Source organism: Mustela erminea, chromosome 5 (assembly GCF_009829155.1).
Source record: "Mustela erminea isolate mMusErm1 chromosome 5, mMusErm1.Pri, whole genome shotgun sequence".
Lineage (NCBI taxonomy): Eukaryota > Metazoa > Chordata > Mammalia > Carnivora > Mustelidae > Mustela > Mustela erminea.
In genome coordinates, this window is record NC_045618.1 from 23,025,915 (window position 1) to 23,314,272 (window position 288,358).

Genomic DNA, 288,358 nt, shown 5'->3' on the forward strand with positions numbered 1-288,358 from the left:
CAGACAAAGGGCTGATATCAAACTCAATGGTTACTTTCTAGAAATTCCAACAGGTCAGCTTTTGAAAGCAACTGAACTGGGAAGGGTTTGCTCACTCTTAATGGAAGTGGGGGCACAAAGATTTCAGTAATATCTGAAGGGACCAGCACAGACTGGGTCATACCAACTCTCAATAATAATAGGCAAATCTCCCTTCTAAGACGAAGCCCCACACAGAAAGGAAACTGCTAAGAAATGAGTCCAAATTGAACTGGAAAGGGACAATAGAAGCAAAGGGAAAAGAGAGTCCAGATTATAAGTGGGGGAAGAGAATAAAGCAAGATGTCACATATTGCAATACTTCTCAAAAGCAACTAAAATGTTACTTATATCAGCAGTCAAGATTCAGAGAAGCAGAACCACTGAGGGGTGTGTGTGTGTGTGTGTGTGTGTGTGTGTGTGTGTGTGTAAGTATGTCTGAGAACTTGAATAAGGTCAAACTCTGGGAGCAGTCAAGCAGACTTTGTAAGGCTGATATCCTTGTACCTGATCCTGGAGTCTGAAGTTCTCAGGACAGGTGGTCAGGACCACAAGATGTATGTATAGCAAATGAGAGCAAGAACTAGCTAGAACTCACAAGCACATGCTGGAAACTCCTAAGAATGGACTGAAACCTGTGTCAGATCTTGTTGCATTTGAAACTGGTGTGATGGGCATCTTGCAAAGCCTCTTTGCTATGGAACTAAACATGTATCTGGTCCAGGAATTGGACAAGTTGAAGGAGAATCCAGGGAAAATGGAGTCTGTCTCTGCTTCATGTTCACAAGGTGAGCTCAGCAAATTATCAACAATGCATGTGAGCTACAAATTGGTTGTTGTTTTACTTCTTCCTTCCAAATCTCCCGGGAGAATCTCACTGCCCTAGCCAGAAAAATACAGTGAAGAGAATTCTAGAAAACACAGTTTGGTTTTGCCAAGTAAACACATCAAAAGCCACCACAGTATTTGAGAACTGTGATATGAAACCATTCTAAGCCATACCTCCATTCTGAAAGTTTAGAAGAACCAAATTTAATGTAAATGCAGTAACAGGAAAGGATTGAAGTCATCCAAAGCTTCTATAGAAAACAGAAATTAAAAGCATACCAGAAAAACATTTTGATAAAAAGCTTTTTAAAAAATATACAAATGTATACAAATGAAATGTATATCTTCATATTTTAAAATAATTTATTAAGAAGATGATACAAAAGATGAGGGAATATCAATTAACAGAACTGAGGGGAAATATTTTTAAAAGAATTGCATTTGATAAATAAACACAGACAAATAATCATAATGTTATGTCAAGAGAAATGAAAGAAGAAGAGAACAGTTAACTTTTTAAAAGGTAAGTAAAAGATTTGAATGAAAAGGATAATATAAAAACTGATCACAAAAAAACAAAACAACAAAACAAAACCAAAAAACAGATCAAAGAAGAAAAAACAAAATGAGAATAAAACAAATATTAGGAGCTGTATTTTAATAAACCTTTCCAAAAATAAGGATTTAAAACTATAGAATGAAAGGATGCAGTGCGTATCTAAGAAAGTCAACTCATAACAATCAAAACAAGACAGAAAGTATTGAACTTTGAAGAAAAAGGTGGATGTCCTTTGAATATTCAGGACAAAAAGAACAGATAAAGGTCATATGGAACAGAAAACTAGACTACTCTTAGACTTCTCAAGAGCAGCACCTTACGTCAAAAGAAAGAAAAATTATATTTAAAGATACTCATATTTTTAAAAACTGAACTAAAGATATTATATTCATACAAACTGACTTTCAATTATAGGAAGCAAATAGTCATCAATATGCAAAAACGTAGGCAATATTTTCCAAGAGTCCTTTCTTAGAAATGTGCTGGAGAACAAATTTTGGGTAATAAGTGTTACTGAAGGAAGTGGCATAAAGACCACTTTATAAGCATTACTATTATTATTTGTAGAACCAAGATTAAATATGAGTACAAGAGCGAATATAGCATGTAATAGTTATAGGCTTTGACAACATGCATACAGTAGAATTTTTTTTTTAAGATTTACTTTTTTAGTTTTAGAGAATGAGAGAGAGAGAGAGAGAGAGCTTGAGGGGAGAGACAGAGAGAGAGAGAAAAGAGAGAATCTCAAGCAGACTGCCCACTGAGCTTGAAGGCTGAAGTGGGGGTCTTCTCTGAGATCATGACTGGAGCTGAAACCAAGAGACAGACACAACCAACTGAGCCACTCAGGCACCCCACAGTAGAATTTTTTAAAAAGAGGAAGAGCAGATGGAAAAAAAAAATAACCACAAAAAAATCACAATTTTTAAAACTTTTTCAGTAATCATTGTGGTGACAGTGTTGATATTGCTGTTTTGAATGTGCTTTGATTGTATTGTGAGATAAAGCAAATGAATATGTAGGTGTTATTCTAATCTGATTATTCCTAGTGCTTTTGAGAGCCAGAATTTTTAGGAGCTCTAAATGTAAGATAGAAAAGCTTAAGTAAGCAGTCTATAATTCTGAATTGGAACTCATTAGGCATTTTATCATAGATGATGGAGATAGAAAGATAATACATACATAGATAGATAGATGATAGATAATAGATATATACCCTAAATTTATCTATTGCAGAGGCCGAAAAACATTTGCAACTAAAAAATACCAGGGCTTCATAGAGAAATGGTTAAAATAACTGATTTCAGGTCCTGGGAAGGAAAAGTACAAGATGAGAAGAAAAGGTCAGAATACTTACAACAGATTGCAAGGCCATTATCAAGGACTAGTAGAGTCGTGTTAAAAAACTTGGGGTCAACCAGAAGAACCTCCCACTCATCAAAGATAGGACAATTTGATGATCAGTAAGATAAGGACAAAATAGGTTTAAACACACTGAAGAAGTGTAAATCTGTGAGCTCATAATGATATAAGATATTCATCCAGGTCCTCCAAGAAGCAGATAACAAGGTGGGGTGAAATGTGCAAGGGTTTTATTGGAAGAAGTGACCTTGTGAGAGAAAACAGGGAGTGGAATAGAGTGGCTATCAAACTGCAGTGTTAAGTCTGATCCTAAGCAAAGGGAGGAGCGGGGGAAATGTTGGGTGGAAAGCCTAGACTGCCATTCAGTAAGGTTTAGTAAGGCTATTGGGAGACCTCCAGCCAAAGGTGGTTGGTTATCAGAGTTCTGTCTCCCAGGAACAAAGAACAACCTGTCAAGGGCAAATCCTCAGCACAGGCAAGGAGATGGATTCCATCACTCTCATAGCTGAGACTCTTGTGTTATCTGATTTTGGAGGTCTGCATGGTCTCTCTCTCTCTCTCTCTCTCTCTCTCTCTCTCACACACACACACACACACAATTAGATTAATTACATCTATAGGATTCTAAGGTACCAGTTCTGTTTTGCAAACTCATAAATAAAAGGAAAGACTCAAACATCTATCCTGCCTTTCTTATGCAAACTACCACTGGGAAATAAATGGCAGATGTTGGGATATATTTAAATGAAGAAGGAAAAAGCTGGAGCATCACTATTTTGCAACATGTATAAATTAAAGATCTAAGCACTGCCAACTAAGAATATATGGCTGCCAACCACAAAAAAAGGCATAATTAGACTGCTATATGTCCCTTGACAATGAAATCAACAGCACCATCAAAATAATTTTCCTCCCAGAGTAAAATCTGGATCAGATTAAGTTTATAGACCCAATCACTACTTTGAATGAAAAATTGCAGAATTGGTTTTTCTCAACAAAAATGTTCAAGGTTAAAAAGATACAATTGGGTATTAAGGAGCACATATTGCATGGAGCACTGTGTGATGCATAAACAATGAATCTTGGAACACTGAAAAAATAAAATAAAGTTTAAATTTAAAAATTTAAAAAATATACAGATAGGTGACGGACATATTTTTAAAAGTCAAGCTAAGCTAAATTATGGTGGTTGGGGCTGCTCAGCTAGGTAATAGAAGTATAAAGAAAAGTAATGACGGATTTCCATGGAGTCTAGAACAGTAGTTTTCTTGCCATGGGAGGAAGGTGCTTGTTTCGAGAAAGGGGCATGAGGTTTCTGTAGTTGCTGCCAACTTCTCATTTATGAATCGGGTTAAAAGGATATCCATCGTATAATAACTCTTTCAGTGGTACATTTGCTCTAAGCAGTTTCCTGTATTTGTATATTTTTGGCATTGAAAAATTCAAAATTTTGGGGCACCTGAGTGGCTCAGTGGGTTAAGCTTCTGCCTTCGGCTCAGGTCATGATCTCAGGGTCCTGGGATCGAGCCCCATGTCGGGCTCTCTGCCCGGCGGGAAGCCTGCTTCTCCCTCTCTCTGCCTGCCTCTCTGCCTACTTGTCATCGCTGTCTATCAAATAAATAAATAAAATCTTTAAAAAAAAGAAAAATTCAAAATTTGATGGGAGAGACATTTATAGACATAACAGAAAAAACTCACCACATAAAAACATTCTCTAAAACAAATATTAAAAGATGTATAGTCATATGAATACATAACCTAGAGGGAAGGCCAGTGAGGGAAGAAGCAATATATGTTGATAAATTAACTAAGCATTGCCTATATAGAGTCTATTGCCATCCTTAACTAAATAGAAGGTGCAGAAAGTAACTTTCTGCATCCAGGTCCAGGGAAGATGGAGTAAACACAAGCCAATCTTCCTATCTCACTGACCACCCATTATACAACCTGAACAGGATGCATAGACAGCCATCTAAAACTCTGAAAATAAATATAAGCTGGCAGATCAAAGGAAATCATCAGAATTCAAAATACTAATGAACTGGCAGTGCATTTGCCATATTTTCCTTGTATATTCCCCAGTCTGAAAACAACACAGCTGGAAAACCAGAATGAGCATTGTGGTGCAAAGAGACCTCCAACTGAAGTCCTCTAGTTGAGCTGAAAGGCTATGGAAGAAAAATGATGAATGAAGGAACTCCCTCGTGCCTTCTCTCTGTTTTCTCAGTTCTTGCAGCCTAGTGTCCAAGGTAGTTCTGTGACGATGGAGCAGCAGCAGCAAAAGTAGCCAGCAACAGAGTACTGCAGGAGCTAAATCTCTGAGGGAGGAAGCTTCCTCTAACATTTGTTGTGGCTACAGATCCAAGAAGGCAGAGTCTATCTCAGGATTCTTTTCTCTCTGTCTTCCATTTCATGGGCCTTTATGTATGGTGCACTGATGGAACTGGGCATTTCCTGGCCAGGAGGCCGAAAATGGGACCAGCAGGGAACACAAAAGGACTCTCCAACCTATACCTTCATGGATCTGATTCTAATCAACATACTAAATACTTTAAGAGTTGAGATAACCAACTGACCTGTGCCCAGGTATTTGACTGACAGCTGGGTTGCACAGATACAGGATAGCTCTGAATCACGCTAAAAAGCACAAAACACTGAACTGGTATTGGAACCACAGCCTCATAAGGCTAAAATATAAATATCATCATCCTTCATAGGACTTAAACAAGTCCCAGGGTCTCATAATATTCAAAGTATGTAAGATAAAAATCCAAAATTGTTCAGCATGTGAAGAAAACAACAATTCCCCCCCCCCCAAAAAAAAACAAGCAAAACAACCTCAATTTGCATTAGGAAAATCACCAGACAAAATTGGACAAGGCAAGAAACAACAAATGTGGAGAGGCTGTGGAGAAAGGGGAACTCTCTTACACTGTTGGTGGGGAGGCAAGTTGGTACAGCCACTTTGGAAAACAGTCTGGAGGTTCCTCAAAAAAAAAAAAAAAAAATAGAGCTATGACCCAGCAATCGCACTACTGGGTATTTTTCCCAAAGATACAGATGTAGTGAAAAGAAGGGCCATATGCACCCGGATGTTCATAGCAGCAATGGCCACAATAGTCAAACTGTGGAAAGAGCCAAGATGCTCTTCAACAGATGAATGGATAAAGAAGATGTGGTCCTATCATATGCACAACGGAATATTACTTAGCCATCAGAAAGGATGAATACCCAAATTTTACATCAACACGGATGGGACTGGAGGAGTTTATGCCAAGTGAAATAAGTCAGGCAGAGAAAGAATTATCCTATGGTTTCACTTATTTGTGAAGCATAAGGAATAGCAGGGAGGACATTAGGAGAAGGAAGGGAAAAATAAAGGGGGGAAGTTGAAGGGGGAGAGGAACCATGAGAGACTGCGGACTCCAAGAAACAAACTGAAGGTTTTAGAGGGGAGGGGTTTGCCCATTGATGGGTATTGAGGAGGGCATGTATTGCATGGAGCACTGAGTGTTAAATACAAACAATGAATCATGGAACACTACATCAAAAACTAATGATGTACTGTATGGTGACTAACATAACACAATAAAAAAGAAAGGAAAAGAAAAGAAAATTGCCAGACATCTATAATGAGATGTTGGCATTAATTCTCTGAGAAATCTCTGAGGTGGGTTTTAAAAATGCTCAGATGAGCAATCGTGAGCCCTCTTCAAACTAGTTAAAACTGAAAGTTTCAACAAATAAATAGAAGATATGAAGAAGAGTCAAATGAAAGTTTTAGAATGAAAAAATATGATACTTGAAATATACCTACTGTAATGATTCCAGGGCAGAAAGGGGATGATAAAGGAAAGGATTAAAGAGTTTATCATTAGAAATTATCTAATTTGAACAAAATACAGAAAACAAAATTAACAGCCTAAACGACAAACAGGGTAATGACAGCAGACCCAAATATATGTATATCAGAGTCCAAAAACAAGAGGATAAGGGGTGAGATGCCTAAAATATATTTGAAGAAATAATGGCTGAAAATTTCCTCAGTTCAGCAAAAACAAAGCAAAGCAAAACAAAACAAAACTATAAACTTACAGATTCAACATGTTCTACAAATCCCAAACAGGATAAGCTGAAAGACATTCATGCCCAGACACGTCATAATCATACTTCTGAGAACTAAAGACAAATATAATAATCTTGAAAGGACCTTCACAAAAGTGAAACATCCCTGTAAAGAAACATTGATTTGAATGACAGCAGGTTTCTCATCAGAGGCCAAGAAGTGGCACCATGTTTTTAAAGTACTGAAAGGAAAGAATTGCTAGCCCAGAATTTTTTATCTAAAGAAAATACCGTTCAACAATAAATGTACGACCAAAAAAATGACTTCTTTTTACCCCAAAGATGAGTTATTACTTCATTGGATACAGGATCCCTAGACTACCATAACTTTATTTCAGTAGATTACAGACGAGACTTCTTTTACAAGTTTCAATTTAAGATGTGTGTGGTTTACCTTGTGTAACTTCTATTTTAATTTAATATACAAGAAATAGAACAAAAACAATAGAAAAGTAGATTTTGAGGGAAAGTATACAGTTGATTTTAAAATTTATATATGGGGACGCCTGGAAGCTCCATGGGTTAAAGCTTCTGACTTCAGCTCAGGTCATGATCTCAGGGTCCTGGAATCGAGCGCCCGCATAAGGTTCTCAGTGGGGAACCTGATTCCCCCACTCTCTCTGCCTGGCTCTATGCCTGCTTGTGATATCTCTCTGTCAAATAAATAAAATCTTTAAACAAATAAAAATAAAATTTATATAGAAAGGCAAGAAGAGCCAAAGTGAAGTTGCGAGCACAGATAGAACATGAGAACAGAATACAGGTCATAGAAACACACCGTCATATTTGCTGTCATATGATGTAGAACAAAAGTAAAATTGTAATTCAAAGAAGAAAGATGGTCCTTTCCACAAGTATGTTAAGACAACTGCACATCCACACAGGAAAAAATAACCTTGAACCCTACTTTACCTCAGAGCATAGACAAACATTAATGATAGACGAATCTCAGCTCTAAATGTGAAAGATAAAATAGTAGACCTTTTTGAAGAGATATAGAAAAATAACTTTCTGATTTTAAAGCAGGAAAATATTTCTTGAACAAGACAGAAAAAACATCAACCTTAAATAAAAACTGTATAAGTTGTACTATACTAAGGTTAGTAAATTTTATGTGTCAAAATGTGTCTTCCAAGAGTGAAAAGAAAGGCACAAGGTGGAAGAAGATAATTGTAGAGCATTTTTTATGACAAAAGATTCATATCTAGACCATAGAATTTCCAGAAATGAAAAGGAAAAAGAAAGTCCATTCAATTAAAAAAAAAGGTTAAAAAGCTCTGAATAAGACCTTCACAAAAGAAGCTATTTAAATTGTGAATGAATAAATGAAAAGCTCCTGAGCTTCATAAATTAATGAGGAAACAGAAAATTAATACCATTAATTCCATCCAAAATGCTTATAATAAAAGGGAAAGAAATCAAGTGTTATAAGAATGTGGAGTAACCAACATTCAACAGAGATGTACACATTCACTAAAAGAGGAGTTATAAGAAATGGTGACAATGGAGCTATTCTTAATTGCTTCAAACTGGAAAATACTCAGCTGTGGCCCATCAACAGCAGAAAGGTTTGTGGGTATTTATATGACATAATATTATATAGTGAAGAAAATCAATGAATTGCTGCTACATGCAACAAAATATGGATAAATACTACAAATATAAATTTGAGCAAAAATGGTCTGACAAGAGAGTGCATTGTGCAATTCAGTAGTAGGTAAAACTATCTATGAACTTAAAAATCAAGACAATACTACCCTTTGAAAGCTAAAAACTGGAATGGAAGAAAAGAATGGAGTGCTGGCCATACTCTTTTTCTTGATCTCAAGTCTCACAAACTCATGATATTTTCTGTTTGTATGTTATGATTCCAGAACAAATGACAAAATGCAACTTCCTGAGGAAGGTAACACCAAATTGGGCGGTGATTTCAGGAGGAAATAACACAAAATTTACACAAAATGCTTTACAATATAGGAAATTAGGAATAATTTCCAACTCATTTTATGAGATCAGCATAGTTTAGATAACCCAAACCATACAAGATTATTTCTAAAACAAGGAAATCTCAGGGATGTTCCATTGATAACCACAGATGCACAGTTCTAAGGAAAATAGTTACAAAACAAATTCAACAATTTTTTTTATTTCAGGTATTTTTTACTTCTTCAAATTTATCAGGAGTGACTGAAATAAAAAATATAATTGAGTCCCATCATCGTGGAAATGGCTTTAAGAGAAAACTGCTCAGGTATTATTGCTTCCCGTTTAACCAGTGAAAGTTGCCATCGATAAAGAGACAGCCAACAGTCTGTCAAGAATGCTTAGGATATGTTCTATCATACAACATGCCTGTTCCGGGGCGTGGGGTGGCGGGAGAAGGCTTGGAAATAACTTATGTGAACTTCTTGATTTCATCATACAAGACGAGCACGAAAGCACCACCCATGCCGCGGAGAACATTGGACCACGCCCCCTTGAAAAACGCTTTGGCGCCTTCATCGTGCGATCTTCCTCCAGCAATCCACTGTGCCTGTGTACCTGATGTCAGTCCCGTTGCGCCCAGACTGCATCATCATTCGGCGGCGAACAGTGTCAAATGGATAGGAAGTCAACCCGGCAACCGCTGTGACAGACTGTGCGATCATCCAGCTGATGAAGATGTGAGTATTCTAGGGATCTGGAAGCATTCCCTTGGCGGTGTCATAGATACCGAAGTAGGCGGCTCGGTAGATGATAATACCCTGCACAGACACATTGAAGCCTTGGTACAGGCCCCTAATGCCATCAGATTTGTAGATCTTAACCAGGCAGTCACCGAGGCCTTTGAATTCCCTTTCAGCTCCGGCTTTGCCCACATCGGCTGCTAGGCGGGTACGGGCAAAATCAAGAGGATACACAAAGCACAAGGACGTGGCCCCAGCTGCACCACCCGATGCCAGATTCCCGGCAAAGTAGCGCCAAAACTGGGTTCTCTTGTCCACGCCACCCAGGAAGATCTGCTTGTATTTATCTTTGAAGGCAAAGTTGAGAGCCTGGGTGGGGAAGTATCTGATGACATTGGCCAGGTTACCACGCCAGAAGGACAGGACTCCCTGCTCCTTGGGGATACGAACCACGCAGTCTATAATGCCCTTGTATTGCTTATCCGCAGTTATTTGCTTGCTGGCATGCTGCACCTGCAGCAGCAGCTTGACCCGCTCGATGGGCGCTACCGCCGTCTTGGAGATGGCCGCGGCCACTCCACCCGCCAGAAAGTCCTTGGCGAAGGACACAGAGGCATCTGTCATGTTGAAAGGAATGAGACGGGCGACTGCGGGACCGCGGTAGGAACCGGCTGGGACTCCGGGACTCTGGGCCAAATTCAACAATTTTTTAAAAGATTTTATTTATTTGTTTGACAGAGGGAGAGAGATCGCAAGTAGGCAGAGAGGCAGGCAGAGAGAGAGGGGGAAGCAGGCTCCCTGCTGAGCAGAGAGCCCGATGCGGGGCTCGATCCCAGGACCCTGAGATCATGACCTGAGCTGAAGGCAGAGGCTTTAACTCACTGAGCCACCCAAGTGCCCCTCAACAATATTCTAATAAATAATAATAACTAAATTTAAGAGGGTTATTTTTTAGGACTAGAAGGTAGGTAGGAGCAGGCCAACAGTGCATCTCCTACTTCGGAGGCAGTTTTAATCCCAGCTAAAAACTCCTAGCAAAGAAGGGCTGCTATTATAAAAGGTACCAGTTGTAAGACAAATAAGGTTTCAGCAGGGGTTGCTCGATACTGATTACCATCTAGAAGCACTTTTAGCATAACATACTTGGATTGTCTACAATATTTAATATAAATAAATCTGCAATTTATGAGCTACATCTGCATTAAACAGTTGGTGAGTCACATAGCCAAACAGGACTAAGGAGTCACCAGAATATAAAAGTTAAGAGATAATTGAACAACACTGCATTTCAGACTCATAGCTTCCAGAATTGTAAGACAATAAATCCCTGTGCTTAAAACTACTCAAGTTTTGATGTTTTGTTATGGAAGACCCAGGTGAATTATTGAATACCTTCTCAGCTCGAGATCAGAAGTGAAACAAAACAGTATGATATCATTTCTATTAAATATTGGATGTGATGGTCCTAGCTAGTGAAATAAGTCAAGAAATAGAAATGATAAATAAATCCTTAAAAAAAATTAGGGTGCCTGAGTGGCCCAGTCAGTTAACTGTCTAGCTCTTGGTTTGGTCTTAGGCCATGTCCTCATGGGTCATGAGATTGATCCCCATATGAGGCTCTGTGTTCTCAAGTGGAGTGGAGAGTCGGCTTGAAAGTTCTCTCCCTCTAGCCCCCACTGCTCAGTCTTACTCTCTCAAAAAAAAACAAAAAAAAAGAATAAGAATTAGGAAAAATGTTGGCAGTTGTTTTGACTGTGAACATTTAGAAAAATCTATAGAAAAACTTTCAGAATTAATAATAAGTTTGGAATTTCATGGGGTATAAGACCAATATGTGAATATAAAATATATTTCTATACATGAAAAAGTTATAAAATGAAAAACTTTTATTTTATTTTATTTTTTAAAAAGATTGTATTTATTTATTTGACAGATCACAAGTAGGCAGAAAGGCAGGCAGAGAGAGAAAGGGAAACAGGCTCCCCGCCAAGCAGAGAACCTGATTTGGGGCTCAATCCCAGGACCCTGGGGTCATGACCTGAGCCGAAGGCAGAGGCTTTAACCCACTGAGCCACCCAGGCTCCCTAAAATGAAAAAAAAAAATTAAATATCTTTTGACATCATTAAAAAATCAAATGTCTATGAATAATTCTTATGAAGGTTTTTCTTTCTCAAAATATCTACACTGAAAACTACAAAATGTATTTTAAATATTTTGTTTATTTATTTATTTGAGAGAGAGAGGGAAGAGGGTTAAAGTAGGGGAAGGAGCAGAGGTTGAGAATCTCAAGCAGACTCCTCACAGAACATAGAGCCTGATATATAGTTAGATCTCATGACACTGAGATCACGACCTGAACTGAAACCAAGAGTCAGATACTTAACTGACTGCCAAAGAGGCACCCCTAAAAATGACAAAATATTATTGAGAGAAATTAGAGAAGATCTAAATAAACAGAAAAAAATACAATTTTCATAGATTAGAAAACTCAATATGGTAAAGACACCAATTCTTCCCAAATTGATCTAAAAATTCTGTAGAATGTCCCCAAATTATAAAATGAATAATAATTATATTAAGATAAAAAGGGCTGAGAATACCCAAAGTGATCTTGAAGAAATTGAAAAAAGAGTAGAGAATTCACATTACCAGAGGTATAAAGTCTTATTACAATGCTATAGTAGTTAAGAGAGTCTGATGTCGCTTTAAGTACATCAGACCCACATAGGTATTGGCATCTGAGCAACAAAGGTGATGTGGCAATAGAGGGAGAAAATAATTACTTTTTCATTGAATAAGATTGGGTTGATTGGATATCCATATAAAATAATAAATCTCTATTCCTACCATACTTCACAGCATACTCAAAGCTTAATTCCAGATGGGTGAAAAGTCTCAATGTGAAAGGTAAAAATCACAATACTCTTAGGAAAAAAATAAGACAATATCTTCATGATTTGGGATGAACAAAGAAATCTAAAGGAAGATACAAAAAATGCAAACTGTGATTAGAATCTTGAGAAATTAGACTATGCTGAGAGTAAAAACATCTGTTCCTCAAAAGATAACATTAAAAAAGTACAAATGAAAACATCGAGTTAAAAAATGTTTGCAATAGGGGCGCCTGGGTGGCTCACTGGGTTAAAGCCTCTGCCTTCGGCTCAGGTCATGATCCCAGGGTCCTGGAATCGAGCCCCATGTCTGGCTCTCTGCTCCGCAGGGAGCCTGCTTCCTCCCCTCTCTTTCTTTGCCTGCCTCTCTGCCTACTTGTGATTTCTCTCTCTCTGTCAAATAAATAAAAATCTTAAAAAAAATGTTTGCAATATATATGTTTGATAAAGGACATATAATCTGAATAATGAATTCCTACAAATAACTAAGAAAAAGACAACCTAATAGAAGAACGACAAAAGAGAATATTCAAAATATATATAAACATATGAAAAGCTACCCAACTTCCTTAGTCTTCAAGGAAATGCAAATTGAAAGCCACAATGAAATAAAATTATCCATAAGCCAGAATGTCTGAAATTAAATCAAAGACAAGTGGATAAGTATGCAAAGCAACTAGATCACTCACACTGTGGTAAGAGTGTAATTAGAGCAAGTGCTTTGGGAAATTGACTGTATCTTCTAAACCTGAATATTTGCAAGTTCTAGGAATAGCAGGACTCTCCATAGAAACATATACATATATGTATATTGATTATAGGATATTGACTCATATAATTAGAGAAGCCAACAAGTTCCAAGAACTGTAGGGTGAGCCAGCAAGCTAGAGATTCAGGAGAGCTAATGGTGTATTTCCAATTCAAAGACAGGAAAAGCCAGTGTCCCAGTTTGAACACACACAGGCACAAGGAATTCTCTCTTACTTGGGGGATGGTCAGTCTTTTTGTTCTGTTAACACTATAGAGGAGAATCTGCTTTGCTTAGTTTACTGGTTTAAATGTCAATCTTCTTCAAAAACACACCCATAGTGAAATTTTGACTTCTTCCTTGATGATCTGGATGGCTTTCATTATCCCCAGACGATATGATATTCTATGTAGAAAACCTAAAAGACTCCACCAAAAAATTGCTAGAATGGATACACGAATTCAGCAAAGTCATAGGATATAAAATCAACATACAGAAATCTGTTGCATTTCTATACATCCATAATGAAGAAGACAAAGAAATCAAGGCATCAATCCATTTATAATTGGACCCAAACCCATGATAACTAGGAATAAACCTAACCAGAGATAAAAGATCTGTACTCTGAAAACTATAAAACATTTATGAAAGAAATTGAAGACAATACAAAGTAATGGAAAAACAGTCTATGCTCATGGGTTAGAAGAACAAATATTGTTAAAATGTCTCTACTACCCCAAACAATCTACACATTTAATGCAACCCCCATCAAAATACTATGAGCGTTTTTCTGAGCTAGAACAAATAATCCTAAAATTTGTATGGAACCACAAAAGACCCCAAATAGCCAAAGCAATCTTGAAAAGGAAAACCAAAGCAGGAGGCATCACAATTCCAGTCTTCAAGCTGTATTATCAAGCTGTGAGCTTTGATGGTGTAGTATGGACACAAAAACAGACATATTGATCAGTGGAACAGAATAAAGAACACAGAATTGGACCCACAACTCTATGGTCAGTCAGTCTTCCACAAAGCAGGAAAAAATATCAATGGAAAAAAGACAGTCTTGGGGCACCTGGGTGGCTCAGTGGGTTAAGCCTCTGCCTTTGGCTCAGGTCATGATCTCAGTGTCCTGGGATCAAGCCCAGCATCGGGCTCTCTGCTCAGCAGGGAGCCTGCTTCCCTTCCTCTCTCTCTGCCTGCCTCTTTGCCTACTTGTGATCTCTCTCTCTCTGTCAAATAAATAAATAACATTTAAAAAAAAGACAGTCTCTTCAACAAATGATATTGGGAAAATTGGAAAGCCACATGTAGAAGAATGAAACAGGACCACTTTCTTACAGTGTACACAAAACCAAATGCAAAGTGGATGAAAGGCCAGGAAACAAATAAAGCCCTAGAGGACAACACAGGCAGTAATCTCTTTGGCATCAGCCATAGCAACTTCTTACTAGGTATATCTCCTAAGGCAAGGGAAAACAATGCCAAAAATGAACTATTGGGATTTCATTTAGATAAAAAGTTTCTGCAGAACAAAGGAAACAATCAACAAAACTAAAAGGCAGCCTGTAGAATGGGAGAAGATATTTGCAAATGACATATCTGATAAGGGATTAGTATCCAAAATATATTAAGAACTTATCAAACTCAACACCCCAAAAAACAAATAATCCAGGTAAGAAAGGGCAGAAGACAGGAATATACATTTTTCCAAAGAAAACATCCAGATGGTCAACAGACACATGGAGAGATGCTTAACATCACTCATCAACAGGGAAATACAAATCAAAACCATGATGAGATAGCACATTACACCTATGTGAATGGCTAACATTAACAACACAGGAAACAACAGTTGTTGGTGAGGATGTGGAGTAAGGGGAATCCTCTTACTGTTGGTGGGGATGCAAACTGGTGCACCACTCTAGAAAACAGGATGGAGTTTCCTTAAAAAGCTAAAGATAGAACTACCTTACAATCCAGCAACTGCACTACTAGGTATTTACCCAAAGGACACAAAAATACTGAATCAAATGGGCACATGCACCCTGATGTTTATAGCAACGCTATCAACCATAGTCAAATTATGGAAAGAGACAAGATGTCCATCAACTGATGAATGGATCAAGAAATGGTAATAGAATATCACTGTTATAAAAAAGAATGAAATCTAGCCATTTGCAATGATGTGGATGGAGCTAGAGAATATTATGCTAGGTGAAATAAGTGAGTCAGAGAAAGACAAATACCATATGATTTCACTTATATGTGGAATTTAAGAAACAAAACAGGTGAAAATATGGAAGGGGGGAAAAGAGGAGAGCATAAGAGACTCTTAACTATAGAGAAAAAACTAAGGGTTGATGGAAGGATGTTGGTGGGGTATGGGTTGAATGGGTGGTGGGTAGAAGGGAGGGCACTTTTTTTGATGAGCACCAGGTATTGTATATAAGGGATGGATCATTAGATTTTGCTCTTGAAATCAATATTGTGTTATAACTAGAACTAACAAACTAGAATTTATTTACTTTTATTTTTTTGCTCCTCCCACTCCCCAACTAACTGGAATTTAAATAAAAATTTGAAAACAAGCAAACAAAAAACCAAAAAACCTTCACAGAAACACCCAGAAAAATGTTGAATGTGTATCAAAACTCTAGGCACCCATAGCACACTCATGTTAACGTATAAAATTATGCACAGTATTACAACATGCAATGAAAATATGTACACATGTTCCCTAAAAGACATGTTCACCCAAATTCATTGCAACATTATTAGTTATAACTTTACACTAGAAACAACTGTTTTTCATCAATAGTAGGTATGGGGCTGTAGTACTATAATTGGTATAGTACTTTAATCAGGTACTATCTGACAATTAGGATGAAGAAACTGAAACTTCTAGTTCCATCCATGTTGTCGCAAATGGCAAGATTTCATTTCTTTTGATGGCTGCATAGTATTCCATTGTGTATATATACCACATCTTCTTGATCCATTCATCTGGACATCTAGGTTCTTTCCATAGTTTGGCTATTGTGGACATTGCTGCTATAAACATTCGGGTGCACGTGCCCCTTTGGATCACTACGTTTGTATCCTTAGGGTAAATACCCAATAGTGCAATTGCTGGGTCATAGGGCAGTATCATGCTTAGCGAAATAAGTCAAGCAGAGAAAGACAACTATCATATGATCTCCTTGATATGAGGAAGTGGTGATGCAACATGGGGGCTTAAGTGGGTAGGAGAAGAATAAAGGAAACAAGATGGGATTGGGAGGGAGACAAACCATAAGTGACTTTTAATCTCACAAAACAAACTGAGGGTTGCTGGGGGGAGGGGGTTTGGGAGAAGGGGGTGGGATTATGGACATTGGGGAGGGTATGTGCTTTGGTGAGTGCTATGAAGTGTGTAAACCTGGTGATTCACAGACCTGTACCCCTGGGGATAGAGTATTATGCCTCCATCAGAAAGGATGAATACCCAACTTTTGTAGCAACATGGACGGGACTGGAAGAGATTATGCTGAGTGAAATAAGTCAAGCAGAGAGAGTCAATTATCATATGGTTTCACTTATTTGTGGAGCATAACAAATAGCATGGAGGACATGGGGACTTAGAGTGGAGAAGGGAGTTGGGGGAAATTGGAAGGGGAGGTGAACCATGAGAGACTATGGACTCTGAAAAACAATCTGAGGGTTTTGAAGGGACGGGGGGTGGGAGGTTGGGGTACCAGGTGGTGGGTATTATAGAGGGCACGGATTGCATGGAGCACTGGGTGTGGTGCAAAAATAATGAATACTGTTATGCTGGAAATAAAAAAAAAAATAATTAAATATTTTTTAATAAATAAATAAATAAATAAATACTATATTTGGATATTTAAAAAAAAAAAAAAAAGAAAAGAAACTGAAACTTCACCCAACACAAAACTAAAACTCAAACACAATGTTGAGTGAAAGAAATCAGACTCCAAATAATATATGCTGTAAGAATCAATTAATATGAAACAAAAAGGGGAACGCTCTTACACTGTTGGTGGGAATGCAAGTTGGTGCAGCCTCTTTGGAGAACAGTGTGGAGATTCCTCAAGAAATTAAAAATAGAACTTCCCAAGACCCTGCCATTGCACTCCTGGGTATTTACCCCAAAGATATAGATGTACTGAAAAGAAGGGCCATCTGTACCCCAATGTTTATAGCAGCAATGGCCACAGTCGCCAAACTGTGGAAAGAACCAAGATGCCCTTCAACGGACGAATACATAAGGAAGATGTGGTCCATATACACTCTGGAGTATTATTCCTCCATCAGAAAGGACGAATACCCAACTTTTGTAGCAACATGGATGGGACTGGAAGAGATTATGCTGAGTGAAATAAGTAAAGCAGAGAGAGTCAATTATCATATGGTTTCACTTATTTGTGGAGCATAACAAATAGGATGGAGGACATGGGGAGATAGAGAGGAGAAGGGAGTTGGGGGAAATTGGAAGGGGAGGTGAAACATGAGGGACTATGGACTCTGAAAAACAATCTGAGGGTTTTGAAGGGGCGGGGGGTGGGAGGTCACGGTACCAGGTGGTGGGTATTGTAGAGGGCACGGATTGCATGGAGCACTGGGTGTGGTGCAAAAATAATGAATACTGTTATGCTGAAAATAAAAAATAAATTAAAAAAATATGAATACAAAAGCATTCAAATTAACCCTCTAGTATTAGAAGTCAGAAGAATCATGACTCTGGCAGGAGAGCTAGTAACTGAAAAGGAATTTCCTGCTTTTGTAGCTAATATTTTGTGTCTTGATCTGGGCCCTGATTACAAGGTGCTTTAATTTTGTAAATTCATCCAGTGGTACTTTTAAGATTTTTAAGATTTGGGTTGTTTTTTATTTTGTGTTCCATCAACAAAATATCTATCTTAAAGTAGAGCTGAAATAAAGCACATTTAGAAAACAAAAGCTTGAACGATTTTAAAATCATTAGATCTTAAGTGTGGTAACATCACAGGGAAGTATTTCTGAAAAAGTAAAATAATCAGAGCCTGAGATACAAATAGAAAAAATGTGGTTAAGATACATGGGAATCATGGAATAAATACAGACAAATATCTATTGATTAAAACAATAACAGTAAAAATAATAACTAAACAACAATAATGATGCATAGATTCATGGGTAAAAAGCAAGGAAGAAATGAAACTTCCAGTGGTGACAGCATACAATACTAGAATGCTATAGTCACATTGAAAGTGCTCTAAGTTTCTGGTGTTGGAGGAAGGAGAATACAATGCTTAACTTTAAACCATGGTATACTAGATATTCACTTTTAAGTGTTATGAGTAGAAAAGCTATACTCTTCAAGCAATGAAGGAGTAAGTGTATCATAAACAGCTATAAAATTAGCAGACAACTGTTTTTAGATGTTGGCTAACAGTCAGTGTAAGACTGATTTCAGAATTGAAAGAAAAACACAAGCAGATTTGTGAAAAAGCTAACCAGGAGCCTTTGGCCAAGAACTTGACTGCACCTCAACAGAAGAAACTCCCCAAAACCTAAGGGAGATTACCTGTTATGGGGATGAAACTTGAACAGAGAGGCCAGGTATATGCTGACTGATGTTGGTGTTCTGGAGCAGTCAGAGTGGAGACGCTTTGCCAAGTACCTTGTTCATTCAGTTGTGATCCCAGAAAAGCCAAGACTTAAGATTAGGATCACATTTTTTAGTAAGAGCTAGGCTATGGACCAAATTTATAACTTAGGTGAAATAATACACCTAAACAAAGAATAAAACCAATAAAACCAGGGACAGAATAACACCGTATTAATAACTGCCTGCCAGAACAAAACTTAATATTCTTTAAAGCACTTACTACAATGTATCATCTATAATCTCTGACATAATTAAAAAATGAGTAAACACATGAGAAGTAGAAAAAAATGTTTCTCGTTATTAAGAAGAAAAAAGATAGTCAATAGAAACAAAATCCAAGGAGACCTAGACGTTGGAAATAACAGAGAAGGATATGAAGTCAACTCTTTTGAGTTTCTTCTAAAACATAAGAATATATTCATAAGGAATGATCCTACTGGGAAACTTGTATCCTGTCATCCCAGAATTCTGTATCCACCAAAAATGTTCTTAAAAATGAAGATAAAATAAAGGAAAGTAACAGCTGTGATTATGTGTTTCCAGGAGACGTACCCTATAAGAAATACCAAAAGGAAGTTCTACAAGGGAATGAGATGGAAACTAGGAAAGTAAGAAGAGCTCCACAAAGTTATTAATAATTATTAAAGATTATCTCTTTTTCTTAATTTTATTTTTTAAAAACTCAACACTTTTTTTAAATTTTATTTTTAAGTCATCTCTACACCCATTATGGGGCTGGAACTTACAACTGCACGATCAAGAGTCACATGCTCTCCCAACTGAGCCAGCCAGGAATGCCTCAACTCACCATTTAAATAAAAAAGCTATAACATTGTAATGTGAGTTTTATTAACCATGTAGTTGTAAAATATATGATAATAATTGTACAAAAGACAAGAGAAGTAAACAGAGTTTTACTGATGTAAGATTTTATGCTTTATAGGAATTAGTATAATAGTAACTGTAATAGACAGTCCTAAGTTAATGATGCATTTGCAATTCCTAGAGCAAACACCCAATAAATGCAAAATAGTGTAATTAAAAATGCAACAGAGAAATTAAAATGTGATAGTATATACAATTTTGGTGAACAACAACAAAAAAAGACCAGAAAGTAGGAATAGAAGTACAAACAATGGATTGGTTAACTAGAAAATATATGTCTAAATGATAGACTTAACCTAACCAATAAGCAATAATTATATTGAATGTAGATAGACCAACACTTTAAGTAATATCTGAAGTATTTATACCATAAAAAAGCAACAAAAACTGTATGCTATCTCTAAGATGTATTTTAAATATGAAGCCAAATTGCAAGTAAGAGATTTTTTAAAAAGGTATGACATGCAAACAGTAAGCATGGAAAGCTGGTGTAAGCGTATTTATATGAAATTAACCAAAGAGAGTGGTCGGAATTAAAGAACAATATTTTATAATGTTAAAAGAGTCAATTTATCAACCTAACAGTCATTAATGCCCATATGAATAATAACAGATTCAAAATTCATGAAGCAGAACTGGCAAAACTAAAAGGAGATTAGAATAATCATCAAGGACAGTCTCTGAAAAATTAAAAAATCAGGGCATCTGAGTGGCTCAGTTGGTTTAGTGGCTGCCCTCAACTCAGATCATGATCCTGTGGTCCTGGGATTGAGTCCTGCATTAGGCTTCTTGCTCAGTGGGGAGACTGCTTCTCCTTCTGCCTCTCTCCCTGTGTCTCTTATGAATAAATAAAATCTTTAAAAAAATAAAAAATCAGTAAGGATACAGAGTATACAAACAACTGTACCAACTCACTTGTCTTATTGACATTTATAGGATACTATACTCAACAACTTCAGAAAACATATTTTTTCAAGTACATAGGGGATATTCACCATGATAGAGCATTTATCATACGTTGGGCCAAAAGTAAGTCTTAATATAGTTTAAAGTGTTGAAATCATAAAATATTTATCCTCACTACAAATTAATTAAATGAAAACTATGTATCTAAAAGAGACATGAATATTTAGAAACAAAATAGCCCACTCAGAAATAAATTATTGGTCAAAGAGGAAATCACACACACAAAATAAAAAATGTATTGAACTGCAGGTAATGGGTATATAATATACCAAAGTTAGTATGAGCAACTAAGGCAGTACTCAAATGAGATTTTATACCTTTATTTTTATTTTGTTCAAGACTTATTTATTTATTTTAGAGAGAGAGAGAGAGAGAGAGGGAACATGGGAGGGGGGTGTAGTGGAGAGGGGCAGAAGGAGAGGTAGAGAGAAACACAAGCAGACTCCAAGCTAAGTGGAGAGCCTGAGTGTGGAGCGCAAGGTGGGGCTTGATCCCGTGACCCTGAGATCATAACCCCAGGCAAAACCAAGTCAGACACTCAACAAACTGTACCACCCAGGCACACTAAGGGTTTTATATCTTTAAATGCTTGCATCGAAGAGGAAGTCTGAAAGCAATGATCTCAGTTTATACCTTAAGACATGTGTAAAGATCAGTAAGTTAAACACAAAATTGGTAGGAGGAAATAACCAACATAAGAGTAGAAATCAACGAAATATTTTAAGAAAGCAAAGTTGAGAAAATTAACAAAGTAAAAAATTGGTTTTCTGGAAAGATTAATAATATTGGCAAAGCCTGCCAAGAGTCATCAAGAATTAAAAAAAAATAAGAGAGAAAACACAAATTACTGAAAATGGGAATGAAGAGGAAATATCATTATATAGTTCTCAGACATAAATATGGTAATACAGGAATATAATAACCTTATGCCAATAAATACAATAACAAATAAAATAGACAATTGGAAAATGCAACTTGGTAAATCTTTTTGCAAGAAGAAATTCTGAGTTGCATGATATCTATGAAAACTTGAGTTTATATTAAAAAAAATTAAACTTCCCACCAAGAAAACTCCAGGCAGATAGCCACTCTCCTCTTCCACTGAAATAACAAATACATGAAAGACCTTAATACTTTGTTTCTCTTGTTCTCTTTGCTATTGTTCCTTTTGTCCGTCCATGCTTCAGCCTACGCTTTGTCCTATCTTTCAGATCTCTAATTCATTCTTTAGCCATGTCTCATCAGCTGTTAAATCCATGCATTGAATATTTTCTTTAAAATTTTCAAGATTTTCTTTGTCTTCAGTTTCAATACAGTTTGCCCAGTTGTTATTTATTTATTTATTTATTTGTTTATTTATTTATTTATTTAATTTGTCTTGCTTAGGTTCTCTGAGATTCCTTCACCTGTGGTTTGTCACCTGTCATTAATTTAGGGAAGATCTCAGATATATCACTCAGGTACTTTTTCTGTCTTTGCAGTGTGGCTTTACAAATGTTTCTATCCCACATTCACTGGTGTAGATTTTCCCTCTCTATTGCCTACTTCCTTCCAAGGCATTTCCAATCTATTTTGGTGAAGTTGTGTCCCCTATTGACTTTTATTTTTATTTTTTATTCATTGACTTTTTGCTGTTGTTGCTGTTGTTGTTTGTAGATGAGACAGAAAGCCTAGAGCAGACTGAAGTGGATTGGACTTTCCTTGTTGTAGCTGGAATGAGGTCTTGGTATTACCCTCAGGTGAAGACCTTTTCCCTGGGAAGTAAGTCCCTGTTAGGGAGAAGGGATTATCAATGCCTAATCTTCCTCTCCTTTGCCATGACCACAAGGGAATCTTTCTTATACCCTCACTTTGAGAACCTGGTGTGGTTCCCAGAGGGAAAGAGCCTATAATTGTGTGGGGATCTTTCTATGAATGTGACCCTAGGAATTTCTTACTCTCAAGCTAGTCCTCATTCAGCTTGCTGAAATTGATTAAACTGCTAGTTAAGTCAGTGATCCTACTAGTTCAGGGTGTCTAGCAGCTTCTATTCTAAATGTGAACAAATTTTAGTTGCTATGTCCCTCTGGCTGTGCATGACTCCAAGTTCTGGTGTGGCCATTTGCCTGAATTTTCTTGCTGTAAGGACAGCAGTGTGACTACCAAGCTATTTACATGTCAGAGATCAAAGAAGAAGCCCCATCCATTGAATTCATTAATTTAAGTTCTGAGCTTAAGTGTTTAAATTTTTTTTTTTTTTTTTAGTTTTAGACTTTTTTTCCAGTTTTACAAAAAATAGTGTTTACTTTGTGACAACATACTACTTTTGTGTTTAATATCCTTTGAGCACATTAAATATAGTCATCTTTGCAGCACCTGGGTGGCTCAGTCGGTTAAGCATCTGACTCTTGATTTTTGCTCAGGTCATGATCTCAGGGTGGTGAGATTGAGCCCCATGTTTGGCTTTGTGCTGGGCATGGAGCAAGTTGGGGCTCTCTCTATCCGTCTCCCACTGTCCTTCTCTCCCTAATAAAATAATAATAATTACACATATACACACATATTTTATATATATTTTATTTATATTTTACATATATATGTAAAATTACATATATATGTACAGATACATTACATATATATAATATATATCTCTATATACCTATATACACACATACATATAAAATATACATATGTAAAATATGTATGTGTGTATATATGTATATGGAGATATATATATAGATCTCATAACATATATATCTCCAAACTCTTTTTCTCTATCAATAGTTTTATCCTAGTATTCTTTTCCTGTTTGGGAGCCCATCCAGAATACCAAATTGCATTTAGTTACTATGTTTCCTTAGCCTCTTCTGGTGTGTGGCAGTTTCTTAGACTTTCCATGTTTTTGATGAGTGAAAGTTTTTAGAATGTTGCCCAGTTACTATTTCTTGTGTGTTGGATGTTGCATTTGCAAAATTGTTACTTAAAATATTTTGAGGCTTACAATAATAATTCCCACCACAGAAGATTCACATTTACCTCAGCCAAGTAACTGGGAGTTCAATTTGGGCTCCCTTCAGAGTAATTCCCACACTGATATGGTTCAAAGCTGAGCTGTATCCCCTGAATGGTCTTGTCTACTTCTGATTCACACTTAATGTATATGATATAGCCAATGCAGGTACTAAGACCAGGTAAAAGAGTTTTACTAGTTCTATTTTCCTTTTTGGCTCTCCATCAGTTCTTGTCTTTCTAGCCTCCATGAGGCTGTCAGTTCATCCTCCTTTAGCTTCCTCTTCTGGAAGTGGCAAGTGGCACCTCAGAAAAAGTTTCTCCAAATGCACCTTGGAAAAAGTTCTCCAAAAACCTAACTGTGTCTTTGCCTTTCTCAAGACCCTTGTCTTTTTATTTTTTTTTTTTAAGATTTTATTTATTTATTTGACAGAGATCACAAGTAGGCAGAGAGGCAGGCAAAGAGAGAGAAAGGAGGAAGCAGGCTCCCTGCTGAACAGAGAGCCCAATGTGGGGCTCAATCCCAGGACCCCAGGATCATGACCTGAGCCTCTGCCTGAGCTGAAGGCAGAGGCTTTAATCCACTGAGCCACCCAGGGAACCCAAGACCCTTGTCTTTAGTGGAGACAATCTGTTCACTGTCTTGTTAGTCCACTGGTATTTTCAAATAGATTTAAAAAAAAAATAACTTAAATAACACGGAGGATATGGGGAGATGGAGAGGAAAAGGGAGTTGAGGGAAATTGGAGGGGGAGATGAACCATGAGAGACTATGGACTCTGAAAAACAATCTTAGGGTTGGCTAAGCCTGGTGGTGGGTATTATGGAGAGCACGTATTGCATGGAGCACTGGGTGTGGTGCATAAACAATGAATTCTGTTACATTGAAACAAAATTTTTAAAAAATTTGAAAAAAAAAAAAGAATACCCCATAAACTGAATTTCTTAATGATATCATAAATGTTCTCATCAATGAAGATGCAGAAACCCACACCAAGTTTATGTAATGAAGTCTTCATTGCTGAGGGGGAAAACAACTTTATTGAGGGATAATTTACATATAGTAGGATGCTATGTAGTTTGATTAGCTATAACAAATGTATATACTTGTGTAGCAACCATCATAATCAAGGTATGAAACATTTTCATCATAATAAAAACTTCCCACATGTTCTAAACTCAACAATCTTCATCTCTGGCCCCAAGTAATACTAATCTGTTTCTTCACTATAGATTGCTTTAATCTTTTTTTGAGTTCCATAAAATGGAACCATATGGTGTACATACTTTACTGTCTGGCTTCTTTCTTTAAGCATAATGCCAAACAGAATTTTAAAGTATATTTTGACTAATATTCTAATTGTTCTCAATGAGTCTTTCAGAATTATCAATTCTGCCATTACAGAAATTGGAAATTTCTTGTTAATATACTCTTGGAATATGAACTTTAGGATTGGCTGGTAAGTCTTCACAAAATAATATTTCAGGATTTTGAATGATGACATTAAATTTACAGTCCAATTTGGAGACCACTGACAGCTTTTTTAAAAAAAATTATTTATTTTTTTCAGCATAATGGTATTATTGTTTTTGCACCACACCCAGTGCTTCATGCAATCCGTGCCCTCTCTAATACCCACCACCTGGTTCCCCCAACCTCCCATCCCCCGCCCCTTCAAAACCCTCAGATTGTTTTTCAGAGTCCATAGTCTCTCATGGTTCACCTCCCCTTCCAATTTCCCTCAACTCCCTTCTCTCTAACTCCCCTTGTCCTCCATGCTATTTGTTATGCTCCACAAATAAGTGAAACCATATGATAATTGACTCTCTCTGCTTGACTTATTTCACTCAGCATAATCTCTTCCATTCCTGTCCATATTGCTACAAAAGTTGGGTATTCATCCTTTCTGATGGAGGCATAATACTCCATAGTGTATATGTACCACAACTTTCTTATCCATTCGTCCGTTGAAGGGCATCTTGGTTCTTTCCACAGTTTGGTGACCGGACCACTGACATCTTTTAATAGGGTGAATTTTCCTAGCTATAAATCCACCATCTTTCCATTTATTAAATTAAGTTGAAACTAAACAATGTCTTAAAATATTCTCAAAATAAAAGTTAGGCAAGCTTGATTGATTGAGTTCTAGGTAGAAGGTTGCTGGTATTATGAACAAGCTACTGTAAAGAATTTTTTTATAAGGTTGTTGAGCTGTATAGAGACACTTAAAGTAATATTGAATAGAAAATACAGTAACAAGTAACTTTATACTGTTCCTGATTTTAAGGATACCTTAAATGTAACCAGAGAGGGAAACAAAACATAAAAGACTCTTAATCTCAGGGGGCACCTGGGTGGCTCAGTGGGTTAAAGCCTCTGCCTTCGGCTCAGGTCATGATCCCAGGGTCCTGGGTCCAGGGTCCTGCTGAGCAGAGAGCCTGCTTCCTCCTCTCTCTTTGCCTGCCTCTCCACCTACTTGTGATCTCTGTCTGTCAAATAAATAAATAAAATCTTTAAAAAAAAAAAGACTCTTAATCTCAGGAAAGAAACTGAGAGCTGTTGGAGTGGAGGGGGCTGGAAGGATGGGGTGACTGGGTGATGGACATTGGGGAGGGTATGTGCTATGGTGAGCTCTGTGAATTGGCAACACTGATGAATCACAGACTGGTACCCCAGAAACAAATAATACATTATATGTTGACTTAAAAAGTTCAAAAAAAGAATACCTTCAATGTATGAATATTAAAAAAATTAAATTTTAAAGATATATGATATCATTAGAAGCAGTAAAAGTGTTTGATGAAATTAGATACAAATTCATAGTACAGCTTTAAAAACAAAACCACAACAAAATTAGGGGTACCAGGTGGTGGGTATTATAGAGGGCACGGATTGCATGGAGCACTGGGTGTGGTGAAAAAATAATGAATACTGATATGCTGAAAATAAATAAAAAATAAATTTAAAAATGTACAAAAAAGTAAATAAACTATTTGTCTCCATGAAAAAAAAATTAGGAGTGAAAGAGAATGGCTTTATTCTACTCAAGTGAATATTGGAAAGCAACCTACAACAATATTTGATGGTAAAAACTAAACCCTTTCCTTCTAAGACTGTGAAAAAGGCAAGGATGTCCTCTCTCATCACTCCTATTCATTATCCTCTTGGAAGACAAGAAAAAGAAATAAATTGTATACAGATTGGAATGGATAAAATAAAAGCACCTTTATTCTCAGACAATATGATTGTTTATGTGAAAAACACCAAAGAACCTACTCTCTTACCAAACCCCCACCCCAGCCTGGGGAGCAGGGGGAACAACAACAAAACCCTGTGGAACTAATTTAATGAGTACAGCAAGCACACAGGATATAAAGTCAATATACCAAAGTAAACTGCTTTTCTGTATACCAAGAAATTGGAATTTGAAATTCAAAGAGTGATACCATTTACAATAGCACTAAAAAAATGAGGTGCTTTGGAATACATCTTACAAAATATGTACAAGGTATATTATGCAGAAAATTGCAAAATATAAATGAGAGAAATCAAAAAAGATATAAATAAATTTTTAAAATTCCATGTTCATGAATTAGAAGAATTACTATTTTTAAAATATCAGTTCTTCCCAATTTGATCTATAGATTCAACAAAATTCAAATTAAAAATCTATAGGGGGCAACTATAAAACTACGGAACTTTAGGAAAAAAATCCATGTGACCTTGGGTTTGTTGAGAAGTCTTTACATACAACTAAAAGCATAATACATGAGAGAAAAAGATGATAACTTGCATTTGTTAAGATTAAAAACTGTCCTGCAAAAATATTGTTAAGAGAGTGAAAAGACAATTCAACAATAAGGAGAAAAACATTTAATAATCACATATTTGATAGAGGACATCTATCTAAAATATACAAAGACTGTTTAAAAACTGAACAATAAGAAAATAAATGACAAGAATTTAAAAATGGGAAAAAGACCGAAACATCTCATCAAAGGAGATATATAGATGGCAAATAATTATGTGAAAAGAGGCTCATCATCATTTGTCATTAGAGAAAGACAAAACAATGAGTTGCCACTATACACCTATTAGAATGGCAAAATTTCAAAAAGAAAAAAAAAAAAACAAAAACCAAAAGAAAACAAACTCAAAAAAACACAATACAAATTGCTGGCAAAAATAGAGTGCAACCAAGACTTTTCTAATTTTTGATGGGAATGCAAAATGGTATGGCAACTGGAAAGATAATTTGGAAATTTATTTAAAATAATTAAATGTTATGAATTGAATTGTCCTCCCCACTACCCCCCAATATCTTGAAATCCTAAATCCCAGTATTTCAGAATATGATGTTTAGAAATAGAGACACTACAGATATAATACGCATACTGGAGTAGGGTAAGCCCCTAATCTAATATGACCAATATCCTTGTAAAAAGGAGATTTGGAGATATACACAGCACACAGAAAGCACCATGCAGAGATGAAGGAAAAGATCAGGTCATGCTTCTGCATGCCAAGGAATGCCAAGGATAGCCAGAAAACCACCAGAAGACAGGAGAAAAATGTGCACTAGACTCCACTTTACAGCTCTCAGAAGAAACCAACCCATGCAATACCTTAATAATCAGACTTGTAGACACCGTAATCATGACACAGTAAACGTTTGTTGTCTAAACCCCTTAGTTTGTAGTTCTTTCTTAAGATAGCCTTAGGAAACTTACACGCAAAACATAGTCTGATTGTAAGATGCTCAATCACATTTCTAAGTATTTATCTAAATACTTAGATAAAACCTTTTATCTGAAACCTTATGTCCATACATACATGAAAATCTGGACTTGAACCATAATTATAGCTTTATTTGTAATTGCCCCAAATTGAAAGCATCCAAGATGTCCTTCAGTAGGTGAATGGGTAAACAGACTACATTACAGTCATATAATTGAATATTATTCAACGATAAAAGGAAATAAGCTACCAAACTATGCAAAAACATGGATAAATCTTAAATGTATATTGCTAGATGAGAGAAATCAGTCTTAAAAGGCTACATATGGTATGATTCCATTTATATGACATTGTGGAAAAGGCCAAACTATAAGGATGATCAATGGATCCATCTTTGCCAGGGATTCAGGAAGGGCTAAAATATTAATAAGTGAGTCATGGGGGAGTACCTTATAGTATAGAGAAATTAGAACTTTATGCAAAATGAGTGAGCCTCAATAGACGCAAATTTAAAAAATTCATTTAGGGGGGACGCCTGGGTGGCTCAGCTGGTTGGGCGGCTGCCTTCGGCTCAGGTCATGGTCCTAGCGTCCTGGGATCGGGTCCCACATCAGGCTCCTTGCTCAGCCGGGAGCCTGCTTCTCCCTCTGCCTCTGCCTACCACTCTGTCTGCTTGTGCTCACTCTCGCTCCTCTCTCTGACAAATAAATAAATAAAATCTTAAAAAAAAAAAATTCATTTAGGGGATCATCCACATTACCAGGGGATCTGATGGTAGAATGTTGACTATGACAAAAATGTCTAATGATATTAAGAATATTTGAAATATCCTCAGTGAAGAGGTTGGGGGAAGAGTACTGAGTTAAGTAACTTTGGAAATGAGTGAAGACTTCACGACGAAAGGCAAAAAGGTAAGCACTGCACTCCCATGGATAATGCACAAATCTGAAACCTTTGTACACATGTACTGGCATTCAACCAGCAGGTAAGTAGATGGCAACGGCAGGAGCCATTTCTCACTGTTAGAGTTGGAGGTTACCCATAGACAATGGGGAGGAGGCTAGATTGATCTATGTGGTATTAGCTTAGAGCTGCAGATGTTAGGGTAAACTCATGTGTGGCTTGCAACAGCTATAGATAGGCATGCGTGTGTACATGGGTTAGATAAATATAAATCTCCTTCCTCCGACAGCGTCAGGAGATCTAGAAGCAACCTCACCCAGTAGCAACAAGCATACCCTGTGCTCAGATCTTCATTTCTAATACCATTTTCAATCAAAAGGATCTAGGGATCCTTGGAGAAATGGCTGATTCTAGGACTGGGGCCAGAAATATTATGAGTCTAGAGTTTCTTGTAGTGTTAGAAAAGATGGGAGTACTCAGAAAAAAACCCACAAGGGAGTGTATGAAAGAGACACAGGAATCGAATGAAAGAACTCTGAATGATCAAAGCTGAAACGCTTTGAGCAAAAAAATGAAGTCATGCTGGATTATGACCCAAGGTATAAAGTAAATATCATTGAGTACACTGATATAAATAAATGATTGAATAAGTAAATGAGAAAGGAGAGATAAATCTCTCATGCAGAAGGATTTCAAGTAATTTATGTAAATACTTTAGGGAGTATTTAAAATTTATGAGAATACTTTAAGGAGGTTGATCATAACTCCCCACTCCTTACACGTGGGCTGTGAATACTGATATCCTTCCAAACAGCACAGAATAGGCAAGGAGGCAAAAAGGAGTAACTTCACAGTAGAAAAATCTGACATTGTGTCAACCCAGGTGATCAAGGTCAACATCAAAAGTGATACGTCATTCTGATAGTGTGTATCCTTGATATGATCTGATGAGAATGGCACTCTTTCTTTGCAGACTTCCTTTCCACACCCACCTCAGTCTGATCACAATAAAATACCAGCAAACCCTGAGAGACATTCTGCAAAATATTTGACCAATATGCCTCAAAACTAACAAGCTCAGCAAAAACCACACATTATTGGAAAATTATCATGGCCAAAAGGATCCCAAGGAGATATGATATCTAAATGTGATATGGTGTCTCACATGAGAACCCAGAAGAGAAAGACAACAGGTGAAAACTAAGAAAATTTGAATCTTTAAATTATGGTCCATAGTAATAATGTGTCAATATTCTTTTATTAATTGGAAAAACGTACCATACTAATGTTAGATGTTAACAGTAGGTCATACTCTCCTTGAGTGTGAGAAAGAAGAAAAGCTTTTCTAAACTTTTCTTAATATAAAAGTTTATTCAAACACAAAAACAAAGACATGATATTTGCTGTAAGCTTTTAGAAGATGCACTTAATCAGATTAAGATAATTTCCTTCAGTCCTTTAATCCGGAATATGTGTTGAATTTTATTCAATATATGCTGACGTGATGATATTTTTTGTTGGCCTATAAATGTGCTAATGATTAAAGGAATATCTCATTTTATTGTACTTTGATGATATTCCTTTTTCTGGCCATGGAAGGGGTACACATTGAAGGTTTGTAGCGACTCTACATTATGCAAGTCTATTAGCACTGTTTTTCCTACAGCATTTCTTCACTTTATGTTTCTGTGTCCCATTTTGGTAATTCTCACAGTATTTTAAACTTTTTATTGTTATTATATTTGAATTGCTACAATCTCATGATAAAACTTTAATAGACGAGGAGTTGTTTATGGAGGAGCAAAGAAAGCGGTTTCTTGAGATGGAATGTACTCCTAGTGAAGATGCTGTGAAGATTTTCTAAATGACAACAAAGGATTTAGAATATCACATAAAATTAATTGATAAAGCAGCGGCAGGGTTTGAGAGGATTGACTCCAAATTTGAAAGTTCTACTGGGGGTAAAAATGCTATCAAACAGCACTGCATGCTACAGAGAAATTGTTCATGAAAGGGAGAGTCAATCAATGTGGCAAACTCCATTGTGATTTTAAGAAATTGCCACAGCCACCCCGACTTCAACAACCATCACCCTGATCACTCAGGAGCCACGAACATCGAGGCAAAAGCCTCCACCAGCTAAATCCTACAACTTGTGGAAAAGTCAGAGGATGGTCAGCAATTTTTAGCAAAATTTTTTTTTAAATTAAGGTGTATACATTGATTTTTTTCAACAATGTTACTGCATGCTTAATATACTACAGTACAGAGTAAACATAACTTTTACAAACACTGAGAACCCAAAAGAATAATTTGGCTTGTTTTACTATATTTGCTTAATCGGGGGGTGCCTGTTTCTCAGTCCATTGAGAAACCAACTCTTCGTTTGGACTCAGGGCATGATCTCACAGTCTTCAGGTGAGGCTCCATGCTCAGCAGGGAATCTACGTCCCCTCTCCCAGGGCTCCTTCCCCCCACTTAGGGACACATATTCTCTCTCTCAAATAAATAAGTAAATAAATAAATCTTTATAACATTTACTTCTATTTTAAACATCTTATTTATTTATTTGACCGAGAGAGAGAGAACACAAGCAGGAGGAACAGCAGGCAGAAGGACAGGGAGAGAAGCAGGCTCCCTCCTGAGCCAGAAGCCCGATGCAGGGTGCAGGGCCTCCCAGCACCCTGAGATTATGACCCAAGCTGAAGGCAGACACATAACAGACTAAGCCATCCAAGAAGCCCTATTACATTTGCTTTACTGGAATATTCATCTTACTGCAGTGGTCTGGAATCAAATCCAAAAGATATTTTAGGCACACCCATATGAGGTCATAAAGGTGTGGCTCTAAACTGAAAGGACTGATGTCCTTTCAGGAAGAAGAGGAAATATCACACTTGTTTCACTCGCTCTCCCTGTTGTATGCACAGAGGGAAGGCTGTGTTTTAACACAGGGAAGAGGTGGCCACTGCAAACCAGGCCTAACCAGAAACCCACCCTAACAACTCCTTGACCATGGACTTCCAACCTCCAGAATGACGAGAAAATACATTTCTGTTGGTTATGCCACCAAGACTGGCCCATTTTGTTATGGTAGCTGACTAATAGGATCCTTCCCATAATTATGAATTGTTAGGCTTTTTTGGATTTGGTATGCTAGTTGTAATGTGTTTTTTGCATCTAATTCTGTAAGTTGTACTGCCCTATATTTCTTTCTTCTCATAGTACTTAACTAGCCTTAGTAGTTAGGTCTGTTTTTTATTAGACAAGAAAAAAAATTAAACATTATTGACATCATTTAACTTAGAAGTTAAAATAGAAATAAACTAGCATCGGAGCATGGAGGCAGGAAGGAATTTAAAAAGATATGAAATTAATGAAAAAATAACCAAACACCTAATAGGGTTGACCAACAAAATTAAAAAGTTGTTATTTGAAAAACTGAAAGCCTAATAAAATAGAATAAGAAAAAAATAGAAGAATATACAAAAATAATATTGAGAATGAAAAGGAGGAACCTCATGTAAATATTTCATTTGTTTAAGAAGAATGTTTTTTCACCAGTTTTTTTTTTGAAGATTTTATTTATTTATTAAAGAGAGGGAGAGAAGGAACACAAGCAGAGGGAGAGGCAGGCTTCCTGCTGAGCGGGAAGCCAGAAGCTGGGCTTGATCCCAGGACCCTGGGATCATGACCTGAGCCGAAGGCAGACGCTTAACAACTGAGCCACCCAGGAGTCCCAAGTTTTCACTAACTGTTGGTTGCAAATGCTGTTTTAAGTGTCCACCAGATCAAATTTCTTTTTTTTTTTTTTTTTAAAGATTTTATTTATTTGAGAGACAGAGATCACAAGTAGGCAGAGACAGCAGAAAGAGGAGGAAGCAGGCCGCCCGCTGAACAGAGAGCCTGATGGGGGGCTCAACCCCAGGAACCTGAGATCATGACCTGAGCTGAAGGCAGAGGCTTTAACCCACTGAGCCACTCAGGTGCCCCCAGATCAAATTTCTTAAAAGTAAAATTTTCAATCTCCAATATATTCTGTAATTTTGGCTAAATGGGTTTATTTTTGAAGCAGATTTTGCTGTTACTTGAATTTGCCATCTTGCAAGGACCAGAAATATCCTCTTCAATTATACCTTTTCCCTTCCAAATTATTCTTATTATTTAGCAATCATTGATTATTTAAATTTGCATGTAGGTTGCCACTCTTTGTCTCCCTTAAAAATCTGTGCTGTATTTTTCCTCCTAAGTGGTTTTACCAGTTTCATTATCTAGTGATGAATTTTCTTTTTTTTTTTTTTAGATTTTATTTATTTGACGAGAGAGAAACAGAGAGAGACAGAGACAGAGAGAGAAGGAACAAAAGCAAGGGAAATGGAGAGGGAGAAGCAGGCCTCCTGTTGGGCAGGGAGCCCAGTGCAGGCTGGATCCCAGCATCCTGGGATCATGACCTGTGCCCAAGGCAACGCTAAAGGACTGAGCCACACAGGCGCCCCTAGGGATGAATCTTTTATTTAACATGATCCTTGCTTCTTGCACTTCTGCAATTTGAGATCTACATTTTTTTTCAGTGGGAAAATTCTTAGTCATTTTCTCTTTAAATAATTTCTCACCTATTCTTATCAATATTTTCTAGGACTCCTATTAGGTGACCTCTTATTCTATCCTCAATCCCTTAACCGTTCTTATCTGGGTGATTTCCTTGGTACTTTTTCACTTCTTGCTCCCAGAGTACCAATGCTCTCTTCATCATTAGCCAGTCTCCTCTTTAACATAGATTTTCAATTTTAATAGTTATGGCTTTTTTTTCTAGGTGTTCATATTTTATTTTCTGTTTGTTTCTATTCCTTTGTGCTTTGTTCTCTCCCTATGCCATTAATTCTTACTTTATTCCTTGTATATTATATTCCTAACACTGCTTACTTTTTTCTCGTCTCAGGCCCAGGTAAGAAGACTGTTTTCTAGTTTCCCTTGCCTGAGGTTGTGATCAGTGACTCCAGCCAAAGGAATGTAGACAGAAATACTACAAGCAACTTCTAGACCTGGTCCTGGTACACTCCTACTTGTTTGCAAGCTGTGTAAATGTTGAGGCTCCAGCAGAAAGTTCAATTAGCATACTCCTCTGGCCCTCAAAACACAGTCAATCCAGTTGCTGAAAGGATCTTGTATCTCTGAAAGATCTGAGGAGCTTAGATACCTAGGAAAGTCACTGGAACTTTTTCATATCATTGTAAGGGAGCAATTAACTTTATAGTGTTATGCCAATAGGATTTGTGGTTTATTACTGAAGCTGATATAACTCACCAGGATCAAAAACTTTGGCATTTTAAACACACTTATTTTATAGGTTTCTTTTTCCCCAGATCATCCTATTATTTCAATTTGTGGAGTACTATTTTTTTTTTTTCTGTTCTTTCTGCCTGAGTAACTACTCTGGATTTATTTCCCGTCCCTGCTTTTCTAAGCTCAAGTATGTATTAATGTACTCTTAAGTTTTATTTCCCATTCATGTTGGGAATAGGAGTGAGATGATGACCTGTGGCTCTGTCAGCTCAACTCCAGAATGTCCTACTACCCTCTTTATTTTATAAATGAAAAAACATAGTCCCATACATGGAGGAAGCATAGCCAAACTCGCAGATCTACTTAATGGCATAGCACATACTGGAATTTATTTTCCCAAGCTCAAACTGTAAACTGAGTGAGTGGATTGTATTCCTCCAGTTCCTCCAGACACTTAGCAGACAGAGAGCACACGGCATAAATAAAACTTATTGACTGGCTTACCCACTGGGAAATAGTTTATTTCTAGGTTTCTGATATTATGGGCACAAGGGATGTAAGGAAGTAGTTAAGCTTTTAGGAAAGTGATCCCAGTGACCAAACTCAAGGCACATGAATTCCTGTGGCCCCACTAGAATGGAAGGCAGGGCTTTTAGACACTTTTAGGAATTGTGTTTGAGAGCTAGTGCTGCATTCACAGGACCAGTGGAGATGACGTGCCAGTGAGAATCTTCCCGTTGATACCTCTTATGCCCCTTCTATTCTGTTGTTTTATTTTCCTTCTCTTATTCCCTTTTTGCCAGTGGCTGTAAACCTTCACTTTATTTTATTTTATTTTATTTATTTATTTTTTCAGTATTCCAAGATTCATTGTTTATGCACCACATCCAGTGCTCCATGCAATAGGTACCCTCCTTAATACCCACCACCAGGCTTACTCACCGCACCCCACCCCCTCCAAAACCCTCCTTTTTTTTCTGAGTACACAGTCTCTCATGGTTCCTCTCCCCTACCGATATCCCCCAACTCACTTTAGTTCATTTCTTCACTGGTGCCAGGTCTATGGGTATCCAGACGGCCACAAATTTCCTAACTAACTGAAGCTAAGAGCACGCTTATTTGCTCACCAGGAAGCTGTGTCCTGTTGCTCCCATCTTCTGGCTGAATACCTCCTCTGTGGCAAGCCCAGGATCCTTGTCATTTCCAACACTTCTCCGGAAAGAATGAACCTTTTCTTCCGCGAGGACCCTACCGCAGTTATCAAAGCCTCACTGATTATTTGTTTATACATAGTTCAGTTAACAGGTGCGAATTTGCTATCAGACACTTCTTGCAAGGCTGTCACATTTCTTTCTTTTTCCAAATCAAATAACTGGCTCGGTTGCCCATTCCTGCTGCTGGGATATATTCAAGGGTAGTCACGTTTTGGAGAGCCTTTCTCTGGTTTTTAATGTTATCCAAGAATCCCGTGTCTTACGCAGCTCAGAAATGTGGGCATTGCCTAGGCTGGTCCACAGTGCCTGAGCTCTGGATTTGGTTCAAAAGCTCTGTGGCTTGAACCGAGGCGAGGGGCAGCGCCCCCTACCTGAGCGCAGGGAACTTGCTGCACTCAGTTTTCTGCAACCTGCTTGCTGAGAGCAAATGGGGCAGGGCTCTCCGCCTCTGTAGAAACCCCTCTTCAATACCTTCATTCCCTTGCTCATCCAAAACCATACCGCCTCTTTAATATCTAGGATTCGGCTTAGCCCTTGACGTTTTGACTTTTTTCCCCCCCGCTGAGCCTCCCCTTGCCAATTAACTATCTCCCGGGTTTAAAAAAAAAAAAAAAAAGTGTAGATTTACACCACCAAGTTTTGGCTAGCTTTCCAGAAAAGGGTTGGGGGAGTAACTTCAATCTTCTAAATCTCCTTTGAAAGAGAATGAGACACAAAGAAGATGCCCACTGGGAATCCCATCACACACTTTTACAGCTTTTCTCCTCCCTTATAGAATGTCTCCCAGGCAGAGATTTCCCCTCTCCTTTCAGCACTTCCAGAACCTAAATGAGAATCCGGCTGGTGATGCCCATCAAATGGTTGCTGACAGAACACCGGGGCGGGGGCAGGAGGGGACTTCCTCCCAGGTCTGTTTCGTCAGGCTGGAGAGACATCCCAACCTGTGGAAGCCAGGTTCCCAGTCGCTGACACCTAGCCACTGGCGTAAGAGAGGGAGGACCCTGGAGGACTGCACCCCAGAATTGCCCCGCTCTCTCCCAAGGACCCCGCGCAGCTTCTGTCTGAGCGCAGGAGGGAGCGGAGTAGGGACCAAGGACAGAAGGAGAGACAGCGCTGGCCCTGGATAGCCCCCGGCTTGGCTGGAGGCGTGATGTGGTGGAGACAGAGGCTGGGCGGGGTGCCCACACTGTAACCAGTGCCGGGGTGCACTTCCCTCTTGCACCCGCGGGCTGCAGTTCCCCGGGCAGCCGCCGAGCCTCCCAGGCCCCCGCGGACCGGCTGGGGTGGGGGCGGGGGCGGGGCTCATCACGTGGAGAAGTGCGCGGAGGCGGGCGGGGCGGGGGCGCGCGCTCGGCTCTTTAAAGGCGCGCGAGCCGAGCCGGGAAAGGTGGCTCCGCGGCCGCAGGCGCAGGCCCGGGCGGACCAGCGAGACGCGGGGCGCGCCGGCCCGTGGCAGCTCCGAGTCGCAACATGCGCCGGTCGGTCTGGCTGGCGCTGGCCGCGTCGCTCTTGCACGGTAAAGCCGCCAGGTCTCCCAGCCCTCTACTCCTCCTCCGCGGGATCCCGGGCGCATTCCGGCGGCTCCGAGCGCCCCGCGCAGGGGCCAGGTTTGGGGGCTCGCGCGAGGAGGGACGGTGGGTGGCGCTATGGGGGTGCCCGGGAAGGGCGAGCCCCGTTCGTCTGGGCTGCTTGCTTTAGGTGGCGGGGGTCACAGGCAAGGGGCGTGGGGCGCACCCCCGCTGGCCTTCCCTGAACAGCCCGCCGGGCTCTCCTTTCCTTAAGTGTCCCTGCAAGGCGAGTTCCAGAGGAAGCTCTACAAGGAGCTGATTAAGAACTACAACCCCTTGGAGAGGCCCGTGGCCAACGACTCGCAGCCACTCACCGTCTACTTCTCCCTGAGTCTTCTGCAGATCATGGACGTGGTGAGTCCGGCCCGGCCGCAAGGCTGTCCTCTCCCCGCCGTGGGTTCTGAGGGGTCGCGGAAGCATCAGGCAGCCAGGCGGTGTAGTTTGTCTGGGACAAGCCAGCTGGCTCAAGGCCAGGAGGGCCAGAACTCTGCCCCTGACCTGAGCCTGCTCACTGCTGCGTGCCTCAGTTTCCCCTCCCGCCGAAGGAACCCGGTATAGCATGTTCCACTGCTCCTGCCACCTGTGCATGGGTACTCCAGCCCCACCCTTCCCTCAGCCTGAAACTCAGGATGAACGTATTCCCATCCTGAGCCAGAATCAGCAAGAATAGGGTCCAAATGGTCACATTGCCGTATCCGTTATGGTATAAGTGTTAGCATGCTGTCCGTGTCAATTTGGCCATCTCTAGACTTTATTGCTGCCTGTAGTATGTAGCCTCTTTGAGTAGGGGCTTGGTCTTGGGCTTTGCAGCTGGTTAATCTGTCCAGCCAGATGGCCAGCTGTGAGCATTTACACGCCCCCTTTGCCCCAATTCCAATAATGGGCTTTTTTTTTTTTTTTTTTTTTATCCTTTCCTGGTGATAGTAGTGCTGGCAGTCCCGCTCTGATGGTGAGCAAGCCTTAGCACTCGAGATACACTTGTCGGTCAGGCAGCTGCTCCCAGCCCCATGGGGTTCTTTCTTTGTGGACTTATTAGTGCTCACTTTAGTTGACAAATCTAAATAATGTGTGTAAGTTATTTTTTTCCTTTTCTTTTGCTCAAAGACAGCGTTGAATGTTCAGAGTTCATGACATATTCTTCATACAATACAAATATTTTACAGAAGTGTTTGATTCATTATAAATGGGTTTCTGTGTCTAATTTGTACAAATTATTAGCCTCTGTTCTGGGGTACAGGGTCTAATTTGTACAAAGTATTAGCCTCTGTTCTGTGGTACAGGAACGCTGGTGTTCAGGGGGAGGGAAGACTGTGGTGGGAAAGAGGTGTTCAGATAGCCTCAGTTCCACGTAGAAAGTGCTACGATCCACCAGAGGGGTGCAGATAAGTGGTATAAGAAGACAGGTGATATTTCATAATCTTACAAATAAAGAGGACCCACGTTACCACACTGATGCACGTTACATCACTTAACGTAGCTAGAATTGCCGTGATGAACGGCTCCCTCTTCCATAATATGCCTGCGTTAAATGTGCACTTCTTCCAAGAGACAGAGCTATCCTTAAAATATTCAGTGATTATGTGACAACATAGACGACTTATCAGGAGATGTGTAGACAAGTGCCGTCTAGAGGTTACCAAAGAACAAAAATCACTGTTTACAGAGCTTGGATTTCAGGAGAGGGGAAAGGATGTAGATTTGGAGTTAGGGGAAGAGAGGCTGAAAAAGAAGCTCTAGGACTGAATGAAGGAAGCTCTAGGACTGAATGAAGCCAGGTCAGAGAAATGCCAGTGTGGAGGCTTTGGGAGCTCCACAAGGCTCTGCCCCTTGTGGGGAAGGAGTAGTTTCTTTAAGAGCAGCTTCTCTGTTACTTCATTACTTCAAGAGGTACTTGGGGGCCTCTGTGGGTTCTGGCTCTCACAGTTTCTGAATGGTTGCTGTTTGGTAAGTTTTGTAAGTGTCCTGAATCTGTATTTTCCTGTTAGTGAAAGAGACAGGATAACATTTCATTGGTCACTGTGATGAGCTAAAGATGTGAAGGCAACTTTGAGAGATTACAAAGCTAGAACAAGACTATGGTCTTTTTCATCAAAACACACCAATCCAAACAACACTCTCCACCCCACCCCCTGCACATGGCAGAGGACCTGTCAGCTAAGCTAACACACTTCACAAGTGGTGCATGGTAGGCTGAGAAGGTGAAAGCTGCCCTCCCCCACCCCACTTGCTCAGGATTGGCTCCAGCTAGCCAGATGGCCTCACCATGGCTATGTGCCACAGCTGCTTCTCTGGAGTGCTGGCTGGATGGCATGTGAAGGTACAAGGCTTGCTTAACCAAGGAGCAGGAACAGTGAGCATGTGGAGCAGTCCTCCTAAGGCTGTGGCAGTCTCTTTGGGAGAGAAAATCACTCCCAGTGCAGCTGCAAGCTTCTTTCTAGGTGCTTTTATCTCTTTAGGAGATCCTTAAGGAGTCAACATAAATGAAGGATTCGAAGGTCTTATGAGAAGTTTAAGTGTCAGCTAGGGTTACATGATGTGACAAAGAAATAATAAAACACAAGCTTGTGTCAAGTTAGGAAATTTTAAAAACTATCAAAAGACTTGAGGACTGGGGCGCCTGGGTGGCTCAGTGGGTTAAGCCTCTGCCTTCGACTCGGGACATGATCTCAGGGTCCTGGGATCGAGCCCCGCATCGGGCTCTCTGCTCAGCGGGGAGCCTGCTTCCCCCTCTCTCTCTGCCTGCCTCTCTGCCTACTTGTGATTTCCGTCTGTCAAATAAATAAAACAAAAACCAAAAACCAACCAACCAAACAAAAAAGAAACCTTGAGGACTGAGTATCATCATCATTCCAGTGTTGGAGAAACCTGAAGATAGCCATGAGGTCATGGGAAGGTGGGAGGAATAAAGCCTTGGTCTCTCCCTGGCCATCCAGCCATGAACCCATGAGCTTCCCAGGCAGGCAGTGCTGCAAGCTCATGGTGTGGCCTTGAACAAATTACTTTACCTCTCTAAGCCCTGTTTCTTCATGTGTAAAATAGAATATTAATACCCACTTCAAGGGTTTCAAGAGGATTAAGTAAGAAAAAATGGTTGACATTCACTGGTAATTCACTGAAGGTTTGCTCGATCTTAATTATGTAGCTACTCAACTCAGAGGTTGGGAAGTGGATGCCTAGAAAGGTATGGTCACTTGCCCAAAGTTGCTCATTGGTTAGTGGCAGGGCTGCGAGGAAAACCCACATCTGACTTTGAAGTGCTTTGCTTCTTACCTCCTTTGCAGTCGGTAACGTCTTTGACAGAGGAGTTAGCTTAATTTATTTACATGGGCTGAACTGAAGCTGATTGAGTGCAACTACTCTGAGATCCTAGGTGGAAAGGAAGTCTCTATATCAGAAATAATGAAATATGCAAACATTTGTAATCCATTCGGACTTGGCTCTGCCTGGTTTTGAAGCAGAGCCAGGGTGCTCCAGCTGGAATCTTAGCACCCTAGACAGAGATACAGTGGCTCTCATAAGGGATTCATGTGATAGTTCTGACTGGCGTGAGATTCTCTTTATAAATTTGGTAATAGGGGTCATTTACTTACTCTGACTGGGCTGTTCTAGACATCATTACCCCACCCTCCAAGTGTTCTCCAGCTAGCCAGCGAGATTTCCTTTTTGCCAGCGAGATTTCCTGGCTGGAGTGTTAGGGAAATGGCATATGATGTTGCATATTTTATTTTCATGAAAGATCATTTCTATTTCACCAATTTATTCCATACATATTTACTGAGCTCGTTTTGTGAACTTTGCTAGTTCTGGGGATTCATAAATGAATAAAGGATGGTTTCTACTTTTAAAACTCACAATCAGGCTAAGGAGACTGACGTGTAGATCCAAGATTACCACATGTGTAATTTAACGTACATGCCTGTACCAAGTGCTACAAATACACATAGAAAACATTTATTTCCAGTGAAGGTAACTGGGAATGGTTTCAAAGCAGAGGTAGTCAGATTTCTAAAATTGAGTAGGAATTTGCCAGTTGGAGAAAGTAAGACTGACCCTCCAGGTGATGGGGGCAGGGTTAGAAGAGTTTGGTGGAGGACAGGACAACTTCAGCAACGTAGGTGCTAAGAAACGCTGGCTCTCAGTTATTCTTGGCTACAGGTTTTAATGCAAGACTTCTTAGAATATTGAGTGTTCTTGTGTTTATTGAGAATTTCTAAAAGAAGGGTATAGTATTGACCGGAGTAATTTTTCTCTACAGACTTTTCTGGTAAGAATTAGTTTCTAGAAATGCACTTTACAAAATGCAGGATAGGATTATTTTTGGGGAGGATGTATGCATTGAGTTCAGAGACAGGAGGGGAACAAAGCGTGAGGTGCGTTGAATGTTCTGCAGAGTTGAAGTTTTGCCCTGGCCTGGGTATCTCTGAGAGCATGAGGAGACAGTGTGCCAGGGGATTTGTGAGGCTGAAAGATCAGCTTGCCATAGCAGATTTTCCTAGAAATGGAAACAATCCAAACCATGATACTGGTATTAAATCTAACAAGTATACATTATAGGTTAGAATGAAAAAAAATGCATACATTTTAAGGACAAAGCATATATTTTCAGAGGGATTGTTTTACCTGCTGTGGTCTGTTCTAGCTATCGAACAGGCCGCTTGGTGAACTGTTAGGTGGAGAGTGGGAAGGTGTGGTGTATTTTTAAGCAGTGGAGGGATATAACTAGATCTGTGTTTATTTAGATAGAGGATGCTGAGGGCAGTATGTATGTGGGATAGATTGGAGAGGAGGAGAAGTGTGGACAAGGGATGAAGAGGTCGAAACTTCCCACATGGGGGGAAAGTGAGAAGTGGACAGAATCCAGAGATACTTTGGATATCCAGCCTATGATATGTAACTGTTTATATAAACTTCGTGTAGCTACATAGATAAATTTGTTATGTAAAAATGTCTAACTTATTCCTAAATGCATACTCTGACTCATGGCATTTATTAATTTAGTTTGTGGGCTTGTAACTGGGCTGGGAATGAGATGATACACAAGAAATCATTTTGAAGTGATACAAATGCAAGGTTCTAAACTGCCAGTAGTTTCCATAATATTTCTCCTTTATTCCTGCCATGTAGTCATTCACCTGTACGCATACATCTTAAGGCCATTCTAGATGTTGATTTGCATACAATAAATGTGCACAGTTATGAAAGCATGTCCAGAAGGCAAGGCATTTAAAATGAATAATGCGAATCAACACATAATTATACACAATGTAAAACACATAATTATGCACGAATGATTTTTTGGTATTTTATGGATTCTACTTTTAGATTCAACATTTTAGAAGCTTTAATCACAAGACAATAGAGCTAAGTGGCCCCACATTTGGGGTTTGCTACAAATGACGGCAGGTATGTTTGTGGAGCCCGATGTTGTAAGGGCTTGTGTGTTATCTGACATCCCCATGGCGATGCTTTGCTTTTGTCAGACCTATGATTTTGCATCTACTGGCCACTGTTTAAAATGCTACAACTCTCATTTAATAGTATCCAATATTAGCTGTAAAAATTGTTCACATTGAACACCTTCTGTGCAGAAAGCCCAAGGTACAGGTAAGTATCCTAATGATGTTTTTATATGTGGTATTTCTTAAAACTGTAAATGTAATATATATATATATATATGTATATACATATATATATTATATGATTTTTTTGTGCAAGAAATGAAATTTTTAAACAATAGAAGAAATCATCACCCAAATCACCATCACTCAAGATATTCTGGTGTATTTCATGCTCTCTTTTCTCTGTGTTTATAGACTATATACAGAAGTATTTAAAAATTAAAATTGTATAACCCCATTACCATACTTTAAACAATATTAGCAGGCATTAATTTTAAAGTGATACAAATATGCCAAGTGGTAAACAAATACAGGTTTTAGATTAAAATTGAATTCTTTTTCCACCATCATGCATTTCTCACCATCAGTGCATGTTCAATCTCTGTCCCTCTTTTTATTTTAGAAATCATTTAAAAAGCATGTATTGAAGTGATTCATGATGTTACTTTTAAGTTACATGAAATGATTCACGATGTTGTTTCTAAGCCTTTTCATTTTGTGCCAGTGCATGTAGAAAATTGCAGAGATCATTTGAAGGTCTTAAGGATACTTTTTGTTTGGATAATTTTTGTTTGTTTCTGACCAACATCCAGGTCATGACATCAGCAAGCACAAATTGCTTCAATCTAGTTAGTCGTTGAGAAGGTGGGGAGCTGGCCTTCCATTCCTGTAAGGGCTGATCCGCTTTTGATTTTTGATTATACATACTATGATGTAAATATAGAGAATTTACTAGAGTCTTACCTCTTTTCAATGGACTAGAGCTCCTGTTTTGTCCCTCTAGCTCTCACATTCATCAAGATCTGCTTAATTTTTTGACCCTGTAGACATTGTTTTAAGAATCATCAAGGGGTTGTTGAAAAGTGGCCCCCAAACCTGTTATCTTCTCAGGTCTTCCCTCCCCTCCTGGACCATGGCTCCGCCATTCTTCATTGCCCTGTTAAGTGCTCTGGTGTTTTTATACACATGATCGCTACTTTTTCTATCCTCTTTAATTGTTCTCACTGGAGGGTTTGTGAGAACCACTTAGTTCCTCATTGCTGGGGGCAGAACTGAAATTCTAAATTAAAACTTGTTTACAATGCACCTTTGTAATTCATCCAGATTTACTATGCTAGAAATTTTATCCCTCTCAAACCTCTTTATGGCTTTGGGACATAAACAAACATACAAAATGCTTTAGCTTTATAGACTGAGGATTATGGGTGCTTTTACTGAAGGAATCTTTCTTGTAAATGTTGCTTTTCTGGTCTACCACTGAAGGTATTCCCCAAAGGGTTCAGTTTTCTCAGAGCCCCTGATTCATCCCTGACATGCTGTTAAAGGAAGAGAAATAGTCTTGTTATGGAGGGATGCCAACGAAAATCTCTGTCCTTTTATTGATTTATTAGGATTAGGTAGTGTTTTACTCCTCAGAGGAGAAGAGAGTCATTTAGAACCTTCTAATAGCAGTTCCCATGGTACTTATTTCAGTGATTTACTTATTGACAGTCAACAACAGCTATAAACCATTTCAGAAAAAAAAAAAAAAAAACAACCCCCAACCAAACTATTGTAAAAGTGTGTCTGTGTACATATTTATGTGTATATAAATACACACACACACACACACACACACATTTGTCTTATCTTTCCTTGTTGAATATTTTCTTGTTGAATATTTATTTTGATAACCTCAAAATAAGATATCACATAATATGCTTAAGTTTCCATGGAGAAAAGCTGGAAGTTACAACAAAAGCTGAGGAATCACAGCCCTCAGAATGCCAAAATAATTGGCTGAAACTAACAAAATTAAATGAGGAATTGTATAAAACCCTGTATTATGAGTTAAAAGCCACTGAGGGAGAATGGGTTGTGGGAAGGTCTTAGATGTGGGCCTGACTCCAGTCTCTAACTCAGGTAGTCTCACCTGTCTGTGACAGGTGGAAGCTGACAGGGAGGGAATTGTAACTGTCATGGTTAACAAATGCCACCTGTGAGATGATTCTCAAAGTGCGGAATTTACTCTTGGATTACTGTCTGTAAAGATTTTTGTCTTGGACAAAAAGAGGTATTGTCTATATTGGAGGGAAAAGGCATATCACTAAAGCAATAAAAATCTGTTTGGGGTGCCTGGGTGGCTCAGTGGGTTGCAGCTTCTGCCTTCGGCTCTGGTCATGATCCCTGGGGTCCTGGTATCGAGCCCTGCATCGGGGTCTCTGCTCGGTGGGAGCCTGCCTTCTCTTCTCTCTCTGCCTGCCTCTCTGCCTACTTGTGCTCTATGTCTGTCCAATTAATAAATTAAAAAAAATTTTTTTAAATCTGTTTTATTTCCACTGGAAAACCATTAGCATGATGTTGAGCACCAGGATTTAATTTTGCCCTTCTCTGGGGATGTATACAGGTGGGATAACACAAGCACACAGTGTGTACTCTTTTGGCTCTGGTTACTTTTGCTTTTATTTTTGAGAGTGACATTCAAGTTGTTGCCTATGGTTGTAGTGTATACATCTTTATGGTATGAATGTAACATTTATTATTCTATTGATGGGTAATTAGGTGCCAGCTTTTGTCTATTATGAAGACCTCTGTCATAAATATTCTTATTTTACATGTCTTTTGAGGCCTGTGTGAATGCATTTCTATCTATCACATACGTATGTATATGGGTGTATGCTCTAAGTCATAAGGTGGCAATACCTTTCAGTTTTCCAAATGAAGCCAAATGAAATGATTTCAGAATGATTCTAAACCAATTAACATTCTCACCAGGAGTGTATGAAAAGTCATTATTGTTCTACATACTCACCAACCCTTGGTATTTTCAGTGCTTTTAATTCACCATTCTGGTGGGAAGGGAGTGATACTTCTTTATGATTTCAATTAGCAGATCCACTGATTACTAGAGGAGTCAAGGGCTATTTCATTTCTTAATTTTCAAGTTGATTCTTTCCTTACTTTCTTTTCTTTTTTTAAAAGATTTTATTTGTCAGAGAGAGAGAGAGAGAACAGGCAGGCAGACGCAGAGGGAGAAGCAGTCTCCCTGCCGAGAAAGGAGCCTGATATGGGACTCCATCCTAGGACACCGGGATCATGACCTGAGCCAAAAGCAGCCCTTTGACTGACTGAGCCACCCAGGCATTCCTTTTTTTTTTTTTTTTTTTTAAATTTTTTTTTTTTTTTTTCTGTTTCCGAGATTGCTTAGGTACCACACCCAGTGCTCCATGCAATACTTGCCTCCTTAATACCCACAACCAGGCTCACCCAACTCCCCCTCCCCCTCCCCTCTAAAACCCTCAGTTTGTTTCTCAGAGTCCGCAGTCTCTCATGGTTCGTCTCCCCCTCTGATTTCCCCCAATTCACTTCTCTCCATCTCCCCACGTCCTCTGTGTTATTCCTTATGCTCCACAAGTAAGTGGAACCATATGATAACTGACTCTCTCTGCTTGACTTACTTCACTCAGCATAATCTCCTCCATTTCCATCCATGTTGATACAAAAGTTGCTATTCATGCTTTCTGATGGAGGCGTAATAGTCCATTGTATATATGGACCACATCATCTTTATCCATTTGTCTGCTGAAGGGCATCTTGGCTCTTTCCACAGTTGGCAGATTTTTTTTTTAAGATTTTATTTATCAAGTAGGCACAGAGGCAGGCAGAGAGAGAGGAGGAAACAGGCTCCCTGCTGAGCAGAGAGCCTGATGCCTGGCTAGATCCACAGGACCCTGAGACCGTGACCCAAGCCAAAGGCAGAGGCTTAACCCATTGAGCCACCAAGGTGCCCCAGGCAATTATTTTCCAGAAGTGTCTGTTCATGACTCTTGCCTCTTTTTTCTTGGCTTGCTTGTTTGTTTAGTTTTTCCTTAATGATTTGTATGAACTTTTCTATATTATGGACATGAGCCCTTAGGCAGTTAAATGTTTTTGCAAATATTCTCTCAGATTCTTTGGCTTGTATTTTTGCTTTTTTGAGCTTTGCTTTTTCTGTCTTTTGTAAATCTTTAGTTAAAGTATAATATGCTTCTAGAAAAATGGTGCCTTTTGATGCACAGCAATTCTTCATTTTAATGTGACCCAACTCATAAAACCTTTTTTTCTATGTTTAATGCTTACTGTGTCCTATTTAAAAACTTCCCTTTCTCAACCTCATGAAAATATTTTCCTTTATAGGCTTTCTGTTGTTGTTTTACCTTTCATATTTTATGTGCCATCCACCTCAAGTTGATTTTTAGTTTAGTATATTTAAAGGTGATTACTTTTAAGTAGCTTTGTGGAAATCTTGACTGATGATTAATTTCAAGGGTTGTTAGTATAATTGCTATGTGATTGTTGAACTATATCACACTTGGACATTTTATTATCTACTGTGTTGGCCCCCGGATAGATATTTCAGTTATTTAATGTGTGTATACTATGCAGAAAATGTATAGGCTATGACATTTTTTAATACTTAAGAATGTCAGCGTGACACACAACATTTACAGAGCCAACAATAAAGATTTATGAGAAGCAACAGTCATATTCCATTTTTCACATTGCTGTCCGTTCCCCTGAGACCTTCAGCAGTTTCTGTTTCTGGCTATGATTCCTGATTCCATACTCATTTATTATTCCTTGATTGATCAGCTTTATCCGTTTGCTATTGACTTCTTGTTATGATGAGATATGAACTTGATTCACTCAGAGCTCTCCCTATCTGCTCTCATAGTACCGTTGTCACTTCCACTGATCACTTTTATACCTTCAAAATACAGTCTTAAGACTGTCATTTCTGTTAACCATAATTTGGTTTCCTAGTCTATAAGCACTAGAGTGCTGTCCCTACTTTTTTTTGTTGTTTTTTTTTTTTAAACCACCTCTATCTCCATGTTGGTAGCATTTACATTCTCTCCTGTAGCCACCTGTAATTTATCTGTAGTTTGATTCTATCGTATCTTGATTTTTTTTTTAAACTGCCTTCACAATTTTGTGACAATGTAAACTATACTCTCTGAAAAGCCATTTTTTCTGAGTCTATAATTCTTTCTGTTTGAATGTTTCTTTTGTCATCTATCCTGGTGTCAAGTTTAGATGTTCTCCTTTTTTATACTCTTCACCAAATCTTATCATTCTTTTCTTTTTCCAAGTCTTTAGTTATGCTGTTTATTCCCTCTGTTCATTATAGAGTTGACTTCCTTTCTCAGAGGAAATTAGTTGAGGGTTATCATTCATTTCTTTATTTTTTAAATTCATTTATTTCAAACTGAATAATATTATTCCTTCTAAGATAATTTTTCCTTTTTCTTTGAATTTGCTCATTTATTTGTTTTTCTGTTTATTTTTATGATTTGTTTGGCAAGCTTTCCTAAAATGCCTTCTGATTCTTAGATTTCTCTTTGCATTTTAAAATTAAGGAAGAGAAGCATTGGTGAAAGTGTTGTATTTGAGGGTAGAATTTAGTGTCAGCTGTGGTTTTAGGGCTTGGGTGAGGACTGTTACATTTCTTTGAAGACACTAAATGCCAAAGCCCTGGATGCTTTGTCTCAGCATCGTGTCCTGTCACCTTAGCTTCTTTTATATAGAAGCTATCAGTGCTACCCAATACAAATACAATGTCAGCTGCAGGTGTAATTTTAGGTTTTCTAGTGGCCATACTTAAAAAATAAAAAGATATAGGTATAATTCATTTTAATAAGATATTTTACTTAACAAAATATACCTAGTTATTAAAATTTCAACACGTAGCCAATGTAGAAACATTGTTACTGAGATAGTTTACATTTTGGGGGGAGGGGAGAGCTAAGGCTTAGAAATCCAGAGTGTATGTTACACTCATAGCCCATCTCAGCACTAGTCACATATCAAGGACTCTGTAACCATATTTTGCTGGTAGCTACCATATTAGACGACACAGTTCTAATCAATCTTTTTTTTTTTTTTTTTTTTGGGTTTTGGCTCAGTAGAGTAAGGAGAAACCCTGGCTGTGATGGTTATCCTCAGAAGGGAGTTGACACTCTGTTTCAACGCTGTCTGTCACTTCACCCATGTTAGCTCCCCTTCGTCCTCCCTGCATCCTTCATTTTACTTCTGAACTCAGCGAGGTTTCAGGTACCATGGGGCATACCTGCTCCTCTCACCTGGCAGCCCCCTCACCAGTATTCAGCACAGGGCTTCCTTCACTTGACACTTGCAGATGCTAAGCCTCCCTGTATGTGCTCTCTCTGTATGTAATGTATTGAAATATCTTGCCTTTTTGTGATCCCATTCCCATTCTCTTTGTTTTGAGGCATTTTTATGATTTCACTCATTTATTTTAATTCTAGTGGTCATAGAGGGAAAGGGGAAATAAATAGGTATCTTTAAGCTGACGTCTTAAACTAGAAACTGACAGGATATTCTTACCAGCCACTCAGCCAATGGCGTAAATATGCTGTTATGTATGTTTAATCCATTGTTTGATTCACAAGTCCATGTTAGTATTTCTATAATTCACTTAGATATAATTGGGTCCTTTAAACTGAGTGGTGAACACTTGGGTAAAGTTATTTCTGTCATTTTCTTAGATCAGTGCATCTCCTCAGAATGGTGTATGATCATATCCTGCAGGTGGCCTTTTGTGACCTATTGAATATATGCTTAAAGTTACTGTCTAAAAAATACAATTAAAAGTTATAATTCCCTGCTCCTTGGCAAGAGCTTTGACTTTAAAAGAATGAGATAATAAGCATTTTCTCACACTCTCACATATACTATTTAAGTGTAAATAAATGTTTTCTTTTAAAATAGTCACTGTAGAAAATGATGCATTTACTCTAAAAACACTACTAACTTACTGAATACTTTTGGACTCCTTTTAGGTTTAAAGCACTATTATCTGAAAATTTTCAGCAGGGCTATTTTTATTTTGAGGATGAGTTTATTATGGATGACTGGGTATACCTCAAAGTAGGGTCTTGCGATGAAGGTCGGTGCTCTTAAATGAGATGGGGATGGATTTTCTGTTTTTATCTTTCTTTTGGATGCTTATAATCTGATACTGAAGAAAAATCAAAATAAAGTTCCCCAAAGTGTCCTAAGCAACATAAAACCTTCCTATACTATTTTCAAAGAGAGACTGTAATGAGGTAATCAACTTTTTAGTATGTAAGCTTGAAAAAGCTTTAGTTCATATTCATAGCTTATATATTAAATGAAGTGTTTTATGGGTTTTAAAAAATTAATTGGCCAAGGCTTCTTTTTTTAAAGTTTTTAAACTCCAGTTAGTTAACATACAGTGTAATATGACTTTCAGAGGTCTACTATATAGTGATTCAACGCTTCCATACAACACCCCTTGCTCATCAGAAGTACCCTCTTTAATTCCTACTTCACCCATCCCCCACCCAGCTCCCCTCTTGTAACTATCAGTCTGTTCTCTGTAGATAAGAGTCTGTTTCTTAGTTTTCCTCTTCTTTTCCCTTTCCTCATCTGTTTTGTTTTTCAAATTCCACGTATGAGTGAAATCATATGGTATTTGTCTTTCTCTGACTTATTTCACTTAGCATAATATTCTCTAGCTCCATCCATGTCATTGCAAATGGCAAGATTTTATTCTTTTTTATGGCTTAGTGTTATTTCATTGTGTGTATATATACATTGTATGTATATATATATATACACACACGCATATATAATACAATATGTACATTATGAAGTATATATGTGTATATATATATATATATATGCCACTTTTCTTTATTCATTCATAATTTGATGGACACTGGCTGTTTCCATGATATGGTTATTATAGATAATGCTGCTGTAATCATTAGGATGTATTTATCTCTTTGGGTTAGTATGTTTGTATTCCTTAGGTAAACACCTAGTAGTGCAATTGCTAGATCATAGGGTATTTCTAGTTTTACCTTTTTGTGGAACCTTTGTTTTTTTCAGAGTGGCTGAACCAGCTTGCATTCCCACTAGTAGTGTAAGAATGTTCCCCTTTCTCCACATCCTTGCCAGCATCTCTTGGTTGTTGTATTTGTGAGTTTAGCCATTCTGACAGGTCTAAGTTTGTATCTCTTTGTTGTTTTTGATTTGCATTTCTCTAATGATGAATGATATTGACTATCTTTTCATGTGTCTGTTAGCCATCTGTATGTCTTCTTTGGAAAAACGTCTGTTCATGTCTTCTGCTTATTTCTTAACTGGATTATTTGTTTATTGGTTGTTGAGTGCAATAAGTACTTTATAGATTTTGGATGCTAACTGTTTATCAGATATGTTATTTGCAGATATCTTCTCCCATTCCATAGGTTGCCTTTCAGTTTTGTTGATTGTTTCCTTTGCTGTGTAGAGGCTTTTTCTTTTGATGAGGTCCTAATAGCAAAAATAATAATTTTTTATTTTGTTTCCTTGTCTCAGGAGACATATCTGGTAAGAAGTTGCTATGCCCAATGTCCAAGAGGTTACTGCCTGTGTCCCCCTCTGGGATTTTGATGGTTTCTTGTCTCACATTAAGGTCTTTCATCCATTTTAAATCTATTTTTGTGTATGGTGTAAGAAAGTGGTCCAGGTTCATTCATTTGCATGTAGCTGTCCAGTTTTCCCAGCACCATTTGTTGAAGAGACTTTTTTCCATTTGCTGTTCTTTCCTGCATTTTCTTTTCTTTTCTTTTTTTTTAAAGACTTTATTTATTTATTTGACAGACAGAGATCACAAGTAGGCAGAGAGGCAGGCAGAGAGAGAGGAAGGGAAGCAGCCTCCCCGCTGAGCAGAGAGCCCGATGCGGGGCTCGATTCCAGGACCCTGGGATCATGACCTGAGCCGAAGGCAGAGGCTTTAACCCACTGAGCCACCCAGTGCCCCTTTTTCTTTTTTTTAAAGATTTATTTATTTATTTATTTGAGAGAGAGTGAAAGAGAGAGCTAAGGGGAGGGGAAGAGGGAAAGGAGGTAGAAACTCTAAGCAGACTCTGCACTGAGCATGGAGTACAGCATAGGGCTCGATCTCATGACCATGAGATCACTACCTGAGCCAAAACCATGAGTCAGAGATTTCACTGACCACACCACCTATATTTTCCTATTCTTTCCTTCTTTGTTGAAGATTAATTGACCATGTAATTGTAGGTTCATTTCTGGTTTTCTGTTCTGTTCCATTGATATATGTGTCTATTTTTATGCATTGGCCAAAACTTCTAAAAATATTTAAAAAAAACACACTTAAAAACTTCTTTACAAGGTTTGCTCTTTAAAACTGAAAGTGCTACTTTTAGATTTTTTTTGTTAAATATTATAGCTATCCTCACTTAAATAAGAGGAAATTATTTGGTTTTGTAATAAGTCAATAAAATAAATTAACATATCTTTAGAAAAAAAATATTATAGCTATCCTCAGCAAATTGTTACTGAATCATTTAGGACAATATTTTATATTTGCCTAAAATATCTATAGATTGAGGATCAATAAAATTCTAATGGATGATAACTAAATAATAATAGGAATGTTGATTAAAAATGGGCAGATCACATAAAATCTTGGTATTTGCAAACATTCATACATTTCTGGTTAATTTTCTCAGGTACATCCCGGAGTCAGCTGGAAGTCAGGAGATGCTATATATTTGTTTTTGTTTTTTTTTTTTAAAGTTAGGCGAAGAGTAGGCAGTGTAGGTAATTAAAGCAGGAGCTGTTCTCTAAATATGGCTTTGAGGTTTTCCTGTTCTTTATGTTAGTAGTTGTGTATCTTATTGCTCTGGATTGAGCAAACTGCATCAGAGGCTTTTTCCCCAAAGTCATTAGGCCAGGGAGTGGTGACTTAGGGTCCCAGGAATGAGAGAGACATTTAATGCAGCTCTCTGTAAGTTGGAGTTGAGCTGGAAGATGGTCTACAGCCACAGGGAATTTCTCCTTAGTTTATTTCCCTCAGCAGGAGTCAGGCCAGTTGGATCCCTCATCTTATTCCTGTGTATGGAGCAATTAATGGAACGGTCATGGCCCGAACAATCCTTTGTCAGTAACCTTCGGGTGTGTATCAAAACAGCAGTGTACAGATGGCACCTTCATTGTCTTTGACAGGGAAAATTATGGGTAGTGGATTAAATTAAAGGCTGAAAGGGAATATTCATGACAGGAAATTTGTTTCCTTTCCAGTGGTGGTTTGCATCAGCAGGGAGCAGCTGGTCACTGATGTCTCATCACAAACCATCTTTCCACTGGCTTCCTGCATTTTTCCAAATATCACTTTAAAGGCACACCAAATTAGAGAGAAATTCTTATAAAGTGCTTGAGACTTGATCTCAAAGGAAATTAATAGCATGATGGGATACATGTTGTAGTTTTGGATAGATTGGAAAGATTGCACTGACTTCAGAAATCAGCTTTTTGAAGGAAAATGAGTCTCCTTCTGACGTATCTCTGCATCTGTCAGGAAATTTGGGAAGGACTGTGGGTATGACCTGAGGTGGTTGGAATTCAGGGCCTGGCTCCCCCACTAATAGGTAGCTTTGATGGCTTGACTCTGGGTGTATATCTCAATATCTGAATTTGAGAAGAACCTTAAAATGTCATCGTCTGTATGTATATAACTTTAAGGTTTTCAGACTCTGTCATACACCTTATTTTTGTTTCTTCAGTGGTCACATGAACAATGTATTCTCTTCTCGTGTAGGCAGAGAAGCTTTGGGACTTGAACCCAGGTTCGTTTGGAGATTTTTAAAAATATATACAGTATTCAAAATATTTATATAGGTGACCAATGAGATTTTATTATCATTTTGAATTATTTTGGGGATATTTGATATGTCTATTTCGTTACAATTATTGTTTCTGTTGCTCAAATTGTTAGGTTGACGCCTTTGTCTTTTTGGTGTAGTTTCTGTGACCATGGGTATTTTCTGTTTATAGCGCAAAATACAATGAAATGTTCCAGACTTATCATATATCTCCCTCTCCACACCTGGATCCCCGTTTATCAAGAAACTTGTCAGTGGGGAATTATGTTTGGAAATCACTGATTGACAGTAGGTAATAGAATGACTTCTGACTGGAGTCTACTACCTATCTCAGAAAGAGATAACTGAACCAATGGCAAGTAAGAATAATAACAAATGATTTTTTTTAAAAAGCTTCTAGAGTTCAAGGAAGACAGGAAAGCTGATGAAAAAGTCACACTGAATACTTCAATTTCAACAAGTATGAGAAAAGAAAATCTTTAATTCGTTCAGAATAGATGAAAATAATTTGCCAAAGGATGATTGCCGAAATGACATCTGTCATCTTACAAGAAAAACCTTGGGGGTGCCTGGGTAGCTCAGTGGGTTAAAACCTCTGCCTTCGGCTCAGGTCATGATCTCAGGGTCCTGGGATTGAGCCCCACATCTGGCTCTCTGCTCCGCAGGGTGCCTGCTTCCTCCTCTCTCTCTGCCTCTCTGCCTACTTCTGATCTCTGTCTGTCAAATAAATAAATAAAATCTTAAAAAAAACCCAAAAAACCTTGGATTTGAGAATTCAGTGGACTGTAGTGTCAAAGATCACATGACAAACTGATTATTATCTCCCAAATCTCTACAAAGATAAGTAGAAAAAAAAAAAGTTTTTAAAGTTTTTAAGTATCAAGGATTCAATGTTTACCACCCACAAACTATCTGAAAGAATTGCTAGGAAGTGCATTCCAGTTAGGCAAAAACAAAAACAAAAAAACCTGAACCCTAACCAAATCCTAATGAGTGGGGTATAAGGAATGCAAATAGTAGGAGAGCAGAAAAAATTACTTTTAAGCCTGGAGTGTCAAGCAACAACAATCCCTGAAATGTTCATAGCAATCTGTAACCCAGATCTCTCCTGTTCTCCCCCACCTCTCTCTCTCTCTCTCTCTCTCTCTCTCTCTCTGTGTGTGTGTGTGTGTAATAACCAGGGTGCCTGGTTGGCTCAGTTGGTTAAGCAACTGTCATTGGCTCAGGTCATGATCCTGGAGTCCCAGGATCCAGTCCCACATGGGATTCCCTTCTTGGCAGGGAGTCTGCTTCTCCAGCTGACCTCTCTCCTCTCATGCTCTCTCTCATTCTCTCTCTGTCTCAAATAAATAAGATCTTTAAAAAATTTTTAAATAACCTCCTTAAGAAAATTATAAAATTTTCAAACCTTGAAGGGGAAAAATGAAGCAAAGAAATTTGAGCACTCCAGTAATATCCAGAAATGCTTTTAACAAACACAGCAAAATGCTGTAGGGAAAACAGTGACACATTTTGGTGAAAGAACAAGGTCAGTCTTACTCATAATCCCATAATCACTACCGTGAAATGGGTAGGTAACCCTATTTAAAAATGGGGACCCCAGATTCATTTTTAAAAGTTTGACCTATATGCTACTTTCAAATTAATTTCAAATGAATCGACTTGTACTACTCAGGTAAAAATAATCAGATCTAAATAAATATTGATGGGGAAAAAGCTACACCAGGGAGATGTTAACAGTAGACTCACTATTGTATCTTCCTCTCTTGCAGGCTCACTGGGATGATTGATTTAATATATCAGCTAGACCGGACTAAGAGATGCTCAGATAGCTGGTAAAACATTATTTCTGAGGGTGTCTGTGAGGGTGCTTCTGGAAGAGAGTAACGTTTGAATTTATAGATTGAGTAAACAAGATCACTTCCACTGATACTGCAAGCATCAGCCAATCACTGAGGGTCCTAATGGAACAAAACAGCAGAGGAAGGGTGAATTTCATTTTCTCTATCCAAACTGAGACCTCCATCGTCTGCCCATGGACATCAGTGCTCCTGGTTCACGGGCTTTCTAACTTTTCAGTTCTGAAAAGATTTACACCATTGGCTCCCCAGTTCTTGGGCTTTTGGACTCAGACTGAATTACACCACCAGATTTCCTCATTCTCTGGCTTGCAGATGGCAGATCATGGGACTTTTTGGTCTTTGTAATTGTGTGAATCAATTCCTGCAATACATTTTCCTTCCTTCCCTCCCTCCCTCTCTTTCTTTCTTTCTTTCTTTCTTCCTTTCTTCTCTTCTCTTTTCCTTCCTTCCTTCCTTCCTTCCTTTTAGGGGAACCCTGGCTAATGCATTCATCAAGGAAAGCCATGTGCAACTGGCATGGGTGGGAGGGTGGCTTCCCTATGCTGTGAAGGCACTGATGCAGGTATCAAAGCCCAGTGGGAGGACAAAGCATGCCTATCAAGGGGTGATGGCAGAACTGCATACCCTGAGGAGCCCTGTGGCCTCACTGTGGATTGCATGTTCAGAGGGATAACAGCAGTAGCCAATGCCAATGCCTGGCTCTCCATTTAATCCTTGCTGCAGCCCTGTCTGATGGACTGCTACTCACCTTATTTTGTTAACTGAACACCAGAGTTGGTGTGAGTTCGGGGGAATTGTAAAAATGGGATCACGAGGCACTGATAACTGCATATGACTTACAGACCGTTGGGAGCTCCTCAGGTGCCTGCATCAGGAATCCTGCTGTGTGGACTGTACTTACTGCATCCTCCACCCAGCTCAGACCAGAAGCTAGGTTGAGGCCAGAGAGAAGGGAGGAGGCCCATCCAGGCACTTGCCCTGCCTGCAAAGAACAGCCTGAGATGGCTCAAAGCCTAGTTCAAATGACATTTCTGTAGAGATTTCCTGGTCCCCTCTAGTCAAAATCAATCTTTTTCCATTTGGTGATATCAAGACACTTCGCTTACTTACAAGTTGCTGCTGGGAAGACTCAGAGAGATACACAAGGTTTGAGATCATAAGAAGAGAGTTTAAATCTGAACTCACACCTTCTATAATTGTGTGAGTTCAGGAATGCTGCCACACCTCTTCAATCCTGTCCCTTAAAATAATAATACTTCCTGTGATAATGCCACAGTACTGTTGTAGGTGGTGATGCTTTTTAAAAAAAAAATTTTTGTATTTTTGTTAATATAATTCTTGCACATAAATTAAACACTGAAATAGATCTGTATGGCTTATTTCTATACCTGCCTCCATTTCCATTACCCAGAAGCAACCGCTTTCAATTCTTAGCTGTTTCTTTGAGAAGTACATCTAGATCTCTAAATAAGATCCTTGTTATAACCACTACTTTCTGGTTTACAGTTATGTTCAATAATCAAGGACTTCCCAATACTAAAGAAGAGGATTTATTCCCGCATTTACTTCCTACTGCCAAACAAGTAATACGCTTCCCCTTTTCTTCCCATTTTCTCTCAATGGCATTATATCACTGTTTTGGTTAAGTTAATGTATAGTATGTATATCAAAGTAATTGTGATATTATTCACATTTGAACCATGTAGTAGCCTATGATTATATTTGTTTGCTACAATAATTTATTTTTATTTTCCTCAGGGCTAATGCTATTAGTTTTCTTCAGTTGTTGACTTTTTCATGTAAAAAATCAGTTTCATCCCCTACTTTTTAGTAGAAGTCTAAATTGTTCTTCCTATGTTCAGACACATGTAGTTTTGAGTGTTTCTGGTTCTCAGAGACAGATCTTTTGAAGCATTTTGTCTTCTTATTTGAAACTAAATTGGTTGTTCCTTGAGTCTGCTGTATAGCTGTCAAACTGGTATTTTTTTTTACCATTGGGTTCTGTCAACAAATCTCTGATAGCAACTCAGTATCCTACAATTCAATTCGATTCTCACCCCAGCTACCCAGAGTTAGCATCAGATCTGACAAGATAAAAGGCACAGAGCCCAGCAAGACTGCTCTTCTTTTAGATGCCAGCCCAAGTGGGGTCTCCAGGCTATCAGAACTTCTGCCCTGTTGACAGCAAATTTAGGGCTTTCCAAAACCCCCAGGTTTACTAATTCACTAGAACAACACACACAACTCAGGAAAATGCTATGTCATTATTGAGGATACAAATGAATAACCAGATAAAGTGGTATAGAGGGCAAGGTCTAGGAGGGTCCCAAGCACAGAAGCCAGATCATGCTACCCTCTCGTACACCAACCAGGAAGCTCTCCCAAGCTTTGTTGTCCAGAATTTTTAATCAAATTCCTTTTTGTAGACATGCTTGATTAAATGATTTGCCACCTTATTGAACTCAATTTCCAGCACCTCTTCCCCATCTTTGAAGGTTGAACTGAAAGTTTCAGCCCTTTAATCTCATCTAGATTTTTCTCTGATGACCAGCCCCCATTCTAAAGCTTTTCAGAGAATCCCCTACTTTTGCCTTAAGTACTTCATTGACTTAATTAAGTCATTCCTATAATTCAGGAAATTGAAAACTTTTTTGAAGTTCTGTGTAATTTCAGGACCATGGAACAGAGAATGTGTATGTATAGGTTTTTTTTTTTTTTTTCTATACTATACTACAGCTCTCAAGTAGAGAAGTCCTGTTGCTGTTCTGTAGTTATATCCTTTTCAGGGACCCATGACATCTTTATAGGTTTCTGTTCTCATTCTGGTGGATGGTGTCCATTAGTAGCAGTCTGGGAAAAGGAGCATAGAAGAACATGTTTTCAAGGTCTTATGTGACTTTATTTATTTATTTATGTATTTTTGTGCTTGATAGTTAGTTTGACTGGGAAAACTAAATTTTTCCTCAGAATTTTGTTGTTTCCTTGTCTTCTATATTCCAGTGTTCCAATTTCCAAGAGCTCTGTTTTGTACTCTGTTCCTTGTTGGTGGTATCTGCTTCCTACTGAAACTTGTTCTTTTTACATTGATGCCATAGCTTCTCTTCCATCTCTAAAGTTATTTTTTTTTTTTAAGTTTTGAAAGTTTTTATCTCCCTGTATTGTCTGTTTCTGCAAAGGATTTTCTTTGCTTATTTTGTTTTCTGTTTTTTCATATTAAAGTCTTTTCCATAATGAGAAGCGATCCTTGCTAAGAACTGTGTGTGTGTGTGTGTGTGTGTGTGTGTGTGTGTGTGTATCCAGATATCTCTCAGTGATTATGACAGAGTGGGCTTCACTGTAGCATGATCTGGCTGGGAAGATATTTGGGGGATCTTAGTATTTTAGATCTTTTCTTAGGGATGATCAGTTTGCCTAGAGAATGTAGTGCTATTATGTAGACTGGGCAGTATGACCCTGACCAAGTTTTGAGAGCCAAAAAAGGACTGTGGTTAGAGAGGTCAAGTACTCTTTTTTTTTTTTTTAAGATTTTTTTTTATTTGACAGAGAGAGATCCTAAGTAGGCAGAAAGGCAAGCAGGGAGAGAGAGAGAGAGAGAGAGAGAGAGAGAGAGGAGGAAGCAGGCTCCCTGCCTAGCAGAGAGCCCGATGTGGGACTCGATCCCAGGACCCTGAGATCATGACCCAAGCTGAAGGCAGAGGTTTAACCCACTGAGCCACCCAGGCAGCCCTGAGAGGTCAAGTACTCTTAACCCCATGTCTCTTTTCAGTATGTTGCCTGTGTTATGGCTGTACCTGTACCTGTGTCTCTGTGTTCAGAGAGTTCTAGTGTTCTGGCAGGCAGGGAGGAGCAATTGCCAGATGTGCATGTGAGTATATTGGGGCATGAATGACTCTTATACTTCATTCCAGTCCTCCTGTTTTAACACCATCTATACTTTATAGTCACAGTGAGCTGCTCGTTTTGATTTGTAAGCTGTTCTGGGTTTTGTGTCCTCTTCCTCTTTGTTGACTTAGTTTTGCACTTTGTAGACTCTAACAAGTCTATTTCTTGTTCATATCTGTTTCACAGTACAAGTTATTTATGTTATCTCCTTTCCTGTTTGCCTTTTATTGTAAATATGGATTTATGCCTTGACACATTTCTTTAACTCTTTTTTTTTAATTTGGGAGGAAAAGGATATATGCTTATGTCCAGATGGTATCTTAATAGGGGTTTTCTGAATGGTGGTACTGACCCAGGACTATGTGCAAGAACCCTATGAAGAACTTTGTCAAATACAAGTGCCTGAAGGATATAACTGAGAATGTAGAATTAGGAACCCCTAAAGATTCTTTCCTCCATAAAAACAAAGAAAACAAGTAGAACACTTTTTTCCAAAATCAACTTTTTTTTGAAAACTTTGGAAACTAATCCAAGGCTTATAGATGGCTGGGGAACATTTATTCAAGAAAATCAACTGAATCTTGGTAATAACAAGGAACTTTGTAACTTGCTCTATTTCTCTTCCCCTATCTCCAGCCACCCTATAGCCTTGAAACCTTTAGTCTGCAGTCATACCAAAAGACATCAGCCTAACAGCACTGAAGGGAACAGAACAGCATTAAGATTCCTTTATAGTCTCAGTTCCAGAGAATGGTCATTGTTTGTTTCATCTGGTGATTTTTAGAAAACCCTACTTACAAATTTATCTTTAGGAGACCTAATCCAGAGCTTTCCCAGTCTGTAAAGCCTTTTCCCTGGCGGGATTTATTGAAAAAAAAAAAAATGTTTTCCCTACGACTCCCATTTCTCTGTTTTTCTTTAGTATCATCTTAATTGCTTTGTTTTTATATTTTTTCTCTGTATCTGTTGACTCCTTTCACTTGTTTCTCCCCCCTGCCTCCAACTTCCACCTGTTCTCTGTATCCACAAGCTTGTTTTTTGTTGTTGTTTTAGATTCCACATATAAGAGAGATCACATGGAATTTATTTTTCTGTGTCTGACTTATTTCACTTTGCATAATACCCTCTAGGTCCATCCATGTTCACACAAATCATAAGATTTCATTTTTTATGGCTCAATAATATACCATTGTGTATATAAGCAACTTTTTCATCCACTGATGGACACTATGTTGTTTTCATATCTTGGCTGTTGTAAACGATGCTGCCATGATCATGGAAATGCAGATACCTTTTCGAGTTAGTGTTAATGTTTTTGTTTTTGTTTTTGAATAAATACTCAGATGTTGAGTTGCTAGATCATATGGTAATTCCGTTTTTAATTTTTTGAGGAATCTCCATACTGGTTTCCATAATGACTGCAACAAATTATGCTCCCAACCAACAGTTCATAAGGTTTTCCTTTTTTCACATTCTTGCTAACACTTCTTATTTCTTTTTAGTTTCTTAAAAAAAAATTCTTTTTTTTTAGTAAGAGGTCTTCTAACAGGTGTGAGGTGATATCTCATTATGACTTTGATTTACATTTCCCTGATGATTGATCATGTTGAGTATATTTTAACATACCTATTGTCCATCTATATATCTTCTTTTGAAAAAAATCTATTTAGATCTTCTGCCCATTATTTAAATTGGATTATTTGTTGTTTTTGTTATTGAATTATATGTTATCCAGGTTGGAAATTTTAGAAGTAATTGCTTAAGCTTGGAGATGCCTGAGTCAATGGATGTGGGAAATACACCAAACTAACCCAAAGACTGAAAGGAAAGCTGGGGAATTAGATGCCCATATGGCCCTTGAAAATATCCAGAAAGCACATATAAGGCTATGCACATGGTCAGAAAAGACCTGAGAAGCCCTTACTCTTCACCTTTGATTGACCTTGAAGCTGTGTGGAAGCAGGAACTAAATGCCGAAGAAAAATAGTCAACTGTCTGGCTGACTGTTGAAAATTTACCTCAACATACACAAAGAGCCTGCTGACAAAGATTAGGAGACTTATTAGTTCCAGGCATTTAAGGAAATCTCTATTCCATCAACAACTGAAAACTAAGTAATCAAACAGTTACTTTACTGGCCACACACAGCAAAGAATACAGAATTAATTGACAAAAGTTACTAAATAAATAAACAACAAGTTCAAACCTGGGGGAGGTTTAGAGAATATGATTTTCAGAGTTGTCACATTATATAAAGTGTCCACTTTTGAACAAAAATATACAAAACATGCAGTGGAAAAGAGAGTATGGCCAATACACAGAAAAAAAGCAATCAATAAAACTATTCTGAGGAAGCACACACATTGAATTTATATAGGTCCAATGAACTAAGGAGAATCCATGTATAAAGAAATAAAGGAAAATATAAGAATTATGTCTCACAAAATACTGAAGAAAGAGATATTTTAAAAAAGAGCCAAATATAAATTCTGGAGTTGTAAATTATAGTAACTGAAATAAAAAATTCACCAGAGAATGTCAACAGCAGAGTAAAGTGAAAGAATATAACTAGGAATATGAATATAAATTGAGATTATCCACTCTGAAGAATTAAAAAAAAATGAACTAAGTCTCAGAGACCTGTGAGACACCAACAAATATATCAACATATGTAAAATGGGAGTCCTACAAGGAGGGAAGGAAAAGGGGAAGAAAGAATATTTGGAGATATAAAGGGTGAAAACTCCCCAAATTTGATGAAAAACATTAATCTACAAATCCCAAAAACTCAGTGAACTACAAGTAGGGTAAACTCAAAGGGATTAGCACTTCATAATCAGTTGATGAACACATAAAGATATGTGAGATATCATATATGTATTTTTTCTTTATATATTAATTTATATTATGTATAATACATATGTATTTATATTATATATTATTATTACATATATTTATATATATAATGGAATATTACTCAGCCATTGAAAAGAATGAAATCTTGCTATTTGCAAAGACATGGATGGAACTAAAGAGCATAATGTTAAGTGAATCAAAACAGTCAGAGAAAGATACCATGTGGTTTCACTCATATGTGAAATTTAATAAGCAAAACAAACAAAGGGAAAAGAGAGACAAACCAAGAAACAGACCCTTAATTATAGAGAACAAACTTATGGTCAACAGAGGACAGGTGAGGGGGTAGGTTAATTAGGTGATGGGGATTAAGGAGTGCACTTGTCATGATGAGCACCAGGTGGTATATGAAATTTGTGTATGGACTCACTGTATTGTACCCCTGAAACCAAGATAACACTGTCTGTTAACTAACTGGAATTAAAATAAAAACTTAAAAAAAAACCCTTCATAATCAAAATATTGAATGCCAAACACAGAATGAATTTTGAAAACAGAATGCAAAGATCTTCAGATTAACAGCTGATTTATCTATACACATCATAAAGGATAAAAGACAGTTGGAAGGCATATTCAAAATACTGAAAGAAAAAAGACACAACTATGAATTCTATATCCAGCAACACTATGTTTCAAAAATTAATGTATTTTCAGATTTTAAAACTCCACATCATTTTGTAACTATATATGGTGATGGATATTAGCTAGACTTACTGTGGTGATCATTTCACAATACATACAAATATTGAATCATTATGTTGTATACCTAAAACTAATATATATCAATTATTCCTCAGTAAAAAGTGAAGAATATCAAAATAAGTGGAAAAACATCCCATGTCCATGGATTCAAAGATTTAGTATTACTAAAATGGGAATACTCTCCAAATGAATCTGCAGATCCAATGCAATTCTTTTTTTTTTTTTTTTTTTTAAAGATTTTATTTATTTATTTTGACAGAGAGAAATCACAAGTAGATGGAGAGGCAGGAGAGAGAGAGAGAGGGAAGCGGGCTCCCTGCCGAGCAGAGAGCCCGATGCGGGACTCGATCCCAGGACCCTGAGATCATGACCTGAGCCGAAGGCAGCGGCTTAACCCACTGAGCCACCCAGGCGCCCGATCCAATGCAATTCTTATCAGATTTCTAGATGGCTTTTTTAGAAAAAAGAATCTTGAAAAAAATGTTGGAAGCCTTGCTCCAACAATCAAGAGTATATGATACTAACATAATATTAGACATCTGGATCCATGGATTAGGATCCAGAATCTAGAAATCTACAAATTATCAGTCAATTGCTTTTTGACAAAGGTGCCAAGGTAAGTAAGGATTTTTTTTTTCCTAACAAACAGTTCTGGGACAATTGGGTATCTATGTTAAAAAATAGAATTGGACATCTACCTCCCACCATATACCAAATTTAGCTCAAAATGTATCAAAGAACTAAATTTAACTGCTAAAACTGTATAAATCTTAAAAGAAAACATGTGGTATATATTTGCGACCTTGAATTAGGCAGTGTTTTCTTAGGACAACTAAAGTACAAGTACTGAAACAAAAAATAAATTGGATTTGTCAAAATGAAAAACTTGGTGCATGAAAGGATAGTATAAGAAAGTGAAAAGATAAGCCCAAGGTTCTGAGGATTTTCTCCTATGTTTTCTTTAAAAGTTTACAGTTTTACATTTTTCACTTAAATCTATGACCCTTTTTGAGTTCCTTTTGTATAAGATACGAAATTTAGGTTGACTTTTTTAATCTGTTATTTAACTGATGCAGCCCTATTTGTTAAGAAGATTATCATTTATTTATTGAATTTTTGCACTTTTGTCAAAATCAGTTAGCCACACTTCTGTGACTCTATTAGTGGGTTCTTTATTTTATTCCATTGATCTGTATGTTAAGCCCTCTACTGAAACCACATGGTCTTGATTACTGAATCTGTTTAATAAGAACTGTAATGTAGTAGGATTATTTCTCATACATTTTTCAAAATTGTTTTATTCTTTTTTTTTTAATCTTTCCATATGCATTTTAAAATCTTGTGAAATCTACAGATATCTTGCAGGGATATTGTTATAAATTAAAATAATTTCAAATAAATATATGTATCAAATTGGAGAGTATTATATTGAGTCTTCTGATTCATTAATATGTTACGGCTATGCATTTATTTAGATCTTTGATATTTTTATCATCTATATTTTTAGTTTTCAGTGTGTAAGTCCAGTAGATGCTGTGTAAAATTTCCTCTCTCCTTCCTTCCTCCTTTCCCTGCCTTTCCTTTATGCCTTCTTTCTTTTTGTAAGCAATTATAAATAGTAATGTAGTTTTAATTTAGCTCATGTTTTGTTCATTTCTAGTATGTAGAAATAGAACTATGTTTGATGTATTCATTTTGTATTCTACCACATTGCTAAACTCTTATTACTGGAGCTTTTTCTGTAGACTTCTTAAAATTTTCTATGCAGACAGTTATGTTTTCTGCAAATAGTGACAGTTTATTTTACCCTTCCCCATATATATGCTTTTCTTTTTTTTTTTTCTTGAACTTATTGCAATGCTAGGATTTCCAGCACTATATTGAATAGGAATAGATTTCTTGTAGATGTTCCTTAAGAAGTTGAAGGCATTTCCCTCTATTCCCATTATTTATTTTAGAGTTTACTTTTTATTCTATCCATATGCAATTGATAATGATTGTGTGAATTTTTTCTTGTTTTGCTTATTAATATTCTGGTGTTTTTATATTGTTTGTTTCTTAAATGTTAAACCAGGCTCAAGTCTGTGGAATAAACTATGTGTTTTTTGTTGTTGTTGTTTGTTTGTTTGTTTGTTTTTACACTTAGAAGTCTTATGCCATGTCCTTCTGGCCACTATGATTTCTAATGAATAATACACTATCATTTGAATTGTCTTTGCCCTATAGGTAAGGTATTGTTTTTCTCTAGCTGTTTTTATTTATTTATTTATTTATTTTAAGGATTTTATTCACTTATTTGACAGGCAGAGAGGCAGGCAGAGAGAAGCCGTGGGGGGGGGGGGGTAAGCAGGCTCCCTGCTAAGCAGAGAGCCCTATTCGGGGCTCCATCCCAGGACCCTGAGGTCATGACCTGAGCAGAAGGCAGAGGCTTTAACCCACTGAGCCACTCAGGTGCCCCTCTCTAGCTATTTTCAAAGGTTTTTCATTGTCCTTAGTTTTTACTATGATGTGTGTTGGTATGGATTTCTTTAGATTGTCTTGTTTGGGATTTGCTCACTTTTTGAAATTATAGATTTGTATGTCTTCTCACATTTGGAAAGTGTCAGCCATTATATCTTTATGTACTTTTTCAGTTCCACATTCTTTTTGACTCAAGACTCCAATAATACAATTGTGAGATCTTTGTTGTAGTCCCGTAGGTTGCTGAGGCTCTGTTCATTTTTTTTTAGTTTAATTTTTCTCTGTTTTTCAAATTGTGTAATTTCCATTGTTCTATCTGCCTGTTCACTCATTCCTCAATCATTCTGCTCTTGAGCCTGTCCACTTAGCTTTTCTTTAGGTTATTTTATTTTTCACCTCTGAAGTTTTCAGGATTTTTCTTTACATCTTGTGTTTCTTTGCTGAGACTATGTTTTCATTTATTACTATTTTGCTCATAATTCTTTGAGTTCTTTTATGATGTTTACTTTAAAATCTTAATCAGACAATTCTAACATCTTTGAATTGTTCATCTTATTGTTGGCATCTGCTGATTGTCTCTTTTAAAAATATTTTATTTATTTGAGAAAGACCACGAGAGAAGAACGTGAAAGGGGGGAGGGTCAGAGGGAGTAGCAGACTCCCCACTGAGCAGGAAGCCAGATGTGGGGGCAGGCTTAATCCCAGATTTAACTGACTGAGCCACCCAGTCACCCCATGTTGATTATCTTTTACTTTTTAAAAATATTTTATTTATTTATTTGACAGAGACAACAAGTAGGCAGAAAGGCAGGCAGAGAGGGGGGAGGCAGATCCCCGCTGAGCAGAGAGCCCTATGTGGGGCTTGATCCCAGGATCCTGGGATCATGACCTGAGCCTAAAGCAGAGGTGTTAACCCACTAAGCCACCCAACCACCCCTGATTGTCTTTTAAAATTCACTTTGAGATCTTCTTGTTTCTTTGTATGGTGACTGATTTTCAGTAAGAACCCAGACATTTTGGTTATTATGTTATGAGACTCTGGGTCATATTTAAACTTTCTATCTATGTATCTTTCTCTGACACTACTCTAGCAGAGGAACAGGAGGCAATGCCTAATTGCTAGGTGAGGGTGGACATTGAGATTTCCTACTTGGCTTCTGTTGGTTGACATGAAGGAATGGGAGAGGGATGGGCCCCTTCTTACTGCTAGGCAGATACAGATTTTTATTCCCGCCTCCATTACTGCCTAGTGGAAATGAAAGTCATGGCTTTCAAATTGTCCTTCTGGGACATAAGAATCAAAAATAAAACCCAGGGAATTCACTGAAGTGTTATTCCTTGGTACTAAGGTCTATAGGCAGTCTGCCTTCTGCACACTTTTTAGAGTCTTTTCCTGTTTGCCTTATATTTAACATCTAGAGTTTTTAGTTGCTTTCAGTTGTATTTAGTGGTAAGAATGGGAAAAATCATATCTACTCCATCTTTCTGGAACTTAATCATTTTTATGGCTCTTGCAATGAGCATTTAAAAATTCTACAGTAAGCCAAAATATGTAGTATCAAAAATGTGATAAGAATTATAACTCCCATAGTTGCGTGCATGTTAAGGTCAGTATCACATCCTCTATATATTTTATTTAGAGAGGTCAAATAACTCTTAGTAAAGCAGGTGGGTTGTGAGAGAAGATTTCAGAGAGCAGTTCAGTATTGAAAGGATCAGATTATATTCATGAGTAAGCAGGGGATGAAAAAATAGGAGAATCACAGAATAGAATTTAAACAATGGATAATACTATAAGTACAATTTTATGGGATGTTTTTCTCCCAAAACACATTCTAATGTGTTTCTCAGATGATTGTATTTTTTTAAGAAACTTTTTAGTAATTACATGGCATTTCCCTTTATGGATATGCTACAATTTATTATTGGGCAGTTAATTTGCTTATAATATTGTGAGTACTGTAAGTAATGTAATCAGTACCTTTGGACTTCCTTGTTAATTCTGATTCCTGACTATTTCTTTAAGGCCATTTCTTAGATGTGGAATTAGCCCCCAAATTTAATAGTATTTTTTAAAATTCTGTTACATAAAGGCAAATTTAAAGGTTGCTTTGAAGAAAGTATGTAGTACTTTACACATTGACTCACAGTATCGGAAGCTACCAGTTTTGCTATAACATCATCAGTTCTGAGTCTTATCATTTTAAAATACTTACTTAAAAGGTGACTTGGTTTATTTTAAGCACATACACCTTTGCATTAATGCAGATTTAAGAAAATGGCCCACAGTTGTGGAAGCCAGTCATTCTTTCAGTTTCTCAGGATCATTTCCTACTATCTATCCATGAACCCATACCTAAAGGAGGACAAGTCCAGGATGTAGAAATGTAGCAATACTTCAAAGTTTTGTTCATTATTTATAAATTTGATGTTATAATTAATCCAATAAAATGAGAGAAGTCAAACATATTCAGTGCAATCTGTCACTTTTTTTTTCCCATTTGTATGTTTTGAGTTGTCTCATTTTCCCCCTCTTCCAAATCAGCAATACATATTCACAATCTTTGTGCTATTATTCCTTTCCTTTTCACTTGTGAGTTAATTGGACAAGATTTTCTTTCTTATGAGTATGCTTATTCAGTTTTCAAGAGCCAGAAGAGAAGGTGTGTTCTGATGGAGCTGGCCACTGTCAGGGACGGTGAGGACACATGAGGACAGAGGGGTGCATTTAAACTTCTGCCAAATAAGTTAGATGGCATCTCAGGAAGGTCCTACTGGAGGCAAAAGGGGACATTGAGTGCTTCAGCATGTGGTTGGTCAGGGGAGGTTACGAAGTATCTTTAGGAGTGAGGAAGAAGGTAACAACTCACTGTGGAAGTTGGTGAAAGTTCTTAGGAAATGTCAAGGGGGCTCTTCCTTCCCTGGGAATCTCTCCTTATTTCATAACCTAATCTTTTATAACAATCTGTTTATGAGATCCAATTTAAGGCAAGTGCATCCTCCTTGTTAAACTAAAGAGAAATTGACTGTTCTAGATTATAATGACTATAAAAATAGGTGCAGGTTAATTTTGATCTACTGGTGAAGGCATGATTATAGATCGAGAGGGGTTAGGAAATGGGAAGTTGTGGAAGAGAGATTCAGCTCCAGTTGTTGTAGATTTCAACTCAGGCATCTCCTGCACCGAGCATTTTCTTAATAGTGAATTCAGGGTTTATAATGAAAAAGATTTCCCTGAAATATTAAGTGGCTGACATGTAACAAAAGGTCATTTATTAAGGAAGGGCATACTTTGGAACTTTAGGCAAACTATTTAATCACTGGAATCACAAGAAAGTTCCAAAGTCATCTGTTCCTGATTTTGTGATAGGAACATTTTTCTTGGTAATTGGTGTAGTGTGCTTTATGGCATGAATCACTTCATTGTACTTTCCAGGAGAAGAAATGAGGTCTGTGAATAGTCTGAATTTGGCTTATTTAGCTCCTCATTGTTCCATGTAGAATAGGGCATCTGAATATGCTCTGTATTAGATGGGAAATGGACTTCTATCCTGGGCAACAGAAAGGTGTAGACTTTTCCTTTCTTAGTGTTAGAACTCTGTGATGATTAGTTAGAATGAAGTGCCAAGTTATTTCTGGGTACTGGTCATTTATTCGTTTTCTACAAGTCTGTAAGAAAAGGGTTAGAGCCTAAAGATCCGTAGAGGACTCATTAATTATAGCTTGTATAGAAGAACAAAAAGGATCCTATAATTCCATTTGGGAACCACAAATTTTGTCAGGTTCTTTGAGACTTATCAAAATCCTCGTGATAACAGCATGAACTGGGGTCTGTGAGGGTGCATCCTAGTGTTTTTCTTTGTTGATATACATCATTTAGGTTGTACACTTTAGCCCTGGGGTTTCCAAGATGACCCCAGCCTGGTTTCTTTAAAGGGTAGAAGCTTGAATGCAGACTTCTCTGCTACTGTGTTGCTAGTCAGAGCTGGCACTGGGGACTGCCTAGGTAGCAGCATGTATGAGAACATCAAAAGCTCAGAACAGGCATGTTGGGTCATGTTGGGCCACTTTTAGGACAGCGTGGGACTTGTGGAACTTCTGTGGAGGATGCAGTGTTGCCATATAATGTTCCTGGTTTTCCCTCGGGTATCTGTATGGCAGAGAGCAGGTCCTTAATAAAAATGCATCACCAGGGTGGGCATTTGGTCCCATAGTCAGGTTGAAGAGGAAGACACTTTGAGTCAGCTGCTGTGGGCAGGAAATTTAGACTATTTCAGAGGTGCTCTCTCCCCATGCTGGGGGGACCACATGCATGGGGGGACCATGTTGGGGACCCACTGCATAGACTGTACGCATGCCCAGTCTTAGCTACCGCCTGACCTCTGACTCCTCTGAAGGGGCCCAGGGGTAAAATTGGCTTACCTTTTTACAGAAGTCCCCACCATCTGGCCTCTTCCTTACTAGATCTTTGGTTGCTTTAAATGCCATATTTTCTTTTTCTACTGAAATATTTTGTTGAAATATTCAAAAGAGGGAAATATTCTCATTTTGCTTCTTGTCCGCTTCTTGATGAAGATGTGCTGGGTAACATGCTGTTTGGAAATGGTGACAAGGACTCTCAACTTCTTTTCCTGAACTGTAGTTGTTAGTGTCCCTGGAACCACCACAATGACATTCCTTGTTTTTCTAGTTCCTAAGTTTAGCAACATACTCCTATAGGTTATTCCCATCAGCCTTCTCCGTTTGAATGAGTTTAGGAATATCTGCAAGCTTAGAAATTTCTCTGCCTTTCAGATAGCGTGTAAAAATTTCAACGTTGATTCTGGAAGAAACCCCCATGTAGGCTCTTTGCGTTTTCCAACACTGGAACAAATGAGGTTGAGATGGGTGATTAGAAGTCTCTGCTACTGCTCATGCCTTCTTTAACTTGTGAAAGAAGGAGTAAAAAAACATATTTTGTACCGTAGTCCATCAATTCTAAGATTATTTTTCACATTTTAACATTCTTGTAACATACATGTGTCTTACAGCTGAATGGCATCTAAGATTGGATGTCAGAGTCTTGTCCTGATGCTTGCTTCGACCCTTCAGATTATTTTTTCTTGTCTTTGACCTGCCTGGTGGTTTTTCTGTCATAAGTCAGAAAGGACCTGTAATAGGAGTTGAGGCAAATACAACTTAGTATGAAAATTTATGTTAGTTTGGCTATTGGTTAGGTGTTACTGTTTGCTGTAGCTTTGGGGGCCAGAGGCTTCACATTCCTATAGTGTCCTTATTTTTGTCTCCTTGCTTGACCTTGGGCTGCCCTTGGCACTCTTGCTCAGGGAGTCTGCAGACTATTTCAGCCATACCCTGGTGCCCTACACCCATACTGGTGTCCTACTGGAGAGTTGTAGTGGTGGAGAAGTGTGTGGGGAGAGGAAGCATTCTATAATCTTATGATAAAATCACAGTATTTTGGTGGGCCTGTGCTCCTGGGTGTTTCCTAGTGATATAGCTCTTCCCTTCCCCAATCTGGTGAGACAGAAAGATGACAGGGTATTGGTGTGGGCAAGGTGCACTCTCCTAGCAGAAATAAATCTGACAAAGTCAGAGTAGGACTTTTTGGAGAGTAGGACTTTGCTAAGAAGAAGGTTCTGAGTGACCTGTTTCCCTAGAGTTGCTCCCTCCATCCCTGTATCAGAGTGAAAAAGTGATCTTATTTTGCATATTTTCTATGAGAACTTGAGGGGGGTGCTGCTGGAGATAAAAATCCATAGAAGCATAGAGGTGTCCATAGAATTGTGGCTTGTGTCATGTGGACGAATGCAGTCTGGGGGTTTGGTTCAGTTCCCCTCCAACTATGGAGTCAAAGCTTTGTCCTCAGTCCCACCAAGGCACTGCTCAAGTTCTCTGTGAATATAACTGGCCACCACTATTCTATGCCCAGGCCTCTGGCAGCATCAATTCATGCACTCAAGATGTTCTTTTTAGTTTTTTCTTGGATTTTTGTTTCGAGGGATTTCTTGTACCTTTTTTATGAGCTTAGGTTTTCATTTAAAAATTTTTTTGTTTGATTTCTTTCACCATTTCTAGGTGTTTTGTGGCACGATGGTGTTCAGGACATGGAGTCTAGTATTTTGCCAGAACCAGAAGTATGTCTCCTGTGCACTTACTTTTTTCATGGGTCTGCTCTCCGTTTCAGCTCTCCTTCTGTCTTCTTATGTCACCTCCATCTCCGACCTCTTCCCTAATGGACTTAATCGCTTTGTGTTTTTCCTTTGCACAAACTGTGATCATCTCATGCCTCATTTTCATGCCAGTAACTCAATTTTTAAGGGCCTGTTTTGTCCCTTTCTGGGTCTAATTTATTAGCTATGTAATCATGTTGTTTTGGTTCTCAGTTTATTTATTTAACTCTGCAGTTTCCCTTTCATTTCATTTGGTTATTTTATAATCTTGTCTTTGAAATCATATTTAATTTGATCCAAGGTTTTATTAAGTTATATAGTATTAAAGAACTCATGGGAAACATGCTTTTCTTGTTTGGGTTTTTTTTCCAGACATTATTTTACATTTTAGTTGTGCCTATCTGCTTGCCTTCCTTTCTTCTTTGTATTTGTTATTTTTAAAAATGTATCCATCCATTCGTTCATTCATTTATTGCCATATTTTATTTATGCAGCTGTCATTTCATCTTGCCCAGGCCTTATCCTCATATGTGCCTACTCTTAATTTTTAATTTTCTGGGTTGTAATGGTAATGAACTATTTTTTCCCATCATTCTTTCCTTACTTGTGGTCCTGTTTATTTTTCCTTAATTTATTAAACCAATTAATCTATATTACTTGTAGAAATACAAGAAATGCCAAATAACAACCAAGGGAGAAAATATTACTTCTCTTATATCTTGCTTCTACCTTCCCTTCATTCCCTCCTTTTTGGCCTTTTGAACCCACCTTTGCATCAGTTACACATGGGCTGTTCTGTTGGGATCCCTGTATCTCTAACTGATGTCTTTAGAAGACCTCGGTTGTAATGAGACACACCACAGTCAGTTCCTGGCAGAGTTCATTGGAAAAGCCTGATGCTGAAGCTGCACATATCTCTGTAATTTCTCAGGCATCTGTGGGGGATCTGGTGGTACATGTGATTCTTTGCTCTTAGCCCATTCAAAGATAATGTTTTATGTGCATGCATGTGTAGTAGTGAAGGCAATGCTTGGACACTGATTCAGTTAGGATGATGGTTAAGTGTAAAGGGAAATTTATTGTATCTGTTCAAGCAGAGTTGAGATAAAGTTGATTCCTGGGTCACGCAGGGCCACTGAAGCACTTCTCCCTCTCCTGCACTCCATAATCTCCCCTATTCCTGCCACCGTGTCCTCCACTTCTCAGCTCTGTAAACTCAAGGAACAGTGTCTTCTTGGTTAGGATCACTCTTATGATCACCTTCCCCAGCTTCGTTCCTCCAAATCTGGGTCGTTGGGGGGAGATAGGGAGGCCCGTCCTCTTGCAGAAGTGGAAGGAAAGCCTTTCAGTCTCAGTAAAAAGTGCACTCTTGAAATCACTCCCTCTCCTTGGGGAACCTGGGCAGTGCTGGGGATGGGGTTCACCCAGCAGGAACCATATAACGTCAGGGCAGGTTACTTCCCCAGGGAATCCTCTCATACCTGCACACACAGGTAGCAGAAGCGGCTTGGCCATGAGCCCCGGTCCCTTCGATATTGCACTGGGCAGTGGGCTGTTGTTGCTGTTAAGATTGTATGTATTTTTTGACAGAGAGAAATCACAAGTAGGCAGAGAGGCAGGCAGAGAGAGAGGAGGAAGCAGGCTCCCTGCTGAGCAGAGAGCCCCATGTGGGGCTCGATCCCAGGACCCTGAGATCATGACCTGAGCTGAAGGCAGAAGCTTTAACCCACTGAGCCACCCAGGTGCCCTGGGTGATGGGTTTTATAGGGGAAAAAAATCAGTTCGCATTGGCCAAATCAAGGACCTAAGCTCAGGAGACAGACTTGCCATTAGTTCACCAGGCATGGAAACTTTCCAAGGAGACAGCTTGATGGGCCAGTTTTGTACCCTTGGTTATGATGCATCTTAACTGGGCTTAAGTCAGTAAGGAATTATACACTGACCTGTTGGAATAATACTCTGGTCTGATTTCACAGATTTCTTCCAGGCTTCCTCTGCATTGTTCCTGAAAACAATGTTCTAATGCTATGCAAGATTAACTTTGGTAATTAAAAATGGGATAAAAGGGTTCAAAAATCACTTTGGGGAATTCGAGAGGCAGTTTTCCAAGGACCATAATTTGTGTTGGTGGAGTTCTTTGGGGCACTGTCTACAGTATCAGGCTCTTCAGAGAGCCATGTTTTAAAGGATCACAGATTAACACATTTCCTTTATTTATAAGTACTTAACAATACTGTGGGTAGGAGAAGAATCAATGAAACAAGATGGGATTGGGAGGGAGACAAACCATAAGTGACTCTTAATCTCACAAAACAAACTGAGGGTTGCTGGGGGGAGGGGGTTGGGAGAAGGGGGGTGGGATTATGGACATTGGGGAGGGTATGTGCTATGGTGAGTGCTGTGAAGTGTGTAAACCTGGCGATTCACAGACCTGTACCCCTGGGGATAAAAATATATGTTTATAAAAAATAAAAAATTAAAAAAAAGAAATAAGTATATATCTCTAAACAGTTGAGTGATGAGTAAAGAGTTCCAGAACCTTAGTAAGAAAATGGTGAGGCTCCAAGGCCAAGCCTGCTGGGAAGCCGGATGCTGGTGGAAGGACATAAACATCCAGCACTTGAAACTGTGGCACATTTTTTTTTTTTAATTCACATCTGCACATTCATATATCACAATACCCTTAACCTGTTAGGAAAATTAAATGTTGACATCAAGACATCTACCTTCTAGGCCCAGATTTCTGTGAGAAAACAAATGTAATTATGTGCCACCTGCAAAGGCAGGCCTTTGGGAGTAGAGAGGAGATTTTGCCTCGGTGGGACAACCTTCTAAGTCACCCCAGTACCTTTCTGTTGGAGGAACTTGTTTCTGATCACTGAAAGGTAGAAAACTTGGGACACCTGGTTGGGTCAGTTAAGCATCTGCCTTTGGCTCAGGTCATGATCCCAGGGTCCAGGGGTCAAGCCCACCTTCAGGCTCCTTGCACAATGGGGAGCCTGCTTCTCCCTCTGCCCCTCCTCCTCACGTATGTTCTCTTTTTCTTAAATAAACAAACTTTTTTTTTTTTTTTTTTTTTTTTAAAGAAAGAAAGCCAGAAAACTTTACTGTGTTTTCGGGACTTCTTGTGTGCTACTCGCTTAATCCTTGCAGTTTGCTGGAGAGATGGCAATCAGTTTCCTATTTTTATGTATAGGAAACCGAGTCTCAGGAAAGTTCAGTGACTGCCCTAAGTCTACATAGCTTGTAAGTAACACAGCCAGGTCTGCCTGTGATGTCTGGACTTTTCAGTTGTACTCCCATGTCACAGACCATGAGCAACCCCAAAAGGAGAACAGAGATGCAGTAGGGCTCTGCACTACGAGAGGGCTGGGTTTTAGGTATAAGAAACAGAAGTTCTTAATGAATTAAGGCCCTTTATCAGTGACTCTCAAACTTGAAAGCTTTAGGACCCCCTTTACTCTCATAAAAGTTATGGGAATTCCTCCCAATTTTTCTCATGTGAGTTATATTTATCAATATTTACCATATTAAAAATGGAAATTAAGAAAACAGTTTAAGTTCATTAATTAATTTAAAGTTATAATAAACCCATGCCATGTTAATGTGACCAGTATTTTTCTAAAAAAGTAAATACATTTATCCAAGCAAAACAATTAGTGAGAAGGGTGGCACTATTTTATATTTTGCCAATCTCCTTAATGCCAAGCTTAATAGAAGACAGCTGGATTCTCTTATCTGCTTCTGTATTCAGTCTGTTGGTGACATCATATGCCATAGGCTCTCTGCAAAGCTCTGCTCAGTGCTCATGAGGAAATGAGGGGGAAATAGCCTAATAACTTCTAATGATTATGAAAAGTTTTTCGCTGATCCTCCAAAGCATCTCAGAACCTCAGAGGTTTCCAGATGATATTTCGAGAACTCCTGTACAAAACAAATACCAAAGGGAACCACTTTTCATTAACATCACCAAGGTGCTCACTGTTCTGACATTGGGAGCAGAGTCTCATGGTAGCTCAAACACAGGTGTTGGGATAAAGAGGGTGGATCTCAGCTTCCACGCTGAGCTGTGGGACATGGGGCCAGGAGCTTCTTTTGTTTCACAGTTGATATTTTTATGCATCCCTTCCCTCTTGATTATAAAGGAAGATATAGGCTCACCTGAACATATTTGAGCAGAACGGAGACATATATTAGGTTAAATTTGGGAGCCTTCCCATAATCCCCATTATTAAAGGAGAATAATAATAGTACTGACTTAGCTGGGTTGTAGTCACAAACTTTAAAAAAAAGCAAAACTGTGTGCGTGCCTGTGTGCACGCATGACATTTGAGAAGAATGCAGATGTCTACTGAAGATTTAACTATGGTATTTTCAGATGTCATTTACTGATATTCTCTGTGGTGAAAATCATGTGCTAGTTCATCTTTTGCTCATTTTTCTGTTGGATTGTCTGCCTTATTCTTATTGATTTATAGGAGTTTATTTCTTATTTTGGATATGAGGGGTATGTGTCTGTGCATGTGTGTCAGATCTACTATCTTGCTGACTTAGGGAAAATCTCAGTTTATTATTCTGTAAAACTAGGACAAAAATATGGTTGGTGTAAAATTAAATTAGATAAAAGAAGTAATCCTTGGTATAAACTAGAGACTACACAAATAGGAATTTATGTTATCCAGCAATTTTTCTCTGCAAACAAGAATTTAGACACAGTGAGATGTATTGTTATCTACTTTTTCTCAGCTTCTATACAAAAGCAAAGAAAAAGTGTTGGGAGCTTTGCAAAATAATGTTGAATAATGTTGCTGTACAACTTCCAGAAGAATAATTGCTATATGAAATACAAGATAGCACATTACACATTATCAGAACTGGTGTGCCCAAAGCAGATACATGCTTATTCTGGGAGATTGTTCAAAAAGCATGGCTGCTTAAATCAAAGTGCACTTTTTAAAAAAAATATTTTATTTATTTATTTGACAGAGTGAGAGAGATCACAAGTAGGCACAGAGGCAGGCGGCGGGGGAGGGGGAAGCAGGCTCCCCACTGAGCAAAGAGCCCGATGCAGGACTTGATCCCAGGATCCTGGGATCACAGCCCAAGCCGAAGGGAGAGGCTTAACCCACTGAGACACCAGGGGCCCCAATCAAAGTGTAATTTTAAAAGAAAACAACACTCCCTTTATTGAAGTATGCGTGACATACAGAAACTTTATTTATTTGTATTTATTTATTTATTATTTATTTCTATGATAACATTTAACACAAGATCTACCCTTTTAATAGATTTTTAAGTATATAATATAGTATTGTCAAGTATAGGCTCCATGCCTCACCAGAAATCTCTAGGAATTGTTTATCTTTCAGAGCTGAACCTTGGTTCCCCTGGCCTAAAACCTGCCATTCCCCTGGCAGCCACCATTCCATTCTGTGCTTCTTTGTGCTCCACTACTTGTTGATTCCTCATATAGGTGGTATTTGCTTTTCTGTGTCTGACTTATTTCACTTAGGACAGTGCCCTCCTTGTTCATTTATGCTCTCACAAATAGCAGAATTTCCTTATTTTACATTGTTGGTGGGAATGTAAGTTGGTGCAGCCATTTGGAGAACAGTGTGGAGATTCCTTAAAAAATTAAAAATAGAGCTTCCTTATGATCCTACAATTGCACTACTGGGTATTTACCACAAAGATACAGATGTAGTGAAAAGAAGGGCCATCTGTACCCCAATGTTTAGAGCAGCAATGGCCACAGTTGCCAAACCGTGGAAGGAGTCTAGATGCCCTTCAACAGACGAATGGATAAAGAAGATATGGTCCATATATACAATGGAATATTACACCTCCACCAGAAAGCCTGAATACCCAAGGTTTGTATCAACATGGACAGAACTGGAGGAGATGACGCTGAGTGAAATAAGTCAAGCAGAGAAAGTCAATCATCATATGGTTTCACTTACTTGTGGAGCATAAGGAATAACATGGAGGACATAGGAGAATGCAAGGAAAGGTAGATTAGGAGACACTGGAGGGGGAGATGAACCATGAGAGACTGTGGGCTCTGAGAAACAAACCGAGGGTTTTGAAGGGGTGGGGATTGAGGGGTTAGGTGAGCCTGATGGTAGGTATTAAGGAGGGCAAGTATTGCATGGAGCACTGGGTGTGGTGCATGAAGAATGAATCTTGGAACACTGAAAAAATAAAATTAAATTTAAAAAAAGAAATAAAAAAGAATTTCCATATTTTTTAAGGCTGAATAATATTCTGAGGTGCTCAGAATAAAACAAAAAACAAAAAAACAATGAGGCATTAGACTAGCTGGCTTTGGGGTTGCTTTGTCACAAGGGCCTCCTATGATTCCATGGCAGGAGAGCTCTGTGGTGAGGGCAGCTGCACAGGGACAGCCACTGGCACTGAGTCACATGTCACAGTTTGCAGGATGCTCTCCTTGCCTCTTCCACTCTAGAAGGTGGTCAGGGCCTCTGTTATCTCCTTATTTCCTAGGACAGAAAATTGGAACCCACAGAAACTGAGTGCCTATGATTGGAGGGCTCAGATTTGAGCCTGGAGGGTCTTCTGCTGGTATGGGGTCTGCCCCTCCACGCTGTCCTGCAGGGCTGGATCAGATCAGGGATGACCAGGTGGCCGCCTGAGGGTCTGGAATCACTGAAACCCATGTTCAGATTCTGCGCTGCTTGCTGGTTATTTATTCAGAGACCCTGGGGCTAGGGTTTGGGACTTGGGTTTGGAGATATCATTCCCCCTCCCTGCAGGAATCCTAGTGTTTGTCCAGTGTGCCACCCAGCTCATGAGGAAAGAGATTATTGAAAGCAGCTTCATCAGCTAATTCAGGATTTAAACAAGCTCAAGGGAGTGCAGAAGGCTGATGGCTTTTCTGTCAGTGGAGGATGTTTACTTGAGAGAGAAGGAAGCTTCCCTCCTGGGTTAAATAAGTACAGCTTCTGGACAGTGAGAGTGGAGCCCCTGCAAACCCTGCCAGGAACATCCAAATGCCCGAGGCCAGAGACGCATCTGGGAACTACAGCTCCATCTGCCAACTTTCTAAACCAAAGCCTCGGTCTCCGTGCCCAGTTCTCCACATCACCTCAGCATGGACAGCAATGCAAACCCTGAGGCATGATAGTTGAATTCAGGCTAAAGTTTTGCCTTGGGCCCTCTTGCAGAAGGCTCAGGAAGTAGGGCACTGCGGGTATGCTGGGAGTGGCAAGAAGGAATGGCTAGAGGCTGGCGTGGGCACCAGGGTGTGTAGGAGATCTGGCCACTGTAGACTGCGCAGGCCCTGGGTCACCTAAGCTGCACACTTGCAGGGCCACTGAAGTGTCCTCTGCAGGCAGGTGGCTATCCTCTGTTTTTATAACTCCAGGAGCTGGTTGCCAGGTGCTTTCTGAAGTAGGCTGGATTCTTGCAGGTTGTAATCTCTCTTATGTCTCTCCTCAGTGCTCCTCATTCTCCTTTGCAAAGCCGAGGTCCTGAGCTGAGTTGCTGGCTCTATGCTGGAGCCGCTGTTGAGTCAGGAGGCAGCCTCAGTCTGGGCAGGAGGAAGGAAGAGGGTAGGGAGAGGGCAGGTCCTGGGAGGTGAGAAGGAGTGAGGTCTTGAAGAGCAAATGATACAGGTGATGTGATAAGGGAGGCATGTCTTTTGGTCTTCCAGTATCATAGGGTGTCAAAAGGAAGGCTCATTCTTGGGACTCCATCCCTGTCATTCTCTCTGAAGGCACCCTGTTCCTTTTCTGTCACCTTTTGTAATTATATCATTCTTGAGTTGTCTAATCCCATTCCTGACTCACATTTTACATTCTACGAGCTCAAGAATGATGTTCAGTTCCTACTGTATATGTCCGGATAGCAATGAGATGGGAAGTGCTCTGCAAACATTTGTTGAATGAGTGAGTGAATGAATAAATGAATGAACACTTGGCTGGACTGTGGCTTGTGTACTACACTAGGAACCGTAGACTTCATTCTTTCAGCAGTGCAGCTGGATAAGGGCAGAGAGCCCCATCTGGAGCTGAGTGGAGGTCAGTGTGTGGTGGGGTACTATCTTCATCAGCTTGGGCTCCTATAACAAAAATATCACAGACTGGGTGGCTTAACACACAATTATTTCTTACAGGTGAGGATGCTGGGAAATCCAGGGTCAGTGCACTGGTCGATCTGGTATCTGTGCGAACCTGCTTCGTGGTTCATAGACTGCTCTTTTCTCCCCTGTGTCCTCACAGGACTGAAGGGGTGAGGGGGCTCTCTGGGGTCTCTATCATAAGGCACTGATCCCATTCACAGGAGGCTCTGCTCTCAGGACCTAATCTTCCAAAGGTCCCACCTCCAGATGTCATCACGGTGGGGGTTAAGTTTGAACATGGGAATTTCCGGGGGACACAAACATTCAGTGTGTGATGGAGAGAGGGTACTACACCCGGGGGTGGGAAAGAGGATATCTTGTCGCTGGGCAGACTGAGAAAGCTGAGAGACACAGCCAGCGGGTGGCCCTGGGATGGAAGCAGGAGAGAGACCCACTCTGGGATGCACACAGCAGCCTCCTTGCTGATCTGTGGGCTGGTCCCCGGAGTCTCCGTGGAGGGCTCCCCTACCTGGCATCCTTGTGCTCTCCGGCGGTATCTGGCTGCTGCTTAGTGTTGATTACAGTTTGAAATGCCGGCACTTCAGTCCCATGCTGCTACACACCACAGAAATTCCGTTTCACTCTAATGAGGTTTCAGTTAGAATGTTGGAAAGAAGAAAGCCTTTTAATTAGATTGGTAGTAATTGAGCTCCCAAACCACAGAAGCTTTTTTCTCAGAAGCTGAAGACACAGATGCAATTAAAAGAAGGAAAGCCACCCAAATGGAACACTGGCTAATTTTAAGTCCATTAAAAACAACAACTCCTTAATAAGTTGATGCAATGGATATATGTCCTTAAAGAGTTCACTGATGCTTTCAAATAATATTGGAGATTGACCCGGAACAAGAGTTTTCTTGCGGTGCAAATACACGGCTCTATCGGGGACCATTTGCTCAGTACAGAATACCGAGAGACGTCAGCTACGTAACTTTTTCCACCAAAAAGACACTGCCGTGTTTTATTTTGGAAAATAGGGTGTAATTTTGCTTTAACCAAACTGACAGCATTTTCTGGACACAGCTGCAACCCGAGACTTTACTAGGATGCGCCTGTCGCTTCCCAAGCAGCTCTGTTCTTTCTTTGGGATTCACATACCTCCTTGCCTGCCAAGTTCAGCTCTCAAAGTTGCTCTGGGTGTGAGCTGCTGAGCCAGGGGCATTGGTGCATCAAAGAATCTTTGCCAAATCCTTACATGTTCAACACATTTTTTTTTTTTAAGATTATTTATTTATTTATTTGACAGACAGAGATCACAAGTAGGCAGAGAGGCGGGCAGAGAGAGAGAGAGGAGGAAGCAGGCTCCTGGCCGAGCAGAGAGCCTGATGTGAGGCTCGATCCCAGGACCCTGGGATCATGACCTGAGCCAAAGGCAGAGGCTTTAACCCACTGAGCCACCCAGGCGCCCCTCAACACATTTTTATTTTAATGGGGAACAGCATTTATTTCTCATTTGCATCCCAGCCCTCTGGCCACGCCCCAGCAGATGCCATGTTGTTTCTTCCATTGGGTCTGTTTTTGTGTAAGCCATCACATCAGTTAAAGGGGCCAGGTAAATCCTGGTGGAGGAACTCACAGTCTCAGCTTCTAGGCACATCTACTTGGGGGCATTGCTTTATACTTTCTCCTAAAGAGACTGGCAGTTGCCAATTTACGGAGTCGTTTAGGTGGGAATTGGGTGCTAAGTTCTGCATAACACCATCACAGTAGAACTACTGCAGGAGACTTGCTCATTAGCCTGCACACATTGGTATTTGCTGGGCCATCTTGGGGTTGGCCAGCTGTGATAAGATGATGCTTGCATCCCAGCTGGAAAGGTTGATATTGCCTAGAATCTTCTGTAGACGTCCTGTGCTGGGGCAAAGCCATGGTTATTATACTATCCCAGGTTCTGCTTAGAGCACAGACTAGGCACCCTGCTGGATCCCATCCTTAGGTGGTTTGGAAATGTGGGGAGAAGGGGCTTTGAGTCAGAGATCCAAGTTTGATTAGCTCCGTCGGAGAGTCATCTTACCTTGCTGAAACTTGGTTTGCTCATTAGGACAGAATTTACCTTGTAGGTGTATGTCAGGGGCCAGGCATCCTTCTTGGTAGCTAGAAGATGAGAGAAAAGGTAGGCAGATCCACAGGGACCAGGCAGAAATGTGACCCATGCAGCACCATTGGCATACAGTGTGTCTGCTGCCATAGGGTCATATTCCCTTTCCTGGGGGAGGGAAGCACGAGATATTGATATTTGTTTAAAACTGTATACATTCTGGTAATAAACTTGACTTTAAAGAATTGGAATTTGTACCCAATTTTATTTTCTTAAGCATTTTAATTAATGTAAAGGGTACAAAGGAGAATAAGATAAATCATTAGCATGTGTCATCTCTGGATAACGGGGCTGTGGGGTTTTAATTTTCTTCTTTATACTTCTTCATATTTTGTAAGTGCTCTATAATGTACATAATTTCAGGATAAAGAGAAAAGCTTAACTCTGGGGAAATGCTGCTTGTGTGTATTTGGAAGTGCTCAATGCCTCCTAATTTCCACACACTCCAGCAGTCTGAGCAGTCCGACTCCTGCATGAATAACAGTATCATTCCCTCTTTTGTAAACCATATAAACCATATTTATATGGGTCTTTCTTTTTCTTTGAAGGATGAGAAGAACCAAGTTTTAACCACCAACATTTGGCTGCAGATGGTAAGTCGGGACAATGGCAGTCCTCCCCTGCCAGTCTTTCTGCTCATACTTCACAGTAGCCAGTGCTTGAAATGCAGGGGAAGCAGAGGACCCCTGAGCAAAGCCAGGGAAGTCCTCCCTCACTGCACACATGCCAGGGTATGTGAACTAGAATGCCTACTCTGGAGTTTTTCATTGCATCCTGCAGGATCGAGTGCATGCGTGTGTTTCTCTATGCGGTGATTTGAGGGACATTTTAAAACCACTTCATGCAAAACAAATAATAAGACTAAGATCTGCATTGTCTGTAAGGTGTCTATAACCTGCACTAACTGGACCCCAGGGCTCAGGGGCACCTGCCTCTCCCACCTCGCCATGCCCCCTGGATGCACATATTGGAATATTAAGGAGTTGTCTAAGCCAGAGGCCTCCACACTTAGTGTTCCAGTAGCCCCTGCAAACGTTTGGAAACGCTATATTCCATTCATAGATTTTTAACTTGACATCTAAAATTCTCACCTAAATTTAATGAATTGCAAATGATGTCTCTTCCATCAAATTGTAAATATTGACATTTGAAAGTAAAACTGTTAGTCTCTATTTTCAGTGGAATCTAAATGCCATAATAATTTGATATCCATATCATTCACTTAAGAAATATATAAACAAGGTCTTCTTTAACTGCCAGATATTTCACACAGTCCTTGTCTTCTTTGCACTGGCATTGCAATTCTAATTTTCACACAGAATTTTACCCTAACATAATATAATTTTGTGTTTGCAGGTCTTTTATTAATCACTCTGTCTTGGTTCTCTTAAATATAAATATTTACATAAAAACTATTCCTTTAGACAATGTGTTAATTTTTTTCTTCTAGATTGATTTAGGTTTACAATGATTATTGGTACTTAATTCATCAAGGTGACATTTATCTCTCCACCAAAGATGGGTTTTTGTTTTAAATTAATTCATGTATTCATGGATGACTATTTTTTTATTATCAGAAATGAGACACTGATGCCTATTTCACCATCAGTTCTATGACTTTTTAAAATAGATGTAATAATGTGTCACTCATAATGAAAGACATTTTCTTACAGCAATATTAATCAATTCCTTGAACTTCTTCCAGATGACGTGCCAAAGATAATATAGTTTTATCAGGATGTATCAGCTGACAACTTGATTAGTTTCTCTTTCAATTTTGTTGAAAGAAAGGAATTAAATGAATTAAAACCCATCAAAGATCATTTGAAACTTTTTGTCACCCAAGTTTTAATGCATAGATACTGACATTTTGAATTGACTTGTTCCTTCTTGGGCCACTGTCCCAAGATAGGAGCTGAGGTAAGGGAAATATGCCTTTCTTTGTAAGGAGAAATGAGAGAAGTAAATGTGGGGAAAGGGGTACTCCCAGGTGGTTCTTGGGCAGGTGAGTTTTAGTGGGAATGCATGTGGAAGTTGAGGGAGAGAAAATGGATTCATGCAAAGCCATCTGCCTTGTGTCCCACAAGTAAGCTTCGCTCTACATGAGATCCCTCAAAGAACATTTTAGAGATGTTGCTGCAGGATTTAAAGCAACATTCTTTAGTGAGCACATCCTACCTCAAAGCCTATGCACACCTGCTCCAGCTTCCCTCCTTTTATCATGGGCACAGGGTCAATGCTCCCCTAGAGAAGGGCTCTCCCTCCTGGGAAGGGGTTCCCTCTCTTGGTACCTGCTGAGAACCTTGCTTTCATGGTCTTCCCTGTTGCCTCTAACCTCATAATAGAGTCTGCAGGTCATTCTCAGCATACAGGCAGAGCTCAGTTTGTCCACATTAACCCCTCCAGTGACTCTAGTTTCCTCCTCACCTTTACAGGAATGTTCCTCCAAGTGGTGCCTCCCTGGGCTCAGACTGCCCCCAGCCTCTTCCCATGCTTCTCAGTTAAATTTACCCTGGCCTGGCTTGGGGTGAACAAACCACTAACCCCAGTTTCCTGAATGCTGTACTATGAATAACAATTTTCCCCAGTTTTTTTGTTGAAAATTTTCAAAAATTTCAAGCTCAGTCAAGTCACAGTGAGTGTATGTCCTCACCTCATAGACTCTGTAATTAGCACTTCGTAATTCTTGCTTTCTCCCATATTTGGCCATCTATCCATCTTCCTATAGATCTAGCTTCTTTTTAAATTCTGTTTAAAGTGGAAGAGCGGACAGTGGTTACCTTCACCCATGTGTTTCATGCAGCTCTTTGACTAGGGTGTCTTTCAAGGCAAAATTTTAGGTACAGTACAATGCCTAGATCCTAAGTGTACTGGTCAGTGAATTGCCAGGCATGCTTTCAGCACTTCAATCCCACCCTCCTCAGGAAGCAGAACTTTGCCATCATCCAGGGTGATGTCTTGTGTCCCTTACCTGTCAATACCTGCCCTGTCCCCCTACTCCCCACCAGGGGTAGAATACCATTGTTTTATCTTTTCCAGGGATTGATTTTTTTCCCCCCTCTTATCTTAATGGGTCTCTCAGGGCATTTGGTAGAGTTGATTGGTCCCTCTTTCTTAAATCTTTCTTCATTTAGTGTCTAGATACCTCTCCTTAAGTTTTTCTCCTAATTCACTCAGACTCCTAAGTTCCCACTGTTGTCTCTTCATGTCTGTCCAGCCATTCCTTGTCTCAGGAGTTGGAGGATCCAGTATCCTGGCTTAAGGCACCATTCAGGAGCTAACAGCACCAACCCAACTTCCTCCATGGTGTCCCCATGTGGGCACCCAGTAGGCTCTTAACCCTAGTGTATTCCAGACCATTCATTCTTTTCCTTTCACACTTGCCACCTCCATAGTGAAGAGAAGCTAAAATCTTTCTCTACCCATTAAGGTCCTCCCAGTTGGCCTAACATTGAATTTACATGAGATAGATTAACAGGAGAAAACCCAGTTTTGTTATGTGCATATGGAGGCCCAATAATGGCATTGAGACCTACAGAAATGACCAAGACAGATACTTTTAAGCTTCTTAGACAAAGAGACACATTTGTGAGGAATTGACAGGACAAAGACCCTTGTCTTTGGGAGTTTTAATTAGTAAGGAATTCTGAAGGAAATTTGGACTGTGCTGGGAAATTAGCAAAAAGTAACAAAGATTGTTTCTACAGCCTTCTTGGCTCTAAATTTTCCTATCTCTGGTGATAATTATGTCTCTTTAGCTCCTGGTCCAGGGAGGGTATCTTTGGGAGAAATTTATTTCCTGCTTTCAGGGAGACAGAGGAGGGTCTGAGTATCCTTCTTGCACAGGCCTTTTTAGGTAACTTTTATTTAAAATAATCAGTATGATGGGCGTTAAGGAGGGCATGTGATGTGATGAACATTAGATGTTATATGCAACTAATGAATCATTGAACACTACATCAAAAACTAATGATGTACTATATGTTGGATAATTGAATGTAAATTAATAAAATAAAATAATCAGTATAACACAGTGGAACATTTTGGGCAGCTGCCCTTGGCCACTACAGTAGCTGTCTCCATTTGGGATAAATGGTAGCTCCATTGTCTTCATTTACTCAGAGCAGAAGCCTCAGAGTCACCCTTAACTCTTGTTTTTCACACCCACATCTGATCTGGCAATTCGATCTTCAAAACAGATCCAACTCTTATCACCACAAGTCAACCCCATTGCTTCTACCCTGGTCTAATCCATCATCCTCTCTCACCCATGTTATTGTGGAGACTCCTAGCCCAACTTTCTGTGTCATTTCTTACCTCCCCTAGTGATGTCTGTTCTCAATATACCAGTCAGTATGATCCCAATAAGAGAAGATGAAGGTTCAACCACAAGCCTCATTGACCCAGATCCTTCCAGAGACTCCTGTCTCACCAGTGACAAGCTGAGGTCCTTGAGGTATTCTCTGACTCTGTCGGCCTGGCCCTTGCTTCTGCCACATCCCCCTCAGTCCTCTTTTTCTTGCTGTGCTCCCTGCCCTGCTTGATGCCCTGCACACATTACCCAAGCACACATCCACCTCAGGGCCTTTGTGCTTGCTCCCTCTACCTGGAAGACTCTTTCCCCAAGAACCACTTCTTTTCTCCCTCGCTTCTTACTAGTCTCTTCCTGAAAATCACCTTTCCAGTGAGGTCTTCCCAGTGTCCCTGACTACTGTCTCAAACCCTCCCCTGCTACCCCAGCTCACTCCATTCTCCTTACCTGGTGCCTTTGTTTGGGCTGCTATAAGAAAATGCCATAAACTGGGTGGCTATACACAACAGATATTTATTTCTCACAGTTCTGAATGCTGGAAGTCTGAGATCATGGTGCCACCAGCCACGGTTGGGTTCTATTAGGGCCCTCTTTTGAGTTGTGTTTGTGTCATGTTCTCACATGGTTGAGAGGGAGTGAGCTAGCTATTGGCCTCTTTGTATAAGGGCACTAATCTCATTTGGGAGGGGTTCTTCCATATGATCTAACTACCTGCTAAAGGCCCCTTCTCTGACATCCTCACATTGGAATTAGGGCTCAGCATAGCAATTTGAGGAAAGCATGCATTCCATAAGGCCATTTCATTTTGTTTCTAAAGCCTTTGTCCCATCCTTTGTTTATTTGTTCTCTGGCTCTGAGTCTCCCTCCCACAACTGGAATGTACACTGGGAGGGCTGGACTCAGTTGGGTTTATTCACTACTCTACCCCCAGTGGGCACTGAATAATTTTTGTGGAACGAATGAAACAAAAAAACTCAACCTAGGAATCTAGGAAGGGCTAAGATACCATGATACAAAATAGAGCCAACTCCAAATAACATCTGAACACTGTAGTGTAAGGTTGAAGCTCTGGAAATTCTGGGAGATAATACAAATGCTTCCTTTTTAGCATAAAACCAGAATTGCCCCTGTCCTCTATGGTACAGTCCTGCTGTTGCCATTTTTCTTATATAGAGAGAGACACCTAATATGTTCACTGCATGTGAGGTCACAGACAGGTCTGTCTTCTTGAAGCCTACATTCCTTATACCACAGTAAGCAAATGATCTTCAGTGACATATATGACTTGGCAAATGTTTTTTTCAAAGTTGTTGTTTTTCAGGAAAATATTATTTTGCCAGATTATTACTTATTACATTGAGTTCAGGGTCTTCATAAATAAACATGCTTGCTTTGAAGGATGTCGCTGGAGACTTCTAAATTTCTCTCAAGCACAGCTTGTTTCTAATTAATTCTCGCACTTGCAGAATCGTCTGCAACTTCATTTGTTCTAAAACTCACCTTATCTCACTTATCTATTTAACAAATCTTTTTGAGCACCTGTTATGAGGAAGGCATTGAACTGGGTCATGTGAGGGATACCCAGAAGTAGATGAGACCCAGCTTTTTCTCTTAAGCCATTTATAATCAGGCTGTGCAATTTACATTCAACCAAAAAGGTTAAAATATTGTGACCAAGTGAGTCCCTAGAGATATGGCAAGAGGCAGGCTGGTGGTAGGGACAATGGAGTTCACAGGTGGGGAAAATCTCTGCTTTACAGAAATGGACTGTCTCGTTTTTTTTTTTTTAAACATCTTAATTTTATTATTAATATTTTTTCAGTGTTCCAAGATTCATAGTTTATCACCACAACCAGTGTTCCATGCAATATATGCCCTCCTTAATACCTGAGGCCAGGCTCACCCATCCCTCCACCCCTCCCCTCCCAAACCCTAAGTTTGTTTCTCAGATTCCACCGTCTCTCATGCTTTTTCTTCCCCTCTGATTTACCCCAATTCAGTTTTCCTTTCCTTCTCTTAATGTCTAATGTGAAGATCAGAGAGCAGTAGACCAGGGCAGAAATATGGACAGGAGGGGAAAGAAAAATCAAGGAAATTGCCTTCAGCAAACTTTATTTCCCAGAGCTTCCTGTTGCTGAATTGCTGTTCTGAAAACCTGAATCTGCATAATCTTTTCCCCCAGGGTATTTTTAACTCTGAGGTCAATATTCTGCAAATGAGAGATTTTCTATACAGTCTGAATAGAAGGATGGAACAGTAAAATAAATTAATTAATTAGATTTTCTTTTGAGTTACAGTTTGTTACTGTGTTTTCCTTTTTTTCACTCACCCTTGATTTGGCAGGAATTTCCAGCTATTTAGATAACCTGAAGGAAGAGAAAGTTGCTGTTCTGTTTACCTCTTATTCCTAGGAGGAAGCACTTGGGGTATTTTTTTTCTATAGAGTAATTTCATCATTTTGGGGAGCCTGTCAGATATAATCTGATTTAATCTGTGAGAAGAAATAGAAGAACCATTTAGGTTTCTGAAGAGAAATCCAAAGACTTGCCTGTGCTTTTCAAAAGAGTCTGGCCTCTGATCTCGGAATTTTGACCATTCTTCTGGCTCTACATTCCCCATCCTTTTTGTTCTCTATTTTCTACTTCCTGATTCCAATTATGGAATGAATAGTATTCACATTGTAGAATGTTACATTGTAAACCATGTTTATTTCTAAAAAGTTTACCTTTTTAATTTGTTTTCTCTACCACTTCATCTCTGATACGTAGAAATGCTGCACATTACGTTCACACACAAGCCAGCCAATGTCTTGCTTAGGGGCCTCATAACAACCCACAGTTAATATGATGATTTCAATCATGATGTCATACTGAGAGAAAAAAGTGTCAAGGGTGTAAGGTTTTATAGGCGAGATAAACACAACACCAGGCAAAGTGGGCGCAAGGCAAGATTTATTAAAGGCACTCTCTGGTGACGTTTCGGGGCTCAGGAGAAGGGGAGCCAGGAAAGTCGCACTGGGAGGAGGTAGGCACCCTCGGGGCGAGGTTCCTTGACTCTGGAAAGAGGAGTGGGAGAAGTTGCACTGGGAGGGAGTTGGCGGTGGGGGGGGGGGGTTGTCTTTTATTTGTTTCCTGCATAGGTATCCGGTTACCTATGGAGATGTGACCTGGGCATACATCCTTTTGGCGGGAGAGTCAAGGGTGAAGGAAAGTGTGGGAGGAGGCTGGAAGATGGCAGGACCCACGGTCATTTCTGTTGTTCCTCCTGCACTCCCAGAGCCCGCCAACCCAACAAGGAAGGAAAGAGGAAGGAGGAGGCCCACTTTCTTTCTTTCTTTTTTTTTTTTTAAAGATTTTATTTATTTATTTGACAGAGAGAGATTACAAAGAGAGAGGGAGAGGCAGGAAGAGAGAGGGGAGGAGGCAGGCTCCCCGCTGAGGAGAGAGCCCGATGCGGGACTCAATTCGAGGACCCTGAGATCATGACCTGAGCCGAAGGCAGTGGCTTAACCCACTGAGCCACCCAGGCGCCCCAGAGGCCTACTTTCTTCATCTGAGATCAAAACAGTTGACTCGAAGAATTTTCAAAACACACATGTATGGAGTTTTCTGACACCAAGTACATGCTCTTTCACACCTACGATCAGTTCTCTGATTCTCTGGACACAGACTGGGTGTCCAGCCTTTCAGTTCTATTCTGATCCTCTCTACCTGGAGTTAGCATCAGATCCTACAAGTCAAGGTCTCAGTCCCACAAGACTACTCCCAAAGCATGCCAGCCACAATGTGGGTGTCCAGGCTACTAATACTTCTGTCCAGCTGAGTTCAAATTCAGAACAGCTCATGGAACTCAAGAAAACACTTATATTTACTGATTTATTATAAAGAATACTGGTCAGGAACAAGTAAATGGAAGAGAGGCATAGGGCAAGGTATGGGGGAGACACAGAGGTTTTCTGCCCTCTGTGGGCTACTGTCCTGGCACCTGGTCACCAACCCAGAAGCTCTGAATTTTGTTCAAGGATTTTTATAATCCATTCTTCATTCTCTCTCCTCTGCCTGGATAATAAGTTTGGGTGGGGCTGAAAAATCCCACCCGGGAGTCAAAGCTTGGTCTCTCTGATGTCCAGCTTCATCCTGGCTACCTGAGGTGATCTAGGGGGTCCACCTTAAGTCACCTCACCTCCTTAGAATAATCTTAGATGGGCTCAGATATATGAATAACAAGAGACATTCCTATCCTCAGGGAATAACCAAGGTTTTAGAAACCCTGTGCCAAGAACCTGGGACATAGACCAAATATGTTTCTTATTATACCAGAGGTACTTTCTCTTCTCTCTCGTTCTCCTGCTATAAATATTTTCATGCATGTGCATGCACACACACTTAAAAAGTTTCCTGTGGGCTCAAGGCAAATTCTAATGAGGCCAGTTCTCAGACGCATGGAAGAATTGGGGTTCCTATGGTGTGTTTCACATCCAGGGCCCCTTCCTCCCTTGTATGTCCCCATAACAACCCTACATAATCATATCTTGAAGACAAAATGAGAAGGGATCCCTCAGAAATGGAAGAGAAGGAAAAGCAGAGATTCTTCCAGATGCTCTGGGAGTGATTATCTGACACTAACTTCAGGTAAAGAGGATCTGAATTGAACCGAATGGCTGGACACCCAGTTCCTGTCCAGAGAATCAAGAACTGGTTGTTGGTGTGAAAGACTTGGCTTTGGAAAACTCCGTACATATGTGTTTTTTGTTGTTGCTGTTTTGTTGTTGTCCTGTTGTTTTAAGATTTTATTTATTTATTTGAGAGACAGAGATGACAAGTAGGCAGAGAGGCAGGCAGAGAGAGAGGAAGGGAAGCAGGCTCCCTGCTGAGCAGAAAGCCTGCTGCAGGGCCTGATCCCAAGGCCCTGGGATCATGACCTGACCTGAAGGCAGAGGCTTTAACCCACTGAGCCACCCAGGTGCCCCACATATATGTTTTGAAAATTCTTTGAGTCAACTGTTCTGATCCCAGATGAAGAACATGGCTGTCGTTTCTAGGTTGACACTTACTATCAGGTACCCAACATGCCAGGCACTGTTTGTAGGAAGATCTTGTGCAGGACCTCTGCCCTCCAGGGACCTACTTTCTGAGTGGGGAGTAAGTGCTTCAAGAGGATAAAAAACCTCTTTCTGGAACATGATTGCTTACAAGCCCTTTTACATATTCAGTCTTCAGAAATGTTCATGGAAACCTTTGGGGTCCTGGGCTCTGATCCTGCTCGCAGGGCACGCAGAGCCAAGGTTCCTGCTACAGCCTCCTGTGCCCAGTTGATGGTGCCTCTATACCTTTGGGTAAAGCTTGGTTCTTACCGCTGTCTTGTCCTATAGGGTCTTGTGAAATGGAGAAGTCCTTCTTTTGCTTTTTTTTTTTTTTTTGGTAAGCCATCATTATTTGTCACATTCCTGCTATGGCCATGTGACTGACCTGCTACTGTACACATTTCATCCTCACAGCACCATCCTGCCCTGCGAGGCAGGGCACCTGTGAGGAAGCCACAGCTCAGAGAGGGAGGTTTACCTTGTGAAAAAACAAATTGCAACCAAGTAAGGTTGAAGATCTAATTGGCTTAATTAAATGATCAATTTGAGAGTTGGGCGGCACCCTACCCAGCAAGTAGAGAGGAATGAACTCCCAGGAGTTGCACAAAATGGAAAGTTTTTAAAGGATGGAGGGCAGGGCAAGAAAATTACAAGCAAGAGAAAAGAAAGAATTGTTTCAGACAAGGTCACTTTCCTTGAGAGGGAAGGGTAGGGGGTCTATCAAGCAGATTATCTCATCTTCCACTGGAGGATAGAGAGGGGCTTTTTTTTTTAAATTAATTTATTTTTTTCAGCGTAACAATATTCATTGTTTTTGCACCACACCCAGTGCTCATTGCAATCCGTGCCCTCTCTAATACCCACCACCTGGTTCCCCCAACCTCCCACCCCCACCCCTTCAAACCCCTCAGATTGTTCTTCAGAGTCCATAGTCTCTCATGGTTCACCTCCCCTTCTAATTTCCCTCAACTCCCTTCTCTTCATCTCCCCTTGTCCTCCATGCTGTTTGTTATGCTCCACAAATAAGTGAAACTATATGATAATTGACTCTCTCTGCTTGACTGATTTCACTCAGCATAATCTCTTCCAGTCCTGTCCATGTTGCTACAAAAGTTGGTTATTCATCCTTTCTGATGGAGGCATAATACTCCATAGTGTATATGGACCACATCTTCCTTATGCATTCGTCTGTTGAAGGGCATCTTGGTTCTTTCCACAGTTTGGCGACCATGGCCATTGCTGCTCTAAACATTGGGGTACAGATGGCCCTTCTTTTCACTACATCTGTATCTTTGGGGTAAATACCCAGTAGTGCAATTGCAAGGTCATAGGGAAGCTCTATTTTTAATTTCTTGAGGAATCTCCACACTGTTTTCCAAAGTGGGCTTTTGACAGTTGACCTCACTGATGCTAATCAGAAAATTCAAGACTGGCCCTTTAAGGCTTAAATCTCTGGGGTTGATTGAAACTGCAGTTAAGTATTAAGCCCAGTTTGGTGACTTGGCCAAGTAATTTGGGGCCCATGGTTTTTTGTTTAACAACTTGCTTGAGCTCACACAACTGGCTCTGCCACAGGCTTGGTGAGAACTGGGGCTGCCTGATTTCCACCTCTCCCTGCAGCCCACCTTTCCTGTCCTGAGATGGGGGAGACCCAGCTTGGCTTTCAAGTGAGCAGATGCGAGGCACCTTCTGGGATGATGCGGAGCCCACCTCCTTGTGGTGGGAAGTCTGCCAGTGCAGAGACATTTGCTAAGAAGAACCGGCCATGGTAGAGCCTACAGATCACTCTTTTTTGTTTGTTTGTTTTTGTTTTTAATTAACATATAATGTATTATTTGCCCCAGGGGTACAGGTCTGAGGATCATCAGCTTACACATTTCACAGGAGTCACCATAACACATACCTTCCCCAATGTCCACAATGCAGCCACCCTATCCCTACCCTCCTACCCCCCAGTGACTCTCAGTTTGTTTCATGAGATTAAGAGTCTCTTATGGTTTGTCTCCCTCCCGATCCCATCTTGTTTCATTTTTCCCTTCCTTAACACCCAAACCACCCACCTTACCTCTCAAATTCCTCATATCAGAGAGATCATATGATACTTGTCTTTCTTTCTTTGACTTATTTCGCTCAGCATAATACCCTCTAGTTCCATCCATGTTGTTGTAAAAGGCAAGATTTTGTTCCTTTTGATGGCTGCATAGTATTCCATTGTATATATGTATATACCTCATCTTCTTTATCCATTCATCTGTTCATAGACATCTAGGTTCTTTCCATAGTTTGGCTATTGTGGACATTGCTTCTATAAACATTCGGGGACACGTGTCCCTTCAGATCACTTCATTTGTATCTTTGGGGTAAATACCCAGTAGTGCGATTGCTGGGTCATAGGGTAGCTCTATTTTCAATTTTTTGAGGAACTCCACTCTGTTTTCCAGAGTGGCTTCACCAGCTTGCATTCCCACCAACAGTGTAGGAGGGTTCCCCTTTCTCCACATCCTCTCCAACATATGTTGTTTCCTGACTTGTTAATTTTAGCCATTCTGACTGGTGTGAGTTGGTATCTCACTGTGGTTTCGATTTGTATTTCCCTGATGCTGAGTGATGTGGAGCATGTTTTCATGTGTCTGTTGTCCATTTGGAAATATTCTTTGCAGAATTGTCTGTTCATGTCTCCTGCCCATTTCTTGATTGGATTATTTGTTCTTTGGGTGTTGAGTTTGATAAGTTCTTTCTAGATTTTAGATACTAGCCCTTTATCTGATATGTCATTTGCAAATATCATCTCCTGTTCTGTCAATTATCTTTTGGTTTTGTTTCCTGTTTCCTTTACTATGCAAAAGCTTCTGATCTTGATGAAGTCCTTGCCTTTGGCAGTGTTTCTTAGAAGAGGTTGCTGTGGCTGACTGAGGTAAAGAGGTTACTGCCTGTGTTCTCCTCTAGTTCAGTTTTAGTAGTTTATATGTCTCTAGGAATGCATCCATTTCAAATTGTCAAATTTGCTGGCATATAGTTGCTCATAATTTGTTCTTATAATTGTATTTCTTTGGTGTTAGTTGTGATCTCTTCTCTTTCATTTATGATTTTATTGATTTGGATCCTTTCTCTTTTCTTTTTGATAGTCTGGCCAGGAGTTTATCAATCTTAATAATTCAGTGAACCAGCTCCTAGTTTCATTGATTTGTTCTACTGGTTTTTTTGGTTTCTATTTCATTGATTTCTGCTCTGATATTCATTATTTTTCTCCTGCTGTGTTTAGGCTTTCTTTGCTGTTCTTTCTCCAGCTCCTTTAGGTGTAGGGTTAGGTTGTGTACTTGAGACCTTTCTTGTTTCTTGAGAAAGGCTTGTATTGCTGCATACTTTCCTCTCAGGACCACCTTTGCTGTGTCCCAAAGATTTTGAAAATTTATGTTTTTATTTTCACTTGTTTCTATGAATATTTTTCAGTTCTTCTTTAATTTCCTGGTTGACTCCTTCATTCTGTAGTAGGATGCTCTTTAGACTCCATGTATTTGAGTTCTTTCCAACTTTCTTCTTGTGATTGAATTCTAGTTTCAGATTATTGTGGTCTGAAAATATTCAGGGAATGATCCCAGTCTTTTGTTATCAGTTGAGACCTGATTTGTGACCCAGGATGTGATCTATTCTGGAGCATGTTCTCTTCCACAAGAGAAGAATGTGTATCCTGTTGCTTTGGGATGGAATGCTCTGAATATATCTGTGATGTCCATCTGGTCCAGTGTGTCATTTAAAGCCTTTATTTCCTTGTTGATCGTTTGCTTAGATGATCTGTCCATTTCAGTAAGGGGCCTCTTAATGTCTCCTACTATTATTATATTATTGTCATGTTTGCTTGATTTTGTTATTAATTGGTTTATATAATTACTCCCATGTTAGGGGCATGGATATTTAAAATTTTTAGATCTTATTGCTGGACAGACTCTTTAAGTGTGATATAGCGTCCTTCCTCATCGCTTATAATCTTTGGCTTAAAGTCTAATCTATCTGATAAAAGGATTGCCATCCCAACTTCATTTTAATGTCTGTTAACACGGTGAATTGTTTTCCACCCCATCGCTTTAAATCTGGAAGTGTTTTTGGGTTTAAAATGAGTTTCTTATAAACAGCATATCTATAGGTCTTGTTTTTTTATCCATTTGATACTCTGTGTCTTTTGAATGGGATATTTAGCCCATTTACATTCAGGGTAACTATCAAAGGATATGAACTTAGTTTCATTGTATTGCCTGTAAGGTGACTGTTACTGTATATTGTCTCTGTTCCTTTCTGGTCTGTTACTTTTAGGTCCTCTCTTTGCTTAGAAGACCCCTTTTAATATTTCCTGTAGGGCTGGTTTAGTGTTTGCAAATTCTTTTAATTTTTGTTTATCCTGGAAACTTTATATCTCTCCTTCTATTTTCAGGGACAATCTAGCTGGATATAGTATTCTTGCCTGCATATTTTTCTCATTTAGTGCTCTGTATATATCATGCCAGTCCTTTCTGGCCTTCCATGTCTCTGTGGATAGGTCTGCTGCCAGCCTAATATTTCTAAGATTGTATGTTACAGACCTCTTGTCCCAATCTGCTTTCAGGATTTTCTCTTTGTCACTGAGACTTGTAAGTTTTACTATTAGATGATGGAGTGTGGATTTTGAGGGGGGGTTCTCTGTGCCTCCTGGATTTTGATGCTTGTTCCTATGCCATATTAGGGAAATTCTTTACTATAATTTTCTCCAATACACCCTCCTTCTGCTGATCTCTCTCTTTCTCTTCTTATGAGATCCCAGTTATTCCAATATTGTTTTGTCTTATGGTATTGTAAAGTTTTATAGGTGAGATAAAATGACACCAGGCGAGGTAGGCACAAGGCAAGATTTATTAAAGGCACTCTCCGGCGAAGTTTCAGGGCTCAAGAAAAGAGGAGCCAGGAATGTCGCACAGGAAGGAGGTGTGAACCCTCGGGCGAGGTTCCATGATCTGGAAAGCAGAGTTGGGGAAGTCACGCTGGGAGGGAGGCAGTGGGGGTCTTTTATCGGGCCAAGGCAGGGCATGGGCTCACATCCATATATGGTAGGGTATTTGATGATCGGAGGGTATGGGGTGTGGGCATCCTGATACTTCTGTTTCCTGCATTGGTATCAGGTTACCTATGGAGATGTGACCTGGGCATACATCCTTTTGGCAGGAGGGTCAAGGGTTGAAGAATAGGGGGAGGGGGCTGGAAGATGGTGCCCCCAGTGGTCATTTCTATTATTCCTCCTGCATTCCCGGGCTGCTGACCCAACAGGTATCACTTATCTTTTGAAGTCTCCCCTCATAGTCCAGTAGTTGTTTGTCTCTCTTTTGCCTAGCTTCTTTATTCTCCAGCATTTGGTTTTCTATAACACTAATTCTATCTTCTGCCTCATATATCTGAGCAGTAAGAGCCTCCATTTTTTATTATACTTCAATAATAGCTTTTTTGATATCAACTTTGTTAGACTTTAGTTCTTTTATATCTCCAGAAAGGACTTTTATTTCTCCAGAAAGGGTTTCTCTAATATCTTCCATGCTTTTTTAGAGCCCAGCTAGCACCTTGATAATCGTCATTCTGAACTCTAGTTCTGACATATTGCTAATGTCCATATTGATTAGATCCCTAGCTGTTGTTCCTGCCTCTAGTTCTTCTTCTTTTAATTCTATTTTTTTTTGTGGTGAATTTTTTTGCCTTGTCGTTTTATCCAGATAAGAATAGAAGAATGAGAGAACAAAATACTGAAAATGGTAGCAAAGACCCCAGAAAAATAAGATGCTAACCAAATCAGAAGAGACACAAAACAAGGGGGAGAAGAAAAGGGGCAAAATGAAAAAATAAATAAATAAATAAAATTATATATATATTAGACTGGTGAATAGAACAGAGCCACCCACTTAATTTTGGGTATATTTTGGTCTCTTAGAAGAAACTACCTCCCAAAATTTAAAGAAAGAAAAACTTAAATATATATGAAAATAAGGGTAAACACAATGAAGGGATGGAATATGACTATACAGATGAAAATTTTAAAAGATTCTAAAAAAGGGGGCACTTGGGTGGCTCAGTGAGTTAAGCCTCTGCCTTCTGCTCAGGTCATGATCTCAGGATCCTGGGATCGAGCCTTGTATCAGGCTCTCTACTCAGCAGGGAGCCTGCTTCCTCCTCTCTCTTTGCCTGCTTCTCTGCCTACTTATGATCTCTGTCTGTCAAATAAATAAATAAAATTTAAAAAAAAATTCTAAAAAATGAATTGATAAGTTATTTGGAAAAAAAAGAGGAGAAAATGTGATCAGATTGGAGACTAGAACAAATCTGTGCACTAGATTTTGGGTATATTTTGATGTATTAGAAAATATGTCCAAATTTTTAAGAAAAAAAAATCTATACATATACAGTAAATAAGGTTAAATACAATGAAGGGATAAAATATGACTATACTAATGAAAATTTATGGAGTCAGATGCGCTACCATTGCACCACGAGGTCACTACCAATGAAAATTTAAAAAGTTTTTTAAAAAAAGGTATTTATAAGATAAAATAGTTAAAAAAATGTTAAAATAGGAAAGAAGAAAAGTTAAAAAAATAGAACAAGAAAATAATAAAATTTAAAAAATTTATCTTTGAAAGACAAAAGGATCATGGGGGAAAGCCATGAATTCTATGTATTGCTTTCCCCTAGCTCTGGAGTTCCACAGTTCTCACTGATTAGCAAACTTGGTCTTGGCTGGATGTTCTTGCTGATCTGGGGAAGGGGACTCTTGCAGTGATTCTCAGATGTCTTTGCCTGAGGTGGAATTGCACTGCCCTTGATATTGCCAGGGACCAGGCTAAGTAATCTGCTCAGGTTCACTCTAGGTAGGTTTTGTTCCCTGAATGCTTTCCATACAGCTTTGGAGGATGAGAATGAATATGGCAGCCTTTCAGTCTCCTGTCCAGAGGAGCCAAGAACTCAGGGCCCCACTCCTCAGTGTGCCCTCAGAGAAAAGCAGTTAATCCCTCCCGTCTCCCTGGTCTCTAGCCATCCAGCACTGTGCTCATCCAGCCTGTGACGTGCATTTCTATATCTGGTGCACAGCCCTGTTTGGAGACTCCAAATCCAGCAGATTCCTGCAGCATGCTCCCGCGTCGCTTCTCCCAGAGGAGGAAGAAGGAGAGGTCTCTGGATCTGCCACTTGTGGGGTCCCCACTCGAAGAACACTGGCCCAACTCTGCCTCAGACCACAGTTTAAGGTAGCCCTGAGCTGAGAGCCCACTGCTCAGCTCCATCTCTGTAGCCAGCTTCATCACTCTGATACCTAGGAACTCTGCCACACTCAGGTCTTTCTGTGACCCCATGGGTCCTGAGACCACACTGTCCCTCCAAGGGCTCCACCCTCTGCTTAGCCTCTGGAGCGATATCCCTCAGTGGAGCAGACTTCTAAAAGTTCCAATTTTGTGCTCCGCTGCTCTCTCACTTCCTGGGAGCTGGCCCCTTCCCCCGTGGTCCTTGTTTCCATCACTTTGGATTCACTTTCCAGAAAGTGGTCGATTTTCTGTTCCAAGAATTGCTGCTCTTCTTCTCTTCAATCTCTTGTTGAGTTTGTAGGTGTTCAGAATGGTCTGATAACTAGGTAGCTGAACTCCTGGGACCTGATGATATTTCAGTCTGCTACTCCTCCACCATCTTGCTTCCTTCTATATCCTGATCGCTCTTCTTGAAGTCAAACAATGCAGCCCTGAGTCTTGACCCAGTGATTGAAAGAAAGGATGTTGCTTCTCTGTGCTCCAGTCTCCTCTTGTAAATAGGAATAGTTGTCATGCTAGCATTCCTGGATCATGGCCAGCGAGGTGTACACATGACTTGAAACAAACAAGATGGTCAGGGTATATGCCTACAGGACACATGCAGCTAAGATCATGAGTCGGGTAGGGGGAGATTGCTGGGGAGGTAGCCAAGAGCTCACACATGGTGCCATCAGAAGAGGCTGAGCTTTGACCAACCAACCAAGCACTCCCACTCCCTGCCTTACCTCCCAGCAGGCTGGGGAGATGGGTATTTTCTTCCCATGCCCATCTTCATTCTGGGAGCCATGTGACCCTCATTAACATAGTGAGAGTAACAGGCTATGCAATAATGAGTCACCAACCCAGAGAAGCATCCCAGGGTAAGATGAGATTATAGTAAGGAAATCACAGGTGTTAGGTATGAACGGGCTCATCACCAGGACAAAGGAGGAAAAAGAATGGTGCCCTGGGCCGGTGGCTACAGAGATGGAGCAGTCTGGAGCAAACACAGTTTGTTGATGCCCAGGGATTCCTGCAAACTAGCTTCACCAAGACTGGCCCTCTGGGAACTTTCCTTCCCCTCTCCTCCACCAACCACCCACATCAATTAGAACTATCCTAAATACCCCCAGGTGATTCTCCAGCACATTATGCATTGACAAATCTTCTTTCTCAGAGGCTCCTGGCTGTCAGGTGACATTACGCTCCCAGCTATTCCCTCTCATCTGACTTCAGATGGTCCCAGAAGTGGGACCGCCTTTCCAGATACTTACCTGTCCTCTCCAGAGGATGCAGGGATCTCTGGGACATGCTCTGTGATCCACTACCACTTGGCTGCAATTCACAAATCTCAACAGCTTTGAAAATTAAAGGACTTTTGTCTCCCTTGATGTTGTTTTTGTAACTCTGCATCAGACTCATGGAGTTTAAAAATCAAACTGAAATAGATATGCAGTGAAGGCATTTATTTTTCTGACTTAGTATCAGTATGCATGTTTTTCAGCAGAAATAATGGTAAGTTTGATTATGGGAGTTGCCTTGGTCCCAGCTGGAAGTGTTGTATCAGATACCTTTCTAAGTCTGAGAAGGTCTGAGCTCCAGGGAGACTGGGTACAGGATGGGGCCTTTGCTTGGGTCTTCTCTGATTATGGCACATTTATAGGAGCTGCTAAGTCCAAATGGGCTAGCTGAGCAACCCTGGCTTGGTGGTGCTCTTTGTATATAGCAGCTGCCTGTGGGATCCTTCCTGACCAGTCTTTATAGAGCTAGTGGACTCCAGGTAGGACTGGGGTATGTGGTCCTGGACAAGGGACCCCAGGTATGGGCCTTCCTCTGGCAGAGGTCACTCAAGAACCAATTTAAGGCCTGGCCCCAAGGAGATGCACCTGTGCTGGTGTGTTTAGGACTATTTCTTGAGTCCTTATCTACACACTTGTCCTGATTCAGTGTTTTACCACCAAGGCCAAGTGTTTGTATTTTTCGGTTGTGACATCAGAAGCACTATTCCTGCGTGAGAATACAGACTCCAGTCCAAAAACAGCCCCCCATTAGAAGGTTCTGAGAGGTTCCCCAGCAGCTGCACAAAATTGTTTCATGGAAATAAATATTCTCCTTTTTTCCAGCTCAGTTCGTATTCCAGTTGAAGTAAGTGAATTTATTTTTCCCAAGTGTCCTTTCAGTGGAGAACTTTGAAAGCAGAACAGTCACTCATTTGGCTAGAAAAACCCCATCTGCTGTGGGAGGGAAAGGCTTGAGGGCATGCAGTGGACCAGAATTAACTTTACTGCTACCGTCTGAATGTAATCATGGTGACAGCAGAATCTTAAATGTGATTTTTTTGTGCTATTCATGGTCATTTTGGAAGAAATTATTTAATTCTCAGTTTCCTTATATTTTGTAGATAACAATTAAATTATGTAAATAAGTATCTGGATCTCGTTTTGGCTCTAAGTGTATCTAATAATCTTGTAGAAGAAATATAAGTAGGCAGGGAAGCAAAGTGCTGCTAATGTCATTGTATCTGTGTGTCAGTCTTGGACAGATCACTATTTACAATGGAATATGTCAGAATATCCGGGTGTGAAGACTGTCCGTTTCCCAGATGGCCTGATTTGGAAGCCAGACATTCTTCTCTATAACAGGTAAGCACGCTGGACAAAAGGAATAATGATTTTATTCTTGCATACATGTAATAACCAAACATATTTACATATTTTATAGAAACACTGGATACATTATCTGTATTGAGATCATTGCTGTCCATGATGCTTTGTGAATGCCCAGGCCTTTAAGAAGCCTTCTGCCCCCCCTCTCCCATGTTCTCTGCTGTGGCATGCAGGCTTGTATTACTTACTACTCTCCCTATGATGACCATGTCTCTAGGACTGTGCATGATAGATACATACATACTTTCGTACATATTGGCACTGAGGCATTTTTGCATGTGGAAGTAACCTTTGCACCTGAATGGCAACATTATGGTCACAGCATAAGTTGCTGGCCAATGGCATGCATGACTGGAATCTACTCTTTGGACCCAGGTCCTCATTGGGTGCATTCCCCAACGTGCATTGGGAGAGTCCCACTGTGTGTAGCTGGGTGCATGAGATCGTCATCTCTAGCTGTGCTTGGAAGCTTGTAATACAGGTCGAGTGACAGAAGGCACATAACGGTCCTATTCTAATAGTCCTCCTGCTCCTGAGGTCAAGAAATGAGAGATTCATTAGTAATCCAGGACATTCTGATTTGTAGACTAGATGCCCAAAAGGCAAGTATTCAGGCAGAGTAAATTTCTAGAAGCACAAAATTTTGGGCTAAGCTACATCATCAAAATAGGGATCCAGAACATCTCTTTCCAGTGAGGTGTAGAATATGATAATGAATTTAATGTAAAAGAAGGATGTTTCCTAGTGGTAACTGCTGCCTTTGGTCCTACCTGGAAAAGAAGGAAGCCCCATGCCTTCCTGACTTAGGAAACAGTGTGACCAATGTGACCATTGAAATCAAAGGCCCTTGCCTTTGATTTCCACAGAGTGGTTCTGGGACCAGCTGATATGTTTGTCCTATATTGACTGCTTCCAGGAGGCTGGATGATTCTTATCTTGTATCAGCTATTAATTTGCTGGAGATTACATTTCATTTGAATTATTGGGCCTGTTTTTAGAAGAATATTATCCCTTCCTGATTTGCTGCCAGACTTCAGCTCCTTAAATTAGTTCCAATACCTGAGTTTTGCAACATGTCTAAAGTCAGAGTACGTGGTCCCCTACGGAGTAGGTGAAGCACATGAAATCCTATGGCTCATCTTTTGGGTCCTCAGTGTCCCAGGACTGCCATAAGAAAATACCACAGACTGAGTGACCAGAACAACAAGAATTTGTTTTCTCACAGAATTTTTTTTTTTTTTAAGATTTATTTAACAGAGAGAGAGAGAGATTACAAGCAGGCAGAGAGAGAGGGGGAAGCAGACTCTCTGCTGAGGAGAGAGCCCGACATGGGCCTCGATCCCAGGACCCTGAGACCATGACTGAGCTAAAGGCAGAGGCTTAACCCACTGAGCCACCCAGGTGCCCCCAGAAATGTCTTTTATTTTGGAGCCTGGAAGCCCAAGATTATGGTGTCAGCAGGTTTCCTTCTTCTGAGGCTCCTCTCCTGTAACTTGTAGATGTCCTTCTTCTCCCTCTGTCTTCATGTGGCCCTCCCTCTGTGCATGTCTGTGCTCTGTGATCTCTTGTGAGGACAACTATCATACTGGATTAGGGCCCACTCTAATGACCTCATTTTAACTTAGCTTCCTCTTTAAAGACTGTCCAGTTTATAAAAAAAAAAAAAAAAAAAAAAGACTGTCCAAATACAGTCACGTACTGAGGTACTTCAGCATAGGACCTACGACTTCAGCGTGTGAATTTGAAGGAAACACAATTCAGCCCCTAACAGGGGCACTGCAGTTGACTCCTTAAGGACAACGAGTCAGGACTGGAGAAGTCCGAGTTGGAATCTTAGCTGTAATGTTTACTGTGTGTACAACTGTGAAGTCTCAGACTCCTGCTTTGCAGAACGGGGGAGATGCCAGCTTCACAGAATTTGGAAGGGATCACTCTGTGGATGTACCTAGCATGCCCGGTGTGGTACTTGGCAAAGACTGAATGGCAGTGCATTTACAGAGATGGTAATGAGGATTTTCGCGTAGAGTAAGAGGGTATGGCAATGCAGAAGGAAATGTCTGTACGGGTTTTGCATTGTGCCTAACTTAGTTCTTTTTTATTTGAAGTCAAGAATAAATATTACAATGTGGTAGAATCTTTTCTTTTTATAAAGATTTTTATTTATTTATTTGACAGAGAGATTACAAGTAAGCAGTGAGGCAGGCAGAGAGAGAGGAGGAAGCAGGCTTCCCACTGAGCAAGGAGCCCGAATTGGGACTTGATCCCAGGGCCCTGAGATCGTGACCTGAGCCAAAGGCAGAGGCTTAACCCACTGAGCCACCCAGGTGCCCCGGTAGAATCTTAATAAGGCTATAGAGATGTTTCTTATGGTTTATATGGAGGGCCTCAAACCCTAATAAATAAAATGTTTGATGATTCTAATGTTCTGGATAATGAAGAGTTACCAAGAATTCTATATAAACTGAATTTCAAGGAGCAAAGGAAAAGTCTCCACCTGCCATCACCAGGGAGCAGGCCCTCAGAAATAATGCTTCCCCCCATATGTCTGACCCAACCAATGGCCCCAGAAACCCTTTCCTCTCAGTTTCCCCTTGAGCTCTAAATAACTATCTTTTTTTTTTTTTTTTCCTCTTTTCCCCACCTCCCTGCTGGCCACATTCATTATTTCCTCTCATAGAATCTGTAGAGGCTGCCTCCTCTTCAGCTTCAGTTTTTCTGAGAAATGGGAGGTAGAGCCTCCTTTCTGAAGTAATTGTTAAATATATGGCTTGCATGTCCACACAAACATGTTGTAGCATAAGCAGGTTACAGAATATATTTTAAGCCTGTCATAGACACAGTGTCATTTATCCTTTGCTGTTTGACAGACTACCCTGAACTTGGTGTCTTAAAAAATTGTGTGCATGTTACTTCTCACCAGGCTATGGACTGACTGGATCCGTGTGGTTGCCTGTCTCTGCACGTGAAATGTCGGCAGGAAGCAGGGGCCTGGGGCTCAGACAGGCTGGAATGTGGAGGGCCGTAGCCCCATGGCTGGCAGGGATGGCAGCTGCCGGTGGGAGCTCAGCTGGGGCTGTCACCTCTGCCGCCTCAGCTTCCTTTTAAAAGTCTTTTCCGGGCGCCTGGGTGGCTCAGTGGGTTAAGCCGCTGCCTTCGGCTCAGGTCATGATCTCAGGGTCCTGGGATCGAGTCCTGCATCGGGCCCTCTGCTCAGCAGGGAGCCTGCTTCCTCCTCTCTCTCTGCCTGCCTCTCTGCCTACTTGTGTTCTCTGTCAAATAAATAAATAAAATCTTTAAAAAAATAAATAAATAAATAAATGAATAAAAGTCTTTTCCACTTGGTATGGGCATCCCCCAGTGGGGTGCTTGAAGAGGAAGGAAGTGAGGGCCGCGAGGCTCTGTAGGGACTGATCATAGAAGAACCCCAGAATAGCCCCCTCACTACACCCTGTTGGGCAGAGTAGCCAAGGGCTCAGCTTGGATCAGGGGAGCAGAAGTCAACCTCACCAGGGCACGCAGGGAGGGAGGGAAAGGAAGACAAAGGTATGCCGGGCTCTGTGGAAGGGAAGTGGTGAAGCGTGAAGGCCAGATTCGATGGTTGTGGGGGGAGGGGATGAAGAACCAAAACAGACACGTGTAATGAAGGACGACTCCGTTAAGTGCACCTGGAGGGACCTGTAGAAGGGAGAGAGTGCACAGGGAGGCAAGCAGAGAGAGCTTCCCAACATCCTCTCATCCCCTGACTCCATTCACTGGCTTACCTCTGCTGTCCGGACAGAAGTCACAAGGCCTGGCCAGCAGGCGGGAGTGGCCCAGCCCATCCCCTCCAGCTGCCTCTTAACACGTGCTGCTCCCTAGCTAGAAGTTTGTCTTCTAGCTCCTTGGTGTGTCTGGACTCTCCCACTACAGGACATCTCTCTGAGCTCCCCTCTTGACATGGTCACCCTTCTGTCCTCCCTCGGGCCTCAGCTTGATGCCCTATCCCACTGAGTCCCTGGTGTGTGTCTCTCTGTCACGCTCTGTCACAGAAAGAGGCCCTGCCGCCCCTAGCACATGGGGTCTAGAGGGTGGTTAATACATATTTGTGCACAGGCAGGATAGAAGGAGGAAGGGAGAATGCAGGAGTTAAGAGGAACGAGGGAAGATGATGGAGCCGTGTGATGTGGGTGCTGTTAAGAACAGCAGGGAAAGAAGAAAAAGAAATCGTATGGGCAAGCTGGAAAATATGAACCTGTAATGGAGCCAAAAAATTGACACAGGAGGTAGCAAAAACAGGCTTGAATTTAATAGGATCCTGACCTTCTGATATTCCATTATTAGAGATTTTGAGAGATGTTGAGCTTAATACTTTCTGCCAGCTTCCAGGCACTCCACATGGTATGTTCCCTCAGTAGGCTTGTGAGATGGTTCATTAACATGTTGTGTTTGCAGGGGGAGCTTTTCCTAAAGGACGGGGGCATACCAGCATTTCTGTGTAAGCCATGGTTTTAAAAGGAGCATTGATTCAGCATCACAAACATGTCCATCACGTTTCTTGGTCTATTCTGGTTTGATAATGGAGTCCAAGTGTGAGCCACTAATGGTTTTTGGGATAGAATACATTTTCTGTGCTTTGAAGAGGCTGGGTCACTGCAAAACAGCCATCTCTGCATCATTTCTGGGATAGGATGCTTTATTTCCCTGATGGATGGAGAACAAGTTACAGTGCTGCCAGCCAGCTGGCCGGCTTGCTCTGAGGAGAGGACGGGCGCTGATAAAAGCATCCCTGCCGGATGCTGATCCCAGTAGTTTCTCGGTTGCTTTATTCTGCTTTACTTTAAGCCTGCAGTTCAAGGATTTTTCTGAACACAGCCTTGCTCAAAGTGAGTAGCAATTGTGGATAGCTTTTCATGATTTTCACATTTGGATGGAATGAAAGGCGTCCATTATCAGCAGTCGACTCATAGAAGAAAGCCTGAACCGCCGGGACACCTTGGCTTGCCCTGCACTGTGCAACCACAGGCAACTGCCTCCGCCTCTCTGGGCTTCTCCATTCCTGAACTGCTCAATCAGTTATAATAGTGGAATCTTTGCTGATGAATGTATTTGAAGGTGTTTTTGTTGGCTCTGTATTTTTAGGTCAGCATGATGTGTCAACCATCCCTTTCTTACCACCTGTGCAAAATTGCATTTCCATGTCTGCAGGCTCATGTCTGGCTCAGAGACTCCAGTCCCCTGGCTATAGCCTTCTTTCTGTCATGTATTCCCATAACCCTGTACCTGATAGCAGAGCCTAGGGAAAGGGTGATGTGTGCAGAACAAGCCTGGATGCAGTGTATTCCAGCCCATGAGGGCCAGTAATTGTGTGCTAATCAGTGACTCACCCATGAAATAGAGTTTATTTCCTTTCCACGCGTCTTTTGTTCCCCCCAGCAGTCAATCTATGACAAGCATTTCAGCACATGGTTTATTTGGGAGAAGCGAGACAGGGAAGGAAGGAAGCCAATGTAAGATGAATTAAAAAGCAAGCTACTGCTCTGGGCAGTGGGGCCCATTCTCACTGGAAACCTCTGGGCTATTTATCTGCCAGCTGCCCTCTGCCGGTGATAGGTTGACCGCTGCTTCCAGGAATGTCACCTCCCTGACACCACCTCTGCTTGCCTGCCCCGTGCAGAGACCGAGTGTGAGTTGGTCCTCAAACCTCAAGCCGGGCTGCTGATGCCAGCAATAGGCAGATGTCAGGGCCTTGGGCCTGGGAAGGACGGCTGTCAGCCTGGTCAGCTGCAGTGCAGATGAGTTGCACACTCACATTTCAGTCGTTGTCACCTTGGCCTGATTGAGGTTCCAGTGCAGTTCCCTCTGTTGTGGAAGGCAGCAGTGATGCAAGTAGGAGGGAGAACACCGTAAGGACTAGGCGGGTTTCTCAGCCAAAGCAGAGAGGAGACAGGCAGGTAGCAAAGGTAACAGAGAAGAGCCAGGACCTATATCCTTGCGAGTGACCTTAGCCCCTCTGTGACCTTCATGTGTTATCATGGTTTCACATCAGTCTACATATGCAAAGGGATTTTAGGGAGCGAATCTCTTATTCAGTGTTGTCACTGTTAATGCCTCGTGGAGAAGGTTAATGAGTTAGTACTCAACAGCCCATGTGCAGTGATGGCTGGTTGTGGGGGGTGGGGCTGGAGGCAGGAGGCCATCACCGAAAGGACATCAGTAGCGGCTCTTAGATGCAGCAGAACTCTCCAGTTGAACAAAGGTAATTTTGCAACTATAGACCTCCCAGCGAAGGAGGTTTTAGGATGTGCTGTTACAGCATTATCTGCTTTATCAAACATTCAGACCTACTCTGGAGGGAGGCTGCTCCTAAGAAGGTATAACAGGAAGAGATCGGAGCAGTCACCTGTTTTCAAGAAGTGAGTGGAACGATCTGATCTATGTGTGCATTTCCAAAACTGTCCTCCGAGCTGTCTGCCCAAACCTCCCCTTTCTTACCCCTGTGCCTTTGATGTTTGTTTTTAATTTGTTCGTTCACTGAACCAATATTTAGTGAAGGCTTATGTGCTGTTATCACACACTGTCTAGGATCTGAGGACACAGCAGCAATCAAGCCAGGCAGAAATCCCTGCTCTCTAGAGAAAGGGAGAGAGAGAAGAGACGGGAGCACACACGCCAGATTATAGGGGCTCCAAGAACAAGAAAGCAGGGAGAGCAGATAAGGAGTGGTAGAGCCATGGGTAGGATGTGAGGTCAGCAGAAGGTCCAGAGGAGGTGGGGTAACAAGTCATGTGGCATCAGGGAGATGAATGTTCTTGATTGAAAGAATAAGGCCTCTCAGGAAAGGTTATAAAAAGCCTTGCAATGTGAGAGCAAAACAGACAAGAGAAAGATGACCAGGTGGCCTCCGGCATGCTGTGTGTGGTCACACGCACCTTCTAGGTTAGCAGAAACTATCTCAAACTCTGTCATGGTCTTTGAACTACTTTCCAACTCTGTACATTCTAGGAAACCGAGAGTAATGCATTTAAATGACTGCAGTGCATAGAGAAGCAAATGGATTTTGTCTCCTGGGCGGATTTCTCCTTTAACAGATCTGATCCCCACTCTTGATTGCCTTTGTATGTGTCTACTTTCTGGATGCTCCTTAGAATTGGTTTTTGACACCTTGCTTCTTCCCTAATTAATTAATGACTTAAGTAAAAATTTTGACACATGTTCACTTTGTATTTTGTGCAAGTGTCATGCTTTTATCTTTGAGAGAATTTACCTTTTTTGATCACTCTCAGATAGGAACATGCCATTTGGGTCTGTCTGGGAACACGAGGGAGAGTGTGGCTGGAGTGTGTGGGTGGAGAAGGGCAGAGACATGATGGGATGTGGCCCAAGTGTTAGAGGGCTTGGCTCTTATCATGAGTGAGATGGGAGAGGCTCTCATCCTTTTTGCAGAATTTAATTTCTTTCTTTCTCTGAATAATTGTCCAAGTACTTATTCTCCTTCTGACTCCTCCTTCTGCCACCAGATGGTTCCCATCCCATGGTTATTTTGTCCAGAAGTTACCTGTTCTCTGCTTGCACACTGCTCCCAGCCGATGGCAGAGGATGTGTTTTGCTTCTGTTTCCTCTAGCTTTTTGGTCATGCTGAGTGGGGGAGGGCCCATGAACACATGCTGTCATTCAGCCACTGTTAGCCCACATACTTGTCTGCCTCAAGCTGACTCAGAGGCCAGCCTGTCTGCACTGGACATCACAGACTGTCCCTGCTGGACCTTTAGCACCTCTGCCTGGTCCTATTCTTTCTGCAAAGGGCTGGATGACTTCAAAGTCAGTCTTTCGCATCCATATTTCTCAGGACAAGAAACTGGTACCCAGAGAGCTTTAGTCACTTGCCCAGAGTGACCCAGCAGTGTGTGCCCAATGCCATAGTCTGATGTACCTCAGGCTGGCCTGCCTCTGGTCAGGCCAGAGATCCTTTATTTTTCTACAAGTTAGACAAAACAAAATAATTCCTCTCTCCCTCCCTCTGAGTTGACTCTACTTTTAGACCTTCACTGGGCCTCTCTTTTGTCTTTCATTCGGGAAAGGTGAGTCTGTCTCTTCCCACTCTCAGAGCATGTGACATCCAACTTTTCTTTCACCAAATCCCTTGCCAGCTAGAGTGGGATGACAAAATGCAAACCACTGTGCAAGGGTTTGAGCAGAATTTCAAACAGAGGGCCAGGTGCTGCAGCGATTGGGGTTTGCTAGGGAGGGCTTTGCATCCAGATGGCCCAGGCAAACGGTCTTTCTGCCTTTGGCACAGGGCCAGTCCACTAGCGCCCACCCCCTCCCTGCACCCTGAGGGCCTGTGAGACTGATTGAGTCCAAGAGCATGGCTTTTGGAGATGAGCTTATTGATCTTAGTGACATTGGACACAGAGCCAACATGGTTGTAAGGGTCTGTGTAATAAATATGTGAGACAGGAATTCGATGGGAAGTTCAGTCATCATCATGAGCTGCCTGAGGAACGGGCGGGGCAGGTAGCACAGTGGTGGTGGGCAAGATCAGCCCTTGCCTGCCCTCCTCAGACTGCTCTGGGGATCCCTGCAAATTTCCACTGCCCTCTGCCCAGGACTGTGCTCAAGGCTGCCTGCATGGAGCCGCACATAGGGGTTTGTGAGTCATAGTAAGAGATGTATGGGAGAAAAACTGGTTTTCCCCAGCAAGCCCTCACAACCTCCTCTACAGAGTGTGGGGCCCTAGCTGATTGTGCCCCATGGAGTGTATCAGAGTATATGGAAACCTGGAGGAGCTGAGACTTTACTTGTCTGATGTGGCTGATGCTATCAGTTCAGCTCTGGAGGATTTTCTGAGGACCTACTAGGTGTGAGATTCTGTGCTTCTAAAAGGACACACATTCAGTGACCTGAAGGCACTTGTAATCAGCAAAAAAATCACTTTACCCTAGGTGGTCTCATCTGATTTGATCTCATCAAATTACTATCCCCAGTTCATCTGTTTCTGAGATTAAACGTCCTGTTTACACAGAACCACAGCCTTGACTCCAAACCCTTTTGCTTTTTGTAATGCTTGACACCTTCTTCCTGGTGTTGACAAAGGCTCAACGGATCATCTTTCAGAGGAGAAATGATGTATCAGGGATCCGGCATCTTAGAAGGATCTGGAAGACCAAAAGCCTCATCCAGAGGCAGGAGAGGAGTACTTGTCTGTGGGAAGGTGGCTGTACCAGATCTGTCTACCTGGGAGCCTGGGACAGGCCTGAGTTCAGTTTTCTGTCCTGGCACAGCTATTAATAATGCTTCATGTCACTTCTAAGAGTAACTCAGTTTAGACAATAATTTAAGTGGTCGCCTCACTTTGGGACAGTGTCTTTCTGCTTAGAGAGGACAGTTAGATTAAGACATGGGAGCCAAGATATATGGCATTTTCATGAGAAAATAAGAATTAGGCCATGGCGTGCAGAGGGCTCTTGAGGAGGTGATGGGAGTCAAACTTGGAAGGAGGAAAATGTTGCAGGATTTGCTTTTAATGCAAAGGAGGGGATGAAGATAAGATAGTAAGGTCGGGATGAACTACAATGAGGAGTTCAGATCAGTCTGGCCAGGCTTCTCCTCTGGGACTGTCCCTGCCTTGGCCACTGTGGACCATGGAGGAACTTGCTGTTTCTAAGCAACATGGCCCATCGAAAATCAGGTTTAACACTCTCCTTCCTCCTCACTGGCCAGTGATCTCTGTCAGGGAGGCCATGTTCTGTCCACATGTTTTATCCCCAAAAGTTAGTGTGGCAAATAGCACTAGACAGCATCAAATTACTGTGAGTAGTTGCACTACTGGAGCCATTAGGGTGGGTCCATTAGGGAGTGGCTGGAGCCCAGAGTTTGGGTAATGGCACTGGAACTCACACTGTCTGGATTGACCGATTGCTCTCCCCAATACCAAACACATACCTACCTACATACCTACCTATAAACATACATGAATTTTGGTTGTTTGGGGTGGGGGTGTTGGGAATGGGTCCTAAAATATACATGGTGTAGCCTGAAAAACAAATTAACCTAGAGATTGTCATTCTCTTTTCTATAGTACTTTCCATACCAATCTCTCATGAAGGATTATTCAATTTAAATTATTCAAGTTGTCTTTTAGCATGATGTATGGTCTTTTATTTAAAATAAATTTTCATTCTTAGTAAATCAGATCTATTTTGTTTTTATTATTGTTTTTTTTTATGTGTCTTCTAAGACTTTGGGATTCCATGCCAACAGATGACACGTGTATTCTATTATAGTTTCTTTTAATACTGTAAGAAGTTTGTACTGAGCTAAACTGACTGCTAAAGTAAACCAAGAGAAGATTTTTTTATATTGTGGATTTTTTTTTTTTCCCTGAAATTTTCATGTATGGTATGAGGTAAGAGTCTAACATTATTTCACTCTAAAGAATAGGAAATGATTAACATGATTTGGTTGAGCATTCCATCTTTTCCCCAGTGTATTGAAATGGGATGGTGTATTTGTCTCTTCATGTACCAATAGCATACTGAATACTAAGTAAACAGAAACAGACTTATATCTTGAATATCACTTGAAATTTACAAACGTTGAGGATGAAAGGAAAACCTCTCAAAGCTCTCAAAGTGAAAGATTTTTATAACAGGAAAAAAAATTTGCCTAAGTTAATAGAGCCTTACTTTCTAGTATTAGAGGTAAAATTCTTTTCATAATAAAATATTTTAATGAACTGTACTACCCAGGCAAAAATTAAGGTAGTTTAGAATTTGTGAAGACTTGAGTGATTTACTCAAGGATAGACTGAACAAAATGGGATGAAACCAAAAGAGAGGCAAAAAAGACTGTTGTATAGTCAGCAGTGGTTACCAAAGAAAACACTAGAAGTTATAGCTAAGTTTAAATATTTGATAATATTTTAAAATAAATTAATATGCTGTTTAAGTTAGTAGGAGATTGAGGCATCAAGGAGTGACGTGGAAGTTCGCTCTACTCTGGTTTGTGTATGGGACAGATAGATGCCCTAGTTAAGTGTACAGGATGGACAAAAGTATGATTAAATTGATTGGTTATAAATTTTGGTAGATATTAGAGCGACAGACTTGGTATAATAACTTCCAAACCACTAGACACAAAACAAAGCAATCAATCAGGATTGCTTTGTTTTGTGTCTAGTGGTTTGGAAGTTATTATATGCAGGAATGGAAAAATAAGAAACAACATAAGAAAATATGGTAAAATGACAAGAGAAAAGCAGAAGTAAGTTAAAATAGTCACTAATCATAAAAATGCAAATAGGTTTATATCCCATAACAATTTCTAACATAAAATAGACTCTCTGATTGGTTTAGAAAAAAAAACAACAAAAAATCTGAGGGGTTTGAAGTGGTGGGGGGGTGGGAGGTTGGGGTACCAGGTGGTGGGTATTAGAGAGGGCACGGATTGCATGGAGCACTGGGTGTGGTGCAAAAACAAGGAATACTGTTATGCTGAAATCAAAAACTAAAATTAAAAAAAAATTAAATAAATAAAAAGATACATGCACCCCAGTAAAAAAAAAAAAAAAAAACAAAAAAAGAAAAACAAAACAAAACTCCAACTGTAGGCTGTACACAGAGGACGAATTTTCATCAAAATGATGCAGCAGAATGAGTAGAAAAGAATTGAAAAAGTTATGTCTGGAAAGTGCCAAGAAAAAAGACACCTGACTTAGCAGTGTTCTTATTCAAGAAATAAAAATCAAAAATAGAATACAAAAGACATGAAAAGGAACAAAATGAATCTTTTTATATTGATTAAAGGCAAAGTTACTGAGTAAACAAAGTGATTATGAGCAGTTATGTAGCAAACAATGTAATACAAGACATTTGCAGCTAATACTGATGAAGTACGTAGGAGAAGTAGACAAAACCATAATCTCAGGGAAAAAAATTTGGTTAATAGGATGAAATAAAATAGTTGATAAGACCGAATCATGAAATACAGAAATTCATACTCAACAAACAAAAAATACTTTTAAACACTTGAAATATTTGCCAAAAATTATTTTTTTAAAAAAACTTATTTATTTATTTGAAAGAGAGAGCAAGAGAGCGAACACAGCAGGGGAAGTGGGAGAGGGAGAAGCAGGCTTCCCACCAGCAGGGAGCTCGATGTGCGGCCCAATCCCAGGACCCTGGGATCATTACCTGAGCTGAAGGCAGATGCTTAATGACTGAGCTACCCAAGTGCTCCCTGAAATTATTTTTGAACTATAAGTAATATCTAGTGTATTCTAAAAAAGTAGATCTCACATAGCTCCTATTCTCTGATCACATGTTAAAAGATGAATAACAACAGAGGGATTATGATAGGGCATTCTGTGTGCATATGTATCTATAATCTGCACTTTTTTAAAAAAAGACTCTCAAATTAATCTTGGTTTATAGAACCTTTCAAGAAATATCTTTTAAGGAATGAATGACAATGAGAGTGAACATAACAAGACCAGGGAGATATTGTCAAAGCACAAATTAGAAAAGAAGGAAGTTTGAAATTTAGTTAGTAAGTTTGTACCTTAAAAATTTAGAAAATATTGGGGCACCTGGGTGGCTCGGTGGGTTAAGCCTCTGCCTTCTGCTCAAGTCATAATCTTGGTCCTGGGATTGAGCCCTGCATCAGGCTCTCTGCTCAGCGGGAGCCTGCTTCCTCCCCTCTCTCTCTTCCTGCCTCTCTGCCTACTTGTGATCTTTCTGTCAAATAAATAAATAAAATCTTTAAAAAAATTAGAAAATCCATACCAGAATAAACCTGAAGAAGGCAGAAGGAATAAATTAGTGAAGGCATAAACAGAAATTATTTTTAAAAGATACAAAACAAATACACATTTAGAAAAAGGAAAAGAACTAAAATTTAGTTCTTTGAAAAATAAACTCCAAATGAAAATATATATATATACATATATATATATATATATATATATAAAATACCTGGTTGAAATGGGTGATTTTCTAAGGGAATACAAATTACTAAATATACCTAAAGAGAAGAAAATCAGGATAGATTTAAAAATACATTAAAAAATGGGAAAAGTAGGCCAAGATTTATATTTTAAAAGATACATTTTTACATTGGACTTTTGCATCTTCAAGAATAGATAAATCTACGGTATATAAATTATTATAGAACATGCATAAAAGATGGAAAATGTATAACACTGATATAAATTAACATGGTAAAGATATCTCAATAGAAGAGAACTATCAACAAATCTTGCATGTGAATATGGATGCTGGTATTCTAAATGAAATGCTGGCAGATAAAATCCAGCAGTGCATTAGGTGAAAAAAAACAAATAAATTTTATCCCAGGTATGCAAAGATGGATTAACTTGGTAGGCTTGCTAATGGAATTCACTGCATGTCCATGTTGAACAAGGAAACAAAGGCAAAATCTCGAATGACAGAAAACTTTTAAAATTCAGCTACAATCCTTGATCAAAACACATTATAAAGGGGCACCTGGGTGGCTCAGTGGGTTAAAGCCTCTGCCTTCTGCTCAGGTCATGGTCTCAGAGTCCTGGGATCCAGCCCCACATAGGGCTGTCTGCTCAGCAGGGAGCCTGCTTCCTCCTCTTTCTCTGCCTGCCTCTCTGCCTACTTGTGATCTCTGTCTGTCAAATAAATAAATAGATGTTAAAAAAACACATTATAAACTAAGATTAGAAGAAAACTTTTATAACTGGATAAATATTATCCACAAGAAAACTCCTGCAGACATAAAGCTAACTGTTAAAAAGTTAGATAAATTCCATCCAAGTTAGAAAGGGAAGATGCCAGATATTCCTGCTGTCAGCGGTCTGCTGGGAGGTCCTAGCCAGAGCAAATTAAAAAATAAGAAATCTAAATATTAAAAAAAAAAAAAGAAATCTAAATATTACAGAGGAAGACATAGCACTGTCATTGCTCCTAGTTGATTATTTACCTAAAAATAGAATTAGCTGACAAACTTTGAGCTAATAAGAGAGTAGAGCAAGGAAGAAGGCAAGATGACAGCTGAGTTACACATCAGCGGATAGCAACATGGAATAAAGGGTCTGGGATAACCCTGAGATACAGAGGAATAAATCTGGTACAAAGGCACCATCCTGTTGTTAGGAAAACTATAAAAATTCACCAAAGCACCTCAAGGGGAGTGAAACAGCCAGAAGTGGCATATGTATTCTTCCTAACCCTCTTCCCCATGTGGCCACCCAGACATCGGAAGCAGCATGCTGCAGGAAGACTGCTAGGGAAGCTTCCTGGATCAGGCTCTACAACTTTATCTGCAGTCTCTTTGTACTAGGACAAAGGGTCCACAAGGAGACAGATTAGTTTTGAAAATTTTCAGATTGCTCAGTGGTTCTGCCATAAGAATCTCCTTCAGTACTTGTTAACAATGGAGACTTCCTTCTACCCACCCCAGGGCCTGACCCAGCAGGTGTGAAGAAGTACAGCTCAGGACTCTGCTACATAGGGTCCCCAGACCAAGCTTTGAAAGACTCTGCCTGTTTAGCACTAACACCTGCTTACATTTTTTTAATTAGATGGAAGTTAGCAGGAATTTAGTGCCTGGAAGTCTGAATTTCAACTCATACGCTAACCTCAGTTATATTCTTGTCTCCCTCTTGCTGTCCAGAGAAATACCAACTGAATGGTGAATTATACTCATGCCATTGAGGGCTACGGTAAAAGAACCAATGAGAACTTGATTGTAACCATCTGAGTGTTTCTCTTTGGTACTTACCTAGTGAGTGCTTCTCATTTTTCCCTGGGATGCATGCACTAATGCTAGACAGCTTTAGTGAATCATTACAGGATTCCTTACCTATTTTGTAATCAACAAATGTGTTATTATAACATAGTCTTTTGATGTTGTTGGTATGCAGAACATTGTATGGATTCCGTTTTACGGTCTTCCGGATGTTGCCTCCAAAAGACTTCCTAAAGATCAGTGGCAGTAGCATCTTTCAGTACCTTCTGACCTTCCAGTAGATGTTGTTACTTTTTGTGTTGTCACTGTTGACCCTTATTTATTATGAAATCTAACTTCAGATTGAGAGCAAGGTAAAGAAGGACCTCTTCATATTTAAAGACTACCATCAATGGCCATGAAAAAGTAAAAATGCTTAATTTCTGTCCCTCCTTTCCTAAATAGCTAAATTTCACTTTATTATGTCTTCCTTTAGTCCATCTGCTTAATATGCTTTTATGGGATTATAATGACATAATTTTTCAGTTATCATAGATATTTTCTGTTTCCATGGACTTTTCCTAATCATCATTTAAATGGTGACATAGTAGCCCATCGAGAAGGTGTATTTTATTGAACATTGTTGGATATTTTGTAAGTTTCTGACTTTTTCAAATATTTTATTTATTTATTTGACAGAGAGAGACAGCAAGAGAGGGAATTCAAGCAGGGGGAGTGGGAGAGGGAGAAGCAGGCTTTCTGCTGAGCAGTGAGCCAGATGTGGGGCTTCATCCCAGGTCCCTGGGATCATGACCTGAGCTGAAGGCAGATGCATAATGACTGAGCCACCCAGGCACCCCAAGTTTCTAATTAAAAAAAAAAAATTCTACCTTCATTTTGAAATAATTATAGGTTCACAAGAAATTTTTTAAAAAGTATACATGGAGGTCTATCTTTCTTTCCTGGATAGGACTCAGTGGTATGGATGTACCACGGTTTGTGTAACCATTTATCCATTGAGGAACATTTGGGGTGTTTAAAGTCTTTAGCTGTTATAAGTGCATCTCCTGTGAACATTTGTATACAGGTTTTATGTGAACATAAGTTTTCATTTATCTGGTATGAATTAAGTAAGAATGCCATTGTTGGCTTACATAATAAGTGAATAAGTAGATATTTGGTTTTACAAGAAATTGCCATAATCTTTTTCAGAGTATCTGCATTGTTTACAATCCCCTAACCCCAGAAGTGTATGAGTGACTGAGTTACTCTGTGTCCTTGCCAAGATTTGATGTTATTACTAGTTTTTATTCTGATAAGCATGTAGTGATATCTCATTGTGGTTTTCATTTGCATTTCCATAATGGCTAATGAGGCTGATCTTTGCATGTATTCACTTGTCATCTGTATATTCTCTTAATCAAATTTCTGTTCATGTATTTTTCCCTTCTTTCTATTTGGATTGTTGCTTTTTATTATTCATTTAATTTTTACTGTTGAGTTTTGAGAGTCCTTTGTATGTTGTAAATATGAGTCATTTGTTGGACATGCCATGTGAAAAAAGCTTTTGCCATTCTGTGGGTTGTCTTTCCACATTCTTAACAGAGTCTTTCACAGAGCATTTTTTAAAAAACTTAGTGGAATCCAGTTCATCAAATTTTACTTTAATGGATTGTTTTTGGTATCAGATCCAAGGACTCTTAGCTTAGACCCAAGTCCCCAAGATTTTCTCCCAAGCCTTATAGTTTTAAGATTTGCATTTCAGTCTCTAATTCATCTTGAGTTAATTATTGAATAACAGGTGAAGCTCAGGTAGAGGGTCATCTTTTTGCTTATGGTTTTCCAATTGCTCCAGCTCCATTTGTTGCAAAGGCTTTATTCCTCCTTTGTGTGTCACACTTTTGTCAAAATCAGCGGGGTGTCCTATAGTCCCTTCTTATTCATGGGGAATATTTCAAGTTCCCCAGTGGAGATCTGAATGCCTGAAACCACAGGTAGTACTGAACCCTGAATATGTTTTTTTCCCTTATAGATATATACCTATGATAAAGTTCAATTATCAATTAGGCACAGTAAGACATTAACAATAATAATAATAAAATAGAACAATTATAACAATATATTGTAATAACAGTTATGTGAATGTGGTCTCTCTATCAAAATACCCTGTTGTACTGTACTTACCCTTCTTATGATGATGGGAGACAATAAAATGCCTCACTGATAAGATGAAATGAAGTGAATGATGTAGGCATTGTAACATCAACTTAAGATACTATTGACCTTCTTACAGTGCATCAGAAGGAAGATGGTTTGCCTCTGGACTCCGGGTAACTGAAATCACAGAAAGTTAAATCTTGGGTAAGGGCTGGGGGAACTACTGTATTCATGTGGGTGTACACTTGGGTTCTCTGTTCTGTTAATTTCTTTGTCTGTCTCTCCACGGATACTGTATTGTCTTCCTTGCTTAAGCTTTACAGTAAGACTTAAACATTGAGTATTTTCTGCCACTTCACTCCTCTTTCTTCAAAATTGTTTAAGCTGTTTTAATTCCTTTGCCTGTCTGTATCAATTGGAGAATGACCTTGTCTATGTCTACAAAATAACTTACTGGAATTTTGATAGGAATTTTGTTAAACCTACAGATCATTTTGGGGAGAATTGACATCCTATGTTGAGTCTTCCAATCCATGATTACGGTATGTGTCTCTTATTTAAATCCTCTGCGATTTCTTTCACCCACACTTTGTAATTTTCAGCATAAAAGTCCCATGAATGTCTTGTTAGGTTTATATTCGAGTTTCATTTATTTAAGTGATTATAAATGGTATTGTGTTTTCAGTTTCCATATGTTTATTGCTAGTTTATAGACACATAATTTTTTGTTGTTGTTTTTTTGTTTGTTTGTTTAAAGGTGATCTTGTATCCTCTGATCTTGAACTCGTGTATTCTAAGAGCTGTTTTTTGTTTTTGTTTTTGTTTTTAAGAGACTTCTCGGGATCTTTTTCCTACATAATCGTGTAGATGATTTCTACTGTCATGTCAACCCAAATAGGGACAATTTTCTTTCCTTCTGATCTTTATGCCTTTTTTTCCCTTTATTTTCGAAGTGAGGACTTCCAGTGTTATGTTGAATGAGAGTGATGAAGACAGGTGTCTTTGCTTTGTTCCTGATCTTAGGGGGGAAACATTCAGTCCTTTTACCATGAAATATAATGCTAGCTTAGTTTGTCTTTAGATGTTCTTTATCAGGCTGAGGAAGTTCGTTACTATTCTAGTTTTCTGAAAGTTTTTATTATGGCTAAGTGTTGACTATTATCACTCTATCTTTTCCTACCAATTGGTATAATCATGCTGTTTAGGCTCTTAATATGCTTGATTCCACTGATCAGTTTTTAAATACTGAACCAGTTTTGCATCCATGGACTAAACCCCTTTTGGTCATATGTGCAATTACTTAAATATGCAGCTGAATTATATTTGCTAATATTTTATTAAGGGCTTTTTTAATGTCTATTTATGAGGGAATGTAGTTTGTAGCTATATTTTTCCTTTTTCTCTTCTTTTCCTTTTTTTTGGGGGGTGGGGTGGGGTGGTCCTATCTTTGTGGTTTTAGTTTCAGAATATTAGCCATTTAAAATGAGTTGATAGACATTCTCTCATCCTCTGCTTCTTGGGAGAGAGTTACAGAGTTAGTATTCATTATTCTTTGATTGCTTGATGAAATTCTCAAGTAAAACCATCAGGATCTAGAGAATTCATTTAAGAATTTTTAAAATTATTAATTTAATTTGTAAAATAGCTTTAGGGCTATTCAGTTTCTTCTTGGCTAAATTTTCTTAGTAAATTTTTAGTAGTTTGTGATTTCCAAGGATTTGGCATATTTCATCTAAATGGTCAAATTTATGTGTCAAGAGTTGTTTATAGTATTCCCTTATCACCTTATCATCCTTTCATTGTTATAGAACTTGCAGTGTTATACTCAGATTCCTTCCTGATACTGGTTTGTCAATTTTATTGATCCTTTCAAAGAGGTAGATTTTGCTTCATTGATTTTCCCTATTTTTTTCTCTTTTCACTTTCATTGATTTTTGTTCCTATCTTTATTATTCCATTCCCTCTATTTAGTATGAGTTTATTTTTCTCTTCTTTTTCTAGTTCGTTGAGAGGTAATCCCAGATTATAGACTTGAGACTTTTTTCTAATGTAAGCAATTTGCTACTATAAATTTCCCTGTCAACTCCTTGTCTACATCTTACAGATTTTGATGTGTGTTTTTTTAATTTTCATTCAGTTCAGTGTATGTTTTGAATTCCCTCTAGACCTCCTCTTCGGCACATAGACTACTTAGAAATATGGTGTTTGAGTCCAAGTGTTTTGAGACATTTCCTGTTGTTTCTAATTTGATTCTGTTGAAGGCACATATTATGTTCTATATAGTTTCAATTTTGATAAATGCTGTCAAGCTTTGTCCTATGGCTCAGGATACAGTCTCCTTCCGGAGAGTATTGAAAAGAATGTGTTGGGGCACCTAGGTGGCTCAGATGGTTAAGCATCTTACTTTGACTTGGGTCTTGATCTCCGGGTCGTGGGATCGATCCCCACATCAGGTTCCCTTCTCATCCAGGAGTCTGCTTTTCCCTCTGCCATTCCCTCTGCTCATATTCTCTCTATCTTTCTCTCTTTCTCAAATGAATAACTAAAATCTTAAAAAAAAAATGAATAAAGAGAGTGTGCTTTTACTGTTGGGGGAAGGGTTTTTCTCTCCATTAAGTCCTTTTGGTTGAGGGTGTGTTAAGTTCTTTTGTATCCTTGCTGATTTTTATGTCTATTTGTTCTGTCTTCCATTGTTGAGGGAGGAGTGTTGAAGTCTCCAGCTATAACTGTGGGTTTGTCTCTTCCTTTTTTTCACTTCTATCTGGTTTTGGTTCACATATTCTACAACTTGTTTGTGGGAAAGATTACATATGATTATGTAAGATTATGTATGATTACGTAAGATTACGTAAGATTACGTATGATTACGAATGATTACGGTGTCTTTTGGTGGATTGAACCCTCATCGATGTGTATATTTATGTCTGTCCTTTGTAATTTTCTTTCCTCTAGCGTCTATTTTATCTCATAATAACATAGTAATTCTTGCTTTTTTGGATATTATTTTCTTGATATATACAATTTGGTTGGAAATCTGGAGTCCTCACTTAGCCATTGCTGATGGGGTTGGTAATGGTATATTATTTTCTTCTTTGGTGTTAAGCTGATACACGGATATTGTCTAAAACTTTTCTGTCTCTCTGCTACCCTTCTGGTCACTGGGCTAGATAGAGCAGGCTTTTCTTGGGGCATTTTTTTTTTTTCTTTTGATCTATGCCTATTGGTGCTTCTTAACTACCCAGTTTGGAATTTGGGGAGACAAATGGAACATGCAGGGACCTCATGTCATTCCTTCTGCCTTCTTCTCTGCACTTATCTCCTTATGTTTATTTATATATTATATTAAGAGTTTTTAGTTATAATTAATAGAGAGAATGATGGATTAGCCAACTTGAGCTGCCATAACAAAGTACTATATGTTGGATGTTGTGTTTCTTTTTGTTTTGTTTTGTTTTCTTTTTTGTAACAAAGTAGATAATATTTTTAGAGAGCTAAATCTTCAAGCCATGAAAGTTTTTTTCTTATTTATTTATATACTGTGCTCCTCCCAAGAAGCATTCAAAGTGATTTTAATGGATACATACAAATGGAGACTTTTACTTCTCACAGTTCTGGAAGTCCAAGATCAAGGAGCGAGCCAATTTTGTTTCCTGCTGATAGCTTTCTTCCTGGCTTGTAGATTGCTGCCTTCTCATGTCCTCAAATGGCATATATAAAAAGTATGGGGGAAGGGAAATGGAAAGAGAGAAGTCTCCTTCCTCTTATAAGGCTGCCAGTCCTGTAGGACTAGGGCCTCATCCTTATGACTTCATTTAACTAATTACCTCCTTTAAGCCTTTAAGCTCTATCTTCAAATACAGTCACTCTGGGGTTTAGGGATTCAAAGTGTGGATTTTGGAGTGGGAGGATAATGTTCTGTCTTTCTATAACTGAAAGTCTGAGCTCTATATTCTATCAAAATAGTAATAAACATATGTGACTATAATTGTTTTAACTTTAGGTAACTTTCCAGACAAAATATGGAAATGTTAAGGCAGGATCCTAAATGCTCTTACTATATTTTGTGAAATTTCTTTCCAAGCTTGTTATACCAACGTGGTTTACTCATAAAGAAAATAAGACCCTTCATTTCCAACAGCTTTTTAAATTTTACTTCTTTGGCCTAAACTTTGCATAATTTCTAAAAAAAAAAAAAAAAAAAAAAAAAAGAAAGAAAGAAAAAGAAAGGAAAAAAAAAAAAAGAAGAAAATAAGGCCCCAGTATTATATTCCACATACTCTAAACCAAGTTTGATTTTTATAATTAATTATTAATCTGTTAATAATTATTAATCTGTTAAAAATTTCAGTTTTTTGGTGGAAATACTTGAAATAATTATGGGCAGGAAATCTTTAGATTGAGTTTATTGGTTTTTTTTTTTTTAATATAATGTCATACATAGCAAGTGATATTTTTTGAAAGCATATGCTTACTTTATATAGACATCATATTCATTCAGATTCATGCTGATGGAGTTCTTTACTATCTTCAGTCTAAAAAAGAAAGTCCCCTTAAAAAATTAAGGTGGTCACTTTTTAGCCAGTTACCTCAGCATGGATCTCAGGCCACCATTTACATAGGCATTTCCTAAGCTGACAGAGATTGCTGGAGCCCAGGGGGGCAAAGTGTGATTTTGTTACATTTACCATTGTGTTTTCCAGTCACCCTGTGCACACACACACACACACACACACTTGTGAATTTCTGCATATGATTTATAGTCTTTTAACACATAATCATACCAGTGGCAGAATACTTTGTCCACTAGCACAGGCGATTAGCTTTTCCTCTTTTTCTCTTTGTTCCACAGATCTGGAGCCAGAAAGGAAGTCGTAGTTTGCATAGTTTAGGAATGAAAAACTACTTTTTGTTTCATTGAGGTCTTCATATCGATTATATGGGCTACCTAAAACACTGCTAGAAGGAATGCCCAGGCTTTCTTTTCTGCCCAGGTAGCAGACTTAGGAAAATGGAGATCAGCTCTCTCTTTCCCACATGGAGCCCTGGAGAAGTTCAATGAACTGTTCTGTGTCACAAAACTAAGGCAGGAGTGATAGCGGTGCTTCTGCTCTCTTGCCCCATACAAGGTGGATTGGAACTGAGAAAGCTGGCTGGCTGTGGAAATGCTGCCCTCAGTGAGAAACTGGACTGAAAAGCATTTGCTTCTCCGCACAGGAGGATTAAAAAGAAGCTTGCCTGTTTTACACTGTGCTGGGGGGGAGCTGCCTCCTGGGGCTAAAAGGCTCAAGGTTCATTCTGGTCTGTCCCAGCAAAAAGCTACAGCATGCCCTGTTCAAGCTCTGTGGGTGGGAAATCTGCACTTGAGCCAAGAGTTTTGTGCAGCCTAACAAGTAGTACAAGGCACAAGTAGATAAATGTCTGGAGTGGGAGGCATACAGCTGTGAGGAGAAAGCCACAGGACTCTTTTTTTCCCCACTGTCCCCTCACGTCCCCCAGCCTCTTCTCCCACCAGCACTGTTGCTGCATTGATGCCTCCTGAGCTCTCATTCTTACAGAAAATTGTACAAAGACTCTACCGGAAATAAAGCAGTAGGGAAGGTAAGATGGAACTCAATTAAACATGTGCACATGCACGCACACACACAGACACACACCCTGCTGAAGATGAGTTGAAAATTAAAATTATAAAATTTATAAAGAAACAGCTCACTTGGAGCAAATAGTAAACATGGCAAACAACAGATTTAGATCTAAATCTTAGGTCATAGAAACAAATAATTTTAAGGTAATTAAACATGATTAAGAATTGAAAACACAAGAAAAGAGTGGCACACCCTCTAAAAAGCACCATTTATTTATTTATTTTAAAGATTTTATTTATTCATTTGTCAGAGAGAGAGAGAGAGAGAGCACGAGCACAAGCAGGGGGAGCAGCAGACAGAGGGAGAAACAGGCTCCCCCCAAGCAAGGAACCTGTTGCAGGGCTCGATCCCAGGACCTTAGGATCATGACCTAAGCCAAAGGCAGACACTTAACCGACTGAGCCACCCAGGCATCCCTAGAAAGCACCTTTTAAAAGTCAAGTAAAACTAATAGATTGAGAAATTTAGCCATCAAAATGAAAAACTCGGTGGAGACATTGATTATCAAATGAGGCACAGTTGAAGAAAAAGCTATTTCCCAGATGAATCACAGTGAGCTAAATAGATGAAAATATGAAAGAACAGTGAACAGTTGCAAAAATTTCTAACACTTCTATGATGCTTCTCTGTGCCAGGTCCTGGTCCCGAAGTTTCATATAGACTAACAAGGAAGGTACTATTATTATTCCTCATAGCAATAATAATAGTAAGGTACTATTATTATTCCTATTTTCCAATAGGGAAAAATAGGACTAATTGATCATAATCATAATAAAGTACAGTATGTCTGAGGTTATGTGGAAAACATATATGGAAGCATGAATCCATCCAGGAGATACCATGTACTTAATCCTGCAAGACCTGGAGTATGGGTTCCTTTCATATGTAGGATTAGTATTCCCACACATGTTTGCTAGTACAATAGAAGGAAATAATAGGAAGAATGTGGGATAAGTGTTCAAAGATTATTTTCAGAAGAAAGATAAAATTGTGTCTTGTAAACAGATATAAAAAGTGAACACATGTTAAAGAATTTATTTTACTCATAAAACACAAGGAAACCAGGCAGATGTTAGAGCCAGTTCAAAGGAGAAGTCAAATCAGGACAAATTTATATGGCTGGAATGTTGAGATAAATTAGAGGTGGACACAAAACTTGTTTTCCTACAGGGCACAGAAAGTCAAGTCACTGTCAGTTAAATCGGTACCAGACAACATATAATTTATACATCTATCAGTTGCTTATGGCTTACAAAGAACTGCAAAATAGCTTGAACACAGTACAGGCTAACTCAGAACTGTGTTAGAGAGGATGAGATTTTTCCACTGAAATACATCTTTTTTGTTTTTTTTTTTTTTAAACAGAAGCCATCTTCTGAAATAATAGCTGAAAATTTAATAATATTGATGAAAAACATAAATCCTCAGCTTGTAGGACATACAACAAGCCTAAGAAAAGGTGGATAGTAAGAAATGAGCCCCTAAACATACTGTGCTAAAGGCTGCAGAACACCTGAAGCTGCGGAGATCCTGGGAACAAGGGAAGACAAAAAGGGCAGCTTCTTAATGAAGAGTTGAGAATTAGACTGCCTGCGGACCTTTTAGAAGCCACAGTAGAAGCTAGGGGGGAAAAAAAGAGAGAGTATTTTCTAAATACTGAAAGAAAATAATTATCAACATAGAATTCTTTCCCCAGCCAAACCATTTTTTAGGGGCAAATTAGACATCCTGACATCTTCAGGAAAACAAAGACAAAAAGAGTTTCCCATGAAGGGGAAATGACCAGAAATACTACTATTAAGAAAACTGTCAGAACAAACATTTAGGAACAAGTTTTGAGAAGGAATGGTAAGCAAAGCAGTTGGTTAGAAATTCAGGTAAATATAAGGGCACCCGGGTAACTCAATTGGTTAAGGGTCTGACTTCGGGTCGGGTCATGATCTCAGGTTGTGGGATGGAGACCTGAGGTGGACTCTGTGCTCATTGAGGAGACTGCTTGCCCCTCTGCTCCTCCCCCGCTGGTATACACTCTCTCTGTCTGTCTCTCAAATAAAATTTTAAAAAAAAGTTCAGGTAAATATAAACAGGTTGAAATATATAAAATAATAATGATGAGGGGCGCCTGGGTGGCTCAGTGGGTTAAAGCCTCTGCTTTCAGCCCAGGTCATGATCCCAGGGTCCTGGGATTGAGCCCCACATCGGGCTCTCTGCTTGGCAAGGAGCCTGCCTCCCCCTTTCTCTGTGCCTGCCTCTCTGCCTACTTGTGATTTCTGTCTGTCAAATAAAAAAATAAAATATTTAAAAAAATAATAATGAACTTGGGGGTATTAAAAACAAAGAGATTAAGATGCTAGAAAATAGTAACATGAAAGGTGGTACTTGGATAGCAGGTGGAGGTAAAATACCCCCTTGTTGCTCTGGCAGGCCACAGAGTGGTCAGTTCTGAGTAAGAGACACATGTTAAAAATGTAAGAAGAACCATTAGAAGTGTAAGAATAATATAGTGAACTTTCAAACAGGTGGGGTGGGAGAATAAGGAAAACATGAGTAAACCAAAGGAAAGAGGGGAAAATGCAGTCAAAGGAGAGAGAAATCAAAAGCACAAAATTAAGTAGTAGAGAGAAAAACCAAGCGTATCAACAGAGAAGATAAAAGTAAATGGATTAGGCAGCTGATTAAAAGTACTGATGTTTCCCAACTATGTTATATGTACTTTTAAAAATCTAGCTATAGGTCATTCGGATAGAACTAAAGCATTTAAGTACATAAGAAACAAAACACATTAATTAAAGTAAAAAGTAAAAAATGAGAAGGTATACTTGACAAAGAGGAACCAGGAATGAGAATGACTGTGTTTACAACAGAAAAACAGCAACCAAAAATAAAATAAACCCCAAAAAACAGAAAACCAAAAGTCATAACACACACTGTAAGAAAAAAAAATAATAAAGGCCAAGTCCATGATAAAAAAGAAACAATTTCTAAGAATGTATGTACTAAATACAAAATACCTTTAAAACAAATGAAGAAAATTGGCAGACAAATCCATAATTATGGCAGATTTTGATGTCCTTTTTAAGTAATTGATAGTTTAGGAAGAGAAAAAAGCGTAAGGATTTCTCAGTTTTGAACTACACAGTTAACAAGACTTATCCAATATATAAATATGTACAGTTAAAGGGATACACATGGAGACAGATACAGGAATAGATTTATCCTTGTTATACGAAAAATAAATATCTGCAGAACTAAATATCATATATGAATAAAAACTTTGGTGTAAGTGTGTGTGTGTCTGTGTGCCTGAGTGTCTGTGTCTGTGTGTGTGTAGGGAGAATACATAGCCATAAATAATTACTTTAGAAAAGTTTTAAAAAGGCAAATGTGTGATTTAATCATCAATCACAAGAAGTTAGGAAAACGACTAAGTAGAAAGAAGGAAGAACAAAGAGTAGAAATACCTTAAATAAGAAACATAGAAATCAAGAAGGAATAAGCTGATTATATTCATTTTATTTCTTTAAAGATTTTATATATTTGATAGAGGGAGATAGAGGGGGCACAAGTTGTGGGGGAGGGGCAAAGGAAGAGGGAGACTCCCTGCTGAGTAGGACACCCACCGGATGTGAAGCTCAATCCCAGGACCTTGGTATCCTGACCAGAGCCAAAGGCAAGCACTTAATTGACTGAACCACCTAGGTGTCCCAATAAGCTGGTTTTTAAAAGAACTAATATGCTGAATATACCTCAGAATAATTGCCAAGAAAATAAAGGAGATACAAACAAATGATAATTAGCAGTAAAAAGGGTTTGTAACTGCGGACAGGTATTTTATTTTATTTTATTTTTCGGACAGGCATTTTAAAACAAGTGCGGCTATTATGGATAATTTTATGCCAATAAATTTAGAAATTTAGCCAGAATTATTTTTTTCTGGAAAAACAAAAGCTGATTCTAGACAAAAACAGAAAAAAAAATAGATAAGATTGAATCAACATGTATTTCTTAAAAATAGACTTTACTTTTTAGAGCAGTTTTAGGTTCATGGCATAATTGAGTGGAAGAGAGAGATTTTTCCCTATATCCCCTGTGCCCACTTATGCACAACCCCTCCCCCCCCACACCGCATCAGAGTGGGACATTTAACATAATTGATGAACCTACATTGACACATCATTATCACCTAAGTCCATGATTTACATTACGATTCACTCTTGATGTATATTCTGTGGGTTTGGACAAATGTGTAATAGCACATATCTGCCACCTTTATATCATACAGAGTAGTTTGACAGCCCTAGAAATGTCCTGCTTTATCTGTGTATCCCTCTCTCACCACTACCCCTGGAAAACACTGACCTTTTTACTGTCTCTGTAGTTTTGCCTTTTCTGGAATGTCATATAGTTGGAATCATACATATACAGCCTTTTTACATTGGCTTCTTTCACCTTGTAATAAGCATTTACAATTCCTCCATGTCTTTTCGTGGCTTGTTAGTTCATTTCTTCTTAATACTGAATAATTTTCCATTGTATGGATGTATCACAGTTGATTTATCTAGTCACCCACTGAAGGACATCTTGGTGGCTTCCAAGTTTTAGGAATTATGGATAAAGCTGCTATAAATACCCATGCGCGAATTTTTGTGTACCTAAGTTTTCGACTCCTTTGGGTAAATACCAAGGAGTGTGATTGTTGGATTGTATGGTAAGAGTATGTTTGGTTTTGTAAAAAATTGCCCAGCTGTCTTCCAAAGTTTGTATCGTTTTGTATTCCCACCAGTAATGAATCAGAGTTCTTACTGCTCCATATCCTTGTCAGCATTTGGTGTTGTCAGTGTTTTCGATTTTGGCTAGGCTGGTTGGCCAAAATCCATTTTAATCTGCATTTCCCTAATGACCTATGATGTGGAAAATCTTTTCTTATTCTTATTTTATATTTGTATGTCTTTGCTGAATTGTCATTCAGGTTTTTGGCTCATTTTTAAATCAGGTTGTTGTTGGGCGCCTGGATGGCTCACTGAGTTAAGCCTTTGGCTCAGGTCATAATCTCAGGGTCCTGGGACTGAGTCCTGCATTGGGCTCTCTGCTCAGCAGGGAGCCTGCTTCCCCCTCCCTCTCTGCCTGCCTCTCTGCCTCCTTGTGATCTCTCTTTCTCTCTCTGTCAAATAAATAAATAAAATATTTTAAAAAAGGTTGTTTTTATCCTTATTGTTGAATTTCAAGAGTTATTTGTATATTTTAGATAAGTCTTTATCAGTTATGTCTTCTTCAAATATTTTGTCCCCATCTGAAGCTTGCCTTTTCATTCTTTTGATTGACACATTTTAAAAAAGAAAGCAGAAAATGTGGGGTTTATAGGCAAGTTCCACCTAACATACAGTGTCACTTATGAACACACATGTATAAATTTTAACCAAAATATTAGCTTACTAAATCTAGCAATAATTAAAAATAAATCCAATCAAATTTAGTTTTCTATTAGAAATACAAGTTTTGTTTAACTTTAGAAAAATCCATTTATATAATTCATCCTCATATGGTATCTTGGTAAGTGGAGAAAAATCAGCTGATAGTATGTGATACCCGTTTGTGAAATAGAATAAAACTTGATTTCAGTTGATGTAAGATCTTTACCAAAAGCCCATTTAATGTGAAACATTAGAAGTTTCTGTATGTGGGAACGAAATAAGGATACCCATTGTCATCATATATCTTAATAATGGTATGAATCTAAGTAGTAATAAAAGCAAAGTACTAAAATATCAGGGATTAGAAAGGAATAAACTAAATTAACCATTATTCATAGACTGTTGTTTGTTTACATTAAAAAGAACTCTTTAGAGACTACACAGACAAAATATGTTGGATACAAAACAAGTGTGAAAATATTGAATGTATTCCTTTGCCCTTGTAACAATTAGAAAATGTAAGTTAACCAGTTTTATTTCCAATATCTGCAAATGGCAAGAATTACTAATAAACAAACATGAGAAAGACCAAAATAAAGGATGGATTATGTCATATTTAGTCCTGGGAAAACTCAGTATCACAGAGATGTCCAATTTTCCCAAACTATTCTATAAATTTAATGTGATTCCAACTGAAGTCTCAGCAAGGTGTTTGTGGGACTGGACAAGTTTACAATGATGAAGGAAGTGTTAAGGATAGATAATACAATGTTTTAACAAAAGAACAAAGTTGGGGGACTTATTCTGCTAAATACAACAATTTATTATTTTGTAGATTAAGATGATATTATATGAGGGGTTCAGGGTGGCTCAGTCAATTGGGCATCTGGTCCTTGATTCTGGCTCAGGTCTTGATCTCAGTGTCTTTAGATCAAGCCTGGAGTCAGGCTCTGTGCTGAGCATGGAGCCTGCTTGGGATTCTTTTTCCTTCTCTCTCTGCCCTTCCCCTCACCATCTCTCTTCCTCTCTTTAAAAACAAAGATAATATTGTAGGAGGTCATGGATAGTCATACAGTTTAAAGAACAAAATAGGAAGCTCAGAAACTTGATAGATACTGTGCTAACATTATCCTATTCATAACATTATTATAATCCATCCAATGTTACGTTCAATTGTTATAATAGCATCCATGTTATATGCCACCTAACATATAAATTGGTGGATAAAGAAAGGATCTTGAATGCATTCCTCTGGAAGCCTTCTGCTGATGCTGATAGCTGCCTCCTGGGATCTCTGACAGGTAGAAATGACCATGAATTTTTAGTTCTGCTCAAGACTTTGTTCATGAACTATGATTGGCCACAATGCTGGTTGTAGACCCTTAACATCTTAGATAAAAAGGCAGAACTAAATCAAACAGGCAGAAATCAAAAAGAACTAAATAAAAAAGAACTAAATAAAAAAGGCAGAACTAAATCAAACAATCCAGAAACCGGACTCATTACTTTTGAAAAAAAATCATCTCTTTTAAACAGACTGTTTTCCCCTCTGACATCTAGGTATGCCTTACTTAAGAGGTGTTTGTTTTTTTTTTTTTTTAAAGATTTTATTTATTTATTTGACAGACAGAGATCACAAGTAGGCAGAGAGGCAGGCAGAGAGAGAGGGGAGGAAGCAGGCTCCATCCCAAGACCCTGGGATCATGACTGAGCCGAAGGCAGAGGCTTTAACCTACTGAGCCAACCAGGCGCCCCCATAAGAGGTGTTTTATCGTGTAATTGACAACATTTTTTTTTTTGGCAAGAGATTTAATATAAATGATACCTTAAATCCACTATATTTTGAGATAGATTGGCTCTCTCTGTCTTCCTCCTTTACTTTTTTTCATTCCAATATTTTAATCTTATTATTTTTTATTGAGATATAATTGACATGTAACATGCCAGTTTACTGTGTGTGATGTGTTGATTTGATCCATGTGTATATTGCAATAAGATTACTGCTGGAGCATTAGCTAACACCTCTAGCACATCACATAATCATTATTTCATTTTGCGGTGGGAACAGTTGACATCATTTTTCTTCTCTTCTGCTTTTCTGTTTCTTTTTGAAGGATGATTTGAGCTCAGAGAGGACAGGATGGGCTGCACATGAGTTCTTATTCATCAAGGTCCTCATGAACTCACACACCTAGTGGCTCTTTGGTACAGCAGGGTGACCCTGGATTATTTTTTCTCTAATCCTTCTGCATTACTAATATTCAGAGTCTTTAGTTTAGTGAGCATGTGTCTGTTGGGGGTTGGTCTTTCTGGGCTTCCTTGATGACTGGCCCCCCTGTTCTTCTCTCTCAGGGCACTAACAGCTAGACTCCAGGGACCGATGATGCTGTCAGTGGCACGGCCAGTTTCTTTTCCCTGGCTTAAGGCTGAGCTCCTGCAGACTGTAGGGGTCTGTGCTGTAGGGCAAGCTAAGCAGGAGGCTACAGTGAACTGGCTTCAGAGGCTCTGCTTCCCAGGTCAGGAGCCAGTACTACAGCCCCAGGGGGATGGAGAACAGGAAGACATCTAATCCCAGACCACCAAGTTCATCTCTGCCTGTGCCTTCATTGAATTCTGAAAGTACAGTTTGCAATGAACTCACTGAGCATTGAACCCTGGACCCTGCAGGCACGGCTACCCATGGTTTGCCCTCAAGCCCTGATGCTAGCTTTCCTGTTAAGGCAAGTGCTATGCTAAGGTATTGGGGCAAACCTCACTCACTCCAGCATCCAGGCAAACCACACCTTCACAGGGCTTCCCTCTGTATAGTTTACTTACAGGTATATGATCAGACCATGCATTCTGCTGGGGATGTACCAACCTTCCTTTCCACCTGCTGGAGTTATGCCCACCTTTCAAGCCTGTCCAGTTGCCCTTTCTTCCTGACCACCCCATGTAGGACATTAGGGTCTGAATAATTGGGCTAAATATCCATCCTCTCCATGATCACTTCTCAGTGACAAAGCCACTTTGCCCTTTGTTGCCCCATTGGTGTGTGTGTGAGGGGGGGTGTACCCAGAGTTCTCCTCACACCAGTGGAGGGCTTGTCTGTCGTCCTCTGGCTGGACAAGGATGCAGGCAGCTGGAAAGAGGAGCTGTCGATGGGAATGAAGCGGCCATGTGCCTGAGTTGTCAAGAACTCTGAGGGTTCATCATGTCTTAAGGACATAAACAGTATACATATTCAAACTGTTTAATACAGGAAGTTTCGCATGCACACCAGAGCAGAGGGAAGAGTGAGCCAAGGCCTGTGGACCTACCCCAGCTCCCATGGTTAGCAGTGTCTGCTGGCTACAAAGCTGTGTGATCTCACCCCTCATGCTCCCTCTCCCCTGGCACCCATTATACATCACTGCATGACCTAGTGCTGGGCCGCGGGACACGTTTCACTGACACTGTCACACCCCAATGTCATGGCAGTGGCTTGGGGCCACTCGTGTTTCACAGAGCTTTGTTCAGCCTCAGTTTTTAGCAAGAGAGCCCTTTTGCAAACAAATCTCATCTCCAGTTCTCATGGCCAAAACAGATAAAGTGGTATTAGCATACAATTATTACAGCAGTTTACTTTTACATCATTGGTATAGAAAATAGCAAAGAACTCTAAGACTGTCAAAACTAATATTAAGATTTGACCATTGGTAACGATAACAGTGTCACAGTTCTGTTTTGGTTGAACTGTGTTTAGAAATCAGTGAGTCACACAGGTAAACTGTTGCTAATGGAAACCGATTTTTATCTTGTTTTTACACATTTGTCTTTTGATCTCAAGAGTCTCTTCAATTAAGTTGATCCAAATGTGTGGAGGAAGAGCAGGGAGGAATTCTTTTTTTTTTTCCTCTAGAATTAAGTCACTGATCTAACAGATGCTCACAGCCTTTGTTATAAATATAAAAATCAGACAAGAAGAAACCAAGCTTAAAATAAGCAGAACCGTGCATCCTGTGTCATGCGTCCCGAGACAGTTTCAGTTGTTGCAGTGGTGGGAACAGGGGCTGTGCAGTGGGGTCCAGGTTCTGTGCTAGAACTGTAGGCTCAAATGTGGATTTTTAAAAAGAGCAGCGCAAAACTGAATTCTTACCGGGTAACTCATTTGCAAGAGATTCAAATCCATGCACAGGCATGGCAAGAGAAGTTTTAGCTTAACTTTCAGCCAGAAGGGAGTTAAATGGGCAAATGGGCCACAGGTAGTAATCTATCTGTCGTCTAGTCTGAAGAGGTAGAATTTTCTAAAAGTCCTTTGAGTGTCTTTGGAATTTGATTAGTATTTCCAAGTACAAGGAAAAGAGCGTATCAGAATCTACATGTACAGAAACTCCAGAGCACACCCAGAAAATCTCAGGGTTCCAGAGAACCCAATTTGAAAATCATGGTTTGAGCTAGAGCGCTTTTATGATGGTCCACATGTTCAGCTTTTCTGTGCTCAATCACTGTTTATCATTTGTTTCATGGAGACAGTTGGGTACAGACCACAGTCAAGCAGAGAATATTTGCACCTTGAGCCGGCCTCCTCCTCTCTCTCCCTGTGCAGTCTTGCCAGAAAGGATGTAGGAGTGTCCTTCATCCCAAAGCTAGGAGCTTAGTCTCTCTGCTTCTTCCTCTGCACCTCAACACATATTTGTTTCATATTCAAGCCCTGGCCTTTTTTTTTTTTTGAAGATTTTATTTATTTGACAGGGAGAGAAATCACAAGCAGGCAGAGAGAGAGGGGGAAGCAAGCTCCCTGCTGAGCAGAGAGCCCTATGTGGGGCTTGATCCCAAGACCCTGAGACCATGACCTGAGCTGAAGGCAGAGGCTTTAACCCCCTGAGCCACCCAGGCGCCCCCAAGCCCTGGCTTTTTTGTATAGTTTTTTCCCCCTGAAGTTTCTGGTTGATGTTTTACTGTAATTTTAAAAAATGTGTTCTTAATAGAATGCATGGTATTTTCCAGCTTATTTCTCTTCTCCCTTGCTCTGAATCTACTTCACTCTCCTGAGACCCCTCATCTCTTGCTGTAATTTGGACAGGTCTCCCAGTCCCTCCTCTTCTAGGCCCACTGCACAGCTCAATATGGAAATACATTTACTTGATCCCCAGGTTTAGTCCAAAAGTTTATTCCTTCCTTTTTCAGTATTCACCCTCATTTTCCTAGAGCTCATCCTCAAATCCATGATCAAGAAAATACACGTGGGACACAAGCCCTCTGAGCCCTTTAACGTTTGTGAAAGTGCCTCCCTTTGCCTTCGTGCTTGACTGGTTTCTTTCAGCTCCAGCATTTCTCTGTGTGATTTCTTGAGTAATTGTCTCCCGCCCTTTTGTCTCTCCAGCATCTGTCAAGTGAGTTCCTCGGGTCTTGGGCTCTGGAGGCTTTCCTCGTCTCTGTCCTACATTTCATCTCTGATTGTTCTCAGCCCAACCTCCCACCCATTTATAAAGATTTATTTCATAAATCATTTTTTAACTTTCATATTTCTCTTTCTAAATGCAATGTCCTCTTGAATTTCTGAGAGGATATTACTTTTTTAAGGAGAAATTTTTTATTCCTTTCATTGATGGCATCTTCTTGGAGGGAAAGAGCCTTTGCTGTGGTTTCCGTGGACTGGAACTGGCGAGGCAGGGTGAGCTGGGTTAGGCTTGGCTGGTGTGAAGGATGTCAGTGGGTTCTGGGTCATAGGGGCTGTCGCTAGTTGCTTGGTTCCTTGCCCTCAGGTAATCAGGACAGAGGGAGAGAGGGCCGGAGTGTGAGACCTAGAGGAAGGGGCTGGGGTATGGGCTCTGGATTAGATGGTTTGCGTTTGACAGATGCACTGGTGAGCATGTTGTCTCCTGTCTCTAGGAACTGGCTAACTTGGCAGTGGAGGGGGACAATTCCTCCAGGGTCAGGAAAGCATCAGAATACAGAAGATACAAGACGTGAATAATAAAGGCTGATGGCTTTAACTGTTCTTTTTTCCTGTTTCATGTCTTTGTTCAAGTTGGTAACTTCTGGCTGCAGGAGGTTCTGGACAAGGGCAGGGAGGGGCCTGGGGTGTACCTGTCTGAAACCTGTTCCTATCTCTGCTCTCTTCACCTGCCCTCCTTCCTGTCATTGCTAATCATGGGGCCCAGAATGCCTCTGGGCTCTGCTGGTGCCTTCAGTTCAGTCCCTCAAGATATATTGGTTGAGCACCTGCTAAGCATTGGGGGCATTCAGGAGGCAGGAACTGGAGCTTTGGAGGTAGTGGGTCAGAATCCCTGCCCACATGGGGCTGTCCATAGCAGAATGCTTACCCGCTCTTTATTTCCTACAGAGAGACCGGAACGTTTCATCTGCGGATGTCCTGTGAAATTGTCTTCAGGTTTAATTTCTGCTAAAAACTTTGTTTTATGTGCATATGAAAATCAGAGTGTATATGAAATGGGTGGCGTAGATGGACATTGGCCACTACCAGCCTGTGCTCTGAGAAGATCTCCCAGGCCAGCTGCAAATGGTGTCGGCATGATCTAAGCACCAAGGGTAGCACTTCTTAAGCTTTTCTAGCTGCAGTCAGGACAGACGTAAGAGCCCCGAGAAATCCACCGCCTGGCAGTGCTGACTCATGAAATCCTTCTCGTGTTTCTAGTGCTGATGAGAGATTCGATGCCACATTCCACACCAACGTGTTAGTTAATTCTTCTGGGCATTGCCAGTACCTCCCTCCAGGTAAGACCTGCTTCCTTTGTCCTTCTATAGTTAGACAATTTAAGCGAGTTCAGGGTGCCGGTTCCAATGGTCCTCACATGAGTGTGGCGCATCCTTTGCCTCATTCATACCCAACCCCTCCTGTGTTTGCAAATATTTCCTGAACATGACAATGCCATCTTCCTCTTTTTTGTCTTGGGGTCGTGGCTCAAACTGTCTTTGCCGAAATGTGTTATATGTCCTTATTGTGTGCCAAGTGTTCTTTAAAGTTAATCCACAGTTAAAGCAGGTCTCCCTCATCAGGTCACTTCCAGGTCTCCTTACAGTCTGCAAGCAGGCACCCTGGCCTTTCCCTCCACCATTTCAGCTGGCTGCTTCCCTTCCCGCCAGACAGCGTATCTCGGCCGGGGCTGTTCTCCAGGTGCTGGGGGCGAGATGATGGACTTGCGGGCTTTTTGAGCATGTGCATTAAAAAACTTGCATGTTAGATAGAAGAGCAAGTGGTTTCAAAGTGGGGCTCATTAGTGTCTTATCCCTGACTGAGCTTCTCTCCCTCGCAGCCAGTTGCTGGTTAACTGCTTCCTGGGATTGATTTTTTTTTCCCACCAGCCCCTCATTTCTCTCCATTCATTGAGCCCTAGGCTGCTCACTGAATAATACAGAGCATGGGGAATCTGGGTTTTAATGCTTTGAGGCAGATATTAACAGAGTTTTAAAAATCTTTTAGATGATTTTTTTTTAACATGTTCTTTTCCAGGATTATCTCCCCCACTGCAACTGTTCAACTTCCTGTTCCAGGCAATCTGCAGCCAACTCCTACCCCAACACCAACATAAACACACACACACACGCACCATACCATATGCACACACCTACCACTCCCACACTCACCACACACACACATTATACATCACACGCACACCCCCCCCACATATACACCCCACATCCATATCTCCCCCACACACATATCCACACACATTCACACACCAAGCAAGCCCCCCCACAACACGCCACTCATACACATCACACATAACACGTCCCACATCACACCTCACATGTACAACTACATCCATATCTCCCCCACTCACATATCCACACACGTTCACACACCAGTCACATCTCCCACATACCTACACTACACACCACACACACATACCACACCCCACATATATACCCACATTCATACCTCCCCCCCACAAATCCACACACATTCACACTCCAACCACATCTCCCACATACATATACTACACACCCACACAATATCCACACACTATCTACTGTCCCCCCCCACACCACACATCCCACATATATGCCCTACATACCTACTTCCTGCACACGCATATCCACACACCAACCACAACCCCTCCCCTGCATACACACTACACACCATACATACCACACTCACATACACACACAGCCTTTCTGCTGTAGTAAACCCCATTCTCACACCTTCATTCACAGCACACAGCAAAGCTGGCCTTGTTTCTTGTTGTTGCTTACACATTCTTCCTCCTTAGCAGATGATAAGCATCCCGTGGGCAGATTCTGTGTTTACACGCCTTAGAACCACCACTAATCAACCAGGCACCTGGCCCACTTGTTCATAAATGAATGTGTGAGTGATTAAACCCATCAAAGGCAGATACCTCCCAATAATGTTTGTAGAGACCGAAGAACCACAGATTTCCAGGTTTTCTACCTGAAAGCTTGTGCTTCCTTGCTGCTTCCCCTGTTCCTTCACCCCTCCCCCAGCGGAAGCTTGCTTTCTGCCTAACAGCAGGCCCCTGGGGGACCGAGGCTATGGGAGGAGTCTTCCATCACACATGCATACATTCTTTTTCCCCAGCCTGGGAGTTACAGTTTCTATTATGAGAGCTATTTTAGAAAATGATCTCCGGTAGTCATCAGTGTACAAGAATATGGTGCTGCACATTGTTTTGAGGGCGGAGGCTATTTTCAGCTACAAGAAGCAGCATTCCTGAGCCCTAGGCCACCTGTGTGCAGCAAACTCCTCTAGGGCTCCGTGCCTGTGTCCCAGCCTTCATGGCCCCAGGAGCCTGGGAAGGACAGGGCAGTTGTGCTGTGAGTGTGGGAGTCTCCCCTACTTTGGCAGGAGCAGAATGGAGCACTCTGGCCTGGGGCAGCAAGCCTGTGCCCTGGGGTCATGTAGGACTGACCTGGGATGCTGTTCTGTTCATGCAACCAAGTACAGGCAAGGAAAAAAAAAAAGTGTTTTGGGTGCATAATTTGAAATAAAGACTTGGTTATGAAATTCTATTTCATGTTTTTATTTTTAACAGGTTTATTATATAATTTACATATCATACAGGTCACCCATTTTAAGTACACGATTCAGCGATTTTTAATAAATTCACAGAGTTGTACAACCAATACCAAAATCTAGTGTTAGAACACTTTTTACCACCCCAAAAGATCCCTTTTACCATCCTGCAGTTGATCCCCACCCTTACTGCCAGTCCTAGACCAGCACTGATCTGCTTTCTATCTCTAGGGATACTCTTTCTCTGGCCATTTCATGGAAATGGAATAATTCAGTCATGGAGTTACATTTTCCACAAGCAGTGTGGGTTCAGGGGGATCTTGCCCATTAATGGGAGGGCAGCATCTGTGGATTCCTATAAACAGCAGACATGGCACTTAAAGGAACTTGTGAGGATAGGACATTGTTTATCGTTTCCCAGCTTGGTTGTGGAGTGCAGATTTGTGTTTGCAAGGCTGCTGAGTCCCTTCCACCATTCATTTTTTCTTTTTTCTTTTTTTTCAATTACTAGCAGAAATGTATGGAGCACTAACCCTGTCCCCAGGAATAGGGGGCACCCTTAGCTCTTTGTGCCTTCCACAGCCTTCAAGCCTTTTTCTGGGCAGGGAGGAGCACATGGGCATAAATTACTGAAGGGGGCTTATCTGGTTTCGTCTTCATAACCTGCCAAAAATTCACTTCCAACTTGTCTGAGGCTGAAGTCACTCTTTTCAGTGGAAACTTTTACTTGTGCCCAAGCACTGTCTTCCATTTAAACCTATCAGTCTTTGTTCTTAATCTCAGATCTAAACTAGTTAAAATTATCCTGCATATACACGTGCACTGTGAAATGATGCCCCAAAGTTAACACATACATCACCTTACAGGGCTGGGTTTTATGTTGTTTTGTTTTTCATGAGAATGGTTAAGATCTGCTCTCTTAGCACATTTCAAGTACACAGTGTTACTAACCAGAATCCCCTTGCTGTACCGCTGATCCTCCAAATGTACCCCTTGACCAGCCCCTGTCCATTTTCCTACTTCCCCTAGGCCCCTGGGAACTCACTGTTTCTGTGAGTTCAGTTTTTTGTTCTTGTTTTTTTGTTTTTTTTTTCACTTCAAAATCCACATGTAAGGGAGATCCTTGAGTATTGTCTTTGGCTTACTTCAGTTAGCAAGATGTCCTTCGTGGTCATCCGTGGTACTGCGAAAGGCAGGATTTCCGTCTTTTCTAAGCTGAATCGTATTTCACTGTGTGTGTGTACGCGTTTGCATGTGTGTATGGTTTGATCATCTTTTTCTGTTTTTATTCATTCACCGATGAATACTTAGCTTGTTTCCATTCCTCAGCTGTTGCTAATAATGTCGCAGTGAACATGGTGAATATGGGGATGCAGTTCTCTCTCCCGGAGGGCGATTTTGTTTCCTTTGGATATATTCCCGGAAGTGGGGGTCTCTGGATCATAAAACAGTTCTATTTTTAATATTTTTAGGAATCGCCATACGGTTTTCTAATGACTATACCAGTTCACATTCCACCAGCAGTGTGAGTCTGCTGGGTATTTAAAGCCGGGCTTGGTCCCCTTCCTTTTCGGTTTTCTGACTGTTTTCTTGCCCACATAGGCATATTCAAGAGCTCCTGCTACATTGACGTGCGCTGGTTCCCCTTCGATGTGCAGCAGTGCAAACTGAAGTTTGGGTCCTGGTCCTATGGAGGGTGGTCCTTGGATCTACAGATGCAAGAGGCAGATATCAGCGGCTATATCCCAAATGGAGAATGGGACCTTGTGGGTAAGACCTGAGACTAGCAGCCTTGTAGAAAGCTGCTTTTTAAAAAATACATATATATTTATAAAGCAGTACCCATTTATTAGCTCCTAGGGTTTTTTTAAAAATTTTTTATTTTTTATTAACATATAATATATTATTAGCCCCAGGGGTACGGGTCTGTGAATCGCCAGGTTTATACACTTCACAGCACTCACCATAGCACATACCCTCCCCAGTGTCCATAACGCAACCACCGTCTCCCTAACTCCCCCTCCCCACGAAAGCTGCTTTTTATTCCTGGGCTGGCTTTAAAAGTCTGGATTTTCCACTCTGGTTTCAGTGTAAGCATTTATTGAACCCTGCGGCAATCTCTATAATTTACTGAGAGCTATACAATAAGAAACAAAAAACAATTAGAAAATTCAGAGCTTTCCATGAGAAACGTGCAGCCATTTAAAGAAGTCAGTGCTAGTATAAGCATGACTATATTATTAGAATCTGCTCCATTCCTAAAATCAGGTTGGATAGCAAATTGCAGTTCACAAAAACCTATATTTGATTATTTTTAATAGAAAAAAATAGTAATTACATTTGTAATGGTGTAAAACTCATAATGTATTATTTATAATCATGGTGTCTTAGTCCATTCAGGCTGCTAAAACAAAATACCATCGATTAGGTGGCTTATAAACAGCAGAAATTTGTTTATCACAGTTCTGGAGGCTGGGAAATCCAAGATCAATTCCAAGATCAAGGCATATCCAGTGTCTGCTGAGGCCCTGCTTCCTGGTTCATAGATGGCTGTCTTCTGTCTATGTTCTTACACAGCTGAAGAGATTAGGGAGTTCTCTGGGCCTCTTCTCTAAGGGCAATAATCCCATTCATGAGAGCTCTGTGCTCATGACTTAGGCGTGCCCCCCCAAAGTCCCCATCTCCGAATGTCATCACTGTGGGGGTTAACATTTCAACATAGGAATATGTTAAACATATTCCTACGGGGACACAAACATTTACTCTATACCTCATCTAGTTCAGTCCATTAAAAAAAGTTCTCCTGGTTTGCTCCAATATCACTAAGATACTCGTGAACAACTCAAATACACCAGAAAGAGTTTATTCAAACACTGATTACCCAGTTTTATTATTTTTTTAAATTTTTTTTGTTTTAGCACCTAACAAACTCCATGGTCATTTGTGTGATATGCGCATTAAAATAAACAAGCAGGGTAATTTTCTTCAGACACTGTTCCTTTCCCCTTTTGTTCATGGAGGAATCCCAGGCAAGCGGAGTGAGAAGTTCTATGAGTGCTGCAAAGAGCCCTACCCAGACGTTACCTTCACAGTGACCATTCGCCGCAGGACCCTCTACTATGGCCTCAACCTACTCATCCCCTGTGTGCTCATCTCTGCACTGGCCCTCCTCGTCTTCTTGCTTCCTGCAGATTCAGGGGAGAAAATTTCCCTGGGTAAGTGTCCTGATCTTGAGTGTGAGTCTGAGACAGGATGGGAGGCTCTTGCCTTGAGGTCAGCTCTCTAGGGATCCCGGTGGACGATGCAGGACATGTCATGGCTATGGGGGCAGAGATGCGGGGTCACACACTGACCTCCCAGCCCGGGACATCTCAACACCTCAGCCTCCTGATTTAGCTTCATGCTAGATGCCCAGTGCCCTCCTGAAAATCTGTAGGATCCTCCACAGAAGATGGGACTGCCCAAGAAGAGACTACTGGGTTCTGTCCTGAGGGGCATTACTTTCTCTTCTTGTGCCACCGCATCCTGTTTCTTGGGGAGTAGCTGGCCAGCATTTGTTATGGAGAGGCAACATTTTAGTTAGTTCAGTATCTGTTTGCATCTCTATATTGCTGTACACAATCATCCAATAGAAAGATAAGAAAACTAAGACTTAGAATGGTGAAATGAATTTCTCAACATCGTAAAGAGTTATTAAAGGTCATATGTCATACATGTAGAAATCATCCTCAAACCCTTATCTTCTGACTGCAAGGCTCAGGCACATTAAGTGACTTATCCACAGTCACACAGGTAGTAAATAGCAAAGTCAAGAACAAAAGTGAGGTCTTAAGATTGTGTGGCTTTTTGTTTTGCTTTGTTTTGTTTTTTGTTTTCCTGCTATATGTAACTACCTCTCAATTCTAATGTAATTAAGAAAATGAGAGATACTTGTGTTGAGTTCAGTAATTCATTTTGTATCCTTGTTCTAAAGTTCTGGCTCCTAAACTTACCTCGATCTGGGACTCTGATAATTGATGTGAACAGCCCCCAGAAAAAGGCCATACCCTTACAGACAGAGAAAGAACCCTGCATTCACTTTTAGGACATCACTGGTCCCTACCCCACACCTCCCTCCTTTGAATCTCAGATTAGGCACAGTTAATGGACTTGAGGCGTTATCGTCTCTTTTGTCTCAGGCACTGCTGTGTTTATGTTTCAGGGATAACAGTTTTACTCTCTCTTACTGTCTTCATGTTGCTGGTGGCTGAGATCATGCCTGCGACATCTGACTCGGTGCCCTTGATAGGTAAGCAAATGTCCGGTCTCTTTTAAAGATGTGGGCTTAGTGAGGGTCCTGGAGAGCCACATGGTCCCAGGAGGAGTGGCTTTCTAGAACTGTTTGAGTGACCTATAGACTCTGCTTCCCTGGGTACATGTAAGGCAGTGTGGGGAGTCGAGCTTCATGGTTTGGCTTGAAGGTACAGAAATGCACCCTTCCTCCCATTGTTCTCCCCCTCACACTTATGCAGCCAGAGATTTTACCATTAGAGATTTGTCACTTTAGCTTTGAGTCATTGTTCTTCCACAAATCCTTTGTCAAAATCGGAGGAGCTCACATTTTAACTCTGAGATGCCTCAGTGTCTCTGGATAAAGTTAAAGCTTGTGAGAAAATGTAAACAGGATAAATATGTTTTGGACAAGACACATGTAAATCATGACCTCCAGCCCAGGACAGGATGACAGAAACAGCAGATAGCATTGTCCATGGCTGTGTACCTCCCTGGATTGGAATAAGCAGCACCGTGCAGAGGGGTGCTCAGAGGTCTAGTGGTCAGGATCTGCTACTTTCGCCACTACAGCCAGGGCTCTGTTCCTGGTCAGGGAACCAAACCTTCAAGCCAGTTTTGAGAATGGGAAGCAAACAGCCTCATAAGGGGATATTAGGTTTAATATGAGCATCACTCCTCCAATTGGGTGATGGAGTTCAGAAAGACAAATGGAGTCTATGATTATTCCTGTTGCCCCGGCCACCTGAGGGCTACCCTGTGTGGTTAACAAGGGAGGGTAGGTCTAGGGGAGCCTATTTATCTTACACAGATACTCCCAGGCTTCACAAACTACAAAGGCAAGTTTCTCCTTTGTTCCTCTAATGTGTGATATTTTGACCAGAGAGAGACAGTATTGCTATGAAAAGCCTTTGTGGGTGTTCCTAGTTCTCTCACTACCATCCAGACGTCAAGAAACCATGCTTCAGCCCACTCTTCCTACCTTCCAACACAATGCTTTCAGTAGAGACTTCAAATAGAAAGCAGGTTCTGTGGGGTAGAGGGCATCCCTGCCTTGACCGATGAACCGATGAGCAAAAGACATGGTTGGTGCATAGCCCATGTCTAGAAAGATGGGATTTCAGCTGTGGGGATCCTTTGACCCCACATGTCTCCACAGGTCTTTGTCTTGGTCGGCTAGGTTTGCTACAGTAAAATTCCACAGACCGGGTATCAAAACACAGAAATGTATTTGCTTATAGATCTGGAGGTTAGGAGTCAAGACCAAGGTGCGGGCAGGTTTGATCTCTAGTGAGGCCTCTCTGCTTGACTTGTGGATGACCACCCTCTTGCTGTGCCCTCACATGGTCTTTCCTGTCTGGGTGCATTCCTGGTACCCCTTTGTGTGTGCAAAGTTCCCCTCTTATAAGTACACTAGTCAGATAGGATCAGGCCCAACTCGAAGGACCTCATTTTAATTTAACCCCCTTTTTAAAGGCCCTGTCTTCAAATACAGTCATATTCTGAGATACCAGGGGCTAGAGCTTCAACATATAAATATAAACTCAGTCCACAGAAGTCACAGTTTTGTTCTACCTCCTTCCTTTTCTTAGAGATCCCTGGTGCTAACTTGAAGTCTCAGATATCCTTCTCTCACAGCTTCTCACATGTACCTCTTGATTCCCGCAGTGGGGCAGTGACTTCCTTCCTGCCCAGAGAAAAGGAGGCATTCTTAACTGAGTGTGTGGCCATGCACTTAGCCTCTGCACCAGGATGTCCTCTGCTTCGTGCTCAGCCCCCTTGAGCTGAATGAGAGTTGCCAATCAAGGAATGTCTTCCCTTCGCCAGGCTTTCTTCTAGATCCTCAGCTCATATAATTGCTAATGCCTGCACCAACCCCACAAAAGAAGGCATTGCCATCCTTGTTATACTGCTGAAGAACCTGAGGCCCAGACAGGCAGAGTAGCCTGTCGAAACTCGTAGATGTCTGAACTCATGATTGGAGGCAGTGGGTTAGTGGAGAGCTGTTTAGGATGTGCCATGCTTCTCATGTGGACCAAGGAGGAGAAATGTATCCTTGCCCACCAGAGCTGAAGCTGGCATTCTCAGCCAGGGAAGTCACTGTCTTTCACGTTTTCTTCAGACACCTGACACCTCCTCCTATCTCTCATTAGATGGGACCAGGCTCATTTCCCACAATAATTCTAGGTACCCTGCCAGTGATGCCCAGGTTTGCCCTTATTACATCCCTGCCTCCAGCATGTCCCTGGCCTACAGTTATCACAATGGGGACCAGACCTTCACTACCCCGGTATTCTCAGCTCCCATCACAGTCCACAGCCTTTGTCCTAGGAACAACTTATCAGCGTCCTGTGAGGCACTGTTAACCCTCCCTGGAGGAGGAGGCTGGCGGAGTCACAAAAGTGGGGTCAGCCAAGCCAAGCAGCTGGCATGGATGGGAAAGCTGGTCCCCGTGCTCCAGGCTGGCCTCTGCCTGCCAAGAGTGTGGGTGGGGGTTCTGGAGGCCTGTAGACAGTCCTGCCCTGCTCCAAGCTCTGCCACATGGTCCCAGGCAGTCAGAGATCGTCATCTGGTTCTGCCTTCCATGCCATGATGCCTGTGCCGTGGAGGGCCCGGGGCTCACCCTGCATCTCTTGTCTCCGCAGCCCAGTACTTTGCCAGCACCATGATCATCGTGGGCCTCTCCGTGGTCGTGACGGTGATCGTGCTGCAGTACCACCACCATGACCCCGACGGCGGCAAGATGCCCAAGTGGGTGCGTCCCTCCTGCTCTTCACCACAGGGAGTCAGGGGCCCTCAGCGCGGGTGACTCCGCAGATGAATTATCTGTTTTAAAACTCCCACCGACAGCTAGCAGCCCTCAACACAGAGCCATGTATCCCACAGGACCTCATCGGTCCGCACTATTGTATTATCTCTGGCCTGTTACGGTGAGCATGCTCTTAGGGGCCCATGGCACTGTTCTTGCAACCTGACATTCCAGAACGGGGCCCACACACTGGCCGCTCTCTACGTTTGGCTACCAGTATGTTTCTAAAACGTTTCGCACGTACGCTGTGGAGAACAGGACAGTGGTTGGAAGCAGCAGAGGAGATAAGCACCCAGCCGTGTGGCTGGATCTTCCAAACAGAATGAAGACCAACGGGGTGAGAGAGAGTGAGCCATGTATTAACACAGGTAGTTAGTGCCTGGAGGAATGCCAGCGTACCACAGGCCTATCTAATAAAGGTTAGTGCTTACCAGTGGGCAGGGGGGCTAGGATAAAAGCAAAAGGGAAAAAGATAAATGATTGAATATAACAGCCTATTATGTCAGCCCTGGGCCATGCCATACCTTCCCAGCTCCTGCTCAGTACTGGGCGCTGGGATGTAGGTAGATGCTTACCAAGCTGTGCCCTTGGGAGTCCGGGATCAGAAGCTCCATTCTGTTCCTCACCTGACACTCAGGAAACCTTGATTAGGGCCAAGTATGGCCTGGGCTTTCCTCACCTCAGCACAGTGTGACAACACGCAGGGCCAGGGGAGGGATGGATCCTTACTTGGGCCTTGCAGACCTTCCAGTGTTCTTGTCCAGAGAGCATGGCCTAGGCACAGCAGGTACTGAAGGAGCCCTCTCTTGTCAAAACAAGGCTGTGTTCTTTGGAGATCTATAACCCTGCATCCAAGTTTGGAAGGGACTCTAAGAACCGCCCCCCCCCCCCCCCCGCCCCGACACACACACACTAAATGCAGGTGCAAGAAGTCAGGGACATTTTGTGAACCTCTGGGAAGAAAGCATTCCCAGGCCTTCTAAAACTATTCATTGTGCAATAATTTACAGTTACTCAAAGTAGAAAGACCAATTTAAAATTTTTTTTTTTTTTTTTTTTTTTTTTTTTTACTTTACCGAGTTACTGTGTCCTCTTAGATTCTTTTTACAGTTACCCAAAGTGATTGGAAAGATCAATTTTAAAATTTTTTTTTTTTTTTTTTACTTTACGAGTTACTGTGTCCTCTTAGATTCTTTTCCACAGCAATTTCATACACTTAATAACGACTTTCTCTCATAGCTCATTGCATCAGCACTGGAATGAGCCCCCAGAAATGGTGCTGTCTCCTACACATGTCCCATCACTGCAGTCCGTGGGCTTGTTTTGAGAAGGTCCCCCCATTAAAAAGTGGGACACATTTGCACATATTCACTACGTTGTCATCTGACTTTTACAGCCCTGACACACTTTCTGGCTACCTTCCTTCCATTTGAAAAAGGTAATACATTCACATGTTTCAAAAGTCAAAGTGAAAGTTAAATCATACGGAAGGAAATCCTGCTCTCATTCCCAGCCCTCACTGTGCTTCCACCACCAATACTGATAGCCATTTTAAGCAATTTCCCCATTATCCTTCAAGGGTTTATGCAAATGTAAACTAAAAACACATATTATCATTCCTTATGTTTAAGACACAAAACCATTTTTAAAGACCTGATAGTACTTTACTGCCCAGAAAAAAAAAAAATCTTAATTAAGAGTCTATGCTAATTATTCACCTCTCAGCACGGGAGTGTGTTAAAACCAATGGCTGCAAATGAAATATGAAGCTTGGATCTCTCACTTTCAATTTATATAACCTCCTGCATTTTTCTTTCTTTCTATGTGTATTTGAAAAATAAATAGCCTCCAAGGAACTTTTATTATGATGTGTTGCTATGAAGAAGATATTGCCGGTGCCGTGGCATTATGTGACATTTACACAGCCAGACACAAAACCATAACCCAACAGAAGAGGTCATGAGCACAGTTTGATAAGTGTCAAGAGGATAATTGCATCTTTGGAGATGCTTTAGCCTTGAAAGCTAATGATTCAAGCCATGGAACTCAGAACAGACTTTGTGGTGTGGACCACATTAGCTTGAGATGTGCTCCAGGGTAGGCACAGACTCCCCTGCCCCCCGCCCCCCGCTAGACACACACACACACACACACACACACACTCCATGTGTATAGCTGTCTCTGGGCTTGGACGCACTCACTGCCCAATGCATTTCCTTGAAGTGGGGGTTGGGCTAAAGTCACAGGAGTGTTGAAAAAGACTTCATAGACCCTTTCACAGATGAGCCGTGAAAGCCTAAACGCATAGATGGCTTGCTTACTGTGTGACCTTGAGCCAATTTATTAGCCTCTTTGAAGCTTCAGTTTCTTTATCTGTAAAATGGGTGGGGAAATTATACTCACTTCACAAAGGCCCTGAGAGGAGCAACTGAACTAGCATGTCTTCTCAGCCTCCTGTGGAGGGCCAGACTGACCTGCAGATTCATGGGGTGCCATATGTCCCTGCTCCTTACTGGTCATGGAAAACCCTCCAGGGTATGCAGACAGGCTTTTCCCGGCTCTGGAGATTTGTCCATAAGGTGTGGGCAGGATATACAGAGTGCCTCTGCCCTGAGCAAAGGGTTCTCTTTACAGCTGGAGTGAACCTGCACTTACGCTTCTTGTTCTTTTCATTGCCTGTCTCCAGACAGGTCTACTGCAGTTATCTCTGAGAAGATGCCATCAAAGTGCTACAGGCATGAACTTCACAACTTACTGCCTGTACTTATAGATGGGAAACATGCCTTTTATGTTGCTGATGGAACTCACCGCAATCCTAAACCAAAATTAAAATTGGTATCTGGATAACTTCAGGGAAAGGGCCCACTCTTCCCACACTTGTCTCAATTAAGTTTCCAAGAAATTTTTTAACCTGAATTAAGGCTTTGCATGGCTCCCTCTTTTCATTAGAGGGAAAAACCAGAAATCTCAGTGATTTCTCTCCAGCATCTTCTGCACATAGGCAGTATATGTTGATAAAACATGTTAAACCAGAGGTCAGCCAACTGTGGCTCCAGTGGTCAAATCTGGCCTACCAGCTGCTTTTGCAAATAAAATGTTAGTAGAAAAAAGCCATGTTTATTTTTTTTACAAGCTTTCTATGACTATTTCTATACTTTATTAATAGCTGAGTAGTTACAACAGAGACCTTATGGAGGATATTATGTGGCCCCTTAAACTCTGCCAACCCCTGCTTTCGACTTTTCCAAGTACTTTCCTGCACATCATCTGACTGTCCTCATTGCCGCCTAATGAATTAGGTTAGAGGTCCTTAAACTTTCCTGGTTCACAGCTCTTTTAGTGTCTTGTGGATTTTTTTCACAGGCCCTAGGCCAAAAACAAAAACAAAAACACCCCACCTAATGGCTCTCTTTATTAAGGTGGTCAAAATAATGTAATAAGTATTTATGTCCTGACCCCGAGGCACCTGTTGGCACAGCACACCCCTTCAAATCTTAGGAGCACAGTGCCCCCATTTTCTGTTCCATGTTGACTTTCTTGGCCCTTGTTTTCATCAGGACAAAAACCTGCTTTGCAATGATATGCCATCCTTACAAGGGACCCGGTGTTCCAGCAGGCACTATTTCAAGCTGGGGGTTCATGCAGCATCTGATAGGTGTCACGGAGTTCCCCTTGAAAGTTTTAAAATCTCCAGCGGTGTGCCCCTGCAAGTCTGCCCTGGCACTGGGGTGCCCCACAGACAGCTGGGTATGATGGCCTGTGTAAACTCAGGAAAGAAGTGGGAGCCTGGCTCCCCCAGGAACCCCTTCCCCCCACAAGTAGGGCTGTGATCAGGACTCGCTGATGCTCGCTTCCACCTGCTCCTAACTTCCCTGTTGTCTCCCCAGACCAGAGTTATCCTTCTGAACTGGTGCGCATGGTTCCTGCGCATGAAGAGGCCGGGGGAGGACAAGGTGAGGCCGGCTTGCCAGCACAAGCAGCGTCAGCGTCGCTGCAGCCTGGCCAGCGTGGAGATGAGTGCGGTGGCCGGACCGCCCACCACCAATGGCAACCTGCTCTACATCGGCTTCCGCGGCCTGGATGGGGTGCACTGTGCCCCCACCCCCGACTCGGGCGTCGTGTGTGGTCGCATGGCCTGCTCCCCCACGCACGATGAGCACCTCCTGCATGGTGGGCAGTCCTCCGAGGGGGACCCGGAGCTGGCTAAGATCCTGGAGGAGGTCCGCTACATCGCCAACCGCTTCCGCTGCCAGGACGAGAGCGAGGCCATCTGCAGTGAGTGGAAATTCGCGGCGTGCGTGGTGGACCGCCTGTGTCTCATGGCCTTCTCTGTCTTCACCATCATCTGCACCATCGGCATCCTGATGTCAGCTCCAAACTTCGTCGAGGCTGTGTCGAAAGACTTCGCTTAACCTGGTCTTGGTCCCCAGCATGTGGGAAGCGCACCGACAGGCGATGCCGTTGGCTTGGGGAGAATCTGGGGTGCTACACTAGACATGGGGATGCTGATGTACCCAGAGCGCTCGCTGCCAGTCATATCCGTTATAGTTTCCTTGTTACTTTGAATAATACAATCTCAGCACGTTTTGTTGAACCCTCTCAGATGGGCTGCTTGATATTCTTGGAACATCCTTAGGGTCACTAGAACCACTGAAAGCTGTTTTTGCCCATTCCCCAATGCCTGGTGAGCCCTTCAGAGAGGTCAGGGTGGCTCCAGACCGCCAGGGGAGGCCTGTACAGTTGGTTTTGCATGCCTGCATGTCACTTGCCAGAAGGCCTATTTGAAAATTCAACATAAGCTTTTGCCTGTTTACAAACCTCGAAGGAAAGTAACAATAATAGTAATAAACCACCCTCTCTAGATCCATTCAGATAATTGGTTAAAAGGACACAAAACTAAAAGGAAAAACCTAACTGCTCGTTTTTCTGTGATTCAGATTTTATTTTTCTCTGCCATAGATGGTAGAGAGAGACAATTTTACACTGCTCCTGCATTTTATTAGAGAGAGAGAGGCATAGTTGGTCTTTTAAATTATGCTTTTACAGTCTGATTTTCTGCCAAGCTACCCTGTGGTGGGAATCAGGAGGGACATAGATGTATATTGATTCTGAACTAGGACCACACCTGGCCCAGTCAGGGGGATGTCTGTAGATACCAGGGGACTCCCAAACTTCCTATGCTGCCCTCAGACATTGGGGAGCTGAATTTGCTCTATTCTGAAAAACCCAAAGGGCAAATAGAATTCTGTTAAAATTATAAGCCCAATGTAATAGCTAAAGTTAAATTAAGCCAGCTATGTGTGTGTGTGTGTGTGTGTTTGTGTGTGTGTTTATGTTTAATAATGCATTAGATGTTTCTCATGTACTTGAGTTGATTAGTCTTAGAAAATTGTGGGTCTGTACAAATGCACAATATAAAGTGAAAGTATGCTATGCCTTTCCTTATGTGTCAAGGCCAAGGAGCAGGATCTGGGACCTTTCTGGTTCCTTGTATGGCAGGAACTGGGAAGCGATGATGTGGGCAGCAGCTTTCCTGGAGCAGTAACTCCAGTCTCTGGCTTTTAGGGATCTGCTTTCGCACAGCTCAACAGCTCCAACGTTAGCCCAGAAAGGTAGCTTGAAAAGGTAGATTCACTGAAGATAAGCATTTTGAAAGCAAAGGAATCTTTCATTTTAAACCTGTGTGGTGACAGAATTCTCCAGTTACATTATCTAGCTGACAGTGGTCACTTTGACTCTTCCTAGTTTCCTTATTTTTTAATGCAATCAGAAGGAGACACAACAAAATCTCTCCTGCTCTGTTGTTTCATCTAGAAACAGATCAGAGCTCAAAACCGCAGAAGGCTTTGAGCTCCTGGAGATCTTTAATTTGCTTCTAACCCCTGAGATGGGTGTATTATGAGGGAAGATTATGTTTTCAGAGAGAAAGAAATTGCATACCTTTCTCCGGCCATTTATTTCACTCATTTCTGGGTAATGCACATGGATTTGTTTGCACTGAGGAGAATGGAGGCTTGGATGTGCTCCGAGTGTGGGTGTGCATGAGAGCTGAGTGTGCAGCTGCAGAGGGGCAAGCAGGTTGATAAGTGAGGGCATTCTAGCTAACGTCACGCCGTTTGGAGCAGGGTTGTCCTCAGAGTTCAGCCGTTCTACATGGGATGGATGAACAACGCACAATCTTTTCTTTCCTTTTTTTTTTTTTTTTTTCCTATTGTAGACACAAGTAGAAGTGTTTTGATATATAAGAGAATGCTTCATTTCTTATTGCTACCTGAAAACCTCTGTAACACTTTTGCTTGGGAAAAAAAACCAACTGACTTTGATTTTGTATTTTATACAGAAAAACATTAAAAAAGCAAACAGAAGTAGTTTATTTTTTGACCCTTGACCAGTACTCTGCCATTTTAGAAAGTGATAATAAGGAAAAGATGCACATGTAGTAAGAAAAGCATAAATAGCTACAGGGACCATTGGTGAATGAGCTTCTGAGGACTGGGGGGCATTTCCAGAAAGGAAGAAAAAGAAAGGGAGGGAGGCCGGGAGGGGGTGTAAGGGGGCTCAGAGAGACTCCTTTGCTACCCCCTCCTGCTATGCACAGCACTCTGCACTTTGCTTTCTGTGATTAGTGTTTTATCCTTTCATGGCAACATAAAAAGATCTACCTCATTCTTCTTAATAGCTGCTTAGCATTCCATTGTCTCGATGGACTTTTTTTTTTTTTTTTGGTTAGTCTATTAGTGAACATATAATTTCCAGGATTTTTTTATTTTTATATACAAATCTGTAATGAACATCCTTGATTTATACCTTAGCATGCATTTGTGACCATATCTTGGTATAAATGGGAATGGTATAAGTGGGAAATGGAATTGCTGGATTCAAGGCTCTGCGCATTTACCATTCGGTAGATATTGATAGATTACCCCCCAAATACCAATCAATGGATATACCTACCAAGAATATAATGAAAAGGCTAGTTTCTCAACTTTCTCAGTACTGGGTATCATCAAACTTAATATATTTTTTTCCAATCTGGTGAAAAATTATATTGCAATGTTATTCTGATTTAGTTCATTTTATTAGGAATAAAGTTGAGTATCTTTCAGATATGTTTTAGACATTTCAATTTTTGTAATTTATGTCCTTTACATAATTTGGGGTTATTTGGCTCTTTCTTAATTAATTTGCCTGTGTACTTTGGAACTTTCTTGTCTTCTATCTTGAAAATATTTGTTTAGAAAATATTTTTATTTATTTTTGTCTTTTGATGTTATTTATTGTTTTGTTTATTTCTTAGCATAAAGAAAGTTTAAACTTTTATGTTGTCAACTTATCCATATTTGCCTGGGTAGATCCTGGGATTTGTTTCCAGTTATAAAAGGCCTTCCCCATTCTGAGATTATAAATAAATTTACTCATATTTTCTTCTAAATTTTTATGGTTTCATTTGTTTACCTTTACATCTTCTAACTCCCTGGAATTCATTTACTGCAGGAAATAAAGGTAAAAATGCACTTTTTTTTTCTCTCCAAATGGTTGGTCAGTTGTGCCAACAAAATATATAATAGTGTATCCCTGTAATATAGTTAGTCTTTTCCCTGTTTTGTTCAGAATGGCTCCTTGTTTGTAAACTAAATTCCTGTCAAGTGTTTTGGGGCTGTTTCTACTTACTGGTTTGTCTCTCCATGAATGCTTTTCATTTCTGAAGCTTTATTCATGTTAATATTAAATATTCACAAATCGATATTTTCAAGTTAACCATCCCCTTAACATTTCTTGCCTTTCCCTTCCTCTCTCTCTCTTACTCTCTCTCTCCTCCATTTCCCTCTCTCATACACACATTTTTTTAATTTAAATTCAATTAGCCAACATATAGCACATCATTAGTTTCAGATGAAGAGTTCAGTAATTCACCAATTTCATAGAACACCTGGTGCTCATCACATCACATGCGCTTCTTAATGCCCACCACCCAGTTACCTCACCCCCACCCCCTCCCTTCCAGCAGCCCTCAGTTTGTTTCTTATAGTTAAGAGTGTCTCATGGTTTGTCTCCCTCGTTGAGGTCACAATGAATTTATATGAGTCTTCCTATTCAAGAGTGCTGCAGGCATGTGTTCAAATCTAATTTTATGCCGCTTGGTAGATATTTATGGTTTTGTTCAGATAGGTTCTATGAATTTCTTGTCTAGTTCTAGATAGTTTATTGTTCGGTTACCATTTTCAATGGAATATTTCTTCCATTTTATTTGATAACTGGATGTATAAGAATACAGTTGATTTTGTATATTAATGTCATAACGGCTTTAACTGTGTTTTTTTATTGTTTCTAAGATTTTCTTTTGCCTTCTCCTTTCCAATAATTTCCCTTATTTCTTTCTCTTAGGCAATTGCGCTTGAGAACAGTGTCAAATAATAGTGATTCAGGTGGCATACCTATCTTGTTCCTGACATTAATGGGATGGTTCAGTGTCTCAATATTCAACTTGTATGAAGACATGTATTTTCCTTGTCATAATAAAAAAGTGTCCGTGTATTCTCAAAATATTCAGGCTTTCTGGGGGAATATATAGGTGTTAGATTATTGTGACAGCCCCACAGTATCTATGGAGATGATCAGAAAGCTTTTCCCTTTGCTCTAATAGTATGTTGTATTATATTAATAGATTCCTTAAGACCAAACCACTGTTAGAGTGAGGTGATCCTTACATATGATTTTTCCCTATTAGTACTGATAATTGAGATTAATCATTCTGTTGCTTGCTTTTGTGTACTAAGCAAATATCTCTGTAATCTGCACCTGGTTACTTGGTTTGAGAATCATCTTCTTAAGGGTAAAAGAACTCACCTGGGGGCTGTCTGGGCATCCGCCGGTATGTGTCTGAATTCCTCCCATTTGGGAAGGTTAGGTCCTCAAGTTGAATTCTGGAGTCAACTTTAGTTACAGATGTTAAAGAAAATGAATGACAGTCCCTTTTTTCAACATATTTGCATAGTTTTTACAATATAGGCACTTAGGATTTGTTAATTTCCTCTGTGTTGGTAGCTTATTCTCAGGCTTTCATTTTTAATTGTGTACATTTCTCCTTTCTTCTGTTTTTATTGATATGGCTCACCAAGGATTTTGTTTTTGTGTTTTCAGACCCCAAACCCTTAGACGTTTTCATCCGTTTGGAGAACTCGGTGCAGCCCCTGTTGGCACTATGCTGACCTGACCTGTCCTGGGACAGCTTGTATACTGTGCAAGGGAGCCCCAGCTATGAGGAGCCACCTTCCCACTGGCTTCCGGGGCCACAGCAGGAGTATCACTAGGCAGAGGGAGCTCAGGGGTCAAACCAGGCCAGGCAGCACAGATGTGGCACACGTGAATAACCATTCTACTGAAGAGACGACCATAGTTTGCTGGAGAATAGATGGACTTAAAGCTTTAACCAGAAGCCATCTTGAGGCACAGGCTACTGAAAGTATCCCTTTTTCACATAATTTAATGTTCTCTCATTAATGCATTCTTTTTGACCAAACTCTCCCCAATCCACACAGGACTGACCTCACTGCTCGTGGCTCCTTAACTAAAAACCATTTACTCCATTGGCATATGATATTATGATATCAGATAGTATGATAATATGGAGAGGGGGTCCTGATATGTACCTGGGGGGAGGGAAGGGGAGGAAGGTACTATCCATAGTTTCAGCCTTTTTGAACTCTTATGATCGATTGTCACCGTATCTTCACACCCCATTTAGGAGTGCGCGATATTCCACAGTTCAGCCCAGTTCTTCAGCCTTTCCTGTCTGACTCCAATGTCTCATTTAAAATTGTACATTCTCTAAAAATTTTTTTTTCTCCAGAAACCTTATTACCAGTCCCTCTTCTGCTGTATTGGATTTTTATGAATTTACCTTCTAACAAATACTGCCCATCAACAAATTCTACGGAAATGTTTTATAATTCTTAAAGTTCTACTTTTATTTTTAATATTTCAGCTCTTTACCTCTACTCTTATTTTTATTTTCTTACATTTAAGATTCGTTTTTGAGCAGTTTTAGGTACAGAATAACGAGAGAGTACAGAGAGTTCCCATATTACCCCCCCCACACACACATGCACAGCCTCCCCCACTACCAACACCCCCTACCCAGGGTGGCATAATTGTTACAACTGACAAAAATACATTGTCAATGTATATTATATACTATATAACCACCCAAAGCCCATTGTTTACTTTAAGGTTCATTCTTGATGTTACTCATTCTATGGGTTTGGACAAAGACATGTGTACACCATTATAGTAACACACCGAACAGATTCACTGCTCTAAAACTGTGCTCTGCCTGTTTATCCCCCTACCCTCACCAACCTCTGGCAACCACTGATCTTTGTCTTCAAATTCTGCTTTTGTTTTTCCAAAACGCCACATAGTTGGAATCATACTGTATATAGCCTTTTCAGACTGACTGCTTAGTAATATGCATTTAGAGTTTTTCCCTGTCTCTTCATGGCTTGAGAGCTAATTTCTTTTTACAGGTGAAGAGTATTCCATTGTCTGGATGTATCATAGTTTATTTATCCACTTACTTACTGAAGAACATCTTGGTTGCTGCCAAATTTTGGCAATTATGAAGAAAGATACTATAAACATCCAAGTGCGGATTTTTGTTTGAAAATAATGTTTCCACTCCTTTGAGTAAATACCAAGGAGTGCAATTGCCAGATCATATGGTGAGAATGTGTTTAGTTTTGTAAGAAACCCTCTTCCAAAGTGGAATGCATTTTGCCTTCCCACCAGCAGTGAATTGGAGTTTCTGTTGCTTCCCTTTCTTTCCAGAGTTTGGTGTTTTCAGCCTTCAGATTTTGGTCATCTAATAGGTGTGTAGTAGTACCTTTTTGTTGTTTTCATTTTCCTTTCCCTGGTGACGTATGATGTGGAACATCTTTCAATATACTTATTTGCCGTCTGTCTATCTTGTTTGATGAAGTATTTGTTAAGGGCTTTGGCCTATTTTTTAAATTAAGTTGTTTTTTTTCCTCGTTGAGTTTTAAGAGTTCTTTGTAGATACTGGATAGCAGCCCTTTATCCGATGTGTTTTTCAGTTTTTTTTTCTCCCAATCGGTGCTTTGTCTTTTCATTCTTTTAACATTGTCTTTCACAGAATGAAGTATTGCATTTAAATGAAGTCTAGTCTATCAATTATTTCTTTCAAAGATCATGCCTTTACTATTGTATTGAAAAACTCATTTGCATATCTAAGGTCATCTAGGTTTTCTGCTACATTATCTTCTAGGAGTTTTATAATTCTATGTTTTACATTTAAGCCTGTGAACCATTTTGAGTTAATTTTTTAGACCATGTAAAATCAATCTTTCTTTCTTTCTTTCTTTCTCTCTTTCTTTCTTTCTTTCTTTCTCTTTTCTTCCTCTCTCTCTCTTCCTTCCTTCCTCCCTCCCTCCTTTCTTCTTTCCTTCCTCTCTTTTCTTTTCCTTTCTTTTTTTCCCTTTTATTTCACTTTTCTTTCTTTTCTTTTCTTTTCTTTCTGTGGATATCTAGTTGTTCCAGAACCATTTATTGAAAAAGCTGTTTGCTCCATTGTATTGCATATGGATGTTCAGTTTTTCAGGCATCATTTGCTTAAAAAAACTGTCTTTTTCCAGGGTGCCTGGGTGGCTCAGTCACTTAAGTATCTGATTCTTGATTTCAGCTCAGGTCATGTGAGCTAGAGCCCCGCGTTGGGATCTTGCTTGGGTATGGAGCTGGTTTAAGATTATTTTTCTCCCTCTCCCTTTGCCCCTCCCCCCTCAAAAAGCCAAAACCAAACATAAAAACAAATTTATCCTTTCCCACAGAATTACCTTTGCTCCTCTGTCAAAAAGCAGTTGACTGTATTTATATGTGTCTATTACTAGGCTCTCCCTTCTGTTCCACTGGGTTTCTTCTGAGTTCTTTATTCTGTTCTATTTGTCTATCATTTTATTAATGCCACACTATCTTGATTACAGTAGCTTTATAGTAAGTCTTGAAGGTAATTTTTTTAGAAAACTACTATAAATATATAATTGTGCTAAAATATAAACAACATAAAATTTATGATTTTAACAAATTTTTTAAAGATTTTATTTATTTATTTGACAGAGAGAGAGACAGACACAGAAAGAACACTAGCAGGGGGAGCCGCAGAAGGAGAGGGAGAGGAAGAAGCAGGCTCCCCACTAAGCAGGGAGCCCCACACAGGACTCAATCTAAACCCTGGGATCATGACCTGAGCCAAAGAAAGATGTTTAACTGACTGAGCCATGCAGATGTCCCCAGTTTTAGCCATTTTTAAGTGTACAGGTCAGTAGCATTAAGGGTAGTCACATTGTGGTGCAACCATCACCCAACTATCTCCAGAATTCTTTTCTTGCAAAATTGAAACTCTACACCTAACTTTGTACTAACGCTCCATTTCCCATCTCCCCAGACGTTGGCAGTCACCATTCTGTCGTCTGTCTCTATGAATTTGGTTATTCTAAGTAACTTATGTAAGTGCAATCACTTTGTCGTTTGTCATTCTGTGACTGGCTTACTTCACTTATCATAATGTCCTCCAGGTTCATCCAAGTTGTAGCTTCTTTTCTATTATATTATTTATTTTGTTGGTGTTCTAATTCATTTGGTAGATAGCTAGTTCATCTAATTTCATTAATTCTGACTTACTCATATAAGTACTTTAAGGTCTAAATAGTCTTCTCACCAAAACTTTAACAGCAATTCATATTTTGAGATGTAGTTTTCTTTAACCTTCATTTTCTAGATATTCTTTATGTTCTGTTTTGACATCTTCTTTGAAGTGAACATTTTTGAGCATTTAAAAAATTTCCACATTTTTAAAAATTAAAATTTATTATTGTATTACATTGTTCTTTGAGCACCATGTATTCTGTACTATTTTTATTGTTTATAATTTATTAAGCTATATTTTGAGGGGTTTTACTCTTGTTTTGTTTTTTTGTTTTTTTTAAAATATAATCAGTCTGTAGGAATGGGTCCTTCCCAGAGTATGACCTTGGAGTTCCGCCTTTTCACACTGAACTGTCAGAGTCTGGCAAGAGGGGTCACACTCTATTAGCTGTACTTCTTTCATTTTTCTTTCTTTTACCAGGTGATATCTAACAATACATCATATTTTGCTTCTGTTCTAAATGTTTACCTTGAATACATACTTGTCTGCTTTCAAAATCAGGGCCCCAGATTTCTTTCCCTGAGCTTATGCTTCATATATCCTCCCTCATGATTTTATTTATTTATTTATTTATTTAAAATTTATTTATTTTCAGAAAAACAGTATTCATTATTTTTTCAACCACACCCAGTGCTCCATGCAATCCATGCCCTCTATAATACCCACCACCTGGTTCCCCCAACCTCCCCCACCCCCGCCACTTCAAACCCCTCAGATTGTTTTTCAGAGTCCATAGTCTCTCAGGGTTCACCTCCCCTTCCCATTTACCCCAACTCCCTTCTCCTCTCCATCTCCCCTTGTCCTCCATGCTATTTGTTATGCTCCACAAATAAGTGAAACCATATGATAATTGACTCTCTCTGCTTGACTTATTTCACTCAGCATCATCTCTTCCAGTCCTGTCCGTGTTGCTACAAAAGTTGGGTATTCATCCTTTCTTTTTTTTTTTTTTTTCTTAGAGATTTTATTTATTTATTTGACAGGCAGAGATTACAAGTAGGCTGAGAGGCAGGCAGAGAGAGAGAAGGAGGAAGCAGGCTCCCTGCTGAGCAGAGAGCCCAATGCGGGGCTCGATCCCAGGACCCTGGGATCATGACCTGAGCCGAAGGCAGAGGCTTTAACCCACTGAGCCACCCAGGCACCCTGGGTATTCATCCTTTCTGATGGAGGCATAATACTCCATAGTGTATATGGACCACATCTTCCTTATCCATTCGTCCATTGAAGGGCATCTTGGTTCTTCCATAGTTTGGCGACCATGGCCATTGCTGCTATAAACACTGGGGTACAGATGGCTCTTCTTTTCACAACATCTGTATCTTTGGGATAAATACCCAGGAGTGTAATTGCAGGGTCATAGGAAAATTCTATTTTTAATTTCTTGAGGAATCTCCACACTGTTCTCCAAAGAGGCTGCACCAACTTGCATTCCCACCAACAGTGTAAGAGGGTTCCCCTTTCTCCACATCCCCTCCAACACATGTTGTTTCCTGATTTTATTTTTAACCATTTTTGAGTCACTTTGTTGTAGGTTCATCTTGAAACTCATTTAAACTTTAAATGTAACTGATATGGTTGTCCTGATATTATTTTTCCTCAAATGATTTCTGTATTAATATAAATTTTTTGCATCCTATGTTTTGGGTTTCCTTTCCCCTCTTTTGGGGATGTGGGTTTTCTTTTTGTTAAAATGAAAGATTTATTATTTGTATCTGTTTAAAGTGGCTACCTATATACTTTTACATAATATCAAACCTATATTTCTTTTTTTTAATAAAACCTATATTTCATGATTTATCTATCTAAGCCTGTTTTCAGTGTTCTCACATGTTCTGAAATGGTGGGTTTTGGATTCTCAATTTGTTTCTCAAGCTCTACAATTTGCCTTTCATTTGATTCATCGATCTTTTCTTTTAGCTCTTGTTTTATTGAAATCAATTTCTCATTAACTTCCTATAACCAATTTTGGAGCATTTCCTTCTGTTCATTGGGTTCTTTGTCCTTGCTGAGTAGAATCTTTGCCTTTCTTCCAGATGGGTCACACTTTCCTTTCTGTTCTCCAGGAACCTGTTTGCATGAATGCCTTGCCATTTATTTTTGTCTTGCTTCTGCTTAATTTGAGCAGCTCTGTGTGGACCTTCCATTTCCTCTGGTTGAGAAGATCTCTGACCCCCTTTCCCAAATCTCTAATTATTCTCCCATTCAAGCTTGAGGTGAAAGCCCACTCCTCCCTCTTCTGCTCTTTTGCCCTGAGATTCTGGGAGGAAGGATGGAAGATCTAGGGTTTATGTTTACCTTTTTGCTGTACTTATTGGCCTGCTAAATGCCACTGACAAATGAGGTACCACTTTCAGAAACTTCCATTTATTTCTCTAACTCAGCATGAAGTCCTGGAGCCTCCCACCAGCTGATTATTTAAGCCTGATCTCAGCAGCAGCATGGCCCAGCCCTTACCCTTAAATCCATTCATTCAGGACAGAGAAAAGAAAAAATACTGGTGGACAGAGCTGCTGTTCCTGCCAATGGGTGCGATGTGGAAACACTACCTTTTGATCTGATTGTGCCTCTGAGGTGGTTAAAAATCGCATTCCTCCCCTTTTTTCCCGTCCATCTCAGAAGGGTAATGTGAAGACCCCTGGTAGGTTTCTGGCTTCTGCAGAGATCCTCAAGGGGTCCATAGGGCATTCTGCACTCATGGGGTTTCTAGAAATGTTCCTCTCTGGATTACAACTTCCCTTTTCAGTGAGCCCCATGCCAGACTGGTGTGGATGGGGTTGGGCAGAGTGGAGTCAGCTGCTTCGGTGGGACGTCTACGTAGTAGGGGTGTCACACGGAGGCAGGGTCTGAGCCTTGCAGGCCCACACCACTCTCGTATCTCTCTTTGTGGCTGCAGTATTTTGAAAAGTGCAGCATGCAAGTCTGTCACTTCATTTACCTCCCTCTGCTGCTTAGCATTCTCGCTGTTTTGGCTGGGAGCATATCTGGTTCGGCTTTCCTCCACTCATGATGCCTTTTTTTTTTTTTTTTTTTTTTTTAAGGCCCTTGACCTATATTCGGAAAAATGAGTAACAGAGGAGAATAAGTGTTGTATCCTTAAATACCAAGGCTAGTGGAAAGTTATATTCTCAATCACTTGAAAGTATCCTGGCAGGTATTTTTTTAACTTTATGTTGAAGGAGCATCTGGTTGTGCAGCTTAATATTCCTCCACCTCTATTTGCTCATTTTTCTCCCCAGGGTAAATGAAAGCAGCCAAGAGCTGGCCGTTTATTGTAGTATATCTTTCTATTAATACTAATGACATAACTGTTTTTCAAGACCTGTTATACCAAACTATCTTTTAAGATATGGACAGTCTTGAAGGAATAAATACTTCTGACTTAAAGTGAGTGGTGTGTTTTCTCCTGTGCATTTTGGTAATTACTATACAATGTGAACTGCCGTTACACTCTTCAAACGTAATAGGGCTCAGAAAAGAACTACCCATTTGAAATTATAATATGATCTCGTCCTGTCCATACTTTGGCCTGATCCCTATACCCTGTCGACCTCGGCCTTCTGGTTCCTCTGTGATGACCTCAGGCGTCCTCATTTGCCGAGGCTCACGTGCTTTCTACAGAGGGAAGCGTGGTTATGCATTTGAGAAAGCAGTGTCTCAAATCTTTTGCAGAATAAGGTTAAATTTGTCACCAGCTAGAAAGATCCCCAAACCTGAACTTCATTCCCGCCTGCTTGTGCTGACCGACCTTTGCTCTATGTTTTTCCTTCCGCTCTTCTTTCCAGGTTATCTCTTAAGTCAGGCAAATGGACAATGAAACTGACCCTTGAACAACAGCGGCTTCCCTGACAAGACTTGCAGCTGGCCCAGAACACCCACAGGCACTCTGACTCGTGCCTGTGCAGATATGACCCTGGAGTGACCTCTAGAATGACCAAAGACTACCTTTACCTCATTATAATACTACAACTCCCACTCAAGGAGGAGCATGAGCCTCATTCACATACATACAATGCAGGTACAGGCCTGTTTCCTTATGCCCACCCCTACATACATACAAGGCTTCGTTATCTAAATATTCATCTTAACACTAAATAAAAGGGTCACATCCACCCTTGCACGGGGAGTCACAGCTTTGAAAGTCATTCCCTGTGATTTCCTTATTTGTTGCAAATAAAGTTTTCTCTGTGCCACAATGACCCCGTGCAGTTTATGACTCCCCAAGGAGTCAAGTCATGTTGTTTCAGTTACAATCTGGGTGGAGTCTAATCTGGTCTAACTGGTGTCCTTCTAAATAGAGGAGAGACACCCACAGAGGGAAGGCCATGTGAGGGCACATGGAGAAGAAGGTCATTGGCAAGCCAAGCAGAGAGGCCTGAGGAGAAACCAAGCCTGCTGGGACCTTAATCTCAGGCGTCTAGCCTCCAGAACTGTGAGACTGTAAACCCTGGTCATGTAGACCCCCAGTCTTCTGTTCTCTGTACAGCAGTTCTATCAGACTAATAAACCACCCATGATGCAGTGTCCCCTGTCAGGCTCTGCGGTGAAGAGTGGGTGCTGTCATGTGCAAGAACATTCATGTTCTTCATCCAGAAAAAGAGGTCTTCCCAGGAAGAGACTTAGATGCAGAAATAGACAAGAAGTGAGGCATCTCAGGCTTGGGAAATCACGGAAGACTTTCCAGAGAAGGTGGTGCCTCACTATAATCAGACAGCCAGACTGGGGCCAAAACCGATCATGTGTTCAGTTTCTCACAAATTATTGCTTTTGAATTAGGACTGGAGACTTGATGTCCTAAGGTTGTATTCATTTACCCCAGACGCGTCTGTCCTAATTTGGAAATGGAGAATGCTGTCCTGTCCTTCAATACCCAGATTTAAACAAAAGTGTAGAGATGCTATGGCTGCCTTGCCGACTCAGCATTACATCCTTCGAAGTGATTATTTTTTCTGTCACTGGCGTGTGCTGTCTTCATTAGTTAGCTGTGGATGAAAATTTTGTCTGAAACCATTTTTCTTTGAAAGGTTAATTCTTCAATGCCATCATTTTGGGGACACTGGTGGTCCTGAAAGCACTTTTAGCTGAGCATGGGTGGCAAGGGGCAACTGGGAATGGTGCCCTGAGACCCTGTATCTAGAGCTTCCCACAGAGTGGTTTAGGGCTCTGTTCAGCTGCCACAAATCAAATAAGTTCAGGTGGGAGTGATTAAGAAAATCTCTCCAGGCACTTTGTGGCTTGCAAATCCATTCCCTTCAAACTGTCTATCACTTCTCTAGTGCAGTGGTTAGAAATGGCCAGCGCAGGTCAGCCCATCACACCCGCAAACCCAACTCTGGCACGGCAATGACTCAATGACTGACCTCCAGCCCGCTACTCAACCTCAGTTTCCCCATCCGTAAAGAGTAAATGACTAATAGCTCTATCTGCTGAGACAGGTTTCCAGATACAGGACACAGGAAACACTCAGAAAATGTGAGCTAAGTTCATTTTCACCAGGATCAAACCTCATCATCCCACATGGGAGACATTCAATTCTTGTTTTTAAAGGCTTATGACAAACAGCTTCCCAATTGTTCTGTCACAGGCTTTGCCTTCAAGTTTAACAAACTGCTCCTGCCCCACTGGCGAGGACATCCAGCCACATGTTCCTGGGGAGAAAAAGCAGTTCAGAGAGACACTGTCTGACATCTCTTCTGAGTGGTATTTTCCAGAACCCCAGTACTGAAAAGCACAAGTCAAACACGTAGAGAGGGGCGTTGGCAGTGAACCCCCAGAAAAGCTGACAGGTGGGTAGGGAGGGGCCATTCCACATGAAAAGCAGCAGAGCTGTCACAGAATGAGTACATATTCAGTGCCTCTTACATGCTCCACAGGTTCCCACACAGAAAGAGGGAGAAGCTTATCCACACGTCTGGGAGTCTGGGAGTCTGGTAGGGAGTGTGATGAACTTGTGTACAGACATGGACATGAATGAGACAGGATGGGTGTGACAGGATGAAGACCTGGGAGAGTGGAGTGGAGGGAAGGGGGCAGGAGAGTCTCTCTGGAGGCAACCTCATGCAATACATAAAGCAAGGATGAACAGAGTAACCCAGCGTGGTGGATGGGAGTGGCAGCCCACAGCAGAGGCCCCTGACCCTGTGCAGCACCAGAGGGACAAGCAGTCAGGTAAGGCTAAGAGCTGGGAGTGGTGACACTGGGGTGTCACTGTTTTTCCTCAGAGCAATGGGGAGGCTTTGAAGGTTCCAGCAGGATGGTGGTATAATCCCGTTTGTCTTCAGATTCTTACAGACAGGTTTGAGGGAGACAGCATATCCCCTGCTACCACTTCCACCCCACAGGACATGAGAGAGTATATGTTGAGGACTATGCTGAAAGCCTAAACAAGTTTGACAGCAGAAGCCGAAGCCCCCTGATTTTCCTTTAAGATTTAGTTATTTATTTGAGGGAGAGAGAGAGAGCACAGTGGGATGGGGCAGAGTGGGAGGAAGAGAGAATCTTCTGCGGACTCACCACAGAACCTAGAGCCCAGTGTGAACCTTGATGTCATGACCCTGAAGTCATGACCTGAGCAGAAGACAAGAGTTGGATGCTTAACCAACTGACCTACCCAGTCACCCCTTCAGCATCCCCCCCCCCCGACCATTTTTAAGGTGAGAAACGGGGTGAGAATTGCAGAATGGGGGATGGAAGGTCACAACCAATGAGACTTGGCTAATGAATGAATGAGTAACCAATCTTTTATCAAAGCCCAGGACAGAGGGACCTAGAAGAAAGCACAAAGTCAAAAGGGATTTTGAGGCATTTTCTAGACAGGTATGATATAAACGCTCTCCTCCATCTCACCAAATGATATTTTCTAAACTTTACAAAGCCCCATCTGCCAGTCTGTGCAGACGGGAGGCAGAAACGTGAGCATGGAAAATTTCATTTGAAGAACCATCAAGCAGTCAAAGGTAGCCAAGACTGAAAGGAGGAATCAAGGACTCTCATGTGTATAGAGAGGCTGGGTCACAGAAAACAGCTGCCAGCCCTGGAGCTGAGGGGAAAGACAGATTTTCCAGGGTTTCATTTATTTAAAGGTGATGTATCATTTTTTAAAATTATTTTTAAGATTTTTTTAATTTTTTTAAAAGATTTTATTTATTTATTTGACAGACAGAGATCACAAGTAGGCAGAGAGGCAGGCAGAGAGAGGAGGAAGCAGGATCTCCACTGAGCAGAGAGCCCGACATGGGGCTCGATCCCAGGACCCTGGGATCATGACTTGAGCCGAAGGCAGAAGCTTTAATCCACTGAGCCACCCAGGTGCCCCGATGTATCATTTTTGAAACAATTTTTTGTGATGGCTACTTTCTTGTCAGGTAATTCCAGTATCTGATTCATTCTGTGTTGGTGGCCCTTGTCTTTTCTCATTCAAGTTGTGATTTTCTTGGTTCGTGATATGACAGGTGATTTTCCTGTATATTGTAGACATTTTGTCTGTCATGTAGGGAACTCTGGGCCTTTTTCAAATCTTTTACTTTAGCAGGCAGTCACTATTTAAGAATGCATGCCCTGGCCTATTCTGTGTGCTGTGGTTCCGATGACAGTGTCAGAGTCTCTGCTGTGTTATTTTCCCCTGTTGGTTTCCCTGATGTCACTGGATTCCCATGGTCCCTACTGATGCTGCCTGATGGACAGAAGTGTCTTCCCCCAGCCCTGGGCGTCTCTCGGTGAGGCAGAGTGATCTGTGCTGGACAAAGAGGCCTCTCAGGTGGAGTTCCCCTGCAGGTACCATTTATTCATCCGGTAGGTGGCGAGGAAGATCTCAGCTTTTGAGAAGGGAGAGTGCCTCCCCTAGCAGTTCTTACTGGGGGTTCTTGAGATCCATTTCCCTTGCTAGTGGTGTTGAGCTGGAATTGTCAGAAGAACATCCTTCATCAGAGAAGGAACACGTCCATCCTGCCATCTTCAGCTTCTGGGCTAGGATCATCTTCTGTTGGGCTGGAGAAACTCAGGTCTTCCTTCCACTGTTCCTTCCTTCCTAGGATCCCAAAGCAGCCCTCCACCCTCTGACCACCTTTTAGAGTTCTCTGATTGCCTCTTGTGTGTTACTCTAAATATCTGGTTGTGCTTGGAGCAGCAAGAAGTGGTCTATGCATCTTGGCCAAATGGCAGATGGAGTAGTGAAATGGGGACACATTACATGTTTATCATAGACTTTTTTTGGAGGGGGAAATGTATGGCCAGGGATTGTTGGGAAACATGGAGTCCAGGAATTGTGAAGATATTGAGTAGATATCCCCAGGGCTATGGGCGGAGGAGCATCCTAAGTGAGGGAACCACAGTGCAAGAGGCACTCATGAAGACAGACGTAGCCTCTGCATGGTCTCCTGGGGTTCAGTTTAGTGGCTGCAGTATCACTGCATCTTTGAATAGCGCAAGATATGATTATCTGTAGCCCAAGACTTTTTTATTACTTTTCCTTTATGAATCCCATAATTTGAAATATCATATCTACCCACTTAATCATATCCCAGTGTTTCTAAAGAAAAGAACGTTGATGATATGTTATTCATCAATAATCCTGCAGTACACAAAAACAAAAAAAAAAGTGCTAATTTAGTCATATTTTGCATCAATTATTACTGATTTGACATGAGAAAGAGAAATGATGGGCAGGCACTCGTCTGGCGCTCACGGCTGGGCCTTGGTGCTCTCCTGATAAGCGTCAACAATCACATTGCATGCAGCAGGCAAAACCATTCAGTGTTTGTGATGGATCAGGATGAGAGCGAGACCAGTACATCATCATGTCTGAATACAGACAAAGCAGGAACACTGTTCAAGCTCCAAAACTGGCCAAACATCCCCCTCTCCCAGATGAAGTGAGAGTGCTGCTTCCTTATAATTAAAAGAATGCCACCTCACTTCTGTCTGCCCTTCTTCTAGATGTGATTTATTAGGTCACCAAGCAAAGCATTATGCTTCCTGAAAGCATCCAACCCAGAACAAAGCCCCACTTCTTTTAACCCTCCTCCAGAGTCACCCAACGCTAGCCCTAGTCCTGTAAGAAATCCTTTCTGGCACCCCCTTACCCAGATGCCCCACAGTTCCGCATGGAGGCCCCATGGGTTGTTTCTCCAGTTCCAAAGGAGCAATAAGCCTGCTTTGTTCAAATGCAGACATGTTCCTAGGGGGTCTCCAGCTGAAGGACATTTTCAGTTACAATATACTCAGGTAGCATTTATGGGCTAATTTCCATGAGGCCTTTTGAAATATGTCAAAAAACTGACATATTTAACTCCCACCTGGCCACCAACAATGCAACTTTTGCTAAATCCTAGGATTCTGGAACACTCCAGATTTTAACTTCTGAGCTAAGAACATCCTTGTAATTTTTGTGGTATATGAATAAATAACAGGAGTAACTTAATGAGATTGGAGATCACATTTTCTTCAATTATTAATCTGCTGATTCTACTAATGACGAATGAAAACCACCTGATGCCTTTAAACTCTCCTTCTCACCTCTCCTGCTATTTGTCCCCAAGAGACACACTCCATTAGCTTCCAATTACTTTGTATCTGCTTTCAAAGAATGTATTTTTCCAAAAAACAAACAAAAAAAAAGGTGCTATAATGGATAGCCACCACCAGTGTGCTCACTGAGTTGCACAAAAATTGTTCATTTTAAATGTTAGCATAAGGAAACAAACAAAAAATAAATAAATAACTAGAACTTACTTAAAGTTTCTGGTTATAGACTTTTAGAAAAATGGCTCAAAGGATGATATTCAAAATCAGGATCTTTGCACATCATATGAAGCCTTTGATACACATGTCTGAGCAGCCTACATATCGACTGAGTCTGGAGTTGAAGATGAAGTTATAGAAGCTTCCAGAAGACATTGTCAGCTCTGCACAGTGGCTCTCTCCACCCCTCCCAGGAGAAGACGTGGAGGAAATCTGAACAGGCATAGTGTCTACCACTGGGTGATCCTCCCTTCATGGAATTCACGGTGTGGGTATGAAATCGTCACCACTGCATCTTACATCAAACCCTAATATAAATAAACAAGCAAATAAAGCTTTTAAACATGTATTTTTGATACTATACAACCACAATAGGATTTCGGAAAATATCTCCTTGAGTTTGGGAGAGGGGAATGAAGGAAAGTAGGGTTTGTAGATCTAGAAAATAAAAATACAGGATAGGATAATAGTACATGAGACATATTTACACTAAAAAGTTATTCAACTGAAATTCAAGTTTCACTGGGTACCCTGTGTTTTATCTTCCCAGAGGTCATCACAAAAAAATAATATTAACAACCAGTCAGATGGAAGTGCTGCTCTAAATTAAGAAAGATTTGGCCTATGATGGGATTCTAGGTGTGCAGTTCCTGACTGCTCTGAAAATGACCAAGAAGCTTTGGCTGGAACAGGAACCAATGGTTGGGCAAAGGAGAACATGGGAACAGTATGAGTGGCACAGGATTGCCTGTTGATGGGTTCTAGATAGTCTAGTCCTAGACTCCTTTTTAAAATGTTTTATTTATTTATTTTGGAGAGAGATGGGGTGGGAGAAGGGGTGAATGGGTAGAGGGAGAGAATCCCAAGCAGACTCTCTATTGAGCATGGAGCCTGTCACGGGGCTTGAACTCACAACCACAAGATCATGACCTGAGCCAAAATCAAGAGTCAGATGCTCAACTAACTGAGCCACCCAACCACTTCAAGATCTCTGACTTTTTAGGAAGGTCTGGTTACCCATCAGAGCCTAGAATGGTAGGGCAGGAGGTTGAGGTATGTGCTGCTAAGTGGAGTAAATTGAGTCAAGTTTCTTGGCTCAAAATTGACTGGCTGTGAGGCGGTGTTCTTAGATTAAGTGAATGAAGAGGTCCACGTCCTGCTTCTCTACCCCAACAGGACTCTGGTCCGCCCTTGGGCTCTCCTGAAAGCCTAAGACAGTCACTGGACTGTAGTGCTCAGTGTGGACAAGAGGGAAGACAGAAGCCTGATAGAGGGACTGCCTGCCTTTATTTTCCTTGTCCCAGCAGCCGTCCTGCTCTGGGCTGGCCATGCCTGTCTCTGGTTGGAGCTTGCCAGTTCCAGCAGTTACTCTGTCTCAGGTCAACAAGGCTGCTTTTAATGCAGAAGTGTCCTGCTGTGAATGATAAATTACATGATCATCCTATTCTTAGCTCAGGGGCCTCTCTGGGTTGAACTGATTGCATCAGCTTTGTTTTAACCATAGAATCCACCTTTGCAATAGGGGGGCAATATGATTCTGGAAGACAGAACAAAGATGAGGAAAAATGGGACAAAAAGGAAACAAAAAAGATGAAGACAGGAGAGAAAATGGTAGGAATGCAGAGGAGAAATCCTACCCTTCCCTCCTGGGTCTCCTGACCTTTGCAGGCCTCAGAGGGACCGGTTCACTGGAGCGAACCTGAAAAACTCACTCCAGAAAAGGATTCCAGGAAGCTGTTTCTAGAGATACTGAGATCCGGCTCTGGGGAAACTGTGCCAGTGTCGCTCCATCCAGGATCTGAAGTCTGAAGAGGGATCTAGTCTGTTTCCCAGAGATGCTTCATTCAAGTGGGGCAGGGGGACTGGGGCCATGGACACTGGATTGTGCAAGGCACTTAGCACATGCCCTGTCAGCGTTGACGGGGAACATACATACAAGTTCAAACTGCCTTATTAGAGTTTCAGATACTTCTCCTCTGTAAATTATTAAAATATTTCCCTTACTTTCTTAGAAATAATTTTATTTAAAACCCACCTGTGTTAGTTTCCTAGGGCCAGTGCAACAAATGGCCAAAACTCGGTGGCTCAAAACGATATAAATGGATTCCCCAACCATTCTTGTGGTTGAAATGAGTCTCATAGGGACAACACACCAAGGTGTTGGCAGGCCTGGCTCCTTCTGGAGGTTCTGGAGAGGATCAACGTCCTTGCCTTCTCCAGCTTCTGAAGTCACCTGTGTTCTCTAGATTGTGACACCTTCTTTGCAGCACACAGCCCTTTCTTCTCCTACTTCTCCATCATACTGCCTTTCCTTTCTCACGTCAAGTCTTCCTCTGGTCTCTCTTGGAATGGCATGTATAATTACATTTAAGGCCCACTTGGATGATCCTGGATAATCTCCCCATCTCAAAATCCTTCATTTCATCACATCTGCTGAGTTGTTTTGCCATGTAAGATATTTACAAATTCCAAGGATTAGGACAGGGGCAGTGGAAGAGCCCATCATTCAGCTGACCACACAGGCCTTCTCTCAGATTGAACTGATGGCCTTGTCTGTCCCTCTTTCAAGGCAGAGGGACTTCTGGGTCCCCTGCTCCTCACAGAGCTATCTGTAAAGAGTCTTACTCACATACATCCGGTATGCTCTTCAAAACCACCCACAAGCCAGTAGTCAGTCACGATTCCTTTGCAAATGAGAAATTGGGAAGGAAACTAACATTTACTGAGTTAAATCAGATACCAATTGAGCATTATTATGTGCAAGGTCCTGTCTTTTCATTGCTTCATGCAATCCCTTTACGATATGGGAAATAGTTTTGTTTTTGACTGTTTTTGTTCCTGTAGAGAAACCCAACAATAGAAAGGTGAAGCACTATAACTAAGACAGCAGAGTCAGACATGAAGGTGCTGAACTCAAATGGGGGTTTGTAATTTCCAACCCTCACATGTCCTTCAGCCCCCTTCTGCCCTGTTCAGCATTCCTTGAGCGAGGTCCTGCAATGGTCAGAGTACGGGGTGGCTGCTGGCAGCAGCAGACCCTGTGACTGTCTCTCTGTGGCATGCAGGCACATCTTTGGATGTATCCAGAACCACAGAACAGTAAGGCAGAAATGAGTCCTGCTGAAAACCCTCTACATGTGCTGCCCAAAGTACAACATATACACAGCTATAAGGTTGCTTATAAAACTTAAAATTTTCTGAGCCCCGTTCTCAGGAATTTTAACTTAGAAGGTCAGGGGTAAGGACCAGAAATCCAATCTTTAGCATGCCCAGAGCATTTTTAACATGCTCTGAAGCAATTGGATAGAAAAGAAAGACATCAGGATAAGAGAGGTAGTGCATGTTTTCTGGAATGGAGCATTAGCCCTTCTGAGAGCACGGGTTTGTGTATCATGGAGGCTAGTTATGGTGAATCATATGACCATAAAATGGCAAATAATTCTTCTTTTAAAAATATTTTATTTATTTATTTGAGAGAGAGTGAGAGAGCAGGAGAGAGCGAGAGGGTAAGAGAAAGAGAGCATGAGAAAAAGAGCATGAGCAGGGTGAAGACAAAGGGAGAAGCAGACTCTCTGCTGAGCAGGGAGCCTGATGCAGGGTTTGATACTGGGTTCATGACCTGAGCTGAAGGCAGACACTAACCCTACTGAGCCACCCATGCACCCCATCTTCTCTTTTTAAAAAATATTTTGTTTATTTATTTGAGAGAGAAAGACAGAATCCGAAACAGACTCCACACTGAGCACAGAGCCCAATGCAGGGCTTGATCCCAAAACCTTGGAATTTGTGATCTGAGCTGAAACTGAGTCTGATGCTTAATCAATTAATCCATCCAGGCACCCTGGAAGAGTTTTGGCAGTCTGGACTCTGATTTGAGTAAAAGAAACAAGTGAAAGGTGGAATGGGATATTTGGGGATGGCTAGCGTCTAACTTGTGCATTTGCTGGAAAGAAATCTGGAGTGGCTGCTAGAGTTTCTACAGTATAGTCCGTCTAACTGCACTTTCTAGAATACAGGGTCAACTGACTGTTGAGTAATATTTCAAATCAGGGAATAGATAGGCAGTATACAGAAGCCATTTATTAACCAGAGATTTTAGCACAGACTTGAGCTTTGTTACTGCTTAGAATATTGAGAAATGCAGCACCCAAACTTAATATTTAGGGCTGGGGGAGAATGTGCCCAGACCAAATACCTTGACATCTGGTTGTCTTAGGCAAATTTGCCCTATGGAGACCTGCTTTCTTTGAATTCATAAACTTACCAAGTCACCTGTTACTTTATGTTGCATTTCCCAAGCTGAATTCCTGGGGACCGAGATACAGTGAGTCTGTTTGACTGGCATAATCCTGGTGGTACAAATGAGACACATGAATGATGATTCATGGACTATGGTGAATGATAATGTAACTTACCACACTGGGATCTGACTCCGCATTCCACTTGGGCTTCCTGCAAGTTGATTTCTTGAAAGAGCTCAGATTCCTGGCTCAGCATGCCTTTGCTGGAGGAGTGTGCTCTGAAAGGAAGAGAAGCAATAGTTTTGTTTTTTCTCAGTAGACCGCTTCTAAAGTCAAGTCAGAGTTTTAACCAATGTTCAATGTCTCCTTTTAAAATCCCCACGTCCCTGTTTCCCATAAAAGATCCAGGCCAGAGTTTATGCAGACACTATTTTTTTGAGGGCAAGGTCAGCAAATTGTGCTAAGTATGTGTCCTATGATCTCCATAAAAGGGAATCATTGAATTTTCTGTCCACTTAGCAGTGTTTTTTTGTTAATGATGGGCAAGAGGCTTGCATTATTTATGGAGAACTTTGACAACTCAGCAGTTTATGGAGTATATATGAAGAAAAGGGGCTTTTTATCATCTAATAAAATGTTGCATAACAACTTCAGTATTGAACTTCTAAAGAAAGAATCCTGGATTATCATGTGGCCCAGTATAAAGGACTTACTTTAGTCTCACATTCAAGCTAACCTACCAACCTTTAAGACTGTGTGTCTATATGTCTGCTGGCAAAAGTGAGGTATTACTTCAAAGATAAGAAGATTTATTTTATCCATTATAAATCCTTCCCAAAGCAAAGAGCCATCTTATTAAAATGCTGTAAGTTCATCCACGTGGGATTTGGGTGAAAGCAATTTTGGACAAGTCACTGTGTACCGGTAATGAAAACAGAAATGAACTCAACCCTCTAATGGGAAAGTGACAAGCAAATAAATTAGTCTCCAGGTTATCCAATTTTAGAAAATTATCTAAGACAAAATATGACCAAAAATTGAAATAGAAAGTTAAAAGAGACTCCGGTTTCTGTATGGATAACTTGTAATTTAAAATAGTTGGGGCGGACGGGGGTGTCTAGGGCAAATCTGAACATCAGAATTTGCCCCCGTCTCTCCGATTGCTGCTGCATAAACTTTTGCTGCACCTGTTCTCTCTACACTTCCCCATAAGTGTTGGCAAAACTCACACAAAACTCTTACCAGCCTAAAATACACAGCCTGCTGTCTGAGACTGGCCAGAGAGTCCCTTAGTTTTGTCTTTTACTTAAACAAGTTATCACCTCTGCTTAATTATAAGAAAAATAGAAACCATGTCTTGCAAGCCCAGGACACAAGATTAGCATGACATGACATCTTCATGTTTAGGGAAAGGGGTGGGAAGGGCCTATCTTGGACACATGTTGCTCTTCTTCCTTAGGATTCTAGGACACTCCTTCCACTCTTTGTTCCTAAAATCCCATCCTCAAAGTCTTGCTTCCCTCAAAGTGCATCATGCCACAGAAGTAGCACCTGAACTTCCTCCCTTTACTTTATCTTACCTCCTCCTCCTATAACCCAGGTTAGTCAGAATACCCAGAGTGCTGGCTTCTACAAGCAGGATGGTTGTACTGGATTTCAAGACAGGGTGGCAAACTTTCCATTATAAAGTAAGTCAGTCATGACAGAGATGCCAAGGATAGCTTGGGGAATACGGTCAGTAATGTAATATTGTAATGGTTTGCAGGGTGAGTACACTTACTGTGGTGATCACTGAGTAATGTTTGAAATATCAAATTGCTGTGTTGTACATTTGAAACTAATATAATATTGTATGATAATTATATGTCAATAAAAAAAAAAAAAGATCATGTTGAGACAAGTGCATAGAAAAGAGGTGGATATGGTTTTTCCATAGTTCCCCTCAGCTCTTCCTCCAGGGCAGTGGGACAAAAGTCAGGAGAGGTCCTAGTTTTTAATCCAGGGGTTCAGCCTGAAACCTGTCTGATGCCAAACACCTGAGATGCTGGGAAGCCGAGACTGATCATGGTTTTAGGATACTCAAAGATCCTTCTTCCTGCCCCCAGGTGTTTTTTAAAGCCCATCCCATCAGATAGTCAGAAAAATCAACCATGTGTTTGTCCACAAAGAAAATCTTTATAAATTTCTGAAAGTTAAAAATGATACATGCATATTTCCTTTTATAAAACAATGAAATCGGAAATTAAGAATGAAGGGATAGCAAAAAAAAAAAAAAAAAAAAATCTGTCCCCGTTTAACAAGCCCACCTTTCTTAATACTTCTTAAATTAGGGAGGAAATCACAACAACATTTTAGATTATTTAGAAGTGTGTAACTGTGAGAACACCAAACCCAAATTCATGGAACACGCGCAGGCATTAGCTAGAGCAAATCTATTGTCTCCATGATATACAATGAAAAGAATAAAAGTATGAACAGCATATTAATTATATATACCAGTTTAAAAAAATTCAAGAGATTCTACTTGGTATAATAAATGGAGCTGATGTGGATGAAGTTCACTTTCAGTTCAAACTTCAAAATTCTACATAAAATATCCAAAGAGGAAAAAAAATGTATGTATTTCTCTAAACTGAGGCATGGGTTTTTTCCAATGGCAGAAATTTGTACACATTTTTCAAATATTGTTGACTCTTGAATAGCACATGGTTTCCAAGGCATTCTGGAAGGAGATAGGAGGTAGGAGAGGAGACCTTGGAAGAAAGTGTGAGCATGTTTTAAGGGTCTGGCTTGGCAGTAACACCCATCACTTCTGCTCACATTCTACTGACTAAGACCTCAGTTACATCACCCAATCTAATTGCAAAGAGTGCTGGACAACAAGTCTGGCTGTTTGCCCAAGAAGAATGGCAAACTAGATTTTAAACTTCCAGCAAATTCTGCCACAAATCTAACAAAGAATGTACAAGGCTTATGTGAATAAAACTTTAAAGTTTGCTTAAGGACGTTAAAAAATACTAAAGAGGAGAGACATATTTTGTTTTTTTATGAAAGATACAGGCCTGTAAACTATAAATTCTCCCCATACTAGTCTAGAATTCACATGAATCCTCAACCAAAATCTTAACTGAATGTTAATGGAACCTGACAAAATGATTCTAAATTTCATATGATAGAAAGTATCAAATTTTTAAAAGAGGATATTATAATGTTATTATCACTATAGATCTATCATAATTAAAACATAGTGGTATTGGTGCAAAAATAGATGCGTAGACAGGCAAATAGACTAGAGGATCCAGAAATCTGGATCTGTTGCACAATAATGTGAATATACTTAATACTACTGAATCATACACATTAAAATGATAAATTCTGTTACTCTTTTAACCACCATTTAAAATTAATTAAATTAGGAGCTCCTGGGTGGCTCAGTGGGTTAAACCTCTGCCTTTGGTTCAGGTCATGATCTCAGGGTCCTGGGATTGAACCCCACATCGGACTCTCTGCTCAGCAGTGGGGACCCTGCCTCCCTCTCTCTCTCTGCCTGCCTCTCTGCCGACTTGTGATCTCTGTCAAACAAATAAAATCTTAAAAAAAATTAATTAAATTAGTTTAAAAACAGATCTTTTAGTGTGCTGATAAGACAGTAGCTTATGATAATAAAAAGGGGTGTTTCAAGTTAGTGGTAAGTGGGTAGTACATTTAAGAAATAATGTGGTGGTAATTCCATACCCATATGGAAGAAAATGTTCCCTTATAAATAATTTTTAAAAATACAGTTTATAATAAAAAGCAGAACTTGTAAACTTAGAAAAAATATTACAGAGTGTTTTTATAACATGGAAGTGTTGCAAAAGCCAGATAAAAATCAAAATTGTGCACTTGATAAATAAAATGTAGGGAACTGTTGCATTATGTTGGAGTGGCATGAAAGTATGTCCAAGCAAAGTATAAAATTCAGAATCCACAAATAAATCTAATGAAGAATTTGCCTTCATAAAACCTAAAACCTTTTGTAGAGAAAAAAGTCTCTGTAAAGTTAAAAGTAAGTGAGGGACTGGTGGGAGATATTTGCAACATAGTTAATCAATAAAGCATTAATATGCAAAATGTATAAAGATCTAAAAAAACAAGTAGGAGGAAAACACTTTAATAGAAAAATTTAGACTATGGACATGATTCTCACAGAACCCTGAAAGAGCCAATAAGCAAGCATATGAAAATATGTTAAGTCTCACTCAAAATCAAGAAATAGCAAATTACTACCATAATAAATTTTTTCCCTCATCTATTATATTGGGATTAATTTAAAATATGAAGAATAATGGGTGTTCTTATTCATCTTTGGTGAAAATCTCGAAGTTTTGGTTTCAGAAAAAATGGATATTTGTCAAAATCTAAAACGTAAAAATAAATAAATAAATAAATAAATAAATAAATAAATAAATAAAATGTGTATGTATTTTATTCATGAACTTTGCACTAGGCATCTATCTTAAATATTCCTATATGTGAATAGATGTGAATATACTGAAATGTTCATTGCTGATTTAAAGAAATGTTCATTGTTGATTTAAAGAAAGATCAGAAGTTAAATATTCATCAGTAGGGGTTTCACTAAATGAATTGTGCTACTTGCATATTGTGGGATACTATGTCGCCATTAAAAATGAAAAGGTTAGATTATATGTACTGACCTTGGAAGATCCCTAAGATATATCATTAAAAAAACAATGCATATAGAGTGATCAATTCTGTAACTATGTAATAAAAGGATGGAAAGGACGCATCTTGGATCAGTTAGATTTTGTCGCAATCCTGTCATGTAACAAACTCAGTGGGCCTGAACAACAATCTCTTATTCTCATGAATCTCTGATTTATGGAGCAACTTTGTCTTAGCCTGTAAGCCATGCTTTGGTATGCACCACCTGTTTCTCCTCCTTTTTCGATCAATAGACCGGTTAGGACATATACTTCTCATCCTGGTAGCAGAAGCTAAGAGCTTGAACAGAAACATGCAAGACTTCCTTAATGCCTGGGCATGGAACTGTGCACCATCACTCTTGACTACCTTCCCTTGGCCAAAATGAGTCCCAGAGATGAGTCCAAAGTCAAGACACTGCTGGTCTGACATCCCTGCCTATAGGAGTGGAGGACTGGGGCCAGTATGTCAATCTACTACATATACTTAAGTGTTGATCCTCAAGACAAGATTTTGCATGATTATTTTATGCATTTATTTGATAATTACTTATTAGCTTCTACTGTGTACCAAGCTCTATTCTAGGCATTGGGCAATTAACAATGAACAAAAGTCATCACCCTATAGATGCCCTTCCCTCATGGACCTTACATTCTAGTAAAGGAGACACCATAAATGAGGTCAATAAGAAAATATATACTGGATTAGATAGTGATAAGTGTTCAAGAGGAAAATAAAACAGAAAAGAGACATAGCATTTGGTCTGCAGGGAGAGGGAATACAAAAATAGAGATCACGTGCTAGGGAAGGCCAACGAGTGAAAAGATGACTTTTAGGTAAAGCTGTGAAGGAAGTGAGGGAAGGACCCATTTGTATATCAGGGGGAAAGTACCTTCCAGGATGGAGGAACAGCAAATGCAAAAGCCCTGAGATAAAAGCACAGCCAAAGTGTTCATGAAAGAGGAGATGCCATGGTGCTGAAGCAGAATGAACAAGGGAAAGAGTAGAAGGATTTAGTCAGAGAGGTCACAGAACTCAGTCATGTTCCTGACAAGTGCTTGCCAGGGACTGCAGCCCAGTTCAAAGACACATACTTGTAGGCACTTGGGTTTTCCTGCTTTGGATTTTCAGGTATTCTCACCAACTTATTTTCTGTTCCCATGCCCTGCTCCTAAGCAGGTGTTGTTTTGTGACTTTCTTGTGTCCACTGGACTAGGCTTTCCAATGACAGTAAATCCCTCAGAACTCTTTCCTTGTTTATGTGGGTCTCTTGTCCTAGTTCAGGCTCCACAAAATAGTTTCTTCTTCCTCAGTTAACCAAGATGTAATAGATCAAGATCAAGAGCTCTATGGATTGTGCCTTGACTGGTAGTAAATGGATCAGGGATTTGGGGAAACTGCTCTATGACTAAAACGATTAGAATTTCTCGGATCAGAAAAAAAAAAAAAATTATGATCCAGATGATGCCTGAAAAGCCCAGTAAATTATAAGATGGATAGATGGCCTAAGCATTTCTAGCCATGGATACCATATTCCAGACACCAGAAGTTGCTTTCAGGGGTAACAGCAGGATTGAACCCAAATAAGAAAAGCCATTAGATCCATTGGGCACAGAATAACACCTGCCAGCCCAAAACTGCAGAAATGGCCAGACAACAAAACCCCCTCCTGCTTCATGAAGCACATAATATGGGATTATATATAATCCCATGTTATATTATATAGATATAATATATATTATATCTATATATTATATAATATATAGATATCTATATAGATATAATATCTATATAGATGTATTTATATCTATGTGTGTTTGTGTATATGTGTATAGATATACACACACATAATAAAAATGGCCCATTTTTAAATAACATTTAAAGAAAACATTTATAATAACATTTAAAACATTAAATAACATTTAAATAAATTTAACATTTAAATAAATATATTAAACATTAAATAACATTTAAAGAAAAATAACATTTTTCTCACTCTTTTAGTATCAAAAAAGTGGGCGTCAGTAGGGAGGAATTCTAAAAGACAAAGTATTTTTCCATTGCATTTAAGTGGTAGTGCATTTCAGCTCATTCCTATAATTACCATTGATGTAGTAGATGGAGAAATCTATTAAGTCCTTGAATTTTAATAACCTTAATGGTACAAGCCACATTAACGATATTAACATTACTCCTTCTGATAAAGAAGTTAACCAAGTTTGCCCTTTTGGGCCTTACGAAGACCACAGACTGCATCCAGCCAATATTGTTGAGTTAGGATCCTAGAGTGTGGATGTAAGCAGGGTCCCTATACACAGCCACAAACAGGCGGTGATGTGGTGTGTGGTGTATCCAGCCCTCTGGATACTACCAGGACAGATATTTACTGTCCTGGAATATGGTTCATGCCATTCAAAGACACTGAGGTGGGGATGAAGTCAAAAGGGCACTCACTAATAAGTACTTAATGATGAGTTTTCATGGTAGTAGAGCTAATGGTTACAGTCAGGAAATCTGCACTGACCAAAACATACTCCTTTATCCTGTAAGTAGTGTTTAAACACTGTATTTTTTTTTTTTTTTTACTTAAACAAGATAGTTCTCCTTTAGTAGAAGTGACTTTTTATGTAAGAGGTTTGACTTCAAACTGTCTTACTATTCCTCTTTTTGGCCTCTAATTTTTTGAATTTAATTTAGTTTTTTTTCAGTGTTCTAAGAGTCATTGTTTATGCATCACACCCAGTGCTCCATGCAATATATGCCCTCCTTAATACTCACCACCACCTGTATTTTTGAAGCTTAAATAATCGTTGAACACTACATCAAAAACATCAAAAACTAATCAACACATCAAAAACTAATGGTATACTATATGTTGGCTTACTGAACATAGTAAAACAAAATCATGAACTCCAATAACAATGAGTGTCCTTCTCCAGAGCTTTCCCACCCCTTTGACTTTTTTAAATTATTTTTTTAAACTTTAGTAGAGTTAATATCCAGTTAACACACTCTCTCTCTCTCTCTCTCTCTCTATATATATATATATATATGTATAGATATACACAGATATATATCTACATCTATATCATCTGTATCTTTATCTATATATCTACATACACACACAGCTAGTGTGAGCCTGTTACTAACATCCAATATGGGATTTCAGGATTGATTTGGCTATGCCCTTCACCTTGAATGTAATGCAGAGTGGAAAATGGAATTCCAATAATCCACAATGAGCAATGACATTAGGATTCAGTTGTCACCTGAGGTTGCCGGGGAAGAAACGCTTATTGAAGCAAATGCTTTGGGTGCTGTACTTGACATTCATGGTGGGGACAATGATGACAAGACCTGCATGGAGGGATGGGAAAACCACATGGCAACTGCGCAGGGAAGCAGCCCCAAGACAACATGCCTGACTTTAAACCATTGACTGCTGTCATGATCAGAAATCAGACAGCTTCTGCAGTGACATTCAAAGCAAAAGAAGACAAAACATCTTTTTCCTTTTTTATTAGCAGGAAGGCAGATATGACTGCAAAATGGACTCAGAGGTTAATTGAGTGGATTGCACAATCACAATGACAGTTGAATTCTCAGACTTGTTTATACGTTTGTGTATAGTGAGGCTCTGATTGTGGTACAGATGGCCCTTCTGAGACTTGGAATTGGGATATGTGTGTGGATTCAAGGAAAGCTGGGGACTTTGAACTCCCAAGACTCTTTGATCCACACTTGCTAGAAGAAGCTCACTCACTCTGTATGAAGAACATTTCCTTATTTAAAAATCCCTTAATATTTCCCCCAACTCCCTTCTCCACTCTAAGTCCCCATGTCCTCCATGCTATTTGTTATGCTCCACAAATAAGTGAAACCATATGAAGGGGAGGTGAACCATGAGAGACTATGGACTCTGAAAAACAATCTGAGGGTTTTGAAGGGACGGGGGGTGGGAGGTTGGGGTACCAGGTGGTGGGTATTATAGAGGGCACGGATTGCATGGAGCACGGGGTGTGATGCAAAAATAATGAATACTGTTATGCTGGAAATAAAAAAAAATAATAAAAAATAAATTAAATATTAAAAAAAAAAAAAAAAAAAAAAAAAAAATAAAAATCCCTTAATATTTACATGGGGTGATGCTTATGATCCACAAGAACTACCCCTATCACTTGGTATTGACTTGGGACCCGAAATTAGGGTCACAAATAATCAAGTAAGATTCAGGGAGACAAACGTAAAATCTGATCCGTGAAGAGACAGTTGATGCTAAGAGAAAGGGGGAGGGGAGACAGAAGGAGAGAGAGAAAAAGGAATGTACAGAAAGAAAGGGAAAAGAAGGAAGAAGATAAAAAGGGAAATATTTGCTAATTTAAATGACCAGAGACATATGTGAGTATATGGGCATGGACTCTAAGAATGCTAAACCATAGAATGAGAAATTCAACACTGGCTAAGGCTGACTTTGTGCCCAGGAGAAGATATACACAGATTCAAGCTAAATGGGTTAATTGAGTACCTTAGAGTAGTTCTCAGTTTGCTGTTTGGCAGAATGAATACCAGATTCCACAATGCCCCACACCCAGTGAGGCCAAACTGTCCTGCTTCTCTGTGATAGCCCCTTGTGCAGAAATCTCTGCATTCTGTAGAAGAACATACTCATCTCCTGGTATGATGAACCTAGCAAGCAGGTATAGCAAGAACTTTAAATGTCTTAATGAGACACGTGTGTAACAGAGGATGAGAAATAACCCACATGAAATCTCAGGGGCCCAGACTTTGGAGCTGTTTCTAATGACCAGGTGTCTGAAACATGTTGGAGCATTCCCTCCAAAGTGAAAGAAAAGTTGCTTTTTCTTCTACTGCCTACCACTTAAAAATAGACCATTTAGGATGGGTCTCTTTGAAGACAACATATACCATATTTGAAAGTGCTGTTATAATACCTTTACTGAATAATCTACAAAATTCCAGATTCGAGTGGGACCTGGAACAGGTGTCTTGGGCCTAATGGACCAGCATAATGGTAACTGAAATGTCTGTTTCCAACAGGGATGCTGTATGGAACTTCTGGCAAGCTTAAATGAGAAAATTAAAATGCAAATATCCAGGTTTAGGAGCAAAGCCATGTTCTATGCTGTATACAATTATTATTATTATTATTATTAATTTTAAGAATCAAGTCTTATATTGATATGCTCTGTAAAGACAGAATGGGGACTCAGTGACAATGTGATCTAAGCTACCCATCATGACTTTGGTGTACTCCGACACACCAGGCAATTGGGTGGAAGTTTTTTATAAGAGAATAAATTTGAGCAAATTTAGAGGGTACAGAAAGTTTCATGGTCTGTTAGCTCAGACTCCTACTGCATCCTGTCTTGCTTCTCTGCCTTTTTTTCCTCACAATTTACATGTATAACTGCATGGGTATTCCTTATGGTAGTCGGGTTTATAGATGGTTCTGCCTGATACACTGGCACCAACCGTAGGCAGAATGCTGCACTCTCCAGCTTCACTCAAGGGTGGCCCTGAAAAACAAGGGAGAGGGATATTCTCTAAGTGGACACAAGTTTGAACAGTACATTTAGTTTTTCACTTTGTGGATAAGAAATGGCCAGAAATAGAGATTGGAAGAAAGAAGAGATTGAAAGAAATTGGAGAAGCGGTATGTAAATGACCTCTGAGAATGGAAACAAGATGCCATATTTGTGTCTTATGTGAATGTTCATCAAAGGTCAAACTTCCCTCTATAGGGAAGTAATTAGGTGGGCAATTTGGTACATTCTATGGGTGTCATGAAAGGCTCCATGACGCCACGTACAAAGTGGCTAAGGCTACAGTGATGGAGGCCATGCATGGACTCAACAACACTTACCTCCTAGAGGAATCAGTCATATGGTAGCAAGCCTATTATAACACTGATTTCCCTAAATTGCTGCCTTGTCTTTTTGGAAAACAAAAAAACAAAACAAAAAAACAAAAAAAACCAACATTCCAGATATGAATTATTTTTTCCATATTGGTAATGTTTCTCCCAGCCCTAACATTTCCGGATGTGGAATGCCATCTCCACAATAAGTTATTTCATACAACACTGCTTCTGATCCAGGAGTTCACATCATAATAAGAGGATTATGGCCATAGGCTTATACCCGATTTATACATCCTACTATATTCCTAGTCACTCAGAAACAGTCAGCTTGATATAATGCCAGAATGACCTGAGAAGACTCTGTTATTCCACCAATTGGGAGATGGCATTGTGGAAGTGATATATACTTTGAGATAACAACCAATGATCAGAATACACTAATCTGGAAATTGAAGAGACATTATTGGAAATGGTTCTTCTCATTATTATGCCTAATATTTCTGCAGGATTTTGGCTTCCCACCGCTATAACTTTGTGCTTTGCCGGTTTGAAAGTTTTAGTTCCAAAGGGAGGAATGCTTTTGCCAGAGAACACAATGATATATCCATTGAATTTGAAGTTGAAGCTGTAGCCTGTTATTTGGGGCTCTTTATTCTGCTATAAAGAAGAGAATTACTGTCCTGGCCAGGCTGATTGATTCTGATTACTAAGGAGGACCTGCATTTCTGTTACACAAAGGATTTGGGAGGACTCTATCTGGAACACAGAGGATGCTCTGGAATGTCTCCGTCATGTCCAAGAGTAGATATTAGTGAATACTTTAATGAATTTAGTTGTGTGACTCACAAAGATAAGCTTAAATCCTAAACCCTGGTACCTGTGAATGTGATCTTACTTGGAAGTAGGATCTTTGCAGATATAGTCAAGTTAAGGTCATACTGGCTTATAAGGACACAAGTGTGCTTATAAGTGTTCTTATAAGAAGTGTAGAAGAAACGTAGACACACACACACACACACACACACACACACACACACACACACTATGTGCCAATGGAGAGAGGTTGGAGTTGTGTAGAAACAAGTCAAGGAATGACAAAGATTGTCAGCCACCACCAGAAACTAGGAGAGAGGCATGGGATAGTTTCTTACTCAAGAACTACATAAGGAATTGCCACTGCTGACACATTGATTTGGGGCTGATAGGTTCCAGAGGTATAACAGAATACATTTCTATTGTTTTAAGACACCCAGTTTGTGATGATTTGCTTGGCATCCTTTGGAAACAAATGCAGACAACAACAGTTTCATAAAAGTGGGACAGCTAAGGACTCAGACCCTCCAGGAATTAAAGTTTAGGTCACCTAACTGGGAAAACAGCCACAACTATTTAAGACACATATCAGCTATGACCCCATGATCATTACAGAAATAAGGGCAGTAGCAACTAGGAGTGTGTCTGTGTGTGAGAGAGAGAGAGAGAGAGAGAGTCTATTTGATCTTTTTGATGGGAGTATGTGAATGCTTGGCACTGAGATATACTATAAGGTGAGACACACCTTTAATGCAAAGTTGACAGAAACTGTCATCAATTTTACCAGAAGATGCCCATGCAGCAGGGAACTAAGGTAATCTAATCACTGTTTCTTTTGAGTCATTTATTTGCTCACCCATTGCAAGTCTGGGTGAGACCACTGCCTTCATTCACTTAGTCCTGAACCCAGCATAGCAAAGCTCTTACCCCACTTAGAGATCAGTCTCTACATTCTGTCTGCCCCTTATCAGCCCTCCACAGGTCCCTCAAACCTCTCTCATCTTCTCCCTGATCTCAACTATAAGCTCTCCCTTTCATAGTGTAAACTTCTCTAGTCCTTTGAGTTCTGTGATCATCAGGAGCTTTGATTTTCGTCACTTTTCCCCTCCCACAATACTACCTCCTACATATCCAAAGACCCATCAATTTCTAAATGCTCGACTCGCATACCATACCTGTCCCAAGGTCTTCACCTGGCTCTAAGCCACTAGTATTACATAGTGAGTGTTTAATGCCCCTCCTTTCATTTGATGAGTTTTTGTTTCATCACCTCATGCTTCTGTATCCCATAACATGTCTTCTATCTGGCTTGAATGCTTCCTTCTTTCTCCTATGCCCCCTAAAGTTGAAAGGTCACCAAGTCACATTTACTCTCCTCCAAAAATGTTTTTATGACTATTGCCAGTGCTGCTAACTCTAGTCCTTCTGCCACAGCAAGAGCAGGAACTTGTAAAAATGACAACATTATGTTCATCTAAGTCCTCTCCATGGGTCATCTTGTACAATCTTCAGTAAAACCTCATGAGATGGGTGTTATCTTTATTCTTGCTTTACTCCCAAGGAAACTGAAGCTTATGGAAGTTAAGTAACTTGCCCAAAGGCAGAAAGCAGAGAAAACTAGAGTTTATTTGTGACAAAAAGTGCTTAAAACATAGACTGTCCACTTTAAAGATATTTTGGGTGGTCTAAAGGTCTTAAAGTTTTGGAGTATCTAAGGCCCACACTCACTGAACTCTCATGGTTCTTTTTTTTTAATTTAAATTTTTTTTTTTAATTTTTTAATAAATATATAATGTATTTTTATCCCCAGGGGTACAGGTCTGTGAATCGCCAGGTTTACTCACTTCACAGCACTCACCATAGCACATACCTTCCCCAATGTCCATAACCCTACCCCCTCTACCAACCCCCCGCCCCCTAGCAACCCTCAGTTCGTTTTGTGAGATTAATGGTCACTAATGGTTTGTCTCCCTCCTGATCCCATCTTGTTTCATTTATTTTTTTCCTACCCTCCAAACCCCCCATGTTAACTCTCATGGTTCTTAAAGGAAGTTTGCTTTTTGCCAAATTTAATTCCCAGAGATAAAATTTAAAAAAAAATTGTCCCTTTTCCTTCAAGAGATTTTGGTTTAAGCAGTATTGATTGATGTGAAAATCTGCACTTTCAGATTTATTGGCAATATGGTTGGTGGAGACAGGCCTTTGACTTTGAATTGTAAAGCTTGGCAATTTTAGCAGAGGTGGGTGGAGCCTAAGAATTTTGTGAAAGTTCCTGGGGTCACCATGAAAGCTAGACTGGAGACAGGGAATGAATTTCAACCAAAGCAGTTGTGTTTTTTATATGCATGTGTCTTTGTTTATCTACATGTGTGAATGTATGAATATATATACATATGTGAATATATACACATACGATATGTATGTATTTGTGTACTTGTGCATAGGTATTTAAATTTATGCAAATATACATATGCATTTTCTGAGTTAATCTTCATTTGGAAACAGAATTCTTATGCTTTAGAAACAGTAAGATGCACTCATTGCAGTGAAAGGCAAGGATAAAAAATAAACAACTGAGGATCAGGGAGATTAAATATATAGCCAGAGACAACATGAATATTTAATGACAACTCCTCAAACTCAAGTTTCTTCACTGTGATAAGATGATTGTTCTCTGAGGTCTTCTCTCTCAAAAGCCAGAGTGGGAACCTCTGGAGGATAAGGATGAGTAATTGGTACATTTCAGGCCCAGAGCTGGGCTGTAAGCTGTAGGTATGGGGTGAGGTTCAAGAACTCCTCAGTGAATGACTTAATGGCATGGAGCAGGCCATAGTATGCTGTCCAAGGCATTGACACCTCAAAATCCTCTCTTTGGGTGGGCAGAGGGATCATGCTGCCTTCATTGCTTTACTTCTGCTAGTCTAGGGATCCCAGCATCTTGGGGCTTGATTGTCTGTATATTGCACCTTTTATCCTCTGGATAATTTTTATAATTTGCTTGTTACATGCAGGCAGAGTTAACTGGTCCCTGTGAACTGAGCTGGGATCTGCAACTCTACTCTTAAATTAAGATCTTATTAAGGGAACAGGTCCCACAGAACTAACATAAGGACGATAGAGGCCAATATTTCAAATTACAAAATGTTTATATTTTTTTTCACTGAAATTTACCTCTCACTGCCCCCAAGGGAAGAAGAAAATAACCTCAAAACTTGCAACCAGAAATGATGGATCTCTTAACTTGATGTCTAAGATAGCCTGATCTTTAGCTAGAAATGGCCAGTCCCTTCTTGACCTAAGGCAGGGGTTTCACATAGGAGTGGGGGTGGGGAATCCTGCCAAGGTCTGCCTTCCCATCATTCTAGGGCAAAGGAGGTTCTATCCTCCTTTACAAATTAGCACACTGAGATCATGAAATCAAGTATCCCTTCTAGATTGGAGATGGCCTGGTCCTGTCCATTAGGTGGTTCTAAACGTCCTGAATGTTTTGCTTGGGCAATATGACTTCGTCCAGACTCAAAGAGCAAATAAATATTAAAAGGCTGGTGCAGACTTTTGCCTTTTAACAGATACTAACAGAGCTTTAGATACTTGGCAAATATTTACACAAGAAAGCTCATTTTAGTCTTGATCTGGAACAGAACTTTTTGTGAAATGTAATGCAAAAACCTTGTTCTAGGAAGAAATTAGCCTTCTGCACAAACACTTCAGCATTTTGCTAAAGGATTTTGATGGACTAAGAATTGTTCTAGATGCCAACATCAAATTCATTCTGCTGACCATCAGCCTCGAGTGTTGGCCACAACCTGGAGTTCCATTCTGCCTTAAGCAGCTGTACTGTTCCTTGCATCCATGCCTGCAACCATTTACCCATTGTTTTGTATATAATATCCCACCAGAAGCCAGTCTTGAATTAGTTTGATAGAAGTCTTGTCCCTTGTAGCTTGCATGATTAAAGTTATAAGAAACATATAACCTAGTGAAGAAGGAATGAAAGGCAGAGTAGAGGTACATTATGTTTTCCTCGACATTTACAATTATTTGCAAATACCCATTATCTCCTCTGACTATATCCATGTGTAGATGTTATCAGTGGTCCCCCTTTAGTGGTGAGAAAGTGTTAAGTTAAATGATGTCTCTGCCCCCAAACTCATGACTAACAAGGAAAGGCTCAGGACTTACTTTGGTCCCTATTTGTTTTGTTTTGTTTTAAATTTGATGTTCCCAGGTCTTTCCTCAATACCACAAATTCATTCAGAAGGATACTTATAAATCACCATTGACTATGGAAGAGGAAAGAAGCAAGTGTGGAGTCCAATATACAGATTTATGGGGAATCAGACCTGCTTGGAGTATACAAACCTGCTCTGAAACTCTCTCCTTGCTCTCTAGTCAAGGATAGCACATACAGGACAGATGCCTAGGTGTCAGTATGAGACATCTTTGTGCCTGGGGACACACACCACCCAAAGAAACGTGTGATACTACAGGAATTTGGAAATGAAGAGTCAGGTTACTTTCTTCAATGTGTGGTTTGTGTCCCAACTGCAATTGTTCTGAGGATGCAACTGGGCTCGTGTTTCCCGTCCTCTTCCCACAATCCCTCCGATGAGCACCCTCTGTCCTCACTCTGGAAGGAAACATAAGAAGTGTTGCTGAATTTTTAACCTTGATGTTAGCAGACATATTGATAGCACACAACTTGCATGGGCTTTATGGAGAAGCCATTTTTGAAGAATTGGCTCGGAAATTCCAGAATACGCGCACTGATACATTATGAAACCAAGTCTTCCAAATATAATACTCTACGAGATTGTTAACAGAAGGAAAGGCTTTGAGTCAGCCTTTAAAGCTTTTTAATTTGTGTTTTTAAACTTTATAGTGGGAGTAGAGAGAAGCAAAATCTGCTCATCAGGCACAGAGATAGCATATCTGGTTTTCTCCCACAGACTTGGAGACTGAGTAGAAATGAACCAGCCTTTAGGGACTCAATACAATTGCAGTTCTCTGAGAACCAGGCTTATATCACCATCATTTGAGTGCTGAGAAAGGGTGACAGCAGTAAGAAGGGCCTTGAAGGACCTTGGTATTCAGGCTGGCAAACTCTAGAGTAAGAATGCTGAATGAGGCAGAACTTCCTTGGAAAATTGTTGAATCAGTGAATTTCAATGAAACAGCCCTCGGAGGCATAATATTTAGTGATTTCAGCTTGCATTATTTATTGACTAGTGGGGAGTTTGTGGGTTTAACATTTTATTAATATAGCACCAGGTCATCTGAGAAAGTCATAGCCACTGAGAAAGTTCCCTAGAAACACATTTTCATATTATCAACAGTGCACTTTAAGGATTGGTCAGAATCTCCTGTGTGTCTTTGTGGACAGAAAGTGCCAGGTCTTGTACAAGCCATATCTTCTCCAAGGAAGTCAAATGGGAGTGAGGAAACTCCATAACTACTTCATTTCTTTCTTGATGATTTTGAGGTTCTTTGTGCCTTCAGGCTCATGCAGGGCTGGGCAAGCCATGATCTCTAGACCTAAGATAGATCTGGGCAACCGAATGTGTCTCTTCTATTTTCATTCATTAAATGACCCCAGGATGTCTGGCATCAAAAACAGCTTATATGTAAAGGCTCATGGCCTTCTATCTCACTTAAAAAATGTGATGATCAGTGCCCAAGGACTCAGGTCCACTAAGAAAACCTTGAAATTTAATCATAAGACTATGGAACACTTCTCTCCTGCCCTTCTTCCCCCAACCCTCCCTTTTTTAAAGATCAATTTAGTTAACATATACTGCATTATTAGTTTCAGGGATAGAATTTAGTGACTAGTTGCATGTAACACCCAGTGCTCATTACTTCAAGTGCCCTCCTTAATGCCCATCACACGGTTACCTCATGCCCTCACCCACCTCCCCTCCAGCAATCTTCAGTTTGTTTCCTAGAGTTAAGTGATAAAAACAGAAAGGGAGTTAAACCATCAGGGACTCTCCTTCACTTCTCACCGTTGCATTAACAGGGCTTCAATATGTTAACAGTGAGTTACAACTAGAAAAGCTAAAATGGCTGCAAAGATCAGACTCTATTTGAGGAGTTCTTAAGGAAACTCAGACAAGAGAAACAGAAACATGAAAACTAGACAAATTTAAAACCACTGGCATCTACAGCTATAGCAAACATGAAACACTTCTAGTCAGATTAACTTAAAACCTTATACTAAAGGCAAATCTGAATAAAACTCACACCTGGTATAGATTTTGGACTTATCAGAGAGGGAATTTAAAATAATTACAATTAATTTGCTAAGGATAATAATGGGAAAAAAGTAAACAATATTTAAGAACAGATGAATAATGTTAAATGAGACTGAAAGCTGTAAGAAAGAATCAAAAGAAAATGTTTGAAAAAACAAAACAGTGGCAGAAATAAAGAATACCTTTAATAAGCTAATGAGTAGACTGGAAACAGCCAAAGAAAGAATCAGTGAGCCTGAAAATGTGTCAACAGAAACTTCCCAAATTAAAATGCAAAGAGAACAAAAAAAGAATTAAAAAAAAAAAAAACCATAGCAGAATATCCAAGAACTTTGGAATAATTTCAAAAGATTTAACATACATAATGAAATATCAAGAGAAAAAAGAAGGAATGGAGTAGAATAAATATTAGAAACAATAATGGATAAGAACTTTTCAGAATTAATGGCAGGCATCAAACCACAGATCTAGGAAGCTCAGAGAATACAAAGTAGGATAAATAACAAAGACTCTGCATCCAGGCATATCATAATATATTAAAAGAAATCCCCTTCAAAGAATCTATATCCAAAAAATCATTTTTCAAAAGAGAATTAGAAATACAGACTTTACGAGAAAACCAAAAAATGATAGGAATTCATCACATACAAGAAAAGATCTACACAGAGAAGGAAAATCATAGCCTGGAAACTTGAATCTACATTTTCAAAAGACCAGAAAACAGATTGGAGAAGGAATAAAAGAAAGTAAAATAAAATCTTTTATTTTTATTATCCTTAATTGATCTAATGGAGAAATGTTCGTTTAAAACAATAGCAGTAACAGAACAGTGTACTGTGTGATTACATGATACAATAAGGCAAATAAAGGACAACAATTTTATAAAAGAGGCAGGGAGGAATTAAGAATATTCTTTTATAATTACTGTATTACCCATGAGGAGGTATCATGTTATATAAATTTACATTAGCTGTAAATGTATATTGCAAATTATAGGGCAATCACTAAAATTTTTTAAAGTATAACGTATGCAAAGAGAGAAGAAAAATTTAATTATATGCATGTAAAATTAAAACTAGATAGGAGCAAAAGAAGAAAAAAAATAGAAAGAACTATAATAAACAGAAAACTGTCCTAAACATGGTAGTTATCAATCCAATAATATCAACAATCATATTAAATGTGAAATATCTTAGTATGCCAATTGAAGGACAAAGATTGTCATACGGGATTAAAAGTATCCAATTATATATTTTACACAACAAAGCCCTTTTAAGTTTGAAGACACAGACACATTACAGTAAACGGGTGGAGGAAGATGGCAGAGTATGAAGCGCCAAGAATCCCTCTCCCCATCTGGACAACAACTATCCTGCAGAATCTGTCTGATGTAACTGATTTGGAACTCTGGAATGTACTGAAAGTTTCAACTTCCAGGGGAAGATTTGAATGGTCAATGGCAGTTAATTTCAGTCCATTTCAGCTCATAGTAGAACTCAACCCTCATGCAGGCAACTGTGCAGGTGGTCCTAGGGCAATCTTAGGGGAGTCAGGATAGGCAAAAAGTTTTTTCCAAATGTCAGAAATCAGTGCTGGTATTGCTGCTTCTGATCACAGAGCTGCAGACAGAGAGGTGGAGGACATTGTTGTTGCATGGACCCCATTTGTTGTAAGCCCTTCCTTCTCTGGCTGAAGGTTGCTCCATGGCATTTAAAAGACTGGCACTCTTTTCTTTCACCTTCAGTTTTCTCTTTTTTCCCCTTTTGGGAAGGGGGCGACTAATCAGGCTTATAGAAATCCCAGATGTGAAGAAACCTTATAAACAAGATATCAACCAGAGAGAAGGGAACCTAACATCTACCATGTTCTTTCTAAATATAGACAGGATATTCTCATGATACTTACAAATCCAGTACCTTTAACATGTTATTGACTAAATATTTATCAGTTTCCCTGATCAGTTTTCTTTTCTTTTTTTAACATCTTAATTTTATTTTTTTTTCAGTGTCCCAAGATTCATTGTTTATGCACCACATCCAGTGTTCATGCAATACTGCCCTCCTTAGTACCTGATCAGTTTTCTATAAAAGACCAACCATAAAACCCTCAGTGCTAATCCACTCAGGACACTTTTCACTCTGGAGAGCTTTTTTCCCTTTCCTTTTTGTTCTCACCTTTACTTAATAAACTTTCACTTCATTTCATCCATTTGTCCACGAGATTTATTCTTTGACTGCCTGAGACAAGAATCCTGCAACCCTGCAACCAAACTAACTTTCAAAAATAAGGGGAAATTTGAGACTTTTCCAACTAAACAAAAGCTGAAGGAATTTGTTACCACTAGACCTGCCCTGTAAGAATTGCTCAAGGGACTCCTGCAAGATGAAAGGCCGCTAGACATAACTTGAAGCCTTATAAATGAATTTACCAATAAAAGGACAACTTAGATGGCTCTGATGAAGAAAAACAGAAAAAAAAAGAAGCGTTGGTGAGGATGTGAGGAATTGAATCTTTTGTGCAATTTTGGTGGGAATATAAAATGGCACAGCTGCCGTGGAAAACATTAACAGTGGTTTTTTAAAAAAAATAAAAATAGAATTAATGTGTGATTCAGCAATCTCACCTTTAGGTGTATACCCAAAAGGTTTGAAAGTAGGGTCTCAAAGAGATGTTTGTAGGTTCATAGCAGTATTATTCAGAATAGCTAAAATATGGAAGCAACCCAAGTGTCCATAGACAGATGGATGAATAAGAAAAATGTGAGATATATTTACAATGAAATAGTACTCAGCTTTAAAGTGGAAATTCTGAATCTTATAATATGGATAAACTTTGAAGACATTATGTGAAGTAAAATATGTCAGTCACCAAAAGATAAATATATGCTTCCATTTATATGAGGTACTTACAGTGGTCAATTTCATAGAGACAGAAAGGATCATGATGATTGCCAGAGGCCTGGGAGGGAGAGGAATGGAGTTATTGTTCAGTGTGTTTAGAGTTTCAATTATGCAAAAGGAAAAGAATTATGAAGATAGACGGTGGTGATGGTTGCACAAATTTAAGAACATATTTAACACTACTGAACTGTATACTTACAAATGGTTATGAAGGTAAATTCTGTGTCATGTGTATTTCACTGTTTTAAAAATGAATGGGGAAAAAGCCCTCTGAATGGAAGGAGAAAGGCCTAATATGCTAACACTAATCAAAATAAATCTAGGGTAAGTTAATTTAAGACAAGTTAATTAAAGACCTCAGGACAAGGAAAACTATCAAGGAGAACAGTGTGGAGATTCCTCAAGAAATTAAAAATAGAGCTTCTTTATGACCCTGCAATTGCACTCCTGGATATTTACCCCAAAGATACAGATGTAGTGAAAAGAAGGGCCCAATGTTTATAGCAGCAATGGTCCACGGTCGCCAAACTGTGGAAAGAACCAAGATGCCCTTCAACAGATGAATGGATAAGGAAGATGTGGTCCATATACACTCTGGAGTATTATGCCTCCATCCGAAAGGACGAATACCCAACTTTTGTAGCAACATGGACGGGACTGGAAGAGATTATGCTGAGTGAAATAAGTCAAGCAGAGAGAGTCAATTATCATATGGTTTCACTTAGTTGTGGAGCATAACAAATAGCATGGAGGACATGGGGAGTTAGAGAGGAGAAGGGAGTTGGGGGAAATTGGAAGGGGGGGGTAAACCATGAGAGACTAAGGACGCTGAAAAACAATCTGAGTGTTTTGAAGGGGCGGGGTGGGGAGGGAGGTTGGGGTACCAGGTGGTGGGTATTATAGAGGGCACGGATTGCATGGAGCACTGGGTGTGGTACAAAAATAATGAATACTGTTATGCTAAAAGTAAATAAAAAATAAATTAAAAAAGAATAATGTAGATAATTACTTAATGATAAAAGAGGCCAAGTCTCCAAGAGGATATAATAATAATCATTGTATGTATTTATAAAATGTATCTATAAAATGTATTTATAAAATGTATATATTATAAAATGTATCTTAACTTGTGACAAAACTTGATAGAAAGACAAGTAGAAATAGATGAATTAATACTTAGAGTTGGGGACTTCAATACCCTTATCCATGATTGGTAAATGAAAAGGAAGAAAATTAGTAAGACTATTGTGGAACTGAACAGTACCATCAATCAACAGAACCTAAGTAACACGTATAGGCTACTCCATTAAACAATAGCAGAATACACATTTTCTTAAACTGCCATGAAAGATTCACCAATATAGACCATATTTTGGACCATAAAATACACTTAATATTTTTAAACAAATACAAATTATATAGTATGAACTCAAATGATAATGGAATTAAACTAAAAATTGTTAACAGAAATATGGCTCAAAAGTCTGAAAATATCTATAAATTGACTTCTCAATAACATATGGGTCAAGAAGGAGTGTAAAGATAACCTTAAAAAAATTTTGACCTAATTAAAAATGAAAATGCAGGGGCACCTGGGTTGGTTGGTTAAGTTGGTTGGTTGGTTGGTTAAACTTTTGGCTCAGGTTATGATCTGAGGGTCCTGGGATTGAGTTCCACTTGGGCCCCCTGCTAAGGGAGCCTACTTTTCCTTCTCCCTCTGCCTACTGTTCCCCCTGCTTGTGGTTGTGCTCTATCTCTGTGAAATAAATAAATTCTTAAAAAAAAATGAAAAGGCAAATTGTAACATTGCATGAGATACAGTAAAGTAATGCTCAGAGGAAAACTTACAGCATTCAATGTATTTATTAGAAAAGATAAATACCAATAATTTAATCTTTCACCATAATAAACTGCAGACAGAAGAGACATTTAGGCCTCAGACAATCAGAAGAAAAGAAATAAAACAGAAATCAAGGGATGTAAAAACAGGAAAATGATAGGGAAAAATATCAAAAACAGATTCTTTGAAAATATCAATATAATTGATAAAATTCCAGTGAGGCAAACCAAGAAACAATAGAAGATAAAAATTACCAATACCAGTAGTTAAAAGTTAGTTAAGGATGTGAGGGTGATCTGGCTGTGGTATCTGTCACTTCATTAATCACCAGTGTTGAGTTGGCTGGTCTTGCTGGCTGGGTAGGTGTCCCCTTTCTCCCTCACTTCTCCTCCTGAAGCTGAGTGCTTGGCCCAGGAGAACAACCTTCCTCCATACAGGAGGACCATTTTCCTCAGTCAAGGTATGGGAGCACCTGCACTTGCCTGGTAGACTCTCCAAACAATCTCTCCAGGTCCATTTGTAGGAAAACAGTAGAAAAGTCAGGTTTCCAAGATTCCAGACACATCCAAATGAGGCACTGCATGTAGCAGTCTGTCTTTCCAAAAAAAAAAAAAAAAAATGTTGAAGGTGCTGATCCCTTGGATATTAAAAGAAAATTGTAAATAAATAAAATGAACCACTCTATACCCATAAATTTGATAACTTGTGTGAAATGAACAGTTATTTGAAAGATACTAGCTACCAAAAGTCACAGCATAAAAAGTCTTTATTTATTAAATAAATTACATCAGTAACTAATAATCTTTCAAAAACAAAAGCACCAGAACAAAATATGCTTCACTGACATAATCTGTCAAACATTTGAGAAAGAAGAGATATCCAATCTCTACATTCTCTTCCAGAAAATAAGCAGAAGTAACACTTCCTCACTCATTCTGAGACAATCATTGTCCTTACTTCAAAACCAGGGGTATGTATGTTTTAAAATTTTGCTCAGGATCCCACTCTACATTTACTTGTCATTTTTCCTTGGGTTCGTTCTTTCTCTCTTTCTTCTTTTCTTTCTGAACTATCAATTCAAGAAAAGACATGGATGGACTTCAAATGCATATAGCTATATTAAAAAAGCCCAATTGAGAAGGGTAAGTATAATCTGATACCAATTTATAACACTCTGGAAAATGAAAAATTATAGAGTTAATAAAAAGATCAGGTACTGTCAGGGGCTCAGGAGTGTGGAGCAGTTGAACAGATGAAGCAGAGGGGATTTTTAGAGTGGAGAAATCATTCTGGTGTGCTTAAAGCCCCACTCCTTAAATGTGAGCTCATTTACAGTGACTTCATTCCAAATAGTACAGTATGAAAAGTGTGAAGGAGACATAAAGTTTACACTGGAGAAACCTGACAAACTATCCCAACCCAGTAATTCAAGGTCAACACTGCCAGTGATAAGGTGACGTTGACAGTATGTATCCGTGATATGAAGAGATGAATATGGCACTTTACTTCTGCAGTTTTCCTCCCAATAACCTACAAACCCAGTATAATCATGAGGAAAAAATTCAGACAATTCCATTTGAGGGACATCCTATAATATAATTCACCAATGCTCCTCAAATCTGTCAAGATCCTTAAAAACTAGGAAAGTCTGAGAATTATGCCACAGCCAAGAAAAATCCCAAGGGTTGTCTCTTTGTTTTGTTGACTATTTCCTTTGCTGTGCAGAAGCTTTTTATCTTGATGAAGTCCCAAAAGTTCATTTTCGCTTTGTTTCCCTTGCCTTTGGAAACATGTCTTGAAAGACGTTTCTGTGGCTGATGTCTAAGAGGTTACTGCCTGTGTTCTCCTTTAGGATTCTGATGGATTTCTGTCTCACACTGAGGACTTTCATCCATTTATCTGAGAAACAAACTGAGGGTTTTAGAAGGGAGGGGGTGGGTGGGGGATGGGATAGCCTGGTGTTGGGTATTAAGGAGGGCACATATTGCATGGAGCACTGGGTGTTACACACAAACAATGAATCATGAAACACCACATCAAAAACTAATGATGACTAATGGTGACTAACATAACATGAAAGAAAGAAAGAAAAGAAGGAAGAGGGAAAGAAAGAAAGAGAGAAAGAATGAACCCAAGGAAAAATGACAAGTAAATGTAAAGTGGGATCCTGAACAAAATTCTAAAACAGAAAAGGACATTCTGGAATTTGCTGTCAAGCTGGGAACTGGGGATATGGCTGAGAATGACCCCAAGACCTTATAGGATCTTCCTTCAGTGGTGCAGACACTCCTGCAACAGATGCAAGATAAATTTCAGACCATGTCTGACCAGGTCATTGGAAGAATTGATGACATGAGCAGTTGCCTTGACGACCTGGAGAAAAAAATTGCAGACCTCATGACACAGGCTGGGGTGGAAGAGCTGGAGGCTGAAAACAAGATCTCTGACACACCAAAGAGTTGAAGGTGGCTAATTCACTCTGTACTTCAGAACACCAAGCAATGACTGTGTGTAGATAGGTTTTCTATTCTAAAGAGTGAGTTCTTCTTACCACACACTATATAGTTAGTCTATAGAGTGATTCTGTCCCCAGTGTCTTGAGCATGCTAACTCCACATCCTGGACCTTGGTCAGTCACGCTGTTAAGTACTAAACACTGAAACTTTGGCAGTTCCTGAAAAAGAAGGCATTCTGTGAAAACTGAGGAAATCTCAGTAAACTATAGACTTTAGTAGTAACAACAACAACAACAACAACAGGAAGGAGGAAGAGGAGGAGGGGGAGGAAAGGAGGAGAAGAAGAAGGAGGAGGAGGAAGAGGAGGGGAGGAGGAAGAAGAAGAAGAAGAAACATCTTACAAATGTGAGAGACTGAGTATGAGGGTATTGTGGGAGCTTTGTACTATCTTCTCAATTGTTTCTTTAAATCTAATAATGTTCTAAAAATTAAATATTTTAATGGTGCTTCATGTTGCCTCTATCCCACTTAATGTAGATACAAAGTCAAATCACACATGAGCACATTTAATTCACAGACTTAAGTTATGCTTGTAATCAACGGAGCTTAGCAAATACAGTTTTGAGCTTTCCAACCTCTGTAGTACAGGAAAACATATGAGAAGTTTGGAAATGATGATGAATGAGCCAATTCACAAGAATCAAATACAGGTGTTTTTATCAAAATTCATCAAACTATTGTCTTACTAGTCGACCTCTAAGCCCTATCCATTTCTTTTTGTTATCAACAGTGCATCTAAGTCAGTGTTTCTACAAGATAAATAGAAGACAAATTAGAGATACCACAAGAAAAAAAATCATCGAATTTATACGCCCAGCCGAACTATTGCCATCAGTTTACAATCATTTGTTCATAATTTTGTGAATCTGTTGCGTAAAATATCCCACCTTGTTACTGTTCCAGTAAATGTTTCTCAAATTACAAATGAAGTAATGGTTCTGATCACCTGTATACTCACACTGAAGTATGAACTGATTTACAGTGACTTCATTCCAAAGAGTACAGTATGAAAAGTGGGAAATGAGGGAGGGAGGATCTTCTGTCCTAAATAGGATGAGACAGATGACACCTGACACTGGGCAGAGGAGATTCTCAGCAGGTTATTATTCACATATGCTCATGGTCTTAGAGAGGAAGACACTGAATACCATGCAGGGGCCTGTGGGAGACAGGCTTTCCAGAGGATGCAATTAACTTGTTTGAATAATTTCATGGGCTGGCGGGGAAGTGAAGGCCAGTAGGGTGAGGACCAGGTGGACTGCATCTGGTCCAGCTGAAATGGGAATTAGCCAGTTAGGAGACTTTTCCTACTGGGGGGGGGGGTCTCAAGGGAAAACAGGGGAAGAAGCTACAGATAGACATTTGGGGCCCCATGAGGTTCAAAGATGTCAAGGTAGTATATTAAATTTTAGGCCTTTTAGTGTTTATCTGTCAGTTTTGTGTCATTTTTCCAGGATTCAGTCTTTTTTTTTCCTCTGGTTAACAACTATTTTTTTTCTTACCCATATTATACATATTTCCCTCTAGTCTGTTTTTGTTTGTTGTTTGTTTGTTTCTTTTCTTTTCTTTCATTAAGAATGTTCTTTAGGGGCACCTGGGTAGCTCAGTGGATTAAGCCGCTGCCTTTGGCTCATGTCATGACCTTGGAGTCCCAGGATTGAGCCCCGCATCCTGCTCCCTGCTCAGTGGGGAGTCTGCTTCTCCCTCTCCCTCTGCTCCTCTCCCTGCTTGTGCTCCCTCTCTCTTACTCTCTCTTTCGAATAAATAAATAAAGTATTTTTTTTAAAAGAATGCCCTTTAAAAACTAAATCTGACTTTATCATTATGTACTTAGAACCCTTTAGCGACTTTTAGAGCAAATTCCAAAATATTTGATGTGGCTGGGTACCCTGCCTGAGCTGCCAAACTCTCTCATGCTTATGCTCCTTCTGGCCTCACTTCTGGCCTCATTTTTTCCCATGCTCTTTTGACCCTTCACATACCTGATTCTTCCATCTGGAGGCCTCTTGCTGAAGCTCCTCTTCTCTTCACGCATTACAATGATAGACTTATGTACACTGAGAAATAAACAGCAGTGGGTGTAGTAGAACTAATGAAAGATAGTCATAAACCCCAAGCATTGTGGGCATTCATGATGTTTCTTTTATTTTTCTCCTCTGAGTTTTCCAATAGCCATTTTACTTATTAATTTTAAACTGAAAACCATTTGCTTGGTGCAATTTCTTTTCCTTCTTTCTTTCTTTCTTTTTCTTTTATTTTTTATTTATTTATTTATTTTTTTTTTGGATTTTTATTTTTTTTATTTTTTTATTTTTATTTTATTTTTTTTTTATTTCCAGCATAACAGTATTCATTATTTTTGCACCACACCCCGTGCTCCATGCAATCTGTGCCCTCTATAATACCCACCACCTGGTACCCCAACCTCCCACCCCCCGTCCCTTCAAAACCCTCAGATTGTTTTTCAGAGTCCATAGTCTCTCATGGTTCACCTCCCCTTCCAATTTCCCCCAACTCCCTTCTCCACTCTAAGTCCCCATGTCCTCCATGCTATTTGTTATGCTCCACAAATAAGTGAAACCATATGATAATTGACTCTCTCTGCTTGACTTATTTCACTCAGCATAATCTCTTCCAGTCCCGTCCATGTTGCTACAAAAGTTGGGTATTCATCCTTTCTGATGGAGGCATAATACTCTATCCCCAGGGGTACAGGTCTGTGAATCACCAGGTTTACACACTTCACAGCACTCACCAAAACACATACCCTCTCCAATGTCCATAATCCCACCCCCTTCTCTCAACCCCCCTCCCCCCAGCAACCCTCAGTTTGTTTTGTGAAATTAAGAGTCACTTATGGTTTGTCTCCCTCCCAATTCCATCTTGTTTCATTGATTCTTCTTCTACCCACTTAAGCCCCCATGTTGCATCACCACTTCCTCATATCAGGGAGATCATATGATAGTTGTCTTTCTCTGCTTGACTTATTTCGCTAAGCATGATATGCTCTAGTTCCACCCATGTTGTCACAAATGGCAAGATTTCATTTCTTTTGATGGCTGCATAGTATTCCATTGTGTATATATACCACATCTTCTTGATCCATTCATCTGTGGATGGACATCTAGGTTCTTTCCATAGTTTGGCTATTGTGGACATTGCTGCTATAAACATTCGGGTGCACGTGCCCCTTTGGATCACTACATTTGTATCTTTAGGGTAAATACCCAGTAGTTCAATTGCTGGGTCATAGGGCAGTTCTATTTTCAACATTTTGAGGAACCTCCATGCTGTTTTCCAGAGTGGCTGCACCAGCTTGCATTCCCACCAACAGTGTAGGAGGGTTCCCCTTTCTCCACATCCTCACCAGCATCTGTCATTTCCTGACTGCATCTTTAACTGATAAAAGAAGCACAGTACTTGTTTTGTGTTCTCTTACTCTGTACTTTAATATTTTATTATTTTTTGTTCACTTTTATTGAGCATTTGGTCTTTGTTCTCATTGATTTATTGGTAATCTTTATATATTATGGGACTATATATTTCACTCTTTTATCATCATATAACTTGAAAATATTATGCTTCTGTTTTTCACTTCTCTTTTTAATTATCTTTTTTAAGCAGAGTATATCATATTCATTTAAATATCAGATTTATCAATACTTTCATAGGTTCGTTGTTGTGTAATAGGTTAAGATGCCTTCCCTATTCTACTTCTTCTTTGGAAATACTTTTCTAGTATTTTTATGTTTTCTCTCTTAGGATAGCAAAGTTAGATTATTTAGGATTTGTGCCCCATGTCAACTAGGGCCCTAACTTTTTTTTCCATATAGATACAAATTATCAACATTATATTTTGAAGATTATATATTTTTTCTAACTTATTTAAAATGTTGCCATAACAACTGACTAAATGCCTTCATATATTGTGCTGTATTTATGGACTTTTAATTCTATTCTGTGGATTTCTTTATTTATGTACCAGTAGCACATTCTCTTATTAAGTGTATATTTATAATATAGTTTAATATCTGAATGGGTATTCTACCCTCATAATTTTTCATATTCAGAATTTTCCTACTACTTTCCTTTACCATTTTCCTCTTTCAAATCTAGAATCAACTTCTCTGGTTCCAAAGAAAAAATCCTAATGGTACTTTTATTGGATCTCAAATACAGCTTAATGTAATTGACATCTGATTACTGTCTCTTTCACTTCAACATCACTGTACAGTTTTCCATTTGTTTCAGTTTCAGACTTTTTTTAAGTCCCTCAGTAGCACTTTACAATTTTCCTCATAAAGGTCTTGGATTTCTTATTCTAATGCTGGATAATTCTTCCTGTTGTTTTTGGTATCACTTACAAGTGTTGTGTGCAATATGTATATATGTTATATATATACATATAGATATATATATTCTCCATCCATATAAAAATTGTATATATATATAATATTTTTTATCCAGCTCCTTTATCAAATTCTTTTTATTTACCTTATATCTGTTGATTACTTAGGTTATCCAGGTATACAATCATTCTAATGGCAATCAAAGATAAATTTACCTCTTCCTTTCCAGTTTCCACATGTCTTCTTTCTTCCTAAATTTTTAAGCTATTGCTCTTATAGCAATGTTTAATAGTCATAATGGTGCTTGATATCCTAATCTGGGTCCTGACCTTAATGGGAAAGCTTCAGTGTATTATAATATAATAATTATAATAATGTATTTGAGGTTGATATATATATTTCATTAGTCTTGATTTCTTTAAAAAATCCATTTTTTAAAACCAATAATAAATGTTGAAGGTTATTAAAATATCTTTTCGGAATTTGTAGAGATAACTTTTTTCATTTTTTAATTTAATATAATATATCATTTGAATACATAATAAATTAGATAAATTGGTTTTGCAGCATTAAGCCATTCTGGTATTGTTGGAATAATGCTATACTCTGACTTCTGTTTCTAATATTTTATTTAGGACATTTACATTAATATTCATGATAAAGATGGATATGTATCTTTTTGTGCTATCTGGTTGAAATAATTATAAATTTTGTTTGTTTCATTAAGAAAATTTCATTTTTTTACTGTGCTCTGAATGCATTAATATAGCATTTATGCATTTCTTTCTTTCTTTTTTTTTTTAAAAGGTTTTATTTATTTATTTGAAGATCACAAGTAGGCAGAGAAGCAGGCAGAGAGAGTGGGGGAAGCAGGCTCCCCATCGAGCAGAGAGCCCAATGCGGGGCTCGATCCCGGGACCTGGGACCATGACCTGAGCTGAAGGTAGCGGCTTTATTCCACTGAGTCACCCAGGCGCCCCAGCATTTATGCATTTCTTAAATATTTAGTAAAGTTTTCTCCATGTAAGTGTTTGGGCCTGGTGTTTGAATAACTTACTTACTGACAAATTATTCTAACTTTTTTATGAAAATTGTTATGTTTGCATTTTCAATTTCCGCTGAGATTATTTTTGGTATTTTCCCAAGTATTTCTTAGGAAGTCATCTAGTTCATTTAGGTTCTTCCATATTTTTTTTGTTTTGTTTTGGTTTTTGTTTTCTTTTGTTTTGTTTTTAAAGAGGAAGAGAAAGAGAGTCATGGGGAGGAGCAGAGAGATACAGAGAGAAATAATCTTAAGTATGCTTCATGCTGGGCATGGAGTCTGACTCTGGGCAGAATTTCAGGACCTGAAGGTCATGATCCTGAGATCAGGACCTGAGAAGAAATCGAGAGTCATATAATTAACCAACTGAGCCTCTTTCCTTACGTTTTCATGAAATTGAGCCAATTAGTCTTATTTATTAGTGTTCTCTTTTTTTGGTATCAAAAAAACAGCTTCCCCTCCCCCTTGATTATATTAACTAGAACTAATTAGTTTTAAAGATCTGATTCTGGAATTTGGTTATACAATTTTCCTATATTTAATTATTATTATTATCATTTTTAAATATTTTATTATTTTGACAGACAGAGATCACAAGTAGGCAGAGAGGCAGGCAGAGAGAGAGGGAAGCAGGCTCCCCACTGAGCAAAGAGCCCGATGTAGGCCTCAATCCCAGGACTCTGAGATCATGACCTGAGCTGAAGGCAGCCGCTTAACCCACGGAGCCACCCAGGTGCCCCTCTATTTTATTATTAAAAAAATCTTTTGTCCTTATTACCGGCTTCTTTCTGCTCCAGTTAATTTTGTTGTATTTCATGAATTTGATCCTGAGCATTGTTCTAGCTGGACCCATAGTGCCCGATATATATGTTTCATTATCATTTTCCTTATAGCATACTGGCTTCAATTTATTTTTTAATCAAAGAGATTTTATTTCCAGTTTCTGATATTTGTGTATGATATTTTTGCTGTAATATTGTAGTTTCACTATAATGGATCCAGAAAATGTTTTGTCTGTTTTTCTTTTACTTTTGGGAACTTATTGGGTTTTACTTTGTGGCTTAATACATGGTCAAATTTTGTGTATGTTTGGTCACCTGCAAGAACGAAGTTACATTCTCTATAGTCTGAATGTGGAAAAATGATGGTACATTCTCTATCGTCTGAGTGTAGGTACATATATACACATACCTTACACATATAAGTATATATTTATATATGTATGTATCAATGAATTATACATATGTGTCTATACATATATGTACAGATAAATAGGTATATGTGGTGTAATTCACCTATAAAGTGCAACTCACTATGTATACAAATTCCAAACTCCACATTGAAATATAATAATAACTTACTTAGGGGCACTTGAGCATCAGACTCTTGATTTTGGCTCAGGTCATGATCTCAAGGTTGTGAGTTCAACCCTGTGTCAGGCTCTGTGCTGGGTGTGGAGCCTGCTTAAGATTCTCTCTCTCAGGGCCTCTAGGTGGCTCAGTCTTTTGGACATCTGCCTTTGGCTCAGGTCATGATCCTGGGTCCTGGGATCGAGTCCCACATCAGGCTCTCTCTGCTCCTTGGGGAGCCTGCTTCTCCCTCTCCCTCTGCCTACCTCTCTGCCTACTTGTACTCTCTCTCTGTCAAATAAATAAATATTAAAACAAAAAAAGATTCTCTCTCTCCGTCTCTCTCTACCCCTCCCCCACCACTTGCACACACTCTCTCTCTCTAAAAAGAAAAATAATAATTTACTTGATCAATAATTTACCTGGTCAATTACATGATTTAAATATCTTTTACTCTTTCTGGTGGCAATACTGCCCTCTCAAGGACTAAGTGTGAAGCATCAAGTCCCTTACTATTCTTTCCTGTATTTTTCATAGTTTTTGTATTCTAACTGTTGATATTGTAAAATTAGGTGCAGATTTTCATGACTGGTAGTTTTCACTGAGAATCATACCTTTTTCATAATAAAGAGCCCTCTTTTGTCTGAAATAAAGCTGAAGTTGTTTTCTTTCTTTTCAATGGGCAGGAAATTAACCAATGTGGAGATAGACTGGTGCCCTGACCTGAAAAATGTCAGAGCAGAAAATGCCATCTCTTCTGAGGAAAGACATTCTCTGGGCTCAGAGGCCAACCAGGGGTGGCAGGAAGGTCAAAGGCAGCTCTGCTGCTGGCCACTGAACCATAGCAGGAAGGGAACTTTGAGATGACCTGTTTTCACTGTCCCTGTGGAAGGCACGGTCTCAGAGTTCACCAGGAAGATTTCACAGAGAAAAGGTTTCATGAAAATATTTGGAAAGCAAAGGATATTATCTGGCAGAGAGAACAGGGAGGCCAATTCCAGTAAAACAACTTCATCCAAGAAGAAGTGCACAGCAATGAGGACGGGCAGCGTGTTTGCTTGCCCCATCAAGGCCAGCGGTGTGGACTGGAAGGCTGGGAGGTTTAAACCATCAGGGCAAAGCTGCACCACTCCTGTATCTTTTGCTTCTCTGCCATTGTTTCTTCTGAAAGCATGTTCAAAATTCTCTAGATCATCATACTTAGTTTATGAGATGTCCCCCAGGTCTATCTGCTGATACCTAATCAGGTATCATCCACCTCGTATTTTTTTTTAATCTTTTTTTTATTTCTTCATAAAATTTTTCATTTCTGTAGTGTTCTTCCTCTTTTCCAACCTCTGAACTCCAAAGCTCTGTTCACATCCTCTCCCACCTTCACCTGGCCTGTTATTTGAGCATCCTAACTTTTATAGGAGCCCTTATTTCAAGACATGGCATGCTATCTGCTACACATATTTTTAGTCAGAATTCCTCTCTGTTTCCTTGGGTAATGGCCCTTGTGCTGTGTGTCTTTCATATTTTCCTGTCTTGTCTTTTCTCCTTCCATCAAAAGATGCAGCTGATTGGATGCTTGATGGCAGTCTTTACCCATAGGCTCAGACTGTTTATCTTAGTGTGACTTACCTCTGAAGAGAACAAGCTGTAGCCCTGTTCAGCTAGTGGTAGAGAAGGTGGGAATGGGAGTGTGGCAGGAAGTGGTTTGGGGTCCTGGCTACTGTTTTCACTTGCATTTGTTCTTGAATATCCTTCAATAAAAGCTGCTATTTATGTATGTGTTTTTGCCCTGAGGATCTTCCTTCCAACTCCCAACCCTCCTTTAACCTCTCAAGTCTTTCCAAGGCTCTCCAACTTGACATTGGCAATTGCTGCTGCCACCCTTTGTGTCCTGTACATCTTTTGCTCTCTTCCAATGGAGGACACATTTGAAGACTGGAACTCAGAGATGGAGCATGGACTCTCCCTTTGAAGAGCATGGCTAGGCTGGCCTGGGGTCTCAGAGGACAGAGCACAAATTTTTATGTACTCCCTAGCTCCAGTCTAGATGTCAAAGCTTTTTCTTTGGGGTGCCTGGGTGGCTCAGTCAGGTAAGTGTCTACCTTCTGCTCAGGTCATGATCTCTTGGTCCTTGGATTCATCTCTGCATCAGGCTTCCTGCTTAACACGGAGTCTGCTTCTCTCTCTCCCTCTTCCTAATTCTGTCTCCTTCTCAAATAAATAAAATCTTAAAAATAAAAAAGAAAAGAAAAAGGAAAAAAAAAGCTTTTACTTTAAATTTATAAATATGGGGACACCTGAGTGTCTTAGTCAAACATCCAACTCTTGGTTTCAGCTCAGGTCATGAACTCATGGTTGTGGGTTTGAGCCCCATGTTGGCTTCCATGTTGAATGTGGAATCTGCTTCAGATTCTCTCTCCCTTTCTCTACCTCTCCTCTTACTTGTGCATTCTCTTGCTCTAAAATAAATAAATAAATAAATAAATAAATCTCAAGAAATAACTTAAAATTATAACTATGTTCCTGTTTTAGAGAATGGATACCTCTTGTTCTCTGTTTAAGATGGTTATCTTTTCCATATACATATCTATATTTGCTGTATATATATATATATATATATATATATATATATATATATATATATATATTTGGTGAGTGTTGAAGAAGATTAAGAGTAAGAAAAGTCATCTTTAAATAGATGTCAGCTTAAAATTCTGGTCATCATCTTTGAGTTTCCCTACATGAAATGGAGGAGGGATAAGATTAGAAGGAATCAGGAACACTAAACTAGTCTGACCCACTTTTAAAAGAAAAACTAAAGCTTATTTTTGTAAACATCAAATAAGCATGCACTAAGTTTCTCTGCTTACTGTGGTCCTTGAAGTTCACTAGTCATTTATAACCAGACCTGCACCAGGCCACCTGGCACTTCTTCCAGGTCTCTGCTTCTTTTTATGTAAAATGAACCGATTGCAATAAATATAGTGAGAAAGAATATAAACGTTATCATTTGCTTTTAGAGTAATTCTCAAAATATGAAGAAAAAATTCTAAATTTCTAGAGATGGTTATTTGCTTTCTTTCCCCTAGAATAACTGAATTCTTAAAAATCAGAATCTACAGGGGCAAATAAAATCAGTCAGTTGAAATGATAGACTGGTGCACTGTTGCCTTAATACAGAGGTCAGTGGATAATTAATAATTGAGAATCTGTCCTGGCAGTTCCCAGGCGCATCCTTGCTGCAGAAGACCTTGAGATCCCCCAGCAAGTGGGTGAGTACATGGTATTAATTTTTTATTAGGCTGTCAGCCCTGTATATCTCCTCAAAAAAAATGTAGCCCATAAAAAAGTACTTCAGTTCTCTTCAATTGATTTGATGCAATTTTTTTCAGGACTGTCTAGTTATATTTAATGCCCTTTTTATACTTATGTCCAAAAAAGAGGGTGGAGGAGACATGCAAAGAAGACCATATTCTATTTTTTTAGAAGACCATATTCTAAAGTAAGAAGCAATATAGGGTAAAATAATTAAAGTCCTGGGTCACTCAAAAAAAAAAAAAAAGGCAAAGCAGAGTGGATCTTATTTTATGAAGCTTTTATGAGAAGAATTTTAAAGTTTGTAAAGCAATAGGAAACTCGTTAACTTTTATAGCCAGACAAAAATAAATAGCACTTGTAGCTATGGAGATATAATTGGGCTTTTATTTAAATGTGGCAAGGAGTGTGTACTCATTATAGGAAACAAATGAACAACAACAAATAATCCTTTGGATTAATCCCCCATGAAGTACTGGTATTGGAGGACCAGAGAACTCACCCAATGCCATTTACTTATGTTGCAATGGATAGATAGATAGATAGAGCTAGGACTTGATAGAAAACAGCACTCTGCAAGTGTTAATAGTAATAGTAATTATAATTATCATGATCATGATCATGGCAAAATATTCTCATTATTGTGTTTAAATAGAAAAAAGTAAAGAAAGATTGTAGATCATAAATACAATTATTAATATTGTCATGGGAAAACACTAAATTTGATCATCCTCTTGTCTACTATACCTAAGCCCCTTCCCTGACTTGAAATTCCTGTTACCCTCCCAACCTGGCAATTTCCTTTAACTCTATTGTCTCCTTATCCAATTAGTTAGAGGAACATGGGGTGAAACCTATCTGAAACGTCTGTTGTCTCTGTATTAAAGCAACAGTGCATCAGTCTATCATTTCTGTTGCCTCTGTATTAAGGCAACAGTGCATCAGTCTATCATTTCAACTGACTGATTTTATTTCCCCCTGTAGATTCTGATTTTTAAGAATTCAGTTATTCTAGGGGAAAGAAAGCAAATAACCATCTCTAGAAATTTAGAACTTTTTCTTCATATTTTGAGAATTACTCTAAAAGCAAATGATAATGTTTATATTTTTTCTCACTATATTTATTGAAATCGGTTCATAAATAATCCAAAGGATTATTTGTTGTTGTTCAGATTCTTAATAGATAATGAATGTTGAAAAGTCCTTGATATATCCTATGTACTTCCAAAAACAGGTCTGTGCAATGCACTGTGCAATGCACTGTAGTAACGCCTTGCAAGGACACCTGGAAAGAAGGACTTGAGCCTGTTGCACATAAAAAGACCAGTGGAGCTTTGAAAAGGTTAAGTGAGAGGCAAAAATACTTAGCACCATGCTTTTAACATGCACAGGTTACTAAATCCCGTGAAGAAGCAGGCACTATACCAAGGGTCTGAAATCCCCTCTAAAGGACTCTCCTTCCAGAGCTGGAGATAGAGGACAAAAACAACCAGTGAATGTTGAGGTCCAAAGTAAGTAGGGAAACTTAACTTGCCTTTATGAAACAGCCATTAATGGAGGGTTATAGCAGTGGAAGGATTGATGGCTGAACTGAAAGTGTCTGGTGGGAGAAAGGAGAGGAGCCTGGGGTGCAGCCTGGCAGAGCACCATTTGCCAGTGCTGCAGACTATAAGTTGAGTGTGAGTCTATGTCAGGGTGATGACTGGTAAGAGCAGAGGCTAGATGAATGGGCAAGAAGGAGAGCTTGACATGAATTCATTGGGTTTCAGTCATTTCCCATAACGAAGTGGGACATAGGGAGGAGTTTAAGGAGAGGGATAGTGTAATTCAATTTACATTTTATAATCATCATTCTTACTTCAATTGTAGAAGGATTGGAATGTTTTTAAGATTGAACAGAGGAGACCTCTGAGGAATAAGCCAGATAAAAATTTATGAGGGTTAAACTTTGGTGGCCATAGCAGAGAGGCTGAGAGAAAAAGAGGTAGGTGGTGGGAAGTCTTTTTCTAGGTGTGCCTAGGTCATCTCCATACCCCCATTCTTGGTTAAGGAGTGAGCTTCTCAAGGACTAGCTATCACCTTAATCCAAGCACCCTTTCATTTTTCAGTCAGGGCTGAGTCAATGGATGTGCCTTTTGTCATTTCTATTACCTATCACCACCTGTCTTGCTTAGACTCACCTGAGCACAGGCTGGTTAAAGAAGATGAAGGAGGAGAAGGAGGAGGAGAGCCAGAGGAGGGAGAGGAAGAGAGAAGAAGAAGAAGAGGAAAAGGAAGAAGAAGAAGGGGAAGGAGGAGGGGGAGGGGGAGAGGGAGGAGAAGAAGAGGAAGAAGAAGAAGAGGAAGAAGAAGAAAATGAAAAATAACTTAACTATAGTAAGAAGTCCCAGAAAGAAGAACTTAACTGTAGTGAGAAGTCCCAGAGCCCACACCTTAAAGCTGTTCTTCAGGAGTGTGCATACATGTGCCACCCCCTTATGAAACAAAGGATCCTAAAACCAGCCTTTAAGTGGAACAAGGATGTGTTATCCAAATGTTTACTGAAGATTCACACAGAAACCCAGCTTCTGTCTCAAGGTTATTATTTCCTATATAAATTCAGAATTCCCTGTAGACCTTTCTGAGTGATTGATCAGAAGACTTTTTATATCATTACAGGGATAAATGGATTCAAAATAGTTTTAAGTGTATGGGTTGAAACACTGTCTTTTTTTTCTTTTTTAAAAATCATTTCTAATAGTGGTAAATTACACTATCTTAACTGTAAGTGTACAGTTCAATGTCATTAAGTACAATCGTTATTTTGCAACCATCACCACCAGCCATCTTTAAAACTCTTTCATCTTCTTAAACTGAAACTCCATACTCATTAAACAGTAGTTCCCCACTCCTCTTGGCCCCTGAAAATCACTATTCTACTTTCCACATCCAAGGAACTTGATGACTCTAGGAACATCATATAAGTGGACCCATACAGTATTTTTTCTTTTGTGTCTGTCTTGTTTCACTTGATACAATGTCCATAAGTTTCATCCACATTGTAGCAGGTGTCAGAATTTCCTTCCTGTTTAAGACATTGTATACATATCAAATTTTGTTCATCTGTTCATCCATTGATGGGCACTTGAGTTACTTCCTCCCTTTGGCTATTATGAATAATGTTACTGGGAACATATAATACTCTTTATTTTTAAACATGGGAGTTTGTCCTAATCCTAGAGACTCATGAGATTCCTCTAACTTCTCTGGTCTTTTAGCACTCCTTCCCTTTGCCTTTCAGAAAAAGTATGAAAGGCTAAACACACACTTTGAGCAAATAGTTTAATTTCTTTATGACTTAGTGTTCTTGTCTATAAAACAGAAATACTATTGCCTACCTCTTACGCTTATAAGGAAGATAAAAGGAGAACATTTTCTGTAAGGAACTTAGCACACAGCCTGCCACAGGATGACTATTGAGCAAGTGGAGGCTAGTACTTCCTTTCTTGTAGTTAGAAGCAAAGGGAAGGGTAGAATTCATTTATCTGGGGGCATGAGGAGTGGAGAGAGACATACTTATAGCTAGAAATACCCTGAGGGCAAGTCCACACTTAGAAGATTTTCATGCAAAAAGATTGGCCTTAGTCACTGAATATTGGAGGTTCTTGATGTGTTCAGCCAGTAGGACTTTTAGGGGAATTGTGTTGCAAGAGAGAAACCCAAGCCTGGCAAATAAGGGCCCTTTATTCCTCAGCTCTGATCCTGGTACTCTGCCTGGGGTGGTATGGGTAGAATAGCTCCCAGAAGGGGAATCTATCTTGTTATACGTTGGATTTTGCATCCCCCTCAAATGCATATGTTAATGTCCTAACCCCCAATACATCAGAGTGTGACCTTATTTGGAGATAGGAATGAAAAACGAGGTCACTGGAAGGATCTTAATCCAATATGACCCTTGACTTTATATAGTGGGGAAATTTGGACACAGAGCTATGTATACTTGGAGGGAAGAAGGAGAGAGGAATGGAATGGATTCTTCCTCAGAGCTCTTAGAGGGAACCAAACCTGCTAACATCTTGAATTCGGACTTCTTATCCCCAGAGCTGTGAGACAGTAAGTTTTTGTTGTTTAAGACACTCATTTTGTGATAAAAAAAAATCCTAGGAAAATAACACATACCCCTAAACCCTTTCAGGGGTGGCGATGGAAGACCATGGTAAGTCAGCAGAACTTAAGGAAGCAGATAGGCTGACCAAGCAAACTTCTGGTCTTCAAGGACAATATAATGTTTATTTGGCATACACGTAATAGCCATTTGGCAAGGGAGCCAGAGGGTGACTAAAGTATTTTATTAAACTAAGCACATAATTTGCAAATGGTTTTAGAGGAAATTTAAAAAAACAAATTATAAAAAATTTCAATAAAAACATACAGAGTTGACAGCAGAATTACTTTATCTTTATAGCACAAATAAAAACATTTGTTTCTCACATACTGGCTGAAATTTTTATAATGTATTCCCCAACTGATAGCTGCAATATTACATCTTAATGAGTAGTCTCACAGTTAATTCATTCATTTGTTGAAAACAGTTTCACCGTTTGAACCATACAAATCAATTGCTCAGTGTAAAGGACAATGTTGATAAAATTTATCATACATAACGTGAAGTCATAAAAAGCCTTTCAGTATGCAAATGTATTCTGGATTGGTTTCTCTACTAAATTCTTTACATTTCTAAGTCAAGGAAGTTGCCTTTACTTCAGCATGACTTTCGAGCTGCATGGTCTAATTTTGGAGAGCCTGAAGCGGTGCTTGGGAGGAATATACTGGTGACTGGCTCAATGTCAAAGACTATTCCCTGGCTATGCTTTCCTATCCCTGTAATCACAGAGAGGTAGGAATTACCACCATTCTTCTTTAATTCTTCAGTTTTTTTTGCTGCAACACTAACATGGAGTATTCTCTCCCTTTGTCCCCAAGCAGCCCATGGATGTCTGAAACATTGCATGATGCAAGGAGGAATTGACTTTCTCAAAGAACTCTGCAGTAGCTGGCAAATGACTCCACTCATTTGTTCCTGGGGATTTCCCTGGTGGGCATAAAATGTGGCAGCCCTTCCGCCTCCCCTACACTGCCCATTCAATGAGCTTCTTCTGCTTTGCTGTTTTGCTGTTCCATCCTCTCTTCTCCTGGTGCTGGAAAGCCATCCTCCTCAGGGAGACAATCCAGTAGGTATATTTTCAGTTTCTTTCTTTCCTTTTTTCTCTTTAGCCTTCTATGCAGAAGTGACACATTTTAGTGAAAAACTTGTGTGCATTTATAATTGTTTTTATAGGGTCCCTTTAAAGAACACCATTGAAAAATTGCACAGTGAATCCTAAGAAATATTTATCGTCCTTGAAAATGTCTACCAGAAAATTTTGGTTAATGACTACAAATGTCTTGAAGAGCTGCTTTTTAGTTTGTTGACACAATCTTTTATCAACATAATTGATTTCCTTTTCAAATCCTGCTTTTTCTGTAAGGCAATTTATTCTGACAGTACTTTTCTCAGTAACACTTTTTTAATTGAAGTATAATTAACATATAATGTTATATTAGCTTCAGATGTACAACATATTTATTCAATAATTCTCTACATTACTAAGTGCTCACAATGGTAAGTGTAGTCACCATACAGTATTATTAAAATATTATGGACTATATTCCCTGTGCTGTACTTATCATCTCTGTGACTTTTTTATTTTATAACTGGAAGTATGGACCTCTTAATCCTCTTTATTTATTTCTCCCATCCCCCACCGCCCAGTTCCCTCCTGGCAACCACCAGCTTGTTCAAAGAAACAAGCTAAATTAACCATAAACCAGACTCAAATACAGAGAATGATCAAGTTTTAGGTATGAGTTTTCCAATGATCCTAACAGTAGCATAAAAAGGGCTGCTAAAATCTTTAGTAATCTTTTGTTTTCTTTTCTCTGAGATGATGTTTGTTTAGAACTATGAAGATCAATATGCCTAACCAAGGGTAGCTCTGGCATAAGCTTGTCATAGAACACTTCTGTTTTTGTTGCTCTAAACACAAGTACAGAGCAGGGAATTGGCAGAGTATGGGTGCATTGGTAAATATTTATATTATTTTTGTCTAGAAATTATATCGCCTTGTAAATGTAGGGCAAATCATTCCTAGTAAATCTAAGTAAAGAAATAAAACTAAATAAAATTATGAGGTATGGTTAAATCTGTATTATCTCTCCACTTATAATAGTTCTGCATTTTTTTTAAAAAAAACTATTTCTAAAATCATCAATCAGCATTGGTGTCTTTCACATAAGGAATAGAAAACTCATTGTTGTTGTTTTTATCCTCAGGAACTATAAAAAATATCATACTGGGTTCCATCTCTAATCATTATAATTTGGCAGGTCTGAGGATAATCTAAAACCCTGGACAGAGGGTGGAAAATTAGTACCCTGTTCACTGGGAAAAGTTAATTCACTCTCAAAATCAAAATTCAATAAGATTATATCATATAATGTGGTAGATTTTCTTAGAGTAAAAGTAACAAAATTGACACAAAAGGAATTCTTTATAAAAAGAAGTTTGCGGACACTACAGATTCTTTTAATTTTTTATGAATCACTTTTTCTAGACTCAGATCTATGAGCCATATTATCCTCAAATGTTAAAGACCCTGAATCAATACCTACAGAGGAAACTAATTCATTGTACTGAAAAACCATTTCGGCAGGTAATGGCAATTCTAGACTCTCTCATAAGAGATCCCCTGGCATGAGATTCAACATGATGGTTTAATTTTTTTTTTTGACACCAAATTACAAAGTATTCCAAGCCATTAGAATTTTTTTTAATTTATTTTTATTTTCAGCATTACAGTATTCATTATTTTTGCACCACACCCAGTGCTCCATGCAATCCGTGCCCTCTATAATACCCACCACCTGGTACCTTGACCTCCCACCCCCAGCCCCTTCAATACCCTCAGATTGTTTTTCAGAGTCCATAGTCTCTCATGGTTCACCTCCCCTTCCAATTTCCCTCAACTCCCTTCTCCTCTCCATCTACCCATGTCCTCCATGCTATTTGTTATGCTTCACAAATAAGTAAAACCATATGATAATTGACTCTCTCTGCTTGACTTATTTCACTCAGCATCATCTCTTCTAGTCCTGTCCATGTTGCTACAAAAGTTGGGTATTCATCCTTTCTGATGGAGGCAGAATACTCCATAGTGTATATGGACCACATCTTCCTTATCCATTCGTCCGTTGAAGGGCATCTTGGTTCTTTCCACAGTTTGGCAACCATGGCCATTCATTGCTGCTATAAACATTGGGGTACAGATGGCCCTTCTTTTCATGACATCTGTATCTTTGGGGTAAATACCCAGGAGTGCAATAGCAGGGTCATAGGGAAGTTCTATTTTTAATTTCTTGAGGAATCTCCACACTGTTCTCCAAAGAGGCTGCACCAACTTACATTCCCACCAACAGTGGAAGAGGGTTCCCCTTTCTCCACATCCTCTCCAACACATGTTGTTTCCTGTCTTGCTAATTTTGGCCATTCTAACTGGTGTAAGGTGATATCTCAATGTGGTTTTTTTTAAATTTTTTTTAAAGATTTATTTATTTATTTATTTGACAGAGAGATCAGAAGTAGACAGAGAGGCAGGCAGAGAGAGAGAGAGAGAGAGAAGCAGGCTCCCTGCTGAGCAGAGAGCCCGACGCAGGACTCGATCCCAGGACCCCGAGATCATGACCTGAGCCAAAGGCAGCGGCTTAACCCACTGAGCCATCCAGGCGCCCATATCTCAATGTGGTTTTAATTAGAATCTCCCTGAGGGCTAGTGATGATGAGCATTTTTTCATGTGTCTGATAGCCATTTGTATGTCTTGATTGGAGAAGTGTCTGTTCATATCTTCTGCCCACTTTTTGATGATTGTCTGTTTCGTGTGTGTTGAGTTTGAGGAGTTCTTTATAGATTCTGGATATCAACCTTTTTTCTATACTGTCATTTGCAAATATCTTCTCCCATTCCGTGGGTTGCCTCTTTGTTTTCTTGACTGTTTCCTTTGCTGTGCAGAACCTTTTGATCTTGATGAAGTCCCAAAAGTTCATCTTCACTTTTGTTTCCTTTGCCTTTGGAGACATATGTTGAAAGAAGTTGCTGTGGCTGATATCGAAGAGATTACTGCCTATGTTCTCCTCTAGGATTCTGATGGATTCCTGTCTCACATTGAGGTCTTTTATCCATTTTGAGCCATTAGAATTTTTCACATTTCTTGTTCATCTTCATTTATAAATTATTCTGTGGAATTCTGAAATCTCACAAAATCCTATGGAAGATTTGTATTTTTCCTTATTTCAAAAGTGTCGGTAAAATTAATTTCCTCATTTAATTCATTTGAAGTGCTCAGTGCAGACTTTAAAATATCAGACCAGTTCAAAGAAGATTGTAGACCATCTCCAGGATCTGTAACTACTAGATTGTCTCCACTTCATTCACAACCTTCCGGTTGTAACTTTTAGACACCTAGGAAAGGTTGCTTGCTGTTATATAAAACTGTAACTTCTGCCTGACTTTTAGGAAGTGGTTCATTGATACTCTTTATCTACAACAGTTTTCTAGATCTACAATGGAACTAAGAACACACATGTTATTAATTCAGGTTTTTAAGGAGTTATAACTCTTATTTCTACCTGAGTTTCTACTTTCTGCATCATACACAGGCTATGCCCATATTTGCATTACTCATTCAAAACTGACTGTGAAGTTAAGGAACTCAGACTTAATGTGCAGGAGGAATTGTCTAAGTTTTCATTGTTCAAATCCATATTCTTGTATAAAGATTTGGAGTCATAATACTAAAATCACTAGGAACACTTAAACTAATAACATCTTGTAAAGGCAAAAATGAGTCTATCTGGTCATCAGAAGGGTTCAATTTCTGAAAAGGATTCTGCATTAAGGACTAAGTTTCCAGTTAGCTGTATGCACCCAAATGAATCCTTTTTAGAATCTTCACTCTTTTTTTTAAGAAAGACACCTTTCTATTATTTTACACGAGATGATTCTTCTTTCAGATAATCTTAGTAGAAAGCCCCCTACATGTTCAATTCAGAGGATTGTTGTAAGGATTAAACGAGGTATCTATGGAAAAATGCTGTGCACAAATCTGGGAATTTAAGAAGTACCCGACTCTGTTCCTTGTGACATCACATTCAAAAAATGCCTTACAATATGGTCCAGGTCTGAAAACTTATCTGAGACCAGGGAAGAGTTCTAGCTCCTTGATTTTTTTTAGCTGGCAGCACCACGCATAACTCCCTTGGAGTTTGAAGGCTCTAAAAAGGGCTACTTCCAAGATTTTTTTTCTCTTTGTCATTCTGACTTCCAAAAACTAAAATGCTTCTCCTTTATTATTTAGTATTTTTGAAATAAAAATTGTACCTGAATGAAAACAGGGTTGCATTAGTTTATAACCCAACAGTGCTAGGACTCTTTTTAAAAAGAAGAAATACATTGTATCCTATTACTCTCCACTTTCTAGAGATGCACTGTCCATCTTGGTATGTGCCTTTATGGAAAGATATTCAGGAAATAATAAAATCCTACCTTCTGTCTAGCAGTGATGCTATGGACATACTAAGATCACAGTGGATATTCCTGTTATTCAGCATAATATCTTTCTGTACCTGAAATTCTTAGTTCCATTAATATAGGACCTGTTTTTCCTATAAATCAAGTACTTGTGCCAGACACAGACATTATCTAATTTAATCTCTCCTTAAACCAAGCTGTTTTGTAGGAACATGATACATTTTCATGGAGTTATAGACCTCTAGAGATGGGCAGGACCTATAAAAATTTCAATTTTTATAGTTAGTGGAGAAATTCCCTCATGACTTCTCTGACAGAAACCATTCCTAAGTGGAATCATGCTTTCGTGACACTCACACCTCTCAAAGTACTTCTTTCATCTTTGTATGGTTCTTCTGCTTTTTAACATTCATAAAATGAAACATTCAAACATCCAATAAATTTGGAAGAATAGTACATTGATAAACCCTATACTAGATAAACATTACAATAAACAGTTGTAAATATTTGTGAAGTATTATATTTTTATTGTATTTTATTTTGTTGAACTGTCAGAAAAATCTTATAATCTCATAATCAAAGATAAGAAAATTCAAGGTAATTTGCTAATATTATCTAATACACAGTCCATATTTAAATTTTCCAGCTGTTTCAAAAATGACTTACGACTTTCATTAAAACCAGAAAACTATCTACATTAATGCATTACATTTTGTTAATATATCTCTTTAATTGAGAAAGTCCTCTCCTTTTTCCTTTTCACTTTTTCTTCTTTTTTTAATTGGTTTTATTGAGGTATAATTGACAAATGAAATTATATATATTTAAAGTGTACACTGTCACACTGTGTCACACTGTATAATGATTACCTCAATCAAGTTAACACATCCATCATCTCACTTCATATATTTTGTGTGTGTGTGTGTGTGTGTGTGTGTGTGTGTATGTGGTGTGAGAATGCTTAAGATTTCATGTGTATAATACAGTTTTATTATGTATAGTAACCATGCTGTACATTAAACCCTCAACTTACTCTGAAAGTTTATGTCATTTGACCAACATCCAATTATCCCCTCTCCCCTGTCCAGTCCCTGGGAACCAACATTCAACACTTTGCTCCTGAGCTTGACATATATATGTCTAAAAATATATAACATTTATATATATGAAATATATAAAATCATATATAAATATACAAATATTTATATATCATTAATAATCATATTATTATACTTATATATTTTATATATTGAATATATATTCATATAATCATATATAATCATAAAAATAATTATTAATAACCACACATTATCTATTATATATATGTTATATAAAATATATTTATATAAATATATATAATACAAATTGTATATAAATTATATATAACATAAAATAAAATAAAATAAAATATAAATGTAAACATATATTGCACATACAACTGGTTTATTTCATTTAGAGTAATGATATCCAATTTCTTTCTTAAGGCTGATTAATATTTCTTTGTACATATTAGTATTTTATGTTTATTATATATTATGATTATTTATAATCATATGCAATATAATGCTATATTACATATTATATGTAATTATATAATATTTATTTATGTATATCCCCATATATGTTACAATATTTATCTCATTCTTTATTTGTTCATCCAGACACCTAGCTGTCTTCCATATCCTGGCTATTGTGAATCATGCTGCAATAATCATGAGAGTGAAGATATCTCTTTGAGATATTGATTTTATTTTCTTCAGGTATAGACCCAGAAGTGGGATGGCTATCTCATATTGTAGTTCTATTTTTAATTTTTGAAGAACCTCCAAATGTTTTCCATAATGGTTGAACCAATTTGCATTTCTACCAGTAGTGAACAAGGGTTCCCATTTCTCTCCATGCTTCCCAACACTTGTTATTTCTTGCCTTTTTGATAATAACTATTCTAATAAGTGTGAGGTAATAGCTCATTGTGGTTTTGATTTGTATTTCCTTGATGATCAGTGACTTGAGCCTCTTTTCTTGTGCCCTTGGCCACCTGGATGTCTTTCTTGAAAACATGTTATTTAGATCCTCTGCTCCTTTTTAAATTGGATTATTATTATTAATAATTACTTTTGCTACAGATTGGATGAGTTCCTTACATATTTTAGATATTGATCCCTTATCAGACATATGGCTTGCAAATATTTTCTTCCGTTCTATTGGTTATTTTTTCATTTTGTTGATGATTTCCATTGTTGTGAAGAAGGTTTTTAGTGTGTTGTATTTCCTCTGTTGATTTTGGTTTTGTTGCCAGTGCTTTCGGTGTCATATCCAAAGAATCATTCAAAAGACCAATGTCAAAGTACTTTTCCACTGTTTATTTCTAGATATTTCATGGTTTCAGGTGTAAGATAGAAGTCCACGTTCATTCATTTGCATATGGATATCCAGTTTTTCCAATACTCTGTATTGAAAAGAATTTCCCTTCCCCATTATGTTCTTGATACCCTTGTTGAACACTAGTGACTGTATGTGCATGGATTCATTTCTGAGGTCTTTAATCTGTTCCATTGATCTATATGTCTCTTTTTATACCAGTACCATACTGTTTTGATTAGTCTAACTTTATAATGCAGTTTTTTAAATACAGAGATTTCTTCATTTATTTGTTTTCTTCAGTTTCTTCATCAATGTCTTACACTTTTTAATGTTTGTATCTTTAACCTCTTTGGTTAAATACATCTCTAAGTATTTTATCATTTTTGATGTTATTGTAAATAGGATTGTCTTCTTATTCTTTGTCACATAGTTTGCTTTTTGTGTATAGAAACAAACCTAATTTTTGAATCCTACAACTTTAGCGATTTCATTTATTGGTTTTAAAAGGTTTTATTTTTGAGGAGTGGGGGCACCTGGGTGCCTCAGTTGATTGAGCATCTGTCTTTGACTCAGGTTGTGATCCCAGGACCCTCTCCCCTCTGCTGGTGCACAGGAGCTCTCCCTTGCTCTCTCTCAAACCTATGGGATACAGCAAAGGCAGTCCTAAGGGGGAAATACATAGCCATCCAAGCCTCCCTCAAAAAAATTGAAAAATCCAGAATACACCAGCTGTCTCTACACCTTAAAGAACTGGAGAATCAACAACAAATCAAACCAACTTCACACATAAGAAGGGAAATCATCAAGATTAGAGCTGAGATCAATGAGGTAGAAACCAGAGATACAGTAGAACGTATCAATGAAACTAGAAGCTGGTTTTTTGAAAGAATCAATAAGATCGATAAACCATTGGCCACACTAATCCACAAGAAAAGAGAGAAAGCCCAAATTCATAAAATTATGAATGAAAAGGGAGAGATCACAACTAACACCAAGGAAGTAGAAACAATCATCAGAAGTTATTATCAACAGTTATATGCCAATAAGCTTAGCAACCTAGATGAAATGGATGCATTCCTGGAAAACTATAAACTACCAAAATTGAACCAGGAAGAAATCGACAACCTGAATAGACCGATATCTAATAACGAGATTGAAGCAGTGATCAAAATCCTCCCAAAAAACAAGAGCCCAGGACCTGATGGATTCCCTGGGGAATTCTACCAAACCTTAAAAGAAGAAATAACACCTATCCTCCTGAAGCTGTTTCAAAAAATTGAAGCAGAAAGAAAACTTCCAGACTCTTTCTATGAAGCCAGCATTACCCTGATCCCCAAACCAGGCAAAGACCCTACCAAAAAGGAGAATTTTAGACCAATATCACTGATGAATATGGATGCTAAGATTCTCAACAAGATCCTAGCCAACAGGATCCAACAGCACATTAAAAAGATTATCCACCATGACCAGGTGGGATTCATCCCTAGGCTACAAGGATGGTTCATCATTCGCAAATCAATCAATGTGATACAACAAATTAATATGAGAAGAGAGAAAAACCACATGATCCTCTCAATTGATGCAGAAAAAGCATTTGACAAAATCCAGCTTCCGTTCCTGATTAAAACGCTTCAAAGTATAGGGATAGAGGGAACATTCCTGAACCTCATCAAATCTATCTATGAAAGACCCACAGCAAATATCATCCTCAATGGGAAAAAGCTTGCAGCCTTCCCGTTGAGATCAGGAACAAGACAAGGATGCCCACTTTCACCACTCTTGTTCAACAGTATTAGAAGTCCTAGCAACAGCAATCAGACAACAAAGAGAAATAAAAGGTATCCAAATTGGTAATGAAGAAGTCAAACTCTCTTTCTTCGCAGATGACATGATTCTTTAAATGGAAAACCCAAAAGACTCCACCCCCAAACTACTAGAAATCATACAGCAATTCAGCAATGTGGCAGGATACAAAGTCAATGTGCAGAAATCGGTGGCTTTCTTATACACTAACAATGAAAATACAGAAAGGGAAATTAGAGAATCAATTCTCTCAAATGAATGAGTAAAGTCTTTAAAAATTTTTTTCTTTAAATTTTTATTTATTTGACACAGAAAGAGACAGTGAGAGAGGGAATACAAGCAGGGGGAGAAGGCGAGGGAGAAGCAATCTTCCTGCCAATCAGGGAGCCCGACGCCAGGCTGGATGTGGGGCTGGAACCCGGGCTGGACCCTGGGATCATGACCTAAGCCAAAGGCTTATGCTTAACAACTGAGCCTCTGAGGCACCCCAACACTTAGAAAGTTTTAAGCAAGATTTTCCAGATCATAGCCCGTTGAATTCCAAGCTTGTTTTGACATATTTCTAGTAACCCCGTCTTCTACTCCTCTAAGTGTAACTCAAACCTGTTGGATAGTGCTTGCTGAAACTCCTTGTCTGTTATCACCCCGCTCCTGTCTTTATCAACCCTCTGGAAAACATTCCACAAGAAGCTCTGCTGGGGCAGCCCCGTGCCTGGAGCTAGGCCTGCTCCAGCTGGGCGTTGGGAATAGGTGGCCATGGGCTCAGGCACTCTGCTGGGCTGAGGGCTCCCTGGGGAAGCCCAGGGCTAAAAAAAAAAAAAAAAAAAAAAAAACCAAAACAAAAACCTCTGTGTGTGTGTGTGTGTGTGTGTGTGTAGCCTTTAGGATTTTCTGTATACAATATTACACCAACTACAAACAGAGACAATTATATTTCTTCTTTTCTAATATGGATATTTGGTTCCTTTCCCCTTGCTAAATTGTTTTGGCTAGGGCTTCCAGTACTATGTAGATAGAAGTGGCAAGAGTGAAACATCCTGTCTTGTTCCTAATCCTAGAGGGAATGTTTTCAGGTTTACACTAGTAAGTATGATGTTAGATGGGGGGTTGTTGTATATGGACTTTATTGTATTGAGGGACATTCCTTCTACACCTAATGTGTTGAGAGTTTTTATCATGAATGGATGCTGAAATTTGTGTGCTCTTCGAAGTTTTGCATTATTATCTTTGCATTCAAGGAAACAGTAACCTCTTCTAGTCTTAACTGAGTGACTTTGAGATAAAACTTCACAAATCAGTTCAGCTAAGGATTTTGAGGCGTTCTCATATCTTTTCTATGGATCCCACTCTAGACTTCTTCCCTCCTGGGAAATTCTTGAGGTCATATGCCTTCCCGTAATCCCACAAAACCATGTTAATTTTTAAGATCCTTCTATTTGTTTCCCCCAAGATAGTGTCTTGGAATGCTCAAGTTTGTAAGCCTTCTTCCAATTCCGTAGAGTTGATCTGGCTTTCTGGACTTGCTTGCTAGCTGTCTGCAATTGGCTTCCACTTACCATTCACAGTGAGTATGTGCTGGTTGGCTGGACATGGTAGGGGGAAGTATGTGCCTGGGATGAAGTGTGCAAAGTGTTGGTGGTTCCTGTGGGAAAGTTGGGAAGTTCTGCAGGTGAGCTGTTCCCAGTGGCTCATGGGTGGTCTTCCTGATGCACTCCACAAATTAGTTAATAGGAAGAGCTGAGGAAGCTGTTAGTAGCAGTCTTTGATGAGTTTCAAGCTTGGCTCTTGTGCTCACAGGCTCTCAACCCCTCAGCCTTGGATATCACCTCAATAATCTAGGTGAGGCAAGGAAAAATGGTCTTCTTGGGAAGCATCTTGTATAACCCATCAGTCACTCAGAGAAAATGTTCTTATTTTCTCTGTGGGAGAAATCACTGACTGAAGACGCCTCTCCTGCCACTGAGCTGTCTGCTTTGGGGAAGGGGTGATGTGGGTAAAATGAGAGTTTTCCCTCTTACCATGCTCAGTGTATCTATTCTCAGGGAGTTTTTTTGCTTCAACAGTGTGATAGAATTTCTCTGCTGGTCATTCTATTACAAAGGTATTATTATCCATGGGTGTTATCAAAATTGATGATCTGTCAGGAGATGAAGGCAGAGAACCACTACTATTCTGTCATCCTGCTGATGTTATTTTTTCTCTTCTTTCTATTTTTTTTAAGATTTATTTACTTATGAGAGAGAAAGAAAGAGCGGAGAGGGGCAAAGGTAGAGGGGAAAGAAAATCTCAAGCAGACTCCATGCTGAGTGCAGAACTGCATGTGGGGCTCTATCCCACAACCCTGGGATCATGACCTGAATCAAAACTGAGTCAGCCACTTAACCACCTGTGCCACCCAGGTGTCCTTATCCCCCCCCCTTTTTTTAAATGAGCCTGATTTATTGAAGAAATTAAGCTTATGGAGTATTCTATATTCTGGATTTATATAGTTGATTGTTCTATTTTGTTCTATTTTCCACATTTTGTGAAACTATAAAATCAAATTTAAAAACTTGTACAGACTTAGACTAAAGGCTTTTGGCAATAATACAGCTTCCATATATTTCATACCACATCCCATCAGCAGGTGGATAACATTAAATAGTCTCCGTTAGTCAAGCTAATTTGATCACATAGCTTAGTGTAACAGCCTGCATGCTCTGTCAGAAAGGTACGTTTTTCCTCTTTCTAATTAGCAAGTACTCTATAGGGTGATATTATGAAACTAGAAATATGCTGCTCCTTACCACCTTTCCTCTAGTGCTTTTAGCATTTCTTGATGAATTCCTTATCTCAATCACTTATTTTACTGAAGTTTAAAAATGGTGATTTTTTGGGCGCCTGGGTGGCTCAGAGGGTTAAGCCTCTGCCTTCGGCTCAGGTCATGATCTCAGGGTCCTGGGATCGAGTCCCACATCGGGCTCTCTGCTCAGCAGGGAGCCTGCTTCCTCCTCTCTCTCTCTCTGCCTGCCTCTCTGCCTACTTGTGATCTCTGTCAAATAAATAAATAAAATCTTTAAAAAAAAAGGAAACATTTAAAAAAAAAGGTGATTTTTTAAATTTTTTCACTTGCTCTTTCTCTCTCTCTCTCATTCTCTCTCCCATTCCCCACCCCTCCCATAATGACGACTGAAATCTGTCTATTAAAATATCAACTACCAAAATTGTTCATCTCTATGCTTCCCCCACCTCAATATTAGCTACCCTGCACCCTAACATGATGAGAAGGTTATTCATCCCCATAAATGAGCATGGCTTTGTTCCCAGAGACCCTGGTTATGTTCTTGTCATCCTCAAATTTTAGTGGTAAACTTGGGAGCCAGAACATGATAAATTTATATATTTTGTATATATATTTTCTAACTTTTTAGTATGAGATAACGATAGGTTCACATAAAGTCTAAAAAAATTATAGGGATCCCATTTGCCCTTCACCTCATTCCCCAATAATGGTAACTTCATGCATAACTGCAGTTACAATATCATAAGCAAGAGGTTGACATTGATGCAATTCATTGACCTTATTCTGATTTCACCTATTTATGTGCACTTATTGGTATGTGTGTAGACATTAGTCCTATGCAGTTTTACCTTATTTATAGATTCACGTGACTAACACCACAATCAAGATACAAAACAAATCCATTAAAAGAATTTTTTACTAGTCTTTGCAGCCACAGCCTTCTCCCTCTGTCACTAACCCAGGGCAACCAGTAATCTGTTCTGTATCTCTACATTTTTGTCATTATTTTAAAGATTTTGTTTATTTTTTTGACAGATAGAGAATGCATGAACAGGGAGAACAGGAAGCAGAGGGAGAGGGCCAGGGAGAAGCGGGCTCTCCCCGCAGCAGGGAACCTAATGCAGGCCTCAATCCCAGGACCCTGAAATCATGACCTGAGCCAAAGGCAAATGCTGAACTGATTGAGCCACCCAGGTGCCCCCATCTTTGTCATTTTAATAATGTTATATTAGTAGGATCACACACTATATAAATTTTTGTATATAGTACATAAAAGCACAAAACACAGTATATAATAACTCATGGTTTCTTTTTTCACTCAGCATAATCTTCTTGAGAGTTATCCAACTTTTTTAGTATGAAAATAGCTTGTTCCTATTTGTTGATGTGATAATTCCATGGTATAGGTGTACCATAATTTAATCATTCAACTAGTGAGGGACATTTTAGTCATTTCTGGTTCTTACGATTACTGATTAAGCTACTATAAACATTCATATACACGTTGTTTGTGACCAAAAGTTTTTCTCTGGAAGAAGTGTCTAAGAATATAATTGCTGAGTTCTATAATAATTACATTGTATTTTTTAAAAAGTTGCCATAGTCTTTCCAGAGTGACTATGCTGCTGTACCATTTCACATTTCCATCAATAAACTATGAATGATTCCAGCTACTCTGCATTCTTGCCAGAATTTGATGTTTTCACTTTTTTTGTTTCTGTTGTTTCTGTTTTTGGCCATTCTGATAGGTGTTTATGGATGTTTCATTGTGATTTTCATTTTCATTTATGTTTTCCTAATGTTTAATGATGACATCATTTCAGGTGCTTATTTGTCATCTGGATACCCTCTTCAGTAAAATATCTTTTGCTCATTTTTTCATTAGATTGTTTTCTTACTGTTGAGGTTTGAGGATTCTTTTTATATTATAGATATGTCATTTGTTGGCTATATGGGCTGCATATATTTTCTCCTAGTTGTTTATCCACTTCACATGGTCTTTCACAGGGCAATAGTTTTGATAAGGTCCAATTTTTCTTTTTATAGAACATGCTTTTGGTGCCAAGTCTAAAATATTTTTGCTTAGCTATATGTCCTGATTTTCTCTTGTGTATTTTTAAAAAATTATATTTTGCACACATGTCAACAATCCACTTTGAGTTAGTTTTTGTGTTAGTCATAAAGTTTGTCATTTTTTAAACTTTGTTTTGTATGGATGTCCAAGTGCTCCAGCCCCAGTTGTAAAAAGGCTACCCCTTGCTCCACTGAACTGCTTGAAAAACTTTGACAAAACTCAGTTGGGCTTTGTGTCTCTTTTGGGGTATCTATTTTATTCTATTGATCTATATGGATAACCCTCTGTCAAAAGCATACTGTCTTAATGTAGGTATATAATATATTATTAGTCACATATATATCCCCTGATATTTGCCCCTGACTCCTGGCACAGAGCACCTAAAATCCTTGCAATTTCCTGACTGATAGCAGTGTCTTTTGTTATTTATAATGAGTCCCTTTCAACCATAACTGAGACCCAAGTTTACATTAATGAGATGACTTTTGGTGGGTGTGTGCAGTACTAGTAGCTTCTGGGTAAGAGTTGATTAGCAGAGAAACAAACACTTGATTAGAGGGTTAGAAGTAGTAGCCCTACCCCTTGACCTCTGAGGAGGGGTGAGTGCCCGAGAGTGAGCTCAATTCCCAATGGCCAGTTATTTCATCAATCATACCTACATAAAGAAACTTTAATAAAAATTCTTGAATAGCAAGATTTGGGAAAGATCAGGATTGGTGAACAAATCAATATGCTGGGAGAGTGGTGCACCTAGAGAGGATAGAGAAGCTCTATGCTGACGTCTACCTCCCCATATTTTGGAAGAAATGGATGCATTTCTTCCATCTGACTATTCTTGATTTCATTCTTTATAAATTATATATTCAAATACAAACAGATTTATGGAAAGTTTGAATAACTTAATAATTTTGGAGAATATTGGCTTTTCTGATATACTTTTTAAAAATAATACTATTTCATGAAGAAATATCAAATCCATTTTCCACCATCTTAGTTCCTTCTATCTTTTTTTTTCTTGGTATAGTTTTTATTCTTCACAAAGTTCTCAGTGATGCATGGAGACAACATCAAGCTTTTAATTTTTTTTAAATTTTTTATTTTTTCAGCATAACAGTATTCAGTGTTTTTGCACCACACCCAGTGCTCCATGCAATCCGTGCCCCCTCCAATACCCACCACCTGGATCGCCCAACCTCCCACCCCCCGCCCCTTCAAAACCCTCAGATTGTTTTTCAGAGTCCATCATCTCTCATGGTTCACTTCCCCTTCCAATTTCCCTCAACTCCCTTCTCCTCTCCATCTACCCTTGTCCTCCATGCTATTTGTTATGCTATTTGTTATGCTCCACAAATAAGTGAAACCATATGATAATTGACTTTCTCTGCTTGACTTATTTCACTCAGCATCATCTCTTCCAGTCCCGTCCATGTTGCTACAAAAGTTGGGTATTCATCCTTTCTGATGGAGGCATAATACTCCATAGTGTATATGGACCACATCTTCCTTATCCATTCGTCCGTTGAAGGGCATCTTGGTTCTTTCCACAGTTTGGAGACCATGGCCATTGCTGCTGTAAACATTGGGGTACAGATGGCCCTTCTTTTTACTACATCTGAATCTTTGGGGTAAATACCCAGTAGTGCAATGACAGGGTCATAGGAAAGTTCTATTTTTAATTTCTTGAGGAATCTCCACACTGTTCTCCAAAGAGGCTGCACCAACTTGCATTTCCACCAACAGTGGAAAAGGGTTCCCCTTTCTCCACATCCCCTCCAACACATGTTGTTTCCTGTCTTGCTAATTTTGGCCATTCTTACTGGTGTAAGATGATATCTCAATGTGGTTTTAATTTGAATCTCCCTGAGGGCTAGTGATGATGAACATTTTTTCATGTGTCTTATAGCCATTTGTATGTCTTGATTGGAGAAGTGTCTGTTCATATCTTCTGCCCATTTTTTGATATGATTGTCTGTTTTGTGTGTGTTGAGTTTGAGGAGTTCTTTATAGATCCTGGATATCAATCTTTTGTCTGTACTGTCATTTGCAAATATCTTCTCCCATTCCGTGGGTTGCCTCTTTGTTTTCTTGGCTGTTTCCTTTGCTGTGCAGAAGCTTTTGATCTTGATGAAGTCCCAAAAGTTCATCTTTGCTTTTGTTTCCTTTGCCTTTGGAGACATATCTTGAAAGAAGTTGCTGTGGCTGATATTGAAGAGGTTACTTCCTATGTTCTCCTCTAGGATTCTGATAGATTCCCGTCTCACATTGAGAACTTTTATCCATTTTGAGTTTATCTTTGTATACGGTGTAAGAGAATGGTCGAACTTCATTCTTCTGCATGTAGCTGTCCTGTTTTCCCAGCACCATTTATTGAAGAGACTTTAGTTTTTCCACTGTATATTTTTGTCTGTTTTGTCAAAGATTAATTGGTCATAGAGTTGAGGGTCCATATCTGGGCCCTCTACTCTGTTCCCCTGGTCTATGTGTCTGTTTTAATGCCAGTACCATGCTGTCTTGGTGATCACGGCTTTGTAGTAAAGCTTAAAATCAGGTAACGTGATGCCGCCAGTTTTATTTTTGTTTTTCAACATTTCCTTAGTGATTCGGGGTCTCTTCTGATTCCATACAAATTTTTGGATTATTTGCTCCAGCTCTTTGAACAATACCGGTAGAATTTTGATTGGAATGGCATTAAAAGTATAGATGGCTCTAGGTAGTATAGACATTTTAACAATGTTTATTCTTCCGATCCAAGAGCATGGAATGGTCTTCCATGTTTTTATGTCTTCTTCAACTTCTTTCATGAGTGTTCTATAGTTCCTTGAGTACAGATCCTTTATCTCTTTAGTTAGGTTTATTCCCAGGTATCTTATGGTTCTTGGTGCTATAGTAAATGGAATAGATTCTCTAATTTCCCTTTCTGTATTTTCTTATATATTTTCTTTCTGTATTTTCTTGTATTTTCATTGTTAGTGTATTAGAAAGCCACTGATTTCTGTACGCTGATTTTGTATCCTGCCACATTACTGAGTTGCTCTATGAGTTCTAGTAGTTTGGGGATGGAGTCTTTTGGGTTTTCCATTTAAAGAATCATGTCATCTGCAAAGAGAGAGAGTTTGACTTCTTCATTGCCAATTTGGATACCTTTTATTTCTCTTTGTTGTCTGATTGCTGTTGCTAGGACTTCTAATACTATGTTGAACAAGAGTGATGATAGTGGGCATCCTTATCGTGTTCCTGATCTCAACGGGAAGGCTGCAAGCTTTTTCCCATTGAGGATGATATTTGTTGTGGGTCTTTCATAGATAGATTTGATGAAGTTCAGGAATGTTCCCTCTATCCCTATACTTTGAAGCGTTTTAATCAGGAATGGGTGCTGGATTTTGTCAAATGCTTTTTCTGCATCAATTGAGAGGATCATGTGGTTCTTCTCTCTTCTCATATTAATTTGTTGTATCACATTGATTGATTTGCAAATGTTGAACCATACTTGTAGCCTAGGGATGAATCCCACCTGGTCATGGTGGATAATCTTTTTAATGTGCTGTTGGATCCTGTTGGCTAGGATCTTGTTGAGAATCTTAGCATCCATATTCATCAGTGATATTGGTCTGATTCTCCTTTTTGGTAGGGTCTTTGCCTGGTTTGGGGATCAGGGTAATGCTGACTTCATAGAGTCTGGAAGATTTCCTTTTGCTTCAATTTTTTGAAACAGCTTCAGGAGAATAGGTGTTATTTCTTCTTTGAAAGTTTGATAGAATTCCCCAGGGAATCCATCAGGTCCTGGGCTCTTGTTTTTTGGGAGATTTTTGATCACTGCTTCAATCTCCTTACTAGATATTGGTCTGTTCAGGTTGTCGATTTCTTCCTGGTTCAATTTTGGGAGTTTATAGTTTTCCAGAAATGCATCCATTTCATCTAGGTTGCTTAGCTTATTGGCATATAACTGTTGATAATAACTTCTGATGATTGTTTCTACTTCCTTGGTGTTAGTTGTGATCTCTCCCTTTTCATTCATAATTTTATGAATTTGGGCTTTCTCTCTTTTCTTTTGGATTAGTGTGGCCAATGGTTTATCGATCTTATTGATTCTTTCAAAAAACCAGCTTCTAGTTTCATTGATACGTTCTACTGTATCTCTGGTTTCTACCTCATTGATCTCAGCTCTAATCTTGATGATTTCCCTTCTTATGTGTGAAGTTGGTTTGATTTGTTGTTGATTCTCCAGTTCTTTAAGGTGTAGAAACAGCTGGTGTATTCTGGACTTTTCATTTTTTTTTTGAGGGAGACTTGGATGGCTATGTATTTCCCCCTTAGGACAGCCTTTGCTGTATCCCATAGGTTTTGGACCGAAGTGTCTTCATTCTCATTGGTTTCTATGAATTGTTTCAGTTTTTCTTTGATCTTCTGGTTGATCCAAGCATTCTTAAGCAAGGTGGTCTTTAGCTTCCAGGTGTTTGAGTTCCTTCAGAACTTTTCCTTGTGATTGAGTTCCAGTTTCAAAGCATTGTGATCCAAGATTGTGCAGGAAATAATCTCAGTCTTTTGGTATCGGTTGAGTCCTGATTTGTGACCCAGTATGTGGTCTATTCTTGAGAAGGTTCCATGTGCACTTGAGAAGAATGAGTATTCTGTTGTTTTAGGGTGGAATGTTCTGTATATATCTATGAGGTCCATGTGGTCCAATGTGTCATTCAGTGCTCTTGTTTCTTTATTGATTTTAGCTTTGATGATCTATTTCTGAGAGAAGCGTGTTAAGATCTCCTACGATTAGTGTATTCATATCAATATGACTCTTTATCTTGATTAACAGTTTTCTTATGTAATTGGCTGCTCCCATATTGGGGGCATAGATATTTACAATTGTTAGATCATCTTGGTGGATAGTCCCTTTAAGAATGATGTAGTGTCCTTCTGTATCTCTGACTACAGTCTTTAGTTTAAAATCTTATTTATCTGATATGAGAATCGCTACCCCAGCCTTCTTTTGAGGCCCATTGGCATGAAAGATGCTTCTCCATCCCTTCACTTTCAGTCTGGGTGTATCTTTAGGTTCAAAATGGTCTCTTGTAGACAACATATGGATGGGTCCTGTCATTTTATCCAATCTACAACCCTGTGTCATTTTATGGGTGCATTTAGGCCATTCACATTGAGAGTGATTATTGATAGATACGTTTTTACTGACATCATGTTACCTTTGCAGTCTTTCTTTCTGTAGATTGTCTCTATATTTCTATTCAATGTTATTCTTAAGATTTTCCTCTTCTGTAGTACCTCCCCTTAATATTTCCTGCAGTGTTGGTTTGGTGGTTGCATAGTCTTTTAAGCCTTGCTGGTCTTGGAAACTCTTTACCTCTCCATCCATTTTGAATGTCAGTCTTGCTGGATAAAGTACTCTTGGCTGCATGTTCTTCTCATTTAGTGCCCTGAATATATCTTGCCAGTCCTTCCTGGCTTGCCAGGTCTCTGTCGACAGGTCTGATGTTATTCTGATGGGCTTTCCTCTTTAAGTAAGGAGCCTCTTTGTCCTAGCGGCTTTCAAGAGATTATATCTATAATTACGATTCCTCAATTTGACTATCAGGTGCGTTGATGTTTTTCGGGAATCTATAATCTTGGGTGGAGACTGTTCTGCCTCTAGTACATGAATGCTGGTTCCATTCGCGAGATTGGGAAAATTTTCATGAAGAACTTGTTCCACTCTGTCTTCTAGACTTCTTTCTTTCTCCTTCCCTTCAGGGATTCCAATAATTCTTTTTTTTTTTTTAAAGATTTTATTTATTTATTTGACAGACAGAGATCACAAGTAGGCAGAGAGGCAGGCAGAGAGAGAGGAGGAAGCAGGCTCCCCGCTGAGCAGAGGGCCCGATGTGGGGCTCGATCCCAGGACTGTGGGATCATGACCTGAGCTGAAGGCAGAGGCTTTAACCCACTGAGCCACCCAGGCGCCCGGGATTCCAATAATTCTGATGTTGGAACGTTTCATGGCAAAATTTATTTCCCTGATTCTGTTTTCGTGGCTTCTAAGCTGTTTGTTCCAGGCTTCCTCCTGATCCTTTCTCTCTATTTGTTTGTCCTCCAGATCACTAATTCTATCTTCTGTCTCAGTTACCCTAGCTTTTAGAGAATTTAGATTAGATTGGAACTCATTGAGAGCTTTGTGAACCTCTTCCCTGGTAGCTTTCAGCTCAGCCCTAACATGGTGAACATCTTCCCTGGTCACCTTCAGTTCGGCCCTAATCAATTCTGTTTGATTATCCATGGCTTTCTCCAACCTAGCTATTGCTTGGATAATTGTTAGCCTGAATTCTCTTTCCGATATATTGTGTATATTGATAGCCATTAGCTCTTTTGCAGAAGGCCCATCCTCTGTATTTTTTCTTCTGTTGAGCATTCCTCCTCCTAGTTATTTTGGTGAGAGATGACTGAATCGATGTAGCTGGATGTACCGACTGTGATGCAGTCAAGGTGCACCCTGGAGTGATTCTGAGTAATCAGGATTCCCCACCCAAATGAGATAAAAAAAGAAAAGAAAAAGAAAAAGAGAGAGAGATAAAGACAGGGGAAAAAAAGGGAAGATAAAAGAGAAGGTTCAGCCCAAATGGGCCCCAAGCTATGATTTAGGAAGTATACAAACAAAAACAGACAAACAAAAAGACTGCCCACTGGCGTCTTCTGCCCCTGTAGAGATCCAGACGTGTATAATTCTGATCTCAGGCTGTTTTCATGGGTGATCGGAATTCTTTGGTAGGTAATCAGCTCAGTTTAGGGTATAGGTTGAAAAATCACCTCCTCCTACTTCCCCCCATCTTGTCTCAAGTTTTTAATTTTAAAGAAGTTGAAAGGCATAATTATTAAATATATAGTTAAAATATTTTAAAAAGATAAGTTCTCGTTGATTTTTCAATTTACAAACAAGTCATAGAAAGCTCTAGGGAAATGGAATATCTGGGTAGCTAGTTGGTTATGTGTCTGCCTTTGGCTCAGGTCATGATCCCAGGGTCCTAGGTTTTGAGCCCCACATCAGGCTTCTTGCTCAGCAGAGACTCTGCTTCTCTCTCTCCTTCTGCCTGCTGCCCTCCCACTTGTGTTCTCTCTCTCTCTGTCAATAAATAAATAAAATCTTAATTAAAAAAAAGAGAAAGCTCTAGGGAAAATAAGTATTACAAAGCTTCAGCTTCCTAAGGAAAATGATGACTTTATTTTCATTTCTCAAAAAGTTAAAAACAAAACAAAACAAAACAAAAAACCAAAATACTCCCATGCACATTTTTTCACTTTTAAAATGTTTATTCTATTTTTTAATCTTTTTAAAAATCTTTTTTATTATGTTAATTTAGCCACCATCATTAGTTTTTGATGTAGTGTTTAATGACTCATTAGTTGCATATAATAGCCAGTGCTCATTACACACATGCCCTCCTTAACACTCAACCTCCAGCTATCCCATCCTTCCCTCTCCCTCCCCTCTGAAACCCTCAGCTTGTTTCCCAGAGTCCATAATCTTTTATGGTTTTTCTCCCTCTCTCATTTCCCCCCATTCAGTTTTCCCTTCCTTTCCCTATTGTCTTCCTTGCTATTCTCTTCATTCCACATATGAGTGAAACCATATGATAATTGTCTTTCTTTGACTAATTTCACTTAACATAATCCTCTCTAGTTCCATCCTTGTTGATGCAAATGGTGGGTATTCATCCTTTCTGATTGTTGTGTAATATTTCATTATATATTTGAACCACACCTTTATTCATTCATCTGTTGAAGGGCCTTTGGCTCCTCCCACAGGTTGGCTTTTGTGAACATTGTTGCTACAAACTTTAGGGTGCATGAATCCCTTTTTTTCACTATGTCTGTGTCTTTGAGATAAATACCTAGTAGTGCAATTGTTGGTCATAGGGTAGCTCTATTTTTCACATCATGAGGAGCCTCTATACTGTTTTCCAAAGTGGCTGCACCAAATTGCATTCCCACCAACAGTGTAAGAGGGTTTCTCTTTCTCCATATCTCGCCAAAATTTGTTGTTTCCTACCTTATTAATTTTTGCCATTAACTGGTGGTATCTCATTGTGGTTTTCATTTGAATTTACCTGAAGGCTAATGATGTTGAACATCTTTTCATGTGTTTGTTAGCCATTCATATGTCTTCTTTGGAGAAGTGTCTGTTCATGTCTTCTGCCCATTTTTTGACTTATTTGTTTTTTGGGTGTTGAGTGTGAGAAATTCTTTATAGATACTGGATGCTAACCCTTTATCTGTAATGTCACTTGCAAACATCTTCTCATTAAAACTACCTTAAAGGGGGTCCTGGGTAGTTCGGCAGGTTAAGCATCTGCCTTTGGCTCAGGTTGTGATCTCTTGGGGTCCTGGGATCAAGCACCATGTCTTGTTCCCTGCTCAGTAAAGAGTCTGCTTCTTCCTCTCACTCTGCCTCTCCCTTTTGCTTATTCTCTCTCTCAAATAATAAATAAATAAAATATTAAAAAAATAAAACCACCATAATGGTTTTAGCTGCAAGAAATAAAACATACCTGGAAATTTTATTAAGCTGAGATAATCATTTCACTAAGCAAACAATAATGAGATTATTTTATATCATCTTTGAATGTGCCCAACAATTCCCTTTCCCAGGAATCTTCCAACAATAAAGTTTATGGTCAGCTCAATCTTACTTGTCAAAAATAATCAAGGAACAGACACAAGTAGAACCACATAAATTCCTCAAATCCCCTGTCACTTAAAGGCATTGTCTTTTCCCCCAAAACTTGTAGTCAATGTCAGTCCAAGGACATGTGAAAGGATATCAGAGGGAGTCTTGCATACTTTCTCCAAGAAGGGCACTTTCCCCATAAATACTGAGTTATGCCACGGCATTTTAGGGGCTGACACCTCTTTTGCCTCACGAAAACTTTTCTCCATGGCCTAACACAGCTCCATCTCATCACTGAAGAGAATTAAAAATAATGGAAAGGAATCCAATATATAAAGCTAAATAATTATTCATGTCATAATAAAAAAGCATTAACTACCACAGAACTACATATTTGTATTGATTTAAAATAAGTCAAACGATAATCTGAAAATTTTATGGGGAAAATAGAAAATGCATACTGGACTCTTTTCTTCTAAAAGATGCATTATTCTTTCAGTGGATCAATACTATCAACGGGAACACAATTGTGTCTTGTTCTTGCCTGGAGCCAGCCTTTTCTTTTAGTGTAACTTTGCATTCCCATTCTATAAAACTGTAATTAATTAAAATTTCAAAACTCTGGGTTATCTTGCTTTTATGCCTACTTACATTTGCTTCAGGTGTGCTAAAAATCCACACAATAGTACCCTCTATGCCCTTTTCTTCTTTATTCTCTAAAATAAGAACTAACAACAAGAAAATGAAAAATAAGTAGTGGAAGAGTTGAAGAGGAACTAAAGACTTGGCCGTTTTCAACAAGAGTAATCAGTCTCTGATTAACAGACTTCACCATTTCAAAATACCTAGTTCATTCTCATAATGTGTTTTGTTACTTCTCCAGACATAGTGAAAAGCATATTTAAATTGTGCTTCTCCAGACATCCTTTTGTAAAGGGCCTGTATACTAGCTTTCTCTTGGAAACACTGGAAAATATATTATCTTCCCCCTCCTTCTCCACCTTCTCTTCCTGTTCTCCTTCTTCTTCTTTGCTTAAAAGTTGAATTTGGATTTCCTGAGACTAAGTGGCAGTAATTTCTTTATTATTACCCTGATTTCCAAATTATTTCATGAAAATGGAGTTACATTTAAAAACCATAGATTTAAATTGTTTGAAATACTTAGGATCGCCTCATGTCACCGGTATCACATATTCAAGATCGTATCAGAACAACTTTTGATCAGTTTCTTCATTATCCTATTTTTACTCACATGGATTCATATCTTGACAATGGCTGTAGCTACAGCACTGAAGAACTCCTTGTGGCTGTAAGTCTCTGATTCAGTCTGATGTAGGCTGAGTCTTTACCCTGTCTTTCAGTTCTGGAATGCCCAATCTCTGGCAAAACCTTGTCTTGGTTGTCTATCTCTTCCTTGGCCAGTTGTTTTAAGATTAGATTCAAGCTGACTGTCATAAGCTATAATCATGGTTTTCTTTTTGCAACTATTTTCCTTGGCAATTGGATTTTTTAAATCCCATCTAACTTCCCTCATTTATTCTGCTCCCCTAGTGTGTTAGTTAGGGCTGCCATAACAAACAGAATGGGTGGTTTAAAGAACAGAAATCATTCCTTATGCTCCACAAGTAAGTGAAACCATATGATAATTGACTTTCTCTGCTTGACTTATTTCACTCAGCATAATTTCTTCCAGTCCCATCCATGTTGATACAAAAGTTGTATCCTTTCTGGTGGAAGTGTAATAATATTCCATTGTATATATGGACCATATCTTCTTTATCCATTCATCTGTTGAAGAGCATCTTGGCTCTTTCCACAGTTTGGTGACTGTGACCATTTGTGCTATGAACATTGGAGTTCAGATGGCCCTCCTTTTCACTATATCTGTGTCTTTGTGGCAAATACCCAGTAGTGCAATTGCAGGGTCATAGGGAAGCTCTATTTTTAATTTCTTAAGGAATCTCCACACTGTATTCCAACGTAGCTACACCAACCTGCATTCCCAATGACTGTGTAAAAGGGTTCCTCTTTCTCCACATCCTCTCCAACATTTGTTGTTTCCTTTCCTGTTACTTTTGGCCATTCAAGCTGGTGTAACGGTATCTCAATGTGGTTTTGATTTGAATCTTCCTGATGACTAATGATGATGAACATTTTTTTTACATGTGTCTGTTTGCCATTTGTATGTCTTCTTTGGAGAAGTGTCTGTTCATGTCTTCTTCCCATTTTTTGACATGATTATCTGTTTTCTGAGTGTTGAGCTAGAGGAGATCTTTATGGATCTTGGATATCAGCCCTTTTTCTGTAGTGTCATTTGCGAATATCTTCTCCCATTCCATGGGTTGCCTCTTTGTTTTGTTGACCATTTCCTTTACTGTACAGAAGCTTTTAATCTTGATGAAGCCCCAAAAGTTCATCTTCGCTTTTGTTTCCTTTGCCTTTGGAGACATGTCCTGAAAGAAGTTGCTGTGGCCGATGTCAAAGAGGTTACTGCCTATGTTCTCCTCTAGGATTTTGATAGATTCCTCCCTCACATTGAGGTCTTTTATCCATTTCAAATTTATCTTTGTATATGGTGTAAGGGAATGACCAAGTTTCATTCTTCTATATGTAACTGTCCAATTTTCCCAGCACCATTTATTGAAGAGATTGTCTTTTTTCTACTGGATATTTTTTTTCCCACTTTGTCAAAGATTATTTGGCCAGAGTTGCAGGTTGATATCTGGACTCTCTACTCTGTAGAGAACATTAGGAGAAGGAAAGGAAAAGTGAATTGGGGGAAATTGGAGTGGGGAGACAAAGCATGAGAGATTGTGGACTCTGAGAAACAAACTGAGGGTTGGGGCGCCTGGGTGGCTCAGTGGGTTAATCCTCTGCCTTCAGCTCAGGTCATGATCTCAGGGTCCTGGGATCAAGCCCCACATCGGGCTCTCTGCTCAGCAGGGGCCTGCTTCCCCCTCTCTGCCTGCCTCTCTGCCTGTGTCTCTGCCTACTTGTGATCTCTGTCTGTCAAATAAAAAAATAAAATCTTAAAAAAAAAAAAGAAACAAACTGAGGGTTTTGGAGGGGAGGGAAGTGGGGGAATATGTGAGCCTGGTGGTGGGTATTAAGGAGGGAACATATTATTACATGGAATTCTGATTATAGTTCATTAAACAATGAATCTTGGAAAACTAAAAAAAATTAAATTAATAAAATATAGAACAAAAATTTATTTTTCACAGTCCTAGAGGCTAGAAGTCCAAGATTAGGTGTCAACAAGTTTGATTTCTACTGAATTAATTCTTCTTGGCTTATAGATGTCCATCTTCTTCCTGCATCTTCATATCATCTTCCTTCTGTATATAGTCCTGTGTCCTAATCACCCCTTCTTTTATAGATACCAGTCATATTGGATTAGAGAACACCCTAATTACCTCATTTAACCTTAGTTACCTCTTTAAAGACTCCATATACAAATACAGTTACATTCTGAGCTACTAGAGGCTAAGACTTCAATAAAAATTTGGAGGGGATGCAAATTCATCCCATAACACCCAGAATGGTTCTTATATCCTTCCTCACCCCCTCAGAGTCTCACATTTCTTCTGCCTGAGAAGCCACATCTGAAATTCCTGATTACCCATCAAGGGTATCCTCTGTTCAGTTTGCACCACAGCTATGATTTGGCTTCCAGGGCCATGTTGAATTCTTCCCTGGCTCTTCATTAAGAGAATCAAGAAAAACTACCAAGAAAACTTGGTAGTTTTCTTCAGTTTCTAGGTAAATCTAGTGCCTTCTATCAGAAAAATACAAATTAAAACCACAATGAGATACCACCTCACACCAGTCGGAATGGCTAAAATGAACAAGTCAGGAAATGATAGATGCTGGCTAGGATGTGGAGAAAGGGGAACCCTCCTATGCCATTGGTGGGAATGCAAGCCAGTGCAACCACCCTGGAAAACAGCATGGAAGTTCCTCAAAATGTTGAAACTAGAGATACCCTATGACCCACCAGTCACACTACTGGATATTTACCCTAAAGATACAAATTTAGTGATCCAAAGAGGCATGTGCACCTGAATGTTTATAGCAGCCATGTCCACAATAGCCAAACTATGGAGACAACCTAGGTGTCCATCAACAGATGAATGGATAAAGAAGATGTGATATATATATATATATATATATATATATATATATATATATATATAATGGAATACTATGCAGGCATCAAAAGAAATGAGATCTTGCCATTTGTGACGACATGGTTGGAACTAGAGGGTATTATGCTGAGCGAAATAAGTTAGTCAGAGAAAGATAATTATCATATGATCTCCCAGATATGAGGAAGTTGAGAGGCAACATGGGGGGTTTGGGGGGGTAGGAAAAGAATAAATTAAAGAAGATGGTATTGGGAGGGAGACAAACCATAAGAGACTCTTAATCACAAAACAAACTGAGGGTTGCCGGGGGTAGGGGGGTAGAGAGAGGGTGGTTGGGTTATGGACATTGGGGAAGGTATGTGCTATGGTGAGTGCTGTGAAGTGTGTAAACCTGGTGATTCACAGACCTGTACTCCTGGTGCTAATGCATTATATGTTAATAAAAAATTTAAAAAAAGTCTAGTGCCTTCTGAAACCTGATGCCACTTAGAACCATCTTCATGCTTGACCTTCTGCAATATGAGCTTTGGTTCTTTTGGCCTTCCTTTTGTGACTTAGCACCAATAACAGTACTGAAATCCCATTTTATAAAGTGAGTTTCTCTGAATATTAGATTTTTTTTTTCATGGAGGTAGTTTCTATGTAGGAAACCAAGAACATTTAAGAAGTGTTGGATTAAAGAAGATTTTTTTTTTCATGGAAAACTTCTTATAACCTTATGTCTCCAAAGGTGGAGAGATATGCCTTACATGATTTTCCAAATATTTTTGTTTGAAAAACCTTTGAGTAGGAGGTGTGAATCGTGAACTCCCATCCAGCACAAAAAACCTATTTAAACACTGTGCTAAGAAGGTTAATCAGAATTTAGCTTAGCTTCCACCTGCACTAGGCCATCTCGCAAGAGATGACCCCAGACCCCATGCTGAGGTTTTCCTCAAGAAAATGCAACACTCTTTTCCCAAACCACATTGACAAATCAATTTTAGTAATTCCACATACTTTATAGCATATCCATTCTGCAGGCAAATGTCAGTTGGCTATTACTTGAGCACATACTGACTTGGACATTTAACAGCAGTCAATATATTCATTATTGAGTAAACTGCAGGGAGGTATTAGGGCTCCATACTTGATCATTGACTTGTACAAATACATTTTCACATATGCACTGGGCAACAGTCTGTCATTCAAGGGTGGGAGAATAAACTTGTAGATCAGTTAAAAGTGCAAAACTATTTGCAGTGGGGTTGTCTGGTTGACTCAGTCAGTTAAATGCCCAGCTCTTGGTTTTGGCTTAGGTTATGATCTCAGGGTTGTGAGACCAAACCCCATGTGGCACTTCACGCTGATGTGTACTCTCTATGATCCTCTCCCTGCTCATGTGTACATTATATCTTTTAAAATAAATGAATAAAATCTTTAAAAACAAATAAATAAACAAAAAATAACAATAACAAAAATACCCCAACTATAGTTGACAACACAGGTTTGAACTGCATGGGGCCAATTACATGTGGATTTTTTTGATAAATACAGTACAGAGAATTAAATGTAATTTCTCTTTTTCATTTTGTTTTCTCAGTAAAATTTTATTTTCTCTAACTCTATTGTAAGAATACAATACACAGTACACATAACATATAAAATATGTATTAATTGACTGCTTATGTTGTGGGTCAGATTTCTAATGAATAATAAGCTATCAGTAGTTAATTTTCAGGGGAGTCAAAAGTTATATGGGCATTTTCAGGTGTGCAGGGGTCAGTGCTCATAATCCTTGCATTGCTCAAGGGTCAACTGTACATTCAAAAGAAGGGTCTTAATAATAATAAACCAGAAATGCTGACACAGCTGAAAGAAGGCAAAAATATTATAAAACATAATATACTTAAAAAAAAAATCCTAACTTGTGGGCACTTGGGTGGCTCAGTGGGTTAAGCCTCTGCCTTCAGCTCAGGTCATGATCTCAGGGTCCTGAGCTTGAGCCCCACATTGAGCTCTTTGTTCAGCAGGGAGCCTGCTTCCTCCCTCTTTCTCTGCTTGCCTCTCTGTCTACTTGTAATCTCTCTCTCTCTCTGTGTCAAATAAATAATAAAATGTTTTTTTAAAAAACCCTAACCTGTGACCTTAGAGAAAATCAGAGCAATATTGTATCCATAAAACAAGGGCATACAGCAACGAAAAACAGAGAAATCAGAAATGAAATAAATATGACTGTTATAGTAAATAGAGATATAATGTCCAAAAGAAAAAAAAATGAGGAAAACACTCAACCTATAGATCAAAAAGAAAAAAAAATATGAAGAGACATATGAGAATGTTGGGGTCAATTCCATGTTAAAACATGTTAAACCCCTAGGGCCTGCCCAGGCCAACTTAGCCATAGTGACTCCATGTTCCCTAGGTAGACATTTTGTTGTTTAATAAATGCCTCAACAGTTATTGATATCAGTTCCAGGTAACTGTTGCTAAAACACATACCTAAAACAAGGCCATTTTGTTGTTTAATAAATGCATCAGCAATTACTAGTATTGGTTCCAGGTAACCATTACTAAAACACACAGGTAGGAGACATCCAATCAGCCAAAGCCACATATGTAGATGTCTACAATTGTGCCCTATAAAAACTAGCCTGCAAGACCAAGGGGTGTCGCTCTCTTCAGAGTAGGCCCTGGCCAGTCAATCTGACTTCTAATGCTTGGCATAGAATAAAGCTTTACATAACTTTCACTTTCTTTCAGTCTCATTCCCCTGGCCCGTCAGTCTAACTCCCAATGCTTGGCATTGAATAAGGCTTTGCATCACTTTCACTTTGTCTCAGTCTCATTCATTTGATAACGGACCCAATAAGAAGAAAATTCTAGTAGTAGAAATTGAATACAAGATGTCCAAGGGGTTCTGTAAGGGCCTATTCAGCCAGAGCGACCCCACGCTGGTTGAACTGCCATTTTGTTGTTTATGCGGTAAAACTTAAATTGACCCTGTCCCCCCGCAGGGGAACTTACTTAAAAGCAAGTCTGAGGGGGCACCTGGGTGGTTCAGTGAGTTAAAGCCTCTGCCTTCGGCTCAGGTCATGATCCCAGGGTCCTGGGATCGAGCCCCGTGTCGGGCTCTCTGCTCTGCAGGGAGCCTGCTTCCTCCTCTCTCTCTCTCTGCCTCTCTGCCTACTTGTGATCTCTGTCTGTCAAATAAATAAATAAAATCTTAAAAAAAAAAAAAAAAAAAGCAAGTCTGGGAAACCAGTCCCAGGTAACAAAACACAAATACAAGGGTGGGTCAGGTCAGATGGAGATAACAGCCTGAATGCAAGATGAGTCAGGTCAGGTGGAGACATCCAATCAGTAAAGCATGCATACTGTCTCCCTAGTTACCAAGGAGGATAGGCCCCGCCCTTTGGGCACCTTTTGGGCGCCAGTTCTGAACAATGTGATAGGCTGGTTCAAATGTCTACTAGGGTAAATTGTAATTCAATTGATCACCTAGCATGACTGTGCAGCTTTCTCTGTGTGTTACAATTTCATTGGTCACCTGTGCATGGCCAGGCCCAACCACATGGCCTTTGTCCTTAAAAGCTAGTCTGTGAAACAGAGAGGGGTTGCTCTCTCTGTAAAGGGTGGCCCCAACTGGTCTGTTTGACAATCGGTTTGATTCTTGATGCTTGGGGCTAAATAAAGCTTTGCTTGACCTTCGCTTTGTATTGGTCTCACTCCTTTAATCACGGACCCATTATAGGGGGATCCAACATTGGGGACCCAACAGTTCCTGAAAGAAAACAGAGAAAATGTTAGAAAAGAAATGATCAAAGAGTATCTGTTTAGGAGATCATTTTCTGAAGCCTAGGGGAGGCGTATGAGAGCTTCTACACTTTTTTTTTTAAGATTTTTATTTATTTATTTGACAGACAGAGATCACAAGCAGGCAGAGAGGCAGGCAGAGAGAGAGGAAGGGAAGCAGGCTCCCTGCTGAGCAGAAAGCCCGATGAGGGGCTCGATCCCAGGACCCTAGGATCATACCTGAGCTGAAGGCAGAGGCTTTAACCCACTGAGCCACCCAGGTGCCCTGCTTCTCTACTTTCAAAGACACTGACAGTTGAACATGAGAAATTAAAAAAAAAAATACTCCTAGATTTTTTTAAGTAATCTCTGTGCTCAAAATGGGGCTCAAACTCACCACCTGAAATCAACAGTTGCATGCTCTACCTGCCAGGCACCCCTAATCTTGGATGTTTTAGAAAAGAAAGGACATAAATCAGGGGATCTGTAAATAAAGAATAGAAAAAGCATCAGGTTTCTCAGTAATAACACTCGATGCTAGAATACAATAAGGCAGTAACTTCAAAGTCTGGAAGGAAAATTATTTTCAACTTAGAATTCTATACCTGGTCAAAATTTCTATCAAGTGTGATGTTATAGTTACATACTTTCAGTCATCTTAAGTGTCAGAATTCATCTCATGCATCTTCAGTGAAACAGTTAAATCTTGATGATATACTACAGCAAAACCAACGTAAATTAGGACAGAAGGAAGAAGGCCCAGAATCTGAGAGACAGTAGCCCTTCCTGGAGACAATAAAGGACAGTTTCAGATTACTGCTGAGCAGGAGGCTCAGAGAGCACCTGGTCTACCAAAGTGCAAGATTGAGGGTGCTGGGAGGAAACATTTGAAGAAAAAGGCAAATTCATGAAAGAACAATCATCATAGTGATGGAAAATCTTGGTGACAAGTTGCATTCATGTGCTAAGTACAAAAAAAAAAAAAAGAATATTGGAATGCCAGGAAAATATGAACAGATACGTGCAAGGGGGTCGTGCTCTAGTGCCAAGCAATAAGCATGTAGCACAAACCAGCATCACTAGCAATTCCCACTTGGGAACTTGCTGGAAATCAAATTTTCAGGCCCATCTCAGACCTGCTGAATAAGAAACTATGGAGGTGTTACCCTGTCATATGACTTTAGGAAACCCTGTACAAGATTCTGATGCAAATTAAAATTTGAGGAGCCCTGCTTTAGATCAGCGGTTGGCCTTGGACGGTTTTTGTTTACACTTTTACTGGATGCATGTAACTACAAAAAAATGTTTCTGTGGTTCATTCCATTGTGCAACAGCAGAGGGTAACAGCTCTGATAGAGAACATGGGAGTGCAAAGCCTAAATAAGCATTATTTGGTCCTTGACAGAAAATGTTTGTTAACTTCTGCTGTAGAACATTACATAAGGCTCAGTTTCATTGAGACTTCATTTGACCTTGAATTTTGGTCCATACCTTTCAGATTTATCAATTCAGGAAACCTCGCTCCCTCTCTCTGCATCTGACTACAGTACTCATATTTGCAAAGACAGTCATTAAGATAATGCTAGCATTGTGAAAGCTGCTTCTTAACTTTCAGTCAACATCTAGAGCAGACACACACTGAGGATTAAGAAAAGCAGTATACCCCAATGTTTATAACAGCAATGGCCACGGTCGCCAAACTATGGAAAGAACCAAGATGCCCTTCAACGGACGAATGGATAAGGAAGGTGTGGTCCATATACACTATGGAGTATTATGCCTCCATCAGAAAGGACGAATACCCAACTTTTGTGCAACATGGACAGGACTGGAAGAGATTATGCTGAGTGAAATAAGTCAAGCAGAGAGAGTCAATTATCATATGGTTTCACTTATTTGTGGAGCATAACAAATATCATGGAGGACAAGGGGTGTTAGAGAGGAGAAGGGAGTTGGGGTAAATTGGAAGGGGAGGTGAATCATGGGAGACTATGGACTCTGAAAAACAATCTGAGGGGTTTGAAGTGGCCGTGGGGTGGGAGGTTGGGGTACCAGGTGATGCATATTATTGAGGGCACGGATTGCGTGGAGCTCTGGGTGTGGTGAAAAAATAATGAATACTGTTTTTCTGAAAAGAAATCAATTTAATTAAAAAAATAATAATAATAAAAAAAGAAAAGCAGTATAAGTGTTAAAGCATGTAAATGTGAAAGTCATGCACAGCAGCAGAAGCTAGAGATGGGAGGGAAGTACAGGGATGAATATTTTCTCATCTCAGGCACAAGGCAGACAAGAGATTGTCAAATCCATGCAATAAGAAAAATAGGCGTACATAACTCTTACAAAACGTTAAAGGTTACCAGTAGAAGAACTAAAAATCATAACATAACTGTGAAGAATCTGGAAGTGAGTAGAGTTAGAGAATAGGTGAGGAGTAATAGAAAGTGTCTAAATCAAGAATTGTGGGGTAACCAGATCTTTTACAGGAATAAAATCAAATAAATAAATAAATAAATACATAAATAAAAACTGCCTTTCAGGAGGTGTCCCAGAAGTTGGGTAGATGTGAAGTAGACTTTAATTTTCACTTCATTTCTTCATATTATGCTTAATTTTTGCATGGAGAAGTTCATTTTACTTCAATAATAGTATATATTTCAAAAAATTGAGGAAAGAGCATTTTGGAAAGCCTGGTCCACAGAATTAGGGAAAATTTGATTCTCAATCTCCAACCTACTTACCTACCTTCCTCACTGGCCCCATTTGGTAAATTTCCTCCTGTGGGCCTTTTTTGCTTCTCATCTGCCCTGGGATGTGTGCTCCTGACCCCATGGAAGGCTGGCACCGTGATTCTCTGTATCTCACCCACCTCACACCCAGCACAATGTGTCTACCTTCTAAGGCTGCCCTTATAGCTATGGAGCCCATGCAGCCCACATTTACTCTTTCCTCTCTTTCCCCAAAGGTTTCCTTGTGTTCCCATTACCTGCTATTCTCAAATTCACTCAATTTCACCAAAACAATCTGTGCCTACTCCAAAGCCTTACCCCTGACTTGCATAGCTACCTGACCCCTCTTTGATGAGTAGAACAAAGGCGAGAGGAATATAGACAAAATTAAATTTCCTTACAGCCTGCAGCTCATTGATAAATACCTGAGACATGCAGAGGGTGACATTCCTCAAGGAACTCACAACTGTGTTAATGTAAATTCTTGCTAGAGACTAAAAGCAAGCTTATCTTGACAATAGCCAGACTTCCAGGATCCTATAATATACAGAAATCCCCTGGAGGCTTCCATTATCTCTACCTGCCCTCCCAACTTAAAAATATATATAATCAGTCCCATCTCATAATCACAGACAGTGCTCTTTCTGACCATAACTGCCATCCTCATGCCATAATAAAAGCACCTTTTTCAACATAAAACATCTCAAGAGTTCTTTCTTGATCATTGAACTCAATGACCCTGCATCATTATCTTTATGGCCTCTGTTCCTGCCACCCCAGGCCCCATTTCTCAGAGTGTTCTGGGTTTGCCCCATAGCAGGGTCCAGAGAGGAGGGCCTATATTTTCTGGCTGGCTCAGGTCCATTATTCTTTGGTTCCTTCTAAAATGACACTTCTCTGAGAGAACCTTTTTAGACATCCCATCTCTACCCCAATTCAGGAACCCATCTTATGGTACATTTTATGATAATACATGCTTTAATTTCTGGTACTTGTCACCAGTATATGCAATTATTTGTTGAATGTTCTTTATATGCAGCTAGACTTTAGACAGACTATCTGGCTGTAGGCCCCTGTACCAGCAATGACTCATCCAACGCCTGCTATAAAGTAAGTGCTCAGTCAACACTTGTTACAGGGAGTGGTGAAATTTGATGGCAGGTTTCCACAAAAGGCCTACGCTACTCTGCCATGGCTCAGCTCCTGCACAGAGGCACAGGAAGAAAGGTCATCACAATGCTCACAGGAAGATGATCTTTCAATCTCAAGGGGAAAGTTTGCCAGGACTGTTAATGAGTATGGCAACAGGAAAGGGGGATGCAGGCTGGCCTGACAAGTTTGGGTCTGTTTGCCTTCCTAGTGACATCTGCAGATGTCTCCTGTCATCTCCTCCATGTAGGCAGCTGAAACTGGCAGTTTCCAGGGACATGTCAGAGGATCTGCTTTGTATTTTAGTGAAAATTACCTTTGAGATCCAGCTTTGAGCTAGGAAATAATTTGACAAGTATCAATGGGGACATATGTGCCAGCACTTCAATGACAGGGAAGGGGATCTCTAGGGCATGCACAGAAGCAGCTGGGGTGGGTCACCAGCCCATGCTGTGCTGCATGAATGCTGGGTTGCTATACTAAACACCACCATAACCTCATTTTAAGGAACTACTCAAGTAAAAGTTTGAAGAGAATGAGTTGGGAGGGTGCATCGACCTTCACTACAAACTGCAAGCAGACCTTTCAATTGTATGCAGAACTGGTTACTGTTTTCATCAGAATATCCTGCAAACAAAGAATTGAAGTAAGGTCATTGAAATAGCTGAGAGACTAGTATAAAAAACAGTTGTTTTGAGGGTCATTTGCAGAGAGAGGTGGGGTGTAAGCCTTGAGAGAGAAAAGCTCTCAGAGAAAAAAGAGAGACAAAACATTGAAATTTCTACCTGTGACCTTGGAGAAGAGTAGCATAGCACACTTCCCAGACTGCTGAACACCAAAACTTGTAAAAGAAAATAACTGTTTTTCAAACATCACTGGTAACAGGAGGCTGAGGGGCCAGCCTTCCCCTCCTAAATGTAATGATTGATGATCCCAGGGAGGAACTTGGCTCACTCTTTGGGCCTTGCAATTGGGCTGAAACAGGTTGTAAAGTCAGCAGCCTTCACAAAACTTTGGAAACTTTCACTCAATTCCGAAAAGATAGGAATGAAAATGTGAGGATTTGTGAGCAAGTTTGTAAGTCTGCTCCATCAACCTCATAGCAAATTAATCCAATTAAAAATGGAAGACTAAAAAAGAGGCTCTCATACACTAGTCACAGATGCAGCTTTTAAATTTGACTTTTCAAAAAATCCACACATTACATCAAATGTTCTTTCTCACTTCTGTCAGCTACAGGTCTTTCAACATCAACCAACCAAATGCCACTTGATTTTTATAATCCTGAGTTGACATTTTTTACAAATCTTGTGTTTTTGGTGAATACTGTGGGATTTAAAAGGAATGCCATGTAGAGGGTATTTTGATTACCCAATACATTCTAATAGGAAAATGTATTGATTAAAAAAAAGCAAGTATGATGCTATAGTAACTAGAGTTCTTTATTGACCAAAGAAGGAGGTTGGAGACAGAGTCTCCTCTGTCCAAGTTAGCCTTTTAAAAAGTCCTTTAAAAAAATGAGGTAACAATATGGTGAGTGCTGTGAAGTACATAAGCCTGACAATTCACAGACCTGTACCCCTGGGGCAAATAATATGTTATATGTTAATAAAAATAATTAATTAAAAAAAGAAAAAATGAGGTAACAAGGCATCTGGGTAGCTCAGTTGGTTAAGTGTCTGCCTTTAGCTCAGGTCATGATCCCAGAATCTTGGATGGAGTCCTGTGTTGGGCTCCCTGCTATGTGAAGTCTGCTTCTCCCTCTGCCCTTCCTCCCCACTTGTGTTCTCATTCTCTCTCTCCCTCAAATAAATAAGTAAATAAAACTTTAAAAAATAAAAAAAAAATAATGAGGTAAACATAATTAAATATTTTAGGACATTTTCTCTAATAGATAACAATGTTTAGGTAGAACAGGTGACAGGGTGAAGCAGCAGCAACCTTGCCCTCATGGTGAAATTCATTTCTGTTTTTTGCCCTGTCAGCAGTTCTTAGAACCTCCTTCAGCCAGAGAAAAGACAGCTACCATCTTTGCTAGTACAGAAAGAGCAGACAGAAGTCTCAAGGACAAAGAGCTTGGTTGGGGTTAGGATTTGCTGACTGGTGCTGCAGAGGGGGCGATCCCCTCTGGTGGCAGCCACGAATGGTTCTGAGGTTGAGTGGACTGGGAAATTGATTCAAGAAGCCTACAGATTCCTTCCTCCAAACTTATCTTTTGAGAAGGACAAAAGAACAGGAGACCTAATAGCAATGATGAGCAGATTTGACATTCAGCAGGCACTCCTGTGGTCTACTTGTTAAAAGAATGAGATTCCCAAGGACCTTATGTTCATCCTGGCTTTCTTCAAGACCTTTCCTAACCCACCCCACAGCAACTGTCTGGAAGGGCACCAGGGTCCATTTTGCTTGGTTAGTGTTTCAGTTGGTGCTTCTTCTACATAGTTAAGGACTTGGGACATGAATTCTTGGGAGAACTGGTATTTGGATGAAGAGGAGGAGGTGAAGAAGGGAGGACAGGAACATTTAGACTCAGAAGGTGAATGCTGGCAAGGTTAAAAAGGGTTAAGAGCTCCTAGTATGGAGCTATTTGAACCCTGGATTCTATGATGCCAGTCTGGACTTGCAGCAAAGGATAATGGAGTATAGTGGAAGAGAGTCTCATTCTCACCATTCCCGCAATGCAAGTGTGAGAAGAACCTGGAGATTCCCAGATGTTCAGGAAAGGGACGTTTTGCTGGACTGTGTTAGGTAAACTTGCCAATGTCTGTGTCTGCATTTCCTCATCTCTTATGGTGAGGAACAAGCTGCTAGAAAGGAAAGAGGGAAGGAAAAAGAGGCATGAGGATAAAAAGCAGTGACAGGAAAGGAGAATATATTCTAGGCAAAGGGACCTGGGCATGTCCTTCTGGAATAAGGAAGAGGATGAAGAGGACAAGTGCTAAAAAGGGGAAAGGAGGAAGAAAATGGAATGATTTAGAAATGACAGGTGGGTAGAGAGGTGGGAAAGGAAGGGGTTCTAGGGAGAAACCTTAAAACTAGAATGATGATATTTACCACGTGTTAAACTGTCAGTCAGGGAGACAGCTCTAAGCTGGTCTCTATGTCTAGGACACTGAAAGGGAAGCCAGCATTTTGACAGAAAAAAAAATAAGTTAGAGAGTTGAATCAAGTGCTGGAAAAAAGCATTGGGTTTGGGGTCTCATTTTCATCTCTGCCACTGACCAGATGCCTGAAGCTTGCCTTGCTCACGCTATCAATATAAGCTTGTAGTATATTCAAAAGATATTTTTTGCACACCTGGAAGTTATTTTCCCAAATACGAAGAAATTGGATTCCTAGAAGATTATTTCTGCAATTCCACTACTTTTCTCCAAACGTAACTCTTTCTTCCTTGTCAGGTTGAACATCTGCATGTTACAGTTGTTAGGAGAGCCCAGACACATTCAGGCTATCCACTCCAGGTCACAGTGCACCAAGATGAATGACCCCAGAGTCCTCTGCTCACAGATGCCTCTCACAGTACCAGTCACTTCTCCCAGGGCAAAGGTTGGAAGAGCCATCACAGAAAATAAAATTCCATTTGTTGTGCCATTTCCAGACCTTGGGGCTAGGACCCACATGTCAAAATTACATGGAGGAAATATTCAGCTCCACACAAATGGAGCTCTTACCATTGGAATTTTCCAAACCTGGTCTAGGAGGTCTCTGCAGCTGATGAGTCCCATCTCAGGAGGTGGCATCACTTGGAGTCCACACAACTATACAGCTTGAGCTCAGGGTTCACAGCTTTGTAAAAAATTCAAAACCGCTAGAGTAAAACCAGTGAATCACCAAAGTAGTAATTAGTAAAAATTTATCATGCATGCACCAAAAAGACTGTTTGCAAACTGGGAACACTCAAACTAGAAAAAAGAATGAGGCTCAGGGGGTATATTGTTATAAAACAGCTTAAATAGCAAGAAAGCAATGGCTGATTATTCTTCATGGTGATTGATTACAATATTACAGTTTCCTGTGGTTCCCTCATATAAATCTTGGGAAACAGTTCAAGTTTCACTTATTATTTCCAGATGCACAAGCAAGAAATGATGCAGGTCAGGTTAGCTTTGCAAAGTAATCTCAATTATTGCCTGCACGATTAAACTGGTTCTGTCTCCTCAGGGAATCTTCAAGCCTAGTCTCCATCTGTCCTTATTATTAACAAGTCCCCCCCTTTTGGTCATTCTGTCAGCAGGCTGAGAGTATGACTGACCATTAGAGTGTTGGTGGTGGTGGTTTTTTTTTCTTTTTTCTCAGTTATCACTGTTGATGTAGTCAAGCTGAAGATTCACACATTTCCTGTTTCTATTCGTTGAGTCATTAGGCTAGACGGCCATACCATCACCATCTTCATCATTCATGTGGTTATTACTGTTGGTTTCATCTAGTTGTCTGATCCTGATGGATATCACTTTCATGTGAGCAGCTGCCGACAGGCATTTAATACCTTTGAGAGTGTACAACACAATATGATGACTATAAAGAGAATACATAATAACCTGTGATTGAACGTTACCCAGAACAGAGATTCCCAGGAGCCAAGATTTAACCAATCAAATAAATCAAGAGGATTGTAATCAGATTCAGGTTTTACCTTTCTAAGTCAATTTACAAATTGCTTTTCATGTTATTTGCATAGGGACAATGTGATGTATTAGCAAACATATACGCTCATGATTACATAGGAGAGGATGACTATCAGGGTGTTTCTTTTCAGGAAGAGGTGTTGTGGGTGGGCTTTCATTGAAACCAGGCCTTTTTATGATGTGAGCAATCAGGTAATATAATGAGAGACATTTCTATCGAAACTAAAGAAAACTAAATGTTAATAGTTTGAGCAAACGATGGATTCAGTTTTCTAAGTTTGGAGAGCTAGCCAGTTGAGAAGATTTTTAAATGTTGGATTCCAAACATGTTTAGATGGAGGAAGGGCAAAGCAGTCGCCATCACAGTTAGGAGTGTGAATGTCACTGGCAATCTTTCTGAGTGGCCTCATAGCAACAATTGTAAAGATCATCCACACATGTGCTATTGTGGTGACATCTCTGAGGTGTGTATCAAGTTGTCCAGCTTTAGCTTAGCTTTGGGAAAAGAACAATTTTAGCTACATAGTGATTCCAAACCAGAATAGTGGGAAAAATTGGAAATGCTGATTTATAGAATTCTAGCCACATACTAGAGAAAATTAGAAATTAGGACCCAGTCCATTTTATAGGTAGGAAAAAAAAAAATCTCCAAAGACAATGAACAGTACCAGAATCTGACATCCATAAGGTTGAATTACTGAAATGTAATTTTTCCTCCACAGTATTTCCATTTCCATCACAGACAACCATAGCAAGACTAATTTGTCTGCAAATTAAGTCTAGCTTTAATAAAGTTGGCCTGATTACTTATACACATGCAGGAAGAATAATGATTGGCCATATAGACATTTTTAAATCTGGAAAACAAAACATTAAAGAATGATGAATGCTTTAAATGAAGTCATAAAAGTTATAATCATGTTCATTATTTCATTTAGTCTCCTATAATTAATGATTATTGATTTTGATCTTTTGTTAGCAATTTTATGAATTTGGAAATTTCCATCAACGTTTTAGAAATTCTTTTTTTAAAAATTTTATTCATTTATTTGAGAAATTGAGAAAGAGAGAGTGTGCATAAGTGGGGAGGGGAAGAGGGAGAGAGGGAAGCAGACACCCTATTGAGCAGGGAGCCAGATGCAGGGGCTGGATCCCAGGACCCTGAGATCAAGGCCTGTGCCCTAGGCAGGCATTTAACCAACTGAGACACCCCTGTGGCCCAGTTTTAGAAATTCTTATCCAGCTCAGTGTTACGATCGTAGTTATCAGAAACTTGCATTCTAGAGTACTAATAAGGGTATTTTCTATAAATTTATCTGAAGATGAAATATATTTATAAAAACATCAAGAATAAAATGGGCGCCTGGACAGCTCAGTCCTTAAGTGTCTGCCTTTGGCTTAGGTCATGATTCCAGGGTCTGGGGTTGAGCCCCACACTGGGCTCCCTGCTCAGTGGGAAGCCTGCTTCTCCCTCTCCCACTCCCCCTGCTTGTGTTGCCTCACTCACTATGTCTCTCCCTGTCAAATTAATAAATGAAGTCTTTTTTTTAAAGGAGTAAAACAATAATTGTCTGTAAACAGCAAAAACCTTAAAAATGGCAAAGGTAAGATCAGATGAGAATTCGTTATAACAAAATTGATACAGGAAATGAGTTATTTCTGGTCTATATAATGTTTAAAACAACAGCTAGAATTATGACTGAGAACATTATATCAGGACACTTCAGATTCCTAGGAACTTTATATAGTTTCTGGAACATTTATATTTATACATTTCAAATAGATATTTCCTAAAGAAAGTTTAGCATCACCTCTTATTTGACAATGCTTTCCATGAAATTTCACATATACAGGGGTGTCTGGGTGGCTCAGTTGGTTAAGCAACTGCCTTTGGCTCAGGTCATGATCCTGGAGTCCTGGGATTGAGTCCCACATCCGGCTCCAGCTCCATGGGGAGTCTGCTTCTCCCTCTCACATTCTCCCCTCTCATGCTCTCTCTCACTTTCTCTCTCTCTCTCAAATAAATAAATAAAATCTTAAAAAAAAAGAAATTTCACATATACAAAAAGTTACACAGTTGAAACAAACCAACCAACCAACAAACAAAAAAAACTTAGCTCTTCTAATAAGGAAGGTTCAGTTTCTTAAGTAATCAAAGACCTGACAAAGACAAAACACAGAATCTTTGTTTTCTGGACAGATTACATAAAGATGAAGAAAATCTTTGTTTATAATTTCTTATTAAGTGCAGATCAATAACCTAAGAAAACTTTGTCCTTTTAACAGGGAAAAAAAAAATCATGTTCTAACTTTGCACCGGTGTACTTTTTATATTAAAATTTTTCCTTGTTTTATCATAAATAAATCCATTCTTAATTCAGTCAGTTTGGCCACATATAAAATCCTTTTCTTAAGATTTATTTTCCACACACCATCTACAACTTTGTATATTCATTAAGGTTTTGTTTTATCTTTTTCCCTTCTTATTCTGAAACCAATCATTTTACTTTAGGATAAAATTTCTTTATTTTTTCCCTTATCAAAAATGCATTTTCATTTATCATTCCTTCTTTTATGGGAAAAACACATTCTCTTATGTACATGCAGTTGTTTTCTGATGTTCTCCTTCCTTTATTGTTATTATTTCTAGTAGTTTCGTAAAAAACTATTTTTCTGACAATCTCAACTATATTAGTTCAAATGTTGTCTTTTCAATTTCAAAAACTTAAAAACCTTCTCCAGAAAAGAAACGATACAAGACATTTGTTACAGAATAATTATAGGTTTTCCTCCTCCTCTAATTCCCCCCCTTCATTTTTCCCTTCCTTCTCCTAATGTCCTCTATGCTATTCCTTATGTTCCTCAAGTTAGTGAAACCACATAATTGACTTTCTCTGCTTGACTTATTTCACTCAGCATAATCTCCTCCAGTCCCACCCATGTTGATGCAAAATTTGGGTATTCATCCTTTCTGATGGCTGAGTAATATTCTATTGTGTATATGCACCATATCTTCATTATCCAGGGGAATGGGTGAGCCTGGTGATGGGTATGATTAAGGAGAGCAAAGATTGCATGGAGCACTGAGTGTTATACGCAAAAAATGAATCATGGAACCCTACATCAAAAACTAATGAAGTATCATATGGTAACTAACATAACATAATAAAAAAAAATACAGATTTACTTACAGAAAGTAGAATAGTTGCCTATGTATCATATTAAATGAATATAAACTCCTTCCATATAATATAGTTAAAATAAACCATAGATCTTTTGGAAATTACAGTATAAGATTGACTTACGTTTATAGGTTCATCCTGACATTGCTTTGCTAGGCTGGGGCTGGACTTAGAGAAAGCAGAGACAGCGGTATCCCCACATTTTTGGTGAAGAAGTTTGTTCTATGTTGAGTAGGCAGAATAAAGATTTGAAAGATGGGACAGCATCTTCTAAACTGATGGCAAAGCTGTAAATATCTGGGAACATGCCACCAGAATTTCTAGTCTTGAAGGTAGTTAGATGAAATTGGGGAAGTTCTTTTAAACAAAGATTGCTGCCTGTTTGCAAATCTGAAAAGCCAAAGCAATAAACTATGAGCCTATGAAAGACTGATTATAGCCTGGCCTTGAGAAGTTATCACTGTGATTTTACAGTACAGAAAGGGTGGATGTTCTTGTATTGGCCTTTTCAGCTAACCACACAGACCCTTTTGTTGTTTAGGTTACTGTAGTATAAGAGCACTGACTTTTGAATATGTTGGATCATTCCATAGGAAAAATAAAGTGTATATTATGGCACAGCACATAGTATGCATATAAAACCATATAAGTAACTGGAATAAAAGTTGAATAAACTGACATATATTTCTTATTTTTAGTATATGCCATGCATATAATTTATTTTGTACTTTATGAAATTATTCTTTAATTTACATATAAATAACAAATAGCTCTACAACAAATCAATGTATAAATTATAAATAAAATTGAAGACAATATATTATCTCTACATACATATGGATAATATATATATATTCTACTTGAATAAATGCTAATCATAATCCATGACCACAGTTTGGAGAACAAGAAGTTTCCATAACTCCATTCATAGTAAGAGGAAGCTTTCATGGTAGCCCTTTTCTCAACTTCCAAAGGGGTTCCTGCTGCTTTGTCTGCATTCTTACAGCCCCAATGCATATAGTTTGTACAGAGTAAATTTATGCTTATTACTCTAAGTGTTCTGACATTTTCTCTTCAGTTTACTTTGTATTTTCAGCTCTTCTTCCAACTTCTAAAAAAAATTGTCATCTTTGTTTTCCACTGAAAACAAGGAAAGAGGCAGTTTTGAATTGTTTATCACATATTAGCATGCTATAGAATAGCAAATTTACAAATACATTTCCAAATTTGAGAAGTAAATTTGATCCTTAAACAACATGTGTTTGAACTGTGCAAGTTGACTTTTATGTAGATTTTTTTTATAAATACAGCACAGCATTATAAATATATTTTTATTATAATTTTTTCAATAATATATTTTCCTCTAACTTAAAGATTACATTATATAATTCAGAAAATATACAAAATATGTGTTAATTGATTATGTTATTGATAAGGCTTCTTGTCAATAGTAGATGATAAGTAGTTAAATTTTGGGGGAGTCAAAAATTATGTGCTTTTTTTCATGGGGTACCTGGCTGGCTCAGTTGGTAAAGCATATGACTCTATACCTTGGGGGTCATGAGTTTGAGCGCACATTGGGAGTAGAGATTACTTAAAAATAAAATATTTTTTACCCACTTAAGCCCCCATCACCACTTCCTCATATCAGGGAGATCATATGATAGTTGTCTTTCTCTGCTTGACTTATTTCACTAAGCATGATACGCTCTAGTTCCATCCATGTTGTCACAAATGGCAAGATTTTATTTCTTTTGATGGCTGCATAGTATTCCATTGCATAAATATACCACATCTTCTTTATCCATTCATCTGTTGATGGACATCTAGGTTCTTTCCATAGTGGGTAGGAGAAGAATAAATGAAACAAGATGGGATTGGGAGGGAGACAAACCATAAGTGACTCTTAATCTCACAAAACAAACTGAGGGTTGCTGGGGGGAGGGGGGTTGGGAGAAGGGGGGTGGGGTTATGGACATTGGGGAGGGTATGTGCTTTGGTGAGTGCTGTGAAGTGTGTAAACCTGGCAATTCACAGACCTGTACCCCTGGGGATAAAAATATATGTTTATAAAAAATAAAAAAATTAAAAAAAAATAAACTATTAAAAAAAACTATATGCTGATTTTTAGCTGTGCAGAGGTCAAGGATCAACTGTATAATCTTCCTCTTAATAAGTTTCTTAATGTGGTATAAATCATGTTTGTTTAAAATGAGTATGTATGTCTCTGTAAAAATTAAAAAAAGCTTAATGCTTAGCTTTTAATGTTTATTTTATTTGGAAATGACTTAGATATTCAACAAATATCCATTATCTAGTTTAACTTAGTATACCCTCTGATCTTATTAATCTTTATTCAAATAACTTGTTTCTAAAAATTATGTTTGAATTAGACATCAAACAGTTTAACATCATCTTACATTATTTTTCAGGTTGAAAAATTCTGAAGACATGCCTGCTTCTATTAAACAGATACATTTAAATTAGCTTTTACTTACCAGAGATTATGCCAGATCGCATGAACTGAAAAACACGGGTAATTTTCTATGTTACTGAAAGTATACTTAATTTATCTAAATGCCTAATTTTCTTTAAGCCAATTAAATAGAGCTCTTTATGAATTAATTTTGGCAATACCATCCAGAAGTAGAATAATGCACACATATATATAACATATTATATAAAAATACAATATTATATATATAAATGTCACATATCTATAAACATATATGTATATGACATATATGTGCATGTATATATATATAAAACATCTGTATAACAGATCTTGTATCTTTAATTTTAAAATTTTTAGCCTTGCCTCAGGTACAAAAAAAAAGTATAATTGGATTCAAATTGTTTTTCTGGTAGAGGGACTAAGTTAAGATTACCTGCCTAGATGCTCAGATGGCCAAATTTTTTACTAAGAATTTTATTTTCTATTTGTATGATGTACAGATTCTTTCAGAACTGCATTTGAGGTAATTTTGTCTTTTAGAAACTTCTGCATAACAATCAAAAATGAATTCTATTGTCTCCTAGAGATTTGCAAGCCTCTCTTTTAAGGGTATCTTCAAGGTGGACTTAGCTAAAAACAAAGTCTCTCCAGAATGGCCAAAGTAATTCTAAATTTTACATAAATTCATCGATTTTTCCAGTAAGGTACAAGATCCTGGTCCAAGGATGAGGTGCAATCTATGTTGCTGTTAGATTCCCTAATATGTTTTAACTATGAGAGGCCCTTGTTTTCCAAGAACTATTTTAAAACACTAAGAATCACAGGTTTCCTTCCCTTTAGCACAGCATGGATTACTTACCAAGGAGCTTCAACAAACAGAAACTGAAACCAGAAGCAAAACAGAAAACAGAAAGCCAGCATGCACAATAAAGTCAGAGAATTGAGAATGCAGAGAACATAGCTCAGGCCCAGAAGAGATCTACCCTTAACCTCTGGGGTCAGAAAGAAATTAGTAACACCTGGTTGCTTACCAGCCTCAGGTCTTTGGATCCTGCTTCTGACACCATAAAATGAAAAAGGTTCATAGTAGCCAAAGTTAAACCAATGAATCACTGAAGTCATAATTAGCAGAAGTTTATTGTGCACATACCATAAAGATGGCTTGCAAACCAGGAGCTCTCAAACCAGAGTATGGATTGAGGCTCAAGGACATACAGGTATAGATAGATAGATATAGATATAGGTTATATAGATATAGATATATAGATAGGTGGATATATATCTTATAGACTGAGAAAGTGATGAGTATTAATTCTTCAGAGTGATTGATTAAAATATTACAGTTTTCTGTGGCTCCCTCATATCAACCTTGGGAAATAGTTTTGCTTATCATTTCCAGATGCACTAGCAAGAAATGCTCTGAGTCAAGTTAGGTTTGTGAAGTAAACTCAATTAAGCTTTGCCTGCATGACTAAACTGGTTCTGTCTGATCAGGGAAACCTCAAGGCTGGTCTCCATCCTTGATTTTAACAGCATCAACAACAAAAGATTATGACAAGGTTAAATGTTGGTATGATGGAAAAGAAAACTTCTGCACTTTCAGCATTACTGTAAACAGTATTATGATTTTTTTTTTTCTGTAGAAGAAGACCAACACTAACACTTTAAATCTGGGTGATAGAACCACTGGTTAAGAACAGGCCCAAAATAATAGTGGTTATGTAGGGATAAAGAACTGTATTCGACTCTCTGCCTATTGCTTATCATCTGTGGGGCAATGAGCAGGGCATTTTGCCACATTCACTCTTGGTTTCTTTTAACATGGGGTTTAAATAGTTTAACTCATAGTATTATTATATAGCTCAGTTAAGATTATGTTTGTAGAAGTCCTAAATAAATAGTATAAAAGCTAACTGTGTATCATCTACCACCCAGCACTTCTGGGACACATGATATAAATGCTGCATACTAACTTTAAAATATCTCCTGGTAAATTAATCCCAGGAGATGTGGAAATCAGTCACTATTGTTCCCTTCCTCTATGAAAGTAAATTCACAAGACTTCCCTTAAGTATGTCATTTAAAAGTATATATTGTTTTTATTTTTTTATTAAAAACTACATTACAGAAGATTTTAGCTCAATGAAGTCCTGATGGTTCATTATTGCTTTTGTTTCCCTTGCCTCCAGATACATATTTAGTAGGAAGTAGCCATGGCCAATGTCAAAAAGGTTGCTGCCTGTGTTTTCCTTTAGGATTTTGATGGTTTCCTGTCTCACATTTAGGTCTTTCATCCTTTTTGAATTAATTTTTGTGTATGGTCCAGTTTTGGTGAAGGAAACAATCAATAAACTTAAAGGCAACTTTCAGAATGGGAGAAGATATTTGCAAATGACATCTGATAAAGTATTAGTAACCAAAATCTATGAAGAACTTATCAAACTCAATACTCAAAAGACAAAGAATCCAGTTAAGAAGTGGACCAAAGATATCAAAAGATGGTTTTCCAAAGAAGACAGATGGCTAACAGATATATAAAAATTGCTCAACATCCCTCATCATCAGGGAAATACAAGTAAAACTACAATGGGATGTCACCTCACACCATTCAGAATGGTTAAAATTAACAACACAGGAAACAACAGATTTTGTCAAGGGTGTGGAGAAAGGAGTACACTCTTACACTCTTGGTGGGAATGAAAATTGGTGCATCAACCCTGGAAAACAGTATGGAGTTTTCTCAAAAAGTTCAAAATAGAACTATCCTATTATTCAGCAATTGCACTATTAAATATTTACCAAAGGATATAAAAATACTGATTTTTAAAAAAAAATTTAATTTCTTTTCAGTGTAACAGAATTCATTGTTTATGCACCACACCCAGTGCTCCATGCAATACGTGCCCTCCATAATATCCACCACCAGCCTGCCCCACCCTCCCACCTCCTGCCCCTTCAAAACCCTCAAATTGTTTTTCAGAGTTCATAGTCTCTCATAGTTCATCTCCCCCTCCAATTTCCCTCAACTCCCTTCTCTTCTCCATCTCCCCATGTCCTCCGTGTTATTTGTTATACTCCACAAATAAGTGAAACCATGTGATAATTGACTCTCTCTGCTTGACTTATTTCACTCAGCATAATCTCTTCCAGTCCCGTCCATGTTGATACAAAAGTTGGGTATTCATCCTTTCTGATGGAGGCATAATACTCCATAGTGTATATGGACCACATCTTCCTTATACATTTGTCCGTTGAAGGGCATCTTGGTTCTTTCCATAGTTTGGCAACCGTGGCCATTGCTGCTATAAACACTGGGGTACAGATGACCTTTCTTTTCACTACACCTGTATCTTTGGGGTAAATAACCAGCAGTGCAATTGCAGGATCATAGGGAAGCTCTATTTTTAATTTCTTAAGGAAGATCCACACTGTTCTCCAAAGTGGCTGCACCAACTAGCATTCCCACCAATAGGGTTCCCCTTTCTCTACATCCTCTCCAACACACGTTGTTTTCTGTCTTGCTAACTTTGGACATTCTAACTGGTGTAAGTTAGACCACTATGGTCATTGCTGCTGTGAACATTGAGGTACAGATGGCCCTTCTTTTCACTACATCTGTATCTTTGGGGTAAATATCCAGTAGTGTAATGGCAGGGTCATAGGGTAGCTATGTGGCTCCCCACATAGCTAAAGTAGCTGTACCAACTTGCATTGCCACCGACAGCGTAAGAGGGTTCCGCTTTCTCCACATCCTCTCCAACACTTGTTGTTTTCTGTCCTGTTAATTTTGGCCATTCTAACTCCTGAAAGGTGGTATCTCAATGTGGTTTTGATTTGAATCTCCCTGCTGACTAATGATGATGAATATTTTTTTCATGTGTCTGTTAGCCATTTGTATGCCTTCTTTGGAGAAGTGTCTGTTCATGTCTTCTGCCCATTTTTTGACATGATTACCTGTTTTTTGAGTTTTGAGTTTGAGGAGTCTTTATAGATCTTGGATATCAGCTTTTTGTCTGTAGTGTCATTTGCGAATATCTTCTCCCATTTACTTTTTTAGTGTTTATGCGTTTAATTTGAAGTGAGTTCCTAGTAAGTAGCTCATAGTTGATACTGTGTATGTTTTTTAGTCCACTCTGCCAATCTCTGAATTTTAAAAACTTAATTTACAGACCATAAAATTCACCCTATTGAAAGGAATATCTGTGGTTTTAGTAAATTCAGAAGGTTTTGTTCCCATCACCACTGGATAATTCCAGAACACACTGTCGAATTTTGAGTTTATATTTCTCAAAAGAAACCTCACACTCATTAAGTGTTCACTCCCCCTTTGGCCTTCTCCAAGTTCTTGACAAGCTCTAATCTATATTCTGTCTCTATGGATTTGGCTATTTTAAACATATCATGCCCAAACAACTATCTGAAGTATAAATGGATGTATAAATAGAATGATGCAACATGTGGACATTTATCATTATAAAATGACCTCTTATGTCTTTAGTCACAATTTTCAACTTAAAGTCCTTTTTTCCCCTTCATGTTATTAACTTTTCCAACTTTTTTTAAGGTACTGTGTGCATGGTATATATTTTCACACTTTCAATTTCAAACAATTTGTCTTCTTGAATTTTGGAAATATGTCCCTTGTTAACAGCGTACAGTTGGATCTTTTTTTTTTTTCTTTAATCCATTGCACCAATCTTTGTTTTTAATTGAAGCTCAATCCATTTATACTAATGTAATTCCTGGTAACATAGGATTTTATATCTGTAATTTTGCTATTGGTGTTCTGTATGTCTTATATGGTTCTTGTTTCTCTATTCCCCCATTACTGTCTTTTTGGGTTCAGTAGATGTTTAATGTTGTATCTAATTCCTTTTTGTTTATTTAACTATATTTTTGAGTTATCATCAAAGTTATTATCCTGAGGATTGTAATTAATGTCTTAATTTACAACCATCTAGCCTAGATTAATACCAAAAATTTCAATAGTAAACAAAAAACATTCTTCATTTATAGTTCCATTCGTTCTCTTTTTTTTGGCTGTGACTGTCATAAAATTATATATTTATTCATTGTATGCCCAATACCAACTTTGACAGTTGATTTATGCGATTGTCTTTTAAATTATATAGAAAAATAAGTGTTATAAACAAATATTCATTTATACTGTCTCCTATATTTTACCTACGTATTTACCTTTACCATAATTTTTTCATTTTATTTTGCTTACAATGTGCTGTCTGTTGTCTTTTCATTTTAACATGAAGAACTCCTTTCAGTATTGTTTGCAGGATAAGCCAGTTTTTAATAAATTCTCTTTGTTTATCTGGAAATGTCTTTATTTCTTCTTCATTTATTAAAGGGTAGTTCTGTTGGATATACAACTCTTGACTGATAATCATTTTCTTTCAGCAGTTTGAATATGATACCTGTCCTCCACGATTTGTGAGAGAAATCAGCTATAAATCTTATTGAGAATCTTTTTTATGTGAAAACCACTTCTCTCTTTTTGATTTTGACAATTTTATTATGATGTGTCCCTTTATACATCTCTTTGAGTTTGTACTCCTTGGAGTTTGTTGAATTTCTTTTATGTATAGATTATTTCTTCAACTACTCTTTTTCCACCTTTCTCTCTCCCTTTTTCTTCTAGGACTCTCATTTTGTATCTAACACCATTATGATATTTCTCAGGTCTCTGATGCTCAGTTAAATTTTCTTCATTCTTTTTTCCTTATTAGTTCCTCAAACTGGTAATGTTAATTGACCTATCTTTATACTTACTGATTAATTTTCTGTCTGCTCAAATATGCTGTAGGGCTACTCTAATAAATTTTTACAATTTATGGCTTCTTAGTTATAGTCTATATTTGGGGAGATATCATTCTGTGCTCATGTATCAAGGCATGGTTTTCTTTAGTTCTTTTAACATATTAAAAATAACTGATGTACAGTCATTATCTAGGAAGTTTAACTTTTCAGCTTCCTCAGCACAGTTGTTATTGATTTACATTTATTTATTTAGTTTTTATTTATTTTCATTTAGTATGTATGTGTTTGCATGTGCACAATACTTCTCTGTGTGTCTCATATTTATGACAATCAGACATTTTAAACAATATAATGTTGAAATCCTGGAACTCATATTCTTCTCCCTCCCCACGATTTGTTGTTTTGCTATTTATTGTATTATTATTTGTTTGATAAATAATTTTTCTGGCATAATTCTATAAAGTCTGATTCTCCCTGCCCCCTGTTTTCTTACTGAAATCTTTGCTCATTTAGTTTAGTGGTCTGCCAATGTTTGGATAGAGATTTTCTTAAGCGCCTGCCATCAATAAGTTTCTTAGACTTGACCAAGAGACTCTGTGTGAAGGTTGGGATATGCCTTCAACACTCAACTAGGCAGTTGACACCACAGCTTTTGCTTTCACATTGTACTTGCACACAGCCTCAAGGACAGTCAGAGATGAGAGGTTAGAAATTCTCAGGTCTTTCCTAAGCATGCACACAGCCCTGGGCATGCAAAGAGTACATTTGCATGTGCTTATGGTCATCTAGATTAATAGGTATATGCCAGGGCTCGTCAAAGTCACTATGGAAATCTCACTCCTTAGCTTTTTAAGTATTTTTATTGGTCTGTTATTGGGCACATTATCCACTGCATTCAGTATTCATGAAGTTAAACTATTGCCTCTAATTATTTTTGACAAGTTCCCCTGGGGAAAATGTTTTTAACATTTGGCAAAATCCAGGTCAAGTCAAACAAAAACAGCTTTGTGAGTGTAGTTTTACAGGAGACCGTCAGACAATTTTCATAATGATAAATACTCCAGTATGAGGATTTGAAGGAGCTCCAATCACTTTCTACCCCCCCCAGTGCTGTTTGTTTGTTTTTGTTTTTGTTTTTTTTAAAGATTTTATTTATTTATTTGACAGACAGAGATCACAAGTAGGCAGAGAAATAGGCAGAGAGAGAGGAAGAAGCAAGGAAACAGGCTCCCCGCTGAGCAGAGAGCCTGACACAGGGCTTGATCCCAGAACCCTGGGATCATGACCTGAGTGGAAGGCAGAGGTCTTAACCCACTGAGCCACTCAGGAGCCCCTAGGCTGCTGTTTTTTATTGCCATTGTGAGCATTCATTTTCAAAATTACCACAAACTTCATGAGGGCAGACTGAGGATACTGCAAACCCGCTGTTTTTACTGATATTAATGTTTGTTTTGAATAATTATTCCCCAGATTGGCATAAGCCCTTAGTAAATTTACAGAGTTCTGAGAAAGTTGATTTTCATAACTTTCATGGGGTTTTTCCTTGTTTTTTATGAAAAGAGTTTTAAGATGTCCTTATTCTACCATTTTTACTTTGTTTTATTTTATTTTTTCTACTATTTTTATGTCACTCTGATTTCTGTTTTTTGATTAATTAGACCTTTTACATTTAAAGGAATTATTTATATGTTAGTTATTCCATTTTCCATGTTATTATTTGTTTTCTATTTGTTTCTTTGGTTCATGTTTCTCTCTTTCTTTCTTTTTGCCTTCATGTGAATTATTTGAACACTGGGTAGGATTTTATTTTGATTTATTTCTAGTATGTTTGAATATATCTCTTAGTATATAATTGACAGTTTTCTTAATGGTTTCTCTGAGTATTACAATATAGATATGCAACTTATCTCATCCTATGTTGTCAACATTTTATCACTTCTAGGAAAGTGTGGAATCCTTACAGTTAAGTCCTTTTTCCTTCCCACTTTTAAATATCATTGTTTTGAGTATCAAATGATATCCTAATTTTTGTTTCCATCATCAAATCAGATTTATAAATCTCATGATGAAATGAATAGTCTCTTCCATGTAATCACATTTCTACCCATTTATTTTTTCTTTTGGCTGTTCTAAGATTTTTTTCTTCTGTCATTTTTTTCTGTTTGAAGAGCATCTTTATTACATCTTAACAGTAGTTCTGCTAGTAACTAACTCTCTTAGTTTTCATTTACTGAGGACGTCTTTATTTCTCTTTCATTTATGAAGGATAATTTTGCTATATATAAAATACATTTTGATAATTCTTTTTCTTGAGCACTTGAAAAATATTGTGCTACTTCCTTCTTGGTTTTCTATGAGAAATATGCAGTTACTTTGGTGTTTCACTATAGGTAATGCATAGTTTCTCTTTGGCTGCTTTCAAGATTTTTAAATTTTTCTTTAGCTGTTAAAAGTTTAATTATTATGTCTTGATATGAGTTATTTTAGGTTTATCCTAATTGGGTTTTATTAAACTTCTTGCATTTATAGATTTGTGCCTTTTTGCCAAATTTAGGATGTTTCCAGCCATTTATTTTTCTTTATTCTTTTTGTCCTACTATTCTCACTCTCTCCACTCCCTTTGGGGGAATTGCATTTAAATATGCTCTAACAGGTGATCCTGTCTTTGTCACCAGAATGGGAGAACTGTCCTTAGAAGTTACTGGAGCAAATACTTTGAGGACCAATGTCAGTGCCAATATCCCTGGGTGGCCCAAAGCTGTTTACCTGGTGAAGGTTTCTTCCTCACAGAGTTTCCTTTCCCAACATACCTGTTTCTGCTGAGCAACTTCAGCTCATTGTCTACAGAACAACTTTAACACCATTATTCTGACTATAAACAATATTTTGAATCCTAATACTTTTTGCATTATTGCTTTGAGTTGTTAGTCACTTCCTTTATTTTAGTTTGATTTTTTAATGTACATTTTATTTTGGCAACTGGATTGTAAGATCTTTGAGAGAAATGTAGGACTCTTGGTAAAACTTTCTACAGAAAGATCTTATGGGAGTCATTATCCAGGGATCTCATTAAATGGATATTGTGAGCCCAGAGGGCCCCAGAAATGCAAATTACAGTAGAAATTAAAGGATGACTATTTCTCTGCCTGATTGATGAGGGAGGGAGTTTTATGGAAACATGCCTTTGCAAATTTTGTCCCTTCCTTCTGAAATGTCTCCTGCTCTGCTTAAAATTCACTATCCTTTGAGGCCCATTTCAGAGTCTCCATTAGCTACACAGCTGCATGGCCCTGCCGGAACTGGCCCAGACTCTGGTGGGTGCCCCTTGGTTGTGATTTCATCATCTGTGTGGCATTTAGCTCCAAATAGCTCATGTTTCAGATATTTGGTTCCTTGAATTCTATCCTCAACCTCATCTCTCCAACCATTGCCACTCATAAACTGTGGTCCAGTTCTGGGGTCTGTGTAAATGTGTAGAATAGGACTTGAGTTCTGGCTGCTGAAATTTATAATTATGATTATAGTAGTTACTTACAAGCATTCTATGACTTGGCCTTCTTCCCAGCAGCCTGTGGGAATGCATCATCTTCAGAATGCACAAAAAAGATCCATTTCATTGTTAGGGACACATAAGTGATTGACAAAGCATCTCTGAAGATGAGGATTTAAACTGAAATATGCATCACAGATTATGACAAACACAAAACCTCATTTATGTCAACAGGTAGAAAAGCATAACAAAGATCAGGTTTTGAAGATTTTCAGACCCAACCATATTCTTGGGAAGCAATGTATAAAGGCATGGAGAAAATGGAAGAACTCTCTAATAATCAGAAATAAACTTGGACATAACGTCCTATGAAAATAAAAGCAGAGTTAATTTCTAGGTTGGCTCAAATCCTTGCACTCACTTAGAAGAGACACCCATCAAAGCAACACCAAAGTTCACATGCTGGTCCTGTGGGACACTAGCTGTGTGGTTCCAGCTCTAGAGGAGAATACTTGATCAGTGTCCAAGGCATCAACCACAAAGTGCTTGGAACTTGTTAAACAGTTAATGGAGCTGTTCCTCTATGCAAACCTCAGGAGAACATTCTAGCAATTGCTGTTTGGTAATCAGTGATGACATCTCAAAGTCTTGTGGTTCCATTGAGGCTTCTTTACCCTGATTGCTGAAAGAGTTGTTTCTTCCTGAACCCTGAAGAAAAATGAGAAACAAAATTTATTGTTTTTGTTTGTAGGTGTGTGGTAAAAGGAAAAATTTCTCTTTAGAGAGGCTTTCAGAGTCCCCCCTCTTGTCCAGGAGGCTCATTTGTTAGTCCAGAATGCAGTGAGTGGAACAAGAACAGGTGTTATTTAATAAAAAACAAGATATTTAATTTCCATAGGTTTCAGTCTTTTCATCAGTAAGAAGATTTGGATCAATTGGGTAGTCTTCTGTTGTATGACTGCTGTGAGGTAGCCCCTGGCTTACATGCTGGTGGGAAGGAGGATAGGAGCCCAGTGATAAACAAAGACATGTCCCCAGTCTCCAGGAGTACACAGTCAATAAATGGGATACCCTTTCTTTAGTTCTGAATCAAAGTTCCCATTTCAGCCCAGTAGCTGAGAGTCCAGATATAAGGTTGGTGTTACTATGATTAACATGTGCACCCAACCCTCTGGAAACTTACTGGACCCAGAACTGCCACAGAGTGAGTCAGATGCAAAAACCTCTACATGGATTTCTTTGATAGAATTTTTAGCAAAGTCAGTCCAAGAAAAGAAGGTAATTGATACAGTTTGTACACATTATTTTTGAAAAAGACATTTTTATTACATAAACAAATCCATGTTAAGGGCAGGAAAATTTTCAGATACAGGTAAACAATAAGAAGAAAATGAAAACCACCATATAACTGATATCTGAGAATCTGTGCTTCTGACCATGTCTCTGTCTCTCCACCTGCATTTTGTTAAAAGTGGAATATGTACATCCATGCTGCTTTGCAACCTGCTTTGGAGTTAAATGAATTTTCCATATTCATAAAAATGAAGAAATCTCTATAGTACCATTTTAATGAATGTAGAGTGATTCTGTCTGGAACCATTATGATTTGATTTTTCTTTTTTTCTCTCTCTTTTTAAAATGTTTTATTATGCTATGTTATTCACCATACAGTACATCATTAGTTTTTATGTAGTGTTCCATGATTCATTGTTTGTGCATAACACCCAGTGCTCCATGCAATCCATGCCATCTTCAATACCCATCACTGGGCTAACCATATATAATCACCATCTTTACAGATAAATATCTATATCTATTCTTATTAACTTAGAATAAATTTTTAGTAATTGAATGGCTAAATCAAGACACATTTATACACATTGACAAACTTTTTTTAAAATCTACTTTGTTGATAATAAATGGCAATAGGGTATATGAAACCTTATTTTTCATACTGATTCACTAATTTGCTCTCATGAGTTACCATTACCATTTCAAATGACCCACTTGTCCATATATACAATGGAATATTATGACTCCATCAGAAAGGATGAATACCCAACCTTTGTATAAACCTGGATGGGACTGGAGGAGATTATGCTGAGTGAAATAAGTCAAGCAGAGAAAGTCAATTATACGGTTTCACTTAACTTGTGGAGCATAAGCAATAACATGGAAGACTTTAGTTGAAAGAAAGGAAAAGTGAGTTAGGGGAGGTTGGAGGGGGAGATGAAGCATGAGAGACTGTGGACTCTGAGAAACAAACTGAGGGTTTTGGAAAGGAGGAGGATGGAGAGATGGGTGAGCCTGGTGGTGGATATTATGGAGGGCACATATTGCATGGAGCACTGGGTGTGGTGCATAAACCATGAATTTTGGAACACTGAGAAAATAAAACTAAATTAAAAAAAAATTTTAAAAATTTAAAAACCAAAAAAGCTGTAAAGTATATTTATTTTATCACTAGTTAGCATATAAATGTGGTAATCTTTAAAAAATACTGCATCTGGTTTTCAATACCTTCTTCACAATGTAACATGCATATGCCAAATGCAAACTATAACAGAAAAAACAGGGTGAAGGAAAATGGAGAAGAGGGAAAAAGGACATTAAGATATCCACTACCATATCCTCTAAATTTTTAAAATCTTTAACAAAGAACATTAGTGTGTTTTTAAATCTTGAACACAAATCAGGATCTATTTCTTCTCTGCTGTTCTCTAGAAAGGGTGTATGGCCCAGGGGTGAAGACTCAGAACCCAGGTGGAAAGTCAAGAGTCTTACCTCTGGGTCTTGTTTCACACTTTAAGACTTTGTGGACAAATTTGAGCAGATCAATTAAGTTTCTCATCTGAAACTGATGAAAATCTTGCCAGGCCCACCTCACATAATGACATAATTCTCTATGAAAATTACTATTAAATTAAAAAGTTATGTTAAGACCAACTGGTATCACTGTTTGGGTTTTGTTATCCTCCAGAAATGATTAAAGTTTTACATGTTTAATTAGTTTTTCTTTCAGTTATTGGAAAAGTTACTTTCACTAGGATGTGGAAGCACAATTACACTTAATGTTTGACTGTAAGCAAAGAGGTCCAGGTCATGACCTTTCTTCCCATATGCCCACAGAATCATTGATCAGATCTACCCAGAAATAAGCCAAGACAGTGGAAAAAATTTCACTTGGCTTAGTTAAGTCTGAAAATGTTTCATCACACACAGGGAAACATACTGAATGCATTAGTTATTTTAAAGTCACAAATGACTCTATTTTCCATTTGTTTCATATGTGGACTAAGGTCAATGGAACTAACTAAAATCCATAGAATATATTTTTTAAATATTTTATTTATTTATTTGACAGACAGAGATAACAAGTAGGCAGAGAGGCAGGCAGAGAGAGAGAGAGGAGGAAGCAGGCTCCCCGCAGAGCAGAGAGCCTGATGTGGGGCTCGATCCCAGGACTCTGGGATCATGACCTGGGCCAAAGGCAGAGGCTTTAACCCACTGAGCCACCCAGGTGCCCCATTCCATAGAATATTTTGGTTAGTCTCTCACAGGACATAATTTTTCTTCAAGTTGCTGATAGCAAAATTAGCAAATTAGCAATCTGCTCTTCATCTCCTCATGGAGGAGTCAATGATGAGGAGGAGAGGTCTAAATAAGTTGGGAGGGACATAAGTTGTTAAAGTAGGAGGAGCTGCAGTTGGTGGCTACAGAATTGGTCATCACAGGGAGCAAGAAAGAGAAGCGCAGCAAAGACTGTTAGGTGCTGACCCCACTTCAGCATTGCACTCTATGTCCATCTTGTATAATTTTGTCCACCATCACCATTCATCCTTATTTTACAGATAAGGAAATTATGGCTCAGAAATGAGACACTGTTAGATGCCTACATGATCAGTCAATATGTTTGAAGTAGGGTTTTTGTACTTTTCTTTTTTAAAAATTTTATTTCATTTTTTCAGTGTTCCAAGATTCATTGTTTATGGACCACACCCAGTGCTCCACGCAATACATGCCCTCCTTCATACCCACCACCAGGCTCACCCATCCCTCCACCTCCTCCCCTACAAAACCCTAAAAAGTTTTCTTATGCCAAATACTAAACTCATTTCTCCATGAGAATCCAGAGTTCTTAAAATCATGAAGTTCATTACCAGCTTAGATATAGTAGGTAGAGCTGGGGCTGTTTCAAATATAAATATTACTGTTACTGCTACTAATAATAAACATTTACTCAGCACTGATTATGTGTCAGGCACCAGTGAAGGCACTCTATGTGCTGCTTTAGTTAAGATGGCACAGTCTATCCTGTAATAATAAAATATCTTCATAATTTTCAGTGATGGAAAGCAAGAAAGGCTTATTTCTCACTCATTCTCTGTGTTCAGTTTGGATTGGCCATGGACCGAGCTCTGTTATTTTTTACTGCTTGGCACAGGCAGGGGAAGAGTATACCAAATCAAATCCTGCCTCAAAGCATTCACCTAAAGGTGACATGTGACTGGATGTCATGGGCTAATGTCCATGTCACATGTCCAAGCCTAATGTCAAGGGGAGCCAGCCGTGCCTGGGAGTCTGGATCAGAAATACTAGGGGGCAGCAGCAATGACCTTTGGGCATACATTGTGTCTATTAACTCCCAAACAGCTATTCTACAGAGAGGAAATGAGGCTCTGAAATCTGTAGGGACCTGTCATAGGTCATACAGGCTAGAAGAGGTAGAGCTTGGCTTTCAATCAGTTTGAACTCTTCACCATCACACATTTCTATCTCTAAGCTTCAGCTGACTGAGCCCAACCATGTATGAAATACTGCACTCAACACTTGCATAATTTATATCCTTTACTGCTCCCAATCCTGCAGGTTTTATTCATCCCATTTCACCAATGAGGACCATGAATCTCACCATGAGGAAAATGAAGATAGTAATATTCTATATACATAACAGTAATTGGAAATTAAAACTTAGCTTCCCTGACCCCAAAGCCTATATTCTTTGGTTTTACTTTGGGAAATCCCTGGGAGACTTAGTACAGCTCTAGATTTAATAAATATGAATTAAATGCCTACACTGCATAAGATACATGAAATGCAAACATTTCTCATGTTGTCTTCTGCTGGGAAATGATATAGAGAGATGTTTAGAGAGCAGTAGGCTCTCTAAAATGAACAATAAAGAGAATGAAATGTGTAAAATTTCAAGGGCTTATCATATACTGGCCAAGTTCTTACCAGTTCTTTCCATTTATCCTTGTGGGATTTCAAAGCATAATGGGCTCTCCATTTCCTCTTGTTCTTATTTTAAATGAAAAAAATAGACTCTTTTAAAAAAATTGTTAAAGAGATTTTTAAAAATGTTACTTTCATCCTACTTTGAAGAAGCAAAGCACGGTGATATCAAATATTAATAGTAACCTAGGAAAACTGAAAAAAAATGTTTAGGAAAATTATTGTCTTGGGTATAGAGCAATAACTCATAGAGATATGTGAACAATATAAATAATATTTGAAAACTATTTTTTCATTTTCTGTGTATGTGCCATATATGGTAGTCTCTTATTGGTAACTGCAACTGCAATTTTTCCAAACTCTAAGATCTCAGACAATTACATTGGGAAAAATTAAATAGGAGTGTGTAATTAACATTGAGGAACTTGATTAAAACTAATTACTAAAAATAAACTATTTGGGAGCACCTGGGTGGCTTAGTTGGTGAAACATCTCACTTCAGCTCAGGTCATGATTTCGGGGCCCTGGGATTGAGCCCCACAGGGGGAGCTCCCTGCTTAGTGGGGAGTCTGCTTGTCTCTCTCACTCTGTGCCTCTCCCTGCTTGTGCATGCATGCTATCTCTCCCTCTTTCTCTCTCTCTCTTCTCCCTCTCTCTCTCTCTCACACACACACACAAATAAATACAATCTTAAAAAATAAATAAAAAATAAATAGATTATTTTTTAGTAATATAGATCTCATTTTCAAAAATATATATAATATGTTAAAGAAAACTTAAAAAGGACTAGCACTAGATAATCATCAGCCCAAAAAAACCCTGTATTAAAATAAGAAAAAGAAGACACATCTTTTACAAAACACCTAATTTCTGTCTTTCAGAATACTGATATAATACATTGCTCTTGTTAGAATAAGACCCTCTACTGCCATGTGCCAAAGAATTGCTATAAAATACATGAAAGTCTATTAGTTACTATGCCCCCAAGGATGTGCACTAAACTGCATGCCCACCCTAACTGGATGGCCTGATGGGGCTCATTGACAAGTTCTTTGGCCTGATCTCCATATTTCCCAGGTTGGATTCTCTCTGCATCTACTATTTCAAGTCACATAGAAGCAGTTTTGTTGTCTTGATGCAATGGTAATGAATAAAAATAGTTTATCAGCCTCTCCCATAAGAAAAGGCATAGGTATGTAAAAATATAGAAGCTTCCTATCTTTTTATTCCACTTTGGAGGAGAATGATTTAGAATCTGCAGATGACTTCTATTCTGTAGACCTGTGTGTGACCTCAGCTCTGTTAATTTTTGCCAAGTGAATGTCTGCAAGTCACTCTAACTCTGAGCATTCGGTATCCCCAGACTGTGTGCTTCATACCAGAATGCTGATTCTGAGAACTTGGAAGCATTTGAAGAGCTGGAATGCAGAATACACTGTACACACACACAGTAGTTGCCACACTAACAAGCTCTCTTCTGATTGCTAATTACCCATTCATCAGTCCTATCTGAGCACCTGTTACCAAGCAAGGTTCTATGCCACATACTGAGGTATAAGAATGAAGAAAGCTTTACCATCATATTTAACTTGTATTTATTTGCCAGATTAAGTTACCTGAGAGTAAAGACCTAATGTTAAGCTATTCTCTGCACCATTACCCTTGTACTTAGAACAGTTCTAAGGTCATCAGATGTGTAAAATGAGATATTTTTGGAGTTAAGGAATTTTAGACTAAATCTGTAAATGTGGCCCAGTATATTCTTGGTACTAGATTGTTTATAGAGCTGGGTAACTAAACTGAAGTCCATCTTAACTAGCCTCTGGTTTTAGAAAATAAAGGCTTGTCTTTTTAACCTGACAGTATGTCAGTCCCCCCCCCCCCGGGTGTTTTCTTTTCCCTTTTTAATAAATTAATTTATTTTATTTATTTTCAGAAAAACAATATTCATTATTTTTTCACCCCACCCAGTGTTCCATGCAATCTGTGCCCTCTATAATACCCACCACCTGGTACCCCAACCTCCCACACCCCCGCCACTTCAAACCCCTCAGATTGTTTTTTAGAGTCCATAGTCTCTCATGATTCACCTCCCCTTCCAATTTACCCCAACTCCCTTCTCCTCTCTAACACCCCTTGTCCTCCATGCTATTTGTTATGCTCCACAAATAAGTGAAACCTTATGATAATTGACTCTCTCTGCTTCACTTATTGCACTCAGCATAATCTCTTCCAGTCCTGTCCATGTTGCTACAAAAGTTGGGTATTCATCCTTTCTGATGGAGGCATAATACTCCATAGCGTATATAGACCACATCTTCCTTATCCATTCGTCCGTTGAAGAGCATCTTGGTTCTTTCCATAGTTTGGCAACCGTGGCCATTGCTGCTATAAACATTGGGGTACAGATGGCCCTTCTTTTCACGACATCTGTATCTTTGGGGTAAATACCCAGGAGTGCAATGGCAGGGTCATAGGGAAGTTCCATTTTTAATTTCTTGAGGAATCTCCACACTGTTCTCCAAAGAGGCTGCACCAACTTGCATTCCCACCAACAGTGTAAGAGGGTTCCCCTTTCTCCACATCTTCTCCAACACATGCTGTTTCCTGTTTTGTTAATTTTGGCCATTCTAACTGGTGTAAGATGATATGTCGGGTTTTTAAAGTAATGTGTTTGGTGACAGATCAGATAAAGGACTAATATCCAAGCTCTGTGGAGAACTTACAAAACGCAACACCCCAAAACAAAGAATCTAGTCCAGAAATACTCAGAAGACAGGAACAGACATTTTCCCAAAGAAGATATACGAATAGCCAACAGACACATAAAAAAAATGCTCAACATCACTTGGCATCATGAAAATACAAATCAAACACCTCATACCAGTCAGAACGGCTAAAATTAACAAGTCAGGAAACAACAAATGTTGGTGAGGATATGGAGAAAGGAGAACTCTCTTACTCTGATGTTGGGAATGCAAGCTGGTGCAGCCACTCCAGAAAACAGTATGGAGATTCCTCAAGAAGTTAAAAATAGAGCTACCCTACAGCACAGCAATTGCACTATTAGGTATTTACCCTAAAGATACAAATGTAGTGACCTGAAGGGGCATCTGCACCCCAGTGTTTATAGCAGCAATATCCACAAGAGCCAAACTATGGAAAGAGCCAAGATGCCCATTGACAGATGGATCCATAAAGAAGATGTGAAAAAATATGTATATATCCATAAAGAATATATGAAAGAAAAATATATCTTAGCCATGAGAAAGAATGACACCTTACCACTTACATCTATGTGGACGGAACTGGAGGGTATTACACTGAGTTAAATAAGTCAATCAGAGAAAGACAATTATCATATGATTTCACTCATGCAGGGAATATAAGAAACAGTGCAGAAAATCATAGAGGAACTGAATGAAAAACAGAATGGGAAGAAATCAGAAAGGGAGACAAACCATGAGAGATTCTTAAGTTTGGGGGAAAAAAACACTGAGAGATGCTGGAGGGGAGATGGATGGGAGGTTGGGGTAACTGGGTGACAAGAATTAAGGAGACCATGTGATGGGATAAGCATGGGTGTTATACTCAACTGATGAATTACTGAACTCCAAATCTGGAAATAATGATGTACTATAAGTTGGCTAATTGAATTTAAATTAAATAAAAAGAAAAAATAAAGCAATGTATTTGGGAGCAATTAGGTAATAGTGTGTTGTTTGATATGAATGGACAACAGTGATATTAATAGCTAAAATTATTGAATGATTCTTCCAAGTCAGTCTTACTGGTCCAGAATGGAGTCCACCACTCCTAGTGGAGTCAGGGTCAATTGAATGTGTGGCTATTACCTTTAGACTAGAATGTGTTGTATATGTCAATTTTAGCTGACAAATTGAATCTGTATCTTCAATTGACAATTGACAAATGAATCTGTATCTTGATGGACCAATTAATGTTGTGGGTATAAAAGAAATATTTCATTACATCTTTATTGAGTACTTACCAGATCTATGTCAGATTGAAAGAGGATTCTTAATGGTGCATCACCAGTACACAATGGCTAGTACTTTTATCAGAAGCTCAAGTGAAGATATATTTGCTGCTGTCACAGCTGTGGAAAATAGAATCAAAGTGAAAAAAATAAATAAACCAACACTGATAAACAAAAATGATGAGCTACAGAAAAATGAAATGTAATTTATTTGAAAAAAAATAAAATAAAAGTGATAGCCTGTATTACACAAAGTCACTTGCAAGGTATAAAAGACTCCTGGCTTGGTGATGATTCATTGAGGAAGGAATGGGATTTTAGACAAGTGGCACATCACAGGAACAACTCCTGTGACAAGGTTGTCAAAATAGTGACAATGATTGAAACAAAAGGTTTCGATAGTTCTGAGTTCTCTGTAGGCAATACTATAACTAGATTTTTTTTTTCATTCTAAAATACCTCTATTGAAAATGTTCTCATCAACATATACATTGCAATATATCTCCAGTGGATGTGGAAAAATTAAATGTATCTTATTAATACTTTAAAAATAAATTCTAGAGAATATTAGAATACTTTTTCTCCTCTTTAACCCACTGAGCCACCCAGGTGCCCCACACCTTTTCTCCTCTTAATATTCATCAGTGTTGAAAATTTGTAACATTTATTCATATACACACTTTAAAAAGATTTTTATTAGTTCTGTTAACTCTGAAAAAAATGGAAAAAGATCATAAATTCCTTTCATAAAGAAAAAAGTGGAATTGAGATATAGTCATGATGACTCATTCAGGAAACTCATAGAAACATTCTTAGGTGAGTCATTTTTGTGGGAGCAGGGCAGTTTATTTTCAGGAGTAACAAAGATAATATAAAAAAAGGTAAAAGGGAATCTGAAAACCATCTTATATACAGAAACCTAGATATTTATCCTAGGAGTCATACGTAATAAAAGTCTTCATCTATGTAAAAACATATTCTGCAATGAAGTAATCTCTGTATTCTATATATGCAAATGCCAGAACTAGGATCAAAAAGAGGAAGCCTCAAGAAGAATTAACAAGACCAGTCATAAGAAATGAATGTATAACAAGAAAAAAAAAACTTTTTCAGAATGAGATGGAGTGCTTCCCAGTGTAGCTTTCTCTACCATATATGCTCTGCAGGGAAACTTTGCATTTTAGGAGAATCAGTGGGCTAATTCACAACATCCTTTCCAACTATAAGCTTGTCCTCCCCCATGACCATGCCTTTTGACGCTGGATTACTGTCTGGACTCACTTCTCCCATGAGAACCACTTTTTGTCTGAATTCCAAAACATTTATTTACAAAGTTAATTTAGCTGTTTTGAAATGTTTGAACAAATTCTCTATTCCTTGTTCAAGGCAACGTCTGGAATGTACAAATGACTTGAGGTTTCCAGCAATGTTTTAGATTCAGCTTCCCTTCCTGTATATAAATACCTACCTATCTGGGTAAAAGTAGATTAACTTGTGGAAAATGGCTAGATTTTGGAGTGGTGGTTGCATAAAAAACAAAGTGCTTCTGATATCAATATACTTGTTTCATCCCATGAGAAAATATATTTGCTATAAATTTGAAGGAAGTCAAGTCACCATAACTTCTTTACCTGGTTTTTCAGGTTTGTTTGTTTGTTTGTTATTTAGTATAGTTGACACACAATGCTACCTCAGTTTCAGGTGTAAAACATAGTGATTCAACAAGCTTATTATGCTATGTTCACCATAAATGTACTTACCATTAGTCACCATACATTGCTATTCCAAAATTTTTGATTATATTCATTATGCTGTGCCTTTTATTTCCATGACTTATTCATTCATTGCTTAACTGGAAGCCTGTATATCCCACTCCCCTGCACCCATTTTATCCATTGCCCCACCTTCCTCTCCTCTGGCAACCATTAGTGTGTTCTGTATTTATAGGTATGATTCTGCTTTCTGTTTGTTTTTTATACATTTGTCTTATTATTTATATTCCACATATAAGTGAAATCATATGGTATTTATTTTTCTCAGCCTGAATTACTTCACTTAACATAATACTTTTTAGGTCCATCTATGTTGTCTCAAATGAAATGATCTCATCCTTTTTAATGACTTTGTATCCCCTATGAACCTAGGTGCAAAACCCCTCAAAAATATTAGCAAACCATATATGAAAATACATTAAAAGGAACCATTCACCGTGATCAGATGGGATTTATCCCAGGGATGCCAGGATGGTTCAATATTTGTACATCAATTAATGTGATACACCACAGAAAAAAAATGAAGGATAAAAATTATATTATTTTCTCCATATATGCATAAAAATTTGATAGAAATTTTCATCCACTCATGATAAAATCTCTCAACAAAGTGGGTTGACTGGGAACACACCTTAACATAATAAAGGCCATATATGAAAATTGCACAGCTAACATAATATGTAACTGTGAAGAGCTGAAAGATTCTCCTCTAAAATCAGGGAAAGGACAAAGATGCAGGAGTGGACATTCTTGCAACATTTCTTCGACATAGTACTGGAAGTTCTAGGCACAGGAATCAGATGAGAAAAAGAAATTAAACCGTCACTATCTGTAGATGACATTATGCTATACAGAGATAACTCTAAAGACTCCACCAAAAAAACCACTAGAACTATAAATGGATTCACTAAATTTGCACACCTTGAAACATTTCTGTACACTAATAATGAAGCAGAAAGAAAAATTAAGAAAACAATTCTGTTTACAATTGCAAAAAAGGAAAAAAATACCCACAAAAAAAACTTAACCAAAAAGATGAAAGACCTATACTCATAGCTATAGAACACTGATGAAAGAAATTAAAGATGACACAAACAAATGGAAAAATAGTCCATGTTAAAATGTCCATACTACCCAAAACAATCTAGAGATTCAATGTAACCCTTATTAAAATAACAATAGAATTTTTCACAAAACTGGAACAAATACTAAAATTTGTATAGAATTACAAAAGACCCCAAATAGTCAAAGTGATCTTGAGAAAGAAGAACAATCCAGAGATATCACAATTCTGGATTTCAAGATATACTACAAAGCTGAAGTAATCAAAACAACATGGTCTAGCACAAAAATAGACAATGGATCAATAGAACAGACCAGAGAGCCCAGAAATAAAGTTACATGATCAATTATTGTATGACAAAGTAAGTAGACAAATGGGGAAAGACAGACTCTTTAATAAATAGTGCTGGGAAAACTGGACAGCTATATGTAATAGAATGAGATTAGAGCACTTGCTTTTTCAAGTTTGAATTACTCAGTTTTTGACCATCATTTTTCTCTGGGCAAAAATAATTTCAAGAATGACCCTGAATGTATCTCAAGAAATAGGCTTTAGAGTCAAGTTCATGTAATAGGCTAAAAGAACAATAGTATCCTAGTGGTAAACAGAATTTGAAAACAGAGATAGGGAGAATTTTCCCAGAAATTGTATTTTATAGGACCTACAAAATATAAGCAAATAGTTATTAAAATATTAAGTACAGAAATCACAAAATGATACTGGATGAGAAGTGGGATAATAAGCCATATCGGTCCCTGAAAATCTTACAGCCTAAATCTGTATAACAAGGCCCCCAGGGAAGGAGGAAATTAGTATCCTTAAATCTCACAGGAGGGATACCATCTCCTTTTAACCAGGGAGATATGACATGGCTGTATCAATGATGAGACATTGGTTCTGGTCCTAAAATACAGAAATAACTTGGAATATAAAACTGGGATAATCTACTAAATACTATGAAAATATGAAAGTAGAGTACTCTCAAGTATGGAAAGAGCTACCTCAGGAAAACATCACGAATAAAAAAATGAACTGTGATATGCTAAATTGAATTTGACAGCTGATTAAAAAAGAAGTTGGGTAACAAGTATTTCCAATGGTCTTTTTGTTTATACCAGTTTGGATCTGGGATAATTTTCCAGGTTTTTATGACCCATAAGAAATGGGCTATATCCTGATCACATTCTTTCCTCTTTTTTTCTTTTTCTTTTTTTCTAATTTAATTTTATTGCTTCAGTGTTCTGAGGTTCATTGTTTATACACCACACCCAGTGCTCCATGCACTATGTGCCCTCCTTAATACCCATCACCCAATAAACTTCTTATCAATTCCTTTTTTAGATTCTTTTTAAATTTTCATCTTTAGAGTAATATTCCATCCCTTCACTGTATTTACTCTTATTTTTGTATATATTTAAAAATTTGGGAGGCAGTTTCTTCTAACAGACCAAAATATACTCAAATCGAAGTGCAAAGCTCTGTTTTATTCACCACTATACACACACACACACACACACACACACACACACACACACACACACACACACATATATATTCTCCACCCTTGGTATTGGTTCTCTTCCAATTAGGTGAATGTATATTTTTCTGAGGTCCTTGCTACCCTTTTAGTTTTTTTTTCCCCTCTCATTCATCTATTCTTATCTGGGTAAATAGGCAAGGCAGAAAAACTCAACACACACATGAAAAGAAAGAAAGAAAGAAAAAAGAACACGAGGCAGTACTGATGGCTAGTGACCTAATCAATATGGACATGAATAATATGTCAGAACTAGAGATCAGAATGACAATTATCAAGGTGCTAGCTGGGCTCAAAAAAAGTATAAAAGATATCAGAAAATCCCTTTCTGGAGAGATAAAGGAACTAAAATCTAAACAAGTTGAAAGAAAAAAAGCTATTAATGAGATGCAATAAAAAATGGAGGCTCTTACTGCTAGATTAATGAGGCAGAAGAATTAATGATATAGAAGACCAAATGATGAAGAATAAAGGAGCTAAGCAAAGAGAGACAAACTAATGGACCACGAAAGGAAGCTTCAAGAGATAAGTGATACCATAAGATGAAACAATATGAGAATATTTGGGATCCCAAAAGAAGCAGAAATAGAGAGAGGGGCAGAAGGTATATTGGATCAAATTATATCAGAGAATTTCCCCAATTTGGCAAAGGGAACAAGCATCAAAATCCAGGAGGCACAGAGAACCCCCCCCCCCAAAATCAATAAAACTAGGTCCACAAACCCTCATAAAATAGTAAGACTTACAAGTCTCAGTGACAAAGAGAAAATCCCCAAAGCAGCTCAGAACAAGGGGTCTATAACATACAATGTTACAGACCTATCCACAGACCTATCCAGAGACACCTGGCAGGCCAGAAAGGACTGACATGGTATATTGAGAGCACTAAATGAGAAAAATATGCAGCTGTATCTAGCTATATCCAGCTGCTATATCCAGTTAGGCTGTCACTGAAAATAGAAGGAGAGATAAAAAGTTTACAGGACAAACAAACAAACAAGCAAAAAAGAAAATACAGAAAGGGAAATTAGAGAATCAATTCCATTTACTCTAGCACCAAGAATCATAAGATACCTAGGAATAAACCTAACCAAAGAGGTAAAGGATCTGTACTCAAGGAACTACAGAGCACTCATGAAAGAAATTGAAGAAGACAAAAAGATGGAAGACCACTCCATGCTCTTGGATCAGAAGAATAAACATTGTTAAAATGTCTATACTGCCTAGAGCAATGTCTACTTTTAATGCCATTCTGATCAAAATTCCACTGGTATTCTTCAAAAACCTGGAGCAAATAAGCCAAAATTTTGTATGGAATCATAAGAGACTCCGAATCGCTAAGGAAATGTTGAAAAACAAAAATAAAACGGGGGGCATCATGCTACCTGATTTCAAGCTTTACTACAAAGCTGTGATCATCAAGACAGCATGGTACTGGCATAAAAACAGACACATATACCAGTGGAACAGAGTAGAAAGCCCAGATATGGACCCTCAACTCTATGGGCAAATAATCTTTGACAAAACAGGAAAAACTATACAGTGGAAAAAAGACAGTCTCTTCAATAAATGGTGCTGGGAGAACTGGGCAGTTATATGTAGATGAATGAAACTCGACCATTCTCTTACACTGTACATAAAGATAAACTCAAAATGGATAAAAGACCTCAACGTGACAAGTTAAGTTGGTTGGGAGAGTAAAGAAAAAGAAAGTGGAGAGAATTTGCTTGGTTTGGAGACTAGAACAAGCCCCGTGCTAGATTTAAGGTGTATTTTGATCTATTAGAAGAAATTGTACCCCAAATTTTTTAGAAGAAAAAACTCTATGTGTATACAAAAAATAAAGTTAGATATAATGAAGGATAAAATATGACTATAATAATAAAGTTTCAAAAAAGATTTTTTAATTAAAGGTACTAAGATAAAATAGTTAAAAAAGTTAAAAGAGGAAAGGGTAAAATTTAAAAAAATTTAGCAGAAGAAAAAAACAAAATAAAAAAAGTCAATTAACTTGGCAAGACTAAAGATTCAGGGGGAGAATGCTATGAATTCCATGCTTTGCTTTCTCCTTCTCTGGAATTCTGCTGTTCTTCTTGGTAAGTGAACTTGGTCTTGGCTGGATTTCTTGTTGATTTTCTGGGGGAGAGACCTGTTGTAGTGATTCTCAAGTATCTTTGCCCCAGGCAGAACTGCACCACCCTTACCAGTGGCCAGTCTAAGTAATCTGCCCGGGTTCGCTTTTGGGAATTTTGTTCCCTGAAGCTTTCCGTAGAGTTCCAGAGGACTGGAATGAAAATGGCGGCCTCCCGATCTCTGGCCTAGAGGAGCTGAGAGCTCGGGGTCCCTCTCCTCAGTGCACCCTCAGAGAAAAGTGTGCAATCACTCCCGTCTCCCTGGCCTCCGACTGTGCTCTGAGCTTACCCAACCTGTGACCAATCATCTCTGTCTCTGGCACACAGCTCTACCTGGAGTCCCTGAACCCCACAGATCCCTAAGCTCTTCCAGGGGGTGTCTCCCCGGATCTTGTGGGGACCCCACCCACAGAACAGGGGCCTGTGCCACGGATTATGGTTCAAGGTAACCCCAAGTTGAGAGCTCACTCCTCTGCTCTGTCTCTGTAGCCAGCTTCCCCGCTCTAATACCTGTGAGCTCTGCCACACTCAGACACCCCCGATCCTTCTGTGGCCCAGCAGGACCTGGGGCCACGTTGTCCATGCATGGGCTTCACCCCAGTTTAGCCTCTGGAGCGATGTCTCTCAATGGAGCAGACTTTTAAATGTCCTGATTTTGTGCTCCATTGCTCTGCCACTTGCCAGGAGCCAGCTCCTCCCCCCACGGTCTATCTTCCCATCACTTTGGATTCACTTCTCCACTGGCCCTAACTATCAGAAAGTGGTCGAATTTCTGTTTCTAGAATTTTTGCTCTTCTTTTTGATCTCCTGTTGGATTTGTAGGTGTTCGCAATGGTTTGATAAGCTATCTAGCTGATCTCCTGCTATCTGATGTTGTCTCAGCCTACTACTTCTCCGCCATCTTGACTCCTCCCCACCCAGTTGCATTTCTATACACCAACAGCAAGATAGAAGAAAGAGAAATTAAGGAGTTGATCCCATTCATGATCTTACCCAAAACCATAAGATCCCATTTACAACTGCACCCAAAACCTAACCAAAGAGGCAAAGACTCTGTACTCAGAAAACCATAAAGTACTCATGAAAGAAAATGAAGAAGACACAAAGAAATGGAAAATGTTCCATGCTCATGAATTGGAAGAACAAATATTGTGAAAATATCTATGTTACCTAGAGGAATCTACACATTTAATGCAATCCCTATCAAAATACTATCAACTTTTTTTCAAAGAAATAGAACAAATTATCCTAAAATGTATATGAAACCAGGAAAGACCCTGAATAGCCAGAGGAATGTTGAAAAAGAAAACCAGAGTTGGCAGCCTCACAATTCCAGACTTCACGCACTATAGTAAAGTTGTAAAAATCAAGAGAGTATGGCAATGGCACAAAAACAGACATCTGGATCAATGGAACAGAATAGGGAGCCCCAAAATTGATCCTCAACTCTATGGTCAACTAATCTTCAACAAAGCAGGAAAGAGTGTCCAATGGAAAAAAGACAGTCTCTTCAACAAATGGTGTTGGGAAAATTGGACAGCCACATGCAGAAGAATGAAACTGGACCATTTCCTTACACCACGCACAAAAAATGGGCAGAGAACATGAACAGACAGTTCTCCAAAGAAGATATACAAATGGCTACCAGACACATGAAAACATGATCCACATCACTCAGCATCAGGGAAATACAAATCAAAATCACAGTGAGATACCACCTCACACCAGTCACATGCCTAAAATTAATAAGTCAGGAAATGACAGATGTTGGCAAGAATTCTGAGAAAGGGGTACCCTCCTACACTGTTAGTAGGAATGCAAGCTAGTGCAGCCACTCTAGAAAACAGTACGGAGTTTCCTCAAAAAAGTTGAAAATAGAGCTACCATGTGACCCAGCAATTTCACTACTAGGTGTTTACCCAAAAGATCGAAGGTATCATGCTGAGCAAAATAAGTGAAACAGAAAAAGACCATTATCATATGATCTCTTTAATAAGAAGAATTTGAGAGCCCTAGAGGGAAGGGGGTGGGGAGAAAATAAAATAAGATGGACCAGGTAGGGAGGCAAACCATAAGAGACTCTTAATATCAGGAAACAAACTGAAGGTTGCTGGAGTAGGGGAAGAGGGATAGGGTGGCTGGGTTATGGACATTGGGGAGGGTATGTGCTATGATGAGTGCTGTGAATTTTGTAAGATTGATGATTCACAGACCTATACCCCTGAAGCAAATAATACATTATATGTTAATTAAAAAATAAGAAATAGGCTTTAAAAGTATACAGTTATTTTGGGGCCAGGCCTTGCTGTATCCAGGCCCCTCTGTGCTTCTTTTCATCTCTGTGTCATTTGTCCTCAACCTGCACACTCTAGGCTTCCTTGCACATCCAAGGTAGTTTGAGACAGAGAGTTATTAATCAGCCTTATCCACTTATTCATGAATTCCATGTGGTGCTAGTCAATTTTCCTATGGAAAAAGACAACCATAAAATCTCAGTAGTTTATTCCAACAGTTATTCTCCATTTGTGTTACAAAATGTCTGAATGTTGGCTGTGGGTCTGACCCACATATCTCTTTTCCTCCAGAGTCCAAGCTGAAGAAGCTGACCCATCCTAGGAATACCATGCTTGTAGGAGAAGGAAATCTCTGTTTGGACCTGATGCACTGCCACTTCATATTTTATTTTATCATATTTTATTTTATCAGCCTAAGCGAACAACCATAAAGCAGACAAATGTTACCTACTTGTAAGGAGATGCTTACCTTAACATGCCAATAGGGAGAAGAGTAGCAAATGGGAGTGATAACTCAGTCTGCCCACAAGCCTTAAGCCACTTTTCCTGCTAAACAAATTTTAATCCAGTGGTATCATTTTGAAAAATGTGGCAGAATTTCTTGAAATCCTAATTCTTCTGGTAGATATTACCATTCTCTTGCCAGGTTCATGCCAAGGGGATTGACCCTCTCTGAATGTAAACTCAATGACTATAGCCCCTCCTCCATTCTCTCTCATCTAGCAGGCATCCCTAATGCAGACTTTTTGCATAGACTACTAAACCTTTCAAACATCCTTAATTACTTATCCCATGATCTAGCTGGGTTTAGATAAATACTTTTTTGTGATGCCAGATTTTTCCCCATCTCAGCACTCCATCACAGTGTTGTTGTACCATGTATTGAATTATATCTCAATAAGGATGTACTATTCTTCATATTGGACTTCCTCCAGCAGTGACAGCTGGGCCACTGCTCTTGCTCCCTCATGTCGTCCCCTCTCAGCTACTGGCCAACCTCCAGTCTCATCTCCAGAGGCAATTGGTCCATGACAGCTGAGTAATGAAAAATAACACTTCACTCTCCTTCTAGACTTTCTAACTATTAATTTTCTGTAGCATATTTGAATTTTAATCCACAGCCTTAGATGTGTATAAAATAACACTTGCATATCTTTTGACACATGTTCTGGTTCTATACATAGGAATAGAGTTGCCAGATCATAGGGTATACTTTTGCTATAAATTGGCATATGGCAAAATAATCTTCTGATAGTGCCAATTTATATTTGTACTAGCAATATAATGCAGATCCTGACATTCTTTAAATTTTAGCCACCGTGGTAGATATGTAGCATTATCTCTTAGTGGTTTGAATTTGCATTTCTCTGATGACTAATGATGTTGACCAACTTTTGATATAAACATTGATCATTTGAATATGCTCCTTTTGTGAAGTGCTTGCTTCAAGTGTTTTCTTTTTTTTAATTTTTGAGTCTTTTTCTTACTGATCTGTAGAAGCACATTATGTAATCTAGATAATGGCTTTTGTCTATTGCATGTCCTTGGATATTCTCTCCTACTCTGTAACAGACATTTTTATGATTCTAATATTGTTGTTTTTCTTTTTTATTTTATTTATTTATTTATTTTTAATTTTTTATTTTTTATAAACATATATTTTTATCCCCAGGGGTACAGGTCTGTGAATCGCCAGGTTTACACACTTCACAGCACTCACCATAGCACATACCCTCCCCAATGTCCATAACCCCACCCCCCTTCTCCCAACCCCCTCCCCCCTTCTCCCAATCCCCCTCCCCCCAGCAACCCTCAGTTTGTTTTGTGAGATTAAGAGTCACTTATGGTTTGTCTCCCTCCCAATTCCATCTTGTTTCATTGATTCTTCTCCTACCCACTTAAGCCCCCATGTTGCATCACCACTTCCTCATATCAGGGAGATTATATGATAGTTGTCTTTCTCTGCTTGACTTATTTCGCTAAGCATGATACGCTCTAGTTCCATCCATGTTGTCGCAAATGGCAAGATTTCATTTCTTTTGATGGCTGCATAGTATTCCATTGTGTATATATACCACATCTTCTTGATCCATTCATCTGTGGATGGACATCTAGGTTCTTTCCATAGTTTGGCTATTGTGGACATTGCTGCTATAAACATTCAGGTGCACGTGCCCCTTTGGATCACTACATTTGTATCTTTAGGGTAAATACCCAATAGTGTAATTGCTGGGTCATAGGGCAGTTCTATTTTCAACACTTTGAGGAACCTCCATGCTGTTTTCCAGAGTGGTTGCACCAGCTTGCATTCCCACCAACAGTGTAGGAGGGTTCCCCTTTCTCCACATCCTTGCCAGCATCTGTCATTTCCTGACTTGTTGATTTTAGCCATTCTGACTGGTGTGAGGTGATATCTCATTGTGGTTTTGATTTGTATTTCCCTGATGCCAAGTGACATGGAGCACTTTTTCATGTGTCTGTTGGCCATCTGGATGTCTTCTTTGCAGAAATGTCTGTTCATGTCCTCTGCCCATTTCTTGATTGGATTATTTGTTCTTTGGGTGTTGAGTTTGCTAAGTTCTTTATAGATTTTGGACACTAGTCCTTTATCTGATATGTCGTTTGCAAATATCTTCTCCCATTCTGTCAGTTGTCTTTTGGTTTTGTTAACTGTTTCCTTTGCTGTGCAAAAGCTTTTGATCTTGATGAAATCCCAATAGTTCATTTTTGCCCTTGCTTCCCTTGCCTTTGGCGATGTTCCTAGGAAGATGTTGCTGTGGCTGAGGCCGAAGAGGTTGCTGCCTGTGTTCTCCTCAAGGATTTGGATGGATTCCTTTTGCACATTGAGGTCCTTCATCCATTTTGAGTCTATTTTTGTGTGTGGTGTAAGGAAATGGTCCAATTTCATTTTTCTGCATGTGGCTGTCCAATTTTCCCAGCACCATTTATTGAAGAGGCTGTCTTTTTTCCATTGGACATTCTTTCCTGCTTTGTCGAAGATTAGTTGACCATAGAGTTGAGGGTCTATTTCTGGGCTCTCTATTCTGTTCCATTGATCTATGTGTCTGTTTTTGTGCCAGTACCATGCTGTTGATTCTAATATTGTATTTCAATAAATATATATTACAGAATTTCAAAGTGGTCTGCTTTATCCATCTTTTTAATGTTTAAACCTTTTTGTATAGTGTTTAAGATATTTTTTCTAAACAAATATCATTAATATACTCAATTAGAATATATTTTTAAAATGTTTATTATTTATCTTTTATACTTATATTTAATGAGATACCTATAAATAAACCTAACCAAAGAGGTAAAAGATCTGTACCCTGAAAACTATGAAACACTGGGGCACCTGGGTGGCTCAGTGGGTTAAAGCCTCTGCCTTCAGCTCAGGTCATGATCCCAGGGTCCTGGGATCGAGCCCCGCATCAGGCTCTCTGCTTAGCAGGGAACCTGCTTCACCCTCTCTGTCTGCTTGCCTCTCTGCCTACTTGTGATCTCTGCCTGTCAAATAAATAAATAAAATCTTAAAAAAAAACTATGACACACTTATGAAAGAAATCAAAGATCACACAAAAAGATGGAAAATATTTCATGCTCATTAATTGGAAGAACAAATATTGTTGTTTTTTTCTTTAATTGTGTTTTTAGTCACCATAGAGTACATCATTAATTTTTGTTGTAGTGTTCCATGATTCATTCTTCACATATAAACCCAGTGCTCCATGCAATCTGTACCCTCCTTGATACCCATCACCAGGTCCCCCCACCCCCACCCCCTACCCTTCTAAACTCTCCGTTTGTTTCCCGGAGTCTGTAGTCTTTCATGGTTTGTCTCCTACTCCATTTCTCCCCTTTCATTTTTCCCTTCTCCTAATGTCCTCCATGCTTTTCCTTATGTTTCACAAATAAGTGAAACCATATGATAATTTTATTTTCTCTGTTTGATTTATTTCACTCAATATAAGATTATAACCAGTCCTCTGTTTGACTTATTTCACTTAATATAAGATTATATCCAGTCTTATCCAAGTTGATCCAAAAGTTGGGTATTCTTCCTTTCTGATGGCTGGGTAATATTCCATTGTGTATATGGACCACATCTTCTTTATCCTCTTGTCAATTGAAGGGGATCTTGGCTCTTTCCACATTTTGGCTATTGTGGACATTGCTGCTATGAACACTGGGGTGCATATGACCATTCTTTTCATACATCTGTATCTTTGGGGTAAATATCCAGTAGTGCAATTGCTGGGTTATAGAATAGCTCTATTTTTAATTTTTTGAGGAACTTCCACACTGTTTTCCAATGTGAAGAACAAATATTGTTAAAATGTTTCTACTACCCAAAGCAACCTGCACATTTATTGCAATCTCTTTTAAAATTACCATCAACATTTTTCACAGAGCTAGAACAATCCTAATATTTGTGTGGAACCACAAAAGTCCCAGAACAGCCATAGTAATTTTGAATAAGAAAATCAAAGCTGAAGACATCACAATTTTGGCCTTCAGGTTATATTACAAAGCCAAAGTGACTTTCCATAAAAGTTTTAAAATCAGCTTAGCAAAATTTACAAAATTAACAAGTGAACAAACAGGGAGTTTATTGTGATTGCATTAAATCAGTCAATCTGTGAAGAACTGATTTCCTTATAAAATTAAGTTGTTAATACTCCTGATCCATGAACATGCATATTTAATTCTCTATAATTTTGTGTGGAGGTTTTGCACACTTTATTAACTTCTTGATATTTGATAGTTTTTTAAAAAGATTTTATTTATTTGACAGAGATCACAAGTAGGCAGAGAGGCAGGCGGGCGGGGGGAGCAGGCTCCCTGCTGAGCAGAGAGCCCTAGTGGGGCTT

General features: G+C 39.2%; 1 protein-coding gene, 1 long non-coding RNA gene and 2 pseudogenes across 2 annotated transcripts; 2 read left to right on the forward strand and 2 right to left on the reverse strand.

Moving 5' to 3' along the window:
- Window positions 1-9,153: 9,153 nt before the first annotated feature.
- LOC116590476 lies at window positions 9,154-10,245 on the reverse strand (annotated as a pseudogene).
- Window positions 10,246-37,161: 26,916 nt separating this feature from the next.
- CHRNA7 (cholinergic receptor nicotinic alpha 7 subunit) lies at window positions 37,162-152,639 on the forward strand. The gene is given in 12 exon segments (XM_032342265.1): window positions 37,162-37,364; window positions 37,367-37,412; window positions 37,415-37,435; window positions 37,611-37,750; window positions 82,471-82,515; window positions 101,136-101,245; window positions 135,790-135,869; window positions 139,732-139,899; window positions 141,150-141,344; window positions 142,331-142,417; window positions 145,044-145,153; window positions 149,095-152,639. Coding segments are annotated over 12 exon segments (1,593 nt in total). The 5' UTR covers window positions 37,162-37,298; the 3' UTR covers window positions 149,620-152,639.
- Window positions 152,640-191,540: 38,901 nt separating this feature from the next.
- LOC116589899 lies at window positions 191,541-199,249 on the reverse strand. Its single transcript, XR_004285437.1, has 2 exons — window positions 199,218-199,249; window positions 191,541-191,625 (listed from the first exon to the last, which is right to left on the reverse strand). It is a non-coding gene; the product is annotated as an uncharacterized LOC116589899 (long non-coding RNA).
- On the forward strand, window positions 196,529-196,775 carry LOC116589898 (annotated as a pseudogene).
- Window positions 199,250-288,358: the final 89,109 nt, after the last annotated feature.